The sequence below is a fragment of the Lissotriton helveticus genome, chromosome 7 (assembly GCF_964261635.1).
Source record: "Lissotriton helveticus chromosome 7, aLisHel1.1, whole genome shotgun sequence".
Classification (NCBI taxonomy): domain Eukaryota; kingdom Metazoa; phylum Chordata; class Amphibia; order Caudata; family Salamandridae; genus Lissotriton; species Lissotriton helveticus.
The window spans coordinates 1,413,201,925-1,413,490,282 of record NC_136068.1 but is presented as its reverse complement, the minus strand read 5'-3'; positions in this window follow the sequence as shown (position 1 = coordinate 1,413,490,282).

The following is a 288,358-nucleotide window of genomic DNA, read 5'->3' as shown; positions in this document are numbered from 1 at the left end:
TGTTAGCGACAGCTAGATAATAGGGAGATAATTTTATCTCCGCTTTCTTGGCTTTTAAAGCCAAAAAAGCGGAGATAAACCCCCTTGATAATATGCACCACAGTTCTTACAAAAAGCTCTACAGGATTTAAAGCACCATGGAAAAGAGCAGTGCTATAACTGTATTGTGCTCCTATGTTGACTTAAACTGTGTGGCGAGAGATTATATTTTTGCCTCTTTGCTCAGCACTTTGCACACTGTTCCACAGGGTCTGGCATGTCTTCAGTGTCTGGATGTACCAAATAGGCAATTCCAATCTCGTCGACATGGAAGCTTTTGCATTTTGGTATGCCTATTCCTGCCTTTCTTCGTGTGCTTTTCACTCTTTGCATTGCTTCAACAGCTCATAATATCATATAATTGGCAAAACCCATGTTACCATTCTGAAAAAACACTAACATTCTGCCAAGTTCTGTTGAGTTTCCACTGTCTTCGTATGGTGCAGATTCTGTAGCTCTGCAATCACCTAATCCACACAGAGCAAATATCTGAAAAATGTGAGGCTTACTTTTTTGTAATTCTGTTTCTATCAGTGAAAGGCTAATTCTTCATCTTTTGCCTCTGCAAGATAGAGCATAACCATTTTTGCTGTTCCTTCTCCAACCAGGTACCAATTAGGTTGTCATTGTTGGCATAGAGGATATCAGCCAAGGCTGAATGTTGCAGCCACAAATAAGTCCAGAAAATGTACCTAATTGTATCTGCAGTAGATAAAGTTATGGTGTACAGGCACTGACTGGAGCTAACGGGCATCAGGCATAGGTTCACTGCTGGTGAGGGCCGGCTTTGTTGATGGGGAGGAGCCGGCCTTATCTTCTGCCTACAGCACTTCTAAGGAATGCAAAACAAATGATTTAGAAGTGTGCCTCAGAACCATTTGTTTTTGCATTTGGGTGGTTCCTGTCTCTTGCAGGGTCGCCAGGGGCAGCGCTGACTTTCACTACTTTGGAGGAGGAAGGAGGGAAGTCTTCTGTTGCTCAGAGGGCCAGTGCATACACTGTAAAGACTATTCATAAATTCAAAACAGAATATGTCTTTATTATCTGATATTTGCTATGCTTTTCAGCATGTCACAATTGCATTGAGTTGCAATTATTATGGCAATTGGTAGAAGTTAAAGATTCTAATCATGATCTTAGAAACAGTCTTGACCCCACCCTGGCGATGATGGTTTTGATGAGCCAAGAGAAAAGCTGTCTTTTGTCCGTATATAATGCCTAGGGCAATACTGTAAGAAATTGTGTTATTGGTTGGAGGGGTGGAATTCCCACTCAGGCAACAACCCAATCCTTGTCAGGGTGAACCACAAAAGTCACTAAATTAACCTGTACTTAACCCTCTGGTAGCTGGGCACAAAAGCAGTTAGGCTTAATTTAGAGGCGATTGGTAAGGTATTTATGCAACACACAAACAAAAAGTGACAACACAACACAGAATATGTCCCAATGTAGAATGATATTGTACATTGTAATAAATAAAATGATTCCAGAATGGCAAACATTTTAAAGGTTTATGGAAAAATAGCATCAAGAAGCAGAAAGCGCCAACGGTCACTGTCTGGTAACACTGGACCGGGACAAAATTAAAAGTTCAGGGCGACCACAATGAAGTTCAGGATGGGCACAGGGCCATGTTTGGTCTGCTGAGAGATGTACCAAATGTACTTGGAGCGAGGTCTGCACAGTGTGGCCTTGCAATGCTCTGCATTGCTCTGAGTCAGTTCCAAAGTGGCTTTCAGCTGTACACAAAGCTTTTTAAGGCTTTGTGTCACTTTGACATTGGATCCGATGAAGCTCGAAGCTGTGCGGCAAGGCTTTGCAGAGCTTTGTGTTGCTCGACGTTGGTTCTGATGAAGTATGCAGCTGTGGTGTGAGCCTTTGCTGGGTTTGCATCAGTTCTGATGAAACTTTCATCTGTGTGGTGAAGCTTTGCAGATCTTCGTGTTGATGCACACCAAATTTGATGGAACCTTCATTTACGCAAGTAGGAGTTCTCTCTGATACCAGCCAAGTATCAAAGACCTGAGGAGGCACATCTTGGCAGAATGGCAGAAGTCATTCTGGTACAGAAAAGAAAGTGCCCACTTTCTAAGAGTGCCATTTTCAGAATGGTGACTTAAAATTCGACTTTACCATTGAAGAGAATTTTAAATTATAATTGATTTGAGTCTAAACAGCATATTTATACCTGCTCTGATTACAAAGCTAGCCCTTATTAAATGTAGTAACCTGGTGTTAGTCAATGGGAGAGATAAGCCTTACAAGAGTGAAAAACAACTTTAGGAGTTTTTCACTACCAGGGCATGTAAAACTTAAACCTACATGTCTTTCATTTTAAATCCCATGCACCCTGCCCTTATGAGGTTTTAAGGCCTACCTTAGGGGTGACATATAAGTATTAAAAAGGAAGGTTTAAGACTCCCAAAAGGGTTACTTTGCTAGGTTGAAATGCTAGTTTAAAACTGTACTATAGGCGGCAGTGACAGGACTGAAACATGTTTTAAAAGGCTACTTTCGTGGGTGGCACAATGAGTGTTGTAGGCCTACTGCTAGAATTTGATTTACAGGCCCATAATACATATAGCAAAGTAAACTACAGCCTTACAGTTAAATTAATTGTGCCAATACGGTGTTAGCCAATTTTACCATATTTTAGGAAGAGAGCACACACATTTTAGCACTGGTTAGCCATGGTAAGGTGCACATAGTCCTAAAGTGAATTCAACAGAGCAGGAGAGGTGAAGGCAAAACATTTTGGACTAACCCTGGAGAGATGGTGTAACATAAAAGTATTTTGCTTTTGTGCAGCTCACACCACAAACCAATGAGCTCTCAAGTGATGATGAAGGAAAAGGAGGCACTGTGCAAAAGTCATAGCTTGAGACCATACAATGTGACCAAGTGGAAGCTGGTATTGATGCAAGGAGTTTAAGGATTCCACCACTACATGATCATCACTTTCTCTCTCTTGTTTCAGCAGAGGCAAACAGCTTTGAGTTTAATTTTTTCAGTGGCCAAATCAATGCACTATACTAAATACATCCAGGCTATGCTTTTCCTACAGCTTCCACCATGGCAGGAGCAAGCCCAATGTGTGCGGGAGCTGTGCACTGACCCAGCCCACAGCAAGCGTAGCAGGGAGTTCAGAGGTCAGCACAATCTACCACCCCAGACATTGGTAAGGGGTGGGCAATATACAGGCCCCAGTGGGTGGGGTCACGGGGGTCCTTTGCTTGCAGCAGCCCCTAGCAAAATTGGAGTCCCCAGGACAGAAATTGGATTGGGTAAAGGGCCTCATACACACCTTTAATAAAAGAATTAAAGCTGTGCTGACAGCCGGGACCTGCATACCCCCAGGAGTATTTTGAAAGGTTGGAGCGAAGCGCTGTGCACTTGTTTTTTTACTTCTTTACCCCCAAAGGCCAAATTTGTTATGCCTGTTTCTCAGGCCCCGGTGGGCCAGTTTCAATACATATTGACTTACTTTGCTCCAGTTGGCCAGCCCAATTCACCAGGAGCATTTTCTTGAAGCCTCCTGACCTTTAAAGATGTTTCCTGCAGGGAACTGGGTTTTTAGCTTTCCTGCACCAAACAAGTTTTCTGCTTGGTTCCTAGAGCTCAAATGCTACTTTTGGGGGCATCTTGAACAGCCGCTCTGCAGCCAGTCTGCAAAACACCCCCATTCCCCGCTGCACTCTTCCAGTCTCAGAGTTCCTTGAAGGGCACTGATGGCTCAGTGGAGTCCAGGTCCAACCCAGAGAAGTCCTCTAGGAATCATCCAGAGTCCCCCAGCACATCAATTTCCACAACTGTTCCTCACGGGCATAAAAGGGCCACTAGCAGTAGAGAGACCCATCCTAGTCCAGGAGGCAGATGTAGTCAAAGTCCAAAAGTCCCTTCATGCAGAACATCTGATGGCTTCTCTTCCAGAAGTGTATCCTTTCATCATCATCACTCCCAGGACCAGTGTATTCTAAACTCTCTCTCTCTTGTGCAGGGATTGTAAGTGGGGGGAATAAATATCTCAAGCAATGCACTCCGGGCCTGTCCTAGGATGCCGCATCATCCCTCCACCTCATCCCAGACCTCATGCACAGCATGTTTTTTAGCAATCCAGTATGACAACTTCAAGTTGGCTTTGGACACTGTGCCAAAAACTTCAAAAGCAAGCCCTCCTGTGTTGGCTCCAGAGATCTGGACATCTTCCTGTCTCAGCCCAGATACTTAGTGACAAGTTGATTAACAAATGAGCATTTCTTACCCAGCCCTTCCTTCCCCTGGAAATAGGTCAAACACTCCTAAATGCTCTATTGTGCAGGAAGGCCCTTTATCCTTTTGCTTGAGAGTATAGTAATTAGCTTGGGTCAGAATGAAAGGGGAACAAGGCCTAGAATCTGATTCTGAATTGAGCCAGGGAATTATGAAAAATCTCAAAGTGCCATAATAAATCTATGTTGAATGATAGGGGCTGGAAATTCACACTCAGGTGCATGTTCCTCACCAGATTGGTACCTCGCTGGACACTATCGGACTAAGTAGTGCGAAACTGTGCTTTAGGGCATATTTCACCAATAACGTGTACTAAATTGAAGCACCATGGGCCTTTATTAAGCACAACAGACCTACTCTATGAATGCTCACTCACTATTTAAAGCCTACCGCAGGCCAGCATCAGTCCCTAAAGTGTCCTTTCTGTGACAGGCTGCCTGCAGGCAGATTCAGGTTGTGAAAAACATACAAGTTCAGCCCACAAACATGCCCACAGTCATGTTTGCGCACAGGTTCATGTGCAACCAGTCCAGAGTCTCTCAGCCCCAGCAAAGACCTTATTGTAAAAGGCAGACACTGGTGGTTAACAATCAACTTCAAATTACCATGAATTTACTGTGTAATGAGACTCGTTCAGAGTAGAAATCCAAAAACCATGTACTCAAAAGCAAAAACTTCTGGGAAGCTAAATGGTACGTGTCACCACATAATAGACAAGGCTCGATGCCATTAGAAAAATTGTGCACAAACACTGGAACGTGGTCTTAAACAAATTAAGAATCAAAGGCAAACCCTTTTTTGCTTTCAAGAGATGGAGCAACGTGAGCGACTCTTTTGGAAGCGCATTAATACCCAGTGCAGAGCAGACAACTAAACAAACCTTATTAAACCTACTGCTGAGCATAGGTCATTCCCAATTCACTAAATGTAAGGCTGGTAAATTGTGCATAGAAGCCAAGGCATTTGAATTTCAAAGCAAAATGTATGAACTAAAGAGTTTCATTAATTGTAATAGTATGAATGTAATCTACGCTATTCAATGCCCATGCAATCTCCCCTATCTAGGTCAAATTACATAAAGAATAAAGCAGCACATCCTGCATCACTCCAGTGGCATCCACTGTGACACTGTAGGAGCTGCCCTGGTGGAGAATGTCAAGAAATTCAGTCACAGGCTGGAAGACCTCAAATCGCAGCTTCCAAATCCCTGTGTAGGGGGCATTTGGACTGATTTTGAATACACAAGAATGCAAATTGCTGCATTTATTGGATTCAATTAACAGAGGACTAAATGAACATGACCAATTCTTCAGTAGGATGATCGATCGCTTACAAATGGGTAATTATAGTCATTTGTGTACTGCGTATGTCTACCAAACCCTGTTTGTTTACATTTGTAATCTCCTTTTTTCACCCAACAGATTAGCACATATTGAAATAAGAAATCCTTGAATAGAATTCTCATTCGATATTATTACATTTTGAACTGGGTATTCCTCATTCCTATATAGTGACACACTGTGGTCCCGGTTTTCTGATACGCGGAAAAGATACAAAGTATCTCTTTGTGCCTCCTCTAACATACACATTGACACGTGGCTACTGCCCTCCTTTATAAACAAATCGATTTAGGCGGCACACGTCTGTTGCTCTCATTATCGTACGGTAAGGTCACTCCTTTCCAACTACCCCTTTTGACCCCGCTGGGGTTTCTTTGGGCCCATGCCGGGGCTTGTAATTATCTTTACAGACTGTTGAGAACTTCTTTAACCCTCATAGTACCTTCATCTTGGTGAGTAGCTATCAATGTCATAACACTCTGTTAACTTTAATGCAGGCATCTTTAGTACGAGCGAAGGATGCAGCCTTTATCACTTCACACAAATATTCGGGAGCCTTGATTAACCTCTTTTTCACCCAGGCCCTGTTAGTTGCTGGTGAGCAGTACCCCACTCTGCCGATTACTTTTTAGATGTACATAATTGTAGTTTAGCTCCCTATATATTACTGTATTTTATATACAGACAGGGGAGCTTTTTAGCCCCTGCCACACAATGATTTTATTCGCCTTTCTGCCTCTGGCATTCTGGAGCTTACACCTCCAAGATGCTCAATGTACTTGTTTTTTTCACATTCCTCATACCTAAATTTCTTTATTACACAGAGGGCCTAATTATGGTGTTGGGTGCACTTAAGTCCGCCCAACACAGTCTCGGTCCTGGGACTGACGGACCTCCAGTTGGCAGTCCCAACCATCTAATTAGGATGCGACTGAGCACTGTTCGGTTGCATTCCTACATTTCCCTATGGGAGCATGCATTACAGCTGTAAACTGGCCGTATTACATACTCACATAGAGAAATGAGAGGTGCAGAAATGAACAGAGGGGCACCATAGGTGCCCCCTGGCTACTAACCAGACGCCGCACACATAAGGAGGAACTGCTGGGGGCCCCCAAACACGCTTTCCAACATGGTTTCCATGTCGTACAGGCTGGCATGGAAATCATGCCAGAAACCATGCATCATATCCCAAGGGTGGAAGGTCTGCCTTTTTGGATTACAAACCAATTTTGACTAGACGATGGGCTCCTTGAGCCTGTCGAAATCCAGCTGGAATGATAGTCCTGTTTCAATTCTGACCAGCTGATACATAAGTAGCCGGTCGGAATTAAAACTGATGATGGGGGTTGGAAAGCCTCCGACCAATGGTCAGAGGCTCTCTGACTTCCATCGTAATCGGCCCCAGAGTGTCGCCAAAACAATTTGAGCTGATGAAGACACAGTATCCAACCAATGGACATTTTATGTGTTGAAACGTCTGTCCATAATTGTATGCTGTTGGACGTAGCTCTCTGCAGTTTCATCCCCAAACTTTTTGCCTTCACCCCTCCTATTTTCTTTATTTCATTTTTTAGCATTATGACTTTTTGCACTTTACCATTGCTAATCAGTGCTGAAGTGATTGTGCTCTCTCCCTAAAGCATGATAAATTGACCTACACCTGATTGACACATTTAATTTACCCTTGTCAGAAGTAAAGTGGTACAGTATGTACCTAATGCCTGTAAATTAAATGTTACTAGTGGATCTGCAGCACTTATTGTGCCACCCGCTTCAGTTGCCCTTGTAAATATGTCTCAAGCCTGCAATTGCAGCCTATGTACATTTTTAAACTGACAGTTTGGCCTGGCAAAATGCATCTTTTGCTAGGCCTAAAACTCCTTTTTTCATACATATGTCACCCTTAATGTAGGCCCTTAACAGCCCATAAGGTAGGGTGCAGTCTATTCAACAACTTGGATGTATACTATTTAGTTTTACATGTCCTGGTAGTGAAAAACTCCCACATTCTTTTTTCACTACTGTGAGGCCTAACTCTCCCATAGAATAACATTGGGTTACCCTATTAATTTAATAAGTGACATCTTTCATTTAGAAACTGGTGGAACTATCATTTTCTGTCTCTAAAGGATAGCTTGACTCAGTTTGACTTGGAGAGCACAGGACTCACGTCTGGGCATACCTGTCCCACTCGGGGTGACAAATACAAAAAAAAACAATTGATAGACAGAATGCAGAACAATGTCATACGTTCACCCCAGTGCAGAGATCTGGGCCTAAATCCATTGTTTTTTTGCTCACCATGCCATTCCAGTTTGGACCCAGCCATATGCAAATCAGTCTTGACCCTGCACACAATGGGAACGGTCCAGCCTGAACTGCCAGGCCTGGTCCTCCCTGGACTGGAAACAAGCATCTTAGGACCAGTTTCGGGCTTTCAGCCCTCTTCAGCCAGGATAGCTTGACTCCAGTGGCATGGAGAGCACAGGACCCAAGTCTGGGCATACCTGTCCCACTCGGGGTGTCAAATGCAAAAAGAACAGTTGAAGGAAGGAATGCAGAACAATGTCATGCATTCACCCCAGTACAAAGATCTTCTAGTACTTCTAGTACTGTACCTGCCCAGATCTGCAACTGCACCTGCCTGAGCCCTGCTGGTCACTGTTGAAATGAGTTCCAGAGCCCTAATAGGTACCCCCCCATGTTCTGGATACTTGGCTGGTATAAATTGAGCTCCTCGTGTGAAGAAAGGGAGAAATCTTGATATTTTGGGCTCCTCACTAGCGCAAATTGGTCTGTTTGAGCCAAGAAATTGCTGCCCATGACAACCACCAACACAAAACTCCAGTGATCCATACTCTTCACACTAAAGCGTCCACCAGTGACAACGGACAACACAACATCTGCATTCCACACTACAGCGATGATAGCCTTTGGTGACTGCCAATGCAAAGCTCCAAGAATTACTGCCCGCAGCGCCCAATAGGGTCTTCGCACCACAATGAAGAGCATTGGTGAGGCCCAGCCTGCTCTTTGTGCCACAGCTACGAGCATCTGTGATGCTCTCCTTTTGGCCTCCTCCACTGTGTACTAGACTCTTGGCGTTGGACTGTAAGAAGGTAACTGTTTCAGGGGGACTGACATGGTCACTGTATCTTGACATGCTCCATTACAGTGGGCCTGAACTTGTGACTTTGTCTCCATCTAGCATGACCAGTGGTGCTTTGTTTTAGGGTTTATACTTAACTAAATGTTTGAAATTGAATATCTCCAGTTGTACTGATTGCATTTTTGTCATTTTGAGTACTCTATTATTCTACATTGATGTGGGATTTTTCATGTGTGTTGTTTGCACTTTCTTACAGTTGGTGTGCTGCATAAATACTTTACACTTTGCTGCTTATTTAAGTTTGACTGCTTTAGTGCTAAGCTACCAGAGGGTTAATGACTTTTGTGGTTCACCCTGACAGGGATTGTGGTTGTTGCTTGAAGAGGGTTACTATCCTCACCTCAACCAAAAACAAATTCCTAACATATGCCTAGATGTTAAATTTGTAATCTGACAACACTAGGAGACATGCTCTAGTTGGTCTATTATACTACTGAAGTTTCACTAGGTTGTTATCCTATCTTGTTTAAACCTGATGCTCACTTACCTTGTACTCCTCATGAGCATTGCACAACTGTATAAACCTTGGTCTTGTGGAACACCTCTTTGTCAGCACTGTTTACCATTGGTTTAAAACATAGTCCATTTTTTAAGAACCATTTTATATGCTTGTTATGTGCATTCTAATTAATTACATACAAAGAGTACATTTGCTAGGCCTCTTTTTATACCATAAATTATCCCCTGTCAACGCTCATCCATCAATTTAAGTTTATAACTGTCTTGAATGCCCATATTCTTAGTAATACTGGGATACCACATTGTCATAATAATTTACACTTCATGAGGGGCTTGCTAAATTTCGTTTTCTTAGGTTATGGAAAGTCAATTACATTTTAAGGTAATTTATTCAGGGCCAGATGTATGACCCTCCAGACGTTTTGTGACTCGCAAAATGGAATGTACAACAGTGTCTCAGGCACTGGTTGCAATTCCCAATGGGGTTTGACCTGCCTTATTAATAATCAGGAGGCAGGTCGCAATTTGAGACCCCATTGGGAATGGCCAGCACTCACAGGGATGGTGGCCTGCTGGGATCAGCAGACCACCATGTCTGTGAATGCTTTTTAAATAAAGCAGTTTTTAAAAAAATGCAGCAAGTTTTCCTTAAAAGAAAACGGAATGCATTTAAAAAAGAAAAATGAAATGTTTCTATTTCATTTTTTCAGAGTAGGCCGTGGCCCCTGGTACCAATGGCTGCTCTTAAAAAATATTTCTGCTGCCAGTCACAAAGGGAAAGGGTTCCTCTACTTGAAGAAAGTGGTAAATAGCGAGTGTTTTGTGACTGCAGTTGCGGATGCAAAATATTCGTACATAGAAGTGCGACTCGCTATTAGGAAGGGACACCCTTGGTATGCCCTTCCTAAAAAGGAGTCGCAAACCCTTTTTTGCGAGTCGGTAACAGGCTGCAGACTCGCAAAATTAGGTTTGTTCATTGCACAGACCTATTTAGCGATCCCAAACTGGCCGATTTCCCATTTGCTACTGCTAAAAACAGTCGTACATCTGGCCTTGAAATCATAAGATTCCAAAACAAGAGTGTCCCTTTACTGTTTCCTTCAAGCAGCCAATTCTAACGTAAGACAGCCCCATGCTCAAAGATTTGAAGGAATGCTACAGAAACTTATGGTGATCTGTAAATCATAATAATTATCATAAATCTTTATTCGGTGTAACTACCGAATAAAAACATATTAAAATAGAATTAACCCGTTAAACACAGCAAATAAGATAAATATATAAAATCACATAAAATAACTCATTAGCAGCACAAAGGACTTGGTTCAATCTTGTGCCAAAAGTGGCAGAAATAAGTACAATATACATAAAATTCATTGAAATAGCAGCAGGTCTGATACAATTATGTATCGACAAAGGTGGGGTTGCCTTGCAATATATACCAGCCACAACACATTTCTCTCAACTTTAAAACAAAGGTTATCTGAAGGCAGCATCCTTCCAGGGGATAATGTTTTTTGTCTGATCTTCCAGATGTTCAACAAGAAACAGGAGATGACAAATACTGTAAGTTGGCTGGTATTGCTTCTCAAAACCCTAATCACCGATCTGTAATCCCTAAACCCAAAATTGCGACAAAGCAGCAATATCTACTTACTTCTGTACCCATGATAAAATGGACAGAGAATTACAACATGATCAATAGATTCTATCACCTGGTGACAGAAGGGGCTGAACACATTTGACTCATTTGACCACTTAGTCGTAATTGTACAAGTGGCAGTGTGCCAGACTGGAATTTCATAACAATGCTTTGTCAAGAGGGGATTCGAACTTATCAAGGTAAATTTCCATGATGTAATCATTTTTAAACTCAAGAAAAGCCACAGTAAGAGATCCCAGTTTCCTATTCCTAGATGTCAATAACATCATTAAAGTGCTGAAGAAGCCCCTTAAGTGTTAATTTCGGAGTCCCACTGGCAGCCTCTGGAGTAGACCAGAGATTCCACATTCTATCTCAGTCAACCTGCATTTTATAAACCTAAACCATGAGATGTTAGAAACCCCGGGTAACTTCAAGACCTCCTCCAGGCCCAACCAGTATGGTGCAAGTTCTGGAGGTGTCCAGACCCTCCATCAATACAATAGTGGTGTAAGACCCACTGTTGTGTAAACAGATATAGGATCTGTGCATTTAAACAACATAGACTGTGGGATTGGTGTTCCGACTGATTCCAGACACCCCCACCGAGTATGTTCACCTGTATACCAGCTAGCTCACAGTGCCACTAGAAACCCCTCTTACCAAGAAGAGAATGGTTATTGGCAACTATCGAACATGACAACTCAGTCCCATCAGGGATCGTGGAAACAGTGTGATACTTTTCTCTCAGTCACTCGTTCTCAATTTGTCTCAGAGACATACACAGAATAAACGGTGGGGACATTTTCCATTAAGCATTTATTGAACTAGCGTCATTCTAGTGTAAAATAGGTGTGCTGAAACAACCATCAGACAGAAACAGATATAAATGATTATAAGCTCCAACAGAGTAAAAGTATGGTAGATTTCCACCAGAGTGCTAAGACAATGAATACAGGCAAGTATTAAAATACATGACGGTAAAAATGCGTACTCCTACGATGCGACCCTAACTAGATGTACATAAGTGTACCTAGCATGTATTTGAGCGTGTAGCCAAGAAACCCTCTAGGATAAAGTCAACCCCATTACCTGAAGTGAGAGACTGTGGGGCCTCTCTTGGTCTCCAGATGGACACCACGTAAGGGAAGTCAGACCACTGTGAGTTGGAGTGTCTTCGTGCAGAAACCTCAGCGTCTTGCATCAGTGTGTCAATATGGATGTCCTTTTCTCCTCTGTCTACCTCTGCAATATATGATGTTTATATACCTAAAGTGGTACCCTCAGGGGTTCTACCTTGTTGTGTCATGTTGAACTTAGGATGACGGAAGGAATGACCCTTATACATAGTTATTATGCAGGAGATGGTAGTCCTGCTGGGTTTCCAAGAATCCACATGCAATTTACTTTGAATTACTTACCTGATAATTTGTGATATGTGTTGGGCATTAGGGTAGCAAGGGTCTCTCCGGTCCACCGCGGCTCTGTAATAGCCGTTTGAGTGGAGAGAGGTAACCCCCACCGAGTGACACGGAACTTGGGCGCCATCTTGGGCAGTTAGCGCTCTAGCGCCAGGCCGCCTAAACGCATAAAAACACCACATTCACGAGCGCGCAGCGGACGCACCGCGGGCACGCCGAAGGTAAGCCCGTCTGCGCCCGTCCGCGCCTGGACGCTGCCAGGTGGCAGGTATCTCTGCCTTATTAACCTTGCCGCCCATGATCTACTCGCGGGAGGAGCTGTTTAAGGTAGAGATCTCCATGCATACCTCCAGCTGTGAGGGCAGGGTCCTGCTACACAATGAAGGTTTATCTAGATGCTGTCCTCATTGTAATGGGAGTATAGGTCAAGTACAAACAATCCCAGGTTCCATTAAAACCTCACAGAGCCGCCCACAATCAGTTCTGGAGCCTGAACTAGGTAAAGCCCAGACTATACAGGGCATGGACACAACTGTCAATTGTTTATATAATTAATGCAAGGTCCATACCTAAACATGCTTCAGAAATCTGGGACCTCCTTGATGTCCATATGCCTGATATATGTTTATTTACCGAAACCTGGCTTTGGTCACACTCTGCGCCCTCCTTGGCAATCGCATTTCCCTCAGAATATGCGGTAGTAAGGTCGGATAGAGCAGAGAAGAGGGGAGGAGGATTGGCGATAGCCACCCGCTCCACTCTGGACTTAAAAGTTCTGGACAGCCAACAATCCCGCTGGAACGGGCAGCACCTTTTATTCCACTCCTCACAGGGTAATTGCCAGATTGGATTATTTTCTGGTCTCTAGCTCCCTAGCACCAGACTCAAAAATAGAAAGGCTCCCTCGGGTCTTTTCAGACCACAACCCCCTAGTATTAACTATCCCTCAGAACCTTAGTGCTGTCTATAAAGAATATAACTGGACGTTTGAAAGAGGGCTACTTAGGGAAGAAGACTATGTAAATAGAATGAAGTAATGGATTAGACAATTCTGGGAAGTAAATAGAGGCACGGCATCCGCAGGGGTGGTCTGGGACACCTTTAAAGCAGGGATAAGAGGGGAAACACTGGCCTATACTCTCCACAGGAGTAAAAATGAAAAACTCGAATTAACTAATAGACTGCATGACTTAATGGAATTAGAACAACAGCTTATCCAAGCGGTCATTAGCCAAGAACCTCTAGAACAGATCCTATTGGAGATAGAGTTGAAAAGAGCCGAGGCCAGTGAAAGTTTGGCAAATAAAGCGGCAAGTAACTATTTAATGAAAAAGGAAAAATTTTACGAATTTAATGAGAGGGTAGGTCATATGCTAGCAGTACGTATCAGACAAAATATGGCAGCGGGAGAAATAAAAGAAATTAAGGATAAAGGGGGAAAAGTTGTGACTAAGGTAGAGGATGTGAGGGAAGTGTTTAGGGAGTTCTACTCTGATCTATATGATCAAGATCTGGGGAATGTTGACACTGAGATAGAGGACTACTTATCAGGAACCTTACATGAGGAACTGAGCGAGGAGAATAAGGAGGCACTGGAGTTACCATTGACATTGGGGGAAGTCCAAAACGCAGTAACCAAACTCCCCTCAGGGAAGGCAGCGGGGCCCGACCAAATTCCGGCGGAATTCTACAGAATTTTTTGGGACACCCTGGGGAGCGATATGTTGGAAACCTGAAGCCAAGCACAGAGGGGGGAAAATACTCCACAATCATGGGCCGGAGCAAACATCATAGTAATTTTGAAAAAAAACAAATCACATTTGGATCCCGGGTCATATAGGCCAATAACACTCATGAATGCCGATGCAAAAATCTACTCCAAGGCGCTCTCACAAAGACTAAGCAAGGTAATTGAGGGTCTGGTATGTGCAACGCAACACGGTTTATACCCGGGAAAGGGACCACACAACATACAAGGCAGATGGTTACCATACTGGATGCAGCAGGTGCCACAGGGGACCCTGTCTCGGCTATTTTCTTGGACGCAGAGAAGGCTTTTGACAGGGTCTCCTGGAGGTATCTGTGGAGGGTTCTGGGCTGGTTTGGTATAGGAGCAGGCTACGTAAAGGCTATACAAGCACTGTATTTAGAACCTATGGCTAAGGTGAGGATAAACAGAGGGTATACTGCTGAAATACGCATAGGATGCGGCACACGACAGGGCTGCCCGGCTTCGCCACTGTTAATTGCGTTATATCTTGACCCCCTCCTGCGCAACCTGGAAGGGAGTCCTAACATCCTCCCGATAAAACTGCATGGTTTTGAATATAAAACACTTGCTTATGCAGACGACGTGGCGGTGTTTACCCCTGAGCCGGAGTCAGCTATTATAGAAATAGAACAGGAGGCAGCAGCTTTTGGGGTAGTGTCGGGTTACTCACTGAATAAAGGAAAGACACAAATTATACAAAATAGCTGGGTTAATTATCAGGACATAAGAGTAGCTCCTGAAGTTACGTACTTAGGTGTCAAAATCACAGCTGACCTAGATAGGTTAGTGGAAATAAATATGAGCCCACTGTTGGTAAAAGTAAAAGCAAATACGGAAAGAATTAACAATCTGCATCTGACCTTGATGGGTCGGATCAATGTAATAAAAATGGTAACATTCCCAAAAATTCTGTATCTGTTTAGGTCTATCCCGTTATTCTTTGACAACATATGGTTCAATAAATTAGAAGCGATCTTGAACAAATTTATTTGGGTCAAAGGGAAGACAAGGAGAGCCTATAGACACCTATCAGTATCCAGAGAAAAAGGCGGCTGGGGGGCACCAGACTTTAGGCTCTATTATTGGGCTGCCGTATTGCAGTATTGTCAGGGGTTGTTAGGTGGGGGAGGCACAGATCACACAGCGGAAGCTAAGCCAGGATTTACTAATGTCTACAGTACGTTATTGGGAGAGGGGGCAGAGAATGGGTTTTTAAACACAACCGACTTTATTTATTTTAAACATACACGGTTTAAGACATTAAAGGCGGCCTACAGGGTCTGGAAAGGGATTTCAAAAAGATATGGTTTAGGAAGGTACAATAATTATACACGACTGTACACAAATTGCTCACTACCGAGGGACATTTTTAGGGACACTACTATGAGGGACTGGCATAACAAGGGTATAGTGAAAATAGGAAATCTGCTTGACAGCCAGGGGAATATGCTACAGTTTGGGGCGTTACAAACAAAGTTCGGGTTAGAACGCCATAGTTTTTACAAATATCTCCAAACCAGAAGTTTCCTAACGCAAAAACAGGGCGGCCTGGCAGGGTTGGGTCAATGTAGAGTCATGTAATACATAGAAGTAGCTAATAAGTGTACGATAAGACAGTTATACGCGGAATTGAAAGACAGTAAAACTGATGAAAGGGGGAAATATGCACAAAATTGGACAGAAAAACTGGGGTCAGGGCTAGAAAGCTTTCAGTTATCTCTGGACCTGGGCAGAACGGTGCTATGCTCAGCTACCTTGCAATCACAACATTTTAAGACCGTGTTCTCATTATATCATACCCCGGCCAGAATCGCCCAGTGGGGCGGAACAACTGGAATAACATGCCCCCGCTGTGACTCAACTGAGGCAGACATTGTACATATGTTCTCACAATGTCCTCAATTGTTTACCTTGAAAAGGGCTATTGAAGAGTTTTTGGATAAATCACTTAAGATCAAGATAAAGCTCACAGATGAATTAATTATGCTGGGGGTGGGGGATACGTCAGATGTTTTGCCAGTAGAGTTTATTTTTGTCTCACTTGCGGTGCTTCGCATTTGTCTAGCAAGAACCTGGTTGGATAAGGCTCCCCCCGTTCCAAGCTTGGATCGCAAGCCTTCTTTCTATGTATAATCTAGAAAAGGCAATTTACGATAGGAAAGGTAGGAGAGCTAAGTTATTAGGTAAAAGGATATGGCAGCCTATCACAAGCTGGAAAAATAGTAGGTTAAATCCAGGACAGTCGATGGAAGGCTGACATAATACCCTATAGACGCTTTTCCTCTTGTTTTGTTTTATTCACCTTTTTTTTCTTTTTTTTTCCTTTTTTGCAATGGTTAGTACATATTGTACACATGTTTGGAGGATTTCTTATGATACAATGTACCAGAGTAAAAATTGTAATGTGTACAACCACTTGTGAAATTGCTGTGTGCTGTAACATATACAGGAATATGCGGAAAAATTCTTCCTAAAAATGTTTAATAAAAAAAAAAAAAAGTTCTGGACACAATTTCCTCACCTAATCTGGAGTTGGTGATCTTTTCTTTGGAATTTGGGCATTGTCAGAAGGTCACAGGGGCAGCTGTGTACCACCCGCCGGGGGAAAACAAAAGATTTTCTGTACCACATTACTGGAAACCCTTGACCCCTATGTGCTATATGCTGATAATTTCTTTATTGTGGGGGATTTTAATTTTCACTTTGATACCATCACGGACCGTGACACAGAAGATCTCTTGGCATCCATGGACATGTTAGATCTTTCACCCAAAATTAGTGAGCCAACCCATATAGCAGGCCATATTTTGGATAATATTTTCACCAATATGTCTACTCTTACAACTGAACCTCCTCTGACAGTAAGCTGGTCGGATCATATGGGGTTAAGTTTCTCTTTCCCTGCCTACAGAAGCCAGTCCCAGGCCCAGGGACGTAAGGTAACTCACAGACAATGGAGGAAAATTACCCCCACTACATTTGGGTCAGGATTTTCCCCTCCATCTTTTCAGGAGTGCAATGATGTAACCAAAGCTATAACTATTCTTGAGACAGAGATGAGTAAGGTCTTTGACTCCATTGCTCCCTTAAAAACAACAACTATATATGTAAGATCCTCCCCTGCACCCTAGTACTCTGACAGTTTGAAATCCGAGAAAGCGGCCTGCAGAGTTAAAGAACGTAAATGGAGGAAAACAAAATCAAATGAAGATAGGCTGACTTACAATGTATTACACAGGCACTATCTCAGGAATTGTAACCTGGCCAGACATTCACATTTAGCCACTCGAATAGTAGAAGCCAAGGGCTCCTCTAAAGAACTTTTTAGAATTCTTAAGGAATTCACTACCCTTACTGTGAGCAATCCCGCAGGTCCTATGTCACAATACTTTTGTGAGGAGCTGGCTCTACATTTCACTAGCAAAATAGATATTATCTACAATTCCTTGTCCTCAAATCCGGAGCAAACGTTAGAAACCTGGATCTCAGATAAGCCCATGCTCTCAAAACTGGAGCATTTTGATACCATAATGTTGGAGCAAGTCCTGGTGTTATTAAGACATAGTAAATCAGGTTCTCCGGTTTATGTGGCTCCGCCCAACATCATGTCCGCCTTGGGGATGGAGTTGGCAAATCCTATTAAAGAAATTTGTAATCTATCTCTATCAACTGCCTCTTTTCCTTTGAAATGGAAAAAGGCATTTATAAAACCTTTGCCAAAAAAATCCTCGGCTGACCAGGAGGATCTTCAAAATTATAGCCCCATTTCTCTTTTGCCCCTATGCTCAAAAATCATGGAGTCTATGGTTAGCCATCAACTGTCAAACTATCTTGAACAGCATAACCTCCTGGACCCATCACAGTCGGGCTTCCATGCAGGCTTTAGTACGGAGTCCGCTCTAACTAAACTGTCAGATACGACCAGGCTGCTGTTAGATGAAGGGACACCTACTATGCTGGTTCTTCTGGATCTATCAGCAGCTTTTGACACCATCTCTCACAGGATCCTTTTAGAGAAACTGTGGGGGATTGGTGTCAAGGGGAGGGCGCTGGACTGGGTACAGAGCTTCCTGTCTGAAAGATCTCAATGTGTTCAACTGGACACCTTTGTGTCCAGGGCCACAATGGTGGACAAGGGAGTCCCCCAGGGCTCTGTGCTAAGTCCTACACTGTTCAATATCTACGTGTCATCTTTGGCTTCCGTTATTAGATCATGCGGGTTTCATACCATCTCGTACGCCGACGATACGCAGATTATTGTCCCGATAGAGAAGGACATAGGTGGAACCAGAGACAGATTCAAGGCTGGCATGTCCAAGATCGCAGTATGGATGAAAAAGAACTTCCTGCAATTGATCTGAAATAAAACTGAGATCCTACTGTTCGGCAAAGCCGAGCAGATATGGACCAAGGACTGGTGGCCAGAAGAACTTGGAGAAGCTCCCCCTCCCAAAAACTGGGTAAAAAATCTGGGTGCTCTAATGGATTCTCAACTATCCATGGAGGAGCATGTTAAGACATTATCGGGTAAATGTTTCGGATTAATCCGTATGCTAAAAAAGATATTTCCCTGGATTCCTCTCTCTGCCCAAAAGGTTCTGCTACATGCGATCTTGGTAAGCAGGCTAGACTACGGAAATGCCCTGCTGGTAGGGATGACGGAAGATTTATTTTCCAAACTTCAAGTCGTGCAAAATATGGCGGCCCGCCTAGCTCTCAATAAACCTGCATGCACCCCCCTCTACCCCATTATTGAATGAGTTGCACTGGCTACCAGTGAGGAAAAGAGCAGTTTTAAGCTCCTGTGTCTGGTCTTTAAAGCCTTGGTTGGGCCAGGACCAGAATATTTAAGGAAAAAATTAATATGCTACACTCCATCCCGTCAGTTAAGATCTAGTGGCCATAAGCTCCTCCAAATACCGAGAATCAAAAAATCCAGGATGGGTGGTCGTGCCTTCTCTCATGTTGCGCCTAAGTATTGGAACGCACTACCAGAAGACCTGCAGATCTGTCCTACATTTATGGCCTTTAAGAAAAAACTAAAATCATGGCTATATTAGTGTATTGATGTCTGTATAAGGTTGTCTGCTTGTTGGGCGCCGAGAGATCCCTTTGGGGATGATTTGTGCACCATACAAATAATAAATAATAATAATAATAATAATGGATGAGGCGAGTTTTCAGGGAAAATCCCACGTCCTGTAAGCAGTACCGTAACTAGGTAAAAGGTCAGTCATACTCACAGTTATGTAGAGTAATGGTTTGGGAGAATATAGGTGGAAGGTTAGGTGACTACCTGAGCCTAAATTGGGGTACCTATATGAAACACAACACCCACTCCTCATCCGACTGGACAGCATAAAAATTATAATGTACAGCTAGGTGTTGTATGCAAGCAACTAATAACTCCATTAAAGTAGTACTTAAAAAATGTAAAATTCTAACAACATATATTGCAAGCGATAGAAGTTTGTCCGTATATATAGTATGAACAATGAATGACTGAAAGCCATGCAGTTCAGCAAAAACGTCTATTGTTTAGAATAGCAAATTTGGTTAATTTGAAAAAAGGCAAATGTTTTCCCAGTACATGATGAGCCAAATGTGTATGTGTCCTGGTTGGGAGACACAACATCGCTACTGCTTGCCATCGCAGAAGACGATCCCTGCAACACCTCACAGATTAGGCCAATCGAGCACAGATGTTCTTCAGCACTATCCACAGCTGATGCTGGGGAAGCCAGTGTGACATCCAATGCCTGAGTATTTGCTGACGAGCCGGTATCCATTCCAACAGGAGCTGAAGCATCCTGTGGTGGCTCCAAGAATGCAGACATCAACATGGGAATACGCTGAGGACACAGCAGAACATGGGCCTTTATCGGGTCCAGCAAAGCATCAACGTCGGGTGGCGCAACTGATGAAAGTGTTAGACAGAGATTCAACATGTTTTCTTGTCTGCAGAACACGCATCGGAGGACAGGCAGAAAACAGTCAATCCAGACTGGCCTAAATGACAGAAGCCAAGACTTTCTCAGTTCCGCGGAGGAAATGTGTGCCCAGATGGAGTAGCATGTGATCATGGTAGCAGCACTCCAATAGCATTTTTTCTATCTCCTTGGTGACTGGGACTTCCTTTGCATATCAGCAAAATTATAATCAGGATACCTGCTATTAGGAACAGGATCAGCAGAAGCCCTCCAGAAATGCTTCCGAATATGGAGTGTATAAAGTTGGGAATAACTCCGAAGACTGTCTGAGAGGTGCTTAACAGTCCAGAACCTATGGTCATAAATAAGTGTACTATCCTCGTCGTATCAGACATATTAAAGATACGTTGTACCATTTCTGTGAAATGGAAAGGGCAATTTATTTGTACTAGTGCCAGCATCCGAGCTGAGGACCTTGAGACCTGGAGATCATAAATTTCTCGGGCGGAGGCTAAGGGCATATTTTACTGTAAAAGTATGTCTTTCATTCGGCTCAGAGTATCAAACCCTATAAAGGAAACATTGAACGAAGTCCATAACGATGCCTCCCTGACTATATGGGTCGGTGGAAAAAATACTTGCATACAGCACGTGTCACTGGAGTTTACAGTGACAAGATATGTGATGCACGGGAGCATCCCACAACAACCTTGATCATTCAGCATCAAGTAACTTCCATTTGAAAGTAACTTGAACACCGAATTAATCACAGCAGCTGGGGATCCTTTCAAGTGACAGGATAAGTTAGCAACTGAACTAATATAGGGCCTGTGAAGCATGATATCCCGGCATATGAGAGATCCTGTTAAAGAGTTCTCGCAGTTTGTACCACTTAGAAATACTTTCATGTCCCCACTCCTGCATCGAAACCTGTATGGCAATTCCCAAGATTCCTTGTTGAATTTCCTACCCATCGCTTCATATCTGCCTGCATGTTGTTGTTCTAGGCAATACTGAAACTGGAGAGTTGTGACCGGTAATGTTATAGGGCCATAGATTAAACATTCTGTGGATGGTGGCTTTGCCACAGTAAAAGGTAATTGGTCCAGTTTTTCAATATATAGCATTGAATTTTTTGCTCCCCTTTGTGCCATTGTTATCTGCTCCTTAGTTAGATTGTATGCAGAAAAAAAGGATGTACTGTTGATAAATCACCAAGGCACAAAACCAGAATGCAATGAATGCAGCGTCCAGCTTAATACCATAATACAACGTAGTTGAGATTATCCGTCTTGTAGTATGGACAAGTCCTGTTCTAGTAAATCTATAGCAGAAGATACAATGTTGCCCAGTGGATAAATCCTGGATGTTAATGTAGTCATACCATTGTCAACTACAGCTAATGCTTTTTCTAGGTTAATTCTATCTATTTCACAAAGTCTATCCACAGCTTTTTGTTGAGACATTTTCCAGATTTCATTATAGACAGTGTATAAGAAAAATCTTTGACGTGGCTATCGGGGACCTAATAAAAAATCTCTTTGATCCACCTTATCTGAGAGTAAGGATAAGTGCTGTTTCAGCTGGGACAGCGTCCAAGTTTTTAGCCAATCGAGGCATAACTTCCCAACACTGTGTGATGTCACCACCCCCGGATTTTCTCTTTGTACTTAGCGTTGGTTCAGCTTATAGATACTAAATCCTTCGGTTGTACCCCTGAATCTTGATTTTCATCTGTTTGTGTCTGTGGGCCAAACTAATCATCCCTTCCAATTGGGGTCTGATGAATTGTACTATATGATTTCTTCTATTGTATCCCCTCCACTTGATGTAAAGTTTTGCCACCCCTCAAAGTATGATGGTGTTGGAATCCGAGGTGTGTTGAAATCCTTGTTCTTGGCTATTCAAAGACAGGAAGTCTGTTGCACAGTGTCATTCAGAAATATTATCTGCTGTGGAATGAGGCATGCTGTAAATAGTGCTTCTGTTCCCTTTACCTGCCATTCCTTTGAACCCCAGACTGATTTTATGTCGATAATGTCCTTCCATACCCTGTTCAGACAGTTGGGAAATAAAGGATGCATAATAAATCTGTTTGGTGTTTGTTAGCATATTTTCTGTGCAGTTGTAGGTGCAACCATATCATAATATGAGGTCAGGTCAGAAATGTTAAACCCTGAAAAATAAGAACATTTTTGTGCAAATGTTTTCAAACTACTTTTTGCATGTGTTGGGCAATGTTCCCATTGGTGGTCGGTAAAAATATTTCGTGGGAAACTGGATTTATGTAAAAAGTGATGACCATAATGATGGTAACAGTACATAGTGAGAGGAAATATAGATGTAACTGCTCCCCTGACAAAAAAGAGACATATCTGGCTCAACAAAAGGAATACAAAAATCCATTCTAACAACCAAGGCCACTTATTTCTCTTCAAAGATCCTGAGCTCCACTAATAGATCAAAGGAAATATTCACAATTGTCAATAAACTGTCCAACCCTGATGAAGTCACAATAAAACCCATACCTTCCCAAGCGCTTTGCAATTCTCTAAATACCTTTTTTATCGACAAAATTACCATGATTAAAGCCAGTATTCCTGCCAGCCGTGCCTGTGAGGCGCCACCATCGACGCAGAGAAACCCCGATCCCTCCATCAATTTCCGACAATAAGTAGAGAAGCGTTTCTAGACCTTCAGCCAAAGTAAAATCTGCATCCCCTACTGATAGATGTCCACCTCATTTCTTAAAAAAAGTTTTTTCTGTATGCCCTGAGCCTTCCCTCTCACTTCTGAATGAGTCATTGACACAGGGTTGTGTCCCTAGAGCTTTAAAAAAAGCTATCATAGTCCCCCTTCTAAAAACACCTTGGGATGAACACGACCCCGATTAACTACTGCCCTATCTCCTTGCTTCACTACCTAGCCAAGATACTGGAATACCATGTGACAACATTCCTCTGCTCCTTCATTGAACAGTCTTAATACCTTGAGGATTTTGCCCTTCCCAGTCAACGGAGGAAGTAATACTGACTGTAATAGACAAGCTTCAGAAGGAAGCTGATAAGGGCCCCTCCCAGGCCCTGGTGCTGTTGGACCTTTCAACAGCATTTGACATGGCGACCATGGCATCTTAGTGGGCGGTGTCAGGGACTCAGGACCTCAGGGCTCGGCTCTCAGCTGGATTACATATTTCCTGGAAGACCATTCCCAGTCTGTTCGCCTATCCCACTTTACTGCAACTAATACGAAATCAACGCATGGAGTACCACACGGATCCTCATTATCCCTGCACTTGTTCAACCTGTACCTACTCCCTTTTATCCTGTCCTTGAGAGAAAGAAAGGTGAGCACTTTAACTATGCAGACAACCTGCAATTAATATTCATCATTGATAACACACCCGATTCAATATCTGAATTCCAAGCCACAATGCTGCACATCCGTAATTGGATGAATAGCAACCACTTAAAATACAACCCGGACAAGACTGAACTGATCCTGACAGGGGGCACTCGGAATCCGTGGAGCTCACACTTTTGGCCAGCTTAGTTGGCTTCTCCCCCTACCACAACCCGCTCAGCTAAGAGTCTTCGGTCGCAATCAATTGTGACCTTACCATGAAATCTCCGATCGGATTGGTAGTCTCTTCCTGTTTCTTTCAGCTGCGGTAGATAAGGAAGATCAGCAGACTTCTTACTAGAGATGCGCTGGTGCAGGCTGTTCTAGCCATGGTGATGTCCCACAGAGACTATGCCAACTTCTTATACCTTGGCCTACCGTTATATCTAATAAAATACTGCAACTTGTGCAGAACCAAGCTGCTAGACTGATCTTCCATCAGCCCTGATGGCAACATTCCTCCCCTCTTATGAGGAAGCTACACTGGCTCCCCATACCACAATGCTGTGCCTTCAAAGTCGGTTGCCTCATTTTTAAATCCTTACATGGCACCAGGCTAAAGTTTTTCTCCAGTCTCATTCAGAGACATAGACCCACCCACAACTGGTGCTCAGCCCATATAAACCTCTTGGTCACACCATTCGTACAAACTGAAGCGACTAGGCGGCTGCAGATTTGTGGTGCTGGCTCCTCGATTCTGGAACACCCTTCCCCTTAATATTAGATCCTGTACTAACCTCCTGAAATTCAGGAGACTCCTTAAGACATGGCTGTTCATGCACGCATACAAATAACTCACCAGGACTCAGGCCACTCCTAGACACAGCGCCAATAAACCAATCAGTGTACATGCACTCTACAAATGATTTTAATATAACATAACATACTGTCATAGTCTCATGTGTCTTCTAACATTTCAAAGCTTAAAATTGCAGCGGATTATTGTAAATGAGACAACATATTATTTACAGTTTCAAAATCCCAATCGTCAGAAAATTTACTGGAGGTAATGATATAATTTAGAGAAATTTTAAATGCATAGGTATTTTTAAAAGAAAGTTCTGTGGGACCAAAAACATCATATTCAACCCTGTCCCAAACTATACCATATGGAATTGGAACAGCTGTAAGGTTCTCAAAGCAAAGGTCTCTTTGTTCACGCTGAGATGTCGTATGAGGTTTCAGGACCAAGTTCACGTTTGAAACTGCAGAGCGTTCTTGGAGATAGTTTCCATTCATGAGTAAGCAAAAGACAGTCACTAGGCCAATCCACAATAGAAAAAACAATATTCCACTTATTATCCACAGCTGTAGCCATGCTGAAACTAGGTAGGTAATTTTCAGAAAAGTGCAGAAATCGTGAAGTTTTTGCTTACAGGAAAGTGGAGCTGGCATTTTTTCAGGTTCACTGGGATCCATAGAAAATGTATCAAATTAGATGAAGTAGCCATATGCAGTTCGATCTATCTTTGGTAGCTCAGCAGGTTTTGTTGAACTGACATATGTCTCTTGTAGAGGCATATTGATGTAGACATCAGTGGTAGGCCGAATTGATATTTGTTTTTCATTTGTGTTTTGAAGTTCTCATTCAAGAGGAACGAGTTCCATTTCATTGTTGGATATTCCATTACTTTGTATTGGCGACTCTTTAAATGTTATGAGTCTTTCTGTCTGAACTTCCTGTATGGTAGCGAGAGGAGAGCATCGGCTACCCTGGAGCTCCCGAGCCTACTAGTCACTATCAGCCACATAGTGTGGTTTGATCAGCTCGATGGAGCCAAATCTCTTTTCTTTTTTGATGGCAAAAGGCAGAAAAAGTACTGTTCTTGTTCCTTCAGCAGCCAGGACAGATACAGGCTTCCTGTATGATGGCCCAAATTCTTTCTTGTCCGCAATATTTTCTCTGACCAGATCCCCGACTTTAGGAATCCAGGCAGGTCTTGCCATGACTGATTTTACTTCCCCATTGCTGGTGCATTTTACTTGCATGTTGCTTTGTAGTGCCCGGAATTATTTGAGATCCTGTAAAAAAGCCAAATGTTTATTGATGTCAAATAGTTTTTCATCTGCCACTGTGCTTTCACAATTGAGATCAGGTACCCACATTCTTGTCCCAAATAGGTCTTCGTAAGGAGTGACACCTCCTAGGGAACTTCTTGGCATATTGTTAAGGGCTCTTTTGACCCCGTATAAGTGATTGACCAAACAACCACCCAAACCTAATACTCTTGCTGTTAAAGATTGCTTTAAGTCTCGGTTTTTCCTCTCCATGACCAAATTTCCCTTGGGAAGGCAAGGAGAGGAATACTGCAATGCAATACCCAAACTTCCCCAGGCTTCTTTGTAAGCCCTTGAGCTAAACGTGGGGCCATGGTCAGATTGTAATGTGCCAACTGCGTATGTCCCTATAAAGACTCGCAAATCTTTTATAACAGTTTGAGGGTCAGCTGAGCGCTGAGGCCATACCGATAGAAATCTAGACCAGAAATCCAATGCCACCAAGATATACGTGTAAGTCCCATCTTATTGTAGGGGGCCGCAGTGGTCCAAATAGAAACAAGCGAGTGGTCTATCTGATATTAGTAATGGTGTCTGTGCTGGACACGACACAGTGGAAATCTTCATCTGCTGACATATGTTGCAATTTAGGACAACATTCTTTGTCTGTTTAGTTATTCCTGGCCACCAATAGCAGTAAAAGAAACTGTCACTGTAACTCCGGCCTGTGCAGAACCTTGAGCCTCATGTGCTGCTAGGATTTAAACTAATCTGCGATCTATGTTTGGTATTACTCTATACCCTACTCCTAGAATTTGAGCATACAGAATGTTATTTGCATCAAACTTTCAGGAGTACTTGAGTGGAAAAACTTTCCGTAAGGCTGTGCAGTTTTTGTGTAAAGCAATGACAGCTACCATTATATGTCCGTCTAATCTTGTTTTTGAACGAGTGATTGCAGCTATGGCAGCAGTCACAATGCCCCCTTTGTGGCTTGATCGGCCAAAGAATTCCTTTCAATGTGAACACCATCACGTTGATATATCAGCGTGTTTATCACATGAGCTCGCGGTAGTTCGTTTTCCAACTCAGCTACCTGTTCACATAGCATTTTATGTATAATTGTGAAAACTTTTGAGTCTTTAAACCCATTTTGACCCAGTTGTGTGTGTATTCATTGTATGACTGAACACAGTAAAAAAGATTTGCACACAATCAGTGTGGGGGATTCTCGATCTATATTTATTATTGCAAGTAACAGGGCTTTTAATTCTGCCAGCTGTGCCGTGCAGTCTCCAAGAGATTGTGTTTTGGTACTGCTAGGATGGAACTTGCCTTCCTGCATACGACCCTTCACAACAGCACAGCCGGGGCTGAATTGTTGTTCACTTCCTATGGCTGGCTGAGAACTGTCAGTATAAATGATATATTCATACTGATCTAGAGCCATTATTTCATTCGGGAGAGGATATTCTTGTTCATATAGCAGAAATGCTTATGTTTTAGAGTAGGGTCATATCTGTACTCTACATCTGTTGCAGTGAGAGAATTAGCCCATTGTATCCATCTCAGATGTAAGGTTTTAGCATTAGGAATGCTAGCCTTTGTAACAGCCTCTGGAGTTACGACAATTATTTGTGTCCCCTGAGCCAGTGCTCTTTCTCTTGCTACAGTGGTCTGTACTGCTGTCAGACTTTTTTCTGTAGAAGCGAAACGCATTTCAGTGTTTGTGTACAAGTGAGATTTGTATGCAATTGGGGCTGGCTCACTTTCATTGATAGTGATGTAGGTATATCCTGATAACCCGGGGACGACCCGTATCACCAGGTTGCGGACATTCACACGTGTCTGCAAGTGTTTTGATGCTATCATGTCAGACTGCTGCTGCCTCCCCTTTTATGTTTGCTAATATTATAGCTGATACCTGGGCAAAATTACCTAAAAATTTCACTCCCTAAGTTCATAGCAGGTTCTGCTCCATACTCATTCTGTATTTGTCCTAATACATCTGGTATTACTGCTAAAAGAGGGATTCCATGAGTTCTGTTATATATGGCAGCGAAAACTGTACCCCAAGAAGTACAATTCTCTATCTTGGGAGCTATCACGATTGTCAAGCGGATTGTTATCATTCTGTGTTTTTCTTGAGGGCTAGTGTGTAGAAATACTGCCTCTAGCTGTGTTATTTTTTGTGCTATCCAAAATGGCATTTGCCCACGTTTAGTGGGAATTTTACCCATAACTGTGTGTAGCGTTTGTGGTTTTATTTTAGTTGTAGATCCCTAAATTTGTCATTCTTGTGTAGCCCTTGCCGGCTGAAGTGTGAGTGTACTCATCACAAACTGTGTCCGGTTTCTATAACGTTTTATTATTTCTTTATGAAGTGGATGTAAGTCTGCCAGTTTTGTGACATCAGCATAAAGAAGGATGACGTTCATATTGATTGTATAATCAAGGGTCAAAAGAAGACTGTTAGTCTCTTATATATTGTGAAATGGAGAAACAATGTTGTTTGATGAATTTATGAGTATAAGTGCCAGATGTAGGAAGGCTATTATCGGTCGGTATCGGCCATAATTAACGAATTTTGGCCGTTAACGACCGGTAATAGGCTTTTCTGATGTAGAGGCCGAAATTAACGATTCGGTAATTTACCGAATCGGTAATTTAAGGAATTGGTAAATTACTGATTTCTTAAATACCGGCTCGGTAAATTACCGAATTCCTAATGTAGGGAGCACTTAAATGAGTTCCTATCCCATGTTAGGATTCGTTATTTACCACTAACTACAGGTTGGTGGTAAATAAAAAAAACACCTCAAAAAGCAATATTATGCAAATTGCTTCAGTGCCATGTTGCAGACATACATGCCCTTAGGGCATGTATGTCTGCAACATGTGCACCCATACACAATTGAGGGGTGCAACAGGGTGTCAAAGTGACACCTTGCCACCCTTCAATATTTTCCCCTTTTACCGAATCGGTATTTACCGATTCGGTAATTGACATTCATTCCTATGGGCCTCCAGGCCCATAGGAATGAATGGCAATTACCAATTTGGTAAATACTGATTTGGTAAATACCGATTCTTAATGATTCGGTAATTTTTACAGAATGATTTGCTACATAGCATTACCAATCGGTAAAATTCGGTATTTTCAAATCGGTAAATGCTATTTAAATGCCATCTAAATGCTATCTGGCCCTAAATGTGATACTTAGGCTGCTATGAACAAAAACAAAGATAACAAAATGACAACTGTTAAAAATAATAGATGATGATATATTTTTGTAAATCAAAGAAGAGATAATACATATATAAAGATTTTTTTACTATAAACGAAGAAAAAAGTGAATACAAATATTAATTTTCACATAAAAAACCTGTCAATTTTGTTCATGTTGTTGTACTCATGTATCTCTGGAATTGATATACCTATCATGTGTTAAATATCGCCTTGCATAGGTGTTCCTTTTTCCCATAGTGCAATCTCCCTGTCCAGGCTTTTCATCCTAGATTCAGGGACCCCATTTCTTTACAAAATTGGGTTGTAGGTCTGCTGCTGATATTGTGTCAATGTCTGGGTGTGGTATGTAGGCCGCCAGGACTATCCAAGTCACTCCATCTCTTCTGAGTGGACCGAGTCTCATTTTTCTTTTGTGTGTGGGAGGGCGCCTTTAAACTAGTTTATGTGCTCCTGGTAGTTGAGCAGAATGTCAATGTCCTCATAAGGACAGTATTTGTCTGGTGTTTCATCCTCACTATAAGAATTACATGTATTTGATTATGCATCTGCTTGGGGGAATCTAAACCATGAATAAAATACCTCTGCTCTTTATGATTCGTGTGCCCTAATCACAAATGTGACTGTCCCACTCCTAGGTGTGACTTCATAGTCTGCTAGTTTTAAAGTAAGGGCAGTTCTAACATTTTCTGAAATGTTGATTTCCCCTTCTTGTTCTTGTTCTGCTAGTTATAAAGTAAGGGCAGTTCTAACATTTTCTTGTTCTTCCTCCCTAGCTGCAGCACATTGCGCTGGCGCAACAGCCTCTTCGTCAGCCATTATTGAAGGAAAAAGTTTCAAGGAAGCTGAGATAAGGTTTTATGCACAATAGGAACAATTTGTCCTTCAATCTTGCTAAACCTACAGCCAATACATAGGATATGCCTACTCAGCAGTGGTGGATATTTCCCTTCCCACTCCAGACATCTCAGGGGAAATGTGAGTAGGGGTCTCTGAGAATAGCACGACTGAACTACTCAGATTTGACCGATAAATAAGTACCAAACCAACGTTGGCGGCGCCATGGAGTGTAGTTCCTATAAACCTATCTAGGATCTGGCGTTTATACAACATAGACTGTGGGATTGGTGTCCCGACTGAATTCAGACACCCCCACTGAGTATGTTTACCTGTATACCAGCTGGCTCACAGTGCCACTAAAAACCCCTCTTACCAAAAAGATAATAGTTCTTGGCAACCATCGAACATGACAACTCTGTCTCATCAGGGATCGTAGAAATGGTGCAATACTTTTCGCTCCGTAACTCGTACTCAATTTGTCTCAGTGAGATACCCGGAAGAAACTGTAGAGACGTTTTCCAATAAGCATTTATTGAACCAGAGTCATTCTAGTGTAAAATATGTGTGCTTAAACAGTCATCAGACAGAAACAGATATACATGACTATTATCACAAACAGAGTAAAAGGATGGTAGATTTCCCCCATAGTACTAAGACAACGAATACAGGCAGGTATTAAAATACATGACAGTAAAAACGTGTACTCCTACGATGCAACCTTAACTATATGTACCTAAGTGTACCTAGCATGTATGTGGGTGTGTAGAGAGGATAAAGTCTACCCCATTACCTGAAGGGAGAGACTAAGGGACCCCATCTTGGTCTCAAGATGGACACCTCGTTAGGGATGTCATACCACTGTGAGCTGAAATGTCTACGTGCAGGAACCTCAGCGTCTTGCGTCAGTGTCTCAGCATGGAAGTTCTTTTCTCCTCCGGCTACCTCAGCAAGATATGGTGTTTATTTACCCAAAGTGGTACCCTCAGAGGTTCTACCTTGCTGTGTCATGTTGGATTTAAGATGATCGAAGGAATTACCCTTATACATAGTTATTATGCAGGAGATGGTAGTCCTGCTGAGTTTCCAAGAAACCTCATACATAATGGACGAGGCTAGTTTTCAGGGAAAATCCCACGTCCTGTAGGCAGTACCGTAACTAGATAAAAGGTCAGTCCAAAGAATCGTTATGTAGTGTAATTGTAGGGGAGAATATAGATGAAAGGATGGATGACTACCTGTGCCTATATTTAGGTACCTATATGAAACATAGCACAAATTTACTGGTAAGGATCTGTGGCCCAATTCTAACCGGAGGGAAATAAGTGGAGTGCTGATGAGGCGATTAGTGAGAATGCTTACAAAGCAATTTTCTGCTAGCTCCAAATCGCTTACATTCTCATGGCCCCAGAGCCCCCCTCCATACAGTGATGCCCCAAAGGCTTGGAAATGACACATTAGGAGAGCTTGGGATTACTGGATGAAATGTAGAACCTCGTAGAGCCCTCACCACGCTTCCTGACTATTGCTCTAGCTTGAGTCTACAATGCATATGGGGAGACGACTCAAACTACTCTGTGAGCGTAACCCCTACATAATCAAATGTGCATACTCTCTGCAAGGTGTCATCTGAAAATCACAATTTGGAAAAGGCAAGGCTGACTAAGCCTGCGACTCTTCTTTAATTGGCAAATGGTGTACCATTAAATTGAGAAATAGCAACACCTGTTATTTACAGTGTATAGAAATGGTAGACGTGCAGTATAGAAGCCTCATTAAATAAAACAAGCATTCGTGTTCTCTTGACTTGTCTGTACACAAGGTGTTTTGCACTGCTGCAGGCACTATCCCCATCCATGTACTTGGCTGTGGCTGAAAGCCTCGATCAGCATGCCTCAGAGGGCTGCCGAAGGACCACCTTGGGATTTCCTGACCCCTGCAGGGTGCGCAAGTGCACACTAGGTCACAGAAGGTTGCAGGCTGGTTTTACAGCAACCATATCTCGTGCATCATGGGATTTGGTTTCTGAGCAACCAGTATAAACAGGAAGTGCAGATGGAATCAGTTTTCCTAGGGCAATAGAGCACGGTGGATCAGTGACGAGACTAGGAAGCTCCACAATATAGAGACACTTGAGGAGTTTGATACCCTCAAGACTTCAAAAGCAGACTTGCAGATACTAATTAAACAAGCAGTGGATGAAGCTGCAAATGATCCACAGTTAAAAGGGCAACAACTAGATGCTAATGATGAACTTGATGGTTCTCCTCAAGGAAAACATATGCAAGGTAAGGCTCAAACTGACATGCTCTGTCACATCATGGAGGTACTGAGAGTCGAGAAAGTTCAAAAGGAGGAAGGCTTTTACGCCCATTACAGTGGCTCCTTGGTGGAGGATCTGCCTTTTCATTACATTCTTCAAGAAATAGTCCTCAAACAATGGAAAGATGAGGACAAGCTTAATGCTACCTGATTCTTGACTAAGTGATACTTATTGAAGGGTTTTGAGGAAAAATTCCCTCAGAATCCCCAAAATAATTTAATTCTGTCTTCCATTGCTTCTTCCTCTTTTTTGTCCTCTGAGGAGTCTACTTTATCGGATCCTATAGACAGGAAGATTGAGTCTTCCCTGAAACGTTCCCTGCTACCAATTTTGTGGTTCTGGCTAATTCATATGCAGCATATGCTTCCCATGTCTTACTCAAGAATTTTCAGAGACCAAATGATTGCCTTCAAGAAAATGCAGATCCTACTGCAATATTGGCCCATATGGTGGTGCTATATCAGTTTTTGTTGGATGTCACTTTTGACTATTTATGGGCTTTGACTTCAGTAGCTGGGGCTGCTATGTCAGGGAGACATACACTCTGAGTGAAACCCGGGAAATTGAAATCCTCTTAGAGGTCACTGGTACAAAAACCTCTGTTTCCTGGATCTGAACTTATCAGTGAAGATATGGTGGGGAAATCGGCAGAAGAAAACATTATTTTAAACCCTTCTAAGCTCTGACAAGGGAAGAAGTTTGTTATACAAAAACAGGCTTAACAGTGACCAGAAAGAAGACATACTTTTTCCTTTCAATGCCAAACTCGTGCATTAGGGAGCCTCGTTTGCCAATAAATCCCAGCTTCAAGGGCAGTCTGACAGAGACTCTAATTCCAAATGACTATATGGCAGTAAGAGGTAGCTTGAAACATTTCCTCCTTCAATGGAGGGCACAGATAACATTGGTTTTGGTGCTTTCAGTTATTCAAGAGGGGTGGAGAATTCTTTTTTGGGAATCCCCTCCTCTTTTACTGTTTCAATCAATGCCTCTATCAAACAATGCTGCAGAAGAGTGCTATAATATTCGCCATAGAAAAACTGCTCTCAAGAAAGCAATTAATTTTGTTTCCTCCCAGTTTCCTCCTCATCAGGAGAAGGAGGGTTTCTACTAAACCCTTTTTCTGATGCTCAAACCAGATGGGTTGTATCAGCCAATTTTCTGTAGAAGGCGTTGAACAAGGGGGTCTCTCAGAACCATTTCAAATGGTTTCCTTGCAGCTGATAATCTCATTGGTTCAGACAGGGGATTATCTAGCGACTCCGGATTTGGAAGATGCCTACTTTTATGTGCCCCTTCACCCCACCAGCCAATCATTTCTCCAGTTTCGTGTGCAAGCAAGACATTTCCAATTTTAAGCACTGCCTTTCGGATTGTCAACTGCTCAGAGGACCTTAACAAAGGTATTAGCTCCGGTTGTTCCAGTTGTACAACTTCATGGATTTTCAATTTTCCCCTATTTGGATGACTGGCTTATCTGTGCTTCTCTAAGGCTCAAGATGCAGCCCTGGCATCCCCAGCGCTTCTTCGCACGATAGACTTGAATTTGAACTTCCAGAAATCACATTTAATGCCAGTCCAGATCATCCAGTTCATAAGGACAATGTTCGATACCCAGAGAGGGTCTGGGTTTTTCCTTCCAGAACAGACTTTGTCTTTACAAAAAAATCTTCAGGCACTATTCTCCCATATCTCTGCATTAGGCAGACCTTGGTTGAGTGTCCAGGGACTGATGGCCTCAACAACAGAAGTGGTGCCATGGTTTCGGTTCAACCTGAAACCTTTAGTGAATGACTTTCCGAGCCATTCATCCTATATCAATGGATTATGAGACTCCAGTTATGGTGACTTAGGAGCCTCTTCTGTGTCTATTAACTACACATCCCAGTTTTCGACTTGGAGTGCAAGGAGCAATGGTCAAAGGAGGACAGATGTTCCTCTAACTGGAGAGAACTGGCTGCAGTTTTGAAAGTAGTCCTGTTTTTTCAATCTGAGGTGGAGGGTAAATACCTCCTAGTCTAGACAGACAATCAAGTAGCTCAACCCTACTTGAATCCCCAAGGGGGAATGAGGTGTCCTTATCTAAAACAATAAGCAAACAAAATTTGTACCAGGGTGGAGTCTCATTTATTGTCCCTGAAGGTGGTGTACATTCAAGGGGCTCTGGATCTTCATGCAGACAGTGTAAGTCACAATCTGCCTTCTTCAGTCCAGTTTCATCTGGTGACTCCACTGTTACACCAAATATGCAACCTCTTTGGGTATCCTTGGATAGACCTGTTTGAGTCTGTCAGAACTGCATAGAGTTGTTTCTTTAAATCCTCTGTTTGGCTGGGATTGCAGACACGGCATGGGCCCTCATGGCCCCACGGTTGCTGTAGGATAGTGGATATACACTGCTGCAAAAGGGTTAGTGCAAGGGAAGGGGAATCAGGATCAAATAACAAACTAAAATAATAAAGAGAGAAGGATTACAGGTATCCATCCCCCTGCAATAAAAAGGGAGGTTTGGTTGGTTAGTTTTGCGTGAGTTGTCTTCTCACCATCAGTAGAGGATGCTGCCTGGGGTTGGATAATTGGTTCTTATTTGAGTATCTGGAGTTCCTTTCTAACTTTTTTCCCTGTGAAGGAGAAATGCACAGATCAAATGAGTGTTATTCAACTTGATGCAAAGGCCACAGTCTCTTTGCATGGTTGAAGGTAGACTTACCAGAGTTCGCCTGAGCTACGTTTCCCTGACAAGTCCCTCAATGGGTTACCTTTTCTCTGTCAGGTCCCGCAGAAAACTATGAATTGTTGAACCTTGGAATAACAAGCATTATTTAGGAACTTGACCTTTGAACTGGGAGTTATTTCAATGAGTTGTCACTTATAGAGGGTGATATAGCATCACACCAAATCTGAGCCCTACATACAAATGTTCTGGGTTTTGTGCAGGTCTCTCAAAAACCATACACTTACACACAATTGACTTTCATGGAGTTTCTGTCCAGAGTTATGAAACATTTAAGCTTCTGGCACTCACAAGTCTTGCATCAAAAGAACAACAAATTATACAGTAAAAAATGCTAACAATATGTAAGGTTTCATACAAAGTACATAAAAACAAATCTCTCACAAATCTCCCATGGAAAGCTTGCCCTGTTAGAATCCATCATAGGCTTAACTGTTGTATTCTACTTGTGCTAGAAAACAACATGCAGACTGAGTTCCAGTGACAACACAGAGCTATTTGAGTGCCAATGGCACTTAGTTGATCTGGAAGATTCTGGAGGGAATCTGTTGTGTTTCTGGGTGGCAAAGGTTCTCCCTCAGGTTCTCAATACAAAGCACTGAGAACCCGACGAGGTGCGGTATAAATATACTTGGCTATCACAAATGGCTGTCGAGATAGCAGGATCTTGCGAGAGCTTGTGATTGAGAAGCAAAAAATGGCAGCAGAGGCTAGTCAATCTCCTGAGCTGAAGAGGTCTATGATGGTGGGACACACAAGGTGGGAGGTGACCTTGACTTGAGTGAAGGGAGGTCTGTAAGGAAAGCATTAAAGTTTCAAGTGACAAGAACAACACATTTCTGCCATGTTTTTGTCTGGTTTGAAGTACCAAAGAGACCCACAGGCGAGAGGGAGATTTGAGCAAAGCCTGTGATGCACTGCTCCTCTTTACATGTGGCTGGGCTGATAAGCTGTGTTGTATACCACTTGTACTTCTGGACAGTTGGGTGCTTGCGTTTCCTGACAGAGACTCCCTGGAACTCATGTCCCCAGTGCATTGCACAGAGATAAATTGTCCACAGGCCTGGGCAGTGGATTCCCTCCGAGTCAGTTGCTCCACCTCAGTCTAACTGCCTAGAAATTGAAAAATGTAGTCTTATTTCCTTGGGCTGTCTCCCCAAGAGGCAGAGCAAATTCAGCGATCTAGAAATGACACTGCAAGGGCTTCTTTTAGAAAGCATTGGGATTATTTTGTTCTTTGCTGTTCTGCTAAATATTGTGATCCTGTTTCTGTTGATCCTTTCCAGGTTTTGAATTTCTTGAAAGGCAGTTTCCTGAAGGCGCTGTCTCCTTCAAATCTCTGTCTTTAAATCATGTAGAGAAGTATAGAGGTGTTTTGAGGGACTTTTCTGCACTTACTCCTTTGCTCTACATTCATTGAAAGGTTTTCATTAACAGAATCCTGTTCCCTTGATTAAAGTTCCCTTTTGGGATTTACTTACTGTTTTGAGGGACTTGTCTGCGCTTACTCCTTTGCTCTACCATTCATTGAAAAGTTTTCATTAAAAGAATCCTGTTCCCTTGATTAAAGTTCCTTTTTGGGATTTAACTTCTGTTTTGAGTGGATTTTAATGTGAGCCTTTTGAGCGTTTGGATTCAGATCACATGGTTTGGTTGACAGCTAAATTAGTGTTTCTTTTAGCCATCACAACTGCTAAACCGATTGGGGAGCTGGTTCCTCTGGTTATTGCTTACCCATATCTTAGAATTTTACTAAGAAAATAATGTTTTTGTCCTGATCCCAAATTGGTTCCTAAGATTAATTCTAAATTTCATACTGATCAGCAGTTGATTCTGCCTGTATTAGAGGGTGTCGATCTAAAGCCAACTCTTCCCTTTGTTGATGTTAGACATACTCTTTTGTGTTATTTAGATATCACTAAGTAATTCAGACTTTCAAATTTCCTCTTTATAGCTTTTGGGAGTGTTAGCAAAGGTAAACAGGAGTCTGTGTCTACTTTGAGTCGATGGATTTGAACGGTCATTTCTCAAGCCTATAAATCAGTTGGAGAATCCCCTCCTTCTCAGATTCAGACTTGTTCCACTGAATTGGGTCTCCTTTCCTGAGGTTGTCTATTCAGGAGATATGTCAGGCAGATACCAGGGCATCCCATCATAGTTTTGTAAAGCATTACAGGTTGGATTGTTGACTGACACTTCCGATAATTTTGATTTGAATGTTGTAAAGGGAGCAGTGAGGTAATTGTTGTTCCAGTATAAAGATTTTGTGGCATCAAAAGTTGGTGCAATGTCATTTGTAACAGAGCTTGTGAGATCCTCACGTCGTATTGACTGGGACAAGTGAGACCAAGGAGGGGGCAATGAAACCATTACTTACCCCGAATTAGGTTCACCTCATACTAGTCAGAGCCCCACCCTCCCAATTGACCACTTCTCTGCACCTCCTATCTTTTGTGTCTTGAGACTCTTAGTATGGATGGAGGGGAGGAGCCTTAAGTCCATGCATGTCATGGACACAAGGGAAGGACTTTCTTTTTAGGAGTGTGGTACAGACCTATGGTGGGTGTGGCCACCTCACGTCATATTCACTGAGCTGAGGGGGACCTAATTCAGGATTATGATGTTTAGGGGTAAGTAAGGATTTCAATAGCCAACAATAATGAATAACACTGGAACACTGTATTAACCACTAACCTTTGGTTCCAGAGCAGCATGTTTCCCGAGGTAAAGCACATCAATGCCTCAACAGGGGTAGTATGAGCTATATAAATGCAGTTACAATTGCAAATATTAAAATCGTCTGGCGAGAGCAAATCACAGAATTCAGGTTAGATGGAAGTGGTTCCACTGCCCAGCTACAATGACTGCTGTAATAGGGGATTCCCGGGCACCATCAGAAGTAACTTTCTTTTCATAGACCACGTTGAAATATATAGAATGTTTCATAGAAGATGGACAGGTAGGGTTGTGCACTTTATTTGTAATTATTACTTTGATTTTAGTTGAAATCGACTGAAGATAACTTCAACTATATAGAGAAATACTTCACATTTAGACCAGATTGATGTAATGATTGCACAAAAATAGCTGCATGAGAAGGCGGTATCGCACGAATCTTATCAGCGGCAAGGCTTTAACTTGGCATGGCATTAAATATTGTCATTGTGTATCCTGGCAGTGCACTCTGAAAGGACATAAAATAATTTGTCATTTTTTGAAAATACTGATCTCATTTTGTCTTCCAGTGGCAAAAATATAACAGCAGAACTGCCTTCCAAGTCACCAGTTTTTATTTTCATGTAATGTTTTTTGGTTCTGTGTCTTTTAATACAGGGTGAATGGTTAATTCGTACAGACGGTGATTAATTAACAGAAAGTTTCTCAAAGCCCACTGGAAAATATTATGAAAAGGGTGTTTTTTTATTTAATTTCACCAATCTTTTATTTTTTCTTAAAAAACTCAATAGTACTCACGGAAATCTACGGACAGATTTCCCCTATATTACACATTTAAATTGCATGAAATGCGTACGTTGTACATATATAAGGCATGAAAACTGTACTCAAGACATACCATCGCATCTAAAAGGCATGCAAGATCCCACCTCATTGTATTGCCAGTATATTTTTTAATGTCATGCATTGAATCTTGGTAGCACAGCTCATGCTGCCATGCCATATATCTAGGAGCAAATTCCCTAATAGTTCACACAGCGCAGTGCAGCACAACAAGTTGTGTGATTTGAGAGAACTGAACAGATCCTTATTTACTAAGATGCTAACTTGTTCAGCTCCCTCTCTTCACTGGCACACTTGTGGCTGCCTAGCACCAATGCAGGCACCCTTGCACCATGCTGTAAGAATGCAAGAATTATTGACAGGATTGTTTTGTGCAGGAAGGTATATTTTCCTGTACAAAAACAATCCTTCGAGGCATATCTCTCTTTCAAGGTGCGCTGCAGAATCCTGTGAAAGAAAATTTCAGCATGAGAGAAAAAAACAACAATTAAATAAAATATACTTAACACAATAATCTGGAATTGAGTGAGACTTCATTCTTAAATTAAAAGTTACCACACCTCTATTACCTATTAACTACTGGAGCAAGACTGTCAGCAAGAGTGCCAGATAGCCAATTTTAGCCCTAATAACCATCAATACTATGGGCCTTATTATGACTTTGGTGGTCTCGCTGAGGGCCGCCATGCCAGCGCCCCATTGAGAGACTGTCATTTCCATTCACACACTGCCGGCCAGATTAGAAGTTTAATCTTGGTCTGGTGAGTGGTGCTTTAGCAGCCCCACAGCAGTGACTTTCCAAGGGTCATATCTTATCCTTGGAATGGCATGGCAATGGGAGCGTCAAAACACGTTCCTGCAAGGCATGAGCTTTGCAGTCCATGCCATGAAGGAACAGAGGGTGCAAGCAGACAGGGGGGCACACCATGTGCCCCCCTGCCCATGCACCCCACAGGCCAAATGCAACAGGAGGCCTTATAGTGCCCCCTTTGTATCCTCCCTGTCACACTTTTCATGGCAGACTCATCGCCATGAAAACTGTGGCAATGAGGAAACTCGTAATATGCTTGGCGGTTGCAGCGGTCCTTTGGCGGACCGACTGCCAAACTCATAACAGGGCAGTCGGACCTCCAGTATGGTGGTGCCACTGAGGCTATGGCAGTTCATAGGACTGTGGTAGTCTTATTAAGCTCTTGATTCACACCCAATGGGCACATTAAATTTACATATAAGTACCTAATAAAGTGGTACACTATGTACACAGGGCCTGTAAATTAAATTCTACTAGTTGGGCTACAGCACATATTGGGGCATTGACTTAAGTAGTCTTTTAAAGTTGTATCTGGTCTGGCATTGCAGCCTGTGTGCAGTTTTTTTTTGTTGTCAAATCTTTTTATTTCGTCTCCATAACAGGGGGTTGCAGTGAAGTGAGTCGTACACAGCGTTAAGCCTACAACCCAACAGGGGCCGGCCGCGTTACTTCATGAAAAATAGAAAACCGTTGCCAGTACACAAGCTCAAAAATATACACAGCGGTTTACCTACAACCCACAAGGGCCGGTCGCGTCACATTCAGTCAACAGAGCCTGTGAAATCACTGCACAAGATAGTTCAAACTTGAGAACATCTGTAACCATTAAACCCAAGAGGTAGAACTATAAGACCAAGATGGTCCAAACTTCAGTAGAACGACAGAAAAGGGGAGAGCAAGATAGAGAAGACAGTAGGAGTAAAGGAAAGGTGTAGACGAAGGGAGAAAAGAGCCACTGGGTGTCCGGGGTGAGGGCCGAGAAGGGGGATGAAGGGGTACTGCGTCAGTCGCCAGGGCAATCAATGTCGCTACTTATGCTCAAAGCCTCACATATCCAAACCTCATGCCAGCAGTCTACCGGGGTCAGGAGGAACTACAGCGTCCTCCACTAATCGCAGCACCCGCATGTTGGGGGGCATGTGACGCGCCTGCTCCGTGGTGCATAGATATTTCACCAGGGGTTGCCACACCGCTTTGTAGCGTACATCGCGGGCCTGCAGCCGGGCTGTGAGAAGCTCCATCGTCATGACATGCCAGAGACGTACAAACCACGCAGCAATGGGCGGGGCTTCTACCTTCTTCCAGTACAGAGCAATGAGCTGCCGAGTCGCACCCAGCATTTGAAGCGCCAGCGCCCAGTCGCTCCGAGTAAGGGCCTTCAATCCTGAAGGTTTAATTCCCAGTAGTATCGTACAAGTGGCTTCAGGCAGAGGAAACCCCAGCACCCTCCTAATGTGACTCAAGACCTTCTTCCAAAAGAGGGTCAGCAAGGGACAGGTCCACCATATGTGCAGAAAATCCCCAGTCGCAGACCTGCACCTCCAACACACAGGGGAAGAGTTTGGAAACATTCTATGTAGCTGCTGCGGCGTGTAATACCACTGGGTCATCATTTTGTAGGCATTCTCCTGTTGTGAAATACTACGATAAATCCGGGATATGTCACGCCACAATCTGGACCACTGCACTGGGGTGACGTCTACGCCCGAGAGGGAGTGCCAGCGTTGTTGATATGGCAGGGAAGGCGGAGTGCGCGGGTGCTGCAGGATCCGATAGATTTTGGAGATCAGCCCCTTCGTCTCTGTAAAGGAGCGAGCCAATTGCTCAAATGGAGTAAAGGCGCGTGTGGCCACGTGGTAGGTATTGTCTGTTAGTACCCAGTGTTTCAGTTGAGCATATTGCAGTCCGGCTGCAAGCGGCACCCTAAATTCCTCCCTGCAGTCCACAAAAGTCTTAAGGGAGCCCCCGTCAAACAGATCTGTGAGCACCCTACAGTTGCCTTGTGACCACTTACGGAAAGCCCCCATCCGATGCGCTGGGGGGAAACTTGGGTTCCCTTTGATAGGGGTATGGGGCGAGGGGAAGGTTGAAAGGCCTTAAGGACTGCTATCCTGTCCCAAATCTCCAGCACTGTTTTCGTGGGCACTGCCAGGTATGCGCTCGGAGATCGCCCTGCCCTAGGTTTCCATGCCAGGTCCCATATGGTGCACCCAGTCACGGCCCTATCCATATGGAGCCACCCTTTTTCGCTTTCCGTTACACCCCACTCCACTACATACCAGAGGTGGGCGGCCCAGTAATAGTCCACCAGGTTTGGGCAGGCCAATCCTCCCCGGTCCCTGGGCGCCAGCAGGAGAGCTTGCGAGAAGCGAGGTTTCTTCCCCCCCCCAGATGAAGTTCGTTAGGTCTCGCTGAAGGCCTCTGATGCTACGTAGCGGGATAGGAGTAGGCAGACATTGAAAGAGATACATGATTTTGGGCAGTATGGACATCTTGATGGCGTTAATTCTGCCCAGCCAGGATGGTACAAGCGGTCTCCAGCGCCTCAGATCCTCCAGGATCGCGCGTCGAAGATCTTTCCAGTTGGCTGACGTCCAGCCTTCCAACGAGGGGGTCAGCGTCAAGCCCAGATACCTGATGTGCTGGGTCGACCATCTATAGGAGGCTAATTGCTCTGAAGAGGGGATGTCCGATTTCGGGATAGTGAGGCTGAGCACCCAGGACTTGCTATGATTGATTTTCAAGCCAGAAGCTCTCTCAAAGAGGCACAACTCAGCATGCACCACCGGTAGGGATTCTCGGGGCCGTGTCAGCGCAAGGATAAGGGAGTCTGCAAAGAGTGCTACCTTATTGTCCTGACTGCCCAGAGGAACACCGTGAATATCAGGGTCCATCCGTATCATATCCGCCAGGGGCTCAACTGCGAGGGCGAATAAAAGGGGCGAGAGCGGACAGCCTTGCCTGGTACCCCTTCCAATATGGATGAGCTCTGAGAGCTGCCCGTTGACCCTTATCCTAGCCCGCGGCGCAATATATGGGGCCATGATCCTGGCAATCATCTTCGGACCGAGCCCCACCCGGCGCAGCACCGCTCTGAGGAAGGACCAGTCTACGCGGTCAAACGCCTTCTCTGCGTCCAACGAGAGAAGGCAGGCAGGGATCTTCCAGTGATGAGCCTTCCCTACCAGGTGAGCGACCCTGCGGACGTAGTCCGCTCCCTGACACCCGTGAATGAAGCCCACCTGATCAGGATCGATCAAGCTGGGCATGTATGGGCCCATGCGCTTCGCTAACAGCTTGGTGTAAATCTTAAAATCCGAGTTAAGAAGAGCAATCGGCCGGTACGACGCACACAGGGAGGGGTCTTTCCCAGGTTTCGGGATCAGGACAATTTCTGCCAGTCCCATGTCAAGGGACGGACCCAGCTCATCGGTGAAGGAGTTAAACAGGCGCAGGAGGTAGGGGCCTAGCTGTGCCTGATACATGCGATAGAAGGATATTGGAAGCCCGTCAGGCCCCGGTGATTTCCCCAAGGGGAGCTCGCAGATTGCCGCAGCTATCTCCTCCGGCAGGATCTGCCCCTCTAGTTCCTCAGAATGCTGCGGATGCAGTGTCGCACCTCCGTAGTGCCCCAGTACTTCCTCCACCAGCTCCAAAGGTGGTCGCTCTTCTGTGTACAATGCCGTATAGTAGTTCCGGAAATCTCGACACTTATCCCCCGCCGTAACCACCCTGGTCCCATCGGGCAGTTGGACATTTGCTATATGTTCCTTCACGGTTCGGGCACTCAGCCTCCGCGCCAGGAGCTTCCCCACTTTGTCCCCTCCCTCAAAATACCTCTGTTTCAGTGCCAGGAGGGAGGTCTCAGCCCTATTTGTGCGCATCAGCCTGAGCTGTCCCCAAAGATTAGCCAAATGTCGTCTCGTGTGCCGAGTGGAGTGGCCCTGATCCTGTGTTTCCGCCGTCCTCAAGTCTCCCACAAGTTTATCTTCCAGTGCGCGGGCGCCACGCGCCCTCGCAATCGCGAGGGAGGTGATATGGCCCCGTATGGTAGCTTTGAAGGCGTCCCAAACCACCGGGAAGGGTGTTTCAGGAAGGTCGTTGTACCGCCAGGCGTCGAACAACCCAAGGTCTGTCAGCTGCTTGCGCAGAGTCGCAGACATAGCTCCCGCGCCACTGGAGGAGTTCTCACTCCTGTCCACCTTAGGATTCCATACTGAATTGAGGTCCCCGCCCACAATAAGGGATGAGCCGGTCTGCGGTATCTGCCCCCCTAGGAGGTCTCGAAGGTAACGGTCCTGCGCCTGATTAGGGGCATAGATATTGCACAGCGTGATGTGACGGCGCCCAAGTTCCACCTCCACACGGAGAAATCGTCCATCACCACCCCGGAAAGGCCTGCCGCCCCCCTGCCTGATACCAGCCCTGCACAAAATTGCCACTCCCGCTGTCTTGGTGTCAGCTGCAGCCCAAAACTGAAGGGGATATTTAGGGTGAGCCATGCGCGCAGTATCAGCCTGCATGAGGTGCGTTTCTTGAAGAAAAATGATGTCAGGGTGTTGCCTTAAGAGATAATGCCAAAGCTGCTTACGCTTATTAGGCGAGTTAAGGCCCTTTACGTTAGCGTCAGGACCTTCAAAGGACTAGAAGCATTCACCGCCATATCTGATTCTGGGCGTCACCCGGCCACAATCGCACAGCACACATCCCACGCATCTCACGCGCACAATAGCTAGGCATCCGCAGCACCCCACCCCAGTCTAGCAACCGACGTTTCCACACCGCACCCACCAGGAGAGAGAGAGAAGGGAGAGCATAGGATAGTAGGAAATAGGAAAAATAGAGGAAAGGAGAGAGAGCAAAGAGCAGCCAGAAAGGCCACTCAGTTAGAAACAACAATGGCGGCCAACAGGGCCTCACTGTGCTGTCCCCGGTACAGAGCATCCTACACTCACAGGTTTGGACGCTCTCTGGGATGTAACTCCCTGAAGGACAGTCGGAGAAGGGGGGTTGTGACAGTCTTAGAAATCCTGAATTCGGGGAGCTCCCACATGCACCCCGCCCCGCACCTCAGGAGCCAGGGTGGAATGTGAGACGGCACGAGGCCCAGAGTGGAGCCCTAGTACTAGAAAAAGTGAAGCGCTAGCATGTCGCCAGTCAAGGAGTCGGAGAGCGCCCACCATGCCCCTCTTTGTCCCCTTCGAGGGACCGGATATGAGCAATGATATCTTGTTTGGCCTGCGAGGGCGATTGCTCACCGTCGGACGGCGGGCGATGCTGTCGGCGCACAGTAGTCCATGAGGGCGCCGGGGCCTTCCTCTCCCACCTATGAGATGGTGACGGGCTCGCCGGCGGGGTCGCCTGCAGTCGTATGAGTTGCGCCGCTTCTGTGTAGGTCCGTATGACTCTCCGCTTGGATTCCCACTGGAATATCAGAGCGAATGGGCTACCCCATTGGTACGCAATGTCCATACTGCGCAACTTCTCAGTCACTGGTCGGAACGCTCGCCTCCTCTTCAGGGTGTTGGGTGCCAGGTCTTGAAAGATCTGAATTTTGTGACCTCTGTATTGTAGGTCTGGTTTATCTCGTGCGGCCTTCCAGATTGCCTCTTTCTTGGTGAAGAAATGGAACCGCGTCAGAATGTCTGGTAGGAGTCCCGATCTGCCCGGCGGGGCGGACACTCGGTGCGCCCGATCCAGTGCCAGCGGAGAAGCCTTCTCGTCCCCCCAGATCTCCTGGAGGAGCTGCGTCACGTATACCATGGCGTCTTCCCCCTCTTCCCCAAGAGGAATTCCCCGGATACGGAGATTGTTGCGGCGGCTCCTGTTCTCAAGGTCCTCCTGCTTCACTTGAAGGTCAATATTCTGCTCTTCAAGGGCCGCCAGGCGTTGCCAGAGGTGTTCCTGATCCTCCGTGCATGCATCCATCATCCGCTCCAGCCCGTCCACACGGTCTCCAAGCTCCGTGACCTTCTTCCGAATCTCCTTCACACACGTGTGCACTTCAGACCGCAGCGACCCAATCTCCGTCTTCAATTTGGACATGAAGGTGGACATAAACGCCTGTGTGACCGGCTGAGACTCCTCAAGAGCTCGCGACGACCCATCTCTGCCTGCGGCCGCCCCAGTCTTACCCCACATCGCTACAACAGTGTTGTCCTTGGGGTCCGCTGACGATTCAGCCTTGTTGCCTTTGTTGGAGCGCGCCATTTCGAAGGACCACCGCCCGAAGTCTAGGGCCTCAGGCACTCCTCGCTGTGTCGTAGAAGCCCAATCGGGGCCGAGAGGGCCGCGTTGAGGTCTAAGCAGGGGTCTAGCTCAGCCCCCATGCCTCCCACCGCACACCAGTCCAGCAATTTCTCCTCTCCACCCGCAAAGCCCCAGCTTACATCACAGGCACACTAGCGGGACCATCAGAGCCCGGAGGAGACCCGGCCAACGGCCACCCCAGAGGAGAGAGCACCAGCAGTACCCCTCACAAGGGCAGCCGAGGCCCGCGTTCCAGCCACCAGATCACCGTATTTAGCCCCACAGAGTCAATGGAGGAGGGCAGCTTGCAGTGTCTATCACCCCTTAGCTCCCAGGGGCCACTCTTACCACCCGAAGGGCCCGGCACAGTACCTGTTTGCGCCTTAGACTGGTGGCGCCTCAGATGTCCAGCTTCTGCTGCAGCGGGGGCCCGCCACCTCCGGCCTCCCCACCACCGAGGGGGCCCTTCAAGGAGCCGCACTCGTTGCAGTCCACCAAGGAGCCCACGGGCCGTCGATCGTCCGTCGCAGGGGGGGTCGTCCCGCACAGTTCACCGCTCGCAGGGGCCCAGCTCCTCAAACCCCTGGGCAGCTCCCCTGCTGCTTCCCCCGCAGGCCGCACTCACTCCACACAACAGGTCCTTACGCCAGTCGAAGGATGGGCCTCCCCGGAGGCCTCCGGCGCCCAGATCCTCTCCTCAAGATGGCGGGGCACAGCGCTTACTGCGCACCCCGGCGTCGGCTCCTCACTAGCGTGGGTCACTGGTGCCTGGGCAGCGGGGTCATTCACCACCCCCGCAACCGGCGATCCTCGGTGCCGCCCAGCAGAATCCCCAGCGGCCAACAGGGGAACAAGCACGCAGGTACTCTGGGGGCCCCCAGACCGCGAAGCCGCCGTCTCTAGGCCGCACCGCTAGGCCCCAAGCGGTCAAAATGGTGGACCACAGTTCCGCAGCTTTCCTCGTCCGTTCCTCTCAGCGCGGGGGAGTCTCTCCTCAGGTGCAGCCGCCCGGGCGGCCCCACCAGCTCTGTCTCGCCGCCTCCACTGCCCACTATGCAAAGGGCCGCTGCTCCGCTCACGCCACTCGGAGGGCCCCGCCGGCCAGCACCCCCACGGCTGCAGCCGGCAGCCGCAGCCGCCGCCAGCCACCAGCACCACGGAGCAGGGAACAGCAAGTCATCGCGGGGGACTCCGGCAGGGGCCCCCTTCAGCACAGGCGCCCCTCCGGCGCTGGACAGCCACCAGGAGATGTGGACTCACCCGGACCCACCGGCAGCCAGAGGGCAGTGCAGCCGCAGGCGGGGGAAAATGGCGGGCTCCACTCAGGACCGCAGGCAACCTCGGCCAGGCAGCCACCGCCGTGCAGGAGGGGCCAGGTCCCCTCGCACCCCGCAGCCAGTCCGTCGCCACGCATAGCCTCCCGCCGGTCGAATGCTCCGATGTCCAGGGATCGTCCACTCGTCACCCACGCCGCAGTCCAAGCCTCAGGGCACAGGGCGCAAAATGGCGGCTACTCCGGCTGGTCGGCTGTGCTGTCACCGCCGAGTGCCTCCCGAAGTCCTCCGGGGTCACAGGCTCCCCGTTCTCCATAGTGCCACGGTCAGCAGGTCTTCCACACCTCCCGGGTGGCAGGTAGGTGCCCTGGCTCCGCGGAAATCACCTAAAACAGCGGCGTGCAGCGGGAGCTCCTTCGGAGCACGTCTCACTGCATTGCCGCCTTGGCCACGCCCCCTTCCTGTGTGCAGTTTTAAACTGCTATTTTGACCTGCCAGAATAAATGGATGTATGTCATTACCACGCATGCGTTTACAACGCATGCCTTTACCACGCAACTTTCACAACGCAAGTCGTTACAACGACTTGCGTTGGGGGGTGCTGGATAGTAAATAGTTTAATTTACTATTCCAACTCCAGTCCCCGTGGATAGTAAGGAAGGTTTTGGATAGTAAATTAACTATTGCCTATCCTAGAGCACCCCCCAGCGCGAGTCGGTGTAACGACTTGCGTTGTAAAAGTTGCGTGGTAGAGGTACTGCATTGTAAAAGTTGCGTTGTAAACGCTGTTCCCCGAATAAATCTTTTTTTCAGGCATACATCTTCCTTATTAGTATGTATATGTCACCCTAGGGCAGGCCCTAAACAGCCAATAGGCCAGAGTGCATTGTATGTAAAAAGTTGGGCATGCGCTTTTAAGCTTTACATATCTCAGTTGTGAAAAACGCTTACATTCATTTTTCACTGCTGCAAAGTCTACCTATTCCATAGCATAACATTGGGTTACTATATTACATATACTAAGTGATAAGTTTTTCTTGGGAACAGGTAGACAAAAAGAGGCCCCGGAGAATCCAGGTTGTAGTGGCTTGCACACATTCCTGCACATTCTTTTACTCATAATACACTGTAAACTTCAAAAATATGCACAGAAAACACCACTTTTTTTCTCACTTTCTATGGGTATGGATGCAGTAGTTGGGCTGTTCCTAGGCCTGCACCCAGAATATCCTATGTATTGTGGCCATTTCTGAAAACTAGTACCTAATGGGAATCCAGGGAGCTGTAGTGGGCATTGATTCTAGCATGTGTTATTATTCAAAATGCTCAGGGAACATCAAACCTATACGTAAAACACCAAATTCCACTTCACTTTTCATGGGGGATATCTGCAACATTTATACCAGGGGTCGGCCAGCAACTAGGAAACTAGACCAGTCTTCAGCATTTCTGAAAAGTAGAGATTCAGGGACTTCCAGGGAGGTGTGTCCTACGTGGATCTAGCGCATTTACCTGGAATGCATGGGTAAAAAACATACAAGTTCCCCAAACTGAACCTGAATTGTGAGAGGGACTAACACATATGATAAGAAGGGATAAAAGCTGTAAGAATATGAAGATCGCGTTGAAGCTGTATTGACTTCAGATGGTTCCAGCATCAAACTATTCTTTTCTGATACAATAGGCCTACCAGGATGGCAGAAATGTTACTGTTGTATGCAAATTCTGGAGTTTTCTGCCACATGAGCTTGTTTATTTGTCCAGTATTTTGATATTTTCAACACATTCTTTGTGAGAAAAAGTGGGGGGGGGATAAATGCAACCCACACAACCTCGACTACTACTAGGTCCCTAGTTCAATTCAAAGACCAACACAATAATGCAAAACCACCACAGTATGTGCACCGTTTGAGCTGAAAATAATAAAATATCACAGACCTGCACACAGGGCCAGGCCTACATTAGAATTCAGGGACAGTTGAAGCTGTCACAGGTTGGTTGCAGCAACCCACACATATTCTGCAGTAGACTACCATGGATGCAGCATTGGTAGGCCACTATATCATGCTATGCCAGATCTATCTTCTCCTACAACAAAACATGCAGCATGGGGATGGAACCTAGGCAACCAATCAATGACGCTAAAAAGTGATGGATGCATTGTGGAGGGTTAGTGAGCAGCATATACAGTTTCCCTTGGACTCCCCCACAGCTAATTGCAGCAAAAGAAACATTTGTGCTACACAATGATTTCCTAATATCCTAGGGTGAATTGGCTGCACTCATGTACATGTGGTGACCTCATGTACACAGGAAAACATATTCTGAAACTATCAAATTCAGCATACTATTCATGTGCAAATGGGGTGTGATATGGATCTGGGTTTACTTGTGTGTTGGGTGCTCTAGATGAAACTACAATGTTATGATCCTGACAAGAAGCAACATTAGTCATACTGTAGTAACATATCACCCTTAACGTACTGGGCAACAAATCAATCCTTTATTATCAAGATTTCAGTGCATTATGATTGTTGAAGTCCTATCCTAACACATCAGCAGTACCATTGGAGCGTTGTTAGCCCCTATGACATGTAAATGGATCAATGTGAGTATGTGTAACAAATTACATCGGCCACTCTTTAAAATGATGGCAATTCTCAGCCAAGTCAACCTTTTAGCAAACACAGTACTTCCATTACATCTCTCATAACGTTACCTTGGAGTCCTCCGACCTTTAGACCTTACATGTCTTACATTGTAGACATGCTGAGGATAACCATAATTGTTTCTTTCCAGAGCTTGAGGAGAGCTGAGGTGGAGAACTACCACTAGTTGCATTGCCATACCATGCTTTCGTGGTTGTGCTTTGCAACACACATAAGTACCTCGGATTTCAAGGTTTAGAACCTGTTTTAATGTTCTCAACATCATTTGGATATGTTGATTCAGTATTGATTTCCCCATTATCTTCTACAAGCATCATTTTGTTTGTTTTTTGTTGCATCTTCAGAGGAGAGGGCACATTAGACAATCATAGTGTCTTACCACCTTTTTGGCGAGGACCTCCAGCTCAAGAACCATAAACTTGTGCTTCCTTTCCCCGCCTGGGTTCACGTGAAATGCGTATGAGCTGGCGCCCGCGCATGCGCAGTTTTCACCAAGAACGCGATGAAGAGGAAGAGGGCAGCCCGGGGACGCCGCAGCTAAGATAAGGCATTTTTATTTATTTTTTAACTCGTTTTTTTAAAGTTTTAACCAATTGTTAATAGGGCGGGTGGGAGGCGGGTGGCGTAGCGGAGCTACGTGGAGTTTCACTGAATTTGTTCTTAACTCTGTGGCGCTCCACATAGCCCCACTCCTCCACTAGGCCCAGGGTTAATGGGAACACATGGAGAGAAATATTGCCTTTCAGCAGGAAATGGCATAGTCCAAAGCTCCGGTTTAAATATAAAATCAAGGCCTTCGGTGGTCATATCACTGAAAATACAAGATTTGAAAAAAATATTATTGTCTAAGGGTGCTTGTGGAAGACAATTTCTATGGACTAGAATCTAGAGAATGCTAAAGTTATTCTGGTATTTTACTGACCCCCGCTGGTTGTTTTCTATCACGAAAGCTAAATAGAGGCAATTGCCACCCAAAAAAATGAAAGATCCTCAGCAGATAGAAATTCTGGTATTTTACTAACCTCTACTGGTCGTTTTCTATCAAGACAGTGAAATAAAGGCAGTTAAACAGAAAAAAGTCAGTCAGCGGAAGCAGACAAGTCCTAGGGCTGATCTCCAGAGCTCACAAAGTACACACACATATAACTACATATTAAAGTATATACAAGAGGTCTCAAATGCTCGACCTAAACAGAAGCTAAAGGCCAAATACACCATTGCAACTCATCTACACGCCCACTCCCATTAGGGAAAGGTCTACGCATTAAGTGGCTGGTCAAGAGCATATACCATCACCCCAACAATTTTGCATATTGGAGGGTTCGATGCTGGCAGTAGTCAACAGTTAAAGGCTGTCCGCGTCTTAGGAAGGCAAGTTGGAAGCTTAGAAAGAATGCTAGACAAAGCATTTAAGGCAATCTCTGAGAAAATAGCATCCTTGTCCATATACATGGGGGTAATGGCGAAGGCAGTAACAGAGCGGCACATGCACAGACAAATGTGTGGTAGGCTGCAAGGTTTGGTAGGGCAGTGGACTGACTTGCTGGTGCCACAGATGTTTTATCACGGCACACCTTGCACCTACAGGTGGAGACAGATAATTTCAATGTGGACAGAGTCATGCAGTGGTGCTGGAACATTTGTCAGAGTGGGGGTGCTGACCAAATGACTTACGTACCTTCATTTTTTTTTTTGCAGAGTTTTATATAGCGCGAACTAGACCCAAACGGAACATAGCACCAGTTACGTTACATGAGGACACACTTTCATTTTAGGCACGGGGAGATTAAGTGATTTACCCTGAATCACAGGAGGCTTTTTTATTTTGGCATCGTTACCGAGACTCGAACCCAGATCCCCAGGTCCGAGGTCGAGCGCCTTAGCCGTTAGGCCAACCCCTCTCCATTGTCCGTTCCATGCTAGTGATGTATATTGTGCGATATTTGTGCTTTACTTTGTAAAGCAAGCACGTCTATATAAATGTGTTAGTAGATCTCCCTTCACCTGTACCATAGCAAAAGTGCAAATAGTGAAAATTACAAAATACCCAAAACATGCAGAGAAAGGAATAGTGAACGCAGATTTTCATGTTAAAAGAATTAGCAGCAAATTGTCAAACGATGTTGCCTGTCATGGGACAGTTTATAGTTTACTGCCCAAATACCTCCACTATGTCCTTGACAGGCCAGGTAAGAGGGGTGGAGGTCTGGCAATTATTTATCAATCTTCCATTCAGGGACATTTCTTTCCAGCTACCTCCGGGGCATGTGAGGCCCTGGGGTTTAAATTGGATCTCTCTAACCATTGCACGTTTAAAGGCTGCCTCCTTTACAGACCCCCTGGGTCGAAGGCCCGCTTTCTTGACACAGTTGGTAGCTTCTTAGAGGAAGCCCTGTGTGCCAACTCTTATACCGTCCTGGGTGATTTTAATTTTTATTTAGAAGACACCACTGATGCCGACACTATGGCCTTAGCTGATGTGATGTCTGCGGGGGGCCTGATCCAGTCGGTAGTAGGGCCAACCTATCAGGCTGGCCATACACTAGACGGGATATTTTCCAGCAATCCCGATCTGACATTCTCGAATGCTCAACCTCTGCCCTGGATTGACCATCGAGTGGTGCTGTTTTCCATCCTCAGCCCACGGATTAAGTCGTCTCTGGGTGAGGGGCAAGCAAGTAGGATGTGTAGGGCGTGGAAAAATATCGACGGGACGGCTTTGGAGGAGCTGCTCCTGGCCTCCGGCCCGGCCCTGCCGGCGGACGTAGACACAGCCACCGCCAAGTATACGGAGTGGATTAATGGGGCCTGTTACAAGTTGGCCCCTCCTAAGAGATGTAGACCCACCAGGCTGGTTCCATCGGCTCCCTGGTACACTGATGCGCTTAGACACCACTGATGCCGACACTATGGCCTTAGCTGATGTGATGTCTGCGGGGGGCGTGATCCAGTCGGTAGTAGGGCCAACCCATCAGGCTGGCCATACACTAGATGGGATATTTTCCAGCAATCCCGATCTGACATTCTCGAATGCTCAACCTCTGCCCTGGATTGACCATCGAGTGGTGCTGTTTTCCATCCTCAGCCCACGGATTAAGTCGTCTCTGGGTGAGGGGCAAGCAAGTAGGATGTGTAGGGCGTGGAAAAATATCGACGGGACGGCTTTGGAGGAGCTGCTCCTGGCCTCCGGCCCGGCCCTGCCGGCGGACATAGACACAGCCACCGCCAAGTATACGGAGTGGATTAATGGGGCCTTTACAAGTTGGCCCCTCCTAAGAGATGTAGACCCACCAGGCTGGTTCCATCGGCTCCCTGGTACACTGATGGGCTTAGAGAGGCCAAAATAGTATGCAAAAAATTAGAACGGCTCTGGCGAGCTAATTATACTGAGACTGACAAAGAGAGACTGAAAATGTGTCAAAGGGCCTACAAAGACGATATTAGAAAAGCAAAGAGTGTCTACTTCACGGAGCGTATTGAGAATGCCAAAAACTCATCTAAGGAACTTTTCGAGACAGTGGCTAGTCTGGCTTCTCCCAAATCCGTGATTGTGCCACCTAATATAGAACTTTGCGAATCACTAGCAAGTTTTTTTCTGAGCAAAGTTCATTTAATCTTTACGTCTCTTGAACCTTTGGTGGCCCAGAGTCTCTTAGAGATGCCCCATGGGAATAGTCCGGTTGGACCCCCGGCAGCTAAATTCTTGGCCTTAGAGCCAGTCGGGACAGATGAGGTATTGAAACTTCTGTTGGCCACTAAATCGGGCTCACCCCAGGACCCCTGCCCGACCGCAATCGCAAAGCTAGCAGCAGTCCCTATTGCGGACCACTTGGCCAGCATTTACAATCTAATGTTTGAGAGAGGGGAGTTCCCTAAACTATGGAAGCGGGCCTCAATTCACCGACTTCTTAAAAAACCCTCCCTTGATATTGCAGACCCCAACAGCTATAGGCCAATTTCCAGGTTGCCACTACCAGCTAAAATGGTTGAGAAAATTATGAACTCCCAGCTCTGTTCTTTCCTGCGTAACTCCAAGGGCCTGGATCCAGCTCAACATGGGTTCAGGGAGGGTCACAGTACCAAGACCGCTCTTATAAAATCCATAGAGGAGGTCTGGAAGGTACTTGATGAAGGTGGCCAGGCAGTGCTGATCCTTTTGGACCTATCGGCGGCCTTCGACACGGTCCACCATGCTTTGCTGGTGGATCGATTGGAGGGCTGCGGGGTCCAGGGTCAAGCACTTAACCTCCTGAAAGCCTTTTTAACAGACCGGGTACAAGTGGTGGCAATGGGGGAGTTCGAATCAAGACCTTTCCAACTCCCAGGGGGGGTCCCGCAGGGCTCCTCCCTAAGCCCCACTTTATTTAACATCTATGTATCATCCCTGGCCCCGGTGATCAGATCCTTTGGATTCGAGCTAACATCTTACGCGGACGACACCCTGATTGTGGTCTCGGTGCTCCCGGGGACAGATGTGGCTGTGGCTGGCAGGTTTCAGGAATGTATGTCAGCAGTCAGTTCCTGGATGGCTAAAAGCTGTTTAAAACTTAACTCCTCCAAGACTGAGGTGGTCATCTTTGGGTCAAATACCAATCTTTGGGGCCCCAGCTGGTGGCCTAATGATATGGGACCACTACCTTGCCCGGCCTCGAAGGTGAAGAATCTGGGTGTCATTATTGACAGCCAACTCTCCTTCAAACCCCAAGTCAAGGCACTGAGCTTCTCCATACATTGGACCCTGAAAATTATTAGGAAGGTCCTCCCCTTCCTACCAGAGGGAAGCAGAAAGACGGTGGTGACAGCTCTTGTACTTTCACGCATTGACTATTGCAATAGTCTCCTCCTCGAGGCACAACAGGGGGTGCTCAACAAACTTCAGGTCCTACAAAATGCGGCTGCCCGCCTTATTGGGGGTCTGCTCAAGTTTTCCTCAGTCACCAAGGAGCTGGAGAAGCTGCACTGGCTCCCGGTGCGGAAGCGGATTCTGTTCAAGGCCCTCTATATAGTCTTCAAGGCATTACATGGTCTTGGCCCTCAGTTTCTTCAGGACCGCTTTCAATGGTACAGACAAGGTAGACAACTTAGGTCGGCCAGTCTAGGGCTGGTTAAAACGACCCGGATCAGGAAGGTGCGTTGGGGCGGAAGGAGTTTCTTTAGGGGAGCAGAGGTGGCATGGAATTCCCTCCCTCTTTCCCTTAAACAGAACGAGAACTGCTGGCATTTAGAAGGGATCTAAAAACATGGCTCTTTTCCCTCTAGGTCTTGAAAACTTTCTCCCTAGGGACTATCACTGCAGCGCCAGGACACCGATTGGTAATAGCGCGCTTTATAAGTGTTATAACAAATAAATATAATAAATAATAAATACTGTTATGTTTCCAAACTGATTGTATCGGAACTTCCAGGGCCACTGTAGTCATGGGTTTGGTGAAAGTGCCCTCTGTCTTTTAGGACTAACAGACAGCTCATGTTAGTTCTGTGGATCAGATAAAGACGCCCTAACGTAAGGAGACTTCAGAAGACTCTCTGGGAAGCCCCTTGCGCCACTGGTTCGTCACTTTTTCCAATGTTAAAAGTGATGCACTGGCATCGCAAGGGCTTGTGAATAAGCCCCTCTGTACCTAAAATAGCTAGTAGACTGCGCAACAGAAGCCGCTGCACAGATTGGGAAAGAATAAGCGCAGTAGCAGAAAGGACTGGTGTAGGGAGAGGCTGGAAAAGGCATAGAGAGTGACACGGACAATGAAAATAATGTGACATAATTTCTTCGGAATAGTGTAGCATAATTTTTTGTAATAGGTTTTTTAATGAATTTTCTTTTATGATTTGCATGTTATGGCCGCTATATCAGACTGACTCGTTCTGATGGCTTTAGAGCTGTAAATAGAAATGTTGGGCTACACTTCAAGACTGCATTACATGTAATATATGGCTGAATTCATGTTTTAGGCATCCTACAAATGGTTATTATCTTCTCTGCCTGCCCTTCCCTCTACTACACCATTGGCATCCTGGGCTGCGGGTACTTGTGAAGGGGGGGAATCTTCATCCTCTGAGTCATTATTGTATGGATCTACGGGTAGTCTTTGCCTTGTTGTAATGTTATATAGAATAGGTATGATTTTGGTTCAGGTCTCAGGAACATGCTGCAGAACCACCCCACTTGTTCTTGTATGGAGGCGACGGACTCTTCCTGTAAGTAGTCCAAACAGAGATTCAGCTACAGATTGTGTCTTTTAGTGAGCAATGTTGTAGCTCCTGTGCCTTGGTGAATAGGGATGCAGATATGGTCTTAGAAGCCACAGCCTAATGGCATACTGTCTCTTAGGAGAGAAATCATCACACATCTGTTATCTATGGTATGTTTGGGTATGAGATGTTAAGGGTGTAGACACCAATCTCCAAGCTCTCCTACAGCCAATCAGTCATACGGGACACAATGTCAGATTCTGAATAAGTCATGTGTACTGCCAGGTTATCAGGCAACCAAGTATCTTATCAGGTTGCCTGAAAGACAGGTTGCTATATATTCAGTGAATGCAAACATTTATGGTTTCTACATAGGTTTTCTGTGGTTGAGGGTGAACATATCAACACAGGGGTTACGTCAACACAACCATTAATGACTGGGAATAGTGCTATGCAATCAAATGTAACCTGCAAGTCCTTTTGTTTATGTGGGAAAAAAATGTCAATATGTATCCTGAAAAATAGGGCATGAAGGAGGAATATAAACACATGTGAAAGTCAACTTTGTGATATTCCGCCTGCTTTCACAACTATACCCTGGTAACACTCAGAGGTAAGTATATGTACACATGACTGGCATATGAGTAAGCCTGACTACACTGGTTATTTCTAGACAAAGATGGGATTATTAAGGAATCGCTATTAAGGACTCGCAAAACGGGATTCATGTAGAAATCGCACAATTAAATGCGATTTCTACTGCTTTCTTATTTGTGATTCGCTAATTGCGAATCGCAATCGCAAATAAGGAAGTGATTTCAAGGGTGCCAGGGTGTCCAAAGAACACCCTATAGCACCCCTGAAATGCAATTGTACACAGGTGTTGCGCACACACATGTCCAAAGGACATGTGTGTGTGTAACATGCAACTTAGAAAAATGCACTAAAGTGCATTTTTCTAAGTTTTCGCTATTTACCACGAAGTTACACTTCGCGGTAAATAGCGCCCCCATATTGCGAAATCGCAATTTTAAAAATGTTCATGAATAGCATTTAAGGAATCTCTAATTGAGATTCCTTAAATGCGATTCTTCGCAATTTTGCGATGTCTGTAATTGCGATTTTTGCATTTAGGAAAAATAGCGCTCGCAAAGGGCCGGATTCTCAGATTCTGGCCCTTTGCGAGCCGATTTCACGTTGATGAATCTGGCCGATACTTCCCTATTCTTCATATCTATTTCCTCCTAACTTTGTTCAAAAAGTATAACACACTTGTCTAAATACCCTCCCGTTTCTACTACTTCTGCTTTGCTGATCTCGCAAAATGTGCACTGCTTCACCACTGCACATAGAACTAACTGCCGTTCAAAACTCTACTGTCGAGGGGTAGGTCTGTGTGTGGAGGAATGTTGCCAAAAAAGACCTCAAATAATCGCACCAAGTTGTATTAAAATATAATGATGAATAATTAAAAAACACAAAAATGGAGGAAAATCGGATAAGTAGTTCATATGATTTCAGAAAATCGACACTTTGCATAAGCCGCAATGCTGAAGGGGATTTCATTGAAAGTCAATAGGGAAGGTAAACGTACTGCAAAATTACCTTTGTAGCATCTTAGCAGGATCTGAGTACAAAAGAGGTGATCTGCGAAGGGATACATTCATTACAACGCATGCGTTAGGTCGCATGCGTTTACGTCGCAAGCGTTACAATGCAAGCGACGTTAGGATGCGGACCATTACGCCGTGCACCATTACATCGCAAACGCATTTAACACACATACGCTTTTAGATCGTGTCTGGTGTTGAAGAACATTGAAACCTGAAACAGGGGTCCCACTGATACTTGGTCCTTTTAAACCCACAAAGAAGAAATTGGCACAGAAGCTGAAATATAAAAGAGCATTTTTATTAACCTCAAATGAGTGAGACTACGTCACACAGAAGCCTTAGCAACTGAATGAGGCAGTCTGAGGAGTACAGAAAACTGTGGCTTTATATATGCTTAGGGTTACATAGTAAGCATAAATGCAAGGGACAGTCCTGGCTCATGTAAGCATGTAAAATGACTAAGATGGGCATACAAGATCTGCTTCCTCAACAAAGTGGGAGGAGAGTTACTTCTCCATACAGCAGCAAAAATACCCTGACAGTTATACTAGAGAAGCAGGTGCATTCTACTAACTAGGCCCTTCTGGGCATGTGCTAAGGTGGAAGATGCTAAATATAACTTGTCTCTAGGCAGACTTCAAGAGCAGTTGACAGAAAGGTAGGACAGAGCACATGGCAAACAAAATGGCTGCCAGAAATACAAAATGGCTTTTAGCTCATGCTAACAAATCCGTCCAATATTTAACAGTGTAATGGACGTGAGGCGGGCGGCACGGACAAGCACCGGGAAATAGGCGGAGAAGCACCGGGACGACGCGAGGAGAAAGAGCTAAGGGGGCTTAAAGTTTAGTGTTTAGGGTTTAGGGCAGTGTGTAGAGATTAGGGTTTAGGGCAGTGTCTGGAGATTAGGGTTTAGGGCAGTGTCTGGGGATTAGGGTTTAGGGCAGTGTCTGGAGATTGTGCGGACAGTGTAGTGTTTAGGGTCTAGGGCAGTGGCTGGGGATTGTGCTGACAGTGCAGTGTTTATGGTGTAGGGCAGTGTCTGGAGAGTAGTGTTTAGGGCAGTAGCTGGGGATTGGGCTGACAGTGTAGTGTTTAGGGTTTAGGGCAGTGTGTTTAGCGTATTGTATTAGGGGTTAGCGCTTAGGATTTAGGGAACTGTAGGGTACTTTTTTAGGCTTTAGGCAAGTGTGTGTTATGTGGGGTTTTTTTGGCAAAAAAACACGATGTAAAACCATGCGGGGTGTTTGTGTGCATTGTAAATGTGTTTTGCAGGTGTTTGAATGTGTAAGCTAAGTTCTGGTTTGTGTGGTGAAAGATTGCGTTGTACATGTGCATGCGATGTAAAGACGCCAATGTGAAGGGATGCGATGTAAACGTTTGCAATGTCGCATCCTACATCCTCTGTGAGTGAACGTAGTTGCACTGATTTTTCACCTTTGGCTAGTAAACTCACTTCCAAACTTAGATTGTGGAGGAAACATCGGTTCCGTCGAACAGGAAGAAGCAGATGTCCTTGATGTCGGTCGGATACATGCAATTCAAAGTCAGATCAGAGCAAGCACAAACCTCCACATATGTAGGTATCCAGTTACCACACTCTAAATGTCAGCATACTATAACCACAAAAAACAGTGCCAGTGCGATGGGGCAGCAAGGCAGTTACCACCAGTTGTAAATGACAGCACGCATGAGGCTACCAGGATCAGACGGTTGGAAAAACGTGGCACACCAAAAGATTAAATGTTTATTAAAGCACAGGAGATATGGCACCACATAGAACTACCCTATTATGAACAAGCATTTGCAATGCAATAGGACTCGCATTTGTGCGAGACCTCTTGCTTTGCAAATGGGAGTGCGGGTGGGCGAGCGGAGGGCAGGGGGGTGAGAAGGCACAGACAGTGGGAGTGCAGGCGGGAGGTGGGAGAAGGCAGGGACAACAGGAGTGCGGGAGAGGGGGAAGAAGGCTCGAGCAACAGGTGGGGGGAGAAGGCAAGGACAGCGGAAGTGTGTGCGGCGGAGGGTGAAAAATTGTGCTTCAATAACACTACCATACAGTGTAGGATGCTTCTTTCCAGTCCAGGGAGGACCTGGCTTGGCAGTTCGGGCTGGACTGTTCCCATGGGGCACAAGGTCAAGACTGATTTGCATATAGCTGAGTTCAAACTGCAATGATGAGAAAAAAAGATGGATTTAGGCCCAGATCTCTCTACTGGGGTGAATGTATGACATTGTTCTGCATTCTGTCTCCCAATTGTTGTTTTCGCATTTGTCACCCCGAGTGGGACGGGTATGCTCAGATGTGAGTCCCGTGCTCTCCATGCCACTGGAATCAAGCTATCCTGGCTGATGAGGGCTGAAAGCCTGAAACTGGTCCTAGGATGCTTGTTTCCAGTCCAGGGAGGACCTGGCTTGGCAGTTCAGGCTGGACAGTTCCCATGGGGCACAGGGTCAAGACTGATTTGCATATAGCTGGGTTCAAACTGGAATGCATGGTGAGCAATAAAACGATGGATTTAGGCCCAGATCTCTGTACTGGGGTGAATGTATGACATTGTTCTGCATTCTGTCCATCAACTGTTGTTTTTGCACTTCTGTTTAACCAAGTCATTATCCCCTGAATGAATAATCAAAATATCCAGGCACCTGCCCACAACCAACATTCATTCAGGCAATTAACCCCTTCGGTGCTCATGACAAGCTCAGCTCGTCATGGCATATACCTCTCAGGTGCTCATGACGAGCTGAGCTCGTCATGACCACACCCGTTTTTATTACGGCCCAGCACTGCAGGGGAATCGCTCCAGCAGCCATGAGGTTAATTAATTATTTCCCTAAAATCCCCCCTTTATCCTTCCATAATACTATAAACAGATTTTTATTAAAACCTACATTTTCTCCAAAATAACTCTTGCTGGCCTGGACCTGGGCCCACTTCACGAAGGAATGCCCCACTACCCAAATTGACATCTCCATGGAGAGGGGGCCAGCCACCAAATCTGAAACGAGAAAACTGAATGAACTTAAGCTTTATTACTAACCAAGTCAATACCACCAACATTGCTCTGCAGGTAGCACTTGTAACAGTTTGAGGACCATCTAACCAGCCGCATAATGGCCCCCCGCCCCACCCCCAGTTATTCGCCTCAGAAGCTGCCTAGTTCAAGTTCAAGTTCGGGCATTTATATAGCGCACTACTCACCCAGAGGGTCTCAAGGCGCTTGGGGAAGGGGTTCATTATTAGTCGAATAGCCAGGTGCTAAGTTTTTTTCTAAAGGAGATGTGGTTTTGAGTAAGGCGGAGGTGAATGGGGAGTGAGTTCCAGGTCTTGGCAGCCAGGAAGGAGAAGGATCTGCCACCCATGGTGGATTTTTGGATGCGCGGGACTGCGGCGAGGGCTTGATTGGACGATCTTAGTTGGCGGGTGGGTTTGTAGAAGGACAGTCGAGTGTTGAGGCATTCGGGTCCTAGATTGTAGAGGGCCTTGTGTGCGTGGGTGAGAAGACGGAACGTAATTCTTTTGTTGACGGGAAGCCAGTGGAGGTCTTTTAGGTGTCCGGTGATGTGATCTTGGCGAGGGATGTCCAATATGAGTCTTGCTGATGCGTTTTGGATGCGTTGGAGTTTTTTCTGTAATTTTGTTGTGATTCCGGCGTATAGTGTGTTACCATAATCCAGTCGGCTCGTGACCAGTGCGTGGGTGACAGTATTTCTTGTCTCGAGTGGGATCCAGCGGAAGATCTTTTTGAGAATACGAAGTACGTTAAAGCAGGAGGATGAGACTGCGTTGACTTGTCTGGACATCGAGAGAGAGGAGTCTAGGATGAAGCCAAGGTTGCGTGCGTGATCTGTGGGTGTGGGTGCTGTGCCCAGTGCGGAAGGCCACCAAGAGTCGTCCCAGGCAGAGGGGGAAGATCCTAGGATGAGCACCTCCGTTTTGTCTGAGTTGAGTTTTAGGCGGCTATGTTTCATCCATTCGGCTACTTCTTTCATGCCTTCGTGAAGATTGGTTTTGGCGGTGTTAGGGTCTTTGGTGAGGGAAAGGATTAATTGGGTGTCGTCGGCGTAGGAGATGATGTTGAGGTTGTGTTGGCGCGCGATGGATGCGAGTGGGCTCATGTAAACGTTGAAGAGGGTGGGACTGAGTGATGATCCTTGAGGTACTCCGCAGATGACTTCAGTGGCCTCTGAGTTGAAAGGGGGAAGTCGGACTCTTTGAGTTCTCCCGGCGAGGAACGAGATGATCCAGCCCAAGGCTTTTCCTTGTATGCCGATGTTGCTGAGGCGTTGTATAAGGGTGCTGTGGCAGACTGTGTCGAAAGCGGCGGAGAGGTCGAGTAGAATGAGGGCCGCTGTTTCTCCGTTATCCAGTAGTGTTCGGATGTCGTCTGTCGCTGCAATGAGGGCGGTTTCGGTGCTGTGTTTGGCTCGGAACCCGGATTGAGATGGATCGAAGGAGTTGTTGGATTCAAGGAAGGCGGCGAGCTGGCTGTTGACGGCTTTCTCAATGACTTTGGCGGGGAAAATGAGGAGGGATATGGGTCGGTAGTTTTTAAGTTCAGAGGGGTCTGCTGTGGGTTTTTTCAAGAGGGCGCTGAGTTCGGCGTGTTTCCAGCTTTCTGGGAAGGTGGCAGAGTTGAACAAGCAGTTGATGACATCACGGAGATGGGGTGCGATGCTGGAGTTCGCTTTGTTGAAGATGTGGTGGGGGCAGGGGTCGGTTGGCGAGCCAGAGTGGATTGAGTTCATTAGGCGGATGGTGTCTTCAGTGGTGATTGGGTTCCAGGCACTAAGGTTGTTAGTTGGCGGAGTAGAATCTGAGGGGGGTGGGGAAGGTTGATCGCTGGGAGTGTTCTTGAAGCTGTTGTGGATGTTGGCAATTTTGTTGTAGAAGAAGGAGGATAACGCATCGCAGAGGTCTTGGGAGGGAGTGATGTCATTAGATGCTGCGGTGGGGTTGGTGAATTCTTTGACGATGTTGAAAAGTTCCTTGCTGTTGTGGGTGTTGTTGTCGAGACGATCCTTGAATGCTGATTTCCTGGCGGATCGAATCAGTTGGTGGTGTTTGCGGGTGGCTGCCTTGAGTGTGGCCATGTTGTCGGTGGTTGGGTTTTTTCTAAATGTTTTCTCCAGGGAGCGGCATAGCTTCTTGGATTTTTTAAGGTCATCATTGAACCAGGGAGCCTTTTTGCTGGCTGATTTGATCTGGTGCTTTTTCAGGGGTGCTAATTCGTCAGCACTGTGGGTGATCCATTGCTTGAGATTGGTGGCCGCTTGGTTTGGGTCCAATGAGAGGGTGGGAGGGTTTTGGTTGAGTGATGTGAGGAGTTGGTCGGAGGTGATTTTGTTCCAGTTTCTCCGAGGAATAGGTTGTGGGCGGTTGTGGGTCAGGGTGGTTTTGTAGCTGAAGTGAACACAGCTGTGGTCCGTCCAATGGAGAGCTGTGGTGCGATTGAAGGAGATGTGCTTGCTGGAGGTGAAGATAGGGTCAAGCGTGTGTCCGGCTACAAGGGTGGGGGTATCAACAAGTTGTTTGAGTCCGAGATTGGCCAGGTTGTCCAGAAGGGTGGAGGTGTTGCTGTCGTGTTTGTTTTCAAGGTGGTAGTTGAGGTCTCCTAAAAGAATGTAGTTCTCGGAGGCGAGGGCATGTGGGCTAACAAAGTCAGTAATGTCATCGCTGAATTGAGTGCGGGTTCCTGGAGGCCTGTAGATGAGGGTGCCTCTAAGTGTGGTCCTAGGGTCGGTGTGAATCTGAAAGTGGAGATGTTCGGCGGTTGCAAGATTATCGTCGGAGCTGGTCGTGATTTTGATGGTGTTCCTATGGATGATGGCGATGCCTCCTCCTGTTTGATTGGTGCGGTCTTTTCGGATAATCTTGTAAGCGTCCGGTATGGCTATGGCGATGTCGGGTGCTGATGATGTGTTCGTCCATGTTTCTGTCAGGAAGGCGATGTCCGGTGACGCAGTGTCGAGTAGGTCCCAGAGTTTGGTTGCGTGTCTGTGGATCGAGCGGGTGTTCAGCAGGATGCACTTCAGGCGGTTAGAGTCGGAGCTGTGTATGGAGGAAGTGGAATTGGTGAGGGTCCTGAAGCAGTTGAACTTGCAGGAGAGGCAGGTGAATGGGCCGTGGGTACGTCCTGGGGTGGCATCGCAGCATCGTGGTGTGCGTCCGGGGTTGAGGGCGAGGAGAGTTGCGGCATCATATATGAATCTAGTGGATTGGGTGCGGCGGGGACCAGGGGGTCTGGCGCTGGGCGCGGTCCAGGCGCGGACGGGCGTAGACGGGCTTACCTTTGGCGCACCTTCGGCGCGACCGCTGCACATGGACGCTGCGCATAAGTCCATTTGTCTTAAATGGAGAGTGGAGGGGGCGGAGCGTGGGAGGGGCAGCTGGGAGGCGGGAGCGAGGTGTAGTGACGGTGTGGGAGGAGAGCACAACAAACAAAATGGCAGCAACAACAACAAACGCTGCAGGGCAGGACGAGATGAGGTATGAGCAGTGAAAACAGTGGAGCGCCTATGGGGAGAATGATGTACCAGTAGCTAGCGGTTCAGGCGCAATGTAAAGGTCACAAGCGCTAAGAGATATGGCAGTCCTTTATATAATGTGCAATGCGCAGGTAAATTAATAAATGTACAATGCACTCAGCAAACAGTGAAAGACAAAGCATTACAAATGCCCAGCAGTTACAAATGCCCAGCAGCGCGATAAAATGAATACCAGTTGAGCAGTGCGCAAATGAAAGCGGAAATGAAAAAAGCACTAAGCAAATCGTAATACACTGAGCGAACAGTGAAAAACAAAGCGTTACAAATGCCCAGCAGTGCGCGATTATTCAATCTCAGGCAATCGTTAGATAATAGAACTTGGCAAAGTTAAAGCGCTGTGGAACGATACCAAGTCGGGAGGAAGTGGTGGGAGCGACCGTTTCTGCCGAGGACAGGACGGTCACAGCTCTCCACGAGGGTTCAGACGCCGTGTAGCTTTAGTGGGTGGGAGGGGCAGCTGGGAGGCGGGAGCGAGGTGTAGTGACGGTGTGGGAGGAGGGCACAACAAACAAAATGGCAGCAACAACAACAAACGCTGCAGGGCAGGACGAGATGAGGTACGAGCAGTGAAAACAGTGGAGCGCCTATAGGGAGAATGATGTACCAGTAGCTAGCGGTTCAGGCGCAATGTAAAGGTCACAAGCGCTAAGAGATATGGCAGTCCTTTATATAATGTGCACTTAGTCACCAAAACAATCTAGAGCACAGCGGTGTGCAATGCGCAGGTAAATTAATAAATGTACAATGCACTCAGCAAACAGTGAAAGACAAAGCGTTACAAATGCCCAGCAGCGCGATAAAATAAATACCAGTTGAGCAGTGCGCAAATGAAAGCGGAAATGAAAAAAGCACTAAGCAAATCGTAATACACTGAGCGAACAGTGAAAAACAAAGCGTTACAAATGCCCAGCAGTGCGCGATTATTCAATCTCAGGCAATCGTTAGATAATAGAACTTGGCAAAGTTAAAGCGCTATGGAACGATAACAAGTCGGGAGGAAGTGGTGGGAGCGACCGTTTCTGCCGAGGACAGGACGCCTCGCCATCGATTCCCATATTCTTTAGCGCCTTTCTCAAAACTGACAAAAACTCGAAAGCTGTGACCTTGCTTGCCTTTGCATGGTCAAAGACAAACCCCTCACTCCCTTTGGAGATTGCCCTCCACTTTGCTTCCCACCTAAAAGGACAAGTTATCTTGGGTAACGATGCTTGCAGTGACCCTTTACCCCAATACCCCTTGCTCTGCTTTTTATCTGCCCAGCCAAATATGAACCCCTTCCTTACGCACAACCCAATTTTTCTCCTGAACCCCACACCCCCTCTGCCCACCAATAATTTGGATTTTCTGAATGCCTCAAAAACATCCTCACTATCAATGTGGAAAATAAGCAAGTCTCAGACCAGTCCGAGCAAATGAACGGCAATGCATGGATTATTTCCCCGAGCAATTGCCAAGACAAAGTCTTCTTAGCCCGTCTCGACTAACCTTGTTCCCTGGCCCAGCCTCCAGCATTCGCGTCCCCAATTCACCCACTGACCATGAATAGCCCCATAATGGTTTTCCCACAGGGGAGATTCCGGCTAGCGTCCTACAATTGTAACTTGGGCTAAACCTCTGTCAATCGTATCCAGAATGAATTGAACAACATCTTCCCTCCTATGCTCTGTCTTGGAACGCTGCTGGGCGCCTGAGAGCAAAAACTCCCTCAAGGCTAAGTTATACGCTACCCTAGTGGATTTAGCCAGGGACCCAACCACCAGTTGTAGCATCCTGTGTTACCACAACTGCTGCGGCATGGGCATCGGGGTCCTATCGGCTTCCTTGGCTAGCCCCGGGAATCTCCCGCACTGGGAAGGAGACAAATCCACTGCTATTTCATTGTCCACCTGGCACCTGTAAAGCTTTGAACGCTAAACCATGGCTCAAACAGCCTAAAACAAACACCCCTCCAAAATAACAACACCTGTTCACCCCTTGTTGACTGGCAATTCACTATCTCCACTACTGTCCTATTATCCACTCTGAAGGTCACTTCCTTGTGGGCGAGCTCCCTCCCCACAATGTAACCACCACTATCAGAGGAAAAAACTCCAGGAATACAATACTCCTACCTCCCTCCTTCCATTCCTCAGGCCACTGTTCATCACACCATCTGCCTTGCCAGTAAAGGCCAAATCATTTAACACCTGCCGCCTCAGAGAACATTTTGTACATCCCATATTAGGTCATCCTATCTTCCCAGTGGAAACCCATTGAAACCTTGCAAAAAGACCCTCCACATTCTCATGTGTTCTTCCCCCCAGCTGACAAGCGCCCATGGTGATGCGGCAGCCTCTGGCCCGCCAAATCCCTGCTCAATCTCCAGCAAAAGGTCCTCCCTACTCTCCCTACCCTACCTGCAAGATTGATATGTCTCAGCAACACCTGAATATCTTTGATTGTCACTTTATCCCAAGCCAGCATCTCATTGAGCAGTCCCCACTTTTTTAGTTTTTTTATCCTCTGGCAAGCGTGCATGCATTATCCTGGAATCGATTGCTGTACCCAAAAAAGACACCAGCATGCTGGACCCCATTGTCTTCTCAGGAGCCAAAGACACTCCTTATTCCCTCATCAGCTGTTTAAAGTTTTCCAGAGCCACCTGGAACTCCTTGGAGCCTGAGGTGCCCACGAAGAAGAAATCATCTAAATAATGCGTCACCAACTAATGACCAGTGCGTTTGAATACAGTCACTGCAGAAAAGAGCTAAAACACTCAAATAATGCACATGACATAGGAGAGCCCATTTGTAATGTTTTGTCCACGTACCATCTACCCTTGAAATGGATGTCCAGAAGATCCCAATCGTCAGGATCGTCTGGACTGGAAGCAAACGGAAAGCCGACTTTATGTCGCATTTTGACATTTCTGCTGTTGCGCCCACCCTCACAACCAGTGACATGGCCACGTCAACTGAGGAATATGACATAGTAGCCTCTTTTTCATCAATAAAATCATTCACTGAGCTCCCTTCTGGCCATGACAAGCACTGAATGCGACACAACTGCTTTTGTTCCTTCTTTTGCACCCCCCCAATGGGTGATCCCATCCTTTTGCCATTTCTGCTGTTGCGTACCTCCCCCAGTAATCTGCGCTCTCCTAATAACGTCCATGTATTTAAACAAAGCCAAGTCTTGCTCCGTATATTTCTCACAGTATACGTTTGCCTAAATTAAAAAGGGGGCAGCTGTCCGATTTCCAACTGTTAGAGGAACCCTTGGCCTCTTGGCCAGCTCGTACTCTTCTTCTTTAGACCCCACTTTCGTGCGTACCTCTCTTATGCAATAAGTTGAGCATTTCGACATATTCTCCCTACCAGATGCAGTTTCCAGCATTAAATGCGCTCCTAGATGCTTAGTAACCCCCAGGTAAGGTAACTTTTTAATCTTCAGTTCTTTACTCTCCACTTTATATTTTTCTCATTATTTGTCCCTTCCCCCTTGTCAGCTGTCGCCCTGCTTTTATTATTCTCCCTATTAGTTGTCAAATTACCATTATCCTCAGTGTCCACGCCACTGTATAATACATATTTACCCTTCCACAACCTACCTTCCTCTACCCCCCACTATTCAACCCCCCCTGTCCCTACCAATACCATTTCCGGCTCCCCCCTTTTCTTGTGATTTACCTGGCTCCAAGGAGGGTGCCCGTGTTGCTGCACTCTGCCTTGCCAGTGGGCCCGTGACCTGTGCCAATTTTGCCAACTTCCTTGTAGGCTCCGCCGCCTTTCTTGTAACCTATAATATACTATGAAACACGTTACTGGGCCCCCCTTTTCCCCCTCACTTTCTTCTCTTACTTCACCTTCTTCCAGGCTTTCTTCATCAAAGCCTAATTCCACGTGCCACTCGCGACAATCTCCTTGATGGCCCCTATCGGGCCTCCACTCTTTTCCCCGGGTGGTGCTGACTGCAACCACCTGAAATCCCCTTCCATCCTCGTTTGCGTATTCCTGCATCCTGATTGCCCTGCGGACCGCTTAGGTCTGTCAGGTGTTGGGGCCAGTAAGACCGCTCGGGGCCTACTTCTACCAGCCACAACAGGAACCCTCGCAGGTAACCGGTGTGCCGCGCAAGGTTCCACCCTCCCTTCTCCTCAGCACCCCTGAGCCCCTCCCAGCTCTGCCAAGTCAGCACCACGAAGTTGCCCCTCCACCTAAAATATAAATGACTGCTCTGGTGTGCTGGGCCTGTGTAACCCCTCCCCTACGTCCCTTCTCCTCTTCCTACCTACCCCTAATTTACTCTATGCCCATCCCCAACCTCCTTTAAACAGATCCTGATCACTAAACCCCCCTTTCTCCCCTTCCCTCCATTGCAGTCCGGCCGTGACCGCTAATGGTTGGCGAGGCATTATGCCCGTCCCCAGAGGCACCCTATCCTGCCCTGCACCGACCCTCTTTTTGCCCAGTCCTCCAACAGCCCTCTTGCCACTATCCCTGCCGAACCACCTTGAGCCATATATGCCTCTACCTGCCCTAACCCGCTTAAACCCCTCACCTCCTCATTCCAGGAGGTGAAATAATCAAGGCCCTCCCATGCATGGCTGCACCCGGCTGGCTCTAGCTCCCTGGGGAAATCTGTTTCCTCCCCCCTGAATCTCCCAAGAGTTGTACCCCAACTCCTCCCTGCTCTCCTCCATTGGGGATCTCACCAGACTACTCTGCTCTTGCGGGCCCCAGCTCATCCACGAAATTGCCACAACATCATCCCCTTGGGCCCCACCCAGCCCACCTTTCCTCCCATGCATCCAACTCACTCCCTTCCTGACCTTCAGAAACCTGCCTCATAGAGGCAGCAGCCTCTGATCCCTCTACGCCCCCCTTTCCCCTCCTTCCCGCTTAAAGCCCCACTTATCCTGCTGCTCTGAAGGCCACAGGCTCATTCAACCCCGTCTCCTGAGCAGACCCGACCTCCCCTGAGTGCTCTGCCGGGCAAGGGCGAAATGTGCTCCTCCGGTGGGCCCCACCCCCTGAGCACACACGCCAGAGCCTCTGCCCGCATTATCTGGGGCCGCTTTCCTGGCATATGAGCAGCCCAAAGATTCACCTCCAATATCCTCGAATGCTTCAAAGGCGGTACAGGCCTCAACGAAAAAAAACAACAACAAAAAACGGCGGCCACCACGCCATCAGGGGAGCACAACTCCCGCGCTTCAGGGATCAGCTTCCAGCACTCTATAATTTTGCATATTAACCCAGCAAGAAAAGCTACACAAAACGCTAAAGCTAAACTGCCTCCAAAAAGCTAAATTGCCTACACTACCCTGCTCTCAGCCACCAGCTCACCATGACCTAAAAAGGTGGCTGGGGACGTCCTGCGCAAGCCCCTATTACTTTGGGCTATAATTAGGCTATAATTAACCAGCCCAAATTACAAAATGGCCGCTAAATGGCTGGCCCAACCCCTCCCTATCTGCCCGGGGGGCAGACCTCACAGTGTTCAGTTGCCCCTAAATCCCCATCTGTCACTTATTGTAATTTTGGTCGTTCCAGGCCCTGGTTAGCCATCCTGCGGGCTGCAACATAATGTGAAATGACATAAAACGAATCAGTGACTGACAGGGTCTGACTCAGCTCTCTATATATGCTAACTTTATATTAAAAGTGTGAAGCACACTTGAAACAAGCAGTCGCTGGAAAAGACTGTCTTCAACACCTTCTCCATATAGTATACATTTATATTTTAAAATGGTGCATTCATTTCAACAGATTTGGCAAAGCAGCTAACGCGGTACTTAAAGCCAGATCTAAACATGTATTGAATTATACGCCCATAATGCGCACAATTTACCACGTTAGTCATGGAGGAAAACACATTTTTCAAAACCTTAACTGTGCATTATATGCTTTTTATGGAGACGTGTTTATGAAAGCATAAAAAGTTATTCCACAGTGTGCAGAGAAGTTCAGGTGACTGTATGCTACAAGAAATCAGTTTGTCGAATATCCCACAACAGCCATGAACAATCAGGACATTCTTCTGCAGGAACTCCAATGTCAAACTGGAAAATCTACCAAGAGCAGCATGTGACCTAACACTAATTATATCGTTGTGTTAATAAAGTAAATGTTGGGTTAACTTCCCAAAGTGAATCTTTTAAGGCCTATAGCCTCCCACCACCGCAATAAATTACTAATGAAAACAAACGTCACCCTTTGACATGCATTAAAATATTGTTTCTTCACTGCAGATTTTAAAAATATTCGTGTTATTCCCAAAAAAGTGTAAAATAGCCATAGCCGAAAAGTAAAAGAAATGTTTGAAATATGATGTGCCTCTAGCGGACTGGTGCCTCCACTTGAAGTCTGGCTGTCTGAGCAGACTTACACCACGAGTTACCCCTCTTCCTCTTGTTGTAAATCCGAGTGTGTAGATATCGAAATGAGAAACTTGAGCTTCAAACACGTTCAAAGTGTAGAGTTAAGAGATCTCAAGTGTTGCGAGACAACGTGCAGCAGTAATGCAATCTATCATGTCAAGAGGCTGAAAATCAAAGTCAGGTATTCTGGCGCTGACATAGGTGGGTTAACCACTAGACCGTACCTCGACTCTAGCTGTACTAAAGAGTAAATGCGATTTGATGATATGGATTAAAAAATACCACACGTCTCACGCAAAACCCTTTTTTTTCAAATGTCCTGAGCAGTACAGAACAAGTCTAAATTTGGTTTAGCTGCAACTGATCCATGGAAAAAAATACTGTTACATTATCACCTGGAAGTTGTTTACTGTTTCTGGAAATTTGATAGCTCGAATTATTTTGGTCTTTTGGTCAGAACAGAAAAATTGACTTCTACTTTCCAAAACGTGCCATACTTAATGATCCAAGAAACTTTACCAAATTTAGAAAAACAGCCTAAGAATGGTTTAAAAGCGTTACCTGTGGCTAAAAGGTGCATTTTTTTCAAAGTGAGAAATCATCCCGCACAAGAACTGTGGACAATTGGGTGACAGAACAAACCTGTTAGGGGTCATGATATGAAAACCAACCCAGACATGAAATGCGTTCAGTCCATTTTATTGTTTATGTTTTATACTAACACCGTTTAAGAGAATACTCAAAAGTAATTTTTAGATATCTATTGTAGTCTGCTAGGATAAAACTGCCTCTGGCAGAAGAGAAAAATTGTTGTAGGTACGCGGTAACAGGAAAAGCCTTTTGACAAGTTCCCTATTTTTCCTACCTGTAAAATAGTTCTTCATTTAAAGAAATGTGGAAGGGAAGTTCGACTTGTGGGGAATTGCTGCGTGAAAGGAGGGACTGTCGTACACATGAATTGTCTGCACTGGAACAGAGGGGTCTGCTGGAGAGATTTCGTGAGAGGCTACTCGGGCAGAGTTTGAAGACTGCTGTGACAAGAGTCAGCAAAGTGAACGGATTTGACGTACTTGGAGGCTCTCAGATCCGGAAGTAGAAGAAGGCCATGACTGAACCGCTGTATCAGGTGTGTAACCATATTTAGTAGTAGATCCAGGGAGGTCAAACGGATTTTATAATGATTCCGGAGCCTTATGAAAACTGATATTACACAGGGAGGAATATTGTGGATCATCCCGATGCTACCCTTAAGAGGAGCACCCATCTTAGGGACAAACTTAATGAAGCAAACATCATTACGACTACAATGTGACTGGGAAACCTGACAAGAAGGATTTCTTCAAATGTAATGAATATAAGTCTTGCAGGAATAGTGGGAATACCAGTACGTACAGTATAACAGCATTCTATAAACCCTGATTTTGACATTTACGTGCTGGTTAGGTCGAGCCTAGAGCAGCGCATGCGCTTCTATAGGCATCGGCCTTTTGGAATCAGCAAGCTCGTGCTCGAAGTAGTGACATTTCATTGGCCTTTGCGTGTGGCTTTCGCACGCAATTGGCCAAAGGCAGCTTTTTGTTCCACCTTTTCTTAGAATATTGACGCCTATGGCTTAGACCCTGGGGTTACATGCAGAGGCAAGCAGTGTGCCATCTGCTTCGGGTCAAATTTCAAAGCTTGTTTTTTGTCACTTTTAGTTTCGCAGCCTCGTGGCCGCGCTTAATTGAGTTTACAAGCGTCCTATACCTCACCCGACGGTCTTACTCAAAGGGACCCCATTTGTCTGGTGGCAAAGCTCTCACTCTAAAATGGAAACTTTATTTGTGCAGATTCTCTAGCGAGTCTCTGGAACTTTACATCCCTGCAGTTTATCTTTGTCTCTGGCCCCTCCGAGCGCGTTTTGGCTTTCCTTGGCTACAGACGCTCTTCTCGGTTCACACACGCACGCACCCCGGCTCAGCCCTGCCCCTTCCTTGTTTGTGAGCCGGTGCTGGGAGAGGGAGGCGGCCTGTGTTTAGATTGGAGATTCTCACTGCAAACAGCGGACAAAAGCAGTAGGTTACCCTTCCGACCCCACTATAAATCAAGTCTGTTATTATCTGAGAGCGTGACTGTAAAGCTCCTCACACATTACAATCCCATTGATCCATAGTGCTGGGCACCTCGATCTAACAGTTCCACTAAAATGAAAGGATGCCGAATGTGTTACAACTACACGTTCTAACAGTTCCATAGAAGTCAAAGTCTTGGACTGAAGATGCATAAATTGCCCCGTTATAGAGTTGACACTTCGCAGCGCATTAATATTCTAGGGCTCTTTTTTTCTTGGAGTGCACTGAGATTTCATTCAGCTTGAACAAATCGTTATAGCGTAAAGTACCTCAGAATGCCCCAAGGCATAAAACTACATTCTTGTCGACATAGCTGCCCGGGCTAAAAGAATGCTGAAGGGGCAGATGCTGAGCAGTGAGCTTCAGAGGTTTCTGCTGCTGTGCCGAACACTAACCGGCCATTGTGCTAAGAGAGAAACTCTGCATAGAACAGGGCAGCTATATGAACTACTTACTGACACCTCCCTCCCCAGATTCACCAAGAGGGCCCCATGACTACTTTAAGTAAATACCTCACAAACAGGACCCACACCTCACTCACCCCTTCTCTCGCTTATCTTCATACTCTGAAGTAACTTTACTTGCAATGGCAAATGTAAGTTTCACGCCTCTCTCCTGTATTTCCCGACCATTGTCCCATTCTCAGAACTCCCATTACACCCCCTTTGTCACATGTTTCCGGTCCTCTGTAAACCTCCTTTTGCCTATTTTCCTTCCCCGATCTTTTGCAAATGTTGTTCACTCACTTCTTTCTGCTCCATTCATCCTCCACTACTACTTTTTTCTTTTATCTTCTTTTGCCCTTTCTACCTCTTGTCTACTACTAATTTTCTGACTTTTACCCTCAATCCACTTTATCACATTTTCTGCTCTCCATTCAACTCTCGCTACACTGTCTCCTTTTGTTCTTTATTTATCCTGTGCTTATGCGTGCCCCTCTTCATCTACCGTTCCTCAATTCCACACCATCAATTGCCCTTTCTTTTTCCTCACTTCTCTTCTCTACACTTCTGTTAGGTTTTCCAATTCTCCTCATAACCTTGGCCTTTTCCACTCCTTTTCCCTGTGTTATTTTACCATTCTCTTTCTCTCTCCTAATCTTCCTCTGTTCTCCCCTTCTTTTCTGAGTGGCAGTTCACCTTCATTTTCTAACCCCCCAATCTCCTTGCCACCCACACCGTTCCTCATGGACCTTGTTCACAATAGCTGACATTGATCTGAGTGCATTGTGGTTGTAAACAAGAAACAGGAGAGGCTTTCCAGTCCGTAGCCTAGCTCGCCCCGCTCAGTAGCCGTCAGGGTCCTTTATTGTCCGTGGTGGCAGCCTCCACCTGAGTTCAGAGCACATCAACACTGCTGTGGCAAATATTGAGGCTTAACAGGAGCTAAAGATTACATGCTTAATATGCAAATCTTGCTGTGGTTCAACTGATGCCCCATGTGGACCTTTTCTTTTAGTTGAATTTCACATGTTCAATAATGATAAGCGCATAATATCCATATTGCAGGTCATGCCTTTTCATTCTCACTCAGGTGTAAAACTGGTGCCCTCTGTCAGTCTTCTTAGTTGTAAGTTAAGAATTAGTCCTATGCATTTCCACTCCGGAGCAGTATTACCAGACAATATTGCAGCAGGGCTTTTGGATTATGTCATATGAACACAGGCAACATTTGACTGGAAACTTTTTTTTATTACAGTAAGAAATGATGATGACAACAGTAGGTTATGTAGCTGCAATAAATTGTTTAAGTCATTGACATTTAGTGTAGCATCACACCGATATACAAACAAGTAATGCTTGATCAATAAGTATGGGGTTGCCAGCTTTCCCATTGTCCCATTTTCTATCTTCTAGAGCCTGGACACCTTCCACGGAGCTGTTTTAACTATAAAGATAGCCATATAATTACACTCTACTCAATGCAACATAAATACACACCACATACTACTCAGTACCACATAGTTACACGCCACATATTTACACTACTCAATGCAACATAAATACACTCCATATAATACCACTCAATGGCACATAATTACACGCCACACAATTGCACTCTACTCAATGCAACATAAATACACTCCACATAATACCACTCTTTGCCACATATTTATATGCTACATAATTACCCTGCACTCAATGCAACATGCACTCCAAATAATACCACTCAGTGCCACATAATTACACGCCACATAATCACACTCTACTGAATGCAACATACACTCCAGATAATATGACTCAGTGCCACATAATTACACACCACATAATTACACTCTATTCATTACAACATAAATAGACTCCACATAATACCACTCAGTACCACATAATAACACGCCACATTATTCCACTCTACACAATGCAATATAAATACACTCCACATAATACCACTCAGTACCTCATAATTACACACCACGTAATTACACTCTACTCGAAGCAACATAAATACACTCCACATAATACCACTCAGTACCACATAATCACACGTTACAATTACTCTAGTCCAGTCAATATAAATGCACTCCACATAATACCACTCAGTGCCACATAGTTACACACCACATATTTATACTCTAGTCAATGCAACATAAATACACCCCACATGCCACTCAGTACCACATAATGACAAACCACATAATTACACTCTACTCAAGGCAACATAAATACCCTCCACATAATACCACTCAGTGCCACATAATTACACGCTGCATAATTACACTCTACTCAATGCAACATAAATACACTCCATATAATACCACTCAGTACCACATATTTATACGTCACATATTTACACTCTACTCAATGCAACATAAATACACTCAACATAATACCACTCAGTGCCACATAATTACACTCTACTCAATGCAACATAAATACACTCACAAAATACCAGTCAGTGCGACATAGTTACACGCCACATAATTACACCCTACTCAATGCAACATAAATACACCACACATACCACTCAGTGCCACATAATTACACACCACATAATTACACTCTACTCAATGCCACATAAATACACTACACATAATACCACTCAGTGCCACATAATTATATGCTACATAATTACACAACACTCAATGCAACATACACTTCAAATAATACCACTCAGTACCACATAATTACACAACACATAAGTACATGCTACTGAGTGCAACATACACTCCACATACTACCACTCAGTGTCACATAATTACAGGCCACATAATTACACTCTACTCAAAACAACATAAATACACTCCACATAATACTACTCAGTGCCATGTAATAACACGCTACATAATTACACTCTACTCAATGCAATATAAATACACTCCACATTATACCACTCAGCACCACATAATTACACACCCCATAATTACACTCTATTCAATGCAACATAAATATATTCTGCATAATACCACTCAGCACCACATACTTTTATGTTAAAATCTTTTTGTTACATCAGGTTGTTCAGTTGTATATAATGTTGTCTTGGTTTGTATAAAGGTAACAAAAATGATTAACACTTTTTATTATAACTTTTCAAGTTGATGCACAGCAGCCACAATGCTTTACAACATAGCCAAAAGGTCTGGCTAAACACATAAGGTCCCAAAGGCGAGACCTATTGGCTATGCCAATGCTTGTTTTTCCTTGTGGCTAACTTACATCGGGAGTAGGAAACACCCCGTTAACAAATGGGTACTTAGCACATGAGTGCAATATAGAAATAGATAGTCACTATCCAGTGAGAAGACATTTTAATGAACGGCATTATGGTTATAGCAATATGTTAAAATTATTTGCCATGTATAAGATTCTACCCTATATGAGGGGTAGGGATAGAGAACTATGTCTAAGATGGTTTGAGTCAAAATACATTATAGAACTGGAGACCAGATGCCAAAAGGGAGGAATGCTGAGGAGGAACTGAGCATACAATTTTATTGAGAGTATTCTGCACACAGTGGCAGCCCCTCCGCTAAGGAAGAGGAGCGTCACCCCTCTGCTTTATGCAGTGTAATAAAAGAAAAAAAAAATGATAATAACTTAAGGTTATTATCATTTTAATTGTTCCCGTTGTGGCATCTTTGTGAGGTGGGCCTGCTCTCAGAGCAGGGGGAGAAGTGGTTTGCACTCCGTATGTCAGCATGAGGGGCCAGTCAACCAGTCATGCGCGCATAGCATGTTCGTCATGCAGGCGGCATATAGCCTGCGCGGAGAACATGCCCACCCCTCCAGTCAGTTCAGTTCAGTAAATCTTTATTCAAAGAATAAAAAATCCTCATAAAAATACATTGCACAGTAAAAACTTCATTAAATTACATTTCTGAACATTTTGATAAAATACGATTAAAAGTGTAGGGAGGAGAGGATACAATTCATGAGCAGAAATAGTTATTTACAACAATTAATTAATTTCTTGTATTTCTCAATCTTACGGCTACTTTAAAAAAACTTAACATGGCACATAAGGTGTGAGTATCACTGGCTTTCTGTAAGAAAAACAGTGCAGCTCTTGCATGGCGAAATTTCTGTTTTCTAAGGATGTCAACCAAAAATAAACGCCTAGGATTTCTATAAAATGAACATAAGAGTACAAAATGAAGGGTGTCCTGCGGAGACCTATTGTCGCAGCCGCAGGCACCCTTCTGCTCAATCATTACAGTAAAACCAGCAGGGTAAGCTAAAATATTAGGTAACAGATTGAGCCTAAAACGGCACATTAAAAATCTATCATAGTGGCTATACATCAGAAACAGATAGGGTTCCACTCCCACCCCATTTGTCACTAAGCCGTGAGCTGCTATTGATCTCTTTACAGGGCCAAGACCACATCTAACAGATTCAAAATTTTCTAGAGACAACTTTTTCACCCTTGGTTTACAGCTGCTAGAGATCAGAGACGGGTCACTAAAGAGGTGATATTGGTCTATCTTTACTAAGGAGCTTTTAACATATTTTAACCAAGGGAGTTGTAGCCCTTTCTCCCTTTGCAAACAGTCTGATACAATTTCCCTGCTCAGTGATGCATCCGGATTGGTCCAAATTCTAATCCATGCTATAATTGGCCTCAGTTTAACATAGTCTGAAATATATGGCATCCCAAGTTCTGCATGAGCAATCTCGGTAGAGGTGGAGTGTGGAATTTTCAGGATTCTGCGAAGAAATGTATCTTTCTCTACTTGTAATTGTCTGCAGTCCCTGAAGCCCCACACCTCCGCACCAAACAAGGCCTTTGCCGTACTGATTGAGCCATGTAGGGTCATTACTTGATCGGGGCACCATCGCCCCAGCCTCCGAGCAAAGCTTAATATAGCACCATTCGAAGAGACTAGCTTGGTACAATGTTCCTCGACCAGTTGACTGATTTGCATATGACCATCAAATAGGAGGCCCATATAGGGAAAAGTGTTTACTTTGTCCAAGGTATGTGACCCTATTTTAAACACACACTTTATTAATGGTTTTTTTGCCGGCCACCATAACAAAAGATTTATTTACATTAACAGATAAATCTAGGTCGGCCATAAACTTGACAAATCCATCCACCAGTTGTTGTAGGGCCCTCGGTGTTCGAGCAAGCAGGACCGCGTCATCCGCGTACAATAGAACTGGGATATGACGCGGTCCTATTTTAGGGCAGTCCACAGCTAGGGAGATAAGGGCACTCTCTAAGGCATTGATGTAGAGTGAAAAAAGAAAGGGGGCGAGTATGCACCCTTGCCTTACTCCTCCTGAGCATAGAAATGGGTCGGTGCGCCCCCCCTCTGGGCTAAAACGGACCCTGGCGGTGGTGTTCCAGTGCAACTCTTTTAAGATGTTTATCAACCCTACATAAATGCCTAACCTGTACATCATGGCCCACAGCTTAGACCTATTTACATTGTCAAAGGCTGCAGCCAGGTCAATAAATCCCATGTAGACCGTGCCCTAGCTGGCTTTTGTGTATTTGGCAGTTAGCAGGTACAAATTCAGACACTGATCACTAGTTGATTTGCCGGCTCGAAATCCATACTGTATGTCAGCTATAGTTCGATGCTCCTCTGTCCACTCCATTAGCCGATTCAAGATCACTCGACCTAATATTTTTGCCGAGACATCAATAAGCGAAATCGGCCTATAACATTTTGGATCGTCCCTCCTCCCTTTCTTAAAAATTGGTACGATCAATGCGGTCGACCAGGAGCGTGGGAGCCCTGATTTAATGGCCGCATTTAAAACCCTGGTAAGGATTGGGGCCCATAGGTCTATGTTGCTTCTATATAAATCTGGTGGAGTGCCATCTGGGCCAGGGGCTTTATTTGGGGTCAACCCTTGGATCGCCTTTGTTATCTCCTCCACTGCAAGGACTATTTCAGCACTCCGGGTACCCTCCCACTCCCCTTCTTGAATTGCTAATTTAGTCTTATTATAAAGACCCTGAAAGTGAGCAACCCATTGCTCTGGCAGGATATAGGTGCTGATCACCGGGGCGGAGTTATCATGGAAACAGGGCCTATTTACAATTCTCCAAAATTCTGCGAAGTCCCTGTTTTCTCCCGCCTCTTTCAAGTCAGCCCATACTTCTGCTTGTAGTGTGTTTTTCCTCTCCCTTACTTTAGTTTTATAGACTAATCTGCAGTTTGCCACTTTTGCCTTGTCCCTCGGGATAGCTTTTTGGGACCTCCAGTCTCTAGCTGAGCGCCGTGTCACAGTGCTCAGAACAATCACAATGCTGCTTTACGGCGTGTGATTGTCTACAGGGAGCCTGGGACCCCTGGTGCTTCTTGTTTCCCTCAAGAAGCCAGGAAGGGATGCAGGGGAGGCCAGCAGCCAGACGATTGACTGAAAGGTAAGTGATTTCTTTCTTTTTTTAACACAACCCCCCCTGCCCTTTCCCCCATCCCACCCCTCTGCTGATTCCAGGTAGCAGGCACCACTGCCTGCACATTATTTTAGATAATAGTAAACCTGTAAATATGGTATTATACTTGGCTTTCTCTTTAACTTTTACAGCTAAAGATAACTATAATGTTTTTCCTTGTTCAGTTTTAACTAGTGTTATTTTGTTCATAGAGGTGTACACTGAGGGAGTCCTGTGTTTGGAGTTTAGGATCAACAGAGCCTAAGAATTTTGTTCATTTCTGTTTCTGTTTTAATGTTTCTTTTGAGCACATCCTTTTTAGAGCATTGATATGTCTGTTTTATACAATAGTCTTGCGGGCTGTTCCTATCCACATCTTTCATATATTCTTTGCCAACTTGGACCTCATTTGGTACCATAGCGAAATATTTGGTAGGTACAAGTATGATGTTGGATTGCTAATAGTAGTATTTATGCCAGTGGACACATGCCAGCAAGATCATGAACTATTACAGACACTTTGTTTCACTTCATGAGTCATCTAGTAAACTGCTAAAAGTACTTCACTTCGATATGATTCAGGCAAGCAGGGTTTTACAAAGCACCCAATACACAAATTGCCTTCTTTGGAAACATAGCCAGTGATGCATAAATGCAATACTAAACCGTAGTAGAAGCCTAAAGTATGCCACTGTAGCAGTGGCACCATTTATTTTTACATAGGGGTTAGAGGTCATGGCACCCAAGCTGTATGGAACTAGCACTGCAGGGCACTGGAATGCATTTCATAAAAAATATTTGCTTACTGCTTAGGGCCTCATGTGCAAATGTTTTAACAAGTGCAAATCCCCAGATTCAGTACATCTGAGGGTTTACAACCACTAAAACACTTTTGTCATGTATTAAATCCAATTAACAACTCAGTAATGTTTTCTGAATTTTCAAACGGGTTAAGTAAACGCTAAGCAATCACTATTTGGAAGGGGCATGTTAAGGGCATCACTTCCAAAAACCAATTCCTTAAGAGATGTATTAATGTTTTGAAACCTAAATCTGGATACAAAACATTAATATTTTACCACAAATTCGACATCGAAGTTAAGCCATTTGCAAATGTGAAGGGGTCTCTCTGGAACCCTTTCCTGTTTAAGAATGTTGACTCCCTAAAGGACAAGTTACTTACCTTCGGTGACGACTTATGTGATAGAGATGTGATCCAGCTGCAGATTCCTTACTTTGAATTTCCCAGGCATCACACTGGATCCGAAAGATTTTTCTTTGAGCAATCCCCCTGCGCGCCGGTAGGTGGTGTCTGCCGGCTCCATGTGACGTAGTCAGCATCGTCGGCGCCGCTGTGATGAGTGTGTCACCTATTTAGGCACCACCTTGGTGCAGTGATGTCAGTTATTTTTCACAACTTTCCACACCAGATGAGCTGAGCCATGAAATACAATCACATTGGCATGTTTCTGAACAACTAGGGCCCTGAAAGGGATCAGCCCTGAACCTTGAAACCTCTCCAGAGTGCGGGAAGGATGGGTGGGTCAGTAAGGAATCTGTGGCTAGATAATGTCTCTACCAGTTAAGGCGAAACTGAAGGTAAGTAACCAGGGCTGGCTCCTCTGTTAAGGTGGAGGCGCATTGTCCACTAAAAAATTGCCCCCAGAGATAGAAAAATAAAATGGTCATAAAGTAAATTTTTTACCATTTTAGTTTTCAAAACCCCATCCCAAGCCATGGTCAAGACAGGGGAGAGGGGGGCTTTCTGATTTCTGCTGCAGACAGTCAGGCAGAAGCAGAATGCAGTGATGAGCAGGGCACTTTAAGTTTAAAGTACACATGACTTTTTGGCTGGCTGTCTTATGAAGGCCAGCCAGAAATGCTCATTTTAAACCTCTCTAACCCAGCTGTCTTAGGCAGCTGGGTTGGAGAAAGTATAGGGCTCTAGTGCTCTCAGGACGGTGAGAGAGGCCGCTTCCTCTAATCCTGGTGTTGCTCTCCTGCAGCTATGCAAATTTATGACATCGCACCGTACATCAACAATGAAGACACCAATGACATCATGTTTAACTTCATGTATGAAATGCATTTATGTATAGGATGTTTGAAACTGTATGGATCATTAGAGGACACGATTTTAAGAAGCAGGTTGTCGTGTCCTGGCTCAAGGAAGACAGACACGATTATATATTTTATAAGGATCTTTGCATCCTTCTCCGTTCATGTCTCTACTCTATCTGCCCCTTTCCTGCCTACACTCCTCCTCTTCCCCTGGTCCCCATCTAACTCCACCCACCCAACTACTAGACTGCTGACTACATAACATCTCCCCCTTTCTTCACAAGACAACAAAACAGTATGTAATATCTTAATAAATGTGTTCACATGTCTTCCTCTACTCCACCAGTGGAACTCTGTAAATATGATGTCATTTAGAATGTTATGACCTGATTCATCACAGTTGGTCTTGGGCTGAGTATCTAGCCAAACGCTCCTGGTGGGGTTTTTGTATATGTGTAACTTGTCCCAATAAATCTACTTAAAAGCTACCTTCAGTCTGGACCCAAGTTACTACATTATTTTGGCGACGAAATCAAGAAAGAACCTGCGATTTCCACCTCAAAAGGAAAAGTAGATGTGTCTGGGAACCTCAAGTTATCTACACTGCTGTAACCAACTGTCAAGAAATCAGCCCCACCAGTGACCTTTGCACCGGTCGCCCTCATCAGCCTTCAAGTTGGTTCCCGTGCTGTGCCCTCAGTGAGAGTAAGCAAGACTGTCCACAAACCCTATCTTCAGCGGTGGTTTTAAAAGGGTAAATAACCACTCCTCAATAACGTGCTGAATCTACAAAACAGGGTGAGCCTACCTACATTTTCGGCGTTCCCTGTGGTGAGTCTGACATCATCATATTACACGCTGCCTAGTGAAGGAGTGTGTTTTCAAAATTTTAAGTCTCTGTCTATGCTAAATTTCCAGCTCCTTTTACTGTTCAAGTCTCTGCCAGTTACTGCTTAGTCTACAGAAATGCTTCTGCTTGTGTCGTTTCCTCAACTGAGGTATTTAGAGACTTCCTAAATTTTATTTCACCACAGAAGTCTACAACATCAATCTACATTTTTTTGTGGGGCATGCAAATGCAAATGCAATTCATAATCAATTTCCTCACGCTCACGCACAGGCTGGTCAAGAAGCGTTTCTACTCTGGTTTGTGCCACTGTACAATTTATTAACTTCTATTCTTGCTACACATGCAGCACCTCAACTAGCAAGTCTGTTTCGAGCGCAGCACAAGCGGTGTTTCTACAAGCAAGGTAATTTTACACTGCCCCAGTTTATTTTCCCTGCGCTGATTGAAGGTGTTTTTTTTTCAACTGTTGGAAAGTTCGCCTGTGTCCACAACAACCTCTCTATGTGCTAATTCCTGGTGCTTTCGTGACTACTCTTTATTCTGGCGTTTTGGGAAAAAAATGATGTGGTGATGTGTTTTGGATTTTGTGAATTTCGTTTTATTTTCCACTTAATATGGTGTCAGACGTTCACCTCAACTGTTGGAGATAACCGTTGCCGTCATTTTAAAAATGTCTCAGAGCACGTGCAGTCTTACCTGCTTTCGGCACTCCTACGTTGTCTTCAGATCTCCATTTGTGACGTCTTCCACCTCAGTAAGGTCGACTCATGCGCCACAGCCATTTTACTCCTGCTCAAAGACGCCCAGCTGCATCAGCGTGCCGGAAGTCACTCGGCACACGTTTTACCTGCGTGCCGCCATCTTACATTTACTGTGTTCCAGGTTGAAAGTATATTTGCGTGTGGGGATGAGGAAGCGTCACGCTCAGCTACGAGGTATTTTGAAACATATTCTTCATCGGAACTTGGATTTCTCATGCCTTGCCTACTAATGACTGACGATGTGTTTTCAATGAACTGCCATGAACTGTCAAGGTCTCGCTGAACTCTGAGTTAAAGGTTTGTTTCAGTGACAATAGTTTTCTTGTTTTACAGAGTCTCAGTTTTTGTTTCATTGTTGACTAAAGGCAATATTTTCAATTCTATAGTAATACTACCATGCCATTTATCAACCATCTGTCTCCTTTGCAGCACGATATTCTAATGTCCTGTTTGAGCACTCGTTGGTTTTTGCTCATTTTCAGCATTTTGTTTTTCAGGTGCACAAATGGAGCACACTGCTGTTTTTGCACAATAGCTGTTCTCTTTCACAGTTTCAAGTGTTTCTAGTCTAAACTATTCCTTTTACAGGTGAACTCTCACACTTAGAACTAAGCAGACTTCAGCATATAGTCTCTGACCGCAACTTATGCATGATGGTTGTATGTATAAAATACAATCTGTTGTTCTTCCTTTCTGCAAGTGGTCTCTCCTATGAAACGTCAAGAATTATCGTGTCCAGCGTTTGTTCACTTAAAGTTGCAGTGGGTCCCCAGACCCATTTGCTTTCAATAGCACACTATGTGGAAGCCCCACATCAGTTGTCCACACACGGACCTCTCTATATTTATTTTTACCCTATGTAGGGTGTGCGCATTTCCACTTCCTCCTTGGAGCTATACAAGGGTGTTAGTCCCTGTACATTGCGTTTATGGGTTCCTACCCAAACGCCGCCAAACGGTGCTAAGGTTATAGTCCTTTAGTATTAACAAAGGTTTGTACCCCTATATTTCATTCTTTGTTTGTGTTATGAGCACACATCCATTTATGCACATAATTTATTTGTCTCTTGACCTCTCCGTGAGGTGTGTTTTTCCTCTCCATGAGGTGTATTTGAGGTCTTTATCAATTCCATGTGCATTTCAGTGACCTCTACCCTACGCCTTTTAAGTACCTTATCTTGATCTCTCCGGAGTGATAGATTTTTGTTTGCTAGTTTGGTTTTGTTCAAAGTACTTAAATTCTTACGCAGTGCACTAGTTTCCCATGTCCTCATGGAGTTTGTTTCCTGGGTGTCATCCCTTTCGTACTGTGCACAATAATTACCCATGTTTACATAACTTTACCCTATAGGGTGTATGGTTTTAATTTCCATAGTACATGGGCTGTTCTACTCTGGGCGTTTTTCTTTATGATATTAGGTCAATTTTCTTACACTATAGCCCAGTTTTATTTTCATCTTGTTAAATATTCTTAAAATTCAGATGGAGAAGTTTGAGTATTTTCGCTCTTTTTCTTCTCTGTCGTCCTCAATTCTCCTGATGTGAGTTGTCTCTTTGCTTACTTACCTGGCCAGTGGGTTTGCGGAAGGCTGCCATTGATGGTTTTCCTACTTATTCTTTAACTTTCCTCTCTTTTTCGTGTTTAGAGAGGAGGATGAGTAATATGTCTACAATGGAATCTAATATGGAATCTCTATTTGTATTTAATATGCTTTCTCATCTCTCTTTTATTATCTTTACTTTTACTGCTAGTTCTTCAGCTCTCTTTTATTCTCTTTTGTACGTTTTCTCTTTTGTACGTTTTTACTTCTGGTCCTGCACACTCTTTGCTTTTCTGTAGTGTGTTATTTTCTTACCTAAGTTTTTTTCTTTGTGTTTTTTTGAGAAAGGAGGATATGTAATATCTTAATAAATGTGTTCACATGTCTTCCTCTACTCCACCAGTGGAACTCTGTAAATATGATGTCATTTAGAATGTTATGACCTGATTCATCACAGTTGGTCTTGGGCTGAGTATCTAGCCAAACGCTCCTGGTGGGGTTTTTGTATATGTGTAACTTGTCCCAATAAATCTACTTAAAAGCTACCTTCAGTCTGGACCCAAGTTACTACACAGTACACTGGTTCAGATTTCTTCAATGAGTCTTTTTGGTCGCTGAATATCTCGGCAGGGCCGCATAGACATGGTTCCAATTTCAGTCATAGCGTCCACCGGAGGGTCTCTTGTCTGACTCCGGCTCTCTTGGTCAGATTGGTCATGTCCTTCAGGGGCGGACACTCCAGTCATTTTTGTCAAGGCTTCTCTCATGTCCGGAGGGCATTTCTTAAAGTGTGATACGTTCCTAGTGATCCGCCGTTGATCAGACTCCGCTGTTATCATGGTGCCCTTCTGCTGGGTGACCAGCAAAGGTTCAGCTCGAAAGCGACAGTCAGTTTTTCTTTGTTGGTCTTGTTTGACAATGACACAATCTCCTTCACGCAAAGACGGTGATCTCGCTCTCCTCTTTGCGTCTGCGTATGATTTTTATCTTGTCCTTGTTGCGGCTGTCAGTCGCCATCACCTCTTGATGACTGCGGAGGGGCGACACCGCTCGCAGGGCTCCTTCCCAAGTCGGAATGCGATTCTTTATGGGACGCCCTAGCATCAGTGTTGCAGGACACTTCCCAGTGGTCGCGTGAGGGGTTGTTCTGTATGCTCTAAGGACCTCATTTAGGGCTGCTTGCAGATCCTCTTTTTCAGCAGTGGCTTGTTGAAATGTCTTTTTAAGTGTGGCCATAAATCTTTCAATGGTGCCATTTGCCTGCGGCCATAGGGGTGTAACTCTCCTATGTTTAAAGTCCAAGTGCTTTGCAAAGGCACTGAACTCGTGTCCATTGAAAGGAGGTCCGTTGTCTGTTTTCAACTCTTTGGGAACACCCCATGCTGCAAACACTTCATCCAACACTTCGAGAGTGCTGGAGGCACTTATGGATGACACGAATTGCGCAATGGGGAATCGTGAGTACTCATCAATGATGGCCACAACATATTTTCCAGATTGTAGCGGTCCGTAGAAATCCATGGCGAGCTCTTGCCACACTCCACTGGGTAGGGTGGTCATTTGCAATGGAGCAGGAGGATCCCCCCGGTTGACCAGCTGGCACTGATGGCAGTCTTCCAGTGTTGACTCCACCATCTGATCGAGAAGAGGAAACCACACCCGTTCCCAGAGAGCTCGTTTTGTTGACACTACTCCTCTGTGGCCTTCATGAGCAAGATTGATGACACCTTGCCGTAGTTGTCTGGGAACAACAATCCGCTGACCTCGCAGTATCAACCCATCAGTGGTGGCAGACAGTTCGTCACAGACGTGTCAGAATGCTTGCATTTCCTGCTTGACAGTCGGATCACTGGCGTCTTCTTCACATTCATGTCTCCACCGGTTAGTCTGAATCCGATGTAGCACCTTCTGTAAGATGACGTCTTGCGCAGTGGCATCTCGGATGGCTTCCATGGGAATGGCAGGTGGCAGTGCTTGATCAGCCACGAAGTGGATGTACTCCTCTGCAATGGAGGGCTTGGATTCAGACGATGCGTGCGGGTGTCGTGACATGTAGTCTGCCGGGTTCTCAGACTTCCCGGGTTTGTGGACAATTGTGAAAGTATATTCTTGTAGTCTCAGACCCCATCTTTCAATCCTCGGTGGCATCTTGGATCTCGGGTTGCCGTAAATAGTGACCAGCGCCTGGTGATCGGTGATCAGGGTAAAGTGCTTGCCATAAATAAAGACATGAAAATGTTCACACGCCCATACCACCGCAAGACCCTCCTTTTCAGGTTGCGAATATGCTTTTTCGGGATCAGAAAGACTGCGACTGGCATAGGCAATGATGCGTCTCTGATCAGAGTCATTGTCGTATTGCGCCAGAATCGCCCCCAACCCCACAGGGCTGGCATCCACTGTAATCTCTGTTTTCCGGTGAGGACTAAAGTATGAGAGGTTATCGGCAGACTCTACCGCCAGCTTGATCTCCCTGAACGCCTGTTCACACTGGGAGGACCAAGTAAACGGTTGACCTTGTTTTGTGAGAGCTTGAAGTGGGTGGCTGATGGTCGCATAGTCCTTGATGTAGCGAGCACAGTAACTGGCCATGCCCAGAAATGACCTCAATTTGCTAACGTCTTGTGGGCTCTTGGTTTCATTCAGAGTAGTTACCTTTTCCGGATCGGGTTTCATCCCAGCACTCGAGAAAATGTGACCGAAAAGTTTCAAAGTGGACTGGTGGAACTCACACTTGTCTTTGTTCAATGTCAAATTAGCTTCCAGCAGGGCATGGCAAACACGATCAAGAGCCTTGTCATACTCACGAATGTCCGATCCGTACACAAGGATATCGTCACTGTAATTTAAAGTGTTAGGGATGTGATGAATGACTTGTCGAATTGCCTCCTGAAAGATTTCTGCAGCCGAGGAGACACCAAAACTCAATCGCTTGTATCTGAATAGTCCAAGGTGGGTTGCAAATGTCGTGATGTAGCGAGACTTGACATCCAGCTCCAACTGGTGGTAGCCTTTGTTTAAATCCAGCTTTGAGAACACCCTCGCTCCATTTAATGCAGAAATCGTGTCGCTGAGATGTGGCCCAGGGTGGCGCTCCCTTTCTATGGCCGTGTTGGGTAGTCGCATGTCAACACACAGCCTCACTTTGCCTGGGGTACCCTTCTTTGGTACAATAACTACCAGTGACACCCATGGAGTCGGACCATCAGTCCTTTCGATGATGTCTGCTGATAGAAGTTCTTGAAGTTCATCCTCCACAGCTTGTTGGAGATGAAATTGTACGCGTTGAGGGTGTTGTGTTACAGGTCAGATCTGTTCATCAATGTGAAGACGGATTTGGCAACCTTTCATTTTCCCTAATCCCTGAAATAGTCTGGAAAACTTACTGATGATGTCCGGGTCATCACTGACCTTAAAGAGAATCTCGACAAGCCGGAGGCGCTCCGCAGTCAGTAGACTGAGTAGACAGTCTGCTTCCGGACCTTTGATGACATGTATGAGCGCTGGTATGGTCACATTTTTATGCCTGAGTGTTGTTGGAAATTTTCCCAAGCAAGGGAGTGGCTTCTTGGCCATCCAGGTGAAAACTCGGACGTGTGCGGGAGTCAATAGTGGCTGAGGTTTCATTCTCTCATATTCCGTGACCGGAATGTAGTTTAGCGAAGCTCCGCTGTCCAGCACAAATTTGGTATCGTGGTTCCCCACACTTATGTCCAGACGTGGATATTTCTTGAGCTGGTCGGGATCTGCAATCATGTTTACATATTCCACTGTGTATTCAGAATCTCTGGATGATGATCTAGAGTCTCGGGATGGTGATCTCCGCTCCCATCGAGATCTTCGTGACTCCCGGCTGGAGTGTGACGAGCCTGAAGACACCGTAGACTTGTCCTGGACTGCTCTTATGTGATGTTTTCTGGTATCAGAGTGAGATGACCTCATCATTCCGCTCCGCCTCTCCTTTTGATAGTCCCCACACATCACTTCAAAATGGTTCGTCCGCCCACACTTTCTACATCGCTGGCCCATGGCAGGGCAGGCATCGACGTGTGGATAGTCATATCCGCACCTATAGCATCTTTTTGTTCTCCTTTCCCTTCGACCAGGGTCTCGCCTCCTATGCTCAGTGTGTCGTTGACGAGATGATGGCCTAGGTCTCCATTGTTTTTCCTTTGAGTTTCGACGACTGCTGCTGCTGGCTTGGACTCAACACGCTTGTTCACGGCTTACATTGCGTCCAGTTTCAATGGTTGTAGAGTGTTCTTCTGCCTGGTCGTAGACGCGAGTCATTTCTTCAATGTCATCTAGTTCATGAGGTTTCCTCAGCAGCCATCTCCGGAGGGTTTCTGAGTGCCATCCATCTATGATTTGTGATTTTATGGCAGCATCTGTCGAAAAAGTGTCAAATTCACAGTGTCTCGATAATCGCCGCAGCCTGGTGATGAATGTACTCACAGCTTCATCTTTTCCTTGACTCACTTGATGAAATGCATGTCTTTCATAGTCCACATTCCTTTTGTGGAGGAATTTTTTGTTCAAGGCCTCATGCACCTTGTCATAGGTTCCTACATCTGCAGGAGGAAAGTCTTTGATTATCTTACTGATCTCTCGGCCCGCTAGATTGCGGAGGGCAATCAATTTTTCTTCATCAATGGTTACCTTGGACCCCTTAATGTAATCTTCAAAGTCCTCAAGCCACTCTTGCCATCTGGGGCCCATGCTCCCTCCCGTGGTCAGTGTTAAGGGTTCCGGGGGCCGCAGATGCGACACCCCCGTGATGATCGGTTTGACTTCATTTCGCTGTGGGGATGTGTTTGGGGTCACCATTGTGGTAGCTCGTCCTTTTCGCTTATCTTTGACTCTGGTTAACTTATTGTTTCTTCTTCGCAGGTGTTCGGATTGATTGATTGCGCCTTGTTCGTCTTAGCTTATGCTTGTTTGTTATTTTTGTCTTGCATTAACTCGTGCTTGTTTGTACCGTTACATTTGCTTGTGCTTGTTTAACATCAGTGTCTTGCATTAACTCGTGCTTGTTTTTGTTTTCAGCAGTCTCCGTGTGTCACTGCTTGTTTGCCAACTGACACGCCTGACTTTAAAATGGCCGCTCTCAGACTGCACAGGGGTGTCCCTTTCAGCAGCCTGACTTCAAGATGGCCACCCCTTGAAACTCTCAATCACCACGAGGATCGAAGCTGCATCCACTCTTCAGGCTCTCGGGGTTCATGCAGCACTCACCGGCAGCTTTCCTGGCAGGCAGCAGGTCTCCCTTGGTCTCCATCGTGCCTCTCGTCTTCATGCACCTGCAGGTGAGCTCGGGATCAGCTCCCGATCGTTAGCTTGCCAAACCCCACGCATCGGGGGTGAGCTCCGACACTCAGTACTCTCGGCACGGGGTATTAGACTTCCCCACGCGTCTCCACGGCTCTCCACACCGCTCCAGACAGTTGTGGCCTCCAGGACTCTCCAGGAGGTCTGGGGTGGGCTCCCGACTTCTTCGTTGGTCCCGCACGACCCCTGAACTCGCATTCACTTTTGGGTGTGAAACGGCGGCGGGTTAAAAATTTTCTTTGGCGCTCGACCGCGCTCCCTTCACATGGCTCCACGCGATCGCTGCATCGCGGAGCCGGGACATTCGCTGCTGGCCTCTTCTTTGGGCGGCAACTTCCTTGGGGCACACTCACGTCGCGACTGCGACGGTTCCTCACCAGTGTCCCCGGGACAGGACGCTGTTTCCAGGGTTACCGAGAGAGCAAGCTGCTCATCCCATCCTTGTCGCCAGTTGTCGTGTCCTGGCTCAAGGAAGACAGACACGATTATATATTTTATAAGGATCTTTATTCTTTGCATCCTTCTCCGTCCATGTCCCTACTCTATCTGCCCCTTTCCTGCCTACACTCCTCCTCTTCCCCTGGTCCCCATCTAACTCCACCCACCCAACTACTAGACTGCTGACTACATAACACAGGTGATGATTGATTGGAGGCAGGGTGGAAACATGTATTTGGGACATTATTACACAGTATACTGTACTATTCGCTTTTGTTTCCCATTTCTCCATTGCAAATATCTACAATTTCAGGACCAGGGCCGATTTGACCAGAACAATTTTAAAGCCAAATTCAGAATCCAGAGCCCTAGACTCCTCAGTATGCAATAGAAATATTAGACCACACCCTCTCCTAGGCTAACCTATCAGTCAAATACAGTCACAGAATGTGTTCAACATGTATGAAGTGTTTGGAGAGCCTGTACTTAAAGTATTTTGCTGTTTATGAGAAAAATGCACAATTTAATGAAAAATCATTATTTAACAGAGTTAGTTGATGTTGTTAATAACAAATAACCCGAAACCGTGTTATTACAATCGTGCACGTTGCCTGTGAGAAATCTGTGTCTAGAAACGTAATTTGTCATGTTTACGTCTCATTTCGATCCACAAAGCTGACAGAATGTGTCACTAAACAGTGCCTACGTCTTTGCAAAACTGGTAAAATAGCGTTAACCGAGCAGAGTTTTAAAATAGACCGGGAGCTGGTGATGGAGCTGGTCAAATTAGTGAAGCCGGTTATCCCAAAATAGGCACCCGTCTGATGGCCCACGATGCCAGCGAATAATAAAATATCACGTGCTTGACTTTCGCTGCTGGTTGATATGTTTTTGAAGGTGAAAGTGATGGGCGTTTTAAACAGAGGGAATATTGATTTTGAAAGTGCAGATGGATAATTCTCTACAGAGGACTTAAAACATTCTACTCATGAACGTTATACGTGGATATGATCCAAAACTCTGGTGAATGTTTTGTAGCCATATTAGACCCTCCTTCAGATTCCCAGGATAGCAGTTAATCAACTATCTTAGACATAGAAAGGAGCAGGTTACTTACTACCCCAATGCAACAAACACAGGGCATATTTACAAGCCCTATCGCCACAGTCGTGTCACTTTTAGTGACGTTCCTGTGGCGATAAACCCTTTGCCTTATTTACAAGGCGGCGTTTGTGGCTTATCTATGCCTTGTAAATAAGGGTCACTTTCACACTACATTTAGCGTGAAAGGGGAGTGCAAGGGGTGTTGTGGTTGGCATTCCGCCGCAACACCCACCGATTTTGACGCTGCCTCCTATTAACAAGGGTGGCGTAAATAGGAAGCAGCACCAAAATTAACAGCAAGGAAAACCTGGTCTTAACATGGCGAACAGAGGAGAAATGCTTCATTTCTCCTCGTTGTTGCGGTTTCTATGTGTGCTGCTGCCATTACTGATTGTTCATGTGCAGGAAGGTGTCCCTTCCTGCACATTAACAATCATTCCCTCAACGCAGGCACCCTGCACCATGGAGCAAGCGTGCCTGCGTTGGCGGTAGGCAGCTTAATTTAGCGCCAGCGCAGGGAGAAAAGCAGGGGTGCATCGTATTATTGTAACTACAGCACATTCCTTCGTTTCTAAAGTGATTTAGCACGGCGTTAGCAATTTTGGAGCTTACCCGCGCTCCGCCAGTTTCTTATGCATATGCCCCACAGTTCTGAAATATTTTATCGTAAGTTCTGATATTGATGTACCCTGTGAAAAAATGACAATGGGGCTAAGAGGCAGCTTCTCAGGAAATCTGACAATGAAAAAGCATACCTTTCTGAAACCCCATCATGGAACAAGGATGTATCAACATCAGAACAGCATTAGACAGAATAGTTCAGAAGGCAGTATAAAGCCTAATATAATATTCCGGAATACTGGCTGCCTTTTCTTTTGAACAGTGCGATAAATAGGTAAGTCTAAACATTTGTAGATTATCATTTTGATTAATATGTCCGATTCCGGAATAATTTTCAACATGCACATTAGACATTGTGTAGTGGAAGTAATAAACACGAAGAAATACATTAAGGATACTGCAATGACATATGAGGCAGCAGTACACAAAAAATGAATTATATATTGTCAGTTCAATAAACTGCATTCATAAATGGTTTTAAGCGTGCAACCTCTATCATCTTTCAGAATCTGAATTTCTCTCGATTTTTCCACCTAGTCAACGGGAGATTAGCTGTGCATCTGTGGAATCAAAATACCCATGAGTTCCAAACACCAAGTGTAATTCATACAAGAACATTTTGAGGGCCCTAGGCCCTAGGCGTCGAGTGAGACCTGCTGCGTTTTAACTGTGTCTGAACTTTCCTGCCGCAATTGTTAATTGTTTAACAGTTCCAAACATAGTCAGGAGTCTGTGTACGGGGATCCTTTCCGCTGCATACTTTCTATTTATTTTCAAGAAAATCCTGCATATACCAGCAATCATCAATGATCAACAATAATCGATAACACTGTAGTCATCACTAACATTAGGTTCCGGACTAATGCGCTTACCACCATAACGTTCTTCATTGCCTCATCAGGTTCTTTAGGCGCTATACACATGCAATTACAATACAATGCAACACAAATGGACTGTTTAGAAATGGCCCAATTCATTACTAACTGGCTGCCTAAGCATATATGATGCTTAGTTTTAATAAAAAATGCAGCTGAGAAAATAAAGGATTTGGTTTGTAGGAAAGACTTTGTGCACAGAGCAAAAATGTAGATAAGGTAATATATTAGTACTGCTAAAGATTTTTTGGGGGGGAGAAGGTCACCGCAACACTCACAACCCACACAAAAACAAACACTTGTGATGTACTTACTGCCACAATAACCTCATAAACAAATGACGATAAAGGGTGTGAAGGCAAATGAATTGTAATAATTAATAATTGTTCATTATTAATAATTATTTGATTCTTAATTAAAATAATTAATTATGTAAATTGTGTGATTAGGACATTTGAAAGTTATATATGAGGTGTGAGTTGTGTTTGTAGGGGTAAAGGGTGGGACGGTAATTAAATATAATTAATGTATTATTAGTTAATGGGTATTATTTATTTAACTGCTAATTAATAATATAATTTATGTAAGTGAGCGTTATTGGGCTTGTAGGGATAAAGGGTGTGAAGGAAACTACATAAAATTAGTTAGTTTTTAGGTAATTACTATTAATTGTTTAATTGATAATTAATTATGTAAAATTTGTAATTATTATAACTTTAATACATGCTCCAGGTGTGAGTGGTTTACTTTGTAGAGGTATAGGACAGGAAGTTATTTAAGTAACAATAAACATAAAAATAGGTTTTTATTGTTTAAAAAACTACATTTATGGGGGGCGTGGCTTGAACGCCGCACAAGATGGCGGCTTAACTCCGGAGCTCCGTCAGCCGTTCACCGGAGCCGGCGATTTTCTCTGCTTTCACCGGACCACCGTGAGCGCTAATGCCCTATTTCAGCGCCGGAACGTGAGGTGAGCAGGGTGACCTGAGCTGCTCTCCTCTACTCCGGCGGTATGCGCATTTATTATCAGTGACGCGCTTCACCTCCCGGCGGCCGCCATTTTCTCTCAATCAGCCGCGAAATCTTCTCACCAACGAGCGCCGCTTCTGTACTTCAGCGTGAGTGATGCGGTTGCTTTCTATACTGACATTCTGCCTTAACGGGCCCCTTTCCTCCTTACTGCCTCATGACTTGTGACTTTCAATTTTGGTTTCTCTCAAGAGATACCGTCATTTTCACTCAGCATGCTACAGCACTATTCCTCATGTCTGACACCTTTCTCCACACACCTTGGGGACGCGCTATTCTGAGTACTACCTATTTCTACTTCCAAGTCGACACAGGCGTTTCCATTTACAATTTTTTGCCATGAGGTGAAATGGTATTCACAATGTTTTGCTGGTTTTATCTGAGGAAGGGTTGTGTGTTTCAGTGACTACCATTTATTTATTTATTTATTTATTTATTAGTTTATATAGCGCTAGAATCACTCCGTAAGGAGTATCTCTGCGCTTCATGCCCAATAAAATTAGTAACTACACAGTGGAAGGCAATTAAATTTCGTTTTTAAACAGAATAGTTTTTAGCTGTTTTCGGAAGGTTAAATGCTCTTTGCATAGCCTTAAGGCCAGCGGAAGCTTGTTCCACATCTTGGGGCCCATAGTTGACAGGGCTCTTCCTCCATGTCTAACTTTTTTGATATGCGGCACCACAAGAAGAAAGTTGTTGCTTGATCTAAGGGACCGTAAAGGGACGTATGGTCTAAATTTCCTTTCCAGGTAGGCGGGTCCTAGTCCGTTCAAGCATTTGTGGATTAGGCAGCATATCTTGAATTTTGCCCTTTGTCTAACATTAAGCCAATGTAATTGCTTAAAGAGGGGTTTGGATGCAGTTCTTGGGGGGGCATTCAGGACCAGGCGAGCCGCCGTGTTCTGCACAACCTGCAATTTATCCAATAGCCCTTCATTGACTGAGAGTAACAACCCATTACAGTAATCAATCCGGCTCAGGATAAGTGCCTGAACCAGGATCTTTCTTGTTGAGTTGGGTAAGAGTGGAAAAATTTTCCGGAGTAAACCAATGGTGTGGAAGCATATCCCTGAAATGTAGGTGACATGTTGTTTTAAGGACAGGTCGTGATCAAGTCGAATTCCAAGATTCTTCACGACCTGTTTGGGTTCAGGGACTGCTCCCAGCTCTGTTGGCCACCAATCAGGAGTCCAAAGTATCTTAGCTTCCCCAAATAGCATGATCTCCGTCTTGCTGACGTTACATTGGAGGTAGTTGTTGGACATCCAATTGGCCACTTCCTCCATGCCAGATGAGAAGGAGTTCCTAACCTCAGCGGAAAGAGTTCTAAAAGGAAACAGGAGCTGTGTGTCATCTGCGTAAGACACGGGAACAAACCCGTATCTACGCAGCACTCCTGCCAGGGGTGCCACATAGATATTGAAGAGCGTCGGGCTCAAGCATGAGCCCTGTGGCACCCCCTTAGAGATCTCGGTTTCCGCTGAGCGAAATGCCCCCATGGTGACTGTCTGGGTGCGATCTGTTAGGAAACTCCTTATCCAATCTAGGGCTTTGTTCTTTAGGCCAGCGTTCGACAACCGTTGAGTCAAGATGGAATGTGACACGGTGTCGAACGCTGCCGATAGATCTAACAGAACAAGTATGACAGAGAAACCCTTGTCCTGGTAGGCGTGGAGGTCATCGGTGACAGACAGCAAGGTGGATTCAGTGCTATATCTGGGGCGGAATCCTGATTGGGATTCATCAAGGGCTTGCACTTGTTCGATGTGGCTGGACAAGTGCTTGTTAACATATTTTTCTATAACTTTCCCCAGGAAAGGTAGCAGAGAGATGGGCCTTAAATTACTCAAGTCAGACCAAGGTATGGTGGTATTTTTCCTGGTTGGTCTGACGAGTGCTCGCTTCCATTCCTTGGGGACAGTGCCTAAAGTGAGTGATAGGTTAACTAGTTCTGTAACCAGGGGGCTTAAATGTTCTTCCAAAATAGGCATGAGTTTAGCAGGAATAGCATCCTCTGGACTTCCACTCTTAATTCGTTTTAAAAGGGCAGAGGTTTCTAGACATGAAATAGGGGGAAAGCTGTCCAGGGATTGCGTGTCCCCGATGGAATTCATGGGATCTGAGTGAAATGTCTCCTTGAGGGGTCTAGATTGATTGGTACATAAGATCTTATCATAGATTTTATCAATTTTGTTGGTAAAAAAACAGGAAACTTCGTCACACAGTTTTTGAGATGCTATATCAGGGGCTTCACATGCTGATGGTTTAGCCAACGTCTGCACTATCTGAAAGAGGACTCTAGGTGAGTTCCCAGCCTCCTGTATTTGAGTAGCAATGTGTGCTTTCCGTGCACCCCTTATTGCTTTATGATACGAAGATAGGCTAGCCCAATATCTTTCTCTATCTTCAAGGAGATGGGAAGTTCGCCACTTTTTCTCCAGTTTTCTGGCTCCTTGTTTAAGAGTTCGTAAATGGGCAGAGAACCAGACTGCATGCTTTTGTACTGGCCTAGGTTTAAAACATTTTAAAGGGGCAATTTTATCAATGGTTGTCTTTATTTCGTCTCCGAATTTCTTGAGAGCAACTTCAATATCATCCGAAGGCCGAAAGACGGGAGAGGTAAAATTTTCTGAAAAAGTGGACGTATTAACTTTGTGCCACTGTCTGCGAGTGCAAGGCAGGGTGCTGGAATATGCTAGACTAGGTTCTCGACGAGGTGTGGTAAATTCAACGATAAAATGATCAGTCCAACTCACCTGAGTAGCAGGTGGGCATAATGTCGCCTGAACATTGGAGAAGACTAGGTCTAAAGTGTGGCCAGCCTGGTGAGTAGGGCCACTGTTTTTCATCAGTAAACCTAGACTTGATAAGTCTGTTATTAGTGACTGGGCATCACATTTGGCTGCTTCTCATCATTCTTCATTGCAGCAGCATTTATTTACACGCTTTTTACAGTTTTTCACCATAAAGCGTACCTCCTGCTTCATATTTACAACATTTTTGTGGTGTCATTGCACTTCCTTCCCCCTGTCACATATGGGGAAGCTCCGTACCCTCAAACTTACAGCATCAAAAACCAAACCGCAACTCTCCTCAGACTCTGACTCCGCAGCGCATATTATGGATGATCATACTTCCCTTCAACCAAACGCTGCCCAAGGCGCAATCCCTAAAGCTACTCCATCCAGCAAGCTTTTACAACCTGGTTCGATGAAACGTTTGAAAACACACCCTCCATCTCCAGGCTCTTCCTCACACTCTGCGTCAATGGATCTTATTTTAGAGGAACTTCGTGCCCTCAAACCCTTCATGACTGAAACCACTAAAACCTTGCAATTTCTTCATGATAAGTGGTCTACTTTGGAATCTAGGGTTCTTTTGGTGGAACAATCTACAGAAACTCTTCAATCCTCCTGCGCAAAAATTTCGCTCTTAGAAAAAGATATCTCTCTCCTGAAGCGACAGTCAGAGGAGTTGGAAAATCGCAACCGGAGGAACAACCTACGTCTTCATAATCTTCCGGAACTTACAGAGGGATCCAACCCAACAGCTTTCTTTCAAACCTTTTTACCAAAAATCTTGGATCTTCCTCCTTCCTCCTCTCTTAATATCCAACGTGCGCACAGACTTGGGCCGAAAGTTTCCACTAAACCCCGCGGAGTCATCATGTTATTCCTCAAGTATACTGACCTCCTTCAAGTACTATCGGCAGCAAAGACTAAAAAACAAGTTATGTGGGAGGGTCACAGGCTATACCTTTCTCAAGATGTTGCTAAAGTCACAGCTGATCGTCGAAAGCAGTTCCTTGATTTGAGACCACGTTTGAGAGCCCTTGGCGCCAGATATGGACTTCTGCATCCATGTCTCTTCAAAGTGACCTACAAAGAACGAACAACCACATTTGAAGATCCACTCGTCCTTGAAGAGTTCCTTCGTCGCCACGAAACCGAGAACATCGACACTGCAAGATTCGTTTAACCATCTTTGTCTTATCTGTTTTTGCCATGTTTTCTCATTTGTATGTCTCTATGTTTGTTTCTGAATTTTGATCCCTATATATGATTGCATGCCTTCTTCCCTTGTATTTCTACCTCTCTGGTGCAATGCTCTCGTGCTATTTCTTATCTCATCTACCATATGTATCTCTAATGTTTTCTTCTATTTTTTATCTTCTTACAGATCCCATCCTCGTGTTTCTTCAACCCGGTGTTTTCGTGCTTCCCTTCATTTTGTTGCTTCGCTGGTTCCTCCGGTGTTCGACGATGTGAGTCTCCGTTGTTGATGTCGTCCTCTTCTGACGTCGTCATCCCTCAGTTCTTTTTTGACTTGTTCTTTATCTGTTGAGATGTTATTACTTCCTTCATACTTTGCTCTATTTTTTCTATTGTTCTTTTTTCTCTTCTCTTCATTCAACTCTTTCTCTTTTCTTTCTTTACTATATTCTATTTATTCTCTTCTGACCTTTTTCTCTTACACTTATTGTTTTCTACATTTCTGCTACTATTCTCTTCCTTTCCATACTCATCCTTTAATGTATCTTATTTCATATCATTTTACTGAAGTTACAACTTCCGAGTAGTTACTTGGAACGTTAAGGGGTTAAATAACCCCATTAAACGTCAACGTGTTTTAACTCACTTGACACGGCTTAAAGCTGACGTAGCTCTCCTTCAGGAATCCCATCTTTCGGACAAGGAGGCTAACAAACTTAAACGTTGTTGGGTGGGACATGTTTTTCATTCTCCTGCTCTAGGTAAGAAAAATGGTACTGTTATTTTATGTCATAAAAAGTTGAATGTTTCAGTTGTATCTTATGAACATGATGATAATGGCCGTTGGGTTATTACTAATCTTCTTATTGATAAAATTCCTATCGTTATTTTCAATGTTTATGCTCCAACAGGTGTAGATAAATTATTTTGGCCTGCTGTTTCTGACAAATTAGTTACACTTAATGAACAATATGTTATTTTTGGTGGTGATTGCAATCAAGTTTTAGACCCCTTTCTTGACAGAAATTCCAAGGTTAAGTTTATTCCCTCTAAGATGCACTCCCAGTTTATTACTTCTATTCGAAACTATGCTCTAGTTGACATCTGGAGACTATGTAATCCCGACCTTAAAGAGTACACGTTCTATTCCCCCACCCACCACTCTCAATCTCGTATTGATTACCTTTTCCTCAGCAAGCCCCTAGCACAACTAGCCACTCATTCAGATATTGGTTCCATATTAATTTCAGATCATGCTCCCGTCTTTGTCGATATTGACCTTATCCCCTTCTCTCCTCATTCAGGGCGCTGGAGATTTAATAACTCTCTACTCCTAGACCCCATATTCTCCACTGAATTTATGGCTTTTACCTCAGAATTCTTTACACTAAATCAACTCCCTGAGTCTTCCTTTGTCACGGTGTGGGATGCCTTTAAAGCAGCTGCTAGAGGTTTTATCATCAATTTTGTTTCTCAAAAGAAAAAACAATCGATCACCAAGTCAACTCAACTTTTGGATAAAATTAAGAATCTAGAATATACTTATTATAACTCTACCTCTGAATCTTCACTTCGCGAACTTATTTCAGCTAAAATTGAGTTTAATAAGTTTACCACAAATGCGGCATCTAATTCTCTCCTTAAATGTAACTCTCGCTATTACGGAGGCCAAAACAAAGTGGGCAAACTTTTAGCTAATTACCTTAAAATACGCAAAGAGAGAACAAAGATTGAATCTTTACAAGGTCCAGCTGGTGTTTCTTTGTTCAAAGACAAAGACATATTAGCTCAATTTGTCTCTTTCTACCAAACTTTATATACCCCTGAATCTCGCCCTATTCCTGATGATCTTCTTTCGTATTTTCAAAATATTCCTTCCCCTCACTCTTCTCATGTTGATTTTCACTCATTAAATTTAGATATTTCCCTCTCTGAGATTTCCCATGCTGCTTCGATCCTCCGTAGGGGCAAAGCCCCAGGACCAGACGGTTTTACCATTGAATTCTACACTCACTTTTCTTCCCTTCTCCTCCCTAAACTTTTATCATTGTTTCAGTCCTTTGTTGATTCCGGCTCTTCTCAGGGCACTTTTCAAGAAGCATTAATTTGTTTAATACCCAAACCAGATAAGGATCATACTTTATGTAAAAATTATCGCCCAATTTCCCTGGTAAACACAGATTATAAAATTTTCGCCAAAATTTTCGCACTTAGGTTAGACCCTCTGCTACCAGAACTTATCGGTCCGGAGCAATCTGGATTCGTTAAAGGTCGTTTGTCATCAGATAATTCTCGTGTTTTCTTTAACATTTTGAGTAGAGCCGCCTCTCTTCCCTCCCCGCTAGCTGCCATTTCTCTCGATGCCGAGAAGGCTTTTGATAGAATCGGCTGGGATTTTATGTTTCAAGCTCTTCGTTGGTTCGGTTTCCCACCTAATTTCATTTCTCTTATCTCCTTACTTTACTCTAGCCCCCATGCCTCCATTTTTGCTAACGGTATCACTTCCGCTTATTTTCCCCTTCAAAGAGGTGTTCGTCAGGGATGCCCTCTATCTCCTCTTTTGTTCATTCTAGCTTTAGAACCCTTTTTAACCAAAATTAGACGTGACGAGAATATTTCCGGTTTTCAATATGGTCCCCAGCAACAAGTTAAACTATCAGTGTACGCAGACGATATTTTATTTTATTGCTCAGACCCTCAAACAACATTACCTTCCTTCCTTACTCAAGTTTCCGATTTTTCTAATGTATCTGGATATAGACTTAACACGGACAAATGTGAAATCCTCCCCCTGAATCCTTTATGTCTAAAACATCTATTTGATACTTCTGGCTTTTCCTGGCAACCCTCTAAGATTAAATATCTAGGTGTTTGGTTCGCCCCTCGTCTCTCTGATACCCTCAAATTTAATTTTGAATCCCTCTCTACTAAGCTCACCTCTTCTATCAATCGTTGGAACTCTCTCTTTCTTTCTTGGTGGGGTCGCCTGGATTCCATCAAAATGATGCTACCTCCTTTGGTCCTATACACTGTTTCTATGATTCCCATTCACATCCCTAATCTACACTTCAAGTCGATAGATTCTATTCTGTTGAAGTTTTTATGGAAAGATAAAAAGTCCCGCATAGCTCTCTCTCTTTTAAAGAAAGATAAATCTTTGGGCGGAGTCAAATTTCCCAACTTTAAATCCTATCACACTGCCTTTTCCTTAAAACAAGCCTTGCGTTGGCTCTCTCCAGATCTTCCGTATTTTCCTCCCCTTTGGCTGACGCTAGAATCATCTTTCCTTCATCCCTATGAATTTAATGAAGTTCTTTCCTTTTCCTCTACCGTCACTTCTCTCCGATCTCCCATCATCTCTCACACACGTTCTCTCCTTCATCCTTACTTGTTATCCTCCTACCCTTCTGCTTCTTCTACTCACACCCAACCTATTTGGCATAATAAACACCTTAAACTCCGTAATCGCTCAATTTATTGGAAATCCTGGCATTCACGAGGTTTAAAATGGGTTTCTCAACTTATTTCTGATACTCGCCCTCTCCCTTTCCACTCCCTCCAAACCCAATTTTCGTTACCTCCCTCTTCTCGTAAACAATATTTATCGCTGCTCCCTTCCCTTATCCAATATCTTTCCTCCCTCCCTGCCACCAACTCTATTCCTATACCTTACCTTTCCATCTCTAATGCTCTTGACCAATCCCCCTCTGCTTCTTTTCTCTATAAATCTCTACAATTATCTACTGACCGCACTAAATCTAAGATTGAGTTGGCTTGGGAGGAAGATTTGTCTCAAACCTGGCCTCCTACTCTTTGGGATAAAATTTGGTCTAAAATTCATAGTACATCTAGAGCTGCCAATACTACCCAAACCTTATTTTTTGTCTATAATCGTACATTATATACTCCCGTACTTTTATCTTCTTTTTCATCAGACTCCTCTTCCACTTGTTGGTCCTGTCCCTGTCCTATGGCTGATTTGAAACACATGCTCTTTGAATGCCCTCCCATTCTCCGTTTCTGGCACTCAGTTTGGTCCCAACTTCATAGAATTTTCCAACTCACTCTCCCCTTTTCAATCCTTCACATTTTTCTAGGTTCCCTTTCCCCTGATCTTTCTGGACCCCACCATAAACACAAGCTACTCGACCTCCTGATAGCCATTGCTTTTCATCATATTACATCGCATTGGAAGCAGTCTAAGGATGTTTCCTTCTCCGCATGGTGGAACGCAGTTTGTTTTAATCATCGTCTAGATACCAATTTTGTCTCCCCTATTTCCCTAGCAATTAAACGTGACCTTCTATGGCTTCCCCTTACCGAATATTTATCTAGAGTTACCAGACCGTCTCCCACTTCTCCACTACGTAATGTTGAAGTTCAAAAACCACCGTGAATATTATACCTTAGTTTATGTCAGTTTATTGATGCATCCTATGATATATGATTCTGCTGTTTTCCCCTTACCCTCACAATTCCTGAAATTTCAATATGTACTGTTTTTGTTTCACGCCTTTTCTTTGATCAATTCCATTCCGTTGTAAGAGAAATTTCTTGTTTTTTATAACTTATGATTGTTTCTTCATGTGCTGCTTTTTCTTCTTTATGCCTTAATAAACTTCAAACTTAAAAAAAAACTACATTTATTATGTTATGTGTTAATTGTGTCACGCTTTTTAATTATAAATAACAATATATTTGTTGGTTGTTATAATTGGCGGGGAGCTGTGACCTGACCTGACCTGGTCGGATCCGGTCGCTCCTCCCGCCGCGTGGCCCACCCTCAGTGTGCCCGGTCTCCTTGCTGCCGCTGCTGCCCGTGAGTTCTGCCTCACTGTTGCCCCTGATCTCGCCGTACCTGTATTTCTTTAAAGGTTGCCAGTATCTGTATTGTATTGTAGTGTGCCAGTATCTGTACCATATTGTATTGTGCCTGCTCTCGCCCTCTGTCTCGCCTCACTGTTTTGCCAGTATCTGCATTTGTTTGCCAGGACCTGTATTGTGCCAGTATTTGTCCCCTCTCGTCCTCTGTTGTGCCCCTGATTGAGTTTGTGTGACCCCATCGCCGTTTCTTCTCCCGCTGCACTTCCCCGCTCCCCGCTCCAAGCCGCTGCTCCCCCGTGGCCCCACCCCGTCCCCTCCAGCATCACAGCACCACTCCCCTCCCCACTCGCCACCCCGCTCCCGCCTCCCAGCTGCTCCTCCCTTGTTCCGCCCCCCCACTCTCCATTATGGCAGAGTCCACGCGTACACGCAGCGGGCGCGCCAAAGTCAAGCCAGTCTACGCCCGTCCGCGCCTGGCCCGCGCCCAGCGCCAGACCCCCTGGCCCCCGCAAATGCCATCCCACCCGCCGGACATACGACGCCGCCACCCTCATCGCACTCAACACCGGACGGATGCCCGGCTGCCACCAAGCCACCCCAGGACGCACCCATGGACCTTTCACCTGCCAACCCTGCAAGTTCTCCTGCACCCGGACCTGCATCGCATCCGCACCCGCCAAGCCAAGCACCAACAGCAACCACCTGAAGTGCATCCTGCTCAACACCCGCTCTGTCCACAGACACGCCGTGGAACTATGGAACCTGCTCGACACCACATCCCCAGACGTCGCCTTCCTCACGGAAACCTGGATGAACGCCTCCTCAGCCATCGCCGGACGGATACAAGATCACCCGGAGGGACCGCGTCAACCAGACGGGAGGAGGCATCGCCATCGCCCACAAGAACACCATCCGCATCACGACCAACTCCGATGACACCCTCACAGCCGCCGAACATCTTCACTTCCAGATACACACCGACCCCAAGAGCACACTCAGAGGCACCCTCATCTACAGACCCCCAGGACCCCGCACTCAATTCAGCGAAGACATCGCAGACTTTATCAGCCCACGCGCCCTCCCCTCCGCTGACTACATCCTCCTAGGGGACCTCAACTTTCACGTGGAGAACAACAACGACAACAACACCACCACCCTGCTGGACAACCTCGCCAACCTCGGACTCAAGCAACTGGTGAACACCCCCACCCACTACGCCGGACACACGCTTGACCCAGTCTTCTCCTCCAGCAAGTACATCTCCTTCAGCCACTCCACCGGACTCCACTGGACAGACCACAGCTGCGTCCACTTCTACTTCAGAAGGACCACGACTCACCACCACCCGCAACAGGTTCCTCGTAGGAGATGGAACCAGATCACCACCGACCAGCTCACCACATCTCTGAACCAGAACCCTCCAGCCAGTTCAACGGACCCCAACCAAGCAGCCAACAACCTCACACAGTGGATCACGAACTGGGCTCACGACCTCGCACCCCTGAAAAACCATCCCAGCAGGCCCGGAAGCAAGAAAGCCTCCTGGTTCAACGACGACCTCAAGAACTCCAAGAAGAACTGCGGTACCCACGAGAAAGCCTGGCGAAAAAACCCGACTACAGAGAACATGACCGCCCTCAAGCACGCCACGCGCAAACACCACCAGCTGATCCACACCACCAAGAAGTCAGCATTCAAGGATCGACTAGACAACAACGCACACAACAGCAAGGAACGTTTCAGCATCGTCAAAGAGCTCTCCAACCCCAGCACCGGAAACAACGACATCATTCCATCACAAGACCTCTGCGACTGACTCGCCTCGGTCTTCCACAGCAAGATCGCAGACATACACAACAGCTTTGGAGAACAGACCTTGCACCCAACCACAGAATCAACGCCCCCCACCACCACCATCCGTGCCTGGACCCCGGTCAGCACCGAAGACACCATCCACACGATGAACACCATCCACTCCGGATCGCCAACCGACCCATGCCCCCACCACGTCTTCAACAAGGCCGGCTCCGTCATCGCACCCCAACTCTGAGACATCATCAACTGCTCCATCAACACCGCCACCTTCCCGGAGAGTTGGAAGCATGCCGAACTCAGCGCCCTCCAGAAGAAACCATCAGCAGACCCCACCGACCTCAAGAACTACCGCCCCATCTCGCTCCTTCCGTTCCCTGCCAAAGTCATCAAGAAGACCGTCAACAGACAGCTTGCTGCCTTCCTTGAGGCGAACGGATCCCTCGACCACTCGCAGTCCGGCTTCCGAGCCCACCACAGCACAGAGACCGCCCTCATCGGAGCCACTGACAACATCCGAGCCCTGCTCGACTACGGGGAAACAGCGGCACTCATCCTCCTGGACCTCTCCGCAGCGTTCGACACTGTCTGCCTAGCACCCTAGTGCAACGCCTCAGCAACGTCGGAATCCAAGAGAAGGCACTGGAGTGGATCATCTCGTTCCTCGCCGGAAGAACCCAGAGAGTCTGCCTCCCCCCTTCAGATCCGAGGCCACCGAAGTCATCTATGGCGTACCACAAGGATCATCACTCAGCCCCACCCTCTTCAACGTCTACATGAGCCCCCTCGCGGCCATCGCATGCCAACTCAACCTCAACATCATCTCCTACGCCGACGACACCCAGCTGATCCTCTCCCTCACCAACGACCCCACCACCGCCAGAACCGACCTACACGAAGGGATGAAAGACGTAGCCGAGTGGATGAAGAACAGCCGCCTGAAACTGAACTCAGACAAGATGGAAGTCCTCATCCTGGGATCATCACCCTCTGCCTGGGACGACTCCTGGTGGCCCCCGGCCCTGGGCAGCGTACCCAAACCAACGGACCACGCACGCAACCTGGGATTCATCCTGGACTCCCCCCTCTCGATGACCAGACAAGTCAACGCCGTCTCATCATCATGCTTCAAAATCCTACCCATGCTCCGAAAGATCTTCCGTTGGATCCCCATCGAAACCAGGAAGACGGTCACCCAGGCACTCGTCACCAGCCGACTGGACTACGGAAACACCCTCTACACCGGAACCACAGCCAAACTGCAGAAAAGACTCCAACGCATCCAGAACGCCTCTGCACGACTCATCCTGGACATCCCCCGACACAGCCACATCTCCGGACACCTGAGAGACGTACACTGGCTCCCCGACAGCAAGAGAATCACGTTCCGCCTCCTCACCCACGCACACAAGGCCCTCCATGACCTGGGCCCAAGGTACCTCAACAAGCGCCTGACCTTCTACTCTCTCACCTGCCAGTTACGATCAACCAGCCACGCCCTCGGGAGGAAGATCCTTCTCCTACCTGGCAGCCAAGACCTGGAACTCCCTCCCCATCCACCTCCGTCTTACCCAAGACCACCTCTCCTTCAAGAAGCAACTCAAGACCTGGCTGTTCGAGCAGTAGCGGACCACCTCCCCCCAAGCGCCTTGAGACCCTCCGGGTGAGTAGCGCACTATACAAATTTATTGATTGATTGATTGATTGTGAAAATATAATGTGGTATTTTAATTATATTATTCTTATTTGTTTCAATTTAAAATGTTTATTAAACATTGTAATACATATGCAATTTTTTCACAATTAAAAACAATTCATGTATCTAATTATATATATTGGATTTAAATATTTATATTTGTTGCTATTTAACCCCTTTGCATGCGTCGGGCGGCCCCCGGCCGTCTGACGTCACGGTGGGCGTGTGCGGAGGATGGCCAGGGGCCGTCCTGACCACACCCAGTCATAAATCACCCGCACCGCGCCGGAATTCGTGCCACGGTCAACGGGTTAATGTAGTTGTTCAAATATTTTATTTGTATAAAGTGAACTACTCTCTCCCTACTGTTGCACAGACTGGAGTTGGAATAGTACAGTTTACTCGTTCGCTATCCAACGTTTTCTTTTCTGTTGCCTAGAATGGAGTGGGAATAGTAAACGTTACCTCTTCACAGTCCAACACTTTCCCTACTGTTGTACTAACTGGAGTGGGAATAGTACATTGTTACCTCCCCTGATTCCAACCATTTCCCTAGCGTTGGGTCTACTGGAGTGGAGATAGTAAACGTTCCCTCCCCGCAATCTAACACTTTCCCTACTGTTAGTGACAGTAGTGGGAATAGTAATTTGAGCCCCTCCTTAGTCCAATGCTTTCCCTACTGTTGCACCAACTCGATTGGGAATAATACATTTTTCCCTCTACAATTCAGCACCTTCCCTACTGTTGCACACACTAGAGTGGGAATAGTAAATTTTTCCCCACAGCAATCCAACTTTTTCCCTACTGTTGCAGTGAACGGGAATAATAAATTTGACCCCTCCGAATAGTAAATTTGAGTAACAAAGAAAGGATTATGAAGTTCCTAACGTGGCTAAAAGTGAATGAGAAACAAGGTGTATATGACTGGCTTAACCGGAACTAATTTAATAATCCTGTCTCCCACCCTGGTTAAAAGGAGTGATGTTGAATCTACATGAAGTGGCTGATAATGAGGTATGATTACCGGAGGAGGACCTAACCTGTGATGGACCTTCCCGGAACCGGCATCACAGGTTAGGTCTCTGCCGAGTGGGCGCGAGCTTTGGATACAAGTTGACTAAATGTGCCCTTTTGATGCCGCTAACCGATGGGGCCAGTCTTGAATAATATTTAGATTGGCTACCACATCTACGGACACCACATGCCACTAGTGCCAACAGACTGGTAATATCTAGGTTTTCATACCTCATTATCAGTCAAGTCTAAATATATGTTTATTATGACCATAGTCTTTAAACAAATGCAAATAACCGTATCACCGAATAGAATATTCACATAAAATACAATAAAACCTTATAAAAATTAGTCCAGTACAAAATTGTTACGCACCATTATAAAAATACAAAACACCAATAAAATTACGTTTACCTAAAACTTAATGTTACATTTAAAACCCATTCCTTCCTTTACTAGAGAGTATATTTTCATTGGTTTAAAATTTCATACAGTACGACAGATTATTCATGAATTCTTAGTGCACTCAGGGCCACCTTTATATATTTCCCAAGGGCAATTGCAATATCAATGGTGGGGATTTCAGTTAGTAGGTTGGCCGCCTGCGCCCTTGATCTTATATCGTGTTTTAGGAACACGGGGCGCAGCCACTGTTTCCGTGGTTCTAATAGTATCAAACAATCAAGTAAGATATGTAGCAGGTCTCCTTTGGTTCCCAGCTTACACCTACAGCACCCTTGCTGATCTAGCATTTTTGCTTTAAGGTCTCTATTTATTAACAGTCACTTAGGGGTCGATTCCGATTCGGGAAACAAATCCGTGCGACGATTCGTATTCGTAGCCGTTTCCATACGAATCGTACAAATCCATCTGAATCGCATAGTACGATCCGTAGGAAAAGAATACGTACAAATGTGTGCGAACCGTACGAAAAGCAAGGGAAAATCCGTATGATACAGGACCCTCACGGTGAACCGTACGAATCGTAAAAATGCTGTACGACCCGACAAGTACGATCTGGACGGGGGAACGAGAACGCAATTCGTACGTAAAACATCGTATGAGCAATTCGTATGGAGAACCTCACATTAACATACGCACCGTACCCCTGAAATCATGGGGTACGCACTGTACTCCTAAGCACCGTACACCTATGCACCGTATACCCATGCACTGTACACCTACTTACCATACACCCATGCACCGTACCCTGATGCACCATACCCTGATGCACCGTACCCCTATGCACCGAATCCCAATGCACCGTACCCCAATGCACCGTACCCCTACACACCTTACCCCTACATACCGTACCCCTGCACTCATGGGGTGTACTCGCGTACCCGGCGGTCTGTTTCGCACGTGGTATGAGTCGAAATATGCTTTTATGGACGTTTTATACTCCCGTGGAAAAAGAGTTGTGCGAAGTGTTGTCGTAACAAATTGTACTTGCTGGTTCGTGAAAAGCTGCTTCAATCTGTACGGACGTCGCATACTGCATGTTCCGAATGCGATTTGTACGTATTTTTAATTCGTATGGTCTTTCGTACGATTCGTACGGAGATCTGCTTTGGGTTCGGATCGTACTTCATCGTGCGCACGGGGACGTTGAAGGTGTACGATTTGTATGGGAAAAATGCTCCGTACGGCGATTCGTAGGGGACTTTACCAAATCGGAATCGACCCCTAAGTGTAGATTCCAACTTCAAATTTTGGGGTCCTGAAGAATTGCCTCCTGATTAGGGGTGTGCCTAAAATTCCGTTCCGCTCGCAGAAATTGCAATAATTTGACATTTTTGCGTTCCGCGGAGAGCGCGAAAATGTCAAAATGTCCACGATCCTCAGCGTATCGGAAATTTTTTACATGCTTGCGCTTTAAAAATACGTTCTCGCGCACGCGATCTCCTTGACTGGATCCTGACATTTGCCGACAAGGTTTCCCGATCCCGTCGCGTGCTCCACGAGATGTTGGTAGCCGTTTGCTCTATCTCGCGCGAGTTCGTGCCCACGATAACGTAATTTGTGAGATCTCGAACACGTCATTCTCCACCGCGAGCGAGAGCGTGAGGACGCGAACACATCATATCCAACGCAACAGGGAGCGAGAGAATGCAAACACGTCATTTTGGACGCGCCATCGACATCCGGCGGAAGTAAGGTGAAGCTCGAGAACTCGAACATGTAAAATTTTCAATCTGGAGAAGAATATCAGCTCTAGCAGCATAAAACCTTCTGCAAATGATGATTTGGATGAAAAAAACGAACTCCTCAGATTGACATTGGGCTGTCTTTTTTTGTGCAAGGAGTCCTTTTTTAAAATGGAGGGAGAGGGAGGAAGTGCCACAGAATCTCCAACTTTCTGTTCCTGTCCAGCAGGCTCCTCCCAGTGCTTTGTCCATCTCCTGCTCATTCTGCCTTTGGATTTTGAGCTGGAAAGATCACTCTTTTCGTCTGCTGCATCATTGCCATTGGATTTGAGGATTTTTGAATTGGATATTTTACAAGTAAGTGGTTGTTTTGTCTGTTTGATTGGGGGCATTGCAGTTGTTGCAACTACAATTTATTTTGGTAACTATCATTCCTTTTTTTTTTTAAATATTGAGGGTAGTAGTATTCAGTAGGCCCAGAGCTAGTCATGGGTGGGTGCATGATGAAGCAATTGTTTCTTTGGTGTTTTTTTAATGTATTTCATTTTCAAGCATCATTTAGCGCACGGATGGCATTGGATTGAGTGGGGAAATGTGTTATTAGGGTGGGCTTTCTGTTGTTGGGCCTGGCCATGTGGCTGGTGGCCACTTAGAAGCCTAGGCCTGCAAGCTTGTCTGACCTTGTCTGCCAACAGTCCTGCTTTCATCCAGTAGGCTCAAAGCAGATAGCCACAGCTACATTAAAAAAGTTTCTGTGTTGTCTGTTGATTTTAGACATCATTTAGGGCATGGATGGCATTGGATTGAGTTGGGAAACGTGGTTTTTTTGGGTGGGCTTTCTGTTGTTGGGCCTGGTCATGTGGCTGGTGGCCATTTTGAAGTCTAGGCCTGAAAGCTTGTCTGGCCTTGTCTGCCAACAGGCGTGCTTTCATCCTGTAGGCTCAGAGCAGGTAGCCACAGCTGCATTAAACAAGTGTTTCTGTTTGGTCTGTTGAATTTAGACATCATTTAGGGCATGGATGGCATTGGATTGAGTTGGGAAATGTGTTTTTTTTTGGGTGGGCTTTCTGTTGTTGGGCCTGGCCATGTGGCTGGTGGCCATTTTGAAGCCTATGCCTGCAAGCTTGTCTGGCCTTGTCTGCCAATAGGCCTGCTTTCATCCGGTAGGCTCAGAGCAAGTAGCCACAGCTGCATTAAACAAGTGTTTCTGTGTGGTCTGTTGAAGTTAGACATCATTTAGGGCATGGATGGCATTGGATTGAGTTTGGTAATGTGTTTTTTTTGGGGTGGGATTTCTGTAGTTGGGCCTGGCCATGTGGCTGGTGGCCATTTTGAAGCCTAGGCCTGTAAGCAGGTCTGGCCTTGTCTGCCAACAGGCGTGCTTTCATCCTGTAGGCTCAGAGCAGGTAGCCACAGCTATATTAAACAAGTGTTTCTGTGTCGTCTGTTGAATTTAGACATCATTTAGGGCATGGATGGCATTGGATTGAGTTGGGAAATGTGTTTTTCTTGGGGTGGGCTTTGTTGTTGGGCCTGGCCATGTGGCTGGTGGCCTTTTTGAAGCCTAGGCCTGCAAGCTTTCCTGGCCTTGTCTGCCAACAGGCCTGCTTTCATCCAGTAGGCTCAGAGCAGGTGGCCACAGCTGCATTAAACAAGTGTTTCTGTGTGGTCTGTTGAATTTAGACATCAAGTAGGGCATGAATGGCATTGGATTGAGTTGGGAAATGTGTTTTTTTGGGTGGGTGGATAAGCGTTGCTGTACCTTTTAGAATTTTGGTGAAGACGTATGCGCCTCTCTTGTGATTTGCGCAAAAAGCTGGAAGAAAAGATTCAGTTCTGATTACTTTGATAAAATAAATGAACTTGGAAGAAAAAGCATGTGTTCATTGGCATCTGTGGAATGCAAGTAAAATATAGCTGTGCGTCCGGTGTGTGGGGCGGTATGCCGCTCCTATTCAGAGCTTTCTGTTGTTGGGCCTGGCCATGTGGCTGGTGGCCATTTGAAGCCTAGGCCTGCAAGCTTGCCTGGCCTTGTCTGCCAACAAGCCTGCTTTCATCCTGTAGGCTCAGAGCAGGTAGCCACAGCTACATTAAACATGTGTTTCTGTGTGGTCTGTTGAATTTAGACATCATTTAGGGCATGGATGGCATTGGATTGAGTTGGGAAATGTGTTTTTTTTGGGTGGGCTTTCTGTTGTTGGGCCTGGCCATGTGGCTGGTGGCTTTCTGATGTTTGGTGTCTTAAAGACATGCCTTCTGTTTTTATCTACCTGCTGTTGCTGCTATCCACAAGGACCAAGGACTTCGGACTTCGGACCCACGCCTCGCGGTACCCGCTCCGCGGGTCCCGCTTCGTTCTGTGTCATTACCCCTTTGGCTGCAGTTGTTCCTGTGGGGTGTACTCTTGGCTGCAGGGCTGCGAGCGTGAAACCGGGACTCACTTTCCCAGGAGTCCCGGTGTTCCAGTGGCCGAGTCACCTGGCCCCGCTCTCCCTGACCGCCCCGCCCCACCTCCACTCCTACATAAGGTTCAGGACTTTGTTGCTGTGTGGTACGCCTTCTGTTTTTATCTACCTGCTGTTGCTGCTATCCACAAGGACCAAGGATTTCGGACTTCGGACCCACGCCTCGCGGTACCCGCTCCGCGGGTCCCGCTTCGTTCTGTGTCATTAACCCTTTGGCTGCAGTTGTTCCTGTGGGGTGTGCTCTTGGCTGCAGGGCTGCGAGCGTGAAACCGGGACTCACTTTCCCAGGAGTCCCGGTGTTCCAGTGGCCGAGTCACCTGGCCCCGCTCTCCCTGACCGCCCCGCCCCACCTCTACTCTCACGGTCTTACGTCCTTAGCTTATAAGTACTAGAGTCCCACGCTGCGCGGGAGCGCGCGGGAGCGCCCGGGGCTAAGCCCGGGCAAAGGGCGGGCCCTCTGTGGCCCTCAGAGGCCCGAGGAGCCTGGCCTGGGCCACAACCCCTACTCGATCACCTTCAGCCCAGAAACATTTGGATATAGAAAACAGTAAGCTTGTATATATCTTACTTCAAGCAACAGGGTTGTTACTTCGATCTTTATTGTTAAGTGCCAATCATATGGGCCTGTTATCACAGTGTTAACATTTGTAACTGTTATTTGCGACTACCAGTGGGGTCTGTTATGAATCGTCGGGAGACCAGAAGCATGGCTGTTGCAGGAGCGAAAAAATTAACTGGTACTCTGGACGATTTTATCGTTCGCACAAATGCTTTAATTGACGAGGGGATTGTATTAATGGACAGGAGGGTGTCCCAAGATCTAGCAAGGGCTAAGAGATCTTCTTTAGGTCTCATTGCCCAGGCACGTACGCCCAATAGCAAGTCCCGTCCCAATACTCTTGTGATGATACATAATGCTGGGGGTCTTGACGTCTCAAGTTCACAACAGGACTTGGAGGCCACCCCTAATCTTAACCTTATGATAGAGAGTGGCTCAGATAGTAATGAGCTAGATAATCAATCTCTGGTTAGCGCCACAAATCAAAGGGGTTTGAAAGAGGGGGCAATCCCTAAACAAAGGGCTAGTAAATCCACCACCGATAAAGAGAAGAAAGCACAAACTGCTCACACCCGGGACGAAACCATCTTAGAACCGGTAACTGTGAACAATAACTTAGCAGTCTGTGCAAATGACATTGGGGGGGGCATTCGACACAAATAGGCTTGCCACTAAGTCTCCCAGATGATACCATCATAGACAATAGTCTGGAGGAAATTCTGGAACTAAGTGGGGAAGTCAATAATTTAGCCAAATGTACCCAGGATAGGAGTGGGCTAAGCATGGTAAACAATAACATCTTTAATATGTTAAAAGCCCTACTCGAACCCATAGAGGTTAGGCTACGTTGCTTAGAAACTGTATTGAAAAACATTCACAAGGATATAAGTGCCCCAAGCTTTAACCTGAACACCAAGGCACCACATCGGGCAAATACAGCTAATAAGCCATCTTTGGCTGGTAAAAGTGTCACTGTGGTTAATAATAACGTTCCCAAGAACCCTAGCAATACCTTAAACTTGGGAGACGCTAAAATAAAGATCCCTGATCTTAAACAAACAGTGAACTCAACTCAACCTAAGACAACTCCCCAAGTCAAATCTATTGATCCCACACCCCCGACTCCAAACCCGGACCCGGCCCCAAGAGTCAAGGCAGCGGCCCGAAGAAACATCCATCTTCCCCCTGAAGCCTGCCCTTATGTAGTGATTCTTACTGGAGTCACAGAAATTTCACCTTCTGAAGTAGAATCCTACCAGGCTCTGAAAAATAAAGTGTGCCATTGGCTCTCTAAAAATCATCCCCTACCGCCGAATATTCCAAGCAATATTTTAATGGTGGGGAGAACCCCGTGGGTGGGCGGGAATAGAAAAAATTTACAAGGGGATTGTATCGTGGTCACTTTTGAGAACACACAGGTGGTAGAACACATATGTAGAGGAACCTCTTGCTTTCAAGCAAGTACTGTTACTGCTAGGCCTCTTTCTTATTTCTACCTACCTGGGAATCAAGTAGATAAAAGATGGAGTTGGTTAAGGGGCCCACATGAGCAAAAAGCCAGACAGAGGTTTAATCCCCCATGGGAGGCGCAACCTTATGGCTGGGATAAGGGTGTTGATGAGGAATGGAATTTGGTTGGGAGAAGAAGAGGCAGACCATTGCCATTTGTCATGGGGCCTCAGAATAGTCATCCATATCATTACCATCAGACTATAAATGGGTATGATAATTATTTTAACTGCCCAACTGCTAATCGATATGAATGTCTGCCAACCTTGGATTGGGTCGATTGACAAACACAGGGCTCACCACTGACACAGAGGTCTAATATTCCCCCCACCCCCTTGCAAAAGGAAAATAGTATTTTGGATATGCGGGTGTCACATCTCACTCCAACCTTTGACGAGGGCGTCGAAGGTGGGGCCCCATTGTGCAAAAAAACGGATGATGCACCGGGCAGACGGGAGATTACCCTGGCAACATGGAACATTGCGGGTCTCAAGAATAAAGTGGATGATCCGATTTGGCGGGACTTCATAGGTTCCATGAACATAATATCTATACAGGAGACCTGGGACACTCAAAATATACTGACAGTGGATGGTTTTACCACTTTCTCCCTACCGGCTGTTGGATCAATGCGGGGCGGGCCAGAGGGGGACTGGTTATTTTGATCTCTGCTAAAATCTCGGGTATATATACGCAAATAGCTACTGGCTGTCCTTATTGTCTTGCAGTTTTAATTACTCATAGGGGTCATTATAATGTTTTGGTTATACATTTTTATAATTCTTTTGACAGAGACAGTCCAGTCAGTAACCTGATGATGTTAAGTTCCTTCTTGGTAAATTTTAAAGAGTCCATAAAGTATGAATGTACCATCTTGTTAATGGGAGATTTTAATGTCCATTGTTGTCAGGATAAATGCCCCCCAAATGTGTTATTTGGTGCCCCGGATGAGGAAAACATCCATTTCGAACATTCAGAGCAGGGCATCTTCTTAGAATCATTGTTGGCCGAAAATGGGTTAATACTCCCAAATGGGTGTGATGAGGATATCCCCACGTTTATAGGCCACGGTAGTGGCTCTGTGATTGATTACATCTTTCTTAGTAGTAGGTGTGGAGCCCAAATTAGTAGCTATTTGGTTGTGCGGTCCCACTTCAGTGACCACAATCCTGTTGTATTAAAAGCTAAGAACATAATCGTTACCAAGGAAAGCCATCCAAATTTGGTGGACAAACAGGATATGCGGTCGACTGACCAAGCACGCAGAATTAAATGGTGTAAGCTAATTCCAGAAGAGTTTTTCTGTAACCTCTGCCTTAGCAGCAGGGAGGATTTAAAGCTATGTATTTATGACCAGGCTGTAGACGGTCAAGTAGTGGAGGCGTATAAAAAGGTTTGCCTCGATATTCTCTCACACCTGACGTGTCAGGGTAAAGGTAGAACACAAGGGAAGGAAGGCTGGTTTGACAAGAACTGCTCAGCGGCTAACCATAAACTTAAGGAATCACTCAAGTCCAAACCAGTAGATAGATTGCTCGTGGCCATCTCAGGAAAGAATATAAGACTGCCATTGAAAGAAGGCGGCGTGACATTAGAGAGGATGCCTGGGCCGACCTGACCTCAATCGATGTATTGAAAAATAGCGCCAAGTTCTGGGATGTGGTTAATCAACCCTATTTTTCAGATCCGAGTAACAATGAATTGGATTGTGGAATCCAAGAAGATAAATGGCACTTGCACTTTAGGTCCATTTACGAACAAGAGTCCTTGGGGGTAGAAGGCATGATTGCATTCCCCCAATTGCCTTATACATTGACCGTGAAAGAGGAAGAGGTGGCCGTGGCCATTGGTATGATGACCAGTAATAAAGCTCCTGGACCAGATGGCGTTCCCTCTGATCTTTTTAAAGTTGACAATTTATTTTGGTCCAAAGTCTTAGCGAATGTTTTTAATAGAGTTTCTAGGACAGGCATTCCAGAGTCATGGACTCAGTCGGTAATTGTCCCTATCTACAAAAAAGGAGATAGGGGTGACCCTGGCAATTACCGACCTATATCCCTCATTGACTCTGCGGTCAAGGTCTTAGGGAGAGTGGTCCTAGGCAAACTGACCCATTGGCTAGAGGAGACTAATACTCTTTCTCCTCTACAGTACGGTTTCAGAAAGGGGCGCAGTACCATTGACCAAAGCTTAAATTTACAACTGCTTATCGGGAAGTACACTTTAGTTAAGCAAGGATCTTTGTATATTTCCTTCATGGATCTGTCCTCGACATTTGACCGAGTAAACAGATCCAAGTTGTGGGGCCAACTCCTTAACATTGGAATAGATCCAAATATTGTGTACTTCCTAGCTGACCTCCATAGGAACCTTACTGCTACGGTCCGTTACGACAGAAAGGGGAACTGCACGGACAAAATTAGCATTATTAATGGTGTAAGGCAGGGATGCATTCTTGCTCCCCTGCTCTTTACACTATATATAAATGACTTGGGTAGAGTCCTGGGCACAGCGTGTAAGGACATCCCGAGGGCAGGGAAATACCTACTGCCAGCCTTACTGTACGCGGACGCCGCCGCTCTCCTAGCTAGAACTGCAGTGGGACTTCAATGCCTGTTGAACTCTTTTTATGTTTTTATGAATAATCTTGATTTAAGTATTAACTTTGGCAAATCCCATGTCATGGTGGTGGGCCATAAAGTGAAGGCCAAAAAAAATGTGATGTCATTGTACTGCAATGGGCATAAGTTGTCAAGAGTCCCCAGATTTCCCTATTTGGGGGTTGTATTTGATGAATGCTCTACGTGGCACCCACAAATATTGGAGAAAAAAACAGCCCTGGCACGCTCCATTTCTGCGGTGCTGGGCTTTTCACGTAAATTAGGGGTGAAGCCCATTGAGGCAGTTTTAAAAGTATATGCTGCCAAATGTACCGCCATGGCTATGTATGGTGCTGACTTGTGGGGCTTCAGGTCAGCTACATCGCTTCAGGTTACGGAAGATAATTTTTTAAAAACGCTTCTTTCCCTCCCAAGATCCACGGCTAGCTTCATTGTCCACCAGGAATGCGGCGTGGACTATTTGGAGGATAGAATTGCCATGGCTCCCATTTTAAAATGGATATCAGTCTGGCTTAACCTAGAGCTTGAAGTGAACCATGAAATTTTAAAAGACTGCCTAATGCTAGATCACTGGGAAAAAATCCCTTGGTTGAAATATGTACAACAGATGTGCGAGAAGTTGGGTCGGCCTGAATTGTTTAACAAACCTTCGAGTCTGGTGAAAGGTGATTTGAAATGGGTTAAAAACACTTTTCTGTTGACCAGAGGAATGGACAGAGAAGGCAGGGAGCTGTTAAAGCCCTCTGTCAGGACCCATCAATTGATTGTTTCCCCTGGCCACGATCTGGAACTTTACCTTAAGGTTGTTAACAACTCCAACCATAGGTATCTTCTAACTAAGTTCCGATTGAACAAGATTCACCTACTAATTTCTGGCCGCCCTGGCTGGACCAGGGGTGCAGACCTAGATCTGTGCAAATGTGACGGTTGTTCGATTATGGATACTGTTCACTTTCTGTTCTTCTGTGAGCACTTTAAAGGCATTAGGAAAAAGTTCATTATACCCTTGTTAAAAGGGAAAGGTTTTAGGCAAGTCAAGCCAGCTTTGTTGTACCTTCAACTTTTAGCTGAAATATGGGAAATTTATAACGTGGCTAAATTTTTAACCATAGCGGTGAGACTTAGCAAAAAGATCACCTGGTCCTAGATCACCCCTCACTAATGCCGACCATTGTTACCTGAATCAAGTCTTTTTAAATGTTCTCATAATGAGTTGTTCTTTGATTGCCATATATATTGTTGTTTTTAAACTTTTTTTATTATGTGTTGCATATCTCAATGGGTACTCCCTTCCTTTTTACGCTGTATTTTATCACTGTTGACTTGTGGACCAGTTTTTCATGCTTGTGTACTTTTATGGTTTTTGTAAATGGAACCGAATAAAGTATTTCTTGACTTGACTTGACTTGACATGCCTTTGTTTTGTGTGTCTGGTGTGTGTTGGTGTGCAATGCATGCACCCTGCAGACCTTTTTTCGGGCCTGTGTATTTTCGTTTTTGCATTTTATTGCATTAAAAAGGCAGAGCAGTGTGCTTTAGCATGCATCCTTTGCCTGGCTTTTATAGGCCTTTTGTCAGTTCATGGTGTTTCCCAGGCCTCCTGCTTGTTGCTTGTGATTTGTGAGTGTCCATGTGGCTGGTGACCTTTTTTTGTGGTGGGAGTTATTAGTGTCCTGCTTTTGCCATATAGGCCTGCATGGTTTTCCTATTGGCTTACTGCTCCCATCCATCCATCCCCTTTGCCAGCAGCAGCTCTATGAATGATGTGATGCTCAAATAATTTAATACCAAATAGTGTCCATCCCACTTCCATTACATTTGTATTTTTGGTGGTTCCTATTCTCTTTTCTATCCTTCCTGAGAGTGTAGTGTGTACACAGTAGTATAACATAGCCCTTGTTGACAAAGTCTCAGAAGTGGCTAGACTATATCTTCTTTTGTTTGTTTGTTTGTACTAGTACAGTAGTAACTGAACCACAACAGCAAATACAACATTTCCCTTATGTCCTTCTCCTGGCTTATTTGCTTTTAGGTGCACAAAAAGCCAGAGGAGGAGGTGTCATCATCATCATCACCCGTTGAACTGCCAGCCAGACAGAAGTCCTGCTGCGCATCACGTCCACGTGTGACCACAACTTGTGCACCTGCGTCCTGCCTGACATCTGAAGATGGCCCCAAAGAAAGGTACCAGGTCCAGTATCAAGAAAGTTGCCGGTGAGAAGAAGGAACAGAAAAAGGAAGTGCCACTAACCACGACTGGTGTGTCAGCCAATGTTTTTTTTTGGGAACAAAAAAATTACGCCTGTAGCAGCGTTGTCCAGGAACCAAGCTGGGAGCGGCACCTCCGCACCAGCGGTCCAACCCCACCAACCTAGGCCCAAGCCCTTGGGTGTCGCAGAGGTAGCCAGTCTACTAACGAGCAGCGATGTTGAAATGTCATTATTGCAATGTAGTACACAATCAATGCGGGCGGAAACTCAGCAGATAAGTGTGCAGCAGCAGCCGCAAGAACAGCAGCAGCAGCCGCAAGAACTGCAGCAGCCGCAAGAACAGCAGCAGCCGCAAGAACAGCCGCAGCCACAAGAACAGCCACAGCCGCAAGAACAGCCCACAATAGTAGTTCTTGCTCCTGAAGTAGGGGCATTTCAGGAAATCGAGCTTCCTGCAGACAAAGTGGAGCAAACCACTGTTTCGGAAGATCTATTGTCTTCCAGACCACCAGCAAGGAAAAGGAGTCTTAGTACATCATCTTCTTCTTCAAGCCCCACTTCTGATGCTTGTGATGCCACTTGGCAGCCACGAGCTCAGTCTGAGAGTGATGCACACCACAAGACAATGCTTCTGAAAAGGAAGGTTCCAGAAAAACTTAGAGTTATTGAGGTAGATATACAAGAGGGGGATGATGTTGATGAAGATGAGCTAGTCATCACGTACATCACTCCCACCCCAAAGGGGATGGAGACCAACATTCTCACCCTATCCAGAAAGGCTGCTACTGAGCGGGATGTAGCACGGATACCACCAACACAGGTTACACCACCACGACCTCCAGCTGCCATATTTTCAAAGGCCTAGCAGGGACCTACTTCCAGCTCAACCATCTCAGTAGGTAGTGGTAGTAAAAGACACAGTGTAGCTGCACAGATTCACATTCCAAGCACACCCTCCAGTTCATCTGTTATTGAAAGTGACACATCCTGCAGTGCCAGAAAGTTTTCCTCCCCAGTTTGGGACTTTTTTTCTGTTAGCACTAAGGAGGAGAACGTTGCTATATGCTCAATTTGCCAACAAGGTGTTCGGCGGGGTAAGCTTGGTACAAACTATGGTACCGGAGGCCAAGCAAGTCATCTCAGAATACACCACACTATCGTGTGGGAGAATCACCTACTTCACTTAAAACAAATTAAAAACAATCAACCCATTGAAGTTGGGCATGAAGAATCAGGGGATGATATTATTGCGGTGGAAGGTGAAGAAGAGGGAGGCATTTCTAGCCCTGTCCCCAGTATTGTAGTGGTACGCCCACATCCTCCTCAGCAACATCTGAGTGGCACCGCAGTAAGAGCCATGCTCAGAGTCAGGCTGAGAGACCAAGGCAACCGGGTACTGCAATGAGACAGACTGCGTCGTTGAGCCTAAATGGGTTAATGAAAACAACAGCACCACAAAGGAAAGTAATCCAGCCTACCATTGAGAGCATGCTTAGGTTGGAGGGCAGTTCCAATTCAACCACCCAATGGCACGGTTGTACAATGCGAAGCTGGCTAAAATGTTAGCACTTCACCCTTCTCCCTTTTTCATTTGTGGAAGGGGTGGGTTTCCTTGAATTTGTGTCAGCCATCTGCCCTAAATGGAAGGTTCCCAGCTGGTCCAATTTTGCAAGAATTGCTGTTCCGGCACTACATCATGATGTGCTGGAATTGGTTGGACAAGCTTTGCAGCAGAGTGCTGTTCACAATATCCACCTGACAACAGACATGTGGACCAGTTGCCTAGCCACATAGTACATGTGCATCACTGCACACTGGGTCTCTTTTGTGGGGGTTAGAGATAAGCTGTCTGAAGGAGGTGCTGTTGACACAGTTGAGATTTTTAAAGCTACTTGGAAACATGCAACTGTAGCCATGTTCGCCATGGAGAAATCTAATACTGCTATAAACATTTTGGAAGGGTTTTGCAGCAAGGTTTTTGAATGGCTGCGCCCAAGAGGGCTTAGTATTGGTTTTGTTGCCACAGATAATGATAGTAATGTACTTAAGGCCATGGAGCTTGGTTCCTATTTCAGGGTTCCGTGTTTGGCGCATTGCATGAACATTATAGTTCAAGACTTCCTGAAAAAAGAACCCATAGTCAGCAACTTACTGACAACCTGCCGAAGAATATGCACTCATTTAAGCTGTTCTTTTAAAGCTCCGAAGAAGCTGAGGATCATTCAACGTGACTATAACATGCCAGTCAAAGCTCTCATTCAGGAGGTGGCAACACGTTGGAACTCAATGTATTACATTCTTGATCATCTGTTTGAGCAGTACAGGCCACTCAATGAATATGTCATGCAAAGACTGGATGCTACGGTGAAAGGCATGACCCTTCAGATGGACCAATGGTGCCTAGTTAAATGCCTGACTGACATGCTTCGTCCTTTTGAGGTCTTGACACGTGAAGTCAGCAAGGAGGACTGTACAATGGGCCAAGCTATCCCATTATTGCAATTGCTGGAGCATCAGCTGAAGAAGGTGTCTGAATCATACAAAGGTGTGGAGGAAAAAAAGAAGCCTATGACTTGGTGGAGAGCTTAGCCCGTCGCTTAGCTGAAAATACAAGGGTGCAAAATAAGATTTTGTCACAAGAACATTACATTTCTGCCACAATTCTGGATCCACGGGCAAAATTGACACTAAAGACATTAATTTCTTTTTCAGAGATGGATGTTGCCCGCTACAAAACTTGGATCGCTGAGGCAGCGAGTAAGTTGGAAAATGAACGGCTGCTAATTAAAAGCCCGCTAGATCAACCCACAAGAAATACTGCAGCAGGGCATCCGGCATCAAGTGCAACTTCGGAGGCTGAAGGCAGTGTGTTTGGCTCAGAACACTCACCATCACTATCGACAACAGCAACAATAACTGGATCATTAGGCCCAGTAGAATCGTTACATGATTGGTATTTACAGTTAGGCATTGGTATTAAGCACAGTGCTGATGCACAGAGAAAAGAGCCCGAAAAAAGGTTAGCAGCAGCACCCCTGAACATTGAGCGGATGGTCTAGGCCTATCTGGACGACCCAACATAGGTGTACATTGATCAAAACCCGTTGCAGTATTGGTATAGGAAAAGGGCCGAATGGCCACAGCTCAGCAGGCTGGCGATAAGCTATCTGGCTTGCCCTGTCACAAGTGTCTCTTCCAAACGTGTTTTCAGTGCTGCTGGTTCCATTGTAATAGTGAGAAGGACCAGTCTCTCACCCAAAAACGTGGAGAGGTTAACAATGATCAAAATAAATCAGCACTTCATACCACCGAATTACACAATACATGAATCAAGGGAGGAGGATGAGGACAGCGACTCAGGTGACAGAAGTAGTGTGTTACATGATTACCTACTACTGGTTGAACTCCTAGAGTTTGAGGACGAACTATACTTCCCTGACAATTAGGCTTGCACTTACTGTCTTCCTCCCTTATTTTCCTTTATTTGTGTGTCTGTCTTTCCGGTTACAAACTTTGAATCACAACAAATCCATCACCACGGTCTTCTACTTTTCTTATTTCAATATTCGAGTTTCAGCTGTCTGCATTTCACAGTACAGTCCTCCGAATCCAGCTCCTCAGCTCCATCCTCCTGAATCTCCCTCAATCCATTGCCCTCAAGACAGATGATGATTAGATGATGCTAAATAGAAGACAAAATAAAATCTTTCCTAGTCCTGTCAAAAGAAGTGGAACATGATGACTACTATAGCTATCTTCCTTTCTGAGCCGAGAGAGACTGCCCATTAACTGAAAAGTGAAAATGAGATGGAACAGGTAATGAATGATGCCATGCATTGGAAGCAGACTTAGTGATTTTGTTGTTGTTTGTTGTGCATGATGTTATTTCATTGTGCACTAATCAGCATTCCACACACTAAACGTAACTCAAGGCAATTTTCGCCTTCTTGCAACTATTTTTAATAAGAAATTTGTACTTCTACTGCAGCTTGATACATTGCTTTTGATTGAATACAGGAAGGGGACTCAATCTCTACACTGCACACTGAGTATGACAATAGCACCGTCCATGATGATGATGGCGAAAAAGACAGCCTGTTAACTTAAGATGAGAAGGAACAGGTAAATGGTAATGAAAATGAATGGCATGCATTGGACACCTGACTCTGAGTGACTGGTGTTTGTGTTTTTGTTGTTTGTGTGCATGAAGTGAAGTCAAAGTGTACTAGTAGTGTTACTGTACACACTAAAGAGTGACTCAAGTCAATAATATTTCTACTCTTGTTGTGTAATAACAAAATTGTATTTCTACTGCAGGCCGATCTTCACAGTCAGTCAGTACAAGTATCGGAGATGATTGATGGAATAATAAGTCAGGAGGACATTTCATGAGTGGCATAAAATGTAAACAAGTCAACAACAACCACAGCAGACCTAAATGTCTGTGTAGAAGTGGAGTCAAGTGTAGCGGTGGGATGACTGCGGTGCATTGATTTAGTCACTTACATTGTAAAATGCTATGTTGCTGGATATGTGATTTGTCCAACTCTTTTAAAAAATTTACTTTAAACGGAGGATGTGCTAAGCGACATGCCATCACTGTGGGCCTGCTCTGTCCTGTTGCTGTTGAAGGTCAATGCTGGAAACAGACTAGAGTAGAGATGATGCATACATGCCACCTCGGAAAGTGTTCTTGTTGCACTACACCATAACTTGTGCATTTTTTATAACTTTGTTTCTCAATATCCCTTTTATTTTTCCATCTACAATTACTGGCCGGGTCTTGCGCTATACTTGGGAAAACATTACCATGCACACTTACCTTACCAATAAGTCTACATTTGCCAGGCAGGCAGTGGCGACTGGCGAGACCCAAGATTGATGGCTGAGAGGACCAAAAGGAATGCCGAGATGCAAATCCACATTTTTGACCAGGATAACACAGTAACAGTATCAACTTTCATCATCTTTTAAATAATTTGATTCTTTTATTGTCTACAATCTTTACAACAGTGTGTTCTTCTTGTTGTTGTTATTATCATTAGGTTTGCTCTCGGTTTATGATTCATCCCTACCAATCTTTAAAAAATTTATTTGCTATCTGTAAAAGTAAGCCCGGAACAACTGAACAAGAACTGTATGTAATCCGGGTCTCCTTATCAATCATCATCATGCATGTATTTCCTTTTTCTCCTTCAACATATTGATATGGATATGGTAGTCTACAGAGATTGTGTTTTGTTGTTTGTCCATGCATACTGTTTTTCATTTTCAAACGTTTCCCCAAACCCCCCTTCCCATCCATTCAACAAACCCTAACACTCTTCCTCCGAGCTGTGTGACTTATTGAGGTATGACTAAATTAAATGTACCCCCAATAATTTATCACACGCTTGCTGGGTCGGATGTGGCGAAAGCAACAGTACTTCAATTTCAAGGCAGAGCGAGGATCTTCTTCTGCTTGGCCACCCATGAGCAGTATATTTTAGAGGTGATTTTTATTTACCAAAGGAACATATACATCCACATTAATTGCCGGCATTGAAAGGATTTGTTGTCATCCTCATACACATCACTAACTGTTACGCTTGTGTCGAGTGTACTCTAGGCCTAGTCAAGTGACTCAACACAACTATAGTTTGTAACTCTGTTTAGTAGGCTATCCCCACAACTGTTGTTTTGTTGTAAAATATTTTTGTATATTATTCTTTCTCGAAAAAAGTTTTGTAATGTACTTCATTCTACTACTCCTCGAAACAGTCTCTCTCAGGTGACTGACTGTCTCATTTACTTTTTTTGCAAATGCTGCTGCCCTGCCAGTGTCTACTACTACCACCACCACAACCATGTCATGTTAGGAAAGGAAACCATCATCACCATGCAGCCATCGCTGTGCCTAAGTTAAACATCAAGCAAAGGTAAGAGAAGTTTGGGGAGGCATAATTAATAATGGACATGTTTTCAATCAATTCTCACACTCCTTTGAGTCCAGTTAAAGAATGCATAGACTAGAAGAGAGAGACTGACAGTTCTAGTAGGACAACTCAGTCAGTGAGGGGTGCCGCATCTATCTTTTTGTGTCTTACAAAGTCAGCCAATTATATAAATCAAACCCTGGCTATGGGTGGCCCTGCACCAGCAAGGAAACAGTGTGATGTAAAACAGTAACCCCACCCACAAAACATTAGCAACATTGTATGTAAATTAGAAATATTGATTTAATAATAACCCTTACAAAAATAAACTATGTAAAAAGCCCACAAAACCTGACCCACCCCTCTCCCTAACCCCAACCAATGTCCATAAAGAAGTCCAACCAAATGTCCAAAACCCCAAAGCCCATTCCCATCCACCAAAACAATAAATAAAAAAGGAGCAATAAACAGGGTCTCCTAGGTTCGGCGGGATTGTCTTTGGAGGACACGCACTGCCTCCTCAAGTAGGGCGACACAACGTTTTAGAGCACAGCAGTTGCAGCCACAGTGGGGGGGCACCAGTGATGGAAAGGGGGTGGCAGCGGGTGGTGGCGGGTGGCCGCCAGACAGTAGCGCCGTACCACTTGAGGGCAGTGACTGGGGCCCGAGGAATTGGAGGAGTGTTCATCTGCTGCCGCCTCCTCCTCCTCCTCTTCCCAGACCACCAGCCATCGATATTCCACTTGTATCGCCTCCAGCTTCTGGCGCCGTGCCTTGGCGGCCTTCTCCTTCTGATCTGGTTTGGAAGGAGTAGTTGAATATCAAAAAGAAAAAACAAGACTATTGTAAAATATACTCTTAAAAAAACTTGCTTTGTTCTTTAACATTTGCGGGATTTTTTCAGGCATTCAACCAACCATGCATCAGATTCCTATCAGCCACCTTTGCAATTTGCATGCTTGCATCACACGTATCCCACACTCTGTCAGTCATAAATATTAAATCCTGCCCGTCCTGCTTCCTTCCACCCGTCTTTCCCTTTTAGTTCAAAACCAGGTGATCTGATCTGAGTTTTAGTCTTCTCCATAAATCTTTCAAAGCGGAGTTGAAATCAGATAGAAGAGGCCATTGGTTACTCAATGCTCCCGCCCCTAATGCCTTTACTAATGCCAATGAAAGGGTGTGTTGACTCTTCAAACGTTCACAACAACTCTTACTTACTTAGGGCATCATAAGGATGGCGGGCGGGCAAAGCCTCACGCTAAAAGGGACCACCTTCCATAAGGGTGGGGGTCCCATGGGGGCAATTAGGATGCACCCGCCACAGTGGCGGGCGCATCCCGTATTTTTAACATTGCGGCGGGCGGTGCTGAAAGCACCGCGTGTCGCAATGATAAAAATACATGTTGTGCTTTTCAAAGCACAACCTAACAGGCACCGCGCGGTGCCTGCCACGTTGTGCTTTGAAAGGCAGGGGTGTACCATAGGCACACCCCATGTGCACCCCCCTCATCCCCGGAGTCCATGAGTGCCCGCAACGGGCCCCCCCAAGCATACTCCGCATGCCTTTCTGTGGCGGCAATGCTGCAACGGAAAGGCATCCCAAAATGCACATTCTAATATGGCTGGTGGTGGCTTTCAGACACTGCCACCATATAGAACCCTTTTCTGCCCGGTCGACATGTCGACCGTGCGGAAAAGCGGCGGACGGTCTATCCTTCCGCCGCGGACCCCCAGCCATTGTAATATGGCGGGGGTATTTTCTACAGGGATGGCGGGCGGTTTGCCACCGCCGGGCACGCGGTGACTACTGCTGGCCCAGCAGGGGCAATCCGCCCGCCATCCTAATGGGGCCCTAAGTCTCAACAGTACAGTATACATACAGTACACCCTTGCAGTGAGTTTAATGTCAATAGTTAAGGATTATGAATCTAACTTACCACCGCCCGCCACTGGCGCTGGCTCGCCCCCTGCAGCTCCATCCGCAACTGCCGCGTCCTCGCCAGCCACGTCACCTTCGCCGCTGGTCCCGGCACTGGTGGTCGGTAGTGCGCCTAGAAAAAACATTACACATTTTTTAGGTGTCATATACACCTCTCCCTATTGGTCAGTAGCAAGATTGAAAAATGAGGTAATAGTATACAATACATCACTAGTACAAATCAGGTAGTACTAGAGTAGACACTAGTAGTTATATGGTCCCTAGGGTCATTCTAGTCTTTGATTAGTTAACCCGAGCCATGCAACCATTTTACCTTTGTGACTTTTATTTTTACACATGTGACGTTACCTCGCAGCTTGTTGTCTAAGACACCTTTGAGCCCATACTGCTACTGTCTAAGCGCTGCAGACAAAGTCAAGCAAAATATTAACAAGCCACTTTTTTATGAAGTTGTGGTGTTAGTCCATATTGCTTATCCATAAAAATGCTACACTTTTTGGCACGGCTGAGAAATGCTTGCAATATACTAACGCGCACCATTTTACAGACGGAAGATTCCCTTCTATGAACCAGAGCTTTGCAGAGCTTATGATGTAACAACTACCAGTACTAGGTTCTTTGAAGGTGAGGGTCCCCAGAATTAGCTCAGAGATCTTCATTTAAAATTTTATATAAACTATATTCCTAACAAGGGGATGGTGGTGCTTCCAACAGTTACTATGATTTCCCTTTTTTCCCCTATGGACTTCTAGTTGTTGTAACTGTAAGTGTAACAATGTTTATTGTTTTAATGTTATGCATTTTCGTGTTGGTGCTGCATTATAGAACAACCTAGATAGCTTGTCAATTGAAAATAAAACTTTTGAACTTACATAGACTCGATGGTATGTGGTGTGGACTTACACGAGTGAGCGAGCGAAAGGAAGGGTAAGCATATGCATTGCTTCCACGACTGAGAGGTCGGGTGTGTTATGTTCTGGGTTGTCTACTTGTTGGGTATCTTGGGGGGTTGGTTTGGAGAGCTAATAGTTATGACGAGACATTACTATAACTAGTCGGGCAGGGGATTGTGGTGGGTTCTGAACTTCTGATTGAGGTCTGAGGAAGGTCCAACCTTCCTTCACCAACATCCTATTTACTTGGCAAAGTTCCATATGTGAAAAATCCCTACAACAGCACTAGTATGTCCTATCCTATCAAAATAGTAATAAATCTGGTTGGGTATTTGTCGGTGGGATTGTCGAAAAGCCTCAAGATTAACAAAGACTAAAGATCAATAAGACTAGAAGTAGTAGAAGAGGACAACCCAAAGGACTGGACTCAATGGCTAGAGCTACTGGTGAATCTGAGTTTTATTGAAAAACTTTTAAATAAAGAGTGGCAAACTGGGCAAGCTTAGTTACTACAGACAGACTTATAGTAGTAGTAGTACAGAGAGTCATCATAGCAGAGGCAGGGATAACAAGAATTTCGAAACAGATAGTACAGATCGAAGGATAATTGTTGGTAAAAAATAGCATTAGGAAACGGAAACAAAAGTTCGGAAAAAATATGGTGCAGTAAAAGTTATTGGAATAAGAATTATTAATATTAAAAACAAGAAGACTTACTAGGGCCAGCACAAGAGCCCTCATTGGTGTCCTCCTGTTGCTGGTGTTGTGCTCCTCCCGCCGACTGCGACCCTGTCTGCCTGCCCCTGGGTGCTGAACAGGAAAGATATAAGAAAGAGATAAACGTTGATGATTGGTGTGAAACAAATATAATATTTTTAAAAAACGGTCAAAAAAACACTGATGTAAACAACAATTGCAATAACTAAATTGACCGATCTCATCTGGTCAACAAGTAGTATCGGGGGTTTCGCAGATCGACTACTCACTATTTATGAACACTAATCCAGTCTTCCATTCTGATTCCAGAATACTAACTAAGCCCAAGTACGACGTACCACCTGACCTAGCCCACCTATTCCAGGCGTGCCAATTGTACATTAAGTATGCATTTCCACTTCTTTTAGTCCTCAACAATGCATATGGTCAAATGGAGGACACATGACTACATTTTTGTATGCACCATATTTTTGGTTGATTGATGCTGATGTTCTGCTAGTGCTAAGCCTATTACCACTCATTGAACAAACTAGAAAAGGTTCTACTAAAGACTGGGGTACTAGCAGCATGTGACGTAACAGAGGGGCATCACGCATACCACTAAAAAATTACAAACTCATACAAAGTAACTAAACCTAAGTATCAATCCGCCCCATCTCTTAGTGACAGGACAAAGTAAGGACTAGAGTCACTATAGCATTACGTAACTTAATTTCTCTAAAATAAACTCTTACATAATCACACTAAGCGAGCGCAAATGCAAAGTTGCAAACAAGTGAGATTAGTAGCACAGAAGAGCACCTGTGTCATAACAAACAATCACAGTAGACGTTTAAACGTAATTTACCTGTAAAGTAAGTAGCAGCATTCTAGCTGGTTGGAAAAAAAAAGATATTCGCAACATATAACACAGAGCAGAAGAACAGACACAAAGTAGTAATATTTAAATAGTTACTCACCAAGACCCAGGACCTCCAATCCTAGCAGGTCCAGCAGGTCCTGCTCCCGGTCCAGGATATCGGACCACTGGTGCGTCAACTGGTTCTGGGTGCACGGACCCCAGAGCAGAGAAACACTGCCCGGTGCACCTTTCCCCACTGCTGACGACGCTCCTGGAGCACGTACTCGGTCCCAGGCCTGACACCTGCTGCCAGGGTTAACGGGAGGTGGCGCTGCAGAAAGAAAACGAGTGCAGCCAACTCTGCCTCCCCAAATAAGGCCCGTGCCTGCACCCCTTGTGGGCGCCGCCTCCGCAAGGAAGGCTGTCGCGGCTCTGGCTGCGATGAGCCCTGTGGCCCTTTGCCATGGTTCTGGGGTGCGTGGGGGTGGAAAAGAAAAAGTAAAAATTAAAAAAGTAAGTAAAATAAATGGGAGAAGCAGGTAATAGAAAAAGAGTGAAAAAGTAGTTAAAAAACACACAAAAAGTAGACAAAACCAAAATCATAGAAGCAGGAAAATAGTCAGAGAGATAAAAGGATTGAAAAGATAGAGGGAGTATTCAAAAGCAGGCCCCAGAACCAAGCAATAGAGTGAAAAACAAGATGGCCGCGCCCATTGCGACCGCGTGGGCAAGTTTGTGTGATATTTTCGCCCCGAGCACGCAAAAAGCAGCGCAAACACGTAAAAGTGTTCCTGACCAGGAAATGCGTACCGCGAACGGGCGCTAGCATGCATTGCGCAACCCGGAACAGGAAATAAGCATCGCAAGCGGGCGGGACAAATGAAAACAAGATGGCCGCCACCATGAGCGACCGCATGGGTAAGTTGGCGAGACATTTTCAACGCGATCATGCAGAACAGGCGGGAAAAAAACATCTGCGTCTTCGCGATATTTCCGCATGTTTGCGGAGATTTTTGACATTTTCGCAATAGTTTGCGAAAGTGAATTTCGCAAATTCTGCCCAACCCTACTCCTGATCCCCGTTGGGACAACTTAGACAAGTAACATGTTGACCACATGAAGCTTAGAGCAACTGCCTATAAAATCACTATAGACAGTTGCCATCTCTCCTTTTAACACAACCAAATGAAAAAGAAAAATGCCAAACAGAAACATACAATTCCCAGGACAACCCCCACAACACACCTGACAGGTGGCAGGGAGGCCTGTATTCCTACTCCCACCATGCCCTCTGTCCCACACCCCAGCAAAATGGAGCCCATACCACCCAGGAGCACATGGAAGCCATTGCATTCTTCACCCTCGCCTTACAGGTAGGTAGCCATCTTCCCTGGGCTGGCTGTTTCTATGTGGGAGACCTGCATCACTACACACAGCACCAATTGCATGCAATGCATCAATACCTGACATGTACGAGTAATTTATGTACCTCTGCATCATGTAATGAGGCACAGTATTGCACTTACAAAAAATAGTGAAGATGAGTCAATTGTGTAGTGGACAAACAGTGGATGACACACAGCTAACAGAATTCTTGCACAGTGCACAACACTGACCATTACCCATCTAATCCACAGGTGACCAAGAACTCACTGCTGAGGACGACAACAACGACCAGCAGAGCCAGTCTCCACCCCGGTACATGGACTCTCAGATGTAGACTCCCAGGATTCTCTGGATGATGAGCTCTAGGCCAGCCCATCTGGTGTGCCAGGGAGCAACAGGTCCCAGGCCCCCATCCTCCCCACCACCATGTCTGCTGCAACAACAACTACACAGCAGACCCCTGCAGTTACGGTCTGTGCCTCCACCGATGCCACCTCCACCACCATCACAACCACCACCACCAGTGCCACCTGCAGCACCCTCCCTGTCCCAGGGGATGACCAGCCCACACCAACAACTGTGGATGGCAGGGAGAGTGTGCGTGGACCCACAGTGGCGAGGCAACAGGTCCATGGCAGCAGGGCAGGTGGGAGGGCCAGAGTCACCCCCAGACCTCAGGAGGTTGGGACTCCATCCCTGGACCACTTCACCAGAGTCATCGGGGCCTACGAACTGGTCCAGGGACAAAGTGGCGGGTCTGAAGAACTATTACACATGCTCATCCAGCGGATGAAGTCCATTGACACCCTCATAGGACAAATGGTGGACCTTTTGGGCCAGCAAGTGGTGTTACTGGGTGACAGACCAGCGTCCCAAACAACACCTCCGCCCCCATCTGTTGTGCTGCAGGATGACAGTGTTCCATCCTCCCCTGCGGCCACAGAGAGGGGTGAGTCCTTAGACGCCGCTGGCCATGCAGCAGTGTCCCCCCGGCCAAGCAACCAAGGGGGCATCCAAAGAAGAGCCTGGGAGTATCTGGAGGCAAAGCACCAGCTAAACGCCAGACACGGAGCCAGCCCTGATGGTAACCCTTTTCCCCACTGCATTGACTGTTTGGACTGTCCCCACACTGCCTTGTGAATGGCACCTGTCTGTTGGACTGGGTCACCACATCAATGTGGTGTCTACTCTTACATCTCATTTACCATGACTGTCAACTCACTGCTCCATCACCAACTTCATGTAAATTTGCCCGCACCCTTCACATGTCAACTTTGTAAATAAAATACCTTACACACTTCAATTGGTTCAGCTTTGTCTTTAGTGCAATATTTAAAGTGTTTAAAATGTCCATAATGTATCTAGAAGGTGTACAGTATGTAGGCCAGGTTAATTTTAAGGCACCTAGGGAGACACAACCGAACAACAGTCACTGGTGAGAGTGTAGCATCACAGACAGTACACTACACCAACCATCTACATAAGTCAACAGGCAGACAACACAATGTGCAACAAGTGTCAACAAACTGAGTCCCGTATGTGTTCACAAATGAAATGTCACTGCCACATTTCCACACATATGTGACTTTACATGTGCCTGTCTGTACCATCCACACATAGCCCTTCATGACCACAGCAATCACACCTTACATAGTACAAGTTGTACCTCGTTACCGACCTTCAAGTAAAGTAGCGGGTGATGAGCTGTTGATGCATGTCAACTCCTTTCTCCTCTCCACTGTCCTCATCACTGGACTCAGGTCCTTGGGCAGGCGGGGGCCTTGGGTCCTCATCATCATCCAGGAGTAGGGGAATCCCCTTGTGAATGGCCATGTTGTGGAGCATACAGCGTGCCACAACCATCTTACAGACCTTCCCAGGCGAGTATGACAGTGCACCTCCAGTCCTGTCAAGGCAGCGGAATCTTGACTTGAGCATGCCAAAAGTCTGCTTAATGACACAACGGGTCCTGCCATGGGCCTCATTGTACCTGATATCAGCCAGGGTCCTGGGATTACAAAGTGGGCTCAGCAGCCATGGACGGCTGAGATATGCAGAGTCACCTAGGAATGACAAACACACATTGTAATGTTGCACAGGCAGAGGGCAGCAGGTCACACACACAGCACGCCATATTACTAGGCATATGCACCCACAATCCAAGCACGCTCGGGAAGCAGATTTGCCATCATCTGGGGCACAATGCTGTTCCTCAGGATGTACGAGTCATGGGCTGAGCTGGGGAATCTGGCACAGACATACGAAATGGTAATGTCTGCCAGGCACACCACCTGCACATTGATCGAGTGATAATGTTTTTGATAGTGAAAAATGTGCTCACCCGCCTGCGGTGGCACCAGACCGACATGTGTGCAATCATTAGCACCAAAAACATAGGGATGTTCCCAAGCGGATAGAAGTCTCTCTTCTCAACTGCCAATTCTGCTCCCCTGGGGAAATGTATGTTTCTGTCCTTATAGATCATCATGGCTGCAAGAACATCCCTCAGCACCAGGCTGAACATGGGTTGAGACATCCCTGCAGCGCTGGCCACGGTCTCCTGGAAGGAACCAGTTGCAAAAAATGGAGGGCTTCCATCACTTTGTACGTTGGTGTGAAAGCTATTGGGTAGTGGCAACGAGGCTGCAGGTGGGGCTCCAACAGATCACAAAGGGTCTTCAGGGTGGGTCTGTCGAGGCAGAATTTGTGAATGATCGCAACATCCTCCATGTCCTCCAGCAGTATCAAGTGATGAAGGAGATTAGGCCTCCTCCTAGGGGATGAAAATGGACACATGTCAATGACAACCATCATGAGATGGCCACGGCACATCCCATTAAGGATATCACGGAAAAACAAAGACTGCCCTGAGAAATGCGTGACACACCAGGTTACATGGGTGGACGTTTGAGCCACACAGAGGGCATACCTCTCAATTTACCATACACAAGTGCCTCAAACAACACATATGTCAATGTGAATGCACACACACTAAACCCCACATTTCACATATGCACGCCTTGCAGCGTACCATCCAGCCAATGTGTGTAAAATGAACATGACTGTCTCATACTCATCTGCTGTACCTGTCACACCTCAATGCATCATATAAACTTGGCACACATCCACAACACAATGATCACAGTAGTCTGCGAACTGTCAATTGTGTGTATGAGCAGATATAAAAGCACAAGTAGCAACATCATACAGTGAGACATGCCTTGCCACAGTCATCACTGACCGACAACACATTGATTAGTGCACAGGTTGTTGAGTCCACTTCAACACTGTCATGCATCATCAACCATCAAATGCATAATTGATATGGCAGGGACTACAGACCAATGTACGTCACACATACCCAACCATGGCACATGCGGGCAACTGTGGATCCAATGGAATAATGGCATTGTGTGCAGTTTTGCCACTGTGTACGTGTTCAACTGTTCCTGATGGATATTGCCATTGCATGCCACCCTACTCACGGTAGCTGCCTACCACCTGGCCACGGCGGTGTGTCATCAGCGCCTTGAGACCCTCCGGGTGAGTAGTGCGCTCTATAAATGTCCTTGATTGATTGATTGATTGACCCCTTACACAAGTGCGGTAGTCATTGGCATGGAAACATGCCCAAATGGCGGTGGGCATGCTCTGCCACCCTACTCGCGGTAGCAACCACCTGGCCACAGCGGTGTAGCACCACCCCTTACACAAGTGCGGTAGTCATTAGCATGGAGACATGGGAAGATGGCGGTGGGCATGCTCCGCCACCCTACTCATGGTAGCTACCGCCTGGCCATGGCGGTGTGTCACCAGCACCACCCCTTACACAAATGCGGTAGTCATTGGCATGAAGACATGGGAAGATGGCGGTGGGCATGCTCCGCCACCCTACTTGCGGTAGCTACCACCTGGCCACGGCGATGTGTCACCTGCACCGCCCCTTACACAAATGTGGTATTCATTGGCATGGAGACATGCCCAAATGGCGGTGGGCATGCTGCACCACCCTACTCGAGGTAGCTACGGCCTGGCCATGGAGGTGTGTCACCAGCACCACCCCTTACACAAGTGCGGTAGTCATTGGCATGGAAACATGGGAAGATGGCAGTGGGCATGCTCTGCCACCCTACTCGCGGTAGCTACTGCCTGGCCACGGCGGTGTGTCACCAGCACCACTCCTTACACAAGTGCGGTATTCATTGGCATGGAGACATGCCCAAATGGCGGTGGGCATGGTATGCCACCCTACTCGCGGTAGCTACCGCTTGGCCACGGCGGTGTGTCACCAGCACAACCCTTTACCCAATTGCGGTAGTCATTGGCATGGAGACATGCCCAAATGGGGGTGGGCATGCTCCGCCACCCTACTCGCGGTAGCTACCACCTGGCCACGGCGATGTGTCACCAGCACCACCCCTTACACAAGTGCAGTAGTCATTAGCATGGAGACATGGGAAGATGGCGGTGGGCATGCTCCGCCACCCTACTTGCGGTAGCTACCACCTGGCCACGGCGATGTGTCACCAGCTCCACCCCTTACACAAGCGCGGTAGTCATTAGCATGGAGACATGGGAAGATGGCGGTGGGCATGGTATGCCACCCTACTCGCGGTAGCTACCGCCTGGCCTCGGCGGTGTGTCACCAGCACAACCCTTTACCCAACTGCGGTAGTCATTGGCATGGAGACATGCCCAAATGGCAGTGGGCATGGTATGCCACCCTACTCGCGGTAGCTACCGCCTGGCCTCGGCGGTGTGTCACCAGCACAACCCTTTACCCAACTGCGGTAGTCATTGGCATGGAGACATGCCCAAATGGGGGTGGGCATGCTCCGCCACCCTGCTCACAGTAGCTACGGCCTGGCCATGGAGGTGTGTCACCAGCACTACCCCTTACACAAGTGCGGTGGTCATTGGCATTGAGACATGCCCAAATGGCTGTGGGCATGCTCTGCCACCCTACTCGTGGTAGCTACCGCCTGGCCACGGCTGTGCGTCACCATCATGGAGCATTGCCTACAGCCAATGAGTGATGATTGCCGTGGCATGATGCAGTTTTGAAAATCGCAGAAGGCGTGCTCCGCCACCGCGGAGGCGGTCATTGGATGCTTTTGAAATATGCACCATCACAGTAGCGCACCCTAAGCCCCGGCAGTGCATCACCACCATGGAGCATTGCCTACAGCCAATGGGAGCGATGACTGCAGTGGCATGATGCAGTTTTGAAAATCGCGGAAGGCTTGCTCCACCATAGCTGAGGTGGTCATTGGAAGCTTTTGAAAGAGGCAGACCTGGACAACCAATTGTTGCAGCTTGGCACCTATGAAACGACCCCAAGGTGCTATAAATCTTTGGGAGTGAGCCTCAAATTTCCACTGCTCACAGAGCCTGCTACCTGGGACCCTCTCCTTCTGCTGCCTACAGAACCTGCTGCCTGGGACCTTCTCCTGCTGCTGCCCACAGAGCCTGCTGCCTGGGATACAGAGCTTGCTGCCTGAGACCCTCTCCTGCTGCTGCCTACAGAGCCTGCTGCCTGGGACCCTCTCCTGCGGCTGCCTACACAGCCTGCTGCCTGGGACCTTCTCCTGCTGCTGCCCACAGAGCCTGCTGCCTGGGATACAGAGCTTGCTGCCTGAGACCCTCTCCTGCTGCTGCCTACAGAGCCTGCTGCCTGGGACCCTCTCCTGCGGCTGCCTACACAGCCTGCTGCCTGGGACCCCTCACCACCCACTTCCACCACAGGTGTTCCATGTCCACAGGGATGGCTAGAACAGAGAAGATCCGTGCCAGTCCATTCACAAGCGAGGAGCTGGAGGTCCTGATGGACGAGGTGCTCCCACAGTACCCAAGGCTGTCTGGTGCCTCCAAAGTTGTGGTAAGTCATCGTAAAGGGGGGGTGTAGGGCGGGGGGGCAGACATGTAGTTGTACTGCTGCAGTATATGCCTGAGGGTGTGGGCTTGTGGCATACACTGACAAACATGCTGTCTCCAGGGCTAAGGAGTTTGTGTGTCCCAATGTCACGGTTTTCCCTGCCTGCAGTTGTATGTCTGAGTGAAGTGTGTTACATTGTCAGCCATACAAAGCCACAGAATGTTGGACATGCAGGTGCCAGGACAGTAATTGCTCGGCTGATTGTCTCTGTGTGCCCCTGTTGTCCGACTCAGTGTGAACCCAGAGGCCATGCCCAGTGCCTGCACACCAAGACAAGATCACATCACTGCACTTACTGTGCCCTTACTCTTGTTCATTCACATTGAAATAAAAATATGCACCATCTCAGCCCTGTATAATTGCACACGACCACACTTGTGTAGATGGTTATTTTGTTGGTGAGTCCATCTACCCCGATGCCACACACATTACATACACATATGTTCACAGGACATGCTCATTGAATGCTGCCCAGTCATGCACACAGTGATTCTACGCACAGACACAGGTCGATATGTGATGTATGTAGTGGCCAGACATGCATAGGACTGGAGATGTGTGCAAGCCACAGAGGGGGTTCAGTACAGTCATTCTGCATGTGTGTGAGATTATCAGGGACCCTGTACGCCCTCATAAATGCATGCAATCACATCTGTTTGGCCCATGCAGCGTGTCCTTGTGAGGTGTACCCCCAGTTTGGGATGAGGGAGATTACATTTGGTAATGAGTCTGTGTCTGTACTGATAGATGTTGGTACATGACACTGTGTCACTGATCATTTCTCCTTCTTTTCTCCCATGCCTGCAGCTCAAGGTACACCAGCGTAAGGCCGTATGGAGGGCCATAGGCAGCAAAGGTGCGAGCCCTGGTGGTATCTAACCGACGACGCACCTACTGCCATAAGAAGTGGGACGACATCAGCTGGCTGGCAAAGAACGTGGCAGAGATGACCTTGGGGCTGCGGCACAGCATGACACCACTGATGGGCCGCATATTGGCAGTGACTCATCCTGAGCTAGATGCACGTCTGAAGGAGCAAGGTGAGTATTTGGGGAGGGTGACTTTGGCTGAAAGCGGATGCATGTGTACAGGGCCTGTGGCAGCGGTAGCCCATGTGATGTTCGTGGGGTGGTGCTGTACTGTGTCATGTGAGTGGCTGCTGGGATGGGTGCCAGTGTCATGCATTGGCCCAAACTGACCTTACAAACGTGATCCTCCCTGCTGTGCATTCCCATAGCCAGATGTGTTAGTATCTACATGGTCATTCAGCATTGGGATAGTGTGGGGAATCTATTAGGGGGGCCACTATCTGAGTGTGACTTTATGTATGCCTACTTTGCATGCACCATGATCATTGAGGCCCACACATCTGATAACAATGTGCCCCAGAGTACCTCATGGTGTTTGGTATGGGCTACTTGTCATTGTGGACTGTCATGTCCTAATAGGTGTGTGTGTTGACCACTCCTGTTCCCTCAAGGTCTGTCAGTGGTAATAAGTGGTGTACCCACATCATGTCCCTAGGTGTGGGCAGAGCAAGTTATGTGTCTGCTACACTTCATCCATGGGCAGGGTGTTGTGCTGTGTGGCCTTAACATGGACCAGTCATGGCAGATATTCAGGGTTACAGGCACTGTTGTGGTCTATGTAGTGTGTTGCTGCAATGTGATTGCATGGTGTGGTGGTCACCATGTTGATTTGGGCATCTCCTATACTGCATTGATTGAATTGCTTTGTCCTGCTGATGACACTAACACAACCCTGCATCTCTCTCTCATGCAGAATCGCCAGTGGACACGGAGGAACAGGAGCCGGAAACCAGTGGTGGCGAGAGTAGCACTACAGCTGCACCGGAGCCCAGTGACACAAAGCTCACCAGCGTATCTGAGGGGACCGGAGTATGCAAGCAGGATCCCTGCCTGAGACACAAAGTACTACATCATCTGATGCCAGTGGTGATGCATCCATGCTGGCAAGCACAGGAAATGGGGACTCTGCATCATCTTCTACCACACAGCGGCCAGTGGCCAGCCTCCCATCCACTTCCTCTGATGCTGCCCATGTCCATGTTAGTAAGAGGGGACGAGTTAGATTCACACCTGGCACCGCTGAGCCTGCACCTCTCCCCCTTGCTGCCCTCAGTGCTGAATCTGTAGAGCTCCTGCACCAGCATTGTTTGGGCCAGACAGCCCTGCTCAATGCCTTCAATGACCATGACAAAAAATTAGGCCAGGTGGTTGCCTACATGGAGGGCACACACTCTGATGTGGGTGGGCTACATCGTACAGTCCAGGCTTTGTCATCCACAGTGATGTCTGCCCTTCAACAGGCACATACTCCCATTCCTGCTCCAGTGCCTTTGTCCACCCCCCAGTCAGTGGCCACATCGGATGATAGTGACCACGGTTACCAAGCGTCTCAGTCGTGATACAGCACAAGAAGCACCCAGCAGAAACAACCCAAGCTGGCCCGCCCACAGACACCATCCCCACAGAAGAACAGATTCACCCCTGAATGCAAAGACAAGAGCCCGTCAGGGAAGAACAAGGCTGAAAAAGCAATGAAGCAGACATCAGGCTCACATGCCTCAGAGGCATCACTAGCGAAGGACTCTCCTGTCCCTAAAACTTCACGCAGAGCTAGGCGTGCAGTGTCTATGCCCACTGAGGAGGTGTTGTTTGGCAAGGGTGCACCTAGGAAGGGCTCAGGGCAACATTCCCTGCCACATCAACTCCAATTCTAAGCCCAGTGAAGCAGGTGAAGGAGGGCACTGTAGGGGCTACCCCTGACAAACAGGCAAAGGAGGGCACTGTAGGGGCCACCACTGGCAAACAGGCAAAGGAGGGCACTGTAGGGGGGACACCTGGCAAACAGGCAAAGGAGTGCACTGTAGGGGGATACCTGGCAAACAGGCAAAGGAAGGCACTGTAGGGAGGACATCTGGCAAACAGGCAAAGGAGGGCACTGTAAGGGTACACCTGGCAAACAGGGGAAGGTGGTCCAGAGGCATAGCCAGACAAAGCATTCCACAGGATCCAGCACATCACCAGAGGGAGTGCGAGTGTCTGCACCTGATGCGGGTCTGTTGGTGTGTGTGCCTGTTGTGTCATCACCAGTTCCCATTGACCCCAGTACAGGGAAGGCATTTCAAATTCCCAAGAAGTGGAAAGACACCCCTCAAACCTCTCCCATACACACTGTGTCACAGGTCTGCATGACTCCACCTCCACGTGCCACTACACCCCCTGGTCCAAACAGACCTCCAGCTTGCCAAGCCACTGATAGCCCTACATCACCTGGGCCTCTCTCTCCCCAGTCAAGTGGTCCTGCTGTCCCCTACACACAGCCAGCTCCAAATCAGCCTGACAGCCAAGAGTGAGTGGTAGTCCCCCTCATACACCTGTCTCTCATACAGGTGTGCTAGTCGTGCCCATTGTTCACCCCCTGGGTGTGTTGCTGGACATGGAAGTTACAGTCAAACACACTCACTGTGCAGCTTCTCATGTCCTGACTCTGCACTTTGCATGCCCACTGGCCTTGTCATTCACTGCTGTTCTGGCTTTGCCTGTGCAGCTTCTCATGTCCTGACTGTGAACTTTGCCATGACCACTGGCCTTGTCATTCACTGCTGTTCTGGCCTTGCCTGTTCTGCTTCTCATGTCCAGCCTTTGCACTTTGCCATGCCCACTGGCCTTGTCATTCACTGCTGTTCTGGCCTTGCCTGTGCAGCTTCTCCTGTCCTGACTCTGCATGTTGCCATGCCCACTGGCCTTGTCATTCACTGCTCTTCTGACATGCCTGTGCAGCTTCTCATGTCCCGACGCAGCACTTTGCCATGCCCACTGGCCTTGTCATTCACTGCAGTTCTGGCCTTGCCTGTGCAGCTTCTCAAGTCCCGACTCTGCACTTTGCCATGCCCACTGGCCTTGTCATTCACTGCTGTTCTGGCCTTGCCTGTGCAGCTTCTCATGTCCTAACTCTACACTTTGCCATGCCCACTGGCCTCGTCATTCACTGCTGTTCTGGCCTTGCCTGTGCAGATTCTCAGGTCCTGACTCTACACTTTTCTATGCCCACTGGCCTTGTCCTTCACTGCTGTTCTGGCCTTTGCTGTGCAGCTTCTCATGTCCTGACTCAGCATTTTGCCATGCCCACTGGCCCTGTTGCTCTGCTATGTTGTACTCTCACCTGTGCCATGGACACTGGCCCTGTTTCTCTGCTGTGTTGCAGTCTCACCTGTGCCATGGACACTGGCCCTGTTGCTCTGCTGTGTTGGAGTCTCCCCTGTGCCATGGACACTGGCCCCGTTGCTCTGCTGTGTTGTGCTCTCACCTGTGCCATGGACACTGGCCCTGTTTCTCTGCTGTGTTGCAGTCTCACCTGGACCGTGGACACTGGCCCTGTTGCTCTGCTGTGTTGGAGTCTCCCCTGTGCCATGGACACTGGCCCCGTTGCTCTGCTGTATTGTACTCTCACCTGTGCCTTGCCCACTGGCCCTGTTGCTATGCTGTGTTGTACTCTCACCTGTGCCATGCCCACTGGCCCTGTTGCTATGCTGTGTTGTACTCTCACCTGTGCCATGGACACTGGCCCTGTTGCTCTGCTGTGTTGGAGTCTCCCCTGTGCCATGGACACTGGCCCTTTTGCTCTGCAGTGTTGTACTCTCACCTGTGCCATGCCCACTGGCCCTGTTGCTCTGCTGTGTTGTACCCTCACCTGTGCCATGCCCACTGGCCCTGTTGCTCTGCTGTGTTGTACTCTCACCTGTGCCATGGACACTGGCCCTTTTGTTCTGCTGTGTTGGAGTCTCACCTGTGCAATGGACACTGGCCCTGTTGCTCTGCTGTGTTGGAGTCTCCCCTTGTGCAGCCTCTCGTGTACTTGCTGTGCCACCTGCCATGGACACTGGCTCTGTTGCTCTGCTGTGTTGTACTCTCACCTGTGCCATGCCCACTGGCCCTGTTGCTCTGCTGTGTTGTACTTTTACCTGTGCCATGCCCACCGGCCCTGTTGCTCTGCTGCGTTGGAGTCTCCCCTGTGCCATGGACACTGGCCCTGTTGCTCTGCTGTGTTGTACTCTCACCTGTGCCATGGACACTGGCCCTGTTGCTCTGCTGTGTTGGAGTCTCACCTGTGCCATGGACACTGGCCCTGTTGCTCTGCTGCGTTGGAGTCTCCTCTGTGCAGCCTCTTATGTACTTGCTGTGCCACCTGCCATGGACACTGGCCTTCCTGAATGGAGTTTGCCTGTGCAGATTATCTTGCATATGATCAGCATTTTGTGCCTTGCTCTTGTCTACTGTTGTTCTACTGTCACATCTATGCAATATGTGAATAAAGACAGTTACTCCTGTTGTGTTTTTTGTCAGTGTCCTTGCTCATTAAAGTTCTTTTGGTGTGTGCATTTGGTTGCCTGTGCCACATGCTCTATGTGTCACTTAAACATTGCCAAGGTCTTTGGCCGCATCACATTTTTAAACAGGGGTGACATGGTCTTCAGTCCATTCAGACACTGATACTAGTGTTAATCGTGATGGCTATTTTACCTGTCATGCAGTTCTCTTTTTAGTGGTTTGCTATTGTTGGCTACATTGTTCACATGTCAGGTTGGGGGACACTGCCGGCACAGGGTGTGATGCTTTGCACAGGTTTGCATGCAGGCTGGGCAATGTCATGATGTATGTGTGTTATTCCTTTATGTGTGCCCACCTATGTATGTGTATGGTCATCTTGTGTTGGACCTTAGTCCTGGTCCCATGGCCTACATGAGATGTGTGCTCTCGGGTAGTCATGAGGTGTGCATTGCGAGGAGTGTGACTTTGTAGGGGGTGTGGATGTGTGTGTGTGCCCCTTGATTGTGAAAGACACACATGTGTCACCCAGGAGTTGTGTGCCTGTTGTTTGTATTGTTCTGCCCTGTGGATATGGTTGTATGCACATGTGTGAGTTGTCTGTTGTGCATTGTGCAGTGTGTTGGTGTGTCCATGCTGTTCTGTCGGACTCCTCCTTGTTGTTTTAGTCACTTATGTGTGTGCAAAGTGTGTGACTTGCACATTAGTGATGTGTTTGTTTGATCATCCATGTGTCTTGAGTGTGCTTGTGTAGACTGTGTTGCCCTGCTGCTCCGCACTGCCATTGTGGTTGTGTTTCTCATGCATTTCAGGCACATGGTGCCTTTTATCCACCTGTATGGCATGATGTGTGTGGTGTAATGTCATCCCCCATGTGTGCCACTTATGCCTACCCATTGTGGGTCTGCACTCCCTCTATTTGTGTATGGTAAACCCTTACATGTCTAATACTGACATGCAAGTCAGTTCACTTTGATGTCAGCTGTCCCCTTGGATTACATGTGTGTGTGTCTCCCCATCACTTCATTTGTGACACTGTGATTTGTGGTGCAGTTCTTGGGCCAAGAGTGATGGTCCACTCTGGACATTGCCCCAATGGTTTATGTGTGGTGTTCTTGTGCTATTAATCAGTGAGGATTGCTCATGTGCACATCAGCTGTGTGTGCTGCCCAGTGCTCTGGTCAAGATGCTTCTGCTCTTGTATCCCAGAGTGGTGCATCTGTTGTTGTGTTGGATGGATGTGTGTTGGCTGTGGTATTGTTTCACTTCCTGGGTGTGCTGTTGTGTTTGTGCTGTGCTAATTTGTGTTGTGCATGTTGATGTTGTATCAGTCATGTCTGTGTGTGACTGTTCTGCTTGGTGTGCACATACTGCTTGTTGTGCATACAGTGCTGTGTATATGTGGCCTTGGCATTGCCCAATGTGCATCCCCTGATGTCCGGTAGTGTTTGTTCATTTTTGATTTCATGTGCATCTGTGGTTGATTTCATGTGGCAGTGTAGTTATCATGGTGCACTTCTTGCGTGATTTGTGGTATGTTGTGTGCATTTTGTTCCTGAGTGATGGGGTTGTGCACTCTTGTTGCGTCTGTGCTCCCATTGCCTTTCCACAGTTTGGCTCACAGGGTATGTCTGTTTCTGATGGGGTACCGTGTGTATTTCTGTAGTGTTTGTGTGTTGCTTTTGGGCAGGCATCTGTTCAGGCATCCCTCTGTGTGTGTGTTATGTTTGTGGCTACACCCAGGGTGTGTGTTTGTGTGTGTGTGTATGTACTGGTAAGTATTGGCAGGCTTCAGTGTGTGTGGCACTGGTGTTGTGTGTTCCTTGTCAGCCACTCCTGCAGTGGCTGTCTCCCTGGTTGTTTGTTGTGTGGTGCAGGGCGTGGATTGTGCTTGCTTGTTGCTGTGCATGTTGCTTGTTGCTGTGCATGGGGGTGCACAGGATGGGCACCTGGCCTGTGACTTGATGGGGTGTGTTGATGTGTGGTTGGGGGTGGTGTGTCCCTGTCGTCTTTGTGCCCTGACCATGCCTTGGACTGGACCAGCCTTCTGCATTGTGCGCATGCGTTGACCGCTGCGGTGACGTGACCGGGACCGGAGCATTGCTCCAAGTTCGTGGTTCATGTGTATCCAAGATGCAATGGGGTGACTTGGTGGCAGGTGGGCCATGTGTGGGTGCCCTTGTAGATGTGTTGTTGCCCCCAGCAGGGTGTCCGTTGTGGTTTTGAACCCTGTGTCAGCCCATGTGTTGTGTGTTGTATTTGTGTAGTTGCGTACCTGCGGCGTCGTCCGCAGCGGCCCAGTAGATGATAGTGCTGTAACAGGTTCATCACCGGATACACATGTAGAGCTGGGTCCATGGCGGTCGTGACCGGGTGGTGTAGACCGGGTCTCTGCTCTCGCGCTCCGCTGTTTCTGGTTGGGCAGTGTCTCTGCTGCGGTGCGTCTGCCTGTTTGGGCCATCCTAATTTGTAGAGCAGGACGGACGTTATTCGCACTGTAGAGAGTCTCCATTTGCTCCCATTGCCGTGGTAGCGGCGCACTTTGATGGCGGTGCACGTCGCTCCGCGGCGGAGTGGATTTGACCTATGTTTTGCTATACTAATATCGCAGACGTGTTTCCCGCTGCTCGCGGGTGGAAAAAGGCATTTTTCTGCCCCGCATGCACTGTGGTGGTGCCACCACCCACCATCGTAATGGACCCCTTAGTTTCTCAGTCACTTTTAGCCACATTAGGAACTGCATACTCCTTTCTTAGTTACTAATACTAGGGCACGTATGCTGGACCTTTAAAAGCCCGTTTGGTCTCTCCTTGTTGCCAACACAATAGTACATTTTACCCATCCACTATCCAACATCTTCCCTACTGTTGCACAGACTGGAGTGGGAATTGTACATTTTACCCTTCCTGAGTCCAACACTTTTCCTATTGTTGCACTGACTGAAATGGGAATAGTAAAATTTCACTCCTCTGCAATCCAGCACGTTCTCTACTGTTGCAGTGACTGGAGTGGGAATACTGATTTGTACCACTCCTGAGTCCAACGCTTCCCCTACTGTTGCATACACTGGATAGTGAAAACTAAATTTTACTCCTCATGAGTCCAAAGAGTTCCCCACTATTGCAGAGATTGGAGTGGGAATAGTATAAGTGTTATAGTTGTGTGTACATTGTTTAGATTGATATTATTATGATGTTTCTGTGTATTTAACATTATAATATTCTCATTTATTAAGTTTGCAACATGTAATATATTTTAGTAAAATGTAAGTATTTTATTTGGTTTTCTTTTGTATGTGTAAATAAATTAGTATGTTTTTTAGAATTTTTCCAGTTTATTTGTTACAGTTTGCAAACTGTCAAATGTACTATTCCCACTCCAGTCGGTGCAATGTTAGGGAAAGCATTGGACTCAGGAAGGATACACATTACTATTCCCACTAAAATATAAATATATATATATTTGTTCGTTTTTAACGTTTACAACAAATTAGTAAATTGTAACATTAATTATAATTATTATTTGATAATAGTGGTAAATTATATGTTAAATAAATAAACATATATATATATATATATATATATATATATATATTGTGTTCTTTGATGTCCTTTTGGAGGTAAATAATGGCAAGCTGACTTCCAAGCTATTCCGCAAAAGTACAGCTGGGAATAACATACTAGATGCAAACAGTAGTCATCCCTATAATTTGGTACGCAGTATCCCCTATGGTGAGCTACTGCGTGCAAAGAGAAATTGCAGTACTGAAACTTCCTTTCAAAGTGAACAAACGACCATGTGTCAAAGGTGCCTTGAAAGAGGATATAGCAAAAAGATCATCAAAGAAGCTGTTGAAAGGGTAAAATTAAAAACGAGGAATGACCTTCTACACCACAAAATGCAAAATGAGGAAGATGAATGTATCAGATTCATCACCACATTTTCTGGGCAGGCCAATGCTTTACGACAGGTTTTTAAAAAACACTGGCATGTGTTATTAACGGACAGTCACCTCAGTAAGAATCTGAGCAGTAATCCACAAATTACATTCAAGAAAAGCAGATCACTGAGGGACGAACTGAGTCATAACCATGTCCGATCAACTACTACTGATGACATCTCAAGGCCAGTGGGATTTAAATGATGCAAGAAATGCAAAGCCTGCAGGAATAGCATAGATTGTGAGGTTCTGATAGTGCCCAATTCTAACAGGGAATTCAAAATCAGAAAAAACCTCCCATGCAACACTACGCACTGTGTATATGTCTTAATATGCCCCTGCCAGAAATGGTACATTGGAAGCACCAAACATGAGGCAAAAAAACGTGTGTTGGAACACCTACGGGCTATTAAAAACTAAAATAGACAGTACCCGGTGTCTCGCCACTTTACAGAAAATCATTTCAGTGATGAAAAGCAGGTACGAATGGTGGTGATAGATTGTGTCAACCTGGGAGTCAGAGGGGGGAACCGGGAACTCTCCCTACGGAAACTTGAGTCTAAATACATTGTTGATCTGGAAAGTCTTGCTCCTAATGGTTTAAACATTAGCGAAGAATTGGCAATTCATTTATATGAATAATTTGTTTTGATCTGAATACAGTTTTGCTGAAGGTAATTTTAATCATGTTTTTATTTTAGATTTTTTTGAGCACTGAAATTTTGACTATTGACGGCCTGGAGACAACACAATGAACTGCACAAAATTGAACTGAAAGTGATTGAATCTGTACATATGAACTGAGTAAACAGGGATTATGCCCACTTGGGCAGAACTGAAATGAGAACTCCGCCCACTGGGGCATGATGAGCAAATGATGATCAAATGCGTTCTAAATTGATACTAGCGCCGTGAATATTTGTTTAAACCGGCATTTGTCTATAAACGCTAATCCCGATATAAGCTGTTCGCACTTTACACAAATTGATATAAATTATGATAAACTGAAATAATGACAGAGCATTGGATGTATTTATCAATTGTGCAAAAGGTTATAAGATCTCTTATCAGGGAAAAAGTTATATGAATTATTTGTATTTACAAGATGCAAAATTGCACATTGCAAAATGGCCGCCATTGTTTTCTAGATGTATCACATGAGGTGTATATTGTGGGTTTTTTCACGCAGTATGTAAACATGGTGGATTGTAGTACACACGAGCGTGATCAAGGGCTAATCCCCGTAACGCATCGTTTTTCCCTTGCTGAATAAATATTGAAACAGCACCTGAAGTGTCCGAGTGGTTCCTGTGAGGACGGGAGCCTGTGAGTGGATATGTATATATATATATATATATATATATATATATATATATATATATATATATATATATATGAGGTTATTTTATAAGTATAACATTTGTATATCATCTAAAATGGTTTAAATATATTTCATGTATATTATATTAGAGTTTAATGTTCATATATATAAAAATCTTTATTCGGCTTATTCACAGTGGAAAAACCATAAAAGTACACAAAATAGCAAACACAGTAAAAATACACTTATTACATATATTTCTGATAAAATTCATTTCATAGTTAAAAGGAGAAAAGTTGATCAAAAATGTGCAAAGTACCGCTTATTCTCACACTGACAAGATTTTTAAAGATTCATTCTGTGTTTCATGATACACTTTAGGAAACTACTAATAAAATAACAGACATTTGGTGTTTCCAACATTTGCAGTCTTAAAAGAGCAGGTCTGCATTGTCGCAATCCCCAAGATTTTAAAATCGGTAAAAGCCAGATCTTTCTGTGGGCTTGGTGGTATTTACAAAGCAAGATCACGTGCAAATTCGACTGCATTGATATACCGTCACACGGACAGGGCGGGAGTATGGCCTCCCAACAGTTTTGTGACGGAAAAGTGACCATCCTAAAGAATATATTTAGCCTGAATCTTGTAATGAGCATTCTCTCGTAAGTTGGCATTTGAAGTTCTAAGTACGGATGAATGACAAAGGCTACTTGGATCATGTTTGAATGGATCACTGCCGTTTTTGTCGAGTTGGAAGCGAGTCTTAACGACTCCAAATGGCATAATGCTTGTCGTTTAAGAACTTTTTTTGGGATGTCCGTTATAGATGTTGGGTCTAAATAGTAGTTCTCAAGGCCTAAATCAGTAAAAAAGTTCCTAACATATAGGAGCCATTTTATTTTTACAGAATTGCCCATATTCATTGAATCTGTGATGATGGCTTGAGTCAGAGCATTTTTGGTTGATTTCCAAATGCGGCGCCACAGCATCAGAGGTTCAATTTTGATTAAATCCTCTAGGTATGGTATAGCTAATTCTAGATGCATTGCATAAATTGAAGTGCCTTTGGGGGTAGCTAACAAGAATCTTAAAAAGGTGTTTTCCGCCCTCTGAATAGGGCTCACATCAGTATACCCCCAGACTCCTGCACCATATGTTGCTATTGCCTGACATTTGGCGTGGTAAATCTTAAGAAGCTCTACTGGAGGCCTCTTGCCTAATTTCTGGGAGAAAGTTATTAGTGCTGCAATTGATCTCCTAAATAAAAGTGCCCTTGTGCTCACTGCTTGCTTCCAGCCAAGTTGGTCATCTATCATAACCCCCAAGTAGGGATAGTGTGAGGTAGGTTCAAGTTTTTGCTTATTGAGGATTATTGGATAGGTTCTTTTTCGGTGTCTGCCTACAGTCATTACGAACGTTTTTTTTACGTTCACTTTTAGATCTAAGTTGCCCATAAAGGACGTGTATCTGTTCACTGCGTTCTGAAGTTCTTTGGGTGTTCGCGCTAAGATGACGGCGTCATCCGCGTAGAGCAGGGCTGGGATCAGGCGGCGATTTATGCGTGGGAGGTCCTGGGCCCCCCTCAACATCTCCTCCTCCAAGCCGTTGGTATAGAGTGAGAAGAGGAAGGGGGCCAGGACGCATCCCTGCCTGACCCCACGCCCTACGCTAAACGGGGACGTCAACTCACCATTGACGCCGAAGCGTACTCTGGCTGTGGCCCCAGTGTAAAGCTCTTTGAGAAAATCTAAAAGGGGTGGATCTACTCCCAATTCAGCCAAGACCCTCCACAGCTTTCTGTGCGAGACGCAGTCGAAAGCTGCGGAGAGGTCGACAAAGACCATATATATCTTAGTAGGGATGGCCTGTGTATATTTCCCCATTATTAGGGTAAGGTTAAGGACCTGCTCTAGGGTACCAAAACCTTCCCGGAAACCAAATTGGATATCCGAAATTATGCCCCGGTCCTCAGTCCACTGCTGGAGGCGCTCGAGAATCACTCTCCCCACTACTTTCCCGAGAGAATCCAGCAGTGAAATGGGCCGGTAGCATTTTGCATCTTGTCGGTCCCCCTTTTTAAAAATGGGGACCATTATTGATTTTGTCCAGGATGTTAGGATTCCCTCACTTGCTGCTGCTGTACATACTCTAGTTAAAATGGGGGCCCAGAGATCTTGATTACTTTTAAAAAGGTCCACCGGGACCCCATCGGGTCCTGGTGCCTTGCCTGTTTTACTACTCTGCAGAGCGTCTAAAAGGTCTGAGATATCAAAAGGGACCAGGATAGGATAATTTACCTTGGGGGGGGGGGATTCAGTTGGATGGGTATTCTTAAAAATTTCCTCAAAGTGGGAGACCCAGGTGTTTTCGTCGATAGCGACTTCTATTTTTGGGGTCTCTCTGTCTATGAGGTATGGGGTTCGAACCGTGCGCCAGAAAAGCTCACTGTTTTGTGAGACTGCACCATGGTGAAGATCATCCCATAGCTTTTGCTTTAGTTGTGCAGTTCGCAGCTTTCTTTCCCTTGTGTATTGGCGCCTGAGCAAGTGGATCTGAGCCGCATCACGTGGATTATTTTTGAGAGCGGATTTCAGCTTTGATAAGGCCGCTGTGCAGTTATGATTAAACCACTTTGGTTTTGAGGGGCGGTTTATTTTAGGTTTTGTAGTAAGCAGGTCTTTTATAACTTCTAATATTAGATTAAAATTTCTCAAGACTTCTTTGTGGCTAGTTGTGAGATCCAGGCATTTCATTATGTTTGAATAGGACTGCGTTACTAATTTTTTCATTATGTCAGATGGGTTGATTTTAGCCCATCTGATTGTTAGTCCATTACGTTTACCGACCTCTATCTTGTTCTGCCTGAGAGTGGTCGCCATCTCTGATTTACGTGAAAGGTTGGCAGGCATGGGCATGGTTAGTCTTAGAGCTGCGTGATCGCTAAGGGGAGTGACAATGACTTCAAAATCTTTAAATGTCGACATTAGAGTTTGGGAGAGAAATATGAAGTCTACTGTTGTCCTATGTCCTCTACCCACATAGGTCGGTATGAATTCGTTTGGATCTGCTTTTACATGGTTTGCAATCTGGAGATCCAGATCTGATAGGGCGATGTTAATTATATTTCCCAGTTTAGAGTGTGCGAGGTGTGCTAGTGGAACATTAAAGTCGTCCACGATTCCACAACACAGTAAATTGGGAGCTGTGCAAGGATGAAGATTGAAATCGCCTCCCCACATTAAATGGGTTGCTTTATTTGCAGGGCTCTGATGGAGTACTTGTTTTAGTTTATCGGTTATGGTAGTAAGAAGAATTATAAAGTTTTCTTCCGATAGATTATTATATGTGTTAGTCAGAATAATAGTGTCTTTGTTAGGAAAAGTGAGTGATAAAATTTGATGGTTGGTGTCCTGCGAAAGTGTGGCCACTTTATTAAGAGGTAAGGAATTTGAGATATAAATGGCTAACCCACCTTTTGGTCTACCCATTGTACTAGTTAGGGCTGGAACATTATAAGTTTTGTAACCTTGTAGATGGAATTCTTCTACGGACCATGTCTCCTGGAGACAAATTATTTGACATGGGGCTAAAAACTTCTGCGCAGAGCCATCCTCGATTTTATTTCGGAGGCCCGCGATGTTCCAATAAGAAGCTATGAGAAATGTAGGGTCATCGATAAATTCTGCTTCTGGAATTATTGTGTTATTGTTACTAGTAGGCGAGACGGTGAAATTGGGCTGCAAAGGGGGAGATAATTCAATATCAGTGGGAGGAATTTCTATTAGTGGTCAGTCGACCATTTCAAGGCCGCTGAACCTATTACTTAGTGGGATGTTTTGCCATGGGTCCCATCGTGTTTGGTCTCTATGTGGGGGCCAATGTGTATACGGTCTTCTGTCGTCCCACCTTCCTCCCTGGCGGCGCTGTCTCACTGAGTGCCAGGAGTAGTCTGGCTCGTATTGGTTATGGGGGCCATTATAAGTAGAAATTGGAAAGTCAACCTGCCTGGGAAATGGGACGGACCAAGGGGGCTCTTGCTCCTGTATATAGCTGTCTATTTGCCTGAAGGGATAGAAAAAGGGGAGGGACTTGATCTTGATTCCTCCATTTGGTGTGATGTCTTCCCAGGCACAGACATAATCCGCTGTTCGAGAGTCCTCGAAAGTGATTGTAATGCAGTCACCGGGAATGGTTTTTCGGGTATTACCCACCCATGGTACCCTGGCTACGGATCTGATTCTACCGCGCCAGGAGGATGGAATTGGGCGGTTGGTCTGGAGCCAGTGCTGGACTTTATTTTTCAGGGACCAGACCGGTTCTGAGGTAAGATCTATTAGTTCTGGCACTCCAGCCATGACTGCCACATAGGATGAGGCCTCTGGAGGGAAATCTGCTGAGAATCTTGGTGGGCCAGGATTCCCCGCAGTGTTTCTCTTGGGCCTGCCCGCAGGTGTTTTTGGTGGTGCTGGCGGGGGGGGTATGGTTTTTGTTGTTGCATTATGCGTGGTTTTCCCTGAGGTTTTGTTGGCTATACTGCTCGGTACCGTTGGAGTAGCGGCAGTAGTAGCAGGCACAGTTGTCATGGGCACAGCCGGGGAAATCAAAACGGTGGTCTGCTGTGGGTTGCTGGTAGAGCTTTGAGCTGCTACAGTTTTTGTTGTTTTGGTTGAGTTTGAGGTGTTATTATTAGTCATCATATTTGAAGTAGTTATCCTGAGGGTCTTATGTTGTGGATTGGGTAAAGGTGAATTAGTGATTGATGCATTGGAGCTTATTGGTTTTTTGCTATTGTTTTGTAATGGATTTTGGGGACATGATGGTAGAAATGACTGATTATTTTTTAGAAGCTTGGAGATTTGCAGTTCTAGGGTTGCTAACCGATGTTCTAAAGGTTGTAGCGCATGTTTGACTACATTGGCTATGCTGGAGAGTGTTAGTTCCTGAGCCTCAGCAGCGTTCAGATCCACTGGGGTTTGTTTTGTGACGTAAGGGTCCAAAACTATCGGGGAGGATGGGTCCTTCTCTACCTGATGCACTACCGCTAAGATCTCGACATGTGTCGCCCTATCATCCTGGATTTGTGGGATACTGGATGTTATTACCAGGTTTTCTGGGGTAGTTGGGTTTCTTAATACCCTTTTCTTACTAATTGCTCCCTCCCTCCTACCCCTTTCTAATCTTTTTTCTGACGAAGAGATTTCTGGAGGAGTTGTTGGAAGCAGTTCGGGGGTTTTTTCAAGGTCGAAGCTGAGTTGGGAGTCCGCTAGCTGAGATACCGACAGATCTACTGTATTTGGTAGACTGCGTCTCTCTCTAGTTGGAACCAACTCAGCGTTTGGGGCTCCTCGCGCTGGAGATCTGGCTTCCGCCAGAGATCCTAATGAGGATCTTTTAGCAAATGCCAGATCTAAAGAGACCCTTTCTTCAATGAGTGTTATGCTTTCATCTATGAGCGTGTTTGCCTTTGCTAGGAAGTCATCCATGGGACCAAGCAGTTTACCTGCAGCACTGGGGACTTTAGCTTTAGGTTTACTCCCTCTCGTAAGAACCATTGCTATTCGTTTTAGGTTGTGGGGATAAGGCAAGTCATAAGAATATTACTATTAATAACAGTGGATCGAAGAATAATATTGGGGTCAAGGGGGATGGCCCAGTCCAGTCTCTACCAGCCTCTAACGGCCTAAAACGGCCCAGTCTTTGCCCGGGTCTTCGCCCCGGGCTGCGACCCGCGGCGCGACCCGCGGCGCGTTAGAGACTGGCTAGATATGGAGGACGGAAGGGGGGCGTGGCCGCCGGGGGAAGAGGCGCCGGCTTCAAGGAGCGGTGGTTTCTGGGCCTCGCAGTCCCCCGGTGGGCTGTTCGTGGACACAGCCAATGCACTGCTACCTGGGCGGGTCGCGCTGAGAGCGAGATGGTGAACTGCCGATTGCAGTAACGCTCCCACCAGCCGACCTCAGCTCCAGGGAGTGCGGGTCAAGATTTGGGCAGACAAACAGTTCCTCGTTTCTGGCACAAAGAGCAGGTCAGTGAGCGGCACCCGCGCAGCGGGTGTCGCGAAAGGTTATAAAGCAGGGATCCAATCAGTGGGCGTGGCCGCCGGGGGAAGAGGCGCCGGCTTCAAGGAGCGGTGGTTTCTGGGCCTCGCAGTCCCCCGGTGGGCTGTTCGTGGACACAGCCAATGCACTGCTACCTGGGCGGGTCGCGCTGAGAGCGAGATGGTGAACTGCCGATTGCAGTAACGCTCCCACCAGCCGACCTCAGCTCCAGGGAGTGCGGGTCAAGATTTGGGCAGACAAACAGTTCCTCGTTTCTGGCACAAAGAGCAGGTCAGTGAGCGTCTGTAACGAAACTGGTTCTATGTAAAGCGCTCTGATACCCATATGTCTCGGATCTAGTTTGCGCTATTTAAAACTCCACTAAGTCGACGCCAAAATAGAAGTTCTCTTCTTTTTAGGGTCAAAGAGTGACAGCGAATGTGTAAATGCGGCCACCTACCAATGTTCATATATTTAATGTTTACTATGTTTAACTATGTTTATATTAAAAACGATATTTTTGTGTTCTATTTTAGTGTATATCAATATTTTTTTCAATATTTTTATGATTTACGTTATAAGTATAGGATAAGGAATTTTTGGTGCTCAATATGTTTGGCACAATATTTATGTACCACCATATGTGTGGTTTTGATACTTTTTCAGTGAACTGGAGAGAGAAGAGAAAATTTCACAGTCAAATGCATTACCGATAAGAAAGCAATTTGACATTTCAGGCGTGCTAGATGGGATAGTACACACTGCCGTTTAATGGGGTTCTTTGGACCCTTGACGTCCCATGTATTCATTCTAAGTTGCATTACACTGAGGGAAAATAAGCATATGCTGATTCTTAAGGAATATAGGGTATGACATTATTGAGACAGAGAAGAAGAAAACAAAAAGAGGAAAGAGTGAAGTGAGGGAAGACCACTTCTGAAAATGTGACTTGAAGAAGTGTGTCATTGCATGGGCAATGGTACAGGATTACTGAAAAAGGAAAAAAGACAAGAGAACACCCCGGAGGGTGAAGAGACAGTGGAACGCCTGAGAGAGAGAGGCAGTTGCAGCTTCAACAGAGAGACAGGAAAAGCTGTGAAGTATTACACATAGGAGCCTAGTTAAACACATCAACCAGGTAGACGAACCTGAGATTGGAACAGCTACACTAATAATATATAGACATGAGGCAAAAGCAGTTACGAAAATAAGGCTTACCATTGAGAACACAGAGATGGGTGGTTGGAATATCAAAGAGAGAACATGAGGGGGGTACTATATGCGGAGTTCACATGAAGGTTCATACGAGAGTAAGAGGGGAGAAAAAGAAATTGAAAAAAGAAACAATAGGTTAGCAGGAATAATATTGCTAATATGAGCTAAGCTGAATGAAAAACATTCAAAACAATGTTGGAATAATACAGTTCAGAAGACCCTAGTTCCATTTCTTCTTGTTTTGTGACGGTTAATGAAGGTTTGTATATGTGCAGGATCTTTGAAGAAGTAAGGTTTTGTCTTTAAAAGTGAGTTTCAAAATGCAGGGGTGAAGTAAGCCATATCTGATGTTCATAGAACTCAGTTGAGGGCGTAGATCCAGCAATTGTTTCCATCGCACTGCTGTAGCGGTAAGCGACCCTGTATGAAAAACACCTTGTGACCTGACCATTGAAGAGAGCCTGCCTTTATGTCCACCAAAAGAATTTGCATTAAATCAGTTAATTGTATGAAAATTAATATATTATTCTGTGATGTGAGCGAGGGCTGGAGGAAGACTTAGAACCGAGGCGATGTGCCCATTGTATAGACAGGGAGGATGTGGTTGGTAGGTTCAGAGTTGAAGGAATCTCCGTTTGCAAGAAGGAATTCATTTTGGAACTTTCTGGAACACACAAAAGGCAAAGATTACTCCTTTTGTTCCTGTTTTCCAAGTTTTAGGTTAATAGTTTCAGTTGAACAATTTATTTAGCCATTTGAGATATGACATGTTCCAGTGTGGAGATGCGTTGAATCAATTTGTTGTAACAAAGCATTAGTGTTGTCCATAAATTGCTTGAGGGATCTGAGTTCCTTCATAACATCTTCCAAAGTCAACAGGGGAGGTGATTTAGTGAAGGAATTAAGGGCCTGATTAGGATGGCAGTCGGATTTATGACCGACCGCCATCCCCGTGGCAAACGGAACCGCCTGACACGCTGTTGGAGGTCCCGCACCCTGAATTATGATGTGAACACCTTCAAGGCAGTCACAAAGTGTATATTTTGCATTGCGGCAGATGCTGCAGGCTCATAGCAGCAAAATACAACATGTTGCTGCCATACAAGTACAAAATATGCACCCCGTGCATATATCTGCACTATATGGCAGGCACCATGCGGTGCCTGCCACATGGTGCATGTTGTATGGTGTATGTTTATGTTGAGGGGCACCCAAGGTGCCCCCTAGGGGCCATGCCAGAGGGCCGTACATTAACGTCATTAAGCAGATGCCATGCTGTTACACCGAAGGAGAAAATGCACTCCAAATGTTGACATTTGACAAGTTACTACTCTCATTTATACTTTTAAATTCGGCGGACTCAGAAGGATTAATGACATTAACATACAAATTAAGCCCTGAAGAAGTCCTTGTCGGACGGAACGCGTTAGCTACTGTTCAGTGATGTGGTTTTAAAAGAAAAAAGATGAATAAAGATTTACTGAAAGAAGAAACCATTGTCATTTGCATTTGTTGTGACTCAGTGATAATGTTTATGAATACTGTTTGACATAGAAAACTATGCAGAATATATATATATGTCCTACTACACGTTATCACTAAATTCTGAATTTGGGGACTGAACCACTCTCTTGTCGGCAATCAATATTACTATAGCAGTGGGATTGCCACCGATGCGCCGTCGGTGGCGGTCCCACTGTCATCTTAATCAGGCCCTAAGTTCCTTTATTGGTTGTTTGACCTAAGTGGAGTAAGTGGCCTTTTTAGGTCTCGCCTTCGCAGCGCGCATGCGCTGCGAAAGGTAAAAAGACCTTTTGGGATCGCTTTGGCTTTTCAGCCAAAAACGTGCATGTGTTCCATTGCCTTCAATGGAAACGCGTGCACGTGTGGCTATTCACTTGCAGGAGCGCGCGGTGCCATATGGGAGCAATTATTGCTCCTGGCGCTGCATGCTCCCGCAAGTGAAGCGATTTCATTCACCCCCTCCTCTCGCCCCTTTCCCTGCTGCCTCCATTAACCGTGAGGAACGCGCTTGTTCACGCTGGCAATCGGGCCGATTCGTTTGCAACCACGAAATAGCGTGTTCATTTGCGCCCTAGACCCTTGTCTCATAATTGTGGCGAGCAATGAGACAGAGAAATTAGCGTCTCAGAGAAGTGTGCTTACCCCGGATTGGTTGAAGGAACTCTCCATGGATTGATTAGAGGGACTCTTAGTTGCGGTCACTTGCTTGCCCTGGGCGGATGAGCCTAAACTAGCCGCAAGTAGTAGTGACTCTAAAGCGTTTGAGCCCCAGTGCATGGGTGTGCCTACAGATACTACTTCTCTGGTGCACGTAACCACCTCCCGTCTGTGGGCGGGTTTTACTAACTGTTTGGTAAAGGCATTCTTAGTAAGGAGAAGTGTTGTATTTCATTCCTAAAACTGTGAGCGCTCGAACAGAAAACAACAGAAAGTAATACTGATACAAAACATGGGCACAAAGAGATGAAAAGGCAGAAGATGATTGAGAGTAAAGCCTGCCAAGAAGCAAATCCTGTCCCACAATCTGACAGGAGAGAAAGAACATGAAATGTATCAAACGACCGAACACGTGTCTGTTCTTTCAGTAGAGTAAAATGACAACATATCATCTACCCTTCTATTTCAGCCTCATGAAATGCCACTGTCCTCCTTAGCCGGCGCTTGATACTGCCCATCTTATACAGAGGCTGCCACTGTCCCCCTTAGCCGGCGCTTGACACTGCCCACCTCATACAGAGGCTACCACTGTCCCCCGTAGCCGGCCAGTGCCTTTAACTGCTTAACAGATAGAGCGGCTCAGACTCCCCTGCAGAGCTAGTGCCTGAAACTGCCCACCAGCGCCTGACTGTCCTATCGAGCCAGCACCCGATACTGCCCCCCCAGTGCTTGACTGCCCTGCTATGCGAGTGCCTTCCTCTGCCTGAGGTGTAAAATGCAGGGGCTTAGGATAAGACGTAAGCACAGACAGGCGACAGAGGGAAGTGAGACAAGTAGGGAGTAACTGCTGGGTGGGAGGTCAGAAGGAGGGTGTGTATCTGCACCCTCGGGGCAAGGCAGGGCAGGCTTTTCTCATTCTTCTTTCCTTGGCTGCTGTGGCGCCCAGACTTCTGCAGGGAGACTGGTGAGTGAGTGCCTGGCACAGGAGATAGGAGATCCAGGAGGCTCTCAATGACAGACTGGTGGCGCTGGGGCAGAGTCACACACACCAGGATAGCTCCTCTCCCCGGCGGCCCTGCTAGGGCATTCGAGAGGCCGGTAGGACTTTGAAAGACAGGGTCACATGCAGGCCAGTGCAGTTGGAAAGTACGTAGGACGTGCCCTCGTATGTTTGCTCATTTATGTATGTGTATGTGTGCGTTATGTGAAGGATCATTTGAACTCAATTCAAATTCCTCCCATTGGTATCTGGGGTACTGCTTTGTAAACAGAACAATTGGGTTCTGTGTGAAGATCACATGATATTCCGTCATCTTCTCTGACTGTCTGTATGTGAGCCTACAACAATCTGCTTAGTCAATACACCATGATTCAGAAAAGGGGGTGGTGATGAACAGAGTGTCTGAATTAAGCAGACCACTCTTACCCAGTCCAAAGATCAGGGCTTGATCCATCACCGTTATTTAGCTCACTGCCCCATCCCAGCTCAGAACCTGGCTATATGCAAATTAGTCTGTCCCTGGCCCAGTGCATCATGGGAACAGGGCAGACCAAACTACCAAGCCAATTCTTCACCAGAAAGGAGACAAGCTTCCGGGGACCGGTTTCTGCCATTTCAGGCGTCGTCGGCCCGGCTTGCTTGAATCCTGATGGAGCAGTGAGCAAGGGACTCATGTCTGAGTATACCCTTCCACGCTTATGGTGGACAAAATGATTCAGAAAAGGGGGTGGTGATGAACAGAGTGTCTGAATTAAGCAGACCACTCTTACCCAGTCCAAAGTACAGGGCTTGATCCATCACCGTTATTTAGCTCACTGCCCCATCCCAGCTCAGAACCTGGCTATATGCAAATTAGTCTGTCCCTGGCCCAGTGCATCATGGGAACAGGGCAGACCAAACTACCAAGCCAATTCTTCACCAGAAAGGAGACAAGCTTCCGGGGACCGGTTTCTGCCATTTCAGGCGTCGTCGGCCCGGCTTGCTTGAATCCTGATGGAGCAGTGAGCAAGGGACTCATGTCTGAGTATACCCTTCCACGCTTATGGTGGACAAAATGATTCAGAAAAGGGGGTGGTGATGAACAGAGTGTCTGAATTAAGCAGACCACTCTTACCCAGTCCAAAGATCAGGGCTTGATCCATCACCGTTATTTAGCTCACTGCCCCATCCCAGCTCAGAACCTGGCTATATGCAAATTAGTCTGTCCCTGGCCCAGTGCATCATGGGAACAGGGCAGACCAAACTACCAAGCCAATTCTTCACCAGAAAGGAGACAAGCTTCCGGGGACCGGTTTCTGCGATTTCAGGCGTCGTCGGCCCGGCTTGCTTGAATCCTGATGGAGCAGTGAGCAAGGGACTCATGTCTGAGTATACCCTTCCACGCTTATGGTGGACAAAATGATTCAGAAAAGGGGGTGGTGATGAACAGAGTGTCTGAATTAAGCAGACCACTCTTACCCAGTCCAAAGATCAGGGCTTGATCCATCACCGTTATTTAGCTCACTGCCCCATCCCAGCTCAGAACCTGGCTATATGCAAATTAGTCTGTCCCTGGCCCAGTGCATCATGGGAACAGGGCAGACCAAACTACCAAGCCAATTCTTCACCAGAAAGGAGACAAGCTTCCGGGGACCGGTTTCTGCCATTTCAGGCGTCGTCGGCCCGGCTTGCTTGAATCCTGATGGAGCAGTGAGCAAAGGACTCATGTCTGAGTATACCCTTCCACGCTTATGGTGGACAAAATGATTCAGAAAAGGGGGTGGTGATGAACAGAGTGTCTGAATTAAGCAGACCACTCTTACCCAGTCCAAAGATCAGGGCTTGATCCATCATCGTTATTTAGCTCACTGCCCCATCCCAGCTCAGAACCTGGCTATATGCAAATTAGTCTGTCCCTGGCCCAGTGCATCATGGGAACAGGGCAGACCAAACTACCAAGCCAATTCTTCACCAGAAAGGAGACAAGCTTCCGGGGACCGGTTTCTGCCATTTCAGGCGTCGTCGGCCCGGCTTGCTTGAATCCTGATGGAGCAGTGAGCAAGGGACTCATGTCTGAGTATACCCTTCCACGCTTATGGTGGACAAAATGATTCAGAAAAGGGGGTGGTGATGAACAGAGTGTCTGAATTAAGCAGACCACTCTTACCCAGTCCAAAGATCAGGGCTTGATCCATCACCGTTATTTAGCTCACTGCCCCATCCCAGCTCAGAACCTGGCTATATGCAAATTAGTCTGGGTGAGAGTATTCTGCTTAATTCAGAGACTCTGTCCATCACCACCCCTTGTTGTAAATTATTTTGTCCACCCTAAGCGTGGAAGGGTATACTCAGATGTGAGTCCCTTGCTCATTGCACCATCAGGATTCAAGCAAGCCGGGCCGTAGACGGCTGAAATGCCAGAAACCGGTCCCCGAAGCTTGTTTCCTTCCCAGTGTAAGAATTGGCTTTTGTAGTCCGGTCTGCCCTGTTCCCATGATGCACTGGGCCAGGGACAGACTAATTTGCATACAGCCGGGTTCTGAAACTGGGATGGTGCAATGAGCTAAAAAACGGTGTTGGATCTAGCCCTGATCTCTTGACTGGGTGAGAGTATTCTGCTTAATTCAGAGACTCTGTCCATCACCACCCCTTGTTGTAAATTATTTTGTCCACCCTAAGCGTGGAAGGGTATACTCAGATGTGAGTCCCTTGCTCATTGCACCATCAGGATTCAAGCAAGCCGGGCCGTAGACGGCTGAAATGCCAGAAACCGGTCCCCGGAAGCTTGTTTCCTTCCCAGTGTAAGAATTGGCTTTTGTAGTCTGGTCTGCCCTGTTCCCATGATGCACTGGGCCAGGGACAGACTAATTTGCATACAGCCGGGTTCTGAAACTGGGATGGTGCAATGAGCTAAAAAACGGTGTTGGATCTAGCCCTGATCTCTTGACTGGGTGAGAGTATTCTGCTTAATTCAGAGACTCTGTCCATCACCACCCCTTGTTGTAAATTATTTTGTCCACCCTAAGCGTGGAAGGGTATACTCAGATGTGAGTCCCTTGCTCATTGCACCATCAGGATTCAAGCAAGCCGGGCCGTAGATGGCTGAAATGCCAGAAACCGGTCCCCGGAAGCTTGTTTCCTTCCCAGTGTAAGAATTGGCTTTTGTAGTCTGGTCTGCCCTGTTCCCATGATGCACTGGGCCAGGGACAGACTAATTTGCATACAGCCGGGTTCTGAAACTGGGATGGTGCAATGAGCTAAAAAACGGTGTTGGATCTAGCCCTGATCTCTTGACTGGGTGAGAGTATTCTGCTTAATTCAGAGACTCTGTCCATCACCACCCCTTGTTGTAAATTATTTTGTCCACCCTAAGCGTGGAAGGGTAAACTCAGATGTGAGTCCCTTGCTCATTGCACCATCAGGATTCAAGCAAGCCGGGCCGTAGACGGCTGAAATGCCAGAAACCGGTCCCCGGAAGCTTGTTTCCTTCCCAGTGTAAGAATTGGCTTTTGTAGTCTGGTCTGCCCTGTTCCCATGATGCACTGGGCCAGGGACAGACTAATTTGCATACAGCCGGGTTCTGAAACTGGGATGGTGCAATGAGCTAAAAAACGGTGTTGGATCTAGCCCTGATCTCTTGACTGGGTGAGAGTATTCTGCTTAATTCAGAGACTCTGTCCATCACCACCCCTTGTTGTAAATTATTTTGTCCACCCTAAGCGTGGAAGGGTATACTCAGATGTGAGTCCCTTGCTCATTGCACCATCAGGATTCAAGCAAGCCGGGCCGTAGACGGCTGAAATGCCAGAAACCGGTCCCCGGAAGCTTGTTTCCTTCCCAGTGTAAGAATTGGCTTTTGTAGTCTGGTCTGCCCTGTTCCCATGATGCACTGGGCCAGGGACAGACTAATTTGCATACAGCCGGGTTCTGAAACTGGGATGGTGCAATGAGCTAAAAAACGGTGTTGGATCTAGCCCTGATCTCTTGACTGGGTGAGAGTATTCTGCTTAATTCAGAGACTCTGTCCATCACCACCCCTTGTTGTAATTTATTTTGTCCACCCTAAGCGTGGAAGGGTATACTCAGATGTGAGTCCCTTGCTCATTGCACCATCAGGATTCAAGCAAGCCGGGCCGTAGACGGCTGAAATGCCAGAAACCGGTCCCCGGAAGCTTGTTTCCTTCCCAGTGTAAGAATTGGCTTTTGTAGTCTGGTCTGCCCTGTTCCCATGATGCACTGAGGCCAGGGACAGACTAATTTGCATACAGCCGGGTTCTGAAACTGGGATGGTGCAATGAGCTAAAAAACGGTGTTGGATCTAGCCCTGATCTCTTGACTGGGTGAGAGTATTCTGCTTAATTCAGAGACTCTGTCCATCACCACCCCTTGTTGTAAATTAGTCAATACACCAGACATTTATTGCACAGGCTGTGGTGAGTTTGCGAGTTTTTTCTGTGAAGATGTACAGTGGGTAAGGTTGTGATTTTCTGCTTTATTGACTGTCGTAGCATCCGATGTCCAAGGCAAATGGACGTGTGCAAACACCCATGCGTGGTTCATTTTCTAATTTGTAAAAATGCTTGGCCTTCCGGGACGGGAAAATGCATACGCAGAGGCCTTTCCCCACTTACGCTCAATCAAGGCCGCAGCACTCCCAACTTCATGCTTAAATTACTTCAAAATATATATTTTATCCCTCGCATTAGGAATGCCTTTGAGCCTTCATCCCTCCATGGGTATATATTTACATATTTGCTCAAAACAACATAATTATATCAGGCCAGCTCTGTCTCTGAATTAAGCGCTCCTGAACTCATTTAAGTCTTGTTGGATCGTCAAGCGGTTCAATAAATACGGCAAAGTGAAAGACAGCTGAGCGGCATTCTTTTGAAGTGCGACGGGAAACGAGGAAGGGGGAGGAAAGGAGCGCGTTTTGTTTAGTCCCCTCAGATCAGATGGTGGACGATTTCAAATAACCTTATGCTCGGCGCCTGGCGGTATTCAATTTCACACGGCTTGATGATCCATAGGCGTAGCTCAAAACAGCTGAAGAAGCAATTTTAATTGGCCAAACTTGTATTTTTTTGTTTTGCTTGTTAGAGGGTCCAGGCAGGACAGGGCAATGAGCAATCTGAGGGCACAAACGTTCATTGGAAAGGGGAGATGCCTCTTCAAAACAGGTGCGAATGGGGGTCTCATACATGGCCATGAGGGCTTCCTATGTTGCATTAGCAGGAATGCTTTTGGGAAGGGCATCGCAGCAAATTATTCACCTGATGTGTTTTGGGGTACACTACTTCAGAAAAGGTGGGTCAAAATCACCCTCAGCAATCACCATTGGGTAACATGCGGGTTATCCATTTTCTTCCTAACTTCTTTGGGTTGAGGTCCCATCACACGGAGGTACATTGTAGTGGGGTTCTGAATCGTAGAGTCTTTGAAATGTAACGACTACCCAAAGCAGTTGAAACTCCGCTGGCAGAGCGCCATTCCGTTTGGGAGGCCACTGATAGATGCCTTGATGACAAACAACAAGGGAACACTCTGGTGAGAGGCTGTGGTGGCCTTACAGTTCTTTCAAAACCCTGACGTCATGCAATGTTTCAGGAACAGACAGTCTCATGACTATCAAAATATGACTGAAGCATCTGAAGCCGAAATGAGGGAACCGGCTTGGTTCAGTGATGAAGTTGTCAGCTGTGGACCAGAAGGTTTGGGTTCTAATCCAACTTTCCACAAATGACCACACTTTCAGAAGCCTAGCCTAATTTCCGTGTTGCCCCTTTACCTTGAATTCCCTGTCTGCTGACATTGAAAGGTTTACTAAAAGCAATATAGTGAACAGCCTTACACTACTCAATGCAACATAAATACACTACACATAATACTACTCAGTGCCACATACTTTTATGCTACATAATTACACTGCACTCTATGCAACATACACTCCAAATAATACCACTCAGTGCCACATATTTACCCTCTACTGAGTGTAACATACACTCCACATAATACCACAAAGAGTCACATAATTACACGCCACATACTTACATTCTACTCAATACAACATAAATACACTCCACATAATACAACTTAGTGCCACGTAATAACACGCCGCATAATTACACTCTACTCAATGCAATATAAATACACTCCACATAATGCCACTCAGTGCCACATAATTTTATGTTACAATCTTTTTTTAATGAGGTTGTTCAGTTGTATATAATGTCGGCTTGGTTTGCATAAAGGTAACAAAAATGCTTAACACTTTTTATTATAAATTTTCAACATGATGCACAGCAGCCACAATGCTCTACAATATAGCCAAAATTTCTGGCTAAACACATAAGGTCCCAAAGGCGAGACCTATTGGCTATGCCAATGCTTATTTGATATGGCTCCAGCAGCATGAGAGGAAAAAGTGCGCTATCTCCCTAAGTCAGAAATGCTTTCTTTTATGGCAGGGGATGCCTTGATAATATTTGTTGACTGACTTTGTAAGATGTGAAAAGAATTCAGAGATTTGGAGGAGGGGGAAGTTTCGCTGCCACTTTGCATTCTGCGAGATATCCCCAAAAAACTATGAAACCAGTACTGTGGAGTATGGAAGTTAGTCAGCCACACAAACATTTCCCAAATTATAGTGACAGAACTGTGAGACAGCAGGGATAATACAATAGAGCTATTGCCTGATTGTGACGTGCGAGACAGCTATGTCAAAGGAATTGTATTATATATAGCAAAATATTACATCTGGTATTAAATGACAAAGAAAAAAGATAAAAAAGTGTCAAAAAAGTATTAGAAAGTGTTCCAAAGTACATATGGACTAAGGAAGCATTATTTTAAGAGGATTTAGGGGTGAGTGTGCCACAATTCCATACAGTTTCTGGTTGCATTTAAGAATAAGTTACCTCAGGAGAATTTGAGTTAAAATGGTGGGGTCACAGAGAGATTCCAAAACTGAGTCGCAAAGTCACTGAGTCAAGAAAGTAAGCCATCTCCCAGTTCTGTAGGCTCTCCGCTGCTCAGGTTGATGTAAAAAAAATGTGAAAGAGGGGTCCATTAGCTGCAAACCGCTGTCTCCCTGCCAAAAATTCACGGAGATCTAATGAGCAGTGGCCGTCTTGCGCAGCTTCCAACCACGGCCTCTCCTGGTTTACATCTTTCATTTGGGGCCCACCCAGGAGGGCGGGGGGGGGGTTGACCGACCACAGACACAGTATTAAGGTGTGACAAAGGCCGCTTTATTGGAAGCAGGTGCATCCTGAATAAACAAACCTTGGCCTGTGCCGAACAAAACTAATCCTCACTAAATAAGGAATACCTAACAAACCCCCACCCCCTCCCTTAAATGATCACAACATACTCACAACCTAACCACACCATCCCATGTGCAACAGGCCTCCTCTTTTACTTAAACATACCTTGACCCCTGCAGTGACACCCCACCTCCTGTCAAGACAATCCCAGTGCTCCAACTTAGCCCCTTTTTCTATGAAAAGCGCCACCTTCTTGTATAGCACACCTACACCTGCTCCAGCGACACAATAGCCCCACAACCTCAACCTGATGCACCGGCCCCCAACAAACCCCCTCAGAGCCACCACCCTAAAACACCCTTTACACCAGCTGCCCCAGAGCAACAGATCACCCCTGGCAACCCCACTTGAATGAGAATTCCGACCTTCCAGGCCCCCCCCAGGAAAACATAAAACCCCCCCAACTAAGGCACCGGGAGGGTGGGCGGGAAAAAACCTCGAGCTTAGGGCCCCCTCCGGCTACCGTGTCACTGCCACTGAAATGGTGGTCAGTGACACAAAATGGCCGTATAAATATCCCCCCAGCCCAACCAGCCCAATACCCAGCCCAAACACAGCCCAAAGCCCAAGGGAGTAGCCCAACCAACCCAAAACCCAGCAACCCCTGCTCAGTTCCCCCCCTCCCTCTGGGCCCCAAACACCCAGGGGGTGGCAGGCCTCCCGTTGGTCGGCCACCACCCAAAAACCCCATTGGTGCCCACCCAGGAGGGCGGGGGGGGTTGACCGACCACAGACACAGTATTAAGGTGTGACAAAGGCCGCTTTATTGGAAGCAGGTGCATCCTGAATAAACAAACCTTGGCCTGCGCCGAACAAAACTAATCCTCACTAAATAAGGAATACCTAACAAACCCCACACCCCCTCCCCTAAATGATATCCCCCAATCACAACATACTCACAACCTAACCACACCATCCCATGTGCAACATGCCTCCTTTTTCACTTAAACATACTTTGACTCCTGCAGTGACACCCCACCCCCTGTCAAGACAATCCCAGTGCTCCAACGTAGCCCCTTTTTTCTAGGAAAAGCGCCACTCGAAAGCCACGTAGTGACTTTTGACCCCCCCCCCCCAGGACATCCCCCCTTTTGGGTATCTGCGCACCCCCAAATCCGCATCCAGGGCCTCTTTCATCTGCACCAGGTATAGCTCCATCACATAACGTGACCAGTGCACCCCGTCCTCTCTGAAGAAATATACCGCCCCATACCTCAGGTCAGGATGTTCCATACGCCCTATCCCCTCCTTAGCACAAAAGTCCTTCATCTCCCTGTTGATTTTCCTCCTGGCCCTGTCTATAGCCCCGGGACGCTCCGCCCCCCTCCAGACCCTGCTCGGAATGAACTCAGACCAGATAACATAGCAGCCTTCCCATTTCGACTTAATTTCTAACAAGTCCTGCTTCATTTGCTTCATCAGCGCCAACCCCTTGCACGTAACCAAGTCATTTTCCCCCACGTGAATAAGCACCACTTCCAGACACACACCCCTTTTCACTACATTTTTCAAAACCGGCACCAATTCGTGTCAACGCATCCCCCTTTTCCACGCCATTGACACCGAAACAATCTGTTGTCCAATTCCAGATTAAGGCTCTGATGCCTGTCCCACTCGGCCCTCTCAGCTCTCTTTACAAATGAATGCCTCACAATGAAGATGTCCAACACCGCCGCATCCGGTTCCGCCACAGAACCTGTAAAGATAAACATGTAAGAGAGCGGCAGAACAACTCCGTCATTGCAGTCCATCTACCCCCGCCACCGAACGTATTTCTTATAACAATCCGATTTCCACCGCCCCAAACGCTTTATGTCTCCGTCCCCCAACCTTTGCGCGCCACGTCCGTCGCTGCCCCAATTCTAAAGGAATGCGTCCCGAATGTCAAGGGGTCCTCACCCATCCACCACAGGGCGTGCCGCAGGACCCCCAGCACCTGACTTGCCGTCACCCGGGCATCCATCCCTCGACCGAATACCTCCCCCCCTGCCTCCTGCCGCCCGGCCACCAATCGCCTACCCCACTCCGCGGGATAGACACCGGCCACCCTCCCCGGCCCCAAAACCACTCAAGTCCCCACCCCCTGCTGATCCATTTTAGAGCACCTAAAGCGTAGAGCCACCTCACGCGCCTGCACCTCCACATCCTCCCACAGCACCCCCGCCCACCTTTCAAACCCACTAGCTCCGACACCCGGAACGCTCCAAAAAACAGCCACGACACAAGCGTGGAAAACAACACCGTCTCCTCCCTGTCGCGACACACCAACGGCAACGCCGTTATCAGGCCTCCCAGCATCTCTTCCATGATAGGCCGCCGCTGACTCACCCGTGCACCTCTCTCCCTTGCCCAACTTTCCAATAACCTCGTCCCAAACTCCCCGGCCGACGGCGGATACCCCCACCAAAGCTTCCCCATGAATGCCACCTTACCCGCGATCGTCACCTTAGACAAACCCTTATCCATCATGGCCAGTATGAAACGCACCACCTGCTCCTCCCACTGCCACCGGTCCCCGTGCCTTACCGCTCCAGACTGCTGAAATTCCGACCACGCCTGTTCGTACGCCTTCCATGTAGATGCCGCCACCGAAGACCTCACCAGTTGAACAACCCTACGTCTCCCACCGACCACAGCTCCTGCGGCACCGGCGTCTTGGTCTCCTCCGCCTCCATGGCTAGCCCATGGAACCTCTGCCACTGTGAATGAGACAAAGCATCCGCAATGTCATTGTCCACGCAGGCACATGTCTGGCCTGAAACAAGATGTCATGCTCAAGGCAGCGAAGTACGAACACCCTCATCAATTTGAGCACCTGCGGGTCCCGCGCCGACTGCCTGTTTACCACCTGCACAACGGACATATTGTCCACTCGGAACAACACCCGCTTGTGAGCCAACTCCTGCACCCACACGGTCACCGCCACCAACAAAGGGAACAGTTCCAAAAATGCGATGCTGCAGCCCCCCACCTGCCACTGAGGCGGCCACTGTTCCGCGCACCAGCGACCCGCCCAGTACAAACCGAAACCACCAACACCCGCCGCGTCGGAAAACATCGTGACGTCCCACTCCCAGTCTTCCGGAGGCGCCATAGGCACCCCGTTAAACCACTCCAAAAAAGTCAGCCACATCCGCAAATCCTCCTTCGACCCCGCCGACAACCTCACGTGATGATGCGGCAACGTCAAACCCGACAACGCCAGGCCCAGTCGCCGACAGAACGTCCGCCCCGCTCGCACCACTCGACACACAATATTTAAATGCCCCAATAGCACCTGCACTTCCCGCACCGTCACCTTCCGCCTGTCCAACATGCCCCTGACCAACGCCACCATTGCCGCTTTCTTGTCGTCTAGTAGGCGTGCTTCCATGGCTGCTGAGTCGAGCTCTATGCCTAAAAATGACAGCACCAAACTGGGACCGTACATCTTCTCTGGCGCCAAGGGAACTCCCAAGTAGCCCATTAGTTCCTGAAAATTGCGCAGCTGTTGCTGACAATCCGACGAACTGGGCCATCCCACCAGAAAAAAGTAATCCAAATAGTGCGTCACCGTCTCAGAGCCTGTGCGCCAGGAAAAAGCCCACTGCAGGAAAGAGCTAAAACGCTCGAACTTAGCACAGGAGATGGAGCACCCCATCGGCATTGCCTTGTCCACAAAGATGCTCCCCTCGAATTGGATTCCCAACAACTGGTAATCCTCCGGGTGCACCGGCAGCAATCTGAACGCTGATTTGATGTCGCCCTTCGCCATCAGCGCACCCTGCCCCACTGCCGTCACTATCTTCCGCGCCATGTCAACCGACGAGTACGACACCGACGCGAGCTCCGTTGAAATGAAGTCATTCACCGATGACCCCTCTGGCCAAGACAAGTGCTGTATCAGCCGAAACTGGCCGGCTCCTTCTTGGGCACCACCCCAATCGGGGATACGATCGGGTTTGGCACCGGTGGCTCCGCGAAAGGACCCGCCAAATCGGCCCTCCCGCACTTCTTTGAACAATTTCTCTCGCACCACCCCTTTCCGCGCATTCACCGACTTGAGGTTATCTGCCCAACGCGCGATCCGCAGCCCCTCGTACCCCAACCGAAAACCCTCCCGGAAGCGCCGGTGCAGAACAGCCGCATCGTCTGCCCGCGGGTACGCCGCCAGCAAAGGCTCCAGCCAGTCCAGCCTAACTGGTGTACGAGCCCTTTCCCAGAGCTCCTGCTCCTCCCCTGCCCCCTCTCCCCTCCCCCGGTCTGGCCACCCGACGCTGCGGGCTGATGTCCCGCCGCCGCATGCTGTTGCCCCGGGGGGCCTCCAGAAGCACACCACTGGGTGTCTCCTACCGGACTTCGAGCATTCATGGTGAAAGCGACACACCTGTCAGCCACATGCCCCCTTGTTGAAATCCCAACGAGCTCCGACCGTGGACTGCCCAGCACTCTCTCCTTGGCCCACCCCCCCACGGGTGGGACGGGCGGAAAAGGGGATTGACGGGAGCGGCAAACCGCTCACCGTGTAAATGGTGCGGCCGAACTTCGCCCTGCCCAACGTCTACTGGTACAAATCCGAGTCCAGCTCCCCCCACTTTGCGTCCGGGTCCGAACCCATCCTGGTCCGAAACTCCTTATCGTAATGTGACCAAGCGTAGCCGCCGTACGTCACATGTGCCCTCCGCACCATGTCCATGTACTTGAACAGCACAACAGCCCTGTCCGGGTACTTTTCACAATAGACGCTGGCATAGATGAGGAACGCCGCCGACCAATTGTCTATCGTCAGCGGTACCTTGGGGCGCCTGGCCAGCTCCTGCTCTTCCTCCTTTGATCCCTCTTTAGACGTGAGCTCCCTGTGAAGGAGCTTCAGCATCTCAACGTATTCCCTTTTCCATATCTTCTCTTTCGTTGCTAGCGAAAGATGGGCCCGAAAGGTTTCGTCACTCCCATGTACGGGAGCTTACGCACCGGCACCACGCAGCTCTCCTTACCTCCACCGCTGCACCACCCCCGGGCCCCGCCGCCGCTGCCAGATTCCCCGCTGCTGCTCCCCCGTCGCCGACTGCCCCGGCGCCCGCTGAAGCTACCGCTGCGCCACTGCCTACCCCGATATCCGCCACATAGCGTCCCTTCACCAGCCGCACCAAGTCGTCCCCCCGTGTCTCCGTCCTCACCGAGACCTGCGCGCTGCGCTTCCTGCCCAAACCACTCCCTGCTCCGTTACACACCTTACCTGGCATCAAGGCTGGCGTCCGCACTGGATCCCGCCGCCTAACCAGTGGAGCTGGGGGGGCCATCACTCTGGGCACATCCAGCTGCGGTCGAACCTGTAAAACACTGCCAACAGCATTACTGCCCCCGTCCCGAATCTCCCCCTCCTCCTCGGACTCTCCTTCACACTCCCTGTGCCTGTCACGCCCGTCCACCAGGCAGTCCACACGACTGAACCCCGCCTTCTCCCTACACACCGTCATCAATGCACCCAGATCCACACTCATTCTCCTCCCATCCGCCACGCCTGAGTCAAATGCAGCATTCTCTGTATCATCCCGCACTCCGTGCTCCCCGGCGGCCGCCTCGACCCTTCTGGGTAGGGCGTGCGGGGACCCCGCACCCAGCCAATTGCCATGTGCCTCCGCCAAGTCCCTCGTTGGAGCGCGACCACCCGCACTAGGCAGAGCCGGCCCATCCCCTCGGTGGATCGGAGCCGCAAGCTGCTCACCGAAGCACCTCTCCCACTGCGCCTGCCAAGTGAAAAACGGGGAGTCCAGCATGCCGGGGTAAAAAAAATCCCCGCCGCACCCCATCCCTTCTGCGGCCCCCTCCCCCAACCGGCCGAGTGGCCCCCTCTCCTAGCCGGCCGCTCTAGCCACCCCCGCCGAGGTTGCCCCTCCCCACCCCCCCACGTCATCCCACGCGGGTCCCCCGCGGGTCCCCGGCCCCCCCAACCCGGACCCTCCCAGGGCGGCCCTCCGCCCCACGCCCCCCAGCCCCACCCCGAGTGCTCCCACCCCCAAAATCCTCACACCCCCAACTCCCCGGCCCCCCATCACCCAGCCTGGCCCCCCCATTGCACCCCCCCAGTCTCCCCCTGCATCCCACCCCCCCACTCCTCTTCTGCCCCACCCCGCGCACCCCCGCCGGCGACAGCGACCTGCTGCGCCCCACCACGCTCTCCCCTCCCCGATGAGGAATGAGGACCACCAGTCCAGCTCTACCTCGCCCCCCCTCACCCACCTCCCCCCTGCCGCCTCTCATCCTCCCCCTCCCCCTCTAGCTCCGATTCTTCGATTAGTAACGGGGAATCCCCCCCCACCCCTCCTTGCCCCCCTTTCTCCACCTCCACAGCTCCCTGCCCCCCTGGTCCCCCCTGCCCTCCATCGCGTCCTGTGCCTCTCCCACACCCCCTTCTCCCCCACGGGGCACCGCTCCCCCTCTTGCCCGCCAGCGCCTCCTTCCCCCGCCTCCTCACGTAGCACCGCCGCCGTCGTCTCCCCCCCCGGCCCCACCTCCCGTCCTCCTGTGCCATCCACAAAAGCCAGCTCCGACCTGGCAGCAGCAACCTTCTTCCCCCGACCCCTTCCTCCGCTTTCCGGACCGCAACGCTGCCCGCCCCCTCGCTGCCCGGCCTCAGCGCCCCTCCCGCCCCGTCCCCCAGTACCGCGAGCCCTCCGCGGCCAAGACCGCGGGGGGTCGCAGGCCAGCACAGCTGCCGCGGCCAATTGGCAGCGTGCCGTGGCGGCCTCACCTCAGCTTCTGGCCTGACGAGGTCGAGCCGCCCCGCCTCTCCGAGCAACCGCAGGGCTTCCAAGACCCGCAGATCCTCCATGCTTGCCATGACGCCGACAACACCACCAGCAATACCGCGACTTGGAGACCGCAAAACCACGCAACACCACAACAAAACCGCCACAATAACCTCGAGCCTAGAAAAAACCTCGAGCTTAGGGCCCCCTCCGGCTACCGTGTCACTGCCACCGAAATGGTGGTCAGTGACACAAAATGGCCGTATAAATATCCCCCAGCCCAACCAGCCCAATACCCAGCCCAAACACAGCCCAAGGGAGTAGCCCAACCAGCCCAAAACCCAGCAACCCCTGCTCAGTCCCCCACCCTCCGGGCCCCAAAAACCCCAGGGGTGGCAGGCCTCCCGTTGGTCGGCCACCCTCCCAAAACCCCATTCCCTTCTTAAGAAATTTCCATTATAACAAAGTCTCCTTCCATCCTGGAAACTGGGATTCATCCAGAAGAATTGGAGAGTTATTTTAAGCCCAATTTTATTTAAGAAGTAAAAGAAAGGATAGTAAAAACGGATGGAGGCCCCGAAGCTCCGTATTGAAATTTGGGGGTGCTGAAGAGAAGAATTCACTTGACTTTAAAAGTGTTTATGAAAATGGGATGGGGAGCTTGAATTGTGTAAAAGTAGGGAAGAAATCAAAAATAATTGAACCTAGCAAAGAGTTTTATCAATGTAATGTTTTACTATCTTTGGAGTAGATTACTTTGTAGGATAGAAAGGTAATTGAATTTGTAAGTAAACTCAACAATGTAAGAGAAATCTCTTTGGTTACATTTACTCATATTTAATTGTAAATATTGTTTACCAAGTTAGAGAAAAATTGTCACTGCAGGCACTGAAATCCCGACAAGGCAAGTGGAGATCTAAAACTGTGGCTGAAGGTAATTCATAAGGGGAGCAGAAACCATGCACAGCCTCTGCTAACCATGTGGACTGTTGGACCATCCACCAGCCTTTAAATGAGGCCTTGTTTGTGTGGTAGTGTGGAGGTTAATTATCTCTTGGGGAAAAACCACATCTTCGCTGCCTTCCCGAATTCCAGGGAGGTTTTAATGTTTCTTGTCTTCACCAACAGAGAATTCCATATTATTTCTGGGACGGAGGAGGTTCCACTGAAACAGTCTAGAAAGGAGGGTCGGAATCTATTCTGTGAGCCATTCTGCAGTTTCATTTGGTTGAAGACTGCCTGAGCCAAAGATGTGAGTAGTGTTTGCCTTTAGGCATAACTCTGGCCTTGGGAAGTCAATGAAGTGTCGGCAGTGCAGAAGGGATTCCTGCTTCCGGGTTTGAGATCTGATGGTGTACTTAAAGATGGAGGGGCTGATGCTGCTTGGGAATCTAATATCACTACAACCAGGGCTTTGAGTGGGCCAGGTCTCACCGGGTCTGAGCACCAGCAGTTTTTTTAAAGGAGGCCTCGAAACGGGTCTGTATCGGGGTTCCTTTTTGTGTCCGTTTTTTTCCTGACTGCAGTGACCGCAGGCACATTGATGTGCGCGTGCTAACACTGTTCACTTCTCACTAGTGGAGAAGTTACGGCATGACGTCATGCCAGGTAAACATTGTAGGGGAAGGGAAATCCTTTAAAGAGAGTCATTTTCTGTCTGGATTTCCCTTCTCTTTTTGAAACTCAGGAGCAGGAACATTGTTGTGGTGTCACCAGAGCTTTAAGTGGAAGCTTTTTCAATATTATAAACTAGCCATAGTTGCTACTTATTTATCTTATGCAACTAACAACCATTGACAAAGCCAATTGTCCTGACTTGTAGGTATGATGTTACTTGTTGCATCATATATCTGGATGCAATGTCAGAAACAGCAAAATACCAGTCGGGTGGCACACTATGCTAAGAATAGATTTATAGCAATGGCGGCTCCTCCATTGAGGTGTGGGGGTGTCGCCCCGCTGCTTTCTCGCAGTGCAAGAAGCAGAAACATGAAATGGTCAATCACCATTTCATGTTTCTGCTTCTCACACGGAGAGAAAGCAGAATTGCCTGGAGTGCCTGGCTGGGGGTGGGCGGGTGGGTGTTCCTGCTCGAGTGCAGGGGAGGCATGGATAGCCCAGTGTCTTGGGTGCTGACAGTTTGTTCCGCCCCAGGGCCGACCAAACCAGTCATGCGCTGTTGTGCACTCTCTCTTTTTCACTATCTAGGCTGCTTGCAGCCTACATAGAGAAAATGGATCCCTGGCCAACAGGCGCCCGTCTGGGCGCCGTCCGCTGCACATCATCAATCACAATGCTGCCATTGCAGCGTTGTGATTGGCTTAGGAGAGCAGGAGGGAGGCTGGCCGTGGCGCGTGATCCGGATGAAGCAGTCGGAGGAAGGTAAGTTTTAAATTTTATTTTGCTTACTGTCCCACTCCCCCCACACCCGCACAAAACCCCCCCACCCACCTGTCTTGACGGCTGCGACCGCTATCCTCTCTTCCATAGCACCTGCCTCCTCCCCTTGATGGTAAACTAGTATTCTGTCTCTAGAGGGACTGGGAGCAATTAACGGATTCACCCACTCGGCACAAACCGGATTCCAGCACATATCTCAGCCTGACACCTAGCAGACAGAGCCGTTGCTCATGGCAGGGTCTGTGCTGACATGCCACGAGCCGCGCGCATTCCTCAAGCAGCCTTTGAGAATAACAAGCGTGGGTTACTGGGGTTCACTTATAGCCAAAGTGCCTTACACACAGCCCTACTGTGTTATGGAATTGTATGTTATGTTAGAGACATTTCTGTATCACACACTAATTATTAGCACCCTGTCAAAACCGATACTCAGTTTTATCTATCTCTTAACCACATCGACGCTGATGACGAGCTCAGCTCGTCATGAGGTACACCTCTCGTACGCTCATGACGAGCTGAGCTCGTCATGAACCGCAGGATTCTCAAATCTTCAGAGCACAGCGGGAAAATGCGCAGCACCGTTGCGGTTAAGGATGAATAGCTAAGTTTACCATGCCGAGGCTTCAACCAGGGACCTGCAGGTCACACACTGCTCTCAGCAGTAGATGTTCAAGCCATCGACTATCTTAGCAGCTGAAATACTCATAGAGGGCACGAGCTAACCCACTCCATCAACTCACCTTGCCCACTGAACATTCACTAAACCCTCCCGCCGCAAAAAAAGTAACCCTGTTCTAAAATACCAGCCCAGCGACTTGACCACACTATGTGGTCTTTTACAAATTGCGTTGGTTCCCTATTCTGTCAAAGACCAGAGGAGCTTAGAAATGGGCTTTAAAGTGCTACATAAATGACACTGCATCCTTTAAAGATTAAATCTACCTTTTTTTGGTGCGTTTCTGGCAAATAAGGTGCATTTGGAATGTGCATTGTATTTAAAAGTCTTTACCCGGTGTATGTTTTGTGTATCTTTGTGTCCTCACCCTAGTCGCTGTCAGCCATTCTCTGTTGGGTGTTTAGATGGCTTTGTCACTTTGGTTGATCTATTGGTAATTTATCACTCAGTCTACAGTAGTCGTTGTCAAACTGCAGGGTTGTTCATTTATGGAAAACTTATTTTCTGTAAGTGCTCCCAATGTTCCAATATCTCGATACTAGACCACAGAGAACTGGACCAGGGTCACAAACTTGTCACAAGTGAGTTGCTGGGATTGCAATTTAGATCTTTTGATTCCGCAGCCCACAATTTGTCCATTATTTTCCGTCTCCCTTATTATTGGGTTAACTTTGATTAATGACAAAATGAACCGGTTGGCCCATATATTAGTAACCCCTCCCCCCTAGAACTTGTTATTACTGTTGCTTCAACTGTGTCTATATTCTATCATTTTTCCACGTCACAGTGATGTTCTATTCAATATTTTTGAAAATCTTTTCTTTATTTGGCACTGAGTTGTAAAATGATGTTGCAGAGGTGTAATTCCAGTGTGCTCTATTATGTGGGAAAGATCCTGTTTAAGTGAAAATACAATTTTGTTGTGCTTTTTGAAATGATTTGAGTGAAAATGGCAAGGCTACCCCCATAAGGGTCAAAAGCAGTCTAGGCTGCAGAGGACACTGAGCTGATGACTGCCTGAACGTGTCGCGTGGCAGAAAGTAGAGAGCGACTCAGTCGTCTTGCAGGAGTTTTAGCTCAACATTTAAGGCCAGAACACCAGGCTTCAAGTCACCTCACCCAGCGGCACACAGTGTCACCTAGTTTCCCTGCCTAACACCTCCGGAGGTCTCTATATCCACGATCGTCTCCAGCAGCACATAAGCCCGGGAGCCTCAGCTCAAGATGCCGGAATGATGTGAGCTTCGTTAAGAAGTCTCCCCCGGGCCACCGCGGCTTCTTGGAGTGTCTGTAGTCACCTCTACCACCCCAACTTGGTTATCAACGCTTCCCTAGCTCACCCTGGAATTTTGGAAGGTGGGTGCCCCATGAAAATACCTCGACACAATCGCCTGCACTCCAGGCTGCCTGACTCCAAAATGGCAGATGCCAGCCATGTACGATAGCAACACAAGCAAGTATTTATGCTAATTCTCAGCCCGCACCAATGCTAATGTGGAGCAATATACTGCGCAACCCTCCCTCGCACAGTCCGCACCTGACGAACTGACTCCTATCTGCCCAGAGCAACTGGTGAGCTTTGCAGCGTTCTGCACTTCCATGATGGCGGCGCGTCCTTAGCAACGCATCCTTTACTGCGATCCCGCGATTCCGCGATCCACCGGCTGCACTCATCTGCCTGCATGCGAACAGCCTGGACAGCCTGCCATAAGTGCCTACTCTCAGCCACTACAAGTATATGGGGGTGGCTTAGCTGTGGTAACAACTCGCCGGGTCACACCCCATGCGGCCCTTTCAAGATGGCAACAGGTAGCGGGCCACATCTCCTTCTCCACAGTGGCTAAACCCAGCGACACCTGCAATGGAGCAGTCTGCCAACAGCGTCTCTCCTCTCATCCAGCCCAGGTTGAGCCATAGTTTATCATCATAAATGGTGGTTTCCGCATTCCTACACCACTTCCTATGCCCACAATGGATGATGGTCCATAGCAGCTGACTCAGCTGGACATTCCAGGGCTCATTTTCCATCCCTCAACCTATTGTCAAGGGGAGGGAAAGACTAATAAAACCTACCCAGGAACCTGTGCTTTCAGTGTCCTCAACTCAGCTTTGATCTTGAAGTACGCCGCTTAGACGCCTCTGAGTCTGGTACCCTTGGTCTCTTAGGCCATTGACTGCCATTGCTTGCCCGACCTCGGCGCTTCCGCCATAATCACTCAGCGTGACCTACGCTTGACCCGAAAAGTGGCCTCGTGCAATACCCTCAACCCAGCATTCCCACTACCTAACTAGCCTCACGAGGTCCAGGCTGCCAAGTCTACTCATCAGAAAAGGGTGCTCTCCTCACTGCAAACCACTGGTTCCAGCCCATCTTAACACTCAACAACTCAGCTCGGGTGTCAGCTTGTCGCAAGATCTCATATTCTCCTCACCATGGCAGATAGGGAAAGCAGAACCAACAATAAGAAGGTGCGCCTCAGAATCACCAATCAAAGCCAGAGCGGACCTGTCAAGCACTATGGACATGGTCCTGAAAAAACTCACAGAGGTCCATGACCTAGCCAAGGCGACCAAATGCAACACAGACACTATGCAACTTGAACTAACAGCGATCCGTGCGGACATGAGCTTTATGAACAGAAGCATCAACAAAGCAGAGCAACGCATAAGTGACATGGAGAACAGAACCATTCAATCCTCTAAGACCATACAGCGTCTCCAAACCACGACTGATGCCCTCATAAATTAAAATGGCGAACTGGAAGACCGCAATAGGAGAGGGAACATACTCATCTTTGGCATCCCAGAGAATTCCGAGAAGGACGCAGGCTCATGTGTTGCGTTCCTCGAAACATGGATACCGATGATCACTAGGATTACCTTCCAACATGGCCTAGAGCTCGACAGAGCCCATAGAATTCCCACCTTTAATACCCAAGGAAGTAAAGGGCCTCGCCCTCTGATCTGTAAACCTCTAAGATACCAACATGTGGAAGCCATCCTACAGTTTGCCAGAAAGAACCATCAGGTCAAATGGGAAGGTCAACGCATAATATTTACCCAAGACTACTCCAGAGAAACGGTTGAAACGAGGAAAGGTGTCCTTCTTCTGAGAGACAAGCTAAGGGCGAAAGGTATCCAATTCTCGTTCGCAGGCCCCTCAAAATTCAAGATCACTGAGAACGGCAGATCCCGCGTCCACTCTTCTCCTCGAGAGCTCGAGAAACATCTAGAAGGCTCTCCATCACATGACATGGACCTCTCCAGCAGTTCCTCCAACAAGAGGAAAACGGAAATCCAGGACTCCGCTGTCGCTTGACACGTTGATGAACTTCATACTGGTATCGTTGTTAGCTTTGGGTTTTACTAATATTGGTTCATGTTACCATCTAGTTATGTCCAAGCCTCATCTTGGTTCACACCGTAATTGTTTAGGCCTCATGGTTTGCCTTATGGGTCCCTTGCTCATTGCACCATCAGGATTCAAGCAAGCCGGGCCGAAGACGGCTGTAATGCCAGAAACCGGTCCCCGGAAGCTTGTTTCCTTCCCAGTGTAAGAATTGGCTTTTGTAGTTTGGTTTGCCCTGTTCCCATCATGCACTGGGACAGGAACAGACTAATTTGCATACAGCCAGGTTCTGAAACTGGGATGGTGCAGTGAGCTAAAAAACGGTGTTGGATCTAGCCCTGATCTCTTGACTGGGTGAGAGTATTCTGCTTAATTCAGAGACTCTGTCCCTCACCACCCCTTGTTGTAAATATTATGGGTCCTGTGGCCAGATAGTACTCATGACATGTTGACGTATAGTTCAATCTCCACTCAAGTTTGACCTTTAGATATCTGTTTGCAGGCTGTCCTTTTGTGTTTATACCCCTCCTTTAAGGAGGTCAGCTTTTGCCTTATTCATTTGTAAGTGAATGTTGCCTAAGGCTTAACCCTACCATTGAGGTCTGTTACCATTGCCTCGAAGTTGAAACTGTATTTCTACTTAGATTATTCCTGTAGTTTTAATAGGCTTTCTATCACTCCTGTGCTGCCTCTAGACGGTACTGCCGTCGCTGCTCCTACGTTCGATTTCTCGGAAGGGGAGGGGGGAGAGGGGTGGGACAGGGGGTGGGTAGTGGGAGGGGAGTTGAGGGGAGGGTTGGTGGTCTGTGGGTATTTGTTTCAATGGTTGTTCTCCTTATGTTTATTTATTGTTCCCTTTTATTCTGCTCCTGCTCCTTTTTCATTGCAGATGTTTCCTTTCACCCTTCCACACCATGTACATTATGTATGGTACTTAGGCTTCATCTAGTCTTCACACTACCAAGGCGGGCTCACCTTCAGCGACCCTACCCGACTAGATGACCCAGACCAAGTCATTAGTTGATAACCTTAATATCATTTCTCTTAACGTCAAAGGCCTCCACCATCCAGTGAAACGAAGAAAGGTCTTTGACTACCTTCTAAAGTCCAAGGGAGAAATTATTTTACTTCAAGAAACCAAACTCTCAGAGAAAGATCTCGATTTCTTAAACCTTAACTGGGCCTCACATATTCTATGCTCCCCGGCTAACCACAAAAAAAGAGGTGTGATCACCCTAATTTCAAGAAAAGCAAACATTTACGTCACCTCACATTCTGACGACGCAGAAGGTAGAGTAGTAATTACACATCTGTTGAGAGGGGAAGACCCAAAACATGTGGTAAATATATACGGCCCTAACTCCGATGATCCAGACTTCTGGGATTCTGTCACAACCTCTATGGAATCCATACCACAAGATGAACTTCTAATTGTTGGTGGCAACTTCAACCTTCTGCTAGACACTGTCATAGACAGACAATCCAAATGCACCAATCAACCATTCCGCTCTCACGATGCGCTTAAATGCATTTGCTCCAAATTTCATCTCAAAGACTCCTGGTGCCTCCAAAACCGTGATGGGAGGGATTTCACCTTTTACTCTGCGCTGCACAACTCTTACTCTAGAATCGACTATATCCTAATTTCCAGCTTCTTCACCCACCTTATAGATGAAACTGACATTGCACCCAAATTAATCTCCGACCACTCTTGCATTACCATTAAACTTGCTGGTTCCCACTCTATTCTTCCACCAAAACGCTGGTGCTTTAACGAAGAAATTCTGTTAGACCTGACAACCTTGGCGTGGTTTTCCCCTATCTTTTTGCCTCTGCCTCCTGTATTTCTGATGCTGTGCTGGATTTCGTTTTTGCTGGTTTAGATGCTTTGGACACTCTGCCACTGCTGATCAGTGCCAGAGTGTAAGTGCTCCCTATGTAAATTATCATATTGATTGGGTATACCTGATTGGCATATTTGTATCACCATGAAGTCCCTAGTAAAGTGCACTGTGTGTGCCAGGGCTGGTGATGACAGATGCTACTAGTGGGCCTGCAGCGCTGATTGCGCTACCCACATAAGTAGCCCTAAAATGGTGTCTCAGGCCTGCCACCGCAGTGCCTGTGTGCAGTCAGTGAACTGCCATGTCCTCCTGGCCAGTGTCCGCACTGGTTGGGCCTAACCCTTCCCTTTATGTACACATTGGTCACCCCTATGGAAGGCTCAAGGTACCCCCCTGGGCCGGGTGCAGTGTATAGGAAAGGTAGAGCATGTACTAGTGCAGGTAACATGCTCTGGTAGTGAGCAGCAGCCTTCTTGTGTGCTCACTGCTGCAAGGGTATCTTGCTCCATAGACTAACATGGGGGAGACTGGTCCCAATGGATACCAGCCTATCTTCTCATAGGAACAAGATGGGACATAAGTGATTGATATCCCTGAACTCAGAATGTAATAACACATCTTTTAGGAAATGTTGTTTTTAAATTCTGTGTTTGTGAACAGTACTTTTAGAAAGTGGCTGTTCTCTTGTCTAACCCTTCTGTGTGCCTGGGCCTGCTTGTGGATTGACTGTCTGGTTTGAGGGTGACAGGGGCTAGGGAGCCCCCGGGAGGTTGTCTGAGTCAGCCCGTCTATTTGCGACCTGCGCCCCCAGAAACACTGTGCCGCCGAGTATCGAGCTTGCCCGGAGCCTGGAAACACCTGACGACCTCGCTGTCCCTTGCTGGGGCCGCGGAGACCAAGATCGAAGCAGCTGTGTCCTCATTGGCTGAGAGCGACGAGCCCCCTCAGCAACGCCACGCTGGGATTGGTTCCCGGGCCGCTGCGTCATCGGGAAAGCCGCGCTGTGAGTGGCTGAAGTTCCGATGTCACTGGGGGCTCGCCTGCGGAGCTGCGCATCCATTGGCTTGTGGAGGAATCTGCGAGGAAAGGTGCCGGAGTTACGCCCGCCTGCAGCGAAGGAGCCCGTGTTCATCTCCACACCCCCGGCCTGCCGTCCTCGCATCTTTCAGGTATTTCAGCCCTCCGCCGCTCGTTGGATTGTCGAGAGCGGGCGGAGAGCTAGCGGGACCGGCAGAGGCCGATTGGGGGTCTGTGTCAGCTAATAGGCTCACTGTGGAGGCATAAAAGAAGCGCTACAGTAGAACCAGCGCTAAAGACACGGCAGTGATTATTGTTGGGAAGTTTCACCGCCCACAAAGAGTTCTTTACTTTTAGAAGAGACTTGAGACTGTTTCTTTTTCTTTTAAACGTGTGAGACTTTCCTGGAAACTAGATAAATACTAAGAGGAGTTACATTTTGTGCAATAGTACAATAACTCTGCCTTTTTACTGCTGAAACTATATAAAGTCATATTTTTGATATACTTACCTGTGTGGTCTACATTTGTGGTGTACAGGGGGGTCATTGTGGGGATTGAATGCAAATGCTTTACACATTGCCTAGGAGGTAAGCCTGTCTGCTCGTGCCAAGCTACCTAAGGGGGTGAGCAGGGGTTACCTACTGTGTATATCCTTTTACCCTGACTAGAAGTGAGGGTCCCTACTTGGTCAAAGGTACTTACCTCTGCCAATTAGAGACCCCCAGTTCTAACAAATTCTTTCTGACCAACAGAATAAACGTCAGATTGAGGAGGCAATCAGAGAATATATCTCACTAAACGATTTCACAGGTTCAAACACTGCAGTGGTTTGGAACGCTCTCGAGGCCACAATCAGAGGTGTCATTATTGGCATCAGGGCATGCACCAATAAAAAGTTAAATGCGGAACTAGAAAACTTCGAAAACGATATTAAAGCTTTAGAAATCGCCCACTCTGCTAGTTTACATAGTAACCACCTCCTTGACCAACTCACCAAAAAGAAATACAAATACAACACGATTGTGAGCAGGCGCGCTGGTGTTTGGATTAATACATTTAAAGCACTAAAGCTGTGCGATGGTAATAAAGCGGGGAAACTACTCGCTACATAGCTCAAACATAGACAAAAACAATTCACCATCCCCGCGATTAAGGATTCCGCTAACAATACTCACACCAAACACAACAAAATATTGGCATCCTTCCAGGATTTACTCCTCACTGCCGCCGTAAAAATCATTCTTAATAATTGGAACGACACTAGAAAAGCCTCTTTTAAATGATGGATGAACTGGATTACCTACTTGAGAGGGGCTGACAACATTTCCCTTCAAAATACCCCCTGGCGCCCCCCTCACAGACAAATGTGGACCATTCTTGACAACTATTTCAGTGCACATAAACCACCTTGAACTGTATCCCCACCGCGCTGCCCCTAGATACCCACCCTTGTTCGCAGCAGCTCCCACATACACACCTACCTATTTATTCACTATACACATTGCGCTACTTATTTTTGTACACATGGCAGACGGCAACTTCAGGTGCCCACAATTAACCTCAGTTGCCAAGGGATGTTGCCTAAAACAGGTCTCTACTCTGCAATGATCTTACCTATCTCCCCCCCTCCTTATTTTTCTTTATTGTTCTCTATTTCTTTCACTACGAGTAAACTGTCGTCAGATTGGTATCTTCATTTGCTTATAATATGTTACTTTATTTTTTGTTTATTACCGTACCTATGTATACCTTGCGTGAACAACCAATAATAATAATAAAAACTTTTGAAATGATACTTTCATCATTTCTTCGGGACTTGAAATTAAGGGTGGGCTGTTGGGCGTGTCAAAGGATTGTAATATTTTAAGAATCCACCAGGAAACAGGATAGATGAAAGTCTAGAAGTTTATTCCAACATAAGGATCCCATCCAACAGGCTTCAACATAAACAGCAACTGAACAGGTTTATCTTCAAAGCTCAAGCAGAACACAATGACATATCACAATGACATATTCAGTATTCCACCATCTTGACATATTCAGTATTCTACAGTGACTCTATGATACATTCCCTCTCTAAGAATAATTAACAGTGAGATAAGCATATCACAAGGATCCCTTTTATTGTGAAAGGAAATGAGTATAAGTGCAGCCTCTGAGAAGTGACCTGACCCTGGCCAGACCTTGCAATGTCTCAGACCTACGTCCATTGACCCTCCATTCTCTACTGGCTTCTATTGTGTTGCGCCCTTAAGACTGCTCTGCTTACATAAATATTACGGAGCCGAGTTTGACACTAAGGGACTCCCAGGAGACTACATTGAATGGATCCTTTCTTGTGGACTGTCAGGCGCTCATCAAACCTTGTATGCTGCTTATGTCGGAGTACTCCTGCAGCTCCTAGAAGACAGCTGGAGCTGATCATCTAGCTTATAACCCTGATGCCCTTGGATGACGTTAAATGCAATGTATCGCAAATCGAGCTCCAGGCATGACCCTCACGAGACTGTCGTTTTCAGTGCATTAATAATGCTTCTTGTACCTTCTTGCCCTTCTGTTTAAGGAACCAGCATTTCTTTTTTATTTATTTGTTACTACTTATAGCTGTGAGGGATGGAGTGCCTAGAAGTACAGTTATGCTTCTGTGAAATCTTCTCTAGTATACTGCCAAGGGTTTGAGGAGGCCACTACATTTTGAGGGCAGGTGAAGGGTGCTTTATGTATTTGGGTGTAAAGTAAGAAGCCTGAGAAGGTCACTGCTTTTACTTGTCTTTTTAGCTTGCCAATAAGCATGTTCTTGGTGATTGTTGAGGCCTACGTGAGTGCTATCATGCTGACAGGAATCCTCATGCTAAGTTCTGTTTGAATGACCAAAAAGGCTATACCATTTATTCTGAACCTCTGAAGAATGTATTACATTTTCAGTGGTGGCAGAAAATGTTATTTGATTTTAATTTTTGTGGTGGCACATTTGCCAGACCTTCGAAGTCCTAGGGTGTATTGTTCAGAACCTATTCTGAAGGAACTAAGAGGAGTCCAGTTCTTGAGCAGACTTCTGCACTCCAAAAACGATGTGATGGCTATATGTAACAAAGAATGTACAGTTATGCTGCGAACTTAAGTTGCTGTGTGAATGGCGTGTATGGGGGTTAAGCTAGTGGATTGATATCTGAGTCGAAAGGCTCCAGTCGGATGAGTAATTTGGTATATATATTATATGATATACATTTGTCCTCTCTATAATGCCTTTATGGAATTCTTATGACAAAATAATCATGGACCCACACATTAAATGATTTCTTAATGCCACAAGTGCCTTGAGAAGGCATTATAGGAAGTACATACGGCACTACAAAGTATGTATATGTTAATGATGAGTTTGTACATGCATGCTATCCAATGTTGTACCAATGTTGGCCATGCAGGTATTTCTAAGCTAGGCTAGCCCAGTCTCGCTGAATACATTTTATACTGAGCCAATGTATGTCCTTCGCCACCTGATGGCAAGAAAAGAGTGTCTTGTTGAAGCCAACAAGCACATTGTAGAGCTAAAGAAACTCAAATGGAATTCATGAAAAGCACTGCATATTAATCTGCTGCTGCTGGGTGCACACTAAGGGTGTGTGATATTTCTCAGTTTACCCCAAATAAATCCTCGGGTAATAGAAAATTATATGTTGTCGCGAGTCAGCGAGTGTGTCCTGAGGGCAGGACCACCATCACAAAAGACACTTCAAGCAAAGCACAAATAGTGGTAGGAAGATATTTTTGAGGGTTGGAGGCCTAATTTACTGCAGGTGACGAGGCAGAATGGATTAAGCTGCATCGATTTACTTTACGGTTGTTTTCCAAGGTGGATTTGCATCCGCAGCAAAATCCGAAATGCAGCACAGTCGATGAGGGTTGTTCAGTAGTTTCTGAAGTCGGCAGATATTAGCTTGGGCAGTACAAGATAGGAGGCCAAAGGAGAGTGAGATGATAACAGTTTTCTTGACTGTGAGCCGGGCGCCACGTCTAACAAAGACCCTGATTGGAAATGAGGTGCAATAACGGGTGCGCGTTTTACACCCTCTCATTATTGCATGGCATGGCAAAGAGCGGATGTATATAACCCCGGGTTTCATAGCCCTGCTGGAGAATTGTGTGGACTTTGTGCATTGTTGAAATGGTTGGCAGTGCTTGCACCCGCCATTTTTGTGTCGCAAATACCTAGGGCATGTGTCAATGTGTGCATGATTATATTCTTGTTTCAGGCACAAACCTAACCTTACACCCAACAGTTTATTGGTTTCTTTTTGTGCGCCTAGGATGTCAGCAGAACAAGCGGTAGACAGTTTTGCCAGTCACTGTCTTAGTTAGAAAAGATTCACAATTGCTATATTAACATACCTGCTTTCTCAAATTTGCTTGAAAATACACCATTTGCCCACTCTTTTTTCAAAATTTTCTTAGTGGGAGAACCCGATCAAACCCCCATAGGTGGTTTAGGCACTCTCGCTCTCTACAGCGCTGTACGACAATTGTTTTACGCCCACCACTTTCAAATGTCACCAGCTGCCACTGATTTTTAGCTTACGTGTTTTAAGCCAAGCCTGTAATAACATCGGCCACGCAAATTTGAGAGACCCCCCAGTTTTTCTATCCCACTTGAAGCCCTGACTACAACTTCCAGGGAGTGAAAACGGGCTTGAAATCTGGCCCGCCCTGAGTCTTCACTAAGACTTGTAATCTCAAGCACCGAGGAAAGAGAAGTTTGGCAAAATGGGACATAGGGCCAATGTTTTCTTCTTTGTGGAAAACAGACACATCAAAACACAATGCTCCTTGCCTCTTTTTATGCCACTGGTGACAACAAGAATGATGAAGTAATTTATCTTTCATTTTTCTTTAACTTGATTCTTAAACAAAAGTACTTGTTTTAACCCACTTCCCCGCACGGCTAATTCCCTGTGCTGGGGGGAGGGAGGGCACGCGCAGCGTTGCGGTGCTCACGGCGAGCTCGGCTCGTCATGCAGCATGGTGGCGCTGTGCTCATGACGAGCTGAGCTCGACACCACCACGCCCGTTCCAATGGAACGGCCAGCACAGCAGGGGAATTATCCACGCATGAGCATGGCGCAAAGGGCTCATGGCGAGCTCAGCTGGTCATGAGCACAGATCGGCCGTGCCTCATGACCAGCTGGGCTCTTCATGAGCACGGAACGGGTTAATTTTCTTTTGTCAAAGATGACACGATCCTACAATTGACTGTCTCTCTTTATTAATAAGGTTACACATACATTCCTGTACTGTTTTTCATCCTTGAATTAAAACACATCTGTACAAGTGAGGATATTATTTCAGGATCAAATCATTTAGAGTTTTGCCTACCCCTGGAATCTTCCACTAGCAGATATGCATTTTTTCTTTATGAGGGTACACGTTTTGTGGAGTAGATAGTGGTAACTTATCTGCACTGAAAAAGAGCATCTCCTTACAGTTGCCGAGTATTTAGAATGCTTTAGAATACAGATGTGGCTACGGAAACAAGAAACATCTGTTAAGAAAAAGGCAGACCCAATAGTTCCTCGTATTTACGAAAGGATTTTTTATGTTTAAAACATGTACATACATACGGCCAAAAATGGAGAGCTATGTTATTGTATTGTGTTGTTTGTGTTTGTATGTATGCGCTTGTATGTTCATGTCTCTAAGTGTATGAGTGTCTGTTTAATGGAAGGTTTACATGTGGACGGATGAACCTGTGTGCATGTGTGTGTCAATTTGTGTGTGTGTGTGCGCGCCCTCAAATTACCAAAAATAATGGTCGATATGGTAGGATATATGCTGGCTATATCTGAGAAAATATGGAACCTAATTGTGTCAGTGTAGGCATGTGGGTGACATTTGTATTTAGTGCCCATCTTTAGCATATTGGTGACATCCACGGGCTTTATTATGGTCATCGGAGGTTCAATGATAGGTAACACTGGCACATAGTCTGTCTTACATAGCTTGTTATAGGCATTACATGGGTAAAGTGGGCAACACTGATGCCTGATGGCTCCTTTTGAGGCATCACTGACACGTGGCTTTGATAAATGAATATGTGAGATACGTTTTTACTCGTAGGCATAGATGGATACAATAAACTGATATTGGAGACCAATATTGTGGACTTTACTAAATAGATAAGCTTCTATTTGCGTACAAACACCTTATTTTTAAACCACACCTACAAGTCCTTGTCTGGGGGCAAGGAATATTTGTTTTAAATGGTGACTTCGCATTCGTAATCAAAATGTTAGAAATGTTGGAATTCCTTGAAAATGCGAGGCAGATGTTCGGTGGCTAATTTATTTCATTACAATAAGATATACATTTATTACACATATATATAGTTGCTTTTTGAGCGGTAATGTATGTGAAGTGAGGATAATTATCCTTGATGTGATTTTCTGTGTGACAAAAGGAAGTTGCGGTTTGTCATGACTCACGTGGAGGCATAGTAATCGGTTTTCCGATACAAATATCATTACCTTTCGTCACTCCCTCGCTTTCCTTCAATACATATGAGGCACACCTGCCTCATCAGACCAGTCACATGTTATTTCCTAAAATGAAATCCACATGCGCCCTACACGCCCCCACACCGCCTGCCAGTAATGTAGGATTAGTATTGGTGTCTGATGCCAAGGGCTGTAATATCGGTTTAAGTTTCTGATTTTCCTGAGACTGTTAGGTGTCTTCATACCGCTCTCGTATCAGAACCTGTGAGATCTGTCTGACCTGGGGGGTAGCCCTAATGTCTATGGCCTGAGAGTACTAAATTGGTGTAACTTTTTAGGTCGATTATTCAAGACCTTTTGTATATACTTTAATATATACTTATCATATACTTATATGAGTATGTACTTTGTGGGCTCTGGAGATCAGTCCTAGGACTTGTCTGCTTCCACTTAGGGACTTTTTTTCTCTTCAACTGCCTCTATTTAACTGTCTTGATAGAAAATGACCAGCAGAGGTCAGTAAAATACCAGAATTGCTCTTATGTATGTAGTTTGTGGGCTCTGGAGATCAGCCCTAGGACTTGTCTGCTTCCACTTAGAGACTTTTTTTCTGTTCAACTGCCTCTATTTAACTGTCTTGAAAGAAAACGACCAGCAGAGGTCAGTAAAATACAAGAATTGCTTTCTGCTGAGAGACTTCCTTTTTTTAAAATTTTCTGGCAACTGCCTCAATTTAACTTTCTTGGTAGAAAACGACCAACAGAGGTCGGTACAACACCAGAATCACTTTAGCATTCTCTAGATTCCAGTCCATAGAAATTGTCTTCTACGAGCACCAGTAGACAATAATATTATTTTCAAATCTTGTATTAATTATATTAAAAACAGAGCTTTGGACTATACCATTTCCCGCTGAAGGTCAATATTTCTCTCCCTGTGTTCCCACACCTGGCATATCACGCAGTTGGTGCTTACTTTGCCTCCATTTTTAAGAACAGTAGATGTTTCAGCACCCAGGCTAATGTGCTGCATAGCTAAATACATATAAGGCCCCAAATGCGAGACCGATAGCATAGAGTAGAAATTCTAGAAGGCCATATGAAATGAAATACTTAAATAATCTATGCGACCTGAACAACCTAAGGCTTCTTAATCTATGCGACCTGAACAACCTAAGGCTTCTTAGACAATGTGTTAGAAAAAACATAGATATGCTTTTTCAAATGCAACTTGCCAGCAGAGAACATCAGGTGGTGTCACGTGCTGCATTCACTCGTTCACTGGATTTTTAAGCCTCAACAACTTGAAAGGTTCAGCGCTAACACAGCAGTAAGTCACTTCTATTGGAAAATACAAATTTTGTGAATTGGGCCCAGTGTGATCATGCCTCTAAATGATGAACTAACCAATATACATTTGCTGTTTTAATGCTAACTGCAGCCACATAACAACTTTGAAGTTTTGACAACCTTACCTAAGCCGTCACGTGTTGCAAAATGGAGATTGAACCTATTGTGTTACAATGACTGAACACATGAATTAGCTCAGAGTTGCTGGCTTTCCCCATTGAAAGCCTTGGAGCTCAGCCAGTCTGAGGGTCTGGTGCTGAGCCAGGCACAAGCCCAACTTGGCAACAGCATGTCTTTTTTATTATCTCCACTTCGTGGTTGAGAGGAACAATAGATTTAACTAGAATGGTTGAGATAATAGACCATGTCTGATGTAATTTAAACTTTTTCCCTGTTCTAGACACCTGGATTTGATAAATGGCCCCTGTGGGTGCTGCCACAAATTGTTATCCTTATCCATGAACATTGTAATGTTATCCTCAGGATAAATAGCATTTGGAAGTTTTGCACTTTCAGCTTTTTTAGTGTTACCTAAAAAGTCTTGAGTTTTGCCTCTGATATGGACTTGCCCAAATGCTGCTATGAGCAAATGAATTAATTTAGAAAGTCGTCTTTAAACTGTGCTGGGACTTGAATACTTGTTGTACAATGAACGATACACCTTAAAATATATGCTATGGTACCACGTGCTGTACATTTTAAGGGCATTGCAAGTCACCCATGATTTCCACGGCCATATACAGGAATAAGGCCAGAGGCATCATTCGCTTGTAGGGTAATGAAACCCCAAGGTGATTTCTAATATTCTTTTGACATGAAACATGGGGTATTGTAGCCCTTTAATACATGGTCACCTCATCGCCCTTCTCACAAACGGCTTAAATATTTAGGGGCATATTTATCTAGGTTTTGCATCTCCTTTGCACCACGCAAGGAGAATCAAGGGTGATGCAACACCTGAATGAAATATATCAAGCTACGTCACCTTACATGGCCTTGAGTGGCCTGATAAGTCAAGAGTAACACATGCAGTGGAATTTCTGTGCCTTGCGTTACTATGTATGAGGTAGGCATGCCGTGGATCGAGCATGGCTGTTCCCATGCATCTACCCATGAATTCTGACACATACCCAGATTTATGAACGTTGGTAGACCTGGGATCCATCAGAACTGTACGCCTTACCACCAGAGGCGCACCGAGGAGAAATATCTTTCTTCGAGTTGTTTCTTCTTTCTAAGTGGGCTGTATTTTGCAGCCCACTTAGACACAGGAAAATGCCTCTGATGATTGTTTTTGTGCAGGAAGGTGTTCCTTACTGCACAAAAGCAACCCTACCCGCCATGCAGACACCCTTGTAACCCTTGCAGCATGATTTGATGGTGCCTGCTTTAGCACTAGGCTGCCAAAATTGTACCAGCACTTGGAAAGGACAGGAATGCTGTGTATAATGGAAAATATGGCTTGTTCCTGCCCTTTCACGCAGCACAGCAAGGTGGCTTGCTGCATTGTGTTGCGTGAATTTGTGATAAATATGTCCATTGGTGTCTCAGTCTTTCATTTGAAAGAGGTTGTATGGTTGCAAACATGAAGAATAAAGGCAGACTCTGTAGTGAGAAAATAAACACACCCAAAGCGTTTAGAAATATTTGTAAAAGAGAAATTGGAATCAGTTTGATGTAGGTCAGATTAAAAAATGCTTTAGCACAGAATGTCTGGAGAGATGCAGAGAGATTTTAGCTTTAAAGTACCAACTTATAGAGTGCCAAAAATAAACAGGTTTCATGAATATATCATTCTGCTTATCAAAGTTCATTTTAGAAAAACATATCAGAAGCACAATGTTGAGAAGACTGCTTCAAGAAAAGACCAGGAGGCATGGTAAGAGAAGCAGAAGTTTACTCATAGCACAACTTGGCATCCGACCACCTAAGTGACGCAGCAGCAACTGTAGATCGTAGAGTGCTGTCAGCCTCACAATCTAAGCAGCACGAGAAGAGAACATAGAGAAAGAATGTGGGGAGCATGGAAACTCCAAAAAGGTAAGAATAATCATACAATATAAAGTAGCATAACATCACAATACATCCTCTCCCTTTAATACAATAGACAGAAAACAAAGAAGAAAAGATAAACAACATAAAAGAAGAAATTGTAAGAGAAAAAGAGAAGAAAATAAAGTAAAGACCTTATGATCTAACATAATCCTGAAGATACACTGGTGGTCTCCGATTCCTAACAGACAACCCAACATCACGAGTGTTAGAGAAACTAACAAGGCCCTTCCCCCTGATTCCTTGGGAAGAAGCAGACAAATCGTTGGAACATGAAACATTTTCAACAACTTTAGAACCAGGATCATTTCCAATAGCCTTATCAGGAATAAACATCAGACCCAAACAACCTTCATCATCTGTGGAAGACTTGGAAATAGATCCACCCTTTTGGTACAAAGCCACTCTGCATAAATCCCAAAGCTCTCCTCCTTCGATGACAACAAAATACTTTCCCACACTGACAACTCGGAAAGGTCCTTTGAACTTAGTAAGACCACCTTTAATCCTCCCTGACTTCAGTTTGACCCAGTCACCAACCGAGACCCTAGAAGGCAGAACATCAACAACTCGCTCACCTCCAGAAGATACCCAATTTTTGAGCCAATATGGAACAAGACGTGAGCGAGGAAGACGCTCTCTTATAACAACGAATGGAGACCTGAGGGTGAAACTATGAGAAGTCATGCAATAAGCCCACAACATGTCTAGAACAAGGCGTTTGGGGGCCAACCCATTGGCTAAAGCAAGTTGTAAGGCACCTTTGACAAGTCTGTTCGCCCTTTCCACAATCCTATTACCCATGGGATTGTAAAGAGGAATACACGAATGTCTCACACCATACTACTCAAGAAAGCAACGCATCTCCCCAGACGTGAGTCCCATTATCAGTAAGTAAAATTTGTGGAATGCCTACACACAAGAATAAAGTCTCATGCACACCAATTACAGAATTTGTGGTAACATCCTTCAAAAACTCAAGATGCAACCATCTCGAGTGCACATCCACAAGCACAGCAGCAAACCGCATTTCTGGGGAAAACTCTGAAAGAGGACCAATAAAATCAAGACAAATAGTGCTCCACGGCTCACCGGGATCCTCAATATGACCCATTAAACTCTGTGAACCAACTTTCAGTCTCTTTTCGCTCTCCCTACAAAGGGTGCAATCAACCACCCAGTCCCTAATCTGATCATCCATGGCAGGCTACCAGAATTATTTCTTGATTCACCTGATAGTCATACCTTGGCCCAAATGACCCTCATGCGCTAGTTTAAAGATGTACAATCTAAGGGCAGCCGGAGGCACAAATCTCTCACCTCTCATAACAACATCTTTACCATTCAGCGAGAATTCATCCAAAAGTTTCCAATACGGTCTAGCTGATGCTGACACCATACTCTCATGAGGTGAACCTTTTTTAATAAGAGCAATAACCTCTTGCAAAACAGAATCACTGATCATGGCCTCAGACCACTGTATTTTAGAAAAAGAACCCAAACTGCATCCACAGACATCAAAAACAAAAGCAAAAGCATCTTCACTTTCCAGCTTGTTGACCACATCCTTGTCAACTGTTTCCCAATCAAGTGACATGCGTAACAAGCAATTTGTTTGTAAATTTCTCCAACCATGAATGAACTCAACATCACAGAGGTACTCCTGTAACCTCGCAGCAAACCTAGCAAGACGTGCTGAACGCTTTCCAGCACCTCCAGCCAACAAGATTTTCATTAGAGGCTTGTGATCGGTCCTTAACACAAACCTAGATCCCCACAACTATACTCTGAAGTACTCTACTCCCCAAGCTGCAGCAAGAGCTTCATGCTCTATTACTGAATATTTACTTTCAGACTGAGTGAGAGTTCTTGATGCAAAAGCAATTGTCCTCTTAGTGCCCCTCTGAAGTTGGGATAGTACCACACCAATGCCAGTAAGACTAGCATCAACGGTATGCAACGACTTACTGGAAGCACTGAAAGGCGCAAGAATGCCAGCATTGCAAATTTGTACCTTGATTTTTGAGAACGCATCAGACTGATCACTGCCCAAATCAAATTTGCAACCTTTGCGAAGTAATTTCCTTAAAGCTTTAGACATATCAGCAAACCCCCGCACAAATTTAGAATAATATTCGGCAAGGCCCAGAAAAGATCTGAGCTGGTCCTTGTCCCTTGGAGGAGGAGCATTTCTTATAGCTTCAACCAGATTCTTTTTAGGAGATATGCCACCGCTGGAGATTGAGTATCCCAAATAGTCAACCTGATTAGTGAGAAAATTACATTTTTCTTTGTTAACTGTAAGAACCTGCGGCACAAGCTTCCACAAAACCTGCCTAAGAGTCGTGTTATGTTCTCGATTGCTCTTCCCTGAACCGTCTTGAAAACAGACAACACCGGACAGACCTTTGAACATATTCGAAATCATTCTTTGGAAGACACTCGCAGCTGAAGCTAGCCCAAAGGGCATGCGAGTGAACTAAAAAATGCCTTCCGTTGTGATACAAGCTGTCAGAGACTTTGAGTCAGGATGCAATCTGATCTGGTGGTAAGCACTTCTCAAATCAATTTTGGAGAAATACCAACCAACCCCAACAGACTGCAACAACTCATTAATGTTAGGCAGTGGAAAAGTGTCAGTAACTATGTCTCTTTTCAAAGACCTGAGGTCAATGCAAAAACGGAGCCGACCATCTGACTTGAGCTTCAAAACTAGTGGAGAAATCCAAGAGGACGCCTCTACTGGTTCAATGACACCAGATTTCAATAAATCGTCCAACAAATCTTTAAGGTCCTGTCTCACAGACAAAGGTACTTCTCTAAGTTTGTGTTGTACCGGGGACGCATTGGGCTTGAGAATGATCTTGTGCTGATACCCTTCGACACAACCAAGTCTATCTTCAAATACTCTGTGGGTATCTTGAAGAATGTCATGAACTTGAATGTCATCTTCTACTATCATGATTTGGTTGGGAACTCTCGAATTAATGACAATATGAAGGCCATATTGGTGCATCCAACCAAGAATAGTGGGAGCCTCTTTAGCAACGTAGACTTTCCCATGGGTGGTACGTGAGTCAAAAGAAATTTGACCAGACATGTACCCCAAGACATCTATAGACTGACCCTGATAGCCAATTGAATTAATATCCTTATCCAACAAAGAACCCACTCCCAGGTAGTTCGAAACCAAGACTCAGGAATAATCGTGAACATGGATCCAGAGTCCACCATCAATGTGGCATCTTTACCACAAACATTAAATATAGCAGTGGGTCTACTTAATCTAGGAGAGTCTTGAGTAGCTCCCACCATAGTTTGTTCACTCATCTCTCCAACAACCAATACCTTATTTACAGTTGTCTTGTAATCATCACTTATTTGTACAACATTCACTTAAGTTTTGGTCTTATCAGACACATCAGATTGCCTACACACCCTGGCATAGTGCCCTTTTCGCCCACACCGCCGGCAATTCTGATCAATCGCAAAACATGTTTTAAAGTCAGCCAGATGGTATTGACTGCCACAACGTAAACATTCTCTAGTCTTGAGTTTAGGTGTAGACCCAGAAACATTGGAAGGTTTACAGCTTTTTTTAGATACAGCATTAACATCAACATATTCATCTTTAATTTCTATATCTGCTACTTCTTGTGACAATTTGTCCTTCTTGCTCAATTCTTTAATGCAATTTTGAGATTCTTCAATGACTTTATCCATATAAATAGCATCTTTCAAAGAAGGGTCTTTGGCAGCCCACAACCTTTCTTGTGTCTTTCTGTCGCGGCATGGAACGATCAACTGATCACGGATCAGTTCTTCTGTCATTGTTCCAAGGCGACACTTGACTGACAATTCACATAACCCAGAAACAAAATCATCAACGCTTTCTCCTTCAAGTTGCGGCTGGGTGTAAAATGTGTATCTAACTAAAACCAAATTAACCTCCTTGGAAAACCTAGTTTCAAGTCTCTTAATAGCTTCCTTAAATACATCATCCATAGGTTGGCCGTTAGGTCCCATGGCCACAGGTAAATATTTAAACACATGTTGACCTTCTGTACCCAAAGCACTCAATAACAAGGCTTTTTTTCTGTCAGTAGAAAAATTGCTACCATCCAAAGCTATAATATAGTTATAAAGCATTTCAATCAAATATTTCCAAATTATTTAAGGCGACCTGGCTGAGAAAGAAACATTGGTGGAGTAATTACATTGGAGGAATTAAAAGCCATGTCTAAAATGAAGGGCGTAAAACAAACTGTGGAACAAAAATTGTGTAAAGTAATGAAAGCGAATTAAAAAGCAAAACAAAATGAGCCAGGAAACAACAAGGTGTGCAGATCACCGTAGGTAAGTGCACTTGGTAATGCAATATGTGGAAAGATGACAAACACAGGTGCGAAGTACCACAGAAAACCACAAGGTGTCAGTCAAGCAAGCGAACTGGAGCCAGAGGAGAGAAAAAAAATGTGCAGTACAATGAAGATCGTATAACTATAAACAGTACCATACTCAATGATGGGAGACTTGAAGAATAGTACATTTTCAAGGCAGCCGAAGACGATCGGAAACGTAAAGAAAGCCAAGTTCAAAGACAAAATGAATCATAGAGACACAATAAAAAAACAAAGATGCCGGCCCGTTACGCTGCGTTACGTACGTTGTGCACAACACGCTGTGAGATCTCTGGGTGTGCCGTGCGTTCCAATGATGCCGATGACGACGTCACTGCAGGCAAGGGCACAGCGCACGCTCCTCCAATGGTCACGCCAAGCCAAATTGTCCAGAAATAGGGAAGAATACCTCAAAGAACGGCAACAAAGAGGCAGGGCAGTGTGAGAATCGGCAACAGCTCCTAAGATCCTCTGAAGACATCTGGAAGTCTGTACAAGGCAAGGACCGGTTTCTGGCTTTCAGGCCTCATCAGCCAGGATAGCTTGACTCCAGTGGCATGGAGAGCACGGGACCCACGTCAGGGCATACCCGTCCCACTCGGGGTGACAAATGCAAAAATACCAATTGATAGACAGAATGCAGAACAATGCCATACATTCACTCCAGTACAGAGATCTGGGCCTAAATCCATTGTTTTTTTGGTCACCATGCCATTCCAGCTTTGAGTAAGACACTACCCGTCTCTCCTTCTCCGTGTCTACAGATCTCTGGTAGGACGGATGTATCCACCTGTCCCCCGTGTTGATACTGGATACTCTGGTACTTCACCTTAACCCTTTAACGCCGGGTCGGAATTATCACCGGCTACACAAACCTGTATCTTTTGACATAATACAGCCCTGAAGAGTCACTGGTTCACTGCCCGATTGAGGAAACACGTGTCGGCTGGTTGTTTTCTTTGATGTCACCCTTACAGAAAGGAAGGTCCAATATATTTCATTTTGAAAGAAACCATTCAATTGCGTCTACCTTGTTTCATTCGCTACAAATTGTTTTTCGCTTTTGATGACATTTATATATACCTACCATAACGTGTGCACAGGACTTTTGTTGTATTCACTGAGTGGACCCTTGCCACTCCCTGCAGAGATTTTGGGGTCTCCTCTGACCTTGTAGTACCGTCTCATTATTGTTGCTTTTCACTAAATAACTACCGCTACCAGTCAAGGCACCGTTCTTCCTGTATACGTGAAAACCCTACACAGAACCTTAAGAAGATACTTTTAAATTGGAACGTTCAAACTCGTCAGAAGATTGACCTAAGTTGGAAGGTAAAGAGAGTCAATCACTAGAGTCCAGGTCCAACAAGGGGGCAAACCTGTTAGAAACAGGAACAGAGCTACAGACCTGCTGGCAGGGGATGGGTAAAGTGCTCTTTAATAAACGGCTTAGGCCATATGCATCAAAACTATATATCGCAGGCAGTTTATAGAATAAACACAGAGGAACTATATCAATCTGCGACTGTGGCAAAGGAGAGTTATGTAAATGCCCTCAAAGATCGCTAAAGAGCCTTTGATTTTCAAAACTGAGAATAACAAAGTCCCAAGCCCAATCCAGGGAGTCCTTCTGACCATGATCAGGTGGTTTTGAACAAGATTAACAATGTTAGAGGTTTGTGACATCCAATGCTGGGCTTTGACCAGTAATTGAGTTATTGACTCACTTTGATTATCTCGGAGTAATGGAAAATTAACTAGAATTAATGCAAAGGTGTAGGCTGCTGGTGGTAGGTTCATGAATTGATGGTTGTTCGTTGTTGAAAGAGAGGATAAACGGGGCTTAGAGATAGACTTACTCATATAAGTTTGCTACTTTACAGTATTGTCTGGGCAATGTAACTGAGAAGAACTACATCTAGGAGTAGTTTCTGTATGGCCGGGAGTTGGAACCAACAATTTTACAGTATTACGGGAAATGGCAATACTTGGAGGACCCTGCCATGGCGAGGTACCAGCAAACTTACTTTTACAGCCCTGACACAAAATATGAATATTGAAATTATAGGATTTACAGAGTGCAACTGGGTTATCCGAAGCATAAAATGCAGATTTGGTGTTGGCGAGATTACAGTTAACACCCCCAAAGATGTTTGTGATGCCCTACTAGATATTAACCCTTCAATTGTGCGATCCAGGGCTTCCAAACGCACAAAAATCGGCTGCATTAGTTGTTTAAAGTTATCTTGGAACTCATGCCAATTTAAAGAAAATGTTGCGTAGTCCCGATGCAAGCCACTACTGGCAATAGCAGTAAACCCAAGGAGGGAGCAGTCTCTCCAGTTTTGTGGCAGGGCATGTCAGGGTTGTTTTGGCAAGCCCTCTTTTCCTTTTGCCATTAGTTTCAGATGGCATAGGTAGGAGGAGAACTCGCTGACACAGCAGGTTGCCAATGAAGATTGAAAGGCAGGCAGGGTGTCCATTGACTGTTCTTGCAGCTCAGTACAGCGCTACGAGGCCTTCGGGTAGTAATGCGCTTTACAAAACCCACTTTCATTTCATTCATTTTCATTTCAGTACCAGCAAGAGCGTTAGCCCTCCCCCCCCCCAGATAAAAGAGAGTTGTGAGTTCCCCCCGTCCCCAATCCCACCGAGATCCTACTTTCTGTCAGAGCAATTTCCCTTTCCAGAACTGTTGTTGCCTTTGCCAAAAAGGTATCCAAAGATGTGGTAGATATCTCTGCAGCAGAAGCAGGAATCATCTTTTTCTTGCCCATAATGCGCCCAACGCACTAGAACATAGACATTAGAGGGGGGGGGGGCATCCTAGCCTCCTCTGGGCTCCAACAGGCATGGACAGGCCTGCCCTCGGCCCGGGTCACTAGGTCACATCCACGCGCGCCCTGTGCCACGGGATCGCAGTGCGCTTTAATACTTTAACTGAGGAGAGGAGTTGGCCTAACGGCTAAGGCGGTCGACCCTGAATCTGGGGAGCTGGCTTCGAGTCTCGGCAATGACGCTGAACATTCAGTGATTCTGGGCAAATCACTTAATCTCCCCGTGCCTAACAAAAATGAATATGTCCTCAACTGGTGCTATGTAAAGTGCTCTGATACACGGTACAGGTCAAGTTCACACTATATAAAACTCTATATTAAAAAAAAATGCGCTAGTTTCCTGAAGGAGCTGATGGGATTTGGATTCTCCCCGGTGGCGATGAAGCAGCTCCCCCACAACACAGCAGAAACCAGGAAACAGTTGGGTAGGATGACATCACAGCTCACCTGAAACAACTTATTACAGTCGAGCAGATATGTCATATCATTATTATATCATTATTATAGGTGACTAAAGACGTCCCTACTTGACTGTAATAAGAAACTTTCATGCAGGGATTGCAGACTGCCATCAAATATAACATAATAACAATACATTGTATGTATATAGCACCACATGCTGCACTTTATCAACGTCTGAGCAGTGAAAACTGAAAAGATACCCAGTTGAGATGTCCCTACAACGATTTGCACAATCTCTCTGAAGCTTCCTAGGCTACAGCTAAACTAATTTTGTTTCTAAATAAACGCAAATCTTAAGTGATGCTCATTTCCTAGTATATTCTTTTTGTATTTTTTATTCCATGGCTTCATGCCCCTATGTTGATAGGTATTGTTATCCTAAATAATAGAAAGTGAGGTGTTGAATGTTGTAGCCCCATTTCAGAACAGTTTTCAATAGAAAGTTTAAACAAATGTAATAATTGTTTTTAAATATTAGAACCTTCGAACACAATTACAATGGAGGTGAACAATGTCAGCAAAGCTTCTGGAAAAACACTGATCTATATTGTAGATATCTGTGGTAGATTCCGCCCGGAGGTAGGTAAGCTGCCGCACCATGACGGAGCGAGAGCAATGACAGACTGGGGCTTCCTCTGGCAGCAGATCCCCCTCTTGATACACCCCGCCATCACCACCAGCAAGTGTGTTCGGTGGAGAACCATGATTTATACGGGGGAATCACATGCAGATCAGGTAACACTTGCTCACAAAAGTGCATCTGTATGTCATCTCATTGTTAGAGAGCCTGCATGCAAAGGCGTACAGAACCCAACTTTAGATGAGCCTTCAATTGGTCTAAATTTGCGTGATAAATTGAAGGAGCACCAGTGAGTCTCAACAATACACATTGGTGTGTGTTAGGTCCCAGTTACCCTATCCACTATTAAGAAAGGTTCACGCTTTGGGAATAGAACTGTATTTGTGGAAGGGGTACTGCAAGGGCACATTTAACCAGCAGATAGGTTTTCAAGGTGTTCCTGTGCAGTGTAGCCTGGGATAGCCACGCCAATTGAAAAACTGTCCACTCCACCCCCCTTTCCTGCTTACGAGTGCAAGAAATAATTTCTCTGTGTAATTGCTTTCTTATTGGCTATTTCCACCTGGAGAAAAATGCCATTCATTGAGACATATACTGTATTTGAAAATTTTAGTGAGTACCAAGATTATAAAACTGTAAGAGTGGCATTTTTTATTACATGGTAAAAAGTAAAGTTCTTTGAAGAGGTGAGTCTTCAAATCATTTCTAAATTAGAGTAGCAATGAGGTGGTCCTGGACAAGTGATGTTGGTCCCGATCCTGAGTGGACCAATGGAAAAGGCACGCTGCCTTGTTTTTTTTTAATAACTTTTCTTCATTTGCAAATTGATTGTGTCCCGGCCGCAGGTGTGGTATGAACCTCAAGTGATGGTCAGCTTGAAGTGCAAGAAAAGTGCTAAATGTTTGTACATAAATACCATGGTTTGCATAAAAGCTCATTAATGTTAGGCCTGGGCGGTAAATTCCGTTCCGCTCGTGGAATTTGCGGAATTTAGGTAATTTCGCATTCTGCGGAGAACGCAAAAGTGGCAAAAATTCTGCATTCCGCGACTATGCGAAATTTTTTGATTGTTTGCGTTCTCAAAGTGCGTGTTCGCGAGATATTTCCCCCCAAGCACGCAAAAAGCGATTGCGAACAGGAAAAAAGCTTCACGAACAAGCAATTCCGCGTGTTAGTGAGATTTCTGCATGTTCACTGAGATTTTTTACAGTTTCGCGGAGATTTGCGAAACGCAATTACGCAATTTCCGACCATCCCTAATAATGTACATATGTGAATGAACATAGTACAATCTATTCCCCTTCATACACAATGATATATTTATATATATATATAACTGCTCCATACTTCGTGTCACTCTCACACAAAATAACTGCTCCATATTTCATGTCACTCTCACACAAAGAAAAAGCACTCGTGGTGGCGAGTCCCAAGGTTTATATAAGGGGCTCACGGTGTCCAGACGCGTTTCGGCTGATGCCTTTTTCGAAGGTGCTATGGCGCAACCGAAACGGCCGTTTTTTATGTCTATTCTCAATCATTAAACAGTGAGAAGAGAAAGAGGACAACATTGCCATTTTTTTGGTAGACATCTTAGAATGTACAAACATGACGTTAGTCTTACAGACGTTATTTTAAGTTGCATATTCAACTGTTTTCAATCAACATATGATGACACGCAATATGTAAGAGCTGATACACTGTATCTAAGTGCCATTTCTCGATGTCTATGATTAAGCCCACAGATGGGCGTCAATTCGTGATAGATCCCACATATGTCTAATCACATCTTAACATTTTAACATGGTGGGAATAACACGGTCCATGGTGACACGTGGATTTTAATCATGTCCATTTTCTTATGTTATAACTAAGCATCGGCTGAAAATCCGTTCCGCTCACTGAATTTGCGAATTTTTGGCAATTTCACGGTCCGTGAATCGCGCAAAATTGTCAAAGAATTTGCAATTTGTGAGTTGGCAGATTTTTTTTGCTTGGTCTCACTTCAAAAATACAATCTCGCCCGTGTGGTGTTGACTTACCGTGATTCTGAGTTCGCTGAGTTGTTTTCCTCACGGTTTGCGTGCGCTGCGTCATTTTCGATCTTGCTGTGTGATCGCGTGAGACTTTTCGACCGCGAGTACGTCATTGCGTGATCGCACGAGACTTTTCCACCGCGAGTATGTCATAGCGTCCCGTCATCTTGCACTGCGAGATGCTCAGAACGTGAATACGTCATAAGGGCTTGCAATCACGCCTCACGAGAGTTAACAATTGCAAACAAGTAGACGTAGACGAACTTCTCGCTTTCCCGAAATAGCAAAAATTGCAATTCTGCACAAGAAATCTATCGCTGGCAGCATAAACCTTCTAAAATTGATGATTTGGATCAGAATAACTCCTTAGATTGACATTTGACTGCACTTTTTTGTGCAAGGAGTGCATTTTCGGGGAGTTGGGAGGAAAGAAGTGCTCCAGAGTCTCCAACTTCCTGTTCCTGTCCAGCAGGCTCCTCCCAGTGCTTTGTCCATGTCCTGGTCACTTTTCATTTAGATCTGGAGCTGGAAGGATTATTCTTTGTGGCTGCTGCTGGATATTTGTATTTGAGGACTTTTTGTTTGGATCACTTTTGGAGTTGAGATTTTACAAGTGAGTTGGTGTTGTTTGTTTGGGGCATTGCAGTTGCTGCAACTACAATTTATAAACTTTTTCACAACTTTAAAAAAAATAATTAAAATATATTGTGGGTAGCCACAGTATCTAGTAGGCCCAGAGTTAATCATGGGTGCATGATACAACTGTTTCTGTGAGTTTTGTTGAACTTAAATATCATTTACGGCATGGATGGCATGGAATTGAATAGCTCACTGTTATTATATCTACGTAGATGTTTTTTTGTAATTTTGGGGTGCATGTTAAAGCCACACTAGCCAGTAGGCCCAGGGGTAGTCAGTGGTGCATGGGCAATGTCTTTCTGTGGGGTCTCTTGAATTTAAACATCATTTAGGGCATAGATGGCATTGGATTGGGGTGATTTCTGTGTGTATTTCGATTTTTTGGGTGTTGTTGGGGCCTGGTCCAGGGCCTGGCCTGTGATGTATTCCTATAGGTTCTGTATCGATCCCCCTATTCCTGACCCTATTCTGGTTAACAAGTTAACTAGCAGCCATCCCATGAGGCAGAAAACCCCCATGATGCAGGAACCGTTATCTGATAAAGCCACACTACGGCACAGGAACGTGTTATCTGATTAGGTCATAACGCTTACCATCTAATTAGATAAGCGATATTCCTCCAGCCCCTGATAAGGCATACGGAGTTCTCAAAACAAATCAAACCTATGACAGACCTGGGAAAAACCCTGCGGCCATTGTTTTGATTTCACCGAGAACTTCAGCAAAAGAATGTGCTAACGACCAGGTCGTATGACATCCTTATTGACGTATCTATGTCCATCCTTACGTCAATCTCGGCACCTTAAAGGTATAAATATTACCGATATTGCCCTATGCAAACACACGCGGTGGTGACGAGATCGGAGCAGCCAGACTTGCCGAAGCCCAGAGCAGAGTAGACCCCGCTGGCGCAGCCCCGCCTTTCCTGACACGCTGAGAATGAGACGCTGCTTTCTCCTGCCGAGAAATCCAGCTCCGGCGCTTCCGGGTAGCCCTCGCAGGCAGCCTGGAATATCGAGACCAGAGACGAGAGATACCATCCCTCATTCATCCTAGATTCCAGGTACAGAACTGAATAACCCCTTGCAGAGATTTCTTTAGTCAGTCACTTGGCAAAACAAACTTAACTTAAACTGTAACTTTCTATTCCCGCCCACGTATTAGGCTTAGGTCAGGTACACGGGGTAGGCGTAGTTAGAAACACCAGTTGAGTACGATTAGTCAAATGTAAATGTGTATGTATTCATTTTAAACCTTCATATGGCTTAGAAACCATATCAATGTTTTTACAGTATTATTTTATACTTCTGCTTTTATTGTATGCACTTTACTTAACCATAAGTATTGCAATAATATCGATCCATTTCTCTTGTATGAGAAAAGAGACTGATCAATAAATAACATCTTTTATTGAACACGCCCGTCTCTTCCTTTTCTCTACAATCTGGTGAGGCTAAGAATGCACGTACTGACTGAGTAAAATAAGTCGTCTTTTGTTTTCACACGACTCTAGAGATACACTCTTGATTAGGGGAGAGCAAAGTTGTCATGTTCTATGGTTGTCAGAAACTAAATCCCTTCTTGTCTATCCAGGGAGGTTCAACTCCTCCTTGCCTATTCGAGAAAGTTTCTAGTGAACTCTGAGCTAGCTGGCAAACCCAAAACTTTAAGTCTAATATCGACAGTAGTAGACCTAGTTAACGTCTGGTCTAGGCCTATACTATTGAAGGTATTATTCCAATGCGCAGAGCCTATTGGGATAATAGGAACTACACTACATGGCGCCCAACGCGTTTGGAAGGGCGATAAAACTAACGTAAGACATTTAGAGTAACTGAGTCGTGCTTTTTCACTCAGACCCCTTTTCCCATAATACTCCAAAGACGTCTGGAGTGGGTAAAAGGTAATATCCGCCAAACCTCGCAGGAGGAAACTCCTATGTATGGTTCTTGGTTTAGTCAACGTTGAAGGATACACTGTTCCAAAATATTGTGCATCTAATCTTTGTTTCCATAAGAAACCTGATCTGCAAACAAACTAAATAACGTTCCTGTCGGTAAAATGGGAGACAGTGATGACGAAAGAGAGACAGTTAGGATAGCAACTGAACTCGCAGCAGCTGATAATGCACTGCTAGACACAGACCCGGATATAATACTCATCCCGGTCATCAAGAGGAAATCTATAACTTTAAAACTTATAGAAAATGGACTGACACCTAGAGGTGGCACAGTCATATTCGTGATTGAGGCACACGAATATCGGCAGACAGAGGTATATTATTCATGGATACACTTTCCAGCAGCAAATGCTGTAACAAAGTACTTCCACTATTACAAAACAGAGGACCCTCCTAATGAGTACACTCCTTTCGAGGAGGTGGAAGTACCACTTAAATTTCAAGAGCATCTGCTCTTATTTAATGGCGCCCTAAAACATAATAATCACATCACCAGGCTCGGTCCATTAGGTAGACCAGGAGCAACGTGGCCGGTCCTAGCCGGATACACACCACATCCAGACATCAATGGGATGTCTCAAGCAGAGCTTTTAACACAGCTAAAACAAATAATAAAATTACATAGACAATTAGTCCAATATGTGATGCGGACTTCAACAATTCAGCCAGCAATTAAAATTCCACAGCTGACCCCTCACCAGGGGAACACAAATAAAATTACACCACAGAACATACAATCCTGCCTAGGTAAAGTACCAGCTAAACGGGAACAAATACCATTCTGGTTAGCACAAAAAATCACCCAAATAGAGGCGGTGTTTCCAGACACCACCCCGTTAGAAAAACACAGGATTCTGACTATCTGTCTTCCAATGGGAATCGCACCACACGTGGAGGACTGTGACACTTGGGGTACAGTCTTTGCTTCCATTTACACAAAAACGCACGGTGTTCCATCCATTTCGGTAATACCAGATGTGCTAAAACAAATTCAAGACGAATACGGTCCAGAACCCGCTTTAACTCTTGGTATGAAATTACTAAAAGACTTCAAGCAGGTCTCGGCTATATTATTAGCCAACATAAAGGGAGAAGCAGCAAACGTGGCGATCCGCCAGAGGTTAAAGGAGACAGATATAGCAGACCAACCAGCTGAAATTGCCAGAATTATAGAAAAATCCTATGAGGAACTAGGTAGAGATAGTTTAGGTGGAATACCAGTAAAACCCCAACTGATTGAAAGTCCCGAAAAAATATTTTTTAATAATAATTCAACATCACAGAAAAAGAGCTGGGATGGAAACAAACAATCCAATCCTAAAGAAAAGAAATTCCAGTCCAGAGGAAGGTCTCCTCGGCGGAGAGAAAAATCTCCGAACCAAAGACACAGGTCACCCCAAAGTGACCCCTCTGGGAAAAGATATAACCTTAGAAATAGGGATAATATAAAGAAGCCTGATAGATATCAAGACATTGATACACGTCCCTCTCAATCTTTTCAGACTTCCTCGCAGAAATCGGAAAGAAGAGGACGATCAGAACAAAGAGAAGAGCACGCCAAGTCCAAAGACAAGGAACCTGCTCATCTAAAAAAGAAATTACAATTTCCAAAAAAGAAGGTAGCCAGTATCAAGGTAGTTAACAATGCCGAGAATACTGAGGACACAACTGAAAAACGGAGAATGGGCTCAGACAATGCTAGACAGCGCAGCAGAAGTGAGCATAGCTCGCAAAGTCCTTATGAATCATCTGGAGACAGTGGACACGAATGAATATCTTCAAGTGGAAACTGCAGACACCAGAGTTAGCAAACCTCACAAAATATATGAAATAACTTTACGTATAGAAGGGGATAAGACTAGAAAAATAAGGGGACTATTTTGGGATAATCTCTCCAAGGGCTATGACATCCTTCTAGCTGAAAAAGACTGGCCACCAGAGTTTGTCAGGGAGTGCCCTCATGGCGAAGAAATAATTATGCCTGCCTTCTCAAATCATATCCCAATTCATAAAAAATACACACTTGCCAGAAAGTGGGCAGTAGCTCAAGCTCCTGCTTTATATAAAAATCATGTAGGATGGGATGAGGACTCTCCTCCTCACAAAATCCAGTTAAAATCACAACCTACTGCACAAAGACAGTACCCAATTAAGCAAGAAGCTAAAAAACAGGTAAAAGAAATCCTAGATCAATTAGAATACCAGGGGGTGATTGAAACTTGCACCTCACAAATGAACAACCCTTTGTTTCCGGTCTCCAAACCAGACAATTCATATCGTCTAGTTTTGGATTACCGACACCTTAACTCATGTTGCAAAACTTTTGCAGTGCAAAACTCGCATAGTGCTGCACTAATGAATAACATAGTGCGCAAAAAATACAAAACAACATTAGACATCTCTAATGGATTCTTTTGTCAAAACATAGCACCAGAGAGCAGATATTTGTCTGCATTCTCAATAAATGGCACTCAAAAATAATTCTGTCGGTTAGCCCAGGGGTACAAGAATAGCCCAGGGGTATTCTCAGCGAGAGTAACAGAATTACTACAAACATATGATGACGAAGCATTATCTTATGTCGACGACATATACTTAACAGATGATGACTTGGATACTCACTTGAAGAGAGTGAACACCATAATACTTGGGTTCGCAGCAGAGGGTTACAAATTCAACTTTAAAAAATCCAGAATTGCCCATCTAACAGTCCTGTTCTTAGGATACGAATTATCAAGTGAAGGCAAAAGCCTGGCTGACAATTTCCTAGAGAAATGTGCCGTACTCCAAGCACCTAGAACACTAAAAAACCTACAGTCAATTCTAGGCTTCCTAAATTTCGGAAGAACATACATTGCAAATTACGCAGAAAGGGTCAAACCCCTTTATGATCTAATAAAACCAGATTTTAAAAGAACCAATTGGACTCAAATACACACAGAAATTTTGAGATCCTTACAAACAGACATGTTAATTAAAACAAAATTAGAAACACGTGATAACACACGCAATCTTGTGATTCGAGTCATCCCAGGAAGATGCGGATTCACATACCTGACCTCTAATGAGGGAGAAAAGGTACCAATTGCATTCAAATCACACTTGTACACAGAAGCTGAAAAGAAATTCAGCATTAAAGAAAACATTGTTCATGCAGTTCAAACCGCAATAGCTAGAGAAAAAGATCAAGCGGACGGTAGACACATCACAGTCAGAACAGCAGAATCAGCCTTTGAGGCATTAACAATACCTTGTAATTTACCAACAACAACATTGAATCCGGAATGGATACAATGGGTGAATTCAATTACAACGGACAAAGTATACTACTACTTTGATCCAGAACTAAAGGAATTGAAAAATCTAGAATATGAAAGAACATTCCCTCTGCCTATCGACATTCTGCCCTTACGACAATACGCTTGTGTAATCTATACAGACGGACATGCTCAACCCTCCGTTTGGGGAGAACAAGGATACAACCCAACATGTGAGATTACAAAAGAAGTGTGGCGCGGAGGTAAACTAAGACCTCTATTAACAAAAACACACTCAGTAGAAACTAATTCAGAACAACAGACTGAAATAATAGCATTGAAAATGACGCTAGATAATGCGGATCGCGAATTCCCGACACTTATAGTGTCCGATTCATATTACTGCGTCAAATCATATAAACACGATTTGCAGACATGGATTCAAAACGGTTACAAAGATGACACAGGTGCAACAATAAAGCAAAAACTGCTTTGGGAACAAATAGCTCTTTTACAAAAAGAACTACCAAAGACTCACGTGACACACTCACTGAGTCATCAGCGTGATGGCGTTCACGTTGCAGGGAATTCATTGGCTGAGACAGCCACAGCGGTAGCAACTAAATCGGCTTCCGTAGCTCGAAAAAAGCGTACAGTGAAGTATATTGACGGTGAAATAGTGCTGGTGGTGAAAACGTCATTAAAAGGCGACTGCTCGGCGCTACCGATCAACTATCCACTCAATTATACATACATAATCGATGCAAACTCCGTCCTTTTTGCTCGAATCCCTGGAGTGGGGGATAGAGTGATTCCAAACATGGACAGGAGAAACTAAAAGATTCTCTGGAAGAGTTACAATCAAGGTACTGGTGGCCAGGCATGAGCCTGCATCATACCATTTTTGTAAAGAACTGCCCAAACTGTAACAGAAATCTCAGTGGTGAGAGAAACGGTGTAATACCGTGTCGTTTCACTCCAGAAAAGATCAACAGTAAAAAGCAAAGCGTCCGATTAACATATACAGGCTAGTTTCCATTTATAATGTAGATCACCAGCACTCGGCTGACGTCTGGACTGTTATACAAAGATTTGCGAGTGTAAATGGCATATACGCTAAGAGCATGCTACACTTGAGCATTGTTTTCAATCTGGCCCTCCAGCCTGAGGGGAAACATGGCCAAATGAGCATAGCACAGCGGGACTCTTCTCACTTCCTTCCTGAGGGATACGGGATGGTGTAAAGAAAAAACCAAGGCATAAAGCAATCTATAACGGCAAAGGTATTAGGTTCGGGAGCTGGGTGGGTCAAACATCTAATAAGTGTCCAACGTAGTCTAAATAACTTGCCAAGAAATTCTCTGAAGGGATTCAGTCCGTACGAATTATTGTTTGGAACTAGGATGTTAGTCTTAGACCTCGACAGTCAGACTTCAGTGGTGAAGGAAAAAAGCTTTGATATCAAAGATCGTTTGGCTGTTTTGCAGGACGAAACAAGAAAAGACCTGAGCAACATAAAGTTGAAACAGCAGCCAACAACCACTGAAGAACCACCACCTGTCCCAGCAAGACCTGTCTGGATTCCAAAAGTCGGGGATCTAGTCAGAGAAAAGATCGCGGTAAAGAAGGAATTTGGGCCTTCTTACAGAAAAGCAGTTCCTGTCTTGTCTGTCAACGGGACAGGATCAGTTGTACTACCGCCGCTTGCTGGTAAAAAGGAGAACCGAGTTGTATCCATCGACCTGGTAAAACCACAACATGTGGCCGATAACAAATAGTAGGCCAAGTGGACTCCCGAGAAGTAGTAGAACACCAAGATTTGCTACTAACACAGAGGTTCAATCTAAGAGGCTAATCACATTCGAAACGCCTACAGAACTACAACAAGGACTATGCAACAATGCGATGGAACTTAGACCTCTGAAAACCCAAATAAAAACATTTAGCAGAGACACACCAATCTATAATGAAGTAACAAACGACTATGCAAGAAACAGTAATCCTGAAACAATTGGAACAATAGACAGAACTGCATCTGGCTACTTCATAAACTTCGATGATTCCTCTGAAGGCTTCACTGAATCAAATACACAGCCATCAACAAAAACCTTTAAAGATAAAGTTAAAGTACTTTTGAAACAACTGAAAGAAACATATCTAATTTCTCCATGGATTGAATTTTGGGTGGGTTTTGGTGCATTTATCCTCATACTTTGGCTCATCATGGTACTAACTTTGGGACGCTTCATTGAGGGAAAATATGCTAAAATGGACACAGCAAGTCAGAAAATCAACTTGATCCTCAAACCACACACATCTTCACACGTCGAGAAAAGAGAACTTTCTTCAGTCAACTTCACAGCCAATCCTATACCGGGTGGGGTAGCATGGGACAAAACTGACTACGAAAGTTATGGTCCGGTTGAAATCCTGAAATATCCACACCAAATTAAGATCTCATTGAGTGACTTTGTAAAACCAAGCTCATTTGCTGATGATTGGGACTTTGAATTTATAAATAATATGATGTCTGACTTAGTAATGTCTGCTAAATTTACCAAACATGATTATTTGCAGGGTTCGACAAATTATGATAGTATGTACTGTTATAACCACTATGGTAACCATTTTCTACATAGATCTGCACAACCTAGAAATGTTTTAAATTATAATCAATGGGAACATTGTGCAACCCCTCCAAAAGGAAGCTCAAGAACCGTTTATGACAAATATTCATACTTTTCAGGTTTCAACACAAGTAATGCTGAAACATTTTATTTCAAATTGTCAAATAAGACAGGGACAAAGACCATGATAACAAACACGAAATTGATATATTCAGACTCATTCTTTGAACAAATGAATACTTTTGGTTTTGATTATTGGGACAAAAATGTTGAAGTAAAAAGTGTTTGGGGTACAAAAGAATGGCAAGTACAGGGTATAGAATCCTTGTTTAGAGCCTGCATGATCCCAGAACAAATTATATTTTTAAATGACACTGTTCAACAAACCACCTGTCTTGGCTTAGCCAAAATAAAAGACTTAAATAAACCGTCTATTCCAAAACCAACAATGAACAGCAATAGCTCCACAGATGAAGAGATAGACGTAAATTATGTATTAAACCAAAACAGAACACATCCTGATTGGAAACAGTGGTTGATCTGGCCCACAGATACTAATAACTGTCAAGACAGATTCCTGAACAAAACACAGGGATTCAAAATGACCAGGCCAGACCCTAGCTATTCCCAAAGACAACACCCAGGAACAATAACCACCTACAGTGTGGGCAAATTATGCCTTCAATGGCTACAGACTTCCACACTGGCAGAAATTAAGCAACACCTAACTTTACTTACTGATGGTGCTGACTTGCGTGATTTCATTATGGGACCGCGCAAACAGCGTCAGAAACGTTTCATAGCAGCCTCTGTATATGCAGCATACAACGAGGCCTGGAAGGTGACTCAAATTGAGACAGCAGAAAGTATACGGGAAATTGACCGTATTAATTTGGAAAAATCACTTTCTGTAGTGGACAATGGGTTAATGACTCTGTCCTCCAGAATTTTTCTCTGGACAGCATTGTGTCTTCAGCAATCGACATAATATCGCAAGACTTACTGTTGTTACAACACGGTCAGTCTCAATTGCGTTCTATTGTACAGCTTGGCTGGACGTTACAAAACCTGCGTTCAGGCTATGTGCCTTGGCGTTTAATCAACACAACGTCACTATTCAATATCTTTAACCTTACTGATAAACAAATCAGTATGGCCCAGAAGGGTGCTGATTATACAATCCTGAGCATTGAGAAACTCGAGAGATTACCAGTGACAATGTCAGAACGACCTGTCAGTGAATGGATAATACATGGGATAATTAATATTCCAATATCAACCTTCAGGTTTCAATACTGCCAAAAATATATACAGGCTGGCATGTACGAAAAATTGGGAAAGGGGTTCATTAAAACAACATGGAACTTGCCCTATTCACATGCATGTGTCAGTAATAAAGGCCAGAAAGTGTTTCTTAGTGGCAATAATTGTGCAATGTCACTGAGCGGTACACTTCTGTGTAATGGAATTAGTTTGCATGGAGCCTGTGAAGGGAACTCAAATAACCTTTCATGTCACCAGCTAGGCGCACCTGCAACAGAGATAGAACCATTCTTTCAAAGACTCTATAATGGGAGTTACATTCTAATTGTAGATCGCAGATGCTGTAGTCTTATGCCCGGGACTCCTTATCTCGTAACTACGACTGCGAAGGTCAAGTGCTGTGGACGCTTATTGTTCCCCAGCTCCCTTCCAGACAGGGAGGCAAGGGCATGGCCCAACTTGAAAATTACTTCTATTCGAATAGATACTTTAAGCAGAATGAAAACAGTGCTTCTTCAGACGCCGACCAGACTCACGTCATCAAAAGAAACGTATGATCTCCTAGTCGCAAGGACGACTGCAGAGATTCACTCCTTATTATCAACTAATTCCCCCATACATTTCGCAGAAATCCTGAATGAAATCTTAAATATTTCTGATACCAGTGGAGTCTCAAAAGTATTTAAGACAGTATTTTCGATGGCATTAACACCATTCAAAGCCATACTGGGTATTTTTCCAGATTTCGTCCATTCGATTTTTGGCGGACTTCCCCTCATTTTGGGACTAATTGCAGGAATCCTATTCTTAGTCCTTATATTTCGTTATGGCAAACCATGTCACAGACAAAACACCTGCGACAAGGGAAGAAACAATCCTAGCCATTGGATACCGGGACCGGATATCAAAAATCCTGTGACTATCCCGGCTTAGAGACCTGAACATGACTTGGTTTCTTTCATTTCGACCAATGTGGCATCGATGTGTTTTACCTGTATTAAGGTGCTTGCTATGCGGAGAAGAATGCGTGTTAGACACCTGTCTGACTCTACAATCAGATGCGCCAATGGATTCAGAAACATTGTTGAGTCCAATAAAGGCTCATACTTTGTGCTGCCCTCAACGGCTACCAATCCTGATGACGGCATTCGTGGAAGCTTCACCACTACGATTAAGGGGTAGTGAAGTTCAAGATGAAAGCAGCATTGATCAGGTACGACCTTCTGTCAGCAATACTAATCAAAACGTCAATGGAGACAATCATGCACACGAATGCATGGTTACATCTTTTTCCGAGTTAGTGGAACTCTCCCAGGAAGCTGTTGACAACTTTTTCGAGAGTCTAAATGATATGATGTTCTCACCAGAGCAGAAATAGAGACTTTTGAGCAAGCTCGCACACGGCGTTCCCTGAATTTGGCCTTCAACTAGAATAGCAAAAATACCATGAACAATTTTCCCTCCAGTTCACGGACAGCGATTTTTTTTAGCAGCCCCAAAATATTTTTACGAATTTTTCGGGACACTTATTTTCTGCTTATAGTAAGAACTATTCTTAGAGAACTAACAGCCTGATTCATGAAGCGAAATAGCGCCCGCAATGGCTGCGAAAATGCAATTGCGGGTGCAAAACACGGAATCGGCATTCAAGTACGCAATAGCGAATTCGCAAAAAAAGAATAGCGATTTAAATAGCGATTACGCTATAATAGTCGCAGACTCCGGGTAGTCGAGCATTAGCGATACGGAAATAGCGACCAACCACGGAATCTACGAAAGGAATAGCGAAACGCAATATTGTCTCAATCGGCATTCATGAAATAAATACAATAGCGAAAAAGCGCTAATTCGCACGTTTGCGCGGCGCAATTTAAGGACAACTCAAAGCAGGTGGTAACCATAAAAGCCATGATTAAGTAAAATTTGAAAAACTGTTGGCCAATCACCAACAGGTCCAGGCCTGACCAATCACACATAAGGACATTCAGCAGCAGCATTAGGCGTTCCACAATGCCTGGGATGTACATGGTGGTGAGGCGGCGAAGGCTACAGCGAGCAGCACGGAGGAGACGCATGAGGCAGCAAAGGATTTACCGGCAGCGGGTCACCTTGCTGGGCCAAACCAGAGAACAGATTTATGCTAAATACAGGCTGAATGGGGAAATGATCACCTGGCTGATACAAGAACTCGACCCCATCATGCAGCACCCAACAAGGCGAAACAATTCTGTGCCCACACATGTGCAGGTATTGTGCAGCCTGCACCTCCTGGCCTCCGGCAGTTTCCAGGGCATAGTAGCCGCTGCTGGGGGGATATCCCAGCCCACCATGTCACGCTGCCTCCACACTTTTGTTGACGCCATGCTCAGCCAGCTCCACCGCCACATCACATTTCCCACGAGCCAACAGGAATTGGACCTGACAAAACTACAATTTTACAATGTCGCCCATTTTCCCCATGTCCTCGGCTGCATAGACTGTACCCACGTCGCCATCTACCCACCAGCTGCCACGGAGTATATGTACCGCAACAGGAAGTCCTACCACTCCCTCAACATACAGATGGTCTGCAATGCCAAGACCATCATCACTGACATTGTGGCCCAGTACCCAGGGAGTACCCATGACTCCTTTATCTTCAGGCACAGCGGACTCCACACACGACTGCTCAGGGGAGAGTTTGGGGAAGGACACCTACTTGGTAAGTACACTTTGTCGACCATGTCACATTGCTATGAAGTAACTGCGCTGCACAGGCAATCAACATCTGCTCCTCTCATTCAGGTGACAGTGGCTACGCCCTACGGGAATACCTCCTGACCCCTTACCTCAACCCTGCCACACCTCAGCAACGGCGCTACAATGTTGCGCACATCCGGACAAGGAACTGTATAGAAAGGACATTCGGCCTGCTCAAGAGCAGGTTCCGTATTCTGCACAAGACAGGTGGGGCGATGTATTACAGTCCTGCAGCGTGCTGCCGCATTGTGGCTGTCTGTGCAATGCTTCATAACATTGCAACCAAGCGCCGGATACCTGTTGACATCTCAGGCAGTGAATCTGAGGGGGACGACCGGCCACCAGCACATGCGCACCATGCACGCGGGGAGAACCCAGCTGAAGGCCACAGACGTCGCAACCACATCACAGCGAACAATTTCTAGCCCACCCTCTTCCCCCAACCCACATATCACAATTGCATGCAAAATGTAATGATTACACAAGGCTAATGTGTGCAGCAAAATAAATGTATTTGTTCCATTCACAAGAAAAAGGTTATTGTTTCAACTATTTACAAATTACAGTATTCCTGCATACTGCAGTGTGAAGTAGGTTCTTGGCAGGCTTAGCGTCAGCCTGTGGCAGTGTCCCTCAGACAATGTCATTGGCGCCTCCGGCGCGTAATGCCCAGGCGCCTGTGAGGCTCATCCTCATCCTGGGCAGCTGTACCAGGCGTTGCCCTGGTGCTGCGCCTAGGTGGCGGGACCTGCGTGGCAGAGTGGCTGCTCACACTGGAGGCACCCTCACTGGCATCGTCTCCCCCTACAATGGCCGGTAGCACAGGTGTATGCAGTGCCGTCACGGCGGTGGTCAGGTGCTCCAGCACCCTGGTTATGTCCTCGCAGCACTGGACCAGTTGGTGCTGCTGGGTCAGAGAGCGCCGCGACAGCTGGGTGGTGGCATTTGCTGCCACATAATTTGACCTACTATAGGCCGACAGCCGGCTCATCAGCTGGTGGTGGCGCCTGCTTGCAACACTGCGGTGCTTGACGAGCGCTGCAGTATTGTCCTCCATTGCCGCCGTCATGCGGTCCATGGCCGCCGTCATGCGGTCCATCCGCTCTCCGACTCCCGCCACATTGCGGCCAATTTTATGCAGCTGGAGCTGGATGGCTCCTTGCTGCTGCGACTGGCGCTGGTGGATTCGGAGCATGCGCCGCTCCACGCTCATGCAGGCATGGAGATGCCCATTGCCCCTCCTGCTGTTCGGCCGCTGTGTTGCGGCTGTGGCTGGCCCAGATCTGGTTGCACGAGCTGCAGGTGGTGTAGCAGCTGGTGTTGCTGGTGCGGCAGGAACTGGAGGCACATTGGTGGGGTGCCTGGCTCTGGCAGCCGGTTGGCCGGCAGATGTAGGAGCACGTACGGTGGGGGGCCTGGCCTTGGCAGCCGGTTGGCCGGAAGATGTAGGAGCAGGTACGGTGGGGGGCCTGGCTGCTGGTGTTGGTGCAGCGGCAGATGCAGGAGCAGGTACGGTGGGGGGCCTGGCCTTGGCAGCCGGTTGGCCGGAAGATGTAGGAGCAGGTACGGTGGGGGGCCTGGCTGCTGGTGTTGGTGCAGCGGCAGATGCAGGAGCAGGTACGGTGGGGGGCCTGGCTGCTGGTGTTGGTGCAGCGGCAGGGGCTGGTGGCTGGGTTTCGGGTAGTGATTCCTCCTCCTGGGCCTCCTCATCAATCTGCAGCCTCTCGCTGTCACTGCTATCATCGCCACCTGTGAGGGTAAGTGGATACTCATTAGGTGCATGTGACTGTCAGACGTGCAGATGTTACATGCATGCTGGGTGTCATTCCCTGGATGGCTGTGGATTTGGGCACTTTGGAACCTTTCTGGCCGCATTGTGGTACTACTACATTGTGGACATACTACATCTCCCACAATGCTTCAGGGCATTTCCTGATGCACAACATAGGCATGACTAAGGGCCAATGAGTGAGCCTATTTGGTCAGGGACGGTCATAGGGGACAGGGTCGCAGTCGCATGCCACTTACCTTGGGTGTCTTGGGTGGGGCGGGAGGAGTCCAGAGGGGTCACGCCAACACACGCCTCCCTCTCCAAGGTGTTCTCAACCTGGTCCTCCAGGGGTGTGTTGGGTGGGACAGTCGGTCCGCCACCTCCAGTGCCCGATGCCTCACCAAGGCGCTCCGCCACCCTCTCCTTGGCACGACCTCGGAGGTCGTACCAGCGCTTCTTCAGCTCCTCCAACGACCTGTCCGCCACGCCCACCGAGTTTACGCTGGAGGCTATCCCCAGCCAGATCCTCCGCTTGTCCTGCTCTGGGACCTTCCTGGAGTTGGGGCCAAACAGCCTGTCGTGGTTGGCCACCACCCCTTCAATCAGGTTCTCGAGCTCCTGCTCGGAGAACTTGAGCTTGCGCTTTCGTCCAGCGCTGTTGCTGGGGCCAGGGACAGGTTCCTCGGACATGGCGGTCGCTATTTCTGCCGTTTCTGGAGTCGCTAACGGTGGTTTAGCGTCTGCTTTCCGTCGTGCACACTCGAAGGATAGCGTCACTGTGGTGTTTGGGGGTGGGAACTGGCTGCTTCCTGGTTGTGATGTAATCACGGTGCTCGGAATGCGTCTTCCCGTTTTCCCGATCGCGCGAGAATGCGACTCGCATTCCCGATCGCACGGGATTGCGAGTCACAATCCCGTGCGATCGGGATCGCGAGTCGCAATCCCGATCGCAGGTAGCCGGGAATAGCGATTTTTCTGCGTTTTTTGTAGGTCGCTAACGGCTTTAGCGCCCGCGTGCGAGTCGCTATTTTTCCAACGAAAAGTACATGAATGCCGTTTTGCGTTTCCTCAATAGCGAGTCGCTATTACTCGCTATTAGGGACACGCAAAACGGCCCGTACATGAATCAGGCTGTAAGATTTCTATTTTTAGATACTTTATAGACATTAGCTGCCCGCAGGTATGTTCATAATTATTTTATTCTGTGATGGAATGGTCTCGAAACTTTTTTCTGTATTAAGAGCCATTTCATGTGTAAATTCTCATATACAAATTAGTGATAATGTATAGATATGCGTGATTACTTTAGCATTATTCTACAGCTTGAGTGCATATATTACATGTGAATGTTTTTTCCGTATATTTGATAATTTCAAAATGCATTTATGTATTTTGGGGTGGTAAGGTATACACGATACTCTACAGTATGTTTTACTATGCATAGATTCGTAAATATGTCCATAGTTAGCGTGGAGTGGGTGTGATGTATTCCTATAGGTTCTGTATCGATCCCCCTATTCCTGACCCTATTCTGGTTAACAAGTTAACTAGCAGCCATCCCATGAGGCAGAAAACCCCCATGATGCAGGAACCGTTATCTGATAAAGCCCCACTACGGCAGAGGAACGTGTTATCTGATTAGGTCATAACGCTTGCCATCTAATTAGACAAGCGATATTCCTCCAGACCCTGATAAGGCATACGGAGTTCTCAAAACAAATCAAACCTATGACAGACCTGGGAAAAACCCTGCGGCCATTGTTTTGATTTCACCGAGAACTTCAGCAAAAGAATGTGCTAACGACCAGGTCGTATGACATCCTTATTGACGTATCTATGTCCATCCTTACGTCAATCTCGGCACCTTAAAGGTATAAATATTACCGATATTGCCCTATGCAAACACACGCGGTGGTGACGAGATCGGAGCAGCTAGAGTTGCCGAAGCCCAGAGCAGAGCAGACCCCGCTGGCGCAGCCCCGCCTTTCCTGACGCGCTGAGAACGAGATGCTGCTTTCTCCTGCCGAGAAATCCAGCTTCGGCGCTTCCGGGTAGCCCTCGCAGGCAGCCTGGAATATCGAGACCAGAGACGAGAGATACCATCCCTCATTCATCCTAGATTCCAGGTAAAGAACTGAATAACCCTTTGCAGAGAATTCTTTAGTCAGTCACTTGGCAAAACAAACTTAACTTAAACTGTAACTTTCTATTCCCGCCCACGTATTAGGCTTAGGTCAGGTACACGGGGTAGGCGTAGTTAGAAACACCAGTTGAGTACGATTAGTCAAATGTAAATGTGTATGTATTCATTTTAAACCTTCATATGGCTTAGAAACCAATGTTTTTACAGTATTATTTTATACTTCTGCTTTTATTGTATGCTCTTTACTTAACCATAAGTATTGCAATAATATCGATCCATTTCTCTTGTATGAGAAAAGAGACTGATCAATAAATAACATCTTTTATTGAACACGCCCGTCTCTTCCTTTTCTCTACAATCTGGTGAGACTAAGAATGCACGTACTGACTGAGTAAAATAAGTCGTCTTTTGTTTTCACACGACTCTAGAGATACACTCTTGATTAGGGGAGAGCAAAGTTGTCATGTTCTATGGTTGTCAGAAACTAAATCCCTTCTTGTCTATCCAGGGAGGTTCAACTCCTCCTTGCCTATTCGAGAAAGTTTCTAGTGAACTCTGAGCTAGCTGGCAAACCCAAAACTTTAAGTCTAATATCGACAGTAGTAGACCTAGTTAACGTCTGGTCTAGGCCTATACTATTGAAGGTATTATTCCAATGCGCAGAGCCTATTGGGATATTAGGAACTACACTACAGGCCATGTGGGTGGGGGCCTTTTTGAGGCCTGGTCCTGGGCCTGGCCATGTGGGTGGGGGTCTAGGGGCCATTTTGAAGCCAGGGAATGTGCTTTGTGCCATAGGCCTGCGCCCAGTTTGCCTTGCTTTCATCCATTATGCCCAGTGGTAGTCAGTGGTGCATGGGCCAAGTCTTTCTGTGTGTTCTCATGATTTTAAACATCATTTAGGGCATGGATGCCATTGGATTGGGGTGATTTTTTGTGTGTATTTCGATGTTTTGGGTGTTGTTGGGGCCTGGTCCAGGGCCTGGCCATGTGGGTGGGGGCCATTTTGAGGCCTGGTCCAGGGCGTGACCAGGTGAGTGGGGATGTAGGGGCCATTTTGAAGCCAGGCAGTGTGCTTTGTGCCATGGGCCTGCGCCCAGTCTGCCTTGCTTTCATCCATTATGCCCAGGGTTACTCAGTGGTGCATGAAACAACTCTCTCTGTGTGGTCTCTCTCTCTCTTCTATTAATTTAAGCATCCATTTTGGATTAGAATTGCAATTTTTTATTTTGGGTCTTTCAGTTTTTGGTTGTGTTGTGTTAATAATAATAAATGCCTAGTTGCAAATATTAATTGAAGCACTACATATGAAACATTTATTTAACTGATGTTACTCTGGCTTCCATTGCTTTAGGTGCACAAAGACTGACAACCAGGAATCATCCTCATCATCATCACTTGTTCTAGCGCCAGGAAGAAGTCCTGCTGCGGTGTGTGCACACCGTCACCTGACGTCATGTGTGGTGGCCACAGACAACTCTGTAACTCGTGCAACTGCATCCTGCTGTTCTGACATCTGAAGAAGATGGGCCCAAAGAAAGATGGCCGTAACTCCTCTACCAAGAAAGTTGTCAGTGCCACTGCCAGTAAGAAGGAGCAGAAGAAGCAAGTGGCGCCACTTACCAAGGAGACTGGTGTGCCGACAGATACTTTTTTGGGAAAAAAAACTACGCCTGCAGCAGCGGTGTCCGCCAGGGACCAAGCGGGGAGCAGCACCTCCGCTTCATTGGTCTCAGTGCCACCACGCCAAGCTAGGCCCAAGTCCATGAGTGCTGCAGAGGCAGCCTCTCTAATTGCTCTTTCACCATCGACCAGTGATATTGGCGTTGACTCATCACAAAGTAGCATCCAATCAACACAGGGTGTAACTCATCTGACGAGTGTTCAACCACAGCACAACGACAACCACAGGTGCAACAAGGAGAGGTGAAAGGAGAGGCGCAAGAAGAGGCGCAAGGAGCGGCGCAAGGGGAGGCGCAAGGGGAGGCGCAAGTAGTGGCACTAGGAGAGGCGCAAGGAGTGGTGCAAGTTGAGGCGTAAGTAGAGGCGCAAGTAGAGGCGCAAGTAGAGGCACATGGAGAGGCACAACTGCCCACAATACTTGTTCCTCCAGAAGTAGGGGCACATCAGGAAATCGAGATTCAAGTGGAGGTATCATCCGAGCAAGCCACTCCTCCTGATGATCCATTGTCTTCCAGATCCCCAGCAAGAAAAAGGTCAAGGAGGGCTAGTACAAGTTCTTCTTCAAGTCCCCTTCCTTCTGATGATCTAGATCTTGATTGACACCCACCAATGCAGTCTGAGAGGGAGGCACGCCATGAGCCGACAATGCAAGCTAAAAGGAAGGTTCCCGCAAGGCTTTCACTTATGGGTGATGACGAAGAAGAACTAGAAGTGGTGTATTCTGCTGCTGATGAACAGTCTGACGATGACAACCCAGTCATCACAGTCGTCACTCCAGCCCCAGCGGGCATGCAGCAGACAGACATTTTTACACTATCAAAAAATGCTGCTGCGCAGGATGTGTGTGGTGTGGCACCACTGGTGGTACCACCACCAACACAGGTAACTACTACACCAACACGACCTACAGCTTCCATATTCTCTCGTCAGAAGGGCCGGCAGGGACCCCCATCCAGATCGACTGCCATTACCTCAAGTAGTGGTGCTCTAAGTGCACAACAGAGTCAAATTCAGCTACGCCCATCCTCCACTTCATCTGGCATTGAAAGTAGCACCTCCACCACCACAAGAAATCTCAACTCTCCAGTTTGGGACTTCTTTAGTATTAGCAAAAAGGCTGAAAACCTAGTCATTTGTTCGATTTGTAAACACGTAGTTAGTCGGGGTAAGCTTGGTACCAACTATGGTACTGGAGGCCAGCGAGGTCATCTCAAAAAACACCACATTATCCAGTGGGAGGCGCACCTAAGTAACATCCGGAAAGCCAAAAGTACAAATACAAGTGTAGAGATTGATATTGCATCTGATGACAAGGAGGAGCTGATCGTGCAGGGGGAGGTGAACAACTGAGAGATATTTTTTCTGGTACACACAGTACCCCTGGCAGCAGCACTGCAGTGGTAGCGCTCCCACCCTACTCTATCCCGGCAACATCAAGGAGGCACAGTAGTCTGGTAGAGACACCAATGCGAAAAAGTACATCAATGAGCCTAACTGGGTTGAAGAGGTCTGGATCCTCCTCATCACATATGAAAATGGTCCAGACCACCATTAAAAGCATGTTTTGGTCGGAGGCGCCATTTGAACGCAACCACCCAACGGCACGTCTTTGTAATGCAATGCTGGCTAAAATGTTAGTGCTGGACCTTCTCCCTTTTTCTTTCGTGGAAGGGTGAGTTTTCAAGAATTTGTGGCAACAGTCTGCCCTAAATGGAAGGTTCCTAGCCGGTCCTATTTTGCCAGAGTTGCGACTCCAGCACTATATCAAAATGTGCTGGAGGTGATTGGGGCAGCTTTGCAGAAGAGTGCTGTTCACACTATCCACCTGACAACAGACATGTGGACCAGTTGCCAAGCCGTTGATTATATGTGCATCACTGCACGCTGGGTCTCATTTGCGGGGGTTAGAGACAAGATATCTGCAGGTGTTGACAGTGCCACAATTTTTAAAGCTAGTCGGAAACATGCATTAGTAGCCATGTTTGCCATGGAGAAATCTCATACTGCAGTAAACATGTTGGAGGAGTTTAACAGTAAGGTCTTTAAATGGCTGCATCCAAGAAAGCGCATGATTGGTTATGTTTCCACGAATAATGGCAGTAATATAGTTAGGGCCAGGAATGATGGTGGCTATTTCAGAGTGCCGTGTTTGCCGCACAGTATTAACATTGTTGTTCAAGATTTCTTGAAAAAAGAAAACAAAATCAGCAAGTTACTGACCACCTGCCAAAGAATCTGCACACATTTCAGCCATTCTTTTAAGGCCCAGAAGCAGCTGAGGATCATTCAACGTGTCCGTAGAGTGCCAGTCAGAGGACTCATCCCAGGAGGTGGCAACACGTTGGAACTCAACCTTCTACATGCTTGAACGTCTGTTTGAGCAGTACTTGGTAATCAATGAGAATGTCTTTAACGCACGGCGTGCTTCTATGAAAGACATGAGGCAAGGGAGGAGCGCGAGGCAAGATGGCGACCGTAACGGTCGCGTGAGCTAGCCGCTCTGCCGGACCTTGAGAACTTCGGCGTCTTCTGCTGAAAGCTGAGGGTTGGAAAGTTGATGGAAGGACAAAATAACCTTCGCTCCTAATGCTGATGAAGGATTGTATGTGGAGCTGTCTCGGTGTCTCTGGGAGCGGCAAGCAGACACTTTGTCCTTGCTATCGGCATTGATAGGAGCGGGATAGTGGAGACCGTAGCGGTTGTTCTGCGCTGGTTACGGAGGGCGCGCCCAGTAAGACGGCACACCTGTGGAAGCTGCAGCGCGGGTGTCTCGGTGTCTCTGGGAGCGGCAAGCGGACACTTTGTCCTTGCTATCGGCATTGATAGGAGCGGGATAGTGGAGACCGTAGCGGTTGTTCTGCGCTGGTTACGGAGGGCGCGCCCAGTAAGACGGCACACCTGTGGAAGCTGCAGCGCGGGTGTCAGAAGCTCGGAGAGCGGAGAGCGGAGCCGAGCCGTAAGAAAATAATAACGGAGACACAGCTTTTGTTCCGGATTTTGCAATTATTTGGCGAATATAACTTTCAAGCAATGCCTCCTAAAGGACGAAGGGGCCGGGGGCAGACTGCCCCTGGGGCTGAGACACAGGCTGAGATACAGGGAGAGCGTCTGAATTCGAGAGGAGATAACGCTGCTTCAACACCATTGCAGAACACTCCGAGCAGAGGCAACAGTCGAGGGGAGGTACCGGCCAAGGAACCTGAAAAGGCTGGAAGAGGTAATCCACGACTGCATGAGAAGGAGTTGGAGACTGCACTGCATGAGGTTTCTAAGACTGCTAAGACTGTTAAAGTGACTAAAGGTATTCCTGAACTTTTTAATACTTTGAAAAATAAGGAGCTCTTAAAAGGTACAAAGCACATTCCACGTCAGGATTCTGATAATGATACTGTGCCTGCAGAATCTGTTGAGGCTCTGATAGAGCGTATTGAGACTGGTCAGGGGTCACAAGGAGGCTCTGATAACTTGTTGAGTGAAGAGGCAGAGTTAAATAATGATGACGGTGGGGTTGGAGGATTGTGCGAAGAGAATGAGATACAGTCGGTTGAGACTGCCATGGTTCAAAAGCCTGTAGATAATGTTGGTCTCCCTAATGGTACCACCCCCGTCAAATACATTGAGAGTACAGACTCTGCAGATTTTTACTCTCTCTCAGAGCACTCCATATCATCTACGGAGGATCTTGCTCAACAGTATGCTGAACAGATGAGTATGGCTGAAGGAAGCTTTAACAGCAGCTATGAGGCTGAAGAGGGGAGCTCTGAGCAAATGAAGGGACAGTCTGGGCAGACTGTACGCCGATTGCGGCTGACACAGGATGGGCATTATGATCACACAGGAGCTGCCTCACAGTCTGGTGAGGAGAAAGATGATGAGATATCACTTGAGCTTATTTACAAGACTATGATGATACACAGAGATGAGCATAGACAAGACAGTCTAAGAGTGCAAAACTCATGTAAAAAAATTACAAAATTCTGTCAGGCGGCTGACTAAATCTCATACAGAGTTCCTGGGCAGAATTACTGAGGCTGAGACGCGCATATCTACTTTAGAGGACGAGGTAACACAACAGAAGAGGATCATTGCCGAACAACTGACCCATAAAGAAGAGATTAACTGGAAAGTCATTGATCTAGAAAATCGCGCGAGGAGAAATAACTTGCGATTTTTACAAATTATGGAAGGAAAAGAGGGGTCAGATCCTCGTGGCTTTATAATCGAGCTTCTTAAAAAATCATTCCCAGATTCAACTAGATGGGATTGGTACCGGGAAGTCGAAAGGGCGCATCGTTTTCCTTTTAAAATACGATCAAACCATTCGGAACACCGCGATTAGAGACCAAGAGCTTTATTAGTGGAATTTAATGGCTTTTTAGCGCGAGAGGAAGTATATAAGAAGGCAAGACCAGATAAGAAAATCAGCGCACTTGGTTGTGAATATTTTGTCCGCCCGGATTTGTGTAAACAAACGGTGGATCTGAGATGGCAATTGCGACAGCTCATCCCTCTTTTTCAATCCAAAGGAGCTCAGGTCTACCTTATGTTTCCTGCGAAAATGAAAATTGTGTATAAAGAGCGTACTCATTATTTCACAACATCACTGGCAGCTAAGACTTTTTTGGACTCAATGTAATTAGATTTAGTTAATGTGTAAACTAATGTAGTGAAATGAGTACATAATGATTATGATTATACTACATCTTTAGAGATTTATCTAAGAGTTGGGTAATTATGTATATGGCCTAGCCCTCAGGTCAGTGGGAAGACGCATATGAGTATATTGTGTCGTTTTCTTTTCTTTAAATTAGCACTAAGTTCGCGGGCGAAGGTAGGGAGAATGGGGAAAGCTCGCAATCAAGAGGACCATAAGTCCTAAAGCCTCAATAAAGGGTTGGGGAGGGGGGAAGGGTACACTTGTTTGGGGGGCTTTGTGGGTGGCACAGTGGGGAGGTGTAGGGAGGAAAAGTGGGAAAAAATAGTTCTTGGGCACAGTGAACTGCAAATTGAGAAGTCTAATTGTGATTTAGCGCTGGTATGGAGTATCATGCTTTTTGTTGTATATGAGTGTTTAGAAATGATTTGGATCTTGAATATAACCCGAAATATTAGAATAAAGGGAAATTTATCTAGACTTTTTCAATGGCAACTAAGCGTTTAAAAATTTGTTCTCTAAATGTATCAGGACTCAATAACGTGAATAAAAGGCAGAAAGTCGCTGCTGAATTGAGGTATATAGGACCACATATCGTATGTATACAGGAGACTCACTTACCTTGGTCTTAGAGATTGGTCTTAAGAGAATTGGGATATACACTTGTAGTCGCTACAGGTCAAACTAGTCTGATTAATGGTGTTGCTATTATGTCTAAAGGTAACATTGCTGTAATAGGTAAAACTTTGGCGGATAAAAAAGGAAGATGGCCAATAGCAGAAATAAGTGTAGAAGGTAAGACGCTAACGCTTTGTAATATTTATGGTTCAAACTTAGATGACCCAGAGGCTTTAGTGGAAATGAATATTGAGTTAACTATTTGGGCCCAACCTATAATTATCTGTGGAGATATGAACATAAATTTGAACAATACTGCTGTAAAGGAAGGGCTGGCTATGTACAAAGGCCGTAAACCAAAAGTATACAAGGCGTTGGCAAGCTTAGCACAGGACCATGGGTTGGTGGATGTGTGGGGGCAATTAAGACCACAAGATACTGGGTATACGTTTTTTTCTTACCCACATAAAAAATTGGTTAGACTGGACTACTTTTTTACTCCTGTTTCAATTACTTCAGGTGCAACTATTTCTGTATATCCTAGAATTTCATCTGATCACTCCCCGTTACTATTAGAGATCGATACGGAGCTAAATAAACCTAGACAAACTAGTTTCACATTTGACAGGAAATTAATTTTTAATGAGGAGTTTCAAGAACATATAAGAAAATGGATGAAACTATATTTTGAAGAGAACGAGGGATCCAGTTCACAAGATATAATATGGGACTCTTTTAAAGCTGGATTTCGGGGAGAATGTATAAGCTTTTCGTGCAGGATTCAGAAAAAAGCTAAACAAGAGTTAGATAGATGATATGATCAGTTGATTCACGCTGAAACACAGTTAATGCAGGAGATAATCAATAAGGGGCCAGGTCTAACTATACTGGAGGATAAAGTTGCCAGGGATAAAGCGAAAATATCAGGTATCTGGTCTGAGGAAAATGCTAGGAAATATCTCTCTTCAAAAATGGATAGACACGAATATGGAGAAGCAATTGGGAGAAGATTGGCGATTCAATTACGTATTAAAGAGTCGGCCGGAAATATTGCTCAAATGAGAGATTCTACAGGGGTGATGCAGTCGACACCACAAGAGATTCTTAAGATTTTCCAAAAATGTTACTCTGAGCTATATGAAGGACCATCTGCTCCCGGATTAAAATGGAATACAACATTAGCAGAAGGCCTAAAAATGGTGGACTCAACTGTCTCTCTGGGGCTAGAGGATATAATTACAGAGGAGGAGCTGGATAGGGCTGTTAAAAGTCTAGCAAAGGGTAAAGCTGCTGGCCCCGATAGACTACCCAGCAAAATATATGTACAATTTTATCAGGATATTAAAAAAGAACTTCTAAAAACAGTGAGAGAAGCTCAGGTGGGAAATCCCCCAAGAACGTGGGCAGAAGCCACTATCGCAGTCTTCTGTAAAAAAGGCAAACCAGCAGATTGCGTTGGGTCATATAGACCGATTTCGCTGTTAAATTCCAATAATAAAATAATCTTAGCTAATCGGTTGTCAGATTGTATCACCCCTTTAGTATCACAGCATCAGCATGGTTTTATTCCCAGAAGGGGGACGGTAGAACATGTAAATACAGTCATCTCTCTCTTTGACACTGCCTCAGTATATAAGAATGACCTAGCGCTGATTCTGTTGGACGCGGAAAAAGCGTTTGATCGCGTGCAGTGGGAGTACCTCTGGGAACTAATGAGGAAAATGGGATTTGGGGTGAGATTTATTAGAGCAATACAATCTCTGTACTTAAAACCCGTAGCAAAGATATCAGTTATGGGCCAACTCTCTGACAATGTTATTATAACACGTGGTACGCGACAAGGTTGCCCCTGCTCTCCCCTTTTATTTGCTCTCTATATAAACCCTTTTATTGAGTTATTGAGTCAGAATATTCTGATTCCTCCCTATAAAGTTCATAATTTTTATTTTTCAGTGTTTGCCTATGCTGACGATATAGCAGTGGCAACAACTAATCCTGCAACAGCAATTAAAGAAATTGAACGATTAGCACAGGTATTCGGTCTTATAGCAGGCTATAAATTGAATGAGACTAAAACTCAAATTCTCTGCTCTGATACAATTACCTGGCTAGATAGCAGGGTGGTTAAAGAAGTGACGTATTTGGGAATCTTAATCAGGGCAAATATGACGGATTTAGTGCAAGCTAACTGGAATACATTAATGGCAAAAATTACGGCAGATTTGGATAGATGGGAAAGGTTGTGCCTAACCATTATTGGAAGATCAAATGTGATAAAAATGAACATATTGCCAAAGGTTTTGTATTTGTTTAGATTTATACCTTTAGAAATAACTAAAGATAAAATACAGGACCTGCAATCTAAATGCGGAAAATTTATATGGAGCCCGGGGAGACCTAGAAGGGCAATGAAATATATGACGCTGCCAGTTTTAAGGGGAGGAATGGGGGTACCTGATTTTTTTCTTTATTATGTCACTTGTTTTTTACTGAAAATGAAAGTTCTAATAATAGGAGTAAATGAAGCTGATGATACTAACATGTCAAATATTTTTGATATACAGTTAGGGACAAATGCAAAGCATATTCTTGTTAAAGAAATTGACAGGAGTTATTTCAAGCGAACAAGGTTCAAGGTAACCATGGGGGCTTTTAAGGTCTGGAAATGGTTTATGAAAAATATGGATTTACCAAGAGTGTCATATTATACTCCGCTTAACGCACATAGGATTTTACCAGGCATTTTTTCTGATGCAATGTCTAATAAGTGGCAGCAGAAAGGCATCAAGACGTTAGGACATATTGTTAACAAGAATGGGATGTGTAAATATTTTGAAGAGATCAAGGACGAATACTCACTGCCCAGATGGTATTTTTTTAAATATCTACAAATACGGGATTATTTAACTCGACGGGGTGGGAAATTAATTCAACATCAAGTTATTGAAGAAATTTGTAGATCAGTCAAAATTGGAGTGATTTATCAATCCTTGATCTCTGCTAAGAAAGATGATTTAGAAAAAGTGCAGCTGAAATGGAGAGAGTCTCTAGGAGATTTCGAGATTGACGTAGAAGATCTTTTAATTTTGTCTAAGGAGGGGCTCATGTCGGCGAATTTGAAAGCTCAGTTTTTTAAATCATTATGTGATTTATATTATACACCCAAGCGAATGGCAAAATGGGCAGTGGGAAGTCAAGGTAAATGTTTTCGTTGCGGTGAGGAGGATGCCGGAGCGATACATATTTTTTACAGCTGTGTTAAGTTAAAGGGATTTATTGAGCACTTGGAAAAATTCATCTCTTCAGTGATTAAAACCACGGTCGTCATTTCTCCAGCAATGATGCTGTTAGGAAAAATTCAAAAAGACAATATTTTGGAAACACTTTTTCAACACCGGCATTTTATTTTCTTTGCGATGACAGTGGCACGTCTTTGTATCGCCAGGGAATGGTTACAGGAAAAGTCACCGGATTTTCATCAATGGCGTGATAAAATGCTGAGTTTATATAATTTGGAGTGGAGTTTATTTTCAATTAAAGGATTAAGGAAAAAGAGACTGGGTATTAAAATTTGGAGTGCCTTCCGAGACTATTATGAATTATGAGTTTATCTCTCCTGAAAGCTAACATAATTTGGACTTTATTATTTGATGATGTACTTGTTGAATATTAATTCGAGATGTTGTCTGCAGTTTGCTGTGCTAAGAACAATAAAAAAAAATTAAAAAAAAGAAAGACATGAGGCTAGAGGTGGAGGAATGGAACCTAGTTAAAAGCCTGACAGACATGCTTCGTCCTTTTGACGTCTTCACGCGTGAAGTCAGCAGGGAGGACTGTACTTTGGGCAAAGCTATCCCATTGTTGCGCATGCTAGAGCACCAACTGAAGGCGGTGTCTTCAACGTTCCAAGATGATGCTGATAAGCTAGATGCATATCAATTGGCGGAGAGCTTATTCACCCGACCACTTGACAATCCAAGGCTTAAAGGAATACGTCGATGGATTCCAGTCCGGGCTTTAGAGAGAGCCTGTTGTTCGCGCCTTGCAGTTGGAGCAGTCACTGTAGGGAGAGGAGAAGATCCTACCGCTCCGCCATTCCGCAGCAATCCCAGTACCCAGACAGGGGGCCAGCACGCTGCAGACTCGTCTAGGCGGCAGCGGTGGCAGCGAAGGCAGAGAAAGCCGCACAGCGCCTCCTAAATGCTGACCAGGAAGTTTGCTCCAAGTTTCATTGATCGCTTGGTGGCACCGCGGTGAGTCTGGGAGCACGACGGGGGTAGCAGGAGCATTCGGCGACCCCTCTCCCACCTGCAGCTCTCTCTCGGTGGCTTTTCCGAGTTTGGTTCGGCCCTAAACTCAGGTGCAGAGCGGAGGGCGGTGGCCATCAGCCGGTGGCACCAGTAGGTCCTTGTTTTTCTTGCAGTGGTGGGACAGTCAGGAACAAGACCCCCTAAAGGTGCATCCAGGACTGAGCACAGCATACAGTGTGTCTTTAGGAGCTACTGGGCTGTTGGGCAGCATCGTGCAGCCACAACATAAAATATGAGAACAAGAAATTCAAATCTGCTTCAACATCAAGAGAAGTCCCGCCCCCACAAGTCAGCAAGACAACATAAGGAAAAAATGCTTTATCCCTCTGGCAGAGGGGCTTTAATATTGGGGTTAAGTCCAAAGGACGGACTCGCGGAGGTGGAGGTAGAGGTGGTTCAAATAGGAGACTTGCCTTCAGCTCCACTACTAGCGCCTAAACTTCAACTAGGACAGGATGGTATCCTACATGAGCCCACACCCAACAAGAGCTCACTTAGCCTGAACTCTAGAAAAAAATCAATCAGTACTGACAGTAATAGAGACATAAGGGAATTTCTGCTTCATACAACGCCAAATTTGGCGGGCTCAGGACATAATAACACCATCACTAGTCCAACCACAGTCGTCTCTATTATATCGCCAGGGTCCCACTCACCCAGGCGCTTGACCATCCCATTATCGCCTAAAATAATCATGGGGCCGGGGGGCTTAATAGCACAAACAACTACGACAACTTTGCTTAGCAACAATAATTGCAAAAATAGCCCTTCCAACTTAGTAACCCAACGACCACGGGACACGCAAATGGACTGCCTGGTCAATGGAGAGAAAGGAGAGACTGGGGCAAATGGGATGATCGGGATCAAGGGGGTCAGAACAATCAACGCTCAAGCATTAAGTGCAAACGCTGAACCATTTGTAGCCACAGTAACTTACCCTCCAATCCAAAGTGCACCGTTTATGACAATGTTCCTTTGACTCCTTCGATTCCTGTAACCCCTAGCTCGCTAGAATGGAGAGAGGAAAAGGAAACGGAGCCGAAGCCGCCCAAATTAGATCACCAACTTGTACTAATTAATGACGTCTTGTCTTCAATGGTAAATGCCGCAATAATGCATGCAGACAAACTGGATGCTCAAATAACCATTCTAATAACAGTTGCTGGTCTGATTTCAGGAATAGACTCCAAACTAGAACATCTGAATTCTTTGATTCATCGAGCTCAGGCAAATACAACTGCAACACTTAAACAGCAGGACTGTGGTTGCAGTCCTGTACTGCTTAACTCCTCGGAAAAGCTCCCTGAGATAATTAACACACTAATTGAGGATCTTAAGTCAGAAACCAGCAAGCATCGGAACACAGTATACTCCCAGCAGAACAACAACGATCCCGCTCTGATTGAAAATTTGCAGCATTACCAAACCAACGTCAAAGAACTCCAGCAAGACATCATTAGGACAGAGGAGGAGCATCTATGTAGGGCCACAGAAACGGCAATAGAACCTAGCCGCGTCAATGCTAAAGAACAAGAAATGTTAAACACCTTGCACTTGACAAGTTCAGATATCGCCCACCTTTCACGGAAAAATAAGAAAAAATTTAAAAAGTTGAATAAACAAAGAAAAATCAACTCCATCTCTAATGGCTCCATCAGGCAGTGGCTGCTGCCGGAAAATAAAGAGGCTGGGACCCACATCGATAACGACTCTGAGACTATTATTCCTCTAAAGCCTCACATTCTAAATGAAAATACTATAAGTTCAACTAACCTGGGTAAATTAACCTTGAAACAACCCCCGGGGACTCTTCGGATGAGCGCACGGAGCAACGGTCAAAAACTGTGGACACAAGCGAAGTAAAAGCTAGCTGTTGCTCTAACCGCCCACAAGGACAGATATCTTGGGACGGAAGGCACGCCTCACAAAGAACCCAGGTATCCAATTTAGGGAGCTCCTTGCCGACCAACGCGGTGGATAATGTTCGAGCGGTTCGACCAGTGACACACTAAAAATAAACAAACAATCCCCGGGCCAAAGGGGACCTCATGGCTCTCCCAAGTTCATAGCCCAAAGAGCGAGGGAAGCTTCACCAACCTTACCTAAGCCCGAGAGCAAAGACCAGTTGACGGCTGGTAACATATATTATGCAGAGGCCAAGGTCGACGGCTTGGCACAGAAAACCTCAAACGACACAACTTGTCAAAAAACGCAGGAAGATACGATACAACATAACCTGACTTCCGTCACTCACGATGACTTGAAAATATTACTCCGCCCTGAATATCTCTCACAGGGCAAGTGGGACATCCTTAACTGCAGTAATCTTTTAAAACTCTGCGCCAACATCCCAGGTCTAGAAACTATGAAAACAACAGACATTGAAAGCGTTTCCTTCCTTACCCCAGGTCCAGGTGAGAGCAATGAAATTACAGAATTGCTTTTCTCAAATCTAGATATGGTTCAGGCATTAAAAAGAAATAAGGAACAACTGGAAAACTGGGGCATAAAGATTACGAGCAGGCCTGTGCCAAAATATCCAATGGCTCTGAAATATAGGTACTCGAAGCAACAAACTGCCTTCTGGAACTGGACACTCAAAAAAGGACACCAGTGAACGAGATACTCTACCAACTGCCACCAGCATTGTCCATTCTTCATGGGACCAATAGTGGCACAAAAATAAATCCAACAAGTGATGGTTCAATTAAAGTAACCACAAACCTGGGCCAAGGCACTCGGTCTTTCTCAGTTGAGAACAATATCAGCAAAGACTGGTCCTGGGTGCCAAGGGCCTTAAATCATAATTCCTAACTCCAGCACCATAATTCCTAACTCCTTACAGCTCCCGCTAACGGCCCCCCCAGCCAAGCCTAAAAACTCAATGACTAGCTCTCAAAGTGCAACTACCATGTCCTGGAATGTAGCAGGGATTTTAAAGTTAGTACAAAACCCGGCGATACTGCTGTTCTTAGAAGGAGTGGACATAATTTGCATTCAAGAAACGTGGGCCATTAAACCAATATCAAGGATTTGCGGAATACTGTAAACCAGCTATTAAGGAGAACATATTTGGTAGACCATCTGGAGGAATCTCTATATACATCAGGCACTCTCGGAAAATACAATTTACAGAAATAAAAACATCATCAAACATGTTCATGGCAGGTACCCTGAAAGGCTTATCGACAAAGAAGGGCCCACTAACAATACTCTTAATCAATGTTTACTACAACCCTCATGGACCGAGAGATAAGGACAAGCTGCCTCAGTTAATAAGTCATATAGAAAATCTTCTCCTACAGTATGCACATATGGAATCAATAATACTTGGTGATTTTAACACACATAATATTGGGGCTAAGGTAGCACAAAGTACTCGCTCTATGGCTACAGAGGCCTTTATTGCCCTGATGCTCTCTTATCAGCTGCTATCAGCTCATTCTCTACTCTTAAGGGACACATCAGGAGCTCTCAGTCCGCCAACGTACAATAATCAAACTACTATAGATTATATTCTACTAAGCAGCCAGCTACAGAATCTTATGACAGACTACAAAGTAGACCAACGCAATGAAAGCGACCATGCCGCACTAACAATCACGTTAAAGTTTACAGTAGACAATCGTTACACTTTACAACGCGTTGGGTCATCAAACGGAGTTGAACTATTCATATTGCCGAGAAGGATCAAATGGGGTCCTGTGCCAATTAACAAATTTGAGAAATGGGAAAAAATGGGCTGATGGGCTACAAAGCGAAAACAACTGGGGCGCAATAGAAGTATGGGATCAGTCTGCACGTAAACTGGTAATACTACTTCAAGGAGGCATAACAACTAAAACTCCTCCACATCCCTTGTACAACTTTGGACACATTCCTGCAATTAAAGAGAGTGCGAAACAATTAAGAACCAAACGAAGGGCTTATCAGAAGACGAGCTCCGTACCCGCTAAAAGGCTACTTCAAGAAGCAGCAAAAATCCACTCGAAGAAAGTTTGGGCCGCAAAACGGGACTGTATTGAGGCGAAATGGCTAAAGATCTTTGATCTACTGAGACCCGGAAAGCTCCAAGAGTTCTGGTAATACCTAAATACTTTAAACCAAGGAGCCAACCACAGAGAGAACTCCCTTGATGCTGACACCTGGGTAGTCCATGTGAAAACACTGTACAAAGAGGAAGGAAGTACAAATCCACCGAAAAAAGCCCCGGACGAGGCTGGACGACCTGCCAATATCACCTATCCTATAAAAACCGTGGGCCACCTGGTTCCCCCCGAAAAAAAGGTAGTTAATACAACATTACAAAAGATTAGACACAATGGGGCACCAGGACTTAACGGCCTGCCTGGTTCCCTTTTCAGGGAAGACACGGATTTTTGGACAGACAAACCGACCACGCTATACGCCGAATGCCGACTCATGGGGGACGTCCTTGATTCTTGGAGAGGGTCGCTATTGCACCCAATACATAAGAAACGGCCAAAATCCAATTTTCAAAACTATCGCATGATTGCCCTGCTTGACATCGAGGGCAAGACCTATGCAAGTACCCTTCTGGTGGAACTTTCAAACTGGGTCAGCAATGAGGGCCTTCTGCCCTTTTATCAAACAGGGTTTAGACCCGGAGCATCAACAGTGGACAACATTATAGCGCTCTCATATCTCGCACAGAAGGCTATGGCACGAAAATTAAACAAAACTTTGATGCTTTGAAATAAAAGAAACCACTTACTTGTATCGCGGTTCATCTGGAGCACGATACCTGATTTGCACTTTAACTCTGTGTCTTTTTCTTTTTCAGGCGGAACCTTCACAGTCAGGGCGACGCTGTGGGGAACACCGGAAGTGCCAGGGAAGAAGCTGGAGAAGGGACCGACACCAAAGCCAGAAGATTCAGAAGAGATGAGGGGAAGAATGGCTCCGCGGCTAAGAGGAGGACTAGAGGACAAGGCAGGATACATAGGTGAGTGAAACTCCAACGAGCACAAGCGACCGGCAAAGCTCGAGGCAGCCTTTTATATGCAGAGGCGGGGCTCACACGCGCTGCATGTTTCAGGAGATTCAGTTTTAAAACGTGCAGCGCTTATTAGCATTCTGACAAGGGGCTTAACTGAATGTGCTTTTAGACCCTGCTAACAAGCATTGCTAAAATCAAATGACAAACACTCAGGAACTTTGGATTCTTTTATCTTGCTAAACCCCACTAGTGCATGTTCAATTGTGAAAGTACCTAAACTCTTTCTTGGTATGAGAGCTTTTATAAAGAGCTTATGATTTATGGAAGCAAGTCCTTACTGTGATAAAGAAGGGTAAGCTCGCTGCTTAGAGCAAACCCTGACACATACAGAACACAAGTCCAAACTCCATCTTACCTAGGCAGTGGGGAGACAAGCTCTACATAGGATTGTAGTGTTCAGATTACATCCTCTCCCCCTTAAAGAACTATATCCCGCAAGGTCGATAAGGATGGGGTATACGGAGTGTCGGCTATGCAAATATAAATATGAGAGTTTGGCCCATATTCTATTTTGCTGCCCGATCCTGTGTTTAGAGCGTAGACTTTACCTTAAGCCAATTTTACTACAACAAGGGATCAGAACCACAAAGGAGGCTGTGCATCATCTGTACACACTGGAAACAGTGAAACATATGGCTATGTTTGGCAAATGTATACAACAGACCCGTCGGAAACTGATGGACCTCCCCAGCTAATTGACCGGGCCAATACCTGCACGGATCTCTAACTTTGTCGAGACTTAACTGCCCATCCCATTGAGACCAGGCATGATTGCCGGTTGAGTACAAACGGACTAATGAATTTTAGACTTTAGTGTTTCCTTTTTTTTTTTGCTAACAAAGCTTATGTTTTTAATTATTTAATTTTTTTTAATAATGGAATGTTTCTTTTTTTACTTTTGGTTTTATTTTAATGGTTTTGAGTAACCACAAATAAAATGTATTCATTCATTCATTCATACATTGTGAACAACATTACATGTGTGCCACTATTCTGGATCTACGGTACAAAAAGGCACTGGGCAGCAATACATTCATTCCTTTTACTGAAGCAGATGTTTCAAAGTACAAACATTGGCTAGATCTGTCAGCCACTCTGTTCGAAAAAGAGCGGCAGGAAATTGAAGGAACCGCCACAAGTACTACTGAATCAGCAGGCCATCCGGCGTCAAGGACCACTTCTGTGGCCGAAGGCAGTCACTTTCCCTCAGAGCCATTACCGACACCAGCAACCGTATCATCATAATCCTCACCTGCACCAGGCCCAGCCATAATATTGTCGGAAGTGGATTGGATAACTCATCAAGGGTTTGCTCATTCCAGTGTTGATGCAAAGGCCACAGATGGTATGCAAAGTGGAGCACCCCTGGATGACCTTGAGTGGATGGTGCAGGCCTATCTGGATGACCCAACAGAGGTCTTCATTGTTCACAACCCATTGCTGTATTGGTATGGGAAAAGGGGTCCATGGCCACTGATCACCAAGCTGGCTCCAAATTATTTGTCTTGCCCACTCGTAAGGGTGCCTTCTGAACATGTGTTCAGTGCTGCTGGTGCCATTGTAACTTCAAAAAGGACCCGCCTCTCACCCAAAAATGTGGAGAGGTTAACAATGATCAAGATGAATCAGCACTTCATACCACCAGATTACAAAATACGTGAATCCACGCAGGAAGAAGAGGACACCGATTTAGGTGACGGAAGTTCTTCTCTGTTAGCTGACCTACTCCTGTTTCAATTCACAGAGTTTGAGGACGAGCTCTACTTCCCTGACACTTAGGCCTGAAATACTGACTTCCTTTTTTTTGGTCCTTATTCACTTTTATTCCTGTGTGTCTTTCTTTGTTTCGCAACTTTTACTACAACAAAACTCTTATCACAACATATCTATCAGCAGCACTGTCTTAGTCTTATTTCCTTATTGAAGGTGCCGCTGTCTGCATTCCTGAAGTTCACAAGTTCTCAACTCATTCATGCTCCTCTAGCCTCCTCCTCTAGATTCCCCCTATCCATTTCCCTCAAGGCAGATGGCTGGATTACGCAGAATCCAGAAACTGTTGCTTTGTAGACGAGTCCCCTCACAAGAAGTGGAACTGGAATTACTGACTATATGCTGATTGCTGTCTGTTACTTCGGAAATTGACACGAGAGGCTGCCCTGTGGGCCTTCACTTTAAGAAGAAGAAGATGCGGATAAAAAGTGGAACAGGTAATGAATAATGAGATGGCATGCAGTGGACAACACTGGCTGTTTGGCTCTGATGAAAGCAATTGCTGTTTGTTTGTTGTGCATGAAATGAATCATATGTGTTCTGTTATTATTTAATCTTTTACACACTAAATGTAACTCAAGTCTACTCTGTTTTTACCTTGTTTAATTCAAATTGTACTTCTACTGCAGGGGCCACTACGTTGCATTTTTTAATATGGAAAATGTCCTTGGACTCCCTGTGTGTAGACTGTTACTGCATGAACAACATTGAGTTTGCCAATATACCATGATGATGATGAGTCTTGATGATCAAAGTTACATAATATCTTTATTCAGTCACTCACTGGGATGGATGGATCATCATAGTCAGTTTACGGAAGAACTCTGGCCATTTCGTGAGTGGCAAACAGGTAAACAAGTCAACAACAACCTCAGCAGAACTACATGTCTGTCTAGTCGTGGTATGGAGTGGTCGAGCCAGTGTAGTGTATCCAGAGTGCAGACAGCAGTTCATGTCAATTAAATTGCAGCTATGTGGCTTGCTGCATACAATTAGATATTCTTTGTCTGTCTGTGTCAAAGAGGCATACATCAGGTTGGTTCACTCAGTGGTGCCTGCCTTGACCGTCTGCATGACCCTGGCCTGCTGTGTGCTAATTACTATCCTTGAAAAGGAGTCTCAGAGTACGCACTTTGAAAATGATGCTTGTATGTAATACTGTCGCCTCTGAAAGTGAAAGTGTTATTTTTGCACAACACACCGTACCTTATATTGTTTCTCCGTGGTGTTTTAATATCCCTTCCTGTTTTTCCATCAACAATTACAGGCCGGCTTTTACCATGTGCGATGGGAAAAACATTAACTCAGGCTTAACATTAGCAATCCGCAATTCCGCATCCGCCAGGCAGGCAGTGGACAGTGTCACTGGTCACCAAGATTGATCGACGGAACGTCAGATGGAATGGAGGAGTACCGCGAATAAGAGGAATGGCTGGATGTATGCAACTTCCCAAATTGAACAGGACAACTACAACATACAGTTACAGTATCCTCTTCACTTCTCCTTATCTTTTAAATAATGTTATTGTTGTGAATTTCTATGAGTGCGACTCTGTCCGTTTGCTCTCTGCTTCAAATTCATCCCTACAGCTATTTGATAAGTTTCTTTGCTATTTTTAAAAAATAATTTAATGTACTAATAAGTGTTTATTCTCTATGAGAGCAGATAGGCAAGTGAAATTGCATAATTACTGCAGCCCTGCACTGTCAAATTGCTTCTTCATAGTTAGTAAGTTGTAGTAAGCACTACTTTTCAGTAACCTAACCATCAATTTGGCAAACAACTCCATGCATGCAGTGCACTTCCTTTATGTCCCTTAATATGGATATATTTGTATCCAAAGATTTGTTTTTCATCATTTGTTGTTTGTCCATGCTGTGTTTTAATTCCTCTCTCCACAAAAATTTCCCAAAAACCCCCATTCCCATCCAATTTTCAAACCCTAACCCTCTTCCCCCGGGCTGTGTGGTTTTCATTGAGGTGTGACTAAATGACAACAATAGTTCCACACAGTTGCTGGGGAGGATAAGGTCAAAGTAAAAATCAATTTCAAGGCTGGTGAAGGAATCCGAGGATATATTCTTAATCTTATTCTGCTTGACACACACCCATGAGTATTTGCAAATCAAATCAGAATTTCATGTGCGCCATCAAGTGGATTGATCATCAACAACATCCTCCTCCTACATGTGACGAATGCTTACGCTGCTTTCACCTTCAGTACTATTTCTTGTAGTAGCCATACTCCACGCAACTTGTACTTATATTTTGAATAGTTTAGCATTGCTTAGGCTAAAATGTATGGCACTGTTCTTTTGTACTGTACTATCTAGCGTACTGTTCTAATGCTCTGCTCAGGCCACTCAATGTTTAATTTCCTTTTTTTTCATATGCTGCTACTGCCAGTGTGTACCACTACTACTACCACCACAGCGATGACATTTCATCCGTCCAGGATTCCATAGCCAACCTTAATCGCCATTGCCATGCAGCCAGCCCTGTGCCTAGCCCTATTCTCCAACACGAATCATAGCTAAGATGAGCATTTTGGGGGAGGAAGAATAATGGAGTAGGAGAAGAGAGACTGACGGTAGTACTAGTAAAGTAGTAGGACAATTGAATTCACTAAGTCTGTCAGTGGCACTTTTGTTCAAATTTGGGAGATTAGACAATTTGAATCAACCAGCCAGATAAGTTTCAGGAAAACAAACGTACAGTTAAACCCCCCCCCCCGGCCTCCCCCACAAAACAGTAAAAAAATGCGGATGCTATGTTTAAGTTGATATAAATAATTATTTGAGCCCTAACAAAAATAAAATATCCCTCAAGAAGACCCGACTCACCCCCTCCCTAACCCCAACCAATGTCCATGAAATTAATGTCCCCAGTACAGAAACCCCAACGCCCAATTCCGCCCCCCCCCCAAAAGTCTTTAGAAAAGGGGCAAGGGACAGTCTCTCTACTTCCGCCGGCAGGGCTTTCAGCCTCGCCACCTCCTGCTCAAGGTTAAACACTTGCAGGGTCAATCAGTGCACACGAGCCTTGCACTTGCAGATACTCTGGGGGCAGCTGTTGTTTTTGCTGCTCAGTGGTGGCGCCTGGCTGCCGGACCACGGCTCCATACCGCTGGAGGTTTGCACTGACTGTATGTCCCATGGGCAGCGGAGGAGGATGCAGCTGTCGTGGATGTTGTTGACTGCGACTGCAAGTCATCCTTCTCTTCCTGGGCCACCAGCCGCCGATATTTGGCGACAATTGCCTCCAGCTTCCGTTGCCGGGCCCGTCTAGCCAACTCCTTCCTTGTTAGTTTATAAGGAGAATCTATATGAAGAAAGAAAAACATACTGTAACCAATGCTTCTTAAGATTAACACAAATTATTTCAGCAGAAAGTTGTGTCACAGTAGCACTAGCAACTTGCAAGCACAGTACATAACATTTGTGGTATGTATCTATCTAACCTCCAACTTCGTCGGCCTCTGCTCAAACATTAGTGGTAGTTTCAGGAATTCTACTAGCAAAATATGGACTCACTACATTAGAATCAGACAGTACACCAGTCTTCTTCTTCTCTCTTGTTTAGCGAAATTGGTACGTAAACTTGTGGAAGCCGGCATAATGCCAGCGCAGTCAACTTGCACCCGAGAAAAACAGACGCAAGCCATGATGACACAGACTTGCGTTACTGTTACCAGTACATGCAGGTGGTGAAGCTCCTACTTTTCTATTACGGGTAGCACTGGCCATACTTATTGTGTTTTTATCCAGGAGCCTAAATCGATATTACTATTTTATGCCCTTGTTCGGTTATAATCAATAATATCCCTATAACGGCATAATAATCATATCCATATTCAGTCGTAGCACATGCTGTCACATTAAGCAAGGCTACTTCCCCGGCCCCCTAGAAAGCACAACGAGTTCTCTAAACAATCCAAACCTCCAGCAACCTGGGAAATCCCCCTTGCTTTTGTTTTGATTTCATCCTAGAACTCCTGTAAAGCACTGTAAGAACGGCCAGTTCTTAGTGACATCTTTATTGACGTCTTATGTCCAACCTTACGTCAAACCCGGCACCTTTCAGGTATAAATATACCAACGTTGCCTTAAGCAAACACACAGTGGTGATTTTGGAGCAGAGCAGCTATCTACTTGCCCGAGAGCCCAGCTGATGCGAGAGCCCACGGACGCTGCCCCTCCTGTTTTGACGCACTGAGAGAGACGCTGTCTTTTCTCCTGCCGAGAAATCCAGCTCCGTTGTTTCCAGATACCTTCGCGGGTTACTGGGATATGGAGTCCTGAGAGAGAGATACAAGACCTCCTGCTTTCTAATACCCAGGTACGGAGCTGACTAAACCCTTGAAGAGAATTCTTGAGTCAGATTCTTGGCAAAACAAACTTAACTTAAACTGCTACTTACTCACTCCTTCCCACGTATTAGGCTTAGGTCAGGTACACCGGGGTAGGCGTATTTAGAAGCACCAGTTGAGTACGTTAGTCAATGTATATAAGTATGTATATATTTTATCTATTTTAAAGTATCTTATGGCTAAGAAACCATATCAATGCTTTTACAGTATTATTTTATAATCCTCCTTTTACTGTACGCACTTTACTTTACTATGAGTATTGCAATTGTGGCAATTCATTTCTCTTGTATGTGGAAGAAGACTGCTCAATAAATTACATCTTTTATTGAAAACGCCCGTCTCTCTTTCCTCTGCACTCTGGTGAAACTAAGTATGCACACTTGACTGAGTGAAATAGCTGTCTATTGTTTTCACACGACTCTAGAGATACACTCTTATTCTGAGGGAGCAAAGTTGTCATGTTATATGGTTGTCAGAAGCTAATCCCTTCTTGTCTATCCAGGGAGGTTAAACTCCTCCTAGTTTATTCGAGAAAGTTTCTAGTGACCTCTGAGCTAGCTGGCAAAAACCTTAAGTCTAATATAGTCAGTAGAGACCTAGTCGACCTCAGTCCTACGTCTACACTGCTGAATATATTATTCCAATGCACAGAGCCTATTGGGAATATAGAAACTACACTACATGGCGCCCAACGTTTGGTAAGGCGATAAATCTAAAGCAAGACGTTAGAGTAACTAAGTCGTGCTTTTTCACACAGACCCTTTTTCCGTAAATACTCCAAAAGACATCTGGAGTGGGTAAAAGGATAAAATCCGCCGGAACTTAGTAGAAAGAGATTTCTATGTATAGTTTTTGGTATAGTCAACGTTGAAGGATACAGTGTTCCAAAATATTGTGCACCTAATCTTTGTTTCCTTGAAACCTGATCTGCGACCAAAAAACCTTCTATCAGAAAAATGCCTGACGGAGACGAAGAAAGAGATGCTACAGCGTCTCAACTGTTGTTGGAAGACACAACTCTCCAACTGAATGACCCGAATGCTATACTCATTCCGGTCAACATAAGAAGAACTATAACTCTTAAACTTATAGAAAATGGACTAACACCAAGAGGTGGAATAGTCGTATTCATAATTGAGGCTCATGAATATCGGCAGACAGAGGTATTCTATTCATGGATAAACTTTCCAGCAGCAAACGCTGTCACACACGACTTCCACTATTACAAAATAGAGGATCCTCCGGATGAATACACCCCTTTCGAGGAGGTGGAAATCCCACTAAAATACCAAGAGCACCTGCTCTGGTTTAAAGGCGCCCTAAAACATAATAATCACATCACCAGGCTCGATCTACTAGGTAGACCAGGAGCAACGTGGCCGGTTCTAGCCAGCTACACACAACATCCCGACATCGAAAAAAGTCAGTACCAGAACTTTTAGCACAGCTAAAACAACTGATTAAAATACATAGACAATTAGTCCAATATGTAATGCGGACTTCAACAGTCCAACCAGCTATTAACATTCCACAGCTGACCCCTCATCAGGGGAACACAAACAAAATTACACCACAGAAAATACAATCACGTCTGGGTAAAGTACCCGCAAAACGGGAACAAATTCCATTCTGGTTAGCACAAAAAATCACTCAAATAGAGGCAGTATTTCCGGATACTACCCCTACTGAGAAACACAGAATTCTGACTATCTGTCTTCCAATGGGGATCGCACCACATGTGGAGGACTGTGACATTTGGGGCACAGTCTTTGCTTCCATTTACACAAAAACACATGGTGTCCCGTCCATGGCGGTAATACCAGATGTGCTAAGACAGATTCAAAATGAATACGGTCCAGAACCTGCTTTAACTCTGGGTATGAAATTACTGAAAGATTTGAAGCAGGTTTCGGCTATATTATTAGCAAACATAAAAGGAGAAGCAGCATCTGTGGCGATCCGCCGGAAATTGAAAGAAACAGATATAGCAGACCAACCAATTGAACTTGCCAGAATCATAGAAAAATCCTAAGAAGAACTAGGTAGAGATAGTTTGGGTGGGAAACCAGTAAAACCCCAACTAATTGAAAATCCTGAAAAAATATTTATTAAAAATAATATAAACACTCCAAAAAAGAGCTGGGATGGAAATAAACAATCCACTCCCAAAGAAAAAAGATTCCAGTCCAGAGGAAGGTCTCCTCGGCGGAGAGAAAGATCTGCGGACCAAGGACACAAGTCTCCCAAGAGGGAGCCCTCTGAGAAAAGATACAACCTTAGAAATAGGGATAATCTAAAGAAACCTGATAGATATCTAAATATTGATACACGTCCCTTTCGATCTTTTTAGACTTCCTGGCATAAATCGGAAAGAAGAGGACGGTCAGAACACAGGGAAGAGCACGTCAAGTCCAAAGACAAGGAACCTGCTCATCAAAGTAAAAAATTACAATTTCCAAAAAAGAAGGTAGCCAGTATTAAAATAATCAAACATGCCGAGGATACTGAGGACACAACTGAAAAATGGAGAATGGGCCCAGACAATGCTAGACAGCGAAGCAGAAGTGACCATAGCTCGCAAGATCCTGATGAATCATCTGGAGACAGTGGACACGAATGAATACATTCAGGTGGAAACTGCAGATACCAGAGTTAGCAAACCTCATAAAATATACGAAATAACATTACGTATAGAGGGAGATAAGACTAGGAAAGTAAGAGGTCTATTTTGGGATAACCTTTCCAAAGGCTATGACATCCTTTTAGCTGAGAAAGACTGGCCACCAGAGTTTGTCAGGGAGTGCCCTCATGGCGAAGAAATGATTATGCCTGCCTTCTCAAATCATATTCCAATTCATAGAAAATATACATATGCAAGAAAATGGGCAGTAGCCCAAGCTCCTGCATTATACAAAAATCATGTAGGATGGGATGAGGACTCTCACCCTCACAAAATCCAGTTAAAATGTCAACCAACTGCACAAAGGCAGTACCCAATAAAACAAGAAGTTAAAAAGCAAGTCAGGGAGATCTTAGATCAACTTGAATACCAAGGGGTGATTGAAACATGCACCTCGCAAATGAACAATCCTTTGTTTCCTGTCTCCAAGCCAGACGATTCATATCGTCTAGTTTTGGACTACAGACACCTTAACTCATGTTGCAAAACATTTTCAGTACAAAACTCACACAGTGCAGCACTAATGAATAATATCGTGCGCAAAAAATACAAAACAACATTAGACATCTCTAATGGATTCTTTTGTCAAAACATTGCACCTGAAAGCAGGTATTTGACCGCTTTCTCAATAATGGGGTCGCAGCAAAATTTCCGTCGACTCCCACAGGGATTCAAGAATAGCCCAGGATTATTCTCAGCAAGAGTAACAGAGTTACTACAAATATATGATGATGAGGCATTATCATATGTCGATGACATCTATCTGACAGATGATGACTTGGATACTCACTTGAAAAGAGTGAACACCATAATACTTGGGTTCGCAGCAGAGGGTTACAAATTCAACTTTAAAAAGTCACGAATTGCCCATCTAACTGTCCTGTTTTTAGGATATGAATTATCAAGTGAAGGCAAAAGCCTAGCGGACAATTTCTTAGAGAAATGCGCTGTCCTCCAAGCACCAAAAACGCTGAAGAACTTACAATCAATACTAAGTTTCCTGAATTTCGGAAGAACTTACATTCTAAATTATGCAGAGAGGGTTAAACCTCTCTATGAATTAATAAAACCAGATTTTAAACCAATCAATTGGACTCAAAAACACACAGAAATTTTGAGATCATTGCAAACAGACATGTTAACTAAAACAAAATTGCAAACTCGCGATAACACACGCAACCTTGTAATCTGAGTCATCCCAGGAAGATGCGGATTCACGTACCTAACCTCTAATGAGGGAGAAAAGGTACCAATAGCTTACAAATCACACTTGTACACACAAGCTGAAAAAACATTCAGTATTACAGAAAACATTGTAAATGCGGTTCAAACTGCTGTAGCAAAAGAAAGAGCCCAAGCCGAAGGCAAAAGGATAACTGTTTTAACAGCAGAATCAGCCTTTGAGTCATTAACAAGCCCACGCAATTTAACTACCGTGGCATTAGATCCAAAATGGATACAATGAGAAAATTCTCTTGCTACAGAAAAAGTGAAATACTATTTTGACCCGAACATGAAAAAACTGAAAGATCTAACGTATGAAAAAGAATATCCTCTGCCAATCGAAATTCTGCCCCTACAACAGTACGCCTGTGTAATATATACAGACGGAAATGCAGAACCCTCAGTTTGGAGAAAACAAGCTTACAATGCTACGTGCGAGGTTGTTAAATGCCGGTGGCACGAAGGTAAATTGAGACCACTGGTAACAATGTCTCAATCTGTAAAAGACAATTCATGTCAACAAACTGAATTAATAGCTTTAAAAATGGCGCTTGATATTGCCGATCGCGAATTCCCGACACTAATAGTGTGCGATTCACATTCCTGCGTCAAGTCTTACAATAATGACTTGCAGAACTGGGTTTAAAACGGTTACAAAGATGATACAGGTGCCACAATCAAGCAAAAAACGCTTTGGGAACAAATAGTTCTTTTACGAAAAGAACTACAAAAGACTCACGTGATACATACACTGAGTCATCAGCGTGATGGCGTTCACGCTGCAGAGAATTCATTGGCTCACAAAGCCACAGCGGAAGCAACTCAACCGGCTTCCGTAGCCACAAAAAAGCGTTCAGAAAAATACATAGACGGGGAAACCATGCTGGCGGTAAAAACATCTTTAGAAGGCAACTGTGCAGCACTACCCCTGAACTATCCACTCAATTATACATACGTAATAGATGCAAACTCCGTTCCTTTTGCTCGAATCCCTCGAGTGGGGGATAGAGTGATTCCAAACACGAACAGGAGAGTCCTGTTAATAGCAGATGCACACATGGGTAAAGGTCTAGGGCACCGGGAGATCAAAAAATCTCTGAAAGAATTACAAACAGAATACTGGTGGCCGGGGATGAGCCTGCAACATTACAAATTTGTAATGAGCTGTCAAAACTGCAACATAGATCGCAGTGGCGAACCAGCCGGAGTAGTGCCAGGACCCCAATTAGAGAGCATAAGGCGATCTATACGCATAATCAAACAGGAAAAATGCGTCCCACTGTATATTATTTAAGACTAAATTCACTTAAAATGTGGACCCAGTGCTCGGCTGATGCCAGAACTGTTATAAAAGATTTGCGAGTCTATATCGGCACATACGCAATTGGCATGCTACATTCTGACCAGGGTCCTGCTTTCAGCTCTCGAGCTTATAATGAGGCCATGACCAGCATGGGCATTGCATTGCAGTACTCTTGTCCCTTCCATCCTGAGGGAAATGGGATTGTGGAAAGAAAAAACCGAGACATAAAGCAATCTATAACGGCGAGGGTATTAGGTGCGGGTGATGGGTGGGTCCAACATTTAACAAGTGTCCAACGTAGTCTTAATAATCTGCCAAGAAATTCTCTGAAAGGTTTCAGCCCGTACGGACTATTGTTCGGGACTAGAATGCATATTCAGGACTTAGATAGTCAGACTTCAGTGGTAGAAGAAAAATGCTTTGATATCAAAGATCGTTTGACTATTTTACAGGACTTAAATGAAACAAGAAAAGGCCTGAGCAACGTAAAGCTAAAACAGCAGCCAACAGCCACTGAAGATAAACCACCTGTCCCAGCAAGGCCTGTCTGGATTCCAAAAATCGGGGATCTGGTCAGAGAAAAGATCGCGGTGAAGAAGGAATTTGGGCCTTCTTACAGAAAAGCAGTACCTGTCTTAGCTGTCAGCGGAACAAGATCAGTTGTACTACCGCCCCTTGCTGGTAAAAAGGAGAACCGAGTTGTATCCATCGACCTGGTAAAACCACAATCATGTGGCCAATAATAAGGAGTAGGCCCATTGGACTCCCAAGATGTAGCAGAACACCAAAACTTGCTACAATACAAGAGGTTCAAACTGAGAGACTAATCACATTTGATAAACCTACAGTGAATAAAAAAGGACTATGCAACAATGCCATGGAACTTGTGCCTCTTGAAACCCAAATTGTAACAGTTCGTCAAGAAACACCTGTCTACAATGATGTAGCCTCAGACTATGCTAATGAAACAAAGAAAAATGCAAAAGCAACTGAAAATCCGGAAGCGATTCCAACAATTGACAGAACTGCATCAGGCTACTTCATCAATTTCGATGACTTTTCTGAGGATCCAAGCGAGTCTGAAGAACAGCCAACAACAAAAACTTTTAAAGACAAAGTAAATGAACTTCTACATCAACTCAAAGAAACCTATCTGATTTCTCCATGGATTGAATTTTGGATTGTGTTAGGTGTACTTTTCCTCCTGCTTTGGCTCATCATGGTTCTTTGTTTGGGAAAATTCATTGAAGGAAAATACAGTACAATGGACACAGCAAGTCAGAACATCAACTTGGTCCTAAAGCCACACAAGTCATCTCATATCGAGAAAAGAGAACTATCGTCAGTGAATGTCACAGCCAATCCAATACCCGGTGGGGTTGCATGGGACAAAACAGATTACGAAATCTTTGGCCCGGTCGAACTATTGAAATATCCACACCAGTTTAAGGTTTCATTAAGTGACTTTGTAAAACAGAGTACATTCTCTGATGATTGGGACTTTGAAAGTATTAATGATATGATGTCAGATTTAGTAATGTCAGCAAATTTTACAGAACATGATTACTTACAAGGTTCATCTAATTATGAAGAAATGTATTGTTACAACCACTTTGCACATCGCTATTTGCATAAATCTGCTCAACCTAGAAATGTTTTTAGTTATAATCAATGGGAACATTGTGCAACTCCACCAAAAGGTAGTTCGAAAACATTTTATGAGAAATTCCCATATTTTTCAGGGTTTAACACAAGTGATGCAAAAACGTTTTATTTAAAAATGTTAAATAAGACAGGAATGAAAACGATGCTGACGAATACTAAATTGATTTATTCAGAAACATTTTATGAAAAAATGATTACATTTGGTTTTGATTTCTGGAAAAACAACATTGAAACAAAAACCATCTGGGGTACAAAAGAATGGCAGGTGCAAGGTCTAGAAGCATTATTTAGTGCCTGCATGATCCCAGAACAAATTATATTCTTGAATGACACCATTCAACAGACAACCTGTCTTGGCCTAGCCAAAATTAAAGACTTAAACAAACCGTCTATTCCAAAGCCAACACCTGACAGAAATAGCACTACAGATGTTGAGATAGACGTATCCCATATTTTTAACCAAAACAGAACACATCCTGATTGGAAAAAATGGTTGATCTGGCCCACAGACACAAATAACTGTCAAGATAGATTCCTGAACAAAACACAGGGGTTAAAAATGACCAGGCCAGACCCTAGATACTCCCAGAGACAACATCCAGGGATAGTTACAACATACAGTGTAGGAAAACTCTGCCTCGAATGGTTACAGACATCCACACTGGCAGAAATTAAGCAACACTTGACTTTACTTAAAGACGGTGCTGACTTGCGTGATTTCATAATGGGACCACGCAAACAGCGTCAAAAACGTTTCATAGCGGCCGGTATATACGCAGCTTACAATGAAGCTTGGAAAGTGATGAAAATCAAAACAGCAGAAAAAATACGAGAAATTGATCGTATTAATTTGGAAAAATCATTTTCTGTTGTGGACAATGGGTTAATGACTCTGTCCTCCAGAATATATTCACTGGACAGTATTGTATCCTCTGCGATTGATATCATAGAGCAGGACTTACTAATGTTACAACACGGTCAGTCCCAATTACGTTCTATTGTACAGCTTGGCTGGACGTTGCAAAATCTGCGTTCAGGCTATGTGCCCTGGCGTTTAATCAACACAACGTCATTATTCTCTATCTTTAACCTTACTGATACACAAATCAGTTTGGCACAGAAAGGAGCAGACTATACGATTCTGAGCATTGAAAAACTTGAGAGATTACCATTGACAATGTCAGAAAGACCGGTCATTGAATGGATAATACATGGAATAATCACAATTCCGATAACAACTTTCCAATTTAAATACTGTCAAGAGTATATACCAGCGGGCCAGTATGAAAGGTTGGGTAAAGGGTACATTAAGTCATCATGGAAATTACCTTACACACACACATGTTATAGTGAAAAGAAACAGAATGTATTTCTTAGTAGGAAAAATTGCAAACAATCACTAAGCGGTATACTTCTGTGTCAAGGTATTGACCTGCATGGGGCCTGTGAGGGGACTTCAAATAACCTTTCATGCCACCAGCATGGCACACCTGCAACACGAATAGAGCCATTCTTTAGACGACTTTCTAACGGGAGTTACATTCTAATAGTGGACCACAGCTGTTGTGGCCTGGTGCCAGGAAAAGCCTATCTCGTGAGCGTGAGTTCCATGGTCACTTGCTGTATGCAAGTATTGTATCCAAACAGCACTCCAGATATGGAGACAACAATTTGGCCTTCTTTGAATATTTCTTCTATTCGAATTGATACTTTAAGCAGAATAAAGTCTGTCCTTTTACAGACAACGGTGCCCTTGACTTCATCAAAAGAAACGTATGATCTGCAAGTTGCAAGGACAACGGCGGAGATACATACCCTTTTATCATCAAATTGCCCAGTGCATTTCGCAGAAATGCTAAGCCAAATTCTAAATATGTCTGATACCAGTGGTATCCCACATTTTTTTAAGACGTTTTTTTCGGGACTGTTAACACCCTTCAAAACAGTTCTGGGCATTTTTCCTAATTTTGTCCATTCTGTCTTTGGCGGCCTAACACTTCTATTGGGTCTCGTAGCAGGAATTTTATTTTTGATACTTCTGCTCCGATATGGCAAGCCAAGTCGCAGACAAGACTCCAGCAACGATGGAAGAAACGATCCTAGCGATACGCTATCGGGACCGCATAACTAAAGTCCTTGGATTAGCCCGGCTAAGAGATCTTAATATGACCTGGTTTCTTTCATTCAGACCCATCTGGCAGAATTGCATCTTACCTGTGCTTCGATGTATGCTATGCGGAGAAGAATGCGTGTTGGACGTCTGTCTTACACTACCATCAGCAGTACCAATGGATATAGATACTTTGCTAAGTCCGATAACGGCTCATGCATCGTGTTGTCCCCAGCGGCTACCCATTCTGATGACGGCATTCATTGAGACTTCACCACTACGATTAGGGGGTAGTGAAGTACGAGATGAGAGCAACATCACCCAGGTACGACCTTCTGTGAGCATTGCTGATCCTGACATCGACGATAGCAATCATGCTCGAGACTGCTCAGTTGCGGCATTTTCCAACTTGGTCGAACTTTCACCTGAAGCGGTAGACCACTTTTTTGCGAGTCTGTCTGAAATGATGTTCTCCACTGAACAAAAAGAATAACTTTTAAGCGAACGAGCACACAGCGTTCCCTGAACTCTGAATTCGGCCTTCAGCTTTGATAAACAAAAGCTACTGAAAATATTTGGAACTATTTTTCTCCCACTAAAAGCAAAAAAAAATTTTTTCTTTCTTCGATTCCAAAATATTTAGCTTTTTCTGGCACTTGTACTCTGCTTAAAGTAGAACTATTCTTAGAGAACAGAGCTTCTATTTTTAGGAACTCTAGAGACAATATATTACCTCAGCCTCTAGCACATTTACAGCGGCTGTATTTATATGTGATGGAATGGTCTCGACCTTTTTTTCTGTATTAAGAGCCATTTCATGTGTAAATTTCGCAAATCGTTCAGCAATCATATATATGCATCGTTTCAACTGAATGATTACACTGCTTGAAAAGCGTACCGTACCAATATCATTGTCATGTATTTCGCATACACCATTTCAAATGCAAAAAAATTATTTTGGGGTGGGTTGGAATACACATGCACCTATAAATGTTTACTATTGCTTAGTTTTAGTAATGATGGACATTAGATCATGGAGTGGGTATTGTGTTTTTATCCAGGAGCCTAAATCGATATTACTATTTTATGCCCTTGTTCGGTTATAATCAATAATATCCCTATAACGGCATAATAATCATATCCATATTCAGTCGTAGCACATGCTGTCACATTAAGCAAGGCTACTTCCCCGGCCCCCTAGAAAGCACAACGAGTTCTCTAAACAATCCAAACCTCCAGCAACCTGGGAAATCCCCCTTGCTTTTGTTTTGATTTCATCCTAGAACTCCTGTAAAGCACTGTAAGAACGGCCAGTTCTAGTGACATCTTTATTGACGTCTTATGTCCAACCTTACGTCAAACCCGGCTCCTTTCAGGTATAAATATACCAACGTTGCCTTAAGCAAACACACGGTGGTGATTTTGGAGCAGAGCAGCTATCTACTTGCCCGAGAGCCCAGCTGATGCGAGAGCCCACTGACGCTGCCCCTCCTCTTTTGACGCACTGAGAGAGACGCTGTCTTTTCTCCTGCCGAGAAATCCAGCTCCGGTGTTTCCAGATACCTTCACGGGTTACTGGGATATCGAGTCCTGAGAGAGAGATACAATTTAATTTCTAATTTCTAATTTAAAACACTTGTAGAGCGCGGCGTACACCTTGCGGTTTCTTGGTGCTGGAGGTTCAGAACTGAGGGAGAAAGACCAAGGAAGGGTAGAATAAGTATTAGGCGGGGAAAGCCTGGCTGAAGAGGAACGTTTTCAGGTCTCTACGGAAAGAGAGATACTGAGTAGCAGAACGGAGATTGTCTGGAAGTGAGTTCCAGAAGGTAGGAGCCAGAGTTGAGAAGTTAGAACCGCCCCATTTTTTGCGTGAGAAGCGGGGGATCTGAAGAAGGGACTTGGAGGAAGACCGAAGATTTCTAGCGGGGACATAGGGTTTAATTAGTGAGGCGATGAAGGCGGGGGCAGTGCCCTGGCGGGCCTGAAAAACCATGCATCCTATCTTAAAAAGGGAGCGTTGTTTCACGGGGAGCCAATGAAGCTCTTTTAGAAGGGGGGTGGAGTGGTGATAGCGTGGAAGGCCGTATATCAGCCTGGCCGCCTGGTTCTGGATGGTTTGGAGTCTACGCAGGCTATACGCTGGAATGCCATGATAGAGGGCGTTGGCGTAGTCCAATCGTGAGATTACCAGGGCGGCTATGATGATCTTAAGTGCCTGGGGAGAGAAAAAGCGGGAGACAGAGCGGATAGTTCGGAGAGTGAGGAAACAGGAGGAAACCACGGAACTGATTTGTGAGTGAAGAGTGAGCTGATTATTCATTTTAACACCCAGTGTCTTGACCACAGTGGAGGGGGATGGTGCCGGGCCAAGAGAGGGGGGCCAGAAAAGAGAATTCCAGGGGCTGGATGAACCACCAGTAAGAACCAACTCGGTCTTGTCGGGGTTCAGTTTAAGGTGGTTGTGGTTCATCCAGTCCCTGATAAATGTCATAGTCGACTGAAAATTAGAGACCGAGAGAGGAGAGGGGGACAGATCAAAGATGAGCTGGAGGTCGTCCGCATAGTTATAAACAGTGACCTCCAGCTGCTGGAGTGCATAGATAAGAGGAAAGATATAGAGATTAAAGAGTAAGGGAGAGAGAGAGGAACCCTGGGGAACACCACAGGTGACAGGGAGAGGGGTGGAGGTGAAATCGCCCAGACGGACCGCCTGAGTGCGGTCCCTCAGAAAGGAGGAGAGCCAGACCAGACCTCCTGCTTTCTAATACCCAGGTACAGAGCTGACTAAACGACGTGTATTTAGCAAGGACCCCCTGAAGACATAGATAATATAGTTCCTAGGTCAGGGAAAGAATCTCATTTGACAAAAAACAACCTAGGCAACTAGAAGTATAAAGGGACATGGATTGATGTAGAAGGACCAGGCTGTCAAATAGTATAAAGGCAGTATTTTATTATCAAATTTAAAAACACAATGAGCAGTAACATAAAACAGAATTAAATGCAAATGAGTCAAAAAATGTTACAAACTAAAATTTCATGAATAGTGCATTGTACATAGAATAACTTATACAGTGATTTGTACATAATATGGAGACGATTAGGTTAAAAAAAGTAAATAAATGTAAACAATGTCAAGGTAGTAAAAAAGGTGGCCTAATATTTCTCTACGCGCGTTTCGGCGACCAGCGCCTTCTTCTGGAGTTGCCACGTGAATTTCTAAAAAATGGAAAAAAGTCATACAAGGAAATACAATTATTGATAACGGATAATCTGACACATTAAAAATAAGCAAACTTGTCAATAATAATTCAGCCATAACGTGAACCCTTCTATTTTTCTAGATAACATCATATGATTAATGAACCTGTTAGTCTTTGTTCATTTCCTTACTTATTCTAATCCTTTAAGCGGGTTGGAGAAGAGAAGGAAAAAGGGGGGGTTTTCGGGTTTTTTGGGTTTTTTTTTCCCTTCTTGTTTGATATTTTATTCAGTATGTGGGGACTTCTCCATTCTCCATTTACCAGGGTAGACTGTAGATAAATCAATAGATAAGCTTATATAAATGGGATGATTGTTGTTGTGTATCACTACTCCAGGTTCTATCATTCACAGTGATTTAGTAGGTGCTCTAGTCTTATAACTGAGGAGTAGAGAATAGCTATTAGCTATTAATATATCGTATTTGTACTTACAAGTAGCACTGAAGTGGAGATAGCGCACTGTGATCAGAGGTTTCTGGTTTTACTCTCTTTAAAGCGTTGAGGCAGGCTATGTTAAAGCTTCAAAACAAAAAGATTTTAAATTGTAATCAATTACTTGTCTTTTATGCTAGATACATATATGATTACAGTCTGCGAGGTTTAATTACTATACAGGCTTTTGGTACCATTCCTATCTGTTCTTGGGGGGACCACGAGAAGAAAAAGGAGCGTTTTCTTTTTTTTTTAAATTAAAAAGTAAAACAAATTCTTTGGTTCCAATAATATCACTTTTAGTATTTTAGTTCAGGATGCGCGACTGCTTAATTCAAAAAGCGCGACTGCTATTATAGATATATGAAATGCAGAAACGCTGAATTACATAGAAACTGACATCTGTCTAGTAGACTCTTTCCAGTTCTTTTTTTAAAATATATATAGAAAATGGAAAATTAGCTATTCTTACCCAAGAAATAAAATCAAGCTCCTTGTTGGACTTGGGATGACGAATCTTGAATATGGTTTGGATCAAGTACAATGTATTAAAAGATCTCCCTGCCTAGAAAAACATGGGAGGTGGGTTTAGGAAGAGCATACATTTATGTCATTGCGGTGATCTAATTTGGGGAGCGAGGCAGGTCTAATCTGACTTACCCGAAGACAGACGGCAGGGCTCCTTGACTCCCTCGAGGTAACGCACAGACTCGCGTCTCGACCGGGAGAGATGATGAATTTCGGATGTAGTTTGGATTAAGTACAATATATTAAAAGATCTCCCTGCCTACAAAAACATGGGAGGTAGGTTTAGGAAGAGCATACATTTATGCCATTGCGGTGATCTAATTTGGGGAGCGAGGCAGGTCTAATCTGACTTACCCGAAGATACACGGCAGGGCTCCTTGATTCCCTCGAGGTAGCGCACAGACTCGCGTCTCGACCAGGAGAAATGGTGAATCTTGAATATGGTTTGCATCAATTACAATGTATTAAAAGATCTCCCTGCCTAGAAAAACATGGGAGGTGGGTTTAGGAAGAGCATTCATTTATGCCATTGCGGTAATCTATTTTGGGGAGCGAGGCAGGTCTAATTTGACTTACCCGAAGATAGACAGCAGGGCTCCTTGATTCCCTCGAGGTAACGCACAGACTCGCGTCTCGACCGGGAGAAATGATGAATGGATGTATGTTTCAAGGGCCGCGTTTTTATATTGATAGTCACGGGTCGAATAGATTTCAGCTGAAGGAATGTTTATTTTGCTGAGGATAGAGATAGGACTTTCTTTTTTTGTGCGGAACCCTCGTAACGGAAGTTTTGATTAATGTTTGTTTTAGCTAAAGGTAGAGATAGGACTACCTTCTCTGTCCTTTTAGAAATTTCGTGGCATCCATTACTAAGAGATGCGGGGCTAGAAACTGAAGATAGAGATAGGACTATCTTCCTTGTTCTCTTAGAAACTTCGTGGCATCCATTTCTGAGAGATGTGAGGTTAGAAACAGAAGGAGGACTTATCAGTTTGTGATTTTAATATACATTCTTATTCTTTGTCAGTAGCATTAATGGACTTTTATGAAGTTTTATATGAACATTTATTAATTACGCTGTAAATAATTAAAAATAGAAGAAAGAAAGGGGATTAGATATTATTTAACTCTAAAGAACTAATTTTCATAAACATGTGGAGCAAAATGATAACTTTAATTTAATAAGTGAGACTAGAGATCGAATATATAAGGCTCAATGTGTTGGAGATTCAGAGATCATGTATAGTAGGGATCGAAGGTGTATTAAAAAACGGCTAAAGGGTGAAAATCGATTTTATCCTGTGGTGTAAGGCTTATATATCAGTCAGAAAGACATATGTATTTATTTATTTATACAGTTAATGTCTATTCTGCCTACATAATTACATATTTCTTTATGTGATTTGATAAGGTGCGATGTTGTATCCATATTTCATTATATATTTGGTAAAGGGCTTCATTTTCGAAGGGCGAACTAAAGTCTTTCAGTGGCAATTTTATTAGTGGATGGCATGTTCCCATGGGATTTCGCTGTTCAATCCCTGGCTGAAGGAGTTAAAAACAAAAATCCAAAAGACTTCTCTTTTTTTCCGAATCGCAGTACCTCCTTTAGCATCAGGGATATGTATTCTCTCTAGAATTCTCCACTTAAAATCTTCTACACTATGTCCTTTCTCTAGGAAATGTTTCACCATCGGTGAGGCAATCTTTTTAGTTCTTATTGCTGAGCGATGCTCACTTAGGCGGGTTTGAATCATACGTGACGTTTCTCCTACGTATCCTAGAAGGCAAGGACATTGTATGAAGTATATCACATTAGTTGATCTGCAGTTCCACATTTCTTTGGCTCTTGTGGTATGGCCATTGTGGGTGAATTCTTCTCCTCTCATGATATTTCCACATGAGATGCAGGAGGAACAGGGGAATGTCCCTTTTACAGGGTTGTTAGTTAGGATTGATCTTTGCGTCCAATTCTGAGAATGGAGAAGTCCCCACATACTGAATAAAATATCAAACAAGAGGGGAAAAAACCAAAAAAAAAAACGAAAACCCCCCCTTTTTCCTTCTCTTCTCCAACCCGCTTAAAGGATTAGAATAAGTAAGGAAATGAACAAAGACTAACAGGTTCATTAATCATATGATGTTATCTAGAAAAATAGAAGGGTTCACGTTATGGCTGAATTATTATTGACAAGTTTGCTTATTTTTAATGTGTCAGATTATCCGTTATCAATAATTGTATTTCCTTGTATGACTTTTTTCCATTTTTTAGAGATTCACGTGGCAACTCCAGAAGAAGGCGCTGGTCGCCGAAACGCGCGTAGAGAAATATTAGGCCACCTTTTTTACTACCTTGACATTGTTTACATTTGTTTACTTTTTTTAACCTAATCGTCTCCATATTATGTACAAATCACTGTATAAGTTATTCTATGTACAATGCACTATTCATGAAATTTTAGTTTGTAACATTTTTTGACTAATTTGCATTTAATTCTGTTTTATGTTACTGCTCATTGTGTTTTTAAATTTGATAATAAAATACTGCCTTTATACTATTTGACAGCCTGTGTCCTTCTACATCAATCCATGTCCCTTTATACTTCTAGTTGCCTAGGTTGTTTTTTGTCAAAACAGAGCTGACTAAACCCTTGAAGAGAATTCCTGAGTCAGATTCTTGGCAAAACAAACTTAACTTAAACTGCTACTTACTTACTCCTTCCCACGTATTAGGCTTAGGTCAGGCACACCGGGGTAGGCGTATTTAGAAGCACCAGTTGAGTACGTTAGTCAATGTATATAAGTATGTATATATTTTATCTATTTTAAAGTATCTTATGGCTAAGAAACCATATCAATGCTTTTACAGTATTATTTTATAATCCTCCTTTTACTGTACGCACTTCACTTTACTATGAGTATTGCAATTGTGGCAATTAATTTCTCTTGTATGAGGAAGAAGACTGCTCAATAAATTACACCTTTTATTGAAAACGCCCGTCTCTCTTTCGTCTGCACTCTGGTGAAACTAAGTATGCACACTTGACTGAGTGAAATAGCTGTCTATTGTTTTCACACGACTCTAGAGATACACTCTTATTCTGAGGGAGCAAAGTTGTCATGTTATATGGTTGTCAGAAGCTAATCCCTTCTTGTCTATCCAGGGAGGTTAAACTCCTCCTAGTTTATTCGAGAAAGTTTCTAGTGACCTCTGAGCTAGCTGGCAAAAACCTTAAGTCTAATATAGTCAGTAGAGACCTAGTTGACCTCAGTCCTACGTCTACACTGCTGAATATATTATTCCAGTGCGCAGAGCCTATTGGGAATATAGGAACTACACTACATACTCTGTTACAAGGGCTACTGCTTAATTAATTTAACCTTCACCCTGCCCCTGACTACTACAAAAGGAAAATGAAGAAGATAAATAATATGATCATCTATCCCTTCAGATGATATTTGCTTACATATGGGATGACTTTAGGTGCTTTGTTTTTGATTGAGTAAACACCGATAGGCCACACATGAATTACAGAGTTGCAAAAACATTATTAACAGAGGTAGTGAGTGGTCCTCGTAATCGCGGGATATATGCACGCTTGCAAACTACTGTTACTAGTCATGGTAGTATTCTGAAAAATTACAACTTCTTTCCTCAGCTTTGCTACTCTGGCACGGATGTGCGGTGTTACATGCTCTTCAAAGTAACACTCTTCATCCAGTGACCATCTACTCTGTCTACATAGACCTATGCTATTTATGAGGAAGATACCATCCAGGCATCCATCCATTCAAAGTAAATGTCAATCATTCATCTTAATGTCTGACTCTCAACTGGGCAAACCTTACTTTTTCTCACCGAAAAACAACCTTTTTATTTTATTTTGTAAACCGCCAGCCATGCATCCGTGCTTGACTTGCATTTGAATTTGAACCAAAGGATATATTGCGCACACATACAGTTTCTGTTTCACTCACCCAGGCAGTCCTCTTTTCTTTCTCCTACCACCCACCCTTGCTTCAGCCTTCAACCGGCCATGCATCAGATTCCCAGCCACCTCGGGCAGCATTCAAAAACACGTATCACTCTTTGCCAGTCATTAATTTTAACTCGCTCGTCCTTCCTTAGACCCTTCTTTCCCTTTTCGCTCATCCCATCCATCAAGTTCATCTCTGATCTGACTTGGCTTCTCGATAAAACTTTCACTGCTGAGTTGAAGCCAAATTTAGAGGAGGCCATAGGTTACTCGTCAACTCCCGCCTCTAATGGTATTGCTAATGAGAAGTCAAGGGTGACTGTCTTCTACCTGGTTGACAAAAACTTAGTTCTAAATTTGTAAGTCTTCTTAACAGTAAAGTGTGCTTGTGCTGTACAACATATACACCCCTGCAGAGAGCCCACTCTGCAATCTCAATAAGTAAGGAATATAATAGCTTACCACTGCCCGCCACTACCAAGGCATCCCCCACTGCAGTTTCTGCTGGCTGTGGCACCACATCTGCCCATGGAGTGACCACCTCCGCGCTGGCCCCGGCACTGGTGGTTGGCTGTGCCGATGGTGTTACGCCTAGAAAATACATTTAATATTTTTAGATGCCATATACACCACTCCCTATTTTGTCTAGGAATGAAACATTTTTACTAGTACTACATAAACAAATGTAATAATTTGTGACTCTCTAGTCTAAACTAAAAATGTCCTTTTCTTCAGGGAAGGGTGTTTTTTATTCATGCTTAGCCATAACATGTGATGCTACACTTTTTGGAACAACTGATGAATGCTTGCTTTTTAACATGCACCATTTTTCTCATAACAGACAGAAGCTTCCCTTCTACGAACAAGAGCAAGATCATATGAATGTTAGTCGGAGTCGTCAACGATTCATCCCCACCAAGACTTTAAGTTCCAACCAGGTGAGGGCTCTCCCAGAGTTAATGTGTGAAATCAGCCACTTTTCAGTCGTTCACCGTTTATCTTATATGAAGTTGATTTTGATATGTTTTAATATAATGCACAATTTTTACAGAGTACACACAGAGCTAGTTGTTCTACTTTTAATAAAGCTTAAGAATTACATAGACTCTGTGGTTTTTGGTCATGAGTGAGTGAGCATGAGTCCGTGACTCTGAGAGGTCGGGACTCTGACCCCGTAGTCTTATGTTCTGGGTTGTATAATCATTGGGGATCATCGCTGCATTCGGGAGCTAAATAATGACTCTGATACACTAGCTAGTCAGTAAGGAGATTGGGGGTTCATCTTTTGTTATGACTGAGGTATGTGGAAAGTCTAACTGCGCCTATTATAGCCAATGCCCTATTTCTTGTCCATAGTTCTGTATGTGCAGAATCGTCCCTGCAACAGTAGTAGTATGTCCTCCTATCCAATCAAAAAGTAAACTAGTATCTTATTCTTGGTGGCCATTGACATTTTATTGTTGGGTATTGTCAAAGCATAAACATTTAGAAGACTTCAATAGACATTATGGACAACCCAGAGGACAGCACTCAGTGCCTAGAACTATTGCTGAATAGGAGTTTTGTTTAACACCTTTTGCCAACTGTGCAAGCTTAGCTAGCAACACAGACAGACTAATAATAATCTAGTAGTAGCACAGAGAGTCATAGTAGAGGCAGGATAAGAATTTAGAAATAGTCTAAAAGAAGATCAAAGACGATTTAGGAAAAAATAGAATTATGAGGAACGTTTGGAATAAATAGGTGCTGTAAAAGTTAGGGAAGTATAATTCATAATATTAACAGGAAAACTTACTGGGGCCAGCAGAGGAGCTCTCGGTGGATCTATCCTGGCCTTCCTGTTCCTGCTCCGCCGGCACCGCTACCTCCTCCTCTGTCCTCTTGCCCCTGGGGGAGCTGATGTACAACATGAAAGAAAGACACAAACATGGATGATTGTTGTCAACCAAATAAAACATTTCAAAAAAACAATAACAAATTATTTAGGGGAAATAGACAACAATTGCACTAAATTTATTGACCTATCTGATGTGGTCTACTAGGATATTAGTATTGCTGGATTCACGGACCGTCTACTTGGAAAGTTATGTAACTCCCTAAACCAACAACAGAAAGGTTCTACTAGGACTGGCAGACAGCACTCCGCAGCACGCGAAGTGACAGACACAGTCCATCATGATTGCAGACCACTAAAAAGTTTCCTACTAAATAACCAGTCATAATATTCTCAAACTATCAATCCACCACCACTATCTCTTCTTAGTGGCAGGAGTACAAAGGAAGGACTGGACTTGAGTCTCTAGTGTCTGGCATTACGCAGTTCTGTAAAGTACACTCATACATAATCACTAAGGCCAAATGAGCGCAAAATTGTAAACAAGTAAGCATAGTAGCACCGCCAGTGAGCAGGAGAGCACCTGAAATCACAGAAGCTTTTGAAACATAATTTACCTGCAATGTAATCTCTAGTGTCTAGCATTACGCACTTCTGTAAAGTACACTCATACATATTCACCCCGGCCAAATGAGCACAAAATTGAAAACAAGTAAGCATAGTAGCACCGCCAGTGAGCAGGCAGGCACCTGCAATCACAGAAGCTTTTGAAACATAATTTACCTGTAATGTAATCGGTAGAATTCTTGCTCTTCAGAAAAAAACAAATATTTGCAATATCATAACACAGAGCAGGAGAAAACAAAGTAGTGATTAAATAGCTACTACTACTCACCAAGCCCAGGGATCTCAACGCCAAGCAGGTCGAGCAGGTCTTGTTCCCGGTCCAGGTTGTCGGACCACCGGTGTGTCGCTTGGTTGTAGGTGCGTCGGACCCCAGACTCCTGATACATGGCCCGGCACACCTTCCCCATAGCTGGCGACGCTCCCAGGGCCCGTACCCGGTAACGGGCCTGCTGCTTGCCGCGACGGTCTTGGGGAGGTGGCACTGGACAAAGAAAACCAGTGCGGACACCTCCACCGCGATGAAGATCTCCCGGGCAGTTACTGCCTCCCCCCTTAAGCCACCGCAAGGGAGCCGGCTACGGGGTGCGGGACCCTTCCCCTTCAGATTGTTGCCGGCTCCCTTTGCCATGGTCCTGGACAGTTAAAGGAAAATAAAATAGGAAAGAATAGGGAAAGTAAGTAAAAGAAAAGAGAGTTAAAAAAAGTAGTTTTAAAGTAACCAAAAGTAGAAAAAACACAAAATATAGATGTACAAAAATAAAGAGATAGATAATGAGTAAAAAAGATTAAAAAAGTTCAAACAAACAAAGGATTAGAAAGATTAAAGGAGGATTGAAAAAGTATGCCCAGAACCATAGCAATGAATGAAAAACAAGATGGCCGCGCCCATTGTGACCACGTGGGTAAGTTTGCGAGATATTTCCCCCGCGAGCACGCAAAAACGGACGTGAACACGCAATTGTGCCCCGCACGCAGGAAATGCACAACGCGAGCATGCAACTAGTGCCCGGAAATGGAAATACGCAACGCGAACAAAATGGCGGCGCCCATATACGACCGCATGGGTAACTTTGCGGTAGCCGCGCTGAAAAAAAACTCAGAAAACACGCAAAAATAAAAAAATCCGCAAATTCGCAAAAATTCGTGGATTTTGCGGAACGCAAATTTGCTTTCGTGTGAATTTGCGTACCGCGAATTCGCACATTGCACCCATACTTAGTTATAACATTCAATTTTGCCCACAGATGGGCACCCATAATTAGTCTGTATAACAAATCCATTGCACTTCTCTTCTCATAGTTGAACACAAATATAACCATACTTATTCAAAAAAGTTTTTACTCTGTAATAGCAATAACCCATCCCATCCCCTGAATATCATTCCACAAATATCTCTTGTGGCACCTATCTACAACAATAGGGCCAGATGTTTACAGTCATAGAAACACAATTATTCTCCCAAATGTACAGCCAGTTCTTCATGCAAGTTTAAACCCCCTGGTGTCTTTGTTTGGAGATCGATGATGAACCTCGATTCTAATCTTCTAAGGCTCATTACTCTATCTCCTCCTCTGGGGTTGGCTGGTACATGATCCAAAATGAAAAAGGTCAAAAGGCTTCTATCCCCCCTGTGAAATGTTTTAAAATGGCGCGCCACTGGATAAGTCATATCCCCATTCTTTATAGCGCTAGCATGTTCGAGCACCTGCATTTTCGTTTGGCGAATAGTGCTCCCAATGTATCTGAGCCCACAGGGACATATAAGACAGTTTACAGTGTATGGGATGGTACAGGTAACAAATTTGTTAATTTATTTCAATTTCTTCACCCCAGGAACCTGATAGGTCACAACTTTTTTACTGCCCACGCACACCTTACATTTGCTACAAGGGTAATGAGCATTTAAATCCTTTCCAAACACCTTTGGTACAATTCTCTTGGGAAAACTGCTAATAAGTGTGTCTCGGAGGGCCCTAGCTTTTCTGAAAGTCAACAAAGGATTCTTAGGAATATCCATTCCAATCACCGGATCCATTTTGAGAAGACTCCAGTATTTCCTGAACACACTCCTAAATTTGTCTGCATCTTTAGAAAAGGTGGTTATCATCCGAAAACCACCTCTATCATCTTTCTCCTTAACATTGTTCTCTAGGAGCCTTTTTCTTGGCTGTGACTTCACTCTTTTCAAGGTTCCCTCTAGAGTCTGCTCACTATAGCCTCTTACATGAAATCTCTCAAAGCTCTCACCTGCATACTTCATAAAATCCTCCACTCTGGTATTATTCCTCTTTATGCGAAGCAACTCCCCATAAGGGATGCTATTAAGGAGCTTTGCAGGGTGTCCACTCTGGGCATGTAATATGGAATTGCCCGCTGTGGGTTTCCGATACAATTTAGTACAGATCTTATTGTCAACCACAACCACTTCCAAGTCTAAGAAAGTCACTGAACTGGCACTAATCTCTGCCGTGAATTCCAAATTAAACTTGTTGTTGTTTAACATCTGTATATATTCTTCAGCTGATTCTCTGGTTCCTCTCCATATGATAAAAAGATTGTCTATGTATCTATGCCATGGAACAATCTTATCAGTCAATAGACTCTTATCTGTAGCTAAGGCCACCTGCTCCTCTCACCAGCCCACAAATAAATGTGCGTAGCTGGGGGCGAAGCAGGTTCCCATGGCTGCCCCGGACACTTGTTTAAAGTGCTGATCTTGAAAGAGGAAGATGTTAATATTCAAGCAAAAACTCAAAAACTCTTTGAGTATTGTGCTATACTCCGAGTGTTTGAGTGCTCGATTCTTTAAGTGAAATCGTATCGCATTTAATCCTTGTTCGCGTGCTATACTGGTGTACAGACTAGTGATGTCCATTCCCTATCATCAAGTCCCCTTCACATACATGTACTCTGTCTAGCTGGCCCAGAAAATCTTTTGTATCTTTAGTATATGACCTTAGATTGACTACAAAATCAGAGAGGAAATGGTCGATATACATAGAAACATGTTCTAGGAGGCTACCTTGCGATGAAACAATGGGCCCACCTGGGGGTAAAAGGGCATCTTTATGCACCTTAGGCAGGTGATAAAAACATGGTGTCACAGGATTTAACCTTCTTAGGACTAAATATTCTTCTGTTTCTATCATCCCCTTTTCATACCACTGTTTTAACATTGCATGACAATCAGTAATGCTTTTCATGTATACTTCTCTTTTCACTCCAAGATAGGACTCTTCATTATTCAATTCGCGTAAAGCCTCTTTATTGTATGCATCAACAGTCTGTAATACAATATGCCCATGTCAGAGGGCTTCAGGACTATTGAAGTGTCTTTTCTGAGTCCATCAATGGCCATATACTATTCCTTAGTGAAATTACATTCATTCAATAAATCATTATCACATTCATGCAATTTCATCAGATCCTGTATGACTCTATCCGAGAAAGTGTCAATAATGTCATTTGGCATTTGAGGAAGAAAAGTAGATACTGGCCTGAATGACGTAGAAACTCTTCTCTGTTCAATACCTAGTAACCCAGCCGGGTTCTCCTCTACCAATGGGCCATCTATTTCTTCCTATAGATCTTCCAGTACTTGTATTGCTGGGATATCACGTCCCAACAAGACATCTGTTTCTCGTTGAGGATCAATCTCTCCTCGCCCCTCCGTTTTTTTGGGACGAAGTTTAAAGAAATTATGCAATTTCAATTTCCTGGTAAACTTAAACACATCAATGCGTGTTTGGGTATATTCAATTCTCCTCTTGGGACAAAAAGTGAATCCCAACTGTAGGACATTTTCCTTGATTTTACTCGAAATACGTGGGGTCAAATTAATGATAGTAAGGTTATTTGATGCAGAGTGGTTCAGCGTCGCTTGTTGAATTTCTTCTTGCTCCTGGTTACTATTGGGGAGCCATATCCTTTTGCACTAGTATCCCCCTCTCCTTGTTTTCCTCCATTTCTTTGCTCCAGAGGTTTTCCCCGTACATTGCGCTGCCACGACTGTCGTATCACCTGGAACTCGTCGTGAAAAAACGCTGATTTGTTGCCGGATGAAGTGCCTGGTCCGGTTTCATCCTCTGACTGCTCCGGTGTTGTTACTTCAGCTTCCGAAGTTTCTTGATGAGGGGCTGACTGTGAGACCGCCTTTGTTTGCAAGGCTCTGCGTGGAGAATCGAATTTTTTAGCGAACGTTAGAATTCTTCCCGAGGCATAGTCTCATTCATCCAGTTCAAATTTCTCTTGTTTGCGTGTTCTGATTTTACCATCATAGCTCTTGAGATGTTTCTTCATTTCTTCTCTAAGGGAATCTTGTTTACCTTTCTCGCCATGTGATCCTATCTCTTGCTCAAGCTCTTCGATTGCTTTCCGAGCTTTAGCATGATCACTCCATGCAAACTCGATAAGGATTAATAGCATCCCCTTACAGGACTCAGCCGTATGTTCCAACCATTTTTGGAGCAGCAGGGGGTCTGGGTTCTCATAGGCTGGAATGGTATATATTCTTAGGCCCCGCGGAACCCTTTGAACCTCTATGTAGTTCTGTAGTGATGTCCCCTCCCACCACTTGCGTATTTCACGTTCGTACAATCTCTCAAGAGCCATGAACTGACTCACCAGGGTTGTGGGTTTTTCATTGCTTTTCTGGGTTAACGTGACCTCAAGGGCCTCTTCGACACGATCCACATCACAGTACATGTTGATATTTATATCACACACTGGAATTTCCAAACTTCTTTGGAGTATCAGCCACCTCGCACTATTAAAAGATCAAAGACTCGTGTAGACTATCTCCTTTTCAGGCATTACCAACTCTTCATACGGTCCTCTGTCTTTATACGGTGCACGGAAATAAACACAACTGCTCCCGATTTTGCACCGGTTCCATGCACTCCCGTGCGGGTGCTTTCAAGCGGGCAATGCTCCCGCAACAATTACTGCTCCATACTTCGTGTCACTCACACACAAAATTGAATGTTATAACATGAGAAAATGGACATGTTTAAGATCCACGTGTCACCATGGACCGTGTTATTCCCACCATGTTAAAATGTTAAAATGTGATTAGACATATGTGGGATCTATCACGAATTGACGCCCATCTGTGGGCTTAATCATAGACATCAAGAAATGGCACTTAGATACAGTGTATCTGCCCTTACATATTGCGTCTCATCATATGTTGATTGAAAACAGTTGAATATGCAACTTAAAATAACGTTTGTAAGACTAATGTCATGTTTGTACATTCTAAGATGTCTGCCAAAAAAACGGCAATGTTGTCCTCTTTCTCTTCTCACTGTTTGATGATTGTTAATAGACATAAAAAATGGCCGTTTCGGTTGCCATAGCACCATCGAAAAAGGGGTCAGCCGAAACGCGTCTGGACACCGTGAGCCCCGTAAATAAACCTTGGGACTCTCCACCACGAGTGCTTTTTCTTTGTGTGAGAGTGACACGAAGTATGGAGCAGTAATTGTTGCGGGATCATCGCCCACTTGAAAGCATGGAACCGGTGCAAAGTCGGGAGCAGTTTTATATATATATATATATATATATCTCTTCACCACAATCCCCTTCGATCAAGAGTACACACAAGACCCCAGGTAAGCTGCTCACTTGCTTTTATTGACAAACAGGCATGACGCGTTTCGTTTTTTTCAAAACTTCCTCAGATGCCGTCAGGATTTTGCAAGTGCTGTTCCCGCCAGGTTTTTAATCAGCATGCCCCTCTTTGATAGGTCGAGACACCGATGATGTTGTAGCTGTTGGGAAAGCACGAAACCAAGGAACTGGATATATATACAGAAGCATATTCAAAATATAAGCAAAGCAAGAATGGATCTTTTCAACTGCATTTGAGCTAATCGATGTAGATCCTTAATTGTCTTAAATCACAATTTTTATACCAACATTTCTGGAAAATATTATCCTTGAAAGTATCAATAGTTTATTCATCTGATTATCCGCATCATTGGTATATATAGTATGTTGTCATTGTTTTGTCCTACACCATTTTTTTTAAAAATATGGCATCATGGACCCAATGTACATACTCAGGGCATAGGGTAGATGATATCTTTTGTAGATCAACTGCTTTGCGACCAGACCTGAGTTTTGTACCACAACTGAAGTAATGAGCGTAGTGCTGCATCAATATTCGTAGGAAGTTACAAAAAATCCTGTATCATTAAGGTGTTTGAGGCAAGAGCCCTTTATGATTCCCTGAGAATATAGGAGTAGATGAGCAGATATCTATCTCTGCATTTGCATTTGATAAATGGCAACATTTTTTAAGGATCACATCTCTATTAAGGGTCAATTGAAAATTTACCACTTTCTATGCTGAAAGTGTCAAAGGGTATGACACTAGAAATTATTTTTGCTGTAGTTATCCACTCAGAATGGAACGTATGCCTTCCATCCCAGTGCAGTACTAGGGGGAAAGTGATGCAGATATACTACATTGTTTTAGATCATGGGAATTACTCAGTCAAGGAAATGTCTGCAACCCATACTGATCAAGGCAGAAGGTATGTCAATAGTGAGTTTAGGTGCCTGGCTGAGCAAATAACAAATGCAAAAACAACAATTGATGGACAGAATGCAGAACAATGTTATACATTCACTCCAGTACAGAGATCTGGGCCTAAATTCATTGTTTTTTGCTCACCATGCCATTCCAGGTTGGAACCAGCCATATGCAAATCAGTCATGACCCTACTCCCAGTGGGAACAGTCCAGCCCGAACAGCCAGACCAGGTCCTCCCTTGACTGGAGCAAGCACCCTAGGACCAGTTTCGGGCTTTCAGCCCTCATCAGCCAGGATAGCTTGACTACCAGCCCTGCTTTCAACCTCCACCTCTTATATCCTAAGCAAATGCTCAGTGAGATGTGTCTATAGTGTGGGCAGGCTCAGTAAATGACTGTAAGTAAGGTGATATTTAATTGTAATAAGTACCAGAACATAGCAACCTGACATCAGCAAATAACAATACATTCACACTCAGTGGTATATTCAGTACCCATTAGCATCCATATCAGCCAGCCTGGATGTGACAACACTTACACTTTTTTTCAAAACACATCCCCAACCCCTTTACCTTGCAACTTACACTCGCCAACAATACTTTAAATACAAGTACTTCTCGGAAAACAAACACATCATCATCTCCTCTCATTACTCCAAAGAAACAAAACATAAGACGCACACCAGCACAACAAAATCACAAACACACACTACCTCATAATACTCCCAGTCTCAAACTATAAAAATACATCCACTCCCACCCTCCTGTTAGTGGTACGGGATAGAGTTGTGTTTAGTGTGCGAATGAAAGTGCTATCATTTGGTCGTTGGGGTAGAAGGGTGTATAGGTGTGGTTTGTGGACTTTTGTTGTGGGTGTTGAGACATTGAGATGTGTGTAGGGTTTGTTTGTAGTAAAAGACTCAAGTACATTTGCTGTGAGTGTGTCAATATGTTTGTTGATGTGGATGGGTTTCAGTGGGTAATGGTGAATGGAAAAAGGTCAGCATTTTGGGCCTTAGGCCCTTGTTCTCTCCACCCTTAGCCTCACCGCCAGGTCTGAGATGACCTGAACCCTAGGCTTAAATAGCCCTAGTGGTCAGGTGACCCCTTTGGTCAATAGGCACCCTAACCCTAACCAGTCACAACAATAGCCCTAAACCCTAGAACCAACAGGAGAACAGGCTCTTACAGCCAATCACAGCCCTAGTCCTAACAGCCAATCAAAGTCCAAACCCTAAACCCTAAGCCCAATAGAAACCCTTACCCCAGGAACCAATCAAACCCCTAGACCTATCCACCAATCAGAACCCAAACCCTGAGCCTTAAGTCCAATATGATCACTATGAATGGGACCAATGAAACCCCTAAACCGATCAGCCAATCAAAAACCTTACCCTAAGCCCAATAGAAACACAAGATACAGCAGCCAATCAAAATAAAGAAATAATAAAGAAAAATAAAAAAATAAAGAAAAGACACAGAACTATGGTGGAATAATGAATATTAGATCAAGGGAAGATGGGAAAAATGAAAATAATACAGAATACCATAATACATAGTAGGTGGCAATAGTTAAAAGTAAGTAAAAATGAATACATATGATGACTCACCAGCACCAGCAGGAGCGGCTTCTGAGGCTGGGGCATCTCCTGCAGCACCATCACCCTGAGCCCTGGCCAAGCTGTTGCTGCTGTTGCTGACAGTCCTCTCCCACTTCCCCTTTTGCTTGGTTCTCTTCAGTTCTTCTGAAATGAGGAAGGATAGAAATACCAATTATCATTTTAGCAGTATTCTCTCCAAAAGAGCATTTTTACAGGCATAACAATGAAACGCCTGACAATCTAACCCTATTCCTCCCTCCACCCTAAAATTAGTTATTTGTTTTACACATTATTTGCTTCCTACAAATGATATTGCTACTCCCATCGATTCATACTTTGTCGCTATTGTTGGGCAAAGTCAGTCTCTCTTTGCATACTTTACCTCACGGTGATGGAGACTGTACTAGCGACATAAAGCTAAGTCATGGAGGAATGACAACACCCCTTATTGCAGACTAGCCTAGTGACTTACCTAAAATCAGCCCAAGTAAGCCTCTGCTTCACCCTGGAACAGAATCCACAAATTATCATTCACTTGTCATTCACTTTCAATCCTCAAGACCTACACCCTCCGTGTCAGACTGTCAGTGCCAACATGCCCTCAACTCTGCTTCCCATGCAATGCTCTCGTCAAAGTGTGTAGAGAAACCCTAGAGATGTGCCCTCTCATTTGAAACCAAGACAGGGAACGCAGGCACTATCTGCTACAAAAAGTGCATTAATTTATGTGAGTGGAACATTAAAACTCCTCTGACATTTTTACTGCAAACAAGGTACCACTTTTATAAATGAATGTCTTTTTTTCTCTAAAGGAGTCTACTCAAATAAATAAATGAGGGAAAAATTGTATTTATATATATGATTATGATTAGTTGCATTTGTACATTGCACATTCACCCAAAGTTATCATGGCGCTAAACACTTAGGGCCCAATTCCGATGTCGGACGGTCAGGAACATTGACCGAACTAACTAGTTTCGTCGGTTATGGCCCTGCAAGTATGATGCTACCGAACCCTGTTCGGTCACACTTGTATGTTTCACAATGGGAACAAGCATTCCGAGCAGAATGCATGCCGGCATCCTGAAATGGATCGGTGCAGTTTATCCAGGCACCCTGTGGCCTGCACCCCAAGGTGCCTTCCACCGGGTGCAGGGATCAACAGAGGGGCACCATAGGTGCCCCGAGGCCAACATTCGGCAGCCTCGCGCCCATGGGGGCATTACAGGGGGCCCCCAAAGACAGTTTCCAACTGCCTTTTTGTGCCGAAAACACCGGCACAAAAAGGCAGTGAAAAACTGCCATCGTACTCCCTCAGTCGTAAAGAGGCAATTGGGGGAGTACTGAAGGATTTCCGGACGGCGGACGGGCTCTCCAAGCCCATCGTAAGCCATCCGGAAATCCGAGTCGGATTCGTTTCTGACCGAGCCCATCGGAATGGCTGGTTCCGAAACGAATCCAGCCAGCACGTTCTGATTCGGGTGGAAGGGCTCCGACTATCGTTTGGAGCCCTTTCGTCCAAAATCGGAATCGGTCCCTTAGAAGAGAGAACTGACATACTCCTGCAAATTTCTATATTTCATAACCAAAGGCTTTCTCAAAGAGCCAGGTTTTCCACGTAGGTCTAAAAGTTTCCAACAATGCAATTGGTAGAATAGATATAGAGAGGGAGTTCAAGGACAAGAGGGATAAAACTAAAAATCTTTGACTACCAACTCTTGTTTTGAGGAACCTAGCAATCACTGAGAAATTAGTGTTAGATGAAGGCAAACCCACTGCAGGGACATAGCTTGCAATCTGTCTAAGATGGGCCTTAAGCACCAACTTGGCTTCTGCATTTTGATGTAGTTGGAATCGCTTTTGATCACAGCAGCATCTATTTGGGAGGCCCAGATAGATGCTGCTGGTGTAGTCTATACTTCCCCCAACTGTTGCTGCCATAATTGTTTTCATGCCTCCTAATGAGAGATAAGGAGTAAGTTCCCATCCTGTACAGAGAGTGAAACTGAAAATCCCTTTTGATGACATAATAATAATTTGCGGCCTCAAAGATAGCTGCTGGTCCACTATTATTTCCAAACTTTATGCAGCCACTTTGGGGGAGTTATTGTTAGGTATAGGTTTCCATAGGAAATGCCTTTTTTGGTTTGCTAATAATTTTGGTTCCATTTGACAAATCTTCAAAAACTTTCCAAAAAGGTTCTCTTTTTTGCTTAGCTTTGTCCTGGGAAGTTTTGGGGTGATCCGTCAAGCAAGGACTGACAGAGAAAAAGGGAGGTCCCAAAACGCATTTTTTTTTGGAATGTGGGAAGTGTAGGAGAGTAGGGTCTGCTATCCTATGGTCACCCCAAATGTTTGCTTTTTGCTTCACTGGTTTCTGACTTAATGTGGCTGTGGGCCTGCTAATCAGACCCACAGCCTGCTGTTCTCTCTCTAAATTAATGCCAATGCACTCTAGGTGCATTGGCAATTGGAACTGGTTCACCTTATAGACCCCTGTAACAGTGTACCCTAGGTACCCAGGGCATAGGTGTATCCAAGGCCTACCAGGGGCTGCAGCATGTATTGTGCCACCCCTGGCCTGGCCTAGCTATTTGACACAACTGGCTGATCACTCAGCTGGGGTTGGTTGGTGTAATCACCTCTTACTTAGGTATAGTATATATATATCTAACCTATATGGACACATGTTAACCTATGAGTCACTCCTATGGAAGGCCTCGACAATCATGGAGGCAGAGTGCTTGGTTTCATGTGAGATGGTGCTCTGGCATGAGCTGAGCCTGTCTGCAGCTTTCGGAACAACGTCCTTCAGCTGTTTCATGATATTGCCATACCATATACTATAAAGTGCATTATGAACCTCGCGGTTAAATGCTATCTTTGGTTTGGCTTTATCAAAACATGTCGAGTAAGGTGTCATACGAATTGGAATACTACCCCCTCGCCAATTCTGGTGACAGGGGTAGCATTCCACCCTTCGAGAGGGACACGACATGTACCTAGCCTGAAACCCGGGTAAAGTTAAACACGAGCCTCAGCATCACAAAATGGATGCTGCCGCCACAGACACAAGTCTGACCTCCTGCTGCTGGGAGTCCTTCCAGCTTGGGAGGCTTGGATAAAGGGTTTCCTGTCAGGGGAGGTGCTTGCACTACCCCAGACAGGATTTTGTGTAGTGGGTTTGGGAGGGCTGAAAAGAATGAGACATGCCTGGGGCACACAAGGTGTCACAGTGCATATGCCAGTTCAAACCGGTCCTGGGGCTCTCCATCCCCAGTCCTGGCGCGAAACTGGACAAAGGAAAGGGGGTGTAACCACCCCCTTCCTGGTCCCACCCAGAGGAGGGACCTAGCATGTAATCCGGCCCCTAGATTTGGTTTAAGAGTAGGAGCTGTGTCCTAAGACTTCAGATTATCCTGAACTCGATTTGCAACTAAGAAGAAAACTAGACTTCGACATTCTGCTGCACAGAAGACTGAAGAGCATCTCCCTTGTGGCCAAGGAGTGACCACCCTGTGAACACAGGCACCATCCAGCAACTTGACATCTGCTTTGCCGCCGCCTCCCGCCGGAGCCTGAGCCCACAGCCCAACAAGACCTGGATTACTAGATATCTCCCAGCCCGATCCACAGTCCCTGAAAAGAAGAGACCCATGGAGGCATCGAGAGACGTGGGACCGGCCATCTTGAAAGACCCCCAAGAAGCTGACTGCGCAGCACCCGAGGTATCCTCCATGCTGTGCTTTGGGGTTTAAAAAGCCTCCCACCGAGCAGCATCTGCACCGAAGATCAGCCCCCCAGCATCTCCACAATCTGCGTGGGGCCCTTTTGCATTTTGCCACTTGACGCGTCATCCCGGTTACTGGCCCGTTGGCTAGTGGCCATCTTGGCGACGAAATCTACAATCAACACTGCTGGTCTGGTTGCTCCAGACTGGCCCTCGCTCCTGGAAAAAGGAACAGCCCCTCTGACCTTGCTGGTCAGAGTAACAAGCTTTCTTCACTTCCTGCGTGGCTTGCTTTTGCCAAGGCCTGTTTGCTTCAATCAAGTTGCCGACACCGCCATCAGCGAGAGCCTGCGTGGGACAGATCGTGATTGACTTCTAAACATCGCTGACCTCTTCGTGTCCACGTGGCTGCAGAGACAAGCTTCCTTTCTTCACCTGTTGGCTCCGGACATCGCCTGGTTCCCTCCTGGTTCCACGATAGTCACTGGCTAGTGACTTTGAACATTGTCCCCTCTGCTTTCAGGTCTTCACATCTTCAGATCCATCCTTGGATCCACCGGAGCTCTTCTCGACTGGCCGCCTGCAGCATCTTCATCTTCAGGCTCCATTGAACCACACGACGAAACCCGACGCACTTTGAACCCTATGCACCCGCTTCCTGTGGGTGAGGTAAAGCTGGCACTCCGGTGCTCCTGTTGAGAGAAACATCTCTAGTGTCTAGGTTTTAAGTTGTTAGGTTCTGGTCCATCCGGAAGGTTCCCTTTGCAGTAACTTTGTACTTTTTACGCACCCATTGAAAGTCTATGGGCGCCCACGTGTAACTTCAAGCACTGCACCCGCATCCCGTGGGCCTCCTGGTCACTAACTATTGTTAGCTCCTCGTAGTCCCAGCGATTCCCAAGGCCCTAGGCCTTCTTCCTTTTAGATACGTGGTTCTTATACCACTATTTTATTATATGGTTTGAGTGGCCACCAGGGCCTATCCATATTGTGCAACTTTTGTATATTTAAACACTGTTTTGTTTTAACGCATTTGCTTCTGTGCTCATAAAGAGTATGGGGGTACTGGTAGTAAATAAATATATATATATTTTCAATATATATCTGTGTGGTGTCCTTTCATTTGGTATTCAAGGAGAGTGTATATGGTAAAACAGCTTGCTTCACATGCCTTTACAGAGTTTAGCCTAAGACTGCTTTGTCCATGCTACCCATAGGATAGCTGGTCTATAAGGTTGACTTACAACCAATCATCATAAGGGTTGCTTGGCATGGTACAAGGTGATCACTAGAACTAGTGAGCATCATATACCAGGCCAACTTCTCACATTGGTGGCAGCGGTGGGATTTGAGCTTGCTGTTGTTTTACCATTGCAATGTTTGAAAATATCATTAGAAAGATCATACAGGTACCTGTTAGGTACATATAAAATAAGACTAGTATACTTAAGTTCTACTGAACTTAGTTGTTGTAGAGCATAGGAATTAGCACACCCTGACTACAACTACTAGATAGGTTTAGTAGGTAAACACCAGTGTAGGTAGATTGCAACACATCCACCCACACAAGAGCAATGTCTGGAGCAGAGGGGTCCACTGGAACTATCCCTGTTGAGAGTGACCCTCCAAGGGCACCATCCAAATTTGCTTTGTTAAGCTTTAAAGAGATGAGGCAGCTGTGTACCTTAAGAGGTCTCAAGACGGGTCAGAACCCTACCACAACACACCTCAGAGAGCTTTTAGACCAGTCTAAAGCTCTAAAGACCGCAAATCCTGACCCCAAAGGGTCTGGAGAAGAAGGCCCTCCCTCTGAAGATGATAACACTGATGCCCCTGTCCCTATTGTCCAGATAGATGAAGACCAGAACACTGGGGATACTCAGCCTGAGGATGAGGAGGAGGAGGAGGAAGAAGAAAGTGATTCTGATGATGAGAGACTTAGTCAGGTGCCAGTCAGGAGACTTAGCCAGGCTAACTTAAGCCAATTTGGGGCTGAGACAGGGTTAAACCCACTCAGTCCCCCAGGTTGACTTAACTAGGAGCCTAGGAGGAGAATGTATCACTCAGGTGAATCTAACACTTCCCATGCTTCTAGAGGTTCTCATGGTCACTCCAGAAGGAAAATGACAACCCCTCAGAGGAAGGAACATGATGCCAACATGAGAGAGGCTGAGCTTAGGATCCAGAAGAGAGAGCTAGAAATAGCCCTGATCCAAGAGAAACTTGCTAAAGCAAGACAGCCTAGAGAGAGTGGATTAGGATCCACTGGTGGCAGCACTATCCCTAAGGATAAAGGCAGGTCCTATGACAATAGACACCTGAGTAAGATTGTACCCCCCTTCAAAGCTGGGGATGACATCCACAAATGGATAACTGCACTTGAGAGGGCCTGCAGAGTACAGCAGATCCCTCAGGAGCAGTGGGCAGCAATCTTGTGGCTCTCCTTTGAAGGTAGAGGCAGAGACAGACTCCTCACAGTTAGTGATGAAGATTCTAGAAACTACCTGGTCCTGAAGAATGCTCTGGTTGATGGGTTAGGCTTAACCACTGAACAGTACAGGTTGATGTTCAGAGAGACCCAGAAGACACAGACTCAGGACTGGTCTGAATTTGTTGAATGTGCCACTAAGGCTCTGGAGGGCTGGTTGCTGGGAAGTAAGGTTACAGACTATGAAGGATTGTACAATTTACTTATGAGAGAACACATTTTAATAATTGTCAGAACCAGCAGTTGCATCAACACCTGATTGACTCAGATCTGACCTCTCCCCAAGAATTGGGAAAGAAGGCAGACAAATGGGTTAGAACCAGGGTTAAGCAAAAGAACCAGAACCAGAACCAGAACCAGAACCAGGGTGGTGACCAAAAGAAGGCAGACCAGAAGGGTGGGGAGCAGAAAGCTAACGACCAGAAGTCTTCAACAGGGCCCCAAACTAATAATGAGGGTGGGTCCCAAACTTTCAAGAAGAAGAAGAAAGAAGGTCAGAAGAAGCCCTGGTGTAATTTCTGTAAAAACACCTCTCACTGGACCAGTGAGTGTAAAAAGGGTGGAGCCCCCAACACTGCAGCCCCTAAGGCACTTGCACCCACTAGTACAGTCAGCAGTGTTGGTCCACAAATTAAGGGGGTAGTGGGTATCACCTTGGGAACTGAGGGAGAGTCTGGCCTAGTCAGAACCCCTACACAGGATGTTCTGATTTGTGATGTGGACATGGATTTGTCCACTACTGTGAGCCCCAGTAATCTGGGCAAGTACAGACAGACGCCTTTGATTAATGAAAAAGTGGCTCAAGCATACAGGGAGACATGTGCCAGTGTCACCATGGTGACACCTAGCTTTGTGGACCCTGGACAATACATACCAGGTGATAATTACCTGGTGACCAATGCCAGCAATGTCACTACTACACATAGTCTGGCAATTGTTAATTTCTCCTGGGGAGGGGTAACTGGCCTAAAAAGAGTTGTGGTTAGTGCAGATCTCCTAGTTGAATGTTTGTTGGGCAATGACCTGGAGAGCTCTCTATGGTCAGAAGTAGAGTACAGGACTCATGCAGAGATGTTAGGGATATCATCACATGTCCTTGCTGTGACCAGGTCACAGGCCAAAAAGTGCCTCTCTGAACCTCAGGTCTTGGATCCTGGAACAATGGACCAAGCACCTACCAAGAAGAACAGGAGGGTTAAGGCAGTGCCTTCCCGCCTGCCTACAAGTGAGGATCAGTCTTCCCAGGAAGATGATCTAGAGACCCCTGGAAGGAACTGTCCCTGAAGAACTTGAGCCTGACCAGTTTGAGTTTCTGGGGACAGGGGGACCTTCTAGGGCAGACTTGGGGGCAGGCTCAGTTAACCTGTCCTTCTCTTGAACCCCTCAGACAGCAGGCTGCTGCTGAGGCTGCTGGGAATGCTCAAGGTACCCATAAAGTGTATTGGGATGATGGGCTCCTTTATTCAGAGAGTAGAGACCCCAAGCCTGGTACAACCACGAGGTTGGTTATACCTCTGCAATTTAGGGGCTTCCTTCTAACCTTGGCCCATGATATTCCTTTAGCAGGACACCTAGGCCAGAACAAGACTTGGGACAGGCTTGTCCCTCACTTTCACTGGCCTCACATGTCTGAAGATACAAAGGAGTTTTGTCGCTCCTGTGTAACCTGCCAAGCCAGTGGCAAAGCAGGTGGCACAACAAAGGCCCCCCTGATACCACTACCTGTGGTGGAGGTTCCCTTTGAAAGAGTGGAGATTGATATTGTAGGTCCAATGGATCCCCCTACAGCATCTGGGCACAGATTCATACTGGTGGTGGTGGACCATGCCACCAGGTACCCAGAGACAATTCCCCTTAGGACCACAACAGCTCCTGTTGTGGCCAGGGCCTTACTTGGAGTTTTCTCCAGAGTGGGGTTTCCTAAGGAGGTAGTATCTGATAGAGGTGCAAACTTCATGTCAGGCTACTTGACAGCTATGTGGAAGGAATGTGGTGTCAACTACAAGTTCACCACTCCTTATCATCCACAATGTTATGGGCTTGTTGAAAGGTTTAACAAGACCCTAAAGGGTATGATCAAAGGATTACCTGAGAAGCTCAGGCGGAGATGGGACATCCTTCTACCCTGCCTTCTGTTTGCTTACAGAGAGGTCCCACAAAAGGGGGTTGGCTTCAGCCCCTTTGAATTGTTGTTTGGGCACCCTGTAAGAGGACCCCTATGTCTAGTGAGGGAAGGATGGGAGTTACCTCTCAGAAAGCCCAAGCAAGACATTGTGGACTATGTACTTGGTCTCCGCTCCAGGATGGCTGAGTATATGGAGAAGGCATCCAAAAACCTTGAGGCCAGCCAAGAATTACAAAAGCTTGGCATGACCAAATGGCTGACTTGACTGAGTACCAGCCTGGACAGAAAGTATGGGTGTTGGAGCCAGTGGCCCCAGCAGCACTCCAGGACAAATGGTCTGGACCCCATACCATTGTTGAAAAGAAGGGAGAGGTTACCTACTTGGTGGACCTAGGAACTCCCAGGAGCCCCCACAGGGTGCTCCATGTCAACAGATTGAAGGCATATGTTGACAGGGCAGACATGGGCTTGCTCATGGCTACAGATGAGGGGCAGGAGGAAGAGAGTGGCCCTCTCCCCGACCTGTTGACTCAGAACCCTGAAGATGGCTCAGTTGATGGTGTAGCCTTGGATGGCAGCCTCACTGAACATCAGCAAAATGACTGCAGACAAGTTTTACAGTCATATAGACATATGTTCTCCTTGACACCCAGTCAGACTAATTCGTGTACCCATGTGGTGGACACTGGTGACAGTCTTCCTGTGAAGAACAAGATTTACAGGCAACCTGACCATGTCAGGGACTGTATAAAGACTGAGGTGCAAAAGATGCTGGAATTAGGTGTTATTGAGCCTTCAGAGAGCCCCTGGGCTAGCCCAGTGGTTCTGGTCCCCAAACCTCATACCAAAGATGGAAAGAGAGAAATGAGGTTCTGTGTGGACTACAGAGGACTCAATGCTGTCACCAGGACAGATGCACATCCTATTCCAAGGGCAGATGAGCTCATAGACAAATTGGCTTCTGCCAAATATTTGAGCACATTTGATCTAACAGCTGGCTATTGGCAAATCAGGTTAGCTGAGGAATCCAAAGCCAAAACTGCTTTTTCTACCCCAGGAGGTCATTACCAGTTTGTGGTGATGCCCTTTGGTTTGAAAAATGCACCTGCCACCTTCCAGAGGTTGGTGAATCAAGTCCTTACTGGGTTGGATGACTTTTGTGCAGCTTATCTGGACGATATTGCTGTCTTCAGCTCCACCTGGGAGGATCACCTGGTCCACCTGAAGGAAGTGCTAGAGGCTCTGCAAAATGCAGGTCTCACTATCAAGGCCACAAAGTGCCAGATAGGGCAGAGTAAGGTTGTGTACTTGGGCCACCTTGTAGGTGGAGGCCAAGTTCAACCACTGGAGAGTAAGATCCAGACCATCAAGGACTGGTCCCCTCCAACCACCCAGACTCAGGTCAGAGCTTTCTTGGGCCTGACTGAGTACTACAGGAAGTTTGTAAAGAACTATGGGTCCATTGTGACTCCTCTTAATGACCTCACATCCAAGAAGATGCCCAAAAAGGTTCAGTGGACAGTAAGCTGTCAAAAGGCATTTGATGACCTGAAGAAGGCCATGTGCTCTGCACCTATCCTGAAGAGTCCTGACTACTCAAGAGAGTTTATTGTCCAAACAGATGCTTCTGAGTTGGGAGTGGGAGCTGTGCTTTCACAACTTAATGTAGATGGTCAAGACCAGCCCATTGCTTTTATTAGCAGAAGGCTGACCCCTAGAGAGAAACGTTGGTCAGCCATTGAGAGGGAGGCCTTTGCTGTGGTGTGGGCCCTGATGAAGTTGAGACCATACTTATTTGGGACTCACTTCAAGATTCAGACCGACCATAAGCCCCTCTTATAGCTTAATCAGATGAAGGGTGAAAACCCCAAACTACTCAGGTGGTCCATTTCCCTACAGGGGATGGACTTTACAGTGGAGCACCGCCCAGGGACTGACCATGGTAATGCAGATGGTCTCTCCAGGTACTTCCACTTAGAACATGAAGACACAACTGGTCAAGGTTAGTCTAATGTCCCTGCGTTTGGGGGGGGGGTTGTGTAGGAGAGTAGGGTCTGCTATCCTATGGTCACCCCACATTTTTGTTTTTTGCTTCACTGGTTTCTGACTTAATGTGGCTGTGGGCCTGCTAATCAGACCCACAGCCTGCTGTTCTCTCTCTAAATTAATGCCAATGCACTATAGGTGCATTACCAATTGGAACTGGTTCACCTTATAGACCCCTGTAACAGTGTACCCTAGGTACCCAGGGCATAGGTGTATCCAAGGCCTACCAGGGGCTGCAGCATGTATTGTGCTACCCCTGGCCTGGCCTAGCTATTTGACACAACTGGCTGATCACTCAGCTGGGGTAAGTTGGTGTAATCACCTCTTACTTAGGTATAGTATATCTATATCTAACCTATATGGACACATGTTAACCTATGAGTCACTCCTATGGAAGGCCTCGACAATCCTGGAGGCAGAGTGCTTGGTTTCATGTGAGATGGTGCTCTGGCATGAGCTGAGCCTGTCTGCAGCTTTCGGAACAACATTCTTCAGCTGTTTCGTGATATTGCCATACCATATACTCTAAAGTGCATTATGAACCTCGCGGTTAATGCTATCTTTGGTTTGGCATTATCAAAACATGTCGAGTAAGGTGTCATACAAATTGGAATACTACCCCCTCGCCAATTCTGGTGACGGGGGTAGCATTCCACCCTTCTAGAGGGACACGACATGTACCTAGCCTGAAACCCAGGTAAAGTTAAACGCGAGCCTCAGCATCACAAAATGGATGCTGCCACCACAGACACAAGTCTGACCTCCTGCTGCTGGGAGTCCTTCCAGCTTGGGAGGCTTGGAGAAAGGGTTTCCTGTCAGGGGAGGTGCTTGCACCACCCCAGACAGGATTTTGTTTAGTGGGTTTGGGAGGGCTGAAAAGAATGAGCCATGCCTGGGGCACACAAGGTGTCACGCTGCATATGCCAGTTCAAACCGGTCCTGGGGCTCTCCAGCCCCAGTCCTGGCGTGAAACTGGACAAAGGAAATGAGGTGTAACCACCGCCCTTCCTGGTCCCACCCAGAGAAGAGACCTAGCAGGTAATCCGGCCCCTAGATTTGGTTTAAGAGTAGGAGCTGTGTTCTAAGACTTCAGATCATCCTGAACTCGACTTGCAGAAAACTGGACTTCGACATTCTGCTGCACAGAAGACTGAAGAGCATCTCCCTAGTGGCCAAGGAGTGACCACCCTGCGAACACAGGCACCATCCGGCAACTCGATATCTGGTTTGCCGCCGCCTCCCGCTGGAGCCCGAGCCCAGAGCCCGACAAGACCTGGATTCCCAGACATCTGCCAGCCCGAGCCACAGTCCCTGAAAAGAAGAGACCCGTGGAGGCATCTAGAGACGTGGGACCGGCCATCTTGAAAGACCCCAGAGAAGCTGACTGCGCAGCACATGAGGTATCCTCCATGCTGTGCTTTGGGGTTTGAGAAGCCCCACCACCGAGCAGCATCTGCACCGAAGCGTCTCCACGATCTGCATGGGGCCCTTTTGCATTTTGCCACTCGTCGCGTCATCCTGGTTATTGGTCCGTTGGCTAGTGGCCATCTTGGCGACGAAATCTACAATCAACACTGCTGGTCTGGTTGCTCCAGACTGACCCTCGCTCCTGTAAAAAGCTTGCTGGTCAGAGTAACAAGCTTTCTTCACTTCCTGCGTGGCTTGCTTTTGCCAAGGCCTGTTTGCTTCAATCAAGTTGTCGACACCGCCATCAGCGAGAGCCTGCGTGGGACAGCTCGTGATCGACTCCTGGACGTCGATGACCTCTTCGTGTCCACGTGGCTGCAGAGACAAGCTTCCTTTCTTCACCTGTTGGCTCCCGACATCGCCTGGTTCTCTCCTGGTTCCACGGTAGTCACTGGCTAGTGACTTTGAACATTGTCCCCTCTGCTTTCAGGTCTTCACATCTTTAGATCCATCCTTGGATCCACCGGAACTCTCCTCGACTGGCTGCCTGCAACATCTTCATCTTCAGGCACCATTGAACCACACGACGAAACCCGACGCACTTTGAACCCTATGCACCCGCTTCCTGTGGGTGAGGTAACGCTGGCACTCCGGTGCTCCTGTTGAGAGAAACATCTCTAGTGTCTAGGTTTTAAGTTGTTAGGTTCTGGTCCCTCCGGAAGGTTCCCTTTGCAGTAACTTTGTACTTTTTACGCACCCATTGAAAGCCTATGGGCGCCCACGTGTAACTTCATATTTAACAACAAGGGGTGGTGATAGACAGAGTTTCTGAATTAAGCAGAATACTCTCACCCAGTCAAGAGATCAGGGCTAGATCCAACACCGTTTTTTAGCTCACTGCACCATCCCAGTTCAGAACCTGGCTATATGCAAATTAGTCTGTTCCTGTCCCAGTGCATGATGGGAACAGGGCAAACCAAACTACCAAGCCAATTCTTACACTGGGAAGGAAACAAGCTTCCGGGGACCGGTTTCTGGCATTTCAGCCTTCGTCGGCCCGGCTTGCTTGAATCCTGATGGTGCAATGAGCAAGAGACTCACATCTGAGTATACCCTTCCATGCTTAGGGTGGACAAAATATTTAACAACAAGGGGTGGTGATGGACAGAGTTTCTGAATTAAGCAGAATACTCTCACCCAGTCAAGAGATCAGGGCTAGATCCAACACCGTTTTTTAGCTCACTGCACCATCCCAGTTCAGAACCTGGCTATATGCAAATTAGTCTGTTCCTGTCCCAGTGCATGATGGTAACAGGGCAAACCAAACTACCAAGCCAATTCTTACACTGGGAAGGAAACAAGCTTCCGGGGACCGGTTTCTGGCATTTCAGCCTTCGTCGGCCCGGCTTGCTTGAATCCTGATGGTGCAATGAGCAAGGGACTCACATCTGAGTATACCCTTCCACGCTTAGGGTGGACAAAATATTTAACAACAAGGGGTGGTGATGGACAGAGTTTCTGAATTAAGCAGAATACGCTCACCCAGTCAAGAGATCAGGGCTAGATCCAACACCGTTTTTTAGCTCACTGCACCATCCCAGTTCAGAACCTGGCTATATGCAATTTAGTCTGTTCCTGTCCCAGTGCATGATGGGAACAGGGCAAACCAAACTACCAAGCCAATTCTTACACTGGGAAGGAAACAAGCTTCCGGGGACCGGTTTCTGGCATTTCAGCCTTCGTCGGCCGACTTGCTTGAATCCTGATGGTGCAATGAGCAAGGGACTCACATCTGAGTATACCCTTCCACGCTTAGGGTGGACAAAATATTTAACAACAAGGAGTGGTGATGGACAGAGTTTCTGAATTAAGCAGAATACTCTCACCCAGTCAAGAGATCAGGGCTAGATCCAACACCGTTTTTTAGCTCACTGCACCATCCCAGTTCAGAACCTGGCTATATGCAAATTAGTCTGTTCCTGTCCCAGTGCATGATGGGAACAGGGCAAATCAAACTACCAAGCCAGTTCTTACACTGGGAAGGAAACAAGCTTCCGGGGACCGGTTTCTGGCATTTCAGCCTTCGTCGGCCCGGCTTGCTTGAATCCTGATGGTGCAATGAGCAAGGGACTCACATCTGAGTATACCCTTCCACGCTTAGGGTGGACAAAATATTTAACAACAAGGGGTGGTGATGGACAGAGTTTCTGAATTAAGCAGAATACTCTCACCCAGTCAAGAGATCAGAGCTAGATCCAACACCGTTTTTTAGCTCACTGCACCATCCCAGTTCAGAACCTGGCTATATGCAAATGAGTCTGTTCCTGTCCCAGTGCATGATGGGAACAGGGCAAACCAAACTACCAAGCCAATTCTTACACTGGGAAGGAAACAAGCTTCCGGGGACCGGTTTCTGGCATTTCAGCCTTCGTCGGCCCGGCTTGCTTGAATCCTGATGGTGCAATGAGCAAGGGACTCACATCTGAGTATACCCTTCCACGCTTAGGGTGGACAAAATATTTAACAACAAGGGGTGGTGATGGACAGAGTTTCTGAATTAAGCAGAATACTCTCACCCAGTCAAGAGATCAGGGCTAGATCCAACACCGTTTTTTTGCTCACGTGTAACTTCAAGCACTGTACCCGCATCCCGTGGGCCTCCTGGTCACTAACTATTGTTAGCTCCTCGTAGTCCCAGAGATTCCCAAGGCCCTAGGCCTTCTTCCTTTTAGATACATGGTTCTTATACCACTATTTTAGTATATGGTTTGAGTGGCCACCAGGGCCTATCCATATTGTGCAACGTTTGTATATTTAAACACTGTTTTGTGTTAACGCATTCGCTTCTGTGCTCATAAAGAGTATAGGGGGTACTGGTAGTAAATAAATATATATATATTTTCAATATATATCTGTGTGGTGTCCTTTCATTTGGTATTCAAGGAGAGTGTATATGGTAAAACAGCTTGCTTCACATGCCTTTACAGAGTTTAGCCTAAGACTGCTTTGTCCATGCTACCCCTAGGATAGCTGGTCTATAAGGTTGACTTACAACCAATTATCATAAGGGTTGCTTGGCATGGTACAAAGTGATCACTAGAACTAGTGAGCATTATATACCAGGCCAACTTCTCACAGGGAGCACAACTAACCCCCTTGGGAGGGGCCCTATGAGAGGGCAGGAAGCATTGTGCCTGTCCCCAGAGGGGCAGGATGACATGAAGGCAGTGAGGGAGCTCAAACTACAGCTGGCCAAGATGTAACTGGAAGCAGAGAAGAGGAAGGATGAGTCAGAGAGAGCCTTACCCAGGCAGAAGGCTAAGGCTGAAATGGCCTAGGCTGAAATAAAAGTACTGCATGAGATGAGCATCAAGGAGCTGTAGCTCAAAGTCAGGCAAACCTCAGAATCCAGCAGCAATTGTGGCAGCAATAACCTGGTGTCTCTGGGAGAAATGAAGGTTCATATCCCAAAGGATCTGGTGCCTAACTTTTTTGGAGGGGATGACATAGATAAATGGTTTGAGGCCAATGAGGTTGCTCTGGAAATGCACAAAGGATTAGGGTTAAAGTCTCTGGAAACACATTCCCAGTGAGGGGAGGATGCCTTATTAGCCCTAGGGAAACAGGACATGATAAGTTTTCCTCACACGAATGACACTCTTATGTAGAAATTCTGCATACCCCAAAGATGTACAGGCAGAGATTTAGGGACAGCTAGAAGTTGTCCAAACAGTCCTGGGTAGATTTTGTGGACCACTTTTGCAAGGCACTGGATGGTTTAGTGAAAGGCCGTGATGTCAGTAATTACCAAGGTCTCTAAAATCTGATTGCTAAGGAGCACGAGAAGGCACAGCCCATCAGCACGGGATTCTATTCCCCTGGCGGCTCATCAGGCCTCAATTCCCATGTACCCAGAGGAAAGATATGCTTATCTATACCCCCATGCATCCTTGATTGCTGTTGTCGGCAAGGGGCCATTCCCCCAACATTCGAGGAATGGGACGCTTATCTAAGCCATGATCATTGTATTCGACAAAGAGCAATAATCCCTTGGCCCTATCCCTCCTGCAGCTGCCAACACCAGACCACCACACCTTGCTGAGGTCATTGACCCCTATGCTACCTCTCAGGCATTTAATTTGCTGTCCTGATGATGATCCGCTACCCTTGCCAGGATTGAAACGTCGTCGACAACTACATCTTGATTCACAATTATGTATTATGATTCTTGTAGGGCATAAGATGTTTTTACAAATTGTATTTCTATGTAAAGTCACTATGAATGTGCATGCCTGAGGTCTGGGAATCTGGTGATTTTCAACCCCTTGTTTCCCACTGCACCTTAATTATATTTTATTTTTATTTTTGATTACTTGATAAATACACCTGTGCATTTGGAGAAAATGTACACAGTTCACAGTGTAGGCCTGTGTTACATTACCACTTACATTTAATTGTGAAAGGGACCAGTGTCTCCTATAACAAGGAGCACATGTTTAGCAATTGTTTGTGGCACCACTCGAACAAGTGATAAAATCATATGGGCTCGAGGTTATCTCTAATGCAGATGAAACTCAGCTTGTCCTCAAAATGGGACCTAATCTTGAAGATTGTAAAGCAAAATTCCAAGACTGCATCGATCATATGCTACATGGATGCAGCAGAATTGTCTGCAACTTTATGCAAGCAAAACAGACGTTATATTGTTTGCCCACTTGATTTTGTTGGAAGACTGGTGGCCTACAAGTTTAGGTATCGTTCTTACTCCAAAAGCAGTGGTGAGAAAACTATGAATTATGGTGGAGGAGAAATTTGTCCATGAAGGAACATGTAAATTACATCATGAGTACATGTTTTGGCATAATGACTGCTTTATGAAAAGCATTTCAATGGATACCACTTCAATCAACAAATTCCCTATCCAGGCTGAGGTTCTTTAATTTTGACTCCATCTTACATTTGTCGTCATTTTTGTGTTGCCTTTACATAGGCGGCTCTATTCATGAAGTGTCTATGCCCTTTGGACTGCAACGTGTTGAAAACTCCCCTCTGTCCTTGCTTTGAAATCAATCTCAGACAACAGCTGGCCTAACTGCATACAGACATGTCCTGCCATTACTGATTGACCTATAGGTGCTGTAATTAATTTACTTGTGGGTTGGGCAGAAACACGACGTAAGGGGGACGTTCTGGTTATATGATGCTTTTTTTAATGTTCTCCTATTGGCTAATATTTTGCAGATCTTGTATGTCCATATTAGGTATTTTGCATGCTTGCAGAAGCTAGGACTGCCCCTTTCTTTTATGCTGAGTTTGTAACCCTAAGCATATAAAAGGCCTCTGTGTTTTGTACTCTTTAGACTGCCTCATTCAGTTGCTAAAGGCTTCTGTGTGACGTAGTCTCACTTAATTAAGTTTAATAAAGATGTCTTTTCATATTTCAGCTTCTGTACCAAGTTCTTTGTATTAGTGAGACCCCTGGGAATGAAGATTACAGTTCTTCAAATGTCGCGGCCAACGTGGGCTTCATCAGAGAAGTGACTTTCTGAAGGAGTGATCTTGTCAGGAGACTGAAATCTACTGAGGAGGACAGGACGGGACTCTACTACTCTGTGCACAAGGATTCTGGAGATTCTTTGTCTTTGCAGCCCAGTATATTTCTGATCTTCCTGATTTTGATCCTCCACATGATGTCACTCCTGACTGAGAACCTTTTTGGTGTGAATATTCTAAAAAAGAACCGTTAGGTCATTTAGAACTTGGCAGTTAGAATTTTGACAACCTTTTGATTGGTAAAAGTAAGGTAGTTTAGTAACGCTTACTGTAGCTTTGGAATTTTGGAATTTGTGTTGGCCAACTTTTGATTTGTATGGATTTGATATGCAAATTGCAATTTGTGTAGACAGGTAATGAGGAGATTTTCCTCTATTTGGTTTTGTTGAACGGTGCACGTACAAAAAATACATTAAGCACTACTTTGATTATAATATTGTATATTTTGCAATATTTTTGGCATGCCTGTTTCAAAGCTCACATAGAGGAATGTGTTGCTTTATTTGGAAGGTACCATAGTGTGATGTGAAATAAATTAGCCGGCTCTCCTAGAAGGAATACCTAAATAGGTTTAAGTATACAAACATATTTCTTCCTTGGTGATTCTGTATCCCCAGGGAATTAAAATATGGACATAATACATACAAGGATCCTTTGTTCTGTGCAATTTTATGAATGAAGATATGCAGAGCGATTTTTGGTGTTCTGCCAGCCAAAGCTAGTGAATTGAGTGTGTTTTGGCTTCTTGGATATGTAGCAGTCTGTTTTTGCAGTCTTTTGAAACACAATGGAGAAGCGTTTCTTGTAAATACGACTTACAACTAGTATTTACAAATGGTTTGGTTTAAGTACAGTCTGTGGGCTGTCCTTTGTTTCTGTTCTGAGTATTGGTTTGTGGGTTAAATGTGTGTTTAAATGTCTCTGTGATTTTCCCATTAGTGCAACTTCTGTAAGTGGATAGCGTTGGCGCTATTTATGAAATGCATGGCTAAACCGCGCCGTATTGTGTGTCCTGAGTGTTTGACCCCTTTCTGTTTATGTCTGAAATGAGCTCAAATGTGTGTTTGTGTTTCTTTTTGATGTTTTCAGTCTATTAAGCAAAATATCTAAATGCTTAAAAACTAAAATGTAAGTTCACATTCACTAAGAATAAAAAAGCCCCAAAAACGAAATTGGGTGTTTTGCGAAAAATAAATAAACTTACAGCATTTTGCTTAGATACATTGTGTTAGATATTAACAGGCAAACACTACAGCTGAAGTAAATTTTTGCTGAATTCAAACGCATATTATAGAACACGCATTGATATGTTTTAGTTTGAAAAAGACAGCCACCGTGCTCATGTTACAAACATTGAGAGACAAGCTACATAAACAGGAATATTTATTCAGCCAGGACTTTGCCCTCAGTTGCACAGGTGAAACTTTGCATTTCAGAATGTTGTTTTAAAAAGGCTCCAAAACTAAGGTTCATTATTTTGTATTATAGGAAGACATTTCAATCAAGGGTTTTCCTCTCTTTAAGCATTTCTATAAGCATATTCTTGGCTCTGTTGCTAAATAATAATTAACCCATGTAATGAAGAAACATTTAAAAAGAAAGAAACAGTAACAGATGCTGAAACAAGATAAGGCAAGTGCAAGAAACTAAAAAGTTAACGATGTCTTGAACATTGATTGGCAATCTCAGATAAAGATCAATCAGGGAAATTGGTTTTGCGAGGTCAGTTTCGGGTGAAGAGGTCAGTTTCTTACAGTTTATTTCAGAGTAAATCTGGTTAATGTGTACCACCTTGTTCGCCAGGCTATCTTTGCGGGCCTACGTGGCACAGAGCAAAATGAAAAAAAAAAGAAAATGAAGTCAGATTCGAGGAATTACAGAGCCTTAATATGTGGAATTATCAAAAATGATTGGGTTATAAAAATAAGTGCTACAAAATTCGTTTTTTACTATTCATGAAGCTTAATACTTACACTGTGACCTCCTAGCATTATAATGTAATTTAAGTTATGTTTTACTGCATAATGAGAAAATTAGCATATAGAATTTCACTTGGCGCAGGCGTGAAAAACAAATTTTTCTAAGGATTTGCATGAGATATGTCTAATGTTCAATCTCTGCAATTTTTAAAGAACATTCTGAGGATGATTAATAAGTAATGCAATTGTAGGATCTTTATTTTTAAGTGCCCCAAATATCAAAGTTGAATTTGGGTAAAATTTGGGCATTTTTGCCATTTACAATAGCTTTAAAGTGCTTTAGGCTTCAGTAAATGCATACATTTAGGTATAATACATATTTGCAGGTTGTTCCCATTTGGGTTTGCTTTTAAATGGCTCAGTGAGCCAATGTGCCTGGTGCAGAGGTTTGAGTTTAATATCAGGGTGGAAGGTTTTAACTTTGGCTGGACATAACTGAGACCTTCATCCATTTAAGGTTGATGAAATAGGTACCATTGCAAACAAGCATTTGTTCTAAAAACTGGTATGTGTGTTATTATGTTCTGCGAATTATTCACAGTAACTGTTTTAATAATCTTAGGATAGAAATAAATTGTAGCCCCTAACAGGAGTAATATATATATCATGTGTTTTTAAATAGGGTTGGTTATTGCAGGTTAGAAAGAGTTGGGAAGGTTTTCTTGTCTTTTCAGCCTTTGAGTGAGGAAGAGATAGAGGGCTGAGGAGCACGCAAGGCAGATTTTGACCTTAAGGTCAGTGAGTCAGGATAGGAGTAAGTGTAAACAGGTGGAGAAATCATTGCTTAGAAAAGCAGGGCCTCAAAGGGTGTTGGCGCACGGGACACGCAGAGTGTCTGTGAAAGAGTTTTTGGGACGTCACAATTAAGGTGGTTTAGCATGTTTTCAAAAGATGGTTGGTTACAGTTGATATTTTGTGTGTTATGTGCAGTGTCAGCAGTATGTTGAAAAAGATGTGTTTTTTTTATTATGACTTCTTTTGAAAAGAAATGTATGTGCGTTTTACATGTTTTTGCATTGTATCCTTTTATGAATTGTTCCTGCTGGTCCTGTGTGTCAGAAGTGACACAGTAAGTTGTGTTTGACAGCCAAATCTCCACTAACTGGTGATCTGCTGTCAAAAGGAGGGTGAGGATTTTAAGCGTGACAAATTAAGCAGGCCCGAATATTCTGTTTTGGGCTGCAGGTTCACAGTGCATAAAGTGCATGCAATGGTGTTGTGTGTTACCGCTTATTTACATATGCTATTGTACTTTGTCTATGCTTTTTGTGCTTGATATACAGCACGTATATCTGATGGCTTGGCATATGTGTTTTTTAATTTTGTTTTTATTTTATGCATGTTTTTGTTTTATGTTGCTGCTTTAGATACTATTATAAGTTCACCTGTGTTGTGAAGGGTTCAACATGACGATGTATATCGCTGCACAACAGTTGGGTGAATTTGCGCTGATACTAAATTTCACAGATATGATTTTTCGTGCTGTGAACAAGACAGACAACACTTCACCAGTGTATGTCAAATTTGGCTATATAGTATTGAAGTAAAATAAAAGAGATATACAGGATCTAAATTTATGTATCCTGATTGTACGTAAGGATAAATGATAGATTTGTGACTCTTGTACATGGTGACCTAATTTCTATATTACATTAGTCAGTTTTGTTCTGCTTCCTAAGTAGTGTATGGCTTTGTACCATAAAGGAAACAAGGCTTCATTTTTCCCTGAAGAAGGAACTGGAACATTAGCTGAGGTTACCGTATATGGAGCCGAGGCAAGATGGCGGATGCTCACTAGACCGCTGTGAGACACTCTCCCGTGCTGAGCCTAATCAATGGTCTAGGAGGGCTTGGACCTTGGGCGTTCACTGCAGGACCACTCGAGAATGCCATACGCAGCCATAAGCGACATTGCAGCATTAGCCGTGTCGGGACTACAGTGGCATAAGCAGTATTAAGCAGTGTTAAAACATGAAGAATGGATGGTGCTTACCTTGATGCATTAGGAGA